Below are 288,358 nucleotides of genomic sequence, written 5' to 3' on the forward strand. Positions count from 1 at the left end.
GGGTGGATCACTGCAACGGGATCCATGCTTACACCGAGGACTGCACAGATCCTTCCTGCAGTTTATATGGCAACATGGATGAGTATTCAACCCAATGTGGAATAACATCTAGGCACTGATAATCTTGTAAGAGAGGTGGAGGTGATGTTACACCAACAGAGGTGACCATACTCTCGTTTCTGCTAAAAAGAGATCTACCACACCCACCTTGGGTTTCACCCTGGACTATAGCCAAATCATGAAGCAATGACCAGAGTTCCTTGGCCACACCGATCACATACCTCTGAGTATTTACTGAAGGAGTAGACAATACAAAAAGTCACAGAGGCATAGATAAAAGATAAAAGTCATCAGAGGAAAAAAAAAAGTATTTCCACAAATACCTAAACATAAATGCAAAAATTTGATAAAAAAAAGAATAAGGAAGACAGCATGACCAAAGGAACATAATACTTCATTATTAGAATGCAAAGATAAAGAGATTGATGAAATGCCAGATACAGAATTCAAAAGACTAATAATATGATTACTCAGAAGCAATGAGAAGAAAATACATGAATTAAAGAAATCCATACATAACATGAATAAAAATTTTTCCTATGAAACCGAGATTCTGATGATACATCAAAATGAAATATTAGAATTGAAGAAATCAACATGTTAAATAAAAAATACAGTGGAAAGCTTTAACAACAGACATGATCAAGGAGGAAAAAGGACATCTGAGCTAGAAAAAAACTGGAAATTTTTAAGTCAGAAAAAAAGAAGAAGAAATTACAAAAATTAAAAAACTGCTGGTGATTATAGAACACTATAAAATGACCCAACATATGGGTCTTAGGAGTTCCTGAATATGTGGGAAGAGAGAATGGAGTGGAGAGCCTAACCAGTGAAATGATTACAGAAAACTTCCCTAAGTTGAAGTAAGAAATGGACGTCCAAGTAAACGAGGCACACAAAACTCCTTATAGACATGATCAGAAAAGATCTTCAGCAGAACATTTTGTAGTCAAACTATCAACAGTAAAACATAAAGAAAAGATTCTAAAATATTTTTAGAGCACGAGAGCGATGTCAGATTACTTTGAGGGGATCTCCAATTAGACTCACAGCTGACTTCTCATCAGAATCCCTACAAGTTAGGAGAGAAAGGAGAAACATAGCCCAAGTCTCAAGAGAAAAAAGCTGTCAATCCAGAATACTGTACTCTGATAAACACTCATTTATGAATGAAGGTGAAATAAAAACCTTCTACCATAAACAGAAATTGAATTTGGCACCATTCATCTAGCCTTACAAAATATGCTTATGGATGTGCTACAGACAGAAGCACAGAGAGATTCATCATTATGAAAGAATGTAAAGGCAGGGAAGTAACAGTACAAGAAAATCCAAAGTAAACAATAGAAATATTTATGGAAAAATGGCAGGGCCAAGTCCTTACTTAACAATAGTATGCTTCAACTCTCCAGTTAAAAGATACAGAATGGCTGAATGGATTGTAAAACAAGACCCATTATTTGCTGCCTACAAGAAATACATCTTGTACCAACAAAGATACACATAGATTGAAAGTGAAAGGATGGAAAAAGATATTCCATGCTAACAGAAACCAAAAAAGAGCTGGTGTAGCTATCCTAATAATCAGACAAAATAGACTTTAACACAAAAACTGTTAAAAGAGACAAGGGCGTTATGTAATGATTAAGGATCAATTCAATAGGAAGATGTAACTATTATAAATTTATATGCACCTAATTACAGGACACCTGGCTATTTAAAAGAAATGCTAACACATCTAAAGAGAGGCACAGTAATGGGGGACTTCAATACCCCACTTTCAGCAATGGACAGATCAACCAGATGGAAAATAAGCAAGGAAATATCAGAATTAATTGACACTATAGACCAAATGGACCAAACAAATATCTACAGAACTTTTCATCCTACAGTTGCAGAATACACATTTTTCTCACCAGAGTATGGAATTTTCTCTAGGATAGACCACATATTACACCATAAAGCCAGTCTCAACAAATTAAAAAAAAATCAAAATCATACCATGCATCTATTCTGGCTACAATGGAATGAAGTGGGAAATAAGCAAGGCAAAAATCTCGAGAACATATGCAAACACATGGAGCCTGTACAACATGCTCCTGAATGAAGAGGGAGTCATAGAAGGAATAAAAAGAGAAATCAAAAAATTTCTGGAAATGAATGAAGACAATAATACAACATATAAAAACTGATGGGATACAGCACAAGCAGTCTTAAGAGGAAAGTTTACAGCAATCAGTGCTTACATCAAGAAATTGGAATGGTACCAAATAAATGAGCTATCAATAAATCTCAAGAACCTAGAAAAACAACAAACTAAATATAAAATTAGTAGGAGGAAAGAAATAATTAAAATTAGGGAAGAAATAAACAAAATTGATACAAAAAACAATACAAAAGATCAGTGAAATGAAGAGCTCTTTTTTGAAAAAATAAATAAAACTGATACACTATTGGTTCAAAAACGTGGAAGAAGATCCAAATCAACAGCCTTTATATACAAAGATAATGCCATGGCTGAGAAAGAACTTCTAAGATCAATCCCATTCATATTAGCTACAAAAAAATTAAATACCTTGGAATAATTTTTTTTTATTTGACAGGTAGAGTCATAGACAGTGAGATAGAGAGACAGAGAGAATGGTCTTCCTTCCGTTGGTTCACTCCCCAAATGGCCGCTATGGCCGGCACTGTGCTGATCCAAAGCCAGGAGCCAGGTGCTTCCTCCTGGTCTCCCATGAGGGTGCAAGGGCCCAAGCACTTGGGCCATCCTCCACTGCCTTCCTGGGCCACAGCAGAGAGCTGGACTGGAAGAGGAGCAACCAGGACTAGAACCCAACACCCATATGGGATGCTGGCACTGCAGGTGGAGGATTAACCAAGTGAGCCACTGCACTGGCCCTGAAATAAATTTAACTAAGGATGACAAAGAACTCTGTGATAAGAATTACAAGGCATTAAAGAAAGAAATAGAAGACACAAAAAAATGGAAAAATCTTCCATGTTTATTGATTGGAAGAATCAATATTATAGAAATGCCCATACTACCAAAAGTAATTTAAAAATTCAATGCAATACCAGTAAAAATACCAAGTAAATTATTCTCATATCTAGAAAAAACAATGCTGGAATTCATATGGAAAACCAAGAGACTCCCAATAGCTAAAGCAATCTTAAAAACAAAGCTGGAAGCATCACAATACCAGATTTCAAGATATAACTATGGGGCAATTATAATCAAAACAGCCTGGTAGTGGCACAAAAACAAATGTGCAGACGAATAGAACAGAATAGAAACTCCAGAAATCAATCCATACATCTGCAGTCAACGTATCTTTGACAAAGGAGCTAAAATCAATCCCTGGAGCAAGGACAGTCTCTTCAACGAATGGTGCTGAGAAAACTGGATCTCCATATAGAAGTATGAAGCAAGATCCTTCCCTTATAGCTTACCCAAAAATCCACTCAAAATGGATTAAGGACCTAAATCTATGACCTGATACCATCAAATTACTCGAGAATATTGGGGAAACTCTTCAGAAAATTGGCATAGGCAAAGACTTCTTGGGAAAGACCCCAGAAGCACAGGCAATCAAAGCCCAAATTGACATATGGGATTACATGAAGATGACAAGCTTCTGCACTGCAAAAGAAACACTCAGAAAAGTGAAGACATGACTGACAGAATGGGAGAAAATATTTGAAAACTATGCAATGGATAAAGGGTTTGCATCCAGAATTCATAAAGAGTTCAAGAAATTCAACAACAACAAAACAGCCAAGTTAAGAAATGGGCAAAGGATATGAGCAGGCATTTTTCAAAAAGTGAAATTCAAATGGCCAACAGACACTTGAGAAATTGCTCAGGAACACTAGCCATCATGGTAATGCAAATCAAAACCACAATGAGGTTTCACCTCACCCTAGTTAGATTAGATCTCATACAGAAATAAACAAACAGTAAATGCTGGTGAGGATGTGGGGAGAAAGGTACCCAAATCTGTTATTTATGAATAAAAATTGGTACAGCCATTGTGGAAGACAGTATGGAGTTACCTCAGAAATCTGAACCAGCAATCCTACTCCTGGGAATTTACCCAAATGTAATGAAATCTGCATCTGAAAGAGTTATCTATACCCCCACATTCACTGTAGCTCAATTTACAAAAGCTAAAACATGGAATCAACGCAGATGTCCATCAACTGATGACTGGATTAAAAAATATATGGTATACATACACTATGGAATCCTTACTCAGCAATTTTAAAAAATGAAATCTTGTCTTTGCACCAAAACAAAATGCAATCAGAAACCATTCTACTTAGTGAAATGAGACAGTCCCTAAAAGACAGATAACATATTTTCCCTGACCTGTGGTAACTAATAGAGTACCTAAAATGTAATGTATTGGAGTGAAAATAACCTTTTCAGATTCTACGAGCATTTACATTCCTTTCTCAACTGTTGAGGAATTAGTGTTTTTGTCTTCATTGTATGTGTTTAACACTTTACTTAGTTTAGGGTAATCTTGTGAGTATGAGGTAAACTGAAAATAGATCTTTATAAAAATTAAGAGTAAGAATAGGAGAGGGAAGAGGAAGAAGAAGGGGAGCATGAGTGGGAGGAAGTATAAGGTGGGAAGTATCACCATGTTATTTAAACAGTATATATGAAATACATGAAATTTGTATACCTTAAATAAAATTTTTAAAAAGCAACATGTAGTAAACTAATGTCATCACAGCAAAAATGAAGACAAAAGCAAAAAAAAAAAAAAAAAAACACTTGCCAGTTCCTCAACCTATTCTAGAAAAACAATTATTATAATTTTCTGGCATAATGATAATGCATTTCAGCCAGTACTATTAAAATAATGATATCTGACATTCATTATTAAAAATAATGTCAGCTACACCCAAAAAACACTAATGCAAAAAATAAAATCCTATAGTAAAAGTATGAAAAATAGTCCCATGAGAATGAAAATAATGAAAAAAATTCCATGTTAGAAAGAATAGAGATGGTAGGATGAACAGGTCAGAAAGTATTATAAATTGATACAATTTCCCTAGAAATTATCCAAACTATACACACAGAGCAAATTTTCTGATTGAAAATATTATTCAATGAGACTAACATTCCAGTGCAGCAGATTAAGCTACCACATAAGACACCAGCATCCCATATGGGTAGCTAACAAAAGACAAGAAGTGTTTGTAAAAATATAGAGAAATTAAAACACTTGCACACAGCTAGTGGGAATACAAAATGATAAAACTACCATGGAAGATGGTATGGAAGATTCTCAAAATATTAAATATAGAATTATCATACAGCAATTTCACTTTTGGTTATTTATCCAAAGAATAACTGAATCAGGATCTCCAGTAAATTAGAACTCCCATGTAAGATGAATAAGGTTTGCACATCTACTGTACAACATTGTACATATAAATGTATTTTCATACTCAAAAGTTTGTTGATTAGATAGGGCCTATTTTGGGACTTTACCATGGTAAAATAAAATTTTTTAAAATAATACTGATTGTTTATTAATTATATAAATTCTGCCAATTATTATAGAAATAACTAATTAGTTGAATGGCATATGATTCGACCAGTGTTTATATATTTCTACTACATTTTCAACACTTAAATCAGATTTCAGATTGTGGTCTTGTTCCCACAACTCTAGTTAATGGTTGCTTAAGCTTATTGTGTTTCATTGGTCTTGAAAATATTTTGTATTTTAGACTAATGCTATTTTCATCTTTTTTTTCTGAGGATTACTCAATTGGTAGAAGTAAATGTATATTTGTAAATGTATTTTCAAATGTATATTTGAAATCTAATTGAACAAATTAGGAAGAAAACCTGCATATACACATTTGCTATCAGATAAAGAAATAGGTCATAAAATCTATGAATTATTATACACAGTTTCAGTGTTGTGAAGTCAACCAGAATGATACTCTGTATGATAAATCCATGAACCTCTGAAAAAGAAGTAGATTCCTGATCTCTAAAAAATCTACTTTGAGATTCAAGCAGTCTAGATGAATAATCAATATAAATATAGCTCCCTTGTAATAACAGAATTATTTCAGAACTCTATCAAATAGAAATACATTTCATTTTTATTTCTTCATATAGTAATATGTCATTTTGTTCTGTAGAAAGATGATGCCAATTTATACTTCAACAAATGCTTATTGAATGCTTCTGTGCTTCAAAAATGTTTGTCTCAAAAAAAAAATAGTTGTAGTGTCTTCTATCCCTTGTCTCCTTCTGTAACATCATTATCAACATTTGCTGTTTCTCTTTTTCTCACACACCTCATATCCAATTTGTTATAAAATCTTGTACATGGCAATATTCTAAATATCTCTTGAATCCATTCCATTTTCACCATCTGTTTCTTCCACTCTCTATATTGGATTAGTTGAAGGCCTCATTATTCCTCAATGTGAACTACAGCAAACTATAACCTGACATCTCTAGCTCCATTTTGCTCTCATACAAATCTATGCTCTACACCATACAAATGCCTTGCATCTTAGAAATCTACAAAAGTATTCATGTCAATAGTCTTCTAAGAATCACATGACAATTCCAAATTACAACAGAGCAAAGTCTATACCATGGTATGTCATGTACTCTTCGAAAAAAAATTCTGATTTTAACCAGCATCATTATCCAATATAGTCTCTAATTTTCCATACCCTCTAGTCAGACAGAAGTATTAACCATTTAAGAATGTTAATCTAATTCATGCATATGTTTCTCTGCCTGAAATATATGTCATCACAATCTATTGTCACTTTTTACCTACTTTTGAAACTTATCTTTCAAAAAGTTATGCCAATAAATCTCATTAAGTGCCAAATTCACTGTATTAATATTGATAAAACTATTATTTTCAGAGACCAAAGGCAATGCCAATATTTGACCATTGAGTATCAATGATTTATTATTAAAATACTAAAATCATGGAGTGGGCATTTGATGATAGCCAAATGTCAGAGTATCTGGGTATGACTTCTGACTCTACTTCTAATTCAAGCTTCCTGTTAATGTGCCTTATAAGATGCAGATTGTCCAAGTGCATGGGTTCCTCCCACTCAACATGGGAGACACAAATTGAGTTCTGGGCTCCTGTCTTTGACCCGGCCCGGCTCTGCTACTGTAGGCATTTTGGAAATGAACTAGCAAATAAGAAATATTTTTCTGTCTGTCTCTCATGTCACTCTGCCTTTTAAATAATTTTTTAAAATATATATTAAAATATTTCCAAACTAACAGAAACATGGTCATTACTGAGCCCCAAAGGGTTTAGCTAGCAAGTATCTTTCGCTGACAACCCCATGGACCAGACTGGAAATTTCAAATGGTGAGCAATTACTGTTGACAAGAGGGAATAGAAATAAATTTGAATTATGTAAGTGGTCTCAGTAATTTAAATTAGATACTAGAAAAACAAATGAAAAAGAATATTCTCAATTGATTAAGTATGTGAGATGAACACTGAAATGAGATAATTGTATGTATAGGATGACAGATATTAAATATGTGTTGAATAATAATGGAACTTAAAACAAGTAAGATTGGTTAATAAAAGTATATTATGCCTTTTTCCATATTGTATGATATTTTATTGAGGATTTTTGCATGCATGATCATGAGAAATACTGTCTTTAATTTACCTTTTATGTAATGGTCATGAAAGATTTTTATATCAGGAGTAATTTGGCCTCATAAAACAAGTTCGTAAGAATTTCCTGATTTGTATGTTCTTTAAGAGTGGTTCAAATTGATGGTATTTCTCAGGAAGATATCTGAAAAAAAATCACAACTGAAAGCATCTGAGCTTGGAGTTTTCCTTGTTAGAGTATATTAAATTAATGACTTAATTTATAACAAACATATTTGTTTTATTGTATTTGTTTTTAAAATGGTTTAGATAAGAAATTCATCTGAATTTTAAAATCTATTTCCATAGTTACTCATATAATATTTTTACTGTCTTATTGCATGCTTTTATGCAAAATTTGCCTTGATATACAATAAAAATACCACAAAGTATACAGATAATAAGTGTATAGGTTGTTGACCTTTTTATAAATATGCTTAGATGACTACTCATATAATGATTCAAATAATACACTATCACATAACTACTCAGCTCACATTTACCAGGACTTCCCACACCCTCTTTTTCCCACTTCACTTTCTCTAAGGTGAACAATTATCTGAATTATTTTCTTAAAAAAGATTTGTTTATTTGAAAGGCAGAGTGAGAGAGACAGAGGGAGAGAGCTTCCATCTGCTGCTTTACTTCCCAAATGCCTGAAACAGCCAGGGCTGGGCCAGGCTGATGTCAGGAGACAAGTCCGAATTCCTAATAGTGTAAATTAGCTTTGTCAGTTTTAGAACTTTATATGAATGCTGTCATATATTAAGTATGTTTTTGAATTCTAATTGTTTTGCCTCAGCTCTATGTTCATGATATTCATTTCTGCTTAATATTTTTTAAGATTATTTATTTGAAAGGCAGAGCAACAGACAGGGAAAGAGAGAGAGAGAGAGAGAGAGAGCTCTTCCAATCACTGGTTGACTCCAGGATGGCCTCAACAGCTGGAGTTTGGCCAGAGTGAAGCCAAGAGACAGCAACTGCGTCCATGTCTCCCACGTGGGTGGCAGGGGCTCAGGCACTTAGGCCATCACCTGCTGCTCTCCAAGATACACCAGTAGGGAGCTGCATTGATACTGGAACAGCTGGGGCTCTTAACCAATACACCAATATGGGATGCTGGCCTCCCAAGTGGTGATTTAACCTGCTGTGCTATAGTGTCAGCCCCCTCATCCTTGTTTAATATAGTTATGTTCACTCTTATCAATGGATTACATTTCACTATATGAACATATGAAAATCTTTGTATCAGTGATATTATCGATAGATATTTTGGTGTTTCTAATTTCGAGTTGTGACAAACAGTGCTGCTGAAAACTTTCTTAGGTATGTATTTTCATGAATGTACATAACTGTTGCTATTGGTTATACTTAGGATTAGAATTTCTAAGCCATAGGGTATGGATTAATTAAGCTTATTAAATCCTGTTAAACATTATTTAAAATTATTTTTTGCCTGGGGCTGCTGTTATGGAACAGAAGGTTAAGTCACTGCTTGCGATACAAGCATCCCATATCAGAAGGCTAATTTTAGTCCTGGCTGCTCTGCTTCCAATCCGTCTCCCTGTTATTGTGTCTGGGAAAACAGCAGAAGATGGTCCATGTTTCAAGGCCCTTGCCACCCACGTGGAAGACTCTCATGGAGTTCCTGGCTCTGAGCTTCTGCCTGGTCCAAGCCCCCAGCTGTTACAACCATTTGAGGAGTGAATCAGTGGATGGGAGTTCTCTTTCTGTCTCTACCCCATGCTCCCTTCTCCCTATCTTCTCTGTCATGCTGTATTTCAAATAAATAAATCTTTTAAAAAATCATTTATTCTCCCACCATCAGTGTATTAAAGTGTTTCACAATAGTTTTAGAACATAATATTTTCTAATGAAGGTTCATTATTTCTTAAATAAAACAAAATTAGAAAATATGAATCAGGACAGGCATTTGGCAGGTTGGTTACGATACCTCTTGGGATCCCTCTATTCTATATCAGAGTGTGTGGGTTTGGGTGCTGGCTCTATTGTCAGTTCCAACTTTCCACTGGTCCACACCATGGGAAGCAGTAGGTGATAATTAAAGTACTTAGGTTTCCGTCACACACATGGAAGACCCTGACCCTGGTTTTGGCCTGGTCCAACTCTGGTTGTTCTGAGCATGTGGCTCATGAACTAGCAGATAGGAAATCTCTGCCTATCCGTCTCTCTCTTCCTCCGTCTCTCTGGTTTTCAAATAAATAATTAATATTAATAATAAAAGAAATAAAGTGTTAATATGACAAACATTAACTACAGAAGAAAAAATGAGTAAATTGGTCTTTAATTGGTAATCATTTTACTCTTTATTTTTAAAAAATTTTATTTAGTAAATATAAATTTCCAAAGTACAGTTTATGAATTACAATGGCTTCCCCACCCCCCATAACTTCTCTCCCACCCTCAACCCTCCCATCTCCCATTCCATTCACATCAAGATTCATTTTCAATTATCTTTATATACAGAAGATCGATTTAGCATATATTAAGTAAAGATTTCACCAGTTTGCACCCACACAGAACATAAAGTATAAGATACTGTTTGAGTACTAGTTATAGCATTAATTCACATTGGACAACACATTAAGGACAGAGATCCCACATGAGGGGTAAGTACAAAGTGACTCCTGTTGTTGACTTAACAATTTGACACTCTTGTTTATGGCGTCAGTAATCTCCCTAGGGTCTAGTCATGAGTTACCAAGGCTATGGAAGTCTTTTGAGTTTGCCAAATTTGATCTTATTCAGACAAGGTCATAGTCAAAGTGGAAGTTCTCTCCTCCCTTCAGAGAAAAGTACCTCCTTCTTTGATGGCCCTGTTCTTTCTACTGGGATCTCACTCACAGAGATCTTTCATTTAGGTTTGTTTTTTCTGTTTTTTTTTTTTTTTTTTTTTTTTTTTTTTTTTTTTTTTTTTTTTGCCAGAGTGTCTTGTCTTTCCATGCCTAAAATACTCTCATGGGCTCTTCAGCCAGATCCGAATGCCTTAAGGGCTGATTCTGAGGCCAGAGTGCTATTTAGGACATCTTCCATTGTATGAGTCTGCTGTGTATCCCACTTACCATGTTGGATCCTTCTCTCCCTTTTTGCTTCTATCAGTTAGTATTAGCAGACACTAGTCTTGTTTGTGTGATCCCTTTGACTCTTAGACCTATCAGAGTGATCAATTGTGAACAGAAATTGATGACTTTGACTAGTGAGATGGCATTGGTACATGCCACCTTGATGGGATTGTATTGGAATCCCCTGGCACATTTCTAATTCCACCATTTGGGGCAAGTCCGATTGAGCATGTCCCAAACAGTACATCTCCTTCTCTTATTCCCACTCTTAAATTTAACAGGGATCACTTTTTAGCTAAATTTAAACACCTAAGAATAATTGTGGGTTAATTACAGAGTTCAGCCAGTAGTATTAACTAGAACAAAAAAAAAAATACTAAAGGGGATAAAGTATTAAATTGTTCATCAATAGTCGGGACAAGGGCTGATCAAGTCACTGCTTCTCACAGTGTCCATTTCACTTCAACAGGTTTCCTTTTTGGTGCTCAGTTAGTTGTCACCGATCAGGGAGAACATATGATATTTGTCCATTTGGGACTGGCTTAATTCACTCAGCATGATGTTTTCCAGATTCCTCCATCTTGTTGTAAATGACCGGATTTCATTGTTTTTTACTGCTGTATAACATTCTATAGAGTACATGTCCCATAATTTCTTTATCCAGTCTACTGTTGATGGGCATTTAGGTTGATTCCAGGTCTTAGCTATTGTGAATTGAGCTACAATAAACATTAAGGTGCAGACCGCTTTTTTGTTTGGCAATTTAATTTCCTTTGGGTAAATTCCAAGGAGTGGGATGGCTGGGTTGTATGATAGGGTTATATCCAGGTTTCTGAGGAATCTCCAGACTGACTTCCATAGTGGCTTAACCAGTTTGCATTCCCACCAACAGTGGGTTAGTGTCCCTTTTTCCCCACATCCTCTCCAGCATCCATTGTTGGTAGATTTCTGAAAGTGAGCCATTCTGACCGGGGTGAGGTGAAACCTCATTGTGGTTTTGATTTGCATTTCCCTGATTGCTAGTGATCTTGAACATTTTTTCATGTGTCTGTTGGCCATTTGGATTTCCTCTTTCGAAAAATGTCTATTGAGGTTCATGGCCCATCTCTTGAGTGGATTGTTTGTTTTGATGTTGTGGAGTTTCTTGATCTCTTTGTAGATTATGGTTATTAACCCTTTATCTGTTGCATAGTTTGCAAATATTTTTTCCCATTCTGTCGGTTGCCTCTTCACTTTCCTGTTTCTTTTGCAGTACCGAAACTTCTCAATTTAATGTAATACCAATTGTTAATTTTGGCTTTGACTGCCTGTGCTTCCGGGGCCTTTTCCAAGAAGTCTTTGCCTGTACCTATATCTTGCAGGGTTTATACAATGTTCTCTAATAATTTGATGGTGTCGGGTCATAGATTCCACTCTTTCATACATGTTGAGTGGATTTTTGTGTAAGGTGAAATGTAGGGGTCTTGCTTCATGCTTCTGCACGTGGAAATCCAGTTTTCCCAGCACCATTTATTGAATAGACTGTCCTTACTCCAGGGATTGGTTTTGGATCCTTGATCAAATATGAGTTGGCTGTAGATGTTTGGATTGATTTCTGGTGTTTCTATTCTGTTCCATTGGTCTATCCATCTGTTTCTGTACCAGTACCATGTTGTTTTGATTATAACTGCCCTGTAGTATGTCCTGAAATCTGGTATTGTGATGCCTCCCGCTTTGTTTTTGTTGTGCTGGATTGCTTTAGCTATTCGAGGTCTCCTGTGTCTCCATATGAATTTCAGCATCATTTTTTCCAGATCTGAGAAGAATGTCTTTGGTATTTTGATTGGTTTCGCATAGTATCTGTAAATTGCTTTTGGGAGAATGGACATTTTGATGATATTGATTCTTTTTCTTTCTTTCTTTCTTTCTTTTTTTTTTTTTGGACAGGCAGAGTGGATAGTGAGAGAGAGAGAGACAGAGAGAAAGGTCTTCCGTTTTGCCGTTGGTTCACCCTCCAATGGCCGCTGTGGCCGGCGCATCCCGCAGATCCGAAGCCAGGAGCCAGGTGCTTCTCTTGGTCTCCCATGCGGGTGCAGGGCCCAAGGACTTCGGCCATCCTCCACTGCCTTCCTGGGCCATAGAAGAGAGCTGGCCTGGAAGAGTGGCAACAGGGACAGAATCCGGCGCCCTGACCGGGACTAGAACCCGGTGTGCCAGCGCCGCAAGGTGGAGATTAGCCTGTTAAGCCACAGCGCTGCCCCATGATATTGATTCTTCCAATCCATGAGCATGGAAGATTTTTCCATCTTTTGGTATCCTCTTCTATTTCTTTCTTTAAGATTTTGTAATTTTCATCGTAATCTTTTTACTCTTTAAAAGATAAAATTCTAATTAAAAACCAAGCTACAGAATAGGATTGGCAGAAATAGAAAAATAGATGACAGATACATGTGTCAAAAGACTTTTATCCAGAATATTGAAATAATGTTTATCACCCAGTAGTAAGAAGACAAGCAACTCAATTCATAATTGAACAACAGGGGTGAGTGTTATGGCATAGCAGGTCAAACTGCCTTTTGGAACTCCTGCATCGCACATGAGAGTGCCTGGATTCAGTCTCAGCTACTGTTCTTCCTAACCAGTTCCCTGCTAATGCACCTGGGAAGGCAGCAGAGCATGGCTCAAGTACTTCAGTCTCTGACACCTGGGGAAAGCTAGATGAAGTTCCGGGCTTTGGCCTTGCCCAGCCCCAGCTATTGAGGGCATTTGGGGAAAAAAACCAGCAATGGAAGTCCTCCTCACCCTATCTCTTTCTCACCCTTTCTCTTTCTTCTCTCTCCCCCACCCAGACATTCTCTGTCATTCTGACTTTCAAATAAACAAATATATGTTAAAAGTCAGACAACCAATCTAAACAAGCATTCACAGGTGAAAATATACAAATGGCCAATAAGCATATCATAGCATTAGTCACTAGAGAATGGAAATTAAACCTGCAGAGAGGAAATTAAAACCGCTGCAAATCCATCAGAATAGCTACAATTTAAAAGACTGAGCATATCAAATGCTGGTATAGATGTAGAGAAACAAAGACTTTTGGATACTGTTGGTGTTAATGTTAAATAATGTAATCACTTTGGAAAATATTACAGCAGCTTCTTAAAATGCTAAGCATATACCTATAATATCAGTGATTTCACTCCTTACTATTTATCTAAGAACCAAGAAAACACATGACCCACAAAGACCTATACTAAAATGTTCACAGAATCTTTGTTTTAGATAACTGAAAACTGGATGCAATCTAATGTCTTACCATTTAGGAGGAGGTTTAAATAAATTGCTGTATACTCATACAACTGAATACTGGTCAACAATAAAAGTAATGTGCTACAGTCATACTCAGGGGGCATGACTAAGTCTCTAAAGCACTATGTTGAACAAAAGAAGCTTGACACAAAATATTATATAAGGTATTATTCTTTTTCATGAAGTCAAGAATAGAACAAGTGGTCTAAAATAATAATCTAAAACTGGTTGTATGTTGGGACTGAGAATTGACTAGAAGAGGGAATAAAAATCTCTTAGGGTAATTGAACAGCTCTATATCTTCAGTAAAATTTCCTGTTTTAATATATATAATGGTTTAAGCACCTGGATTTTTGAACACAACTGCCAAGTCACCAGAGAATCTGTAAGATCACAAATGTTGAAGTTTGTTACAATGTGGCTTATTCGTTGGGATGTTAATTACTTTCTAAAGTCCAGATTAGATGAGCACTCTTCATTATGTTACAGGTTTCTGTTATAATATTTCCATGATTATTGCTTGATTTGTTTTCATTTTTCTTTTACCAAAACTCCGAGACTGGTAGGGAAAGTGACAGAAGTGCCATGATGGAACAAAAAGCTACAGATTTGAGAAAGTAAAAAATATAATTTACTGACTAAAATCTGCAGCAGTGCAGTACAACTTGTATATCTTAATCTGTGTTACAAGTGCAACAAACCAGAAAGCAGGCCAACTATGTAGTAACTAGTAAGAACCAAAAAAAATTGTGTGATCTTTATGGCCACGGGTGTCATAACAAAGCACGAATTAATTTCTGTCATATTTGATTTACTAATTGCTTCCTTCCTGGAAGTTAACTGGAACAGATTAAACCCAAAGTGCTGAAGTATAATTTTTTGTTCAATGAAGCTTATAAGAAATCAAAATTTAATACGAGAATTTGGATATGTTGAGTAATGTTGAGAAAAGGAGATGAACATAAGCATCTTCCAAAAAGTCATAGAGAAGGTAAATTTATATGTACAAGAAAGAACCACCATTTAAAACACTGGAAGACATCTTGGCTCCAATGCAAGAAAAAAATCTTAGAAATTTAAAGACATTTTAAAATGAAGAGATTGAATTTGGGAGTGCTAAGTACCCAATTTCATGCTTAATACAAATAGATTGAGCAACTGCTGTCCCAGAAAATTTTAGAACTCTTAAAATATGGGAATGTCGAGCAAGGGGTTATTAAATAAGAAAGTCAAATTGTTTCTGAAGATAATAATTCAATTTATAATTTTACTTCTAAAAATAAGTGGGACAGACTATTGATAGGGATATTACTGGATAAGCCAGAAGAATCATAAAAAGTTCAACTGAATATTAATTTTTAACAAAACTTTGAGATGATTTCTCTCTTAAACTATATATCTTAATAGTTTTTACTTTTATAATCCCATTAAATTGTTTTTTTTCTAATGAATTTAATCCCGGAATGTATATTTGTTGTCCCCAAAACCGAGATAGCACAGAATGTATAGAGCAAATATCTCTGGTACCTAAATGTCTACAATGAGTATTAGTTCATGTGATCATTTCTATACAGCCCATATATTTCTTCTTTTACTGTTGCTTGTGGTTACTGCTGGACTGGGAACTTACTGCCTTCTTGTATTTCGCTCCTCACCTTGCTCACCCAAGGACCAAAGAGTAAATTCAGAGCATACTATGTGGAAGCTGGTAAAGTGTGGTGACTAGAGTGTGAGTTCTCACCAGATGACTTGTTTCTGCACCTAAGCTTGTCTAATGATTGGTGATGAGATCTGTCTTTTGGTGAATAATTTAACCTCAATGACATTTTCTTGCTCTGTCTATAACAATGGAAAATAAATCACATGTCTCTCTAAAGTTTTACTAGGATTAAATCAGTTAATAAAAACAAGTCCATTTAACCAGTATCTGCCACTTTGTAAAGAGTTAACATATATGTGTATCATGTCGATGATGGTGATGATGATGATGATAATGATCACGATGGTGATCTGATAACATTTGTAGTGACTACACAGAGAGTTATGTTGAGAATGAAAGGTCATCATGATATTTTAGAAGTTATGGGCACGAGAAGAATATCACAGGAGCACACATACTAATCCCCTGAAGTTAATATTGCCAGTATCTTGCCTGAGTAATTTGCTCCCAAGGTGACATCCTATGACAGCAGACACAGTTTCAAATATAATATTTAAAAGGTGGCTTTTGGCCTACATGTTCTTTGCCAGAGTATTTATAATATGAGAAATTGTGCTATATAGACCCCTAAAAGAAAACAAATTGTCACCAGATCCACTTAATATAGAAACGTGTTCTGAATGACTTTGTTCATTCACTTCTTCCTTTAGGACTAGAATCAGATTTGGGACCTATATTTGATTTTTTTTTTGACAGGCAGAGTTAGACAGTGAAAGAGAGAGAGAGACAGAGAGAAAGGTCTTCTTTTTCCGTTGATTCACCCCACAAATGGCTGCCACGGCTGGCGTGCTGTGCTGATCCGAAGCCAGGAGGAGCCAGGTACTTCCTCCTGGTCTCCCATGTGGGTGCAGGGCCCAAGCACTTGGGCCATCCTCCACTGCACTCCCGGGCCACAGCAGAGAGCTGGACTGGAAGAGGAGCAACCGGGACAGAATCTGGCGCCCCAACCGGGACTAGAACCCGGGGTGCCGGCACTGCAGGCAGAGGATTAGCCAAGTGAGCCATGGCGCTGACCTACATTTGATCTTTAAACTCAAAATCACTTATCTCAGACTTCTAAGATCATGTCACATATTGGTATACACTAAGTTAATTGAGGCTGTTCTCTTTAGAAAAATACACTCGTTATCCAAGTTAAGCATATGAATCACTTTGATTTTGCAGCAAGTGTTGTTTACAAATATGAAACATAAATACAAACTCTTTGTGTGAAAGTATTCATTGTTTTCATGAAAACTACAGCTTCATAATATTTTAACAAATACCATAGCCTTCCTAACTACAGAGTAGCTCTTTGAAAGAATTCCTTGAGTTTGTTTTGTTTTTAAGACTGATTTATTTGAAAGGCAGAGTGACAGAAAGGGGGGGGGGGCGGTGGTGAGCAAGAGACATATTCTATCTGTTGGTTCACTCCCAAGATAGCCACAATGGCCTGAGCTGGGCCAGGCTGAAGACAGAAGCCAAGAGTTCCCTTTGAGTCTCCCATGTGGGTGACAGGGGCCCAAGTACTTGGACAATCTTCTGCTGCTTCCTAAAACATTTTAACGGGGAGCTGGATCAGAAGTAGAGAAGCTGGGACTCGAACTGGCACCCCAATATGGGATGCTGGCATCCCAAGCAGCAGGTTAACCAACTGTGCCACCATACTGGCCCCTCCTTGAATCTCTTTCTTTCTTGTTGTGCCTGACAACACAAGTACTGTAATGGAAAGTAGGTTTTTATCTTAATAACATTTAATACTATTTGTGCGGAATTATATTTTGAGTAGTTACTACTTATGCAGAATGTCTACATAAAATACAAGAGTAAACAGTAATAAGATTTTCATATGACATATGTGAAATGTTGCTAGTGGGCTGCCTTTTTTCATACCAGATTCTAGCTTAATAACAAAAGAAAATTTAAGCATGTAAATTATCTAGGAGTATAAATCTATCAGAGAGGGCCAGTATTGTGGTACAGGGGGTTAAGCTGCTTACAATGCCATCATCCCATATCCCTAATGACAAGTTTTATTAAATGATTCTATAAACTTTGGACTCTCTTAGGCTCTAAACTTTGGTGAGGCTTAATCTCTATTGACTTAGTGTCTTTTCTGATAATATTGAATAGTTTAAATCTAAGCTTTCCATTCAGTTCTAGAAGTCTAAAACTTGAACTAAGTGCAATGATTTGAACTAACTTGAACATTGAACTAAGTGCAATGATTTGAGTGTCTGTGCCTCACCTCCTGAAAAATCATAACCCTCGATACAATGATATCAGGAGGATGGGATTTGGAAAGTAATTAAAACAAAAGGATGGAACCCTTATGAATGAAACTAGTGACCTTATTAAGAAGATACGAAAAAGCCCTCTAGTCTTCTTTCCACCATGTGGATATAAAATGAGATGACAAGAATTTATGCAGAAGATGGTGCTCAATAGAACCTTACCCTACTGACATCCTGATTTCAAACTTCCAGATCCCAGCTCTTTTAGAAACAAATATCTGTTGCTTATAAGGCACCTAGTCTATGACACTTTGTTGTAGCATCTCAAAGTAAGACATTACATATATTTATATTATAAAAATTCATCCATACTATATAATGTAGATGTACATAAATGATGTATATATGTTAACATACACACATCTGTATGTTTGTATGTATACATGTATGTATATGTGTGTGAGTGTGTATTTGACCATACTTCAAAAAGTTCATGGAAAGAGGAATTAAAAGATGTTTAATTTGCTGCAAAAAAATTTGAAATCCATGTATATGAGGATTCTTTAAGAAGTTCATGAAAATCTATATCATGAAAAACATATGCATGGCTTACAAAATATTTTACTCCAAAAAATTTTATCTTTTAACTCTATTTTTCCATAAACTTTTGAAGTACCTTTGGGTGTGTTCATGTGTGTGGGTGTGTACATATCAGTCAATTAAAAAAACTAATTAGAATTTTGCTTCAAAATGTACACGTGTACAATTTAAAATATATATCTCATTTTAAAAATGAACAGGAATCAAATTATCATACAACTAATACCATACATTAAGAAAGCAAGAACACGATAGAATATTCAAAGAATACTTTGTAAAACTGACACATTTCCAAATTCTCCCATCACTCATTCTTGCCCTTCTCCATCACCTAATTTTATTAGTCATAATTTCCTAAATAATTTTACAAGTTACCCTTATAACTTTAAATATATGATCCATATTTTGTTTGCATTATTATTATAAACTAAATTCATTACCCTCTTGCTAAGAAAGATGATTTTATCATTTTTACGTTATTGTAGTTTTGTTGTTATCAAAAGCATGAACTTTTTAAAGATGTATGACTTATTTACTGTGAATAAAAATTAACATTTCTTGCTGAATCTCCATACCAAAGATATAGAGTTATAATAACTAAGCAATTTGTGTAGGACATTTCATTGTTATTTCAATATGGCAAATATGTGCCTTAATTCACTGAACATGTCTTTCTGAAATAAATAGTATTTCTCAAGAGCTGGGATGGGTTAAATAAACAGATGTGACTTTATGTATAAAATTACTATTTTTGAATAGCATGAGCTCGTGGAGCCAAGAGAGATGCACCTCATACCTTGTGAGAACACAGTTGTTTTACCTTTCATTAACAGGGTTGCCCTGTAAACACAAAAATAGTAGCTTGGCCCATGCCAACAGCACATTTCAGCCAGATTCTAGATTAACAGTTCACTTCAAATGGAAAATAAATGCATTGAGTAAACTTTAAAGGGATTGAGAGAAGAAAATTTAAGCGATATAACTCTTTGAGTTAATTAAGGCGTTAAAAATGATTTTCAATCTTATAATAAACCATCAATGTAAGTTATCAAAGCTTCTTAGGGGTGTTCTAACTGTGACTAGCCAAAGAAAATTTTAGACCATCATAGAAGCAGCATTTGCTTACCGATGAATAGCAAATTATTTCACGTATGATGAAGAGGTAACTTTTGAAAAGTATTTAATTATAAGGATTCACAAGAAACTTGTCAGAATATCAGGTCAAAATGAATAGTATTATCATTTCAATTATGGGGTAAATGAATGCCCCTAGATGTTTCTCCTAGCTAAGACAGACTCTACAGTAGAGGTGTCTGAACAGACCTCTGTTGCAGAATTGTTTCATAAGTATCAACATTGCTAATTTTAAATTCATGTACATTTCATTTTCACCCAAGTGAAAATACAGTAACATAATTAATCCTAGTTTTACAATTAAACCCAAGTTCTACTGCAGAGAAAATTCCAAACACTTGTGCTTTCTACCCTAACAGTGAATAATGGATACAAAGCTTTAACATTACAAACCACTTATACTTTTATTACTTTAATTATTAGAAATCATTAACACATTATGTCCAAACTCTTTTTAAAGTATATACATTGTAATAAAAGTCAGCTAAGGAACTGAAATTTCACCTCATATTGATTATCACCTGCTTCATTAGAAAACTCATTTAAATAGGTATTGTAACTTTAAAGTTAGTTATCCTTTTCCAAAATCCTCTAACAATCTGCAACTTATTGGTAAGTATAATGTGTATCAGAAATTCACCATGAGAATATTGAACTGGTCTAGGGCTCTAGACTAATTAAATCAAACTTAATTTAATTTAATGTTCTCAAACTTCATGATTTAGATAAATTGGAGGACTCAGATGAAGAAACACATGTAATATGCTTACCAACAACGCTTTGAAATGCATAAGCATCTTTAAATAGTTTGTACCTACTTCTTCAGTGAGAACTACCATTGACATTGGCTTTGTGCTTACTATTTGACATGAAGTTTGTATACATTATTTTTTGCAACAACCTTATTAAAGAGATAATAGGACTATCTATGTTAAATATTATATACCTGAGGATCAGAGAATTTGTCTTATCCAAGTTCGCATACCTCATACTTAACAGAGTCAGGATTTAATACAAATCAGAATAAGAATAAATCTGAAAAATAGAAAATAATACTATGTATTCATAGTACTAAAACCAGTTTCAAAACAAGTTTCCATTTAAAATATATTACATGTGTTTATCCTAATGTTTAACATTAAAATTTTGTTGTCCTAAATTGTACAAGAAAAAAATTCCTTAAATTATGTCCTAGTAGAAATATAAGACCATCTCAATTTTACTTCATTAATGCCACTGGTCAAAGAAATACAAACAATGAGCAGTAAAATTAGTTAAATATTAAAGGAACTATTTAGACTAAATAAGTAATTACAGCCAATATCATTAATAATTTTACATAATGAATAAACTGCAAAACAATACTATTTCATTGGGCATATGACATCAGTTTTAAAACATGCATTTCAGGCCGGCGCCGTGGCTTAACAGGCTAATCCTTCACCTTTCGGCGCCGGCACACCGGGTTCTAGTCCCGGTCCGGGCGCCGGATTCTCTCCCGGTTGCCCCTCTTCCAGGCCAGCTCTCTGCTATGGCCCGGGAAGGCAGTGGAGGATGGCCCAAGTCCTTGAGCCCTGCACCTGCATGGGAGACCAGGAGAAGCACCTGGCTCCTGGCTTCGGATCAGCGCGATGCACCGGCCACAGCGGCCATTGGAGGGTGAACCAACGGCAAAAAGGAAGACCTTTCTCTCTGTCTCTCTCTCTCTCACTATCCACTCTGCCTGTCCAGAAAAAACAAAACAAAACAAAACAACAACAACAAAAAAAAAACATGCATTTCAAGGGTTTAAGAGATGAAAATGTGTATAAATATAGACAATATATGTGTATAAATATAGACAATATAAAAATAATTCTATATGCATTCTCATTGTAGGCAAACAGTACTCAAAAGAACTATTATTCCTGTCTAATATATCAGAGGAGAGAGAACGAAACTGTACTTCACTCCTTGGAGAGACCAAATTTCTCCTTTCAAAAAATAAAAAGATTTATTTATTTATTTCAAAGTCAGTGTTACAGAGAGTGGGAGAGACAGAGAACAAGATCTTCAATCCACTGGTTCATCCCTCAAGTTGTCGCAACAGCCAGGGTGGAACCAGGCTGAAGCCAGGAACCAGGAGCTTCTTCTGAATCTCCCACATGGGTGGCAATGCCCAATCACTTGGGCCATCTTCTGCTGCTTTTCCCAGGCAGGGAGCTGGATGGGAAGTAGAGAAGCTGGGACTTGAACTGGCACCATATGGGATGCCAGCATTGCAGGCAGCAGCTTAGTTATGCCACAATGCCAGCCCCTGTCCTTTTTATTATTATTATTATTATTATTATTATTACTCAAAGTATTCAGATTCTTTCTTAATCATGTCCAAATATTAGTCTGCATTTCACAGTGACTGTGTGATAGCAGTCATTTAAATTGAAATGGGATTCCAGCTACTGATTATACAACCTTGAGGAAATTTTTTAACTTTGTTAAACCTCAATTTCCTCATCTATAATATAAGCTAGCAATACTACCCTCCTGTTTACTGAGAATTGATATGATATGTGTATTCAATAATGTTCTACATACAGCCTAGAGGGTAATGAGCTCTCAATAAATATTAACTTTCTCCATTGTTGATCCTTATTACAAATCAAAATATTTCCTTTTATTGTTTCTTTATTATGTGTAGAAACTACTTTGTAAAATAATTTCATTTCATTCAACCATATAATAAAAATCTTCAAGTGAAAACATCAATGCCCCAAGGCAAAGCAGGTTCAGAAATAGCAGCGATTACTAGATTAATAAATAATAATTTCTACTTATAATAGAACTTACTAAGATACGAAAGTTTGAGTCAATTATTAACTTAACTCTCATGTAAAACTTCCCTATATCTTAAATTTAAAATAACTCAAGCTTTGTTGTATTTCCCTATCTCAACGAACAGAACTTAGATCATCTACAAAAACTGTAAGTCTGGAGTTATTAATAATAAAATTCTACCTCAGCACCCCCATCAAAAGGTCAGTAAATCTTGCCTTATAAATTTTTCTTGAATCTGTTGATTTCTCTACATCCCCTATGATATTACCAAAATTCAAGTCTATCTCATTTTATTCCACGGTAGTGGCAGCCATATTGTTCTCAAGAATAGGAGAAAGATCCATATATTCATGTGTGTCCATTTCTTCAGCTAGAGTTTAGATTCCACAAGTGACAGTACACCACCGATTTTCCCACATACTGCAGTTTATTGCATTGGCTGATTAATCAGTTCTTGTGGAATCAGGCTATTTTTCTAGACTGTAAGTCTTCTTTGCCAACCATTACAATATGCTAGTCTCTCTGTGGAAGCAGAGCAAAAGTAATTGGTCTTATTTCATCTCATTTCAGTACTCTGTAATTTCCATATATTTGATCATCTGTTGACCTTAAATTGTTCTTAACAGTAATGGCTACTATGTATTGAAAACTTCCTATGAGTCACACTTGTGTTTATAATGATGTACTCATTTAATTTTTACAAATATCCTACATGTTCAGTACTCCTATTCCCCTTGTTTTACAGATGAGGAGACTGAAATACAGATGCTAGTTTTCCCAAAGTCACAAAGCCACTGCCTCAATTTTAATTAAAATAACTAAGGCTTACTGAGCATTTGACTTTGGTAGTGAGTATTGACTCAATTCATACTATTATGCTTGCAATTTTCAAAATAAACTAAAGCATGTAGAAATTAAATAAATTTCCTGGGATCCTAGTCACACTAAGATTTATAAAAATTCAATATAACTTCTGAAGATAGGCTTTTAATGGCTATGATCTGTCACTTTACTGAATAGCTTTATGTAGGTAGTAGACCTTGTGATCAGCTGGGCTGTATTATTAGACAAGTTTAAAACTAGACAGTATGATATTATTATGAATATCACTAGGCTAGAATAATAGCAGTCCTCTTATCACTGGAGGATACTGCTTGAGTTCTACCATTCTAACTTTAAAACTAATAATCGGGATTCCATGGCTGTGGTACAGCAGGTTAAGCCACCACTTAGGATGTCGTATTAGAGAACAGTTTGAATCCCAGCTGCTCTGCTTCCAAGCCAGCTTCCTGTTAATGTTTCTAAGAAAGCAAAAGAAGATGTACACAGGCCCCTACCACCCATGTGGGAAACTAGGATGGAGTTCCTGGTTCCTGGATTCAGTATGGCACAGACCTGCCTGCTGCAGCCATTTGGGGAGTGAACCAGTGGATTGAATAATGATCTCTCTCTCTCTCTCCCCCTTTCTCTTTCTCTCTTTCTCTTTCTCTCACTCTGCTTTGTCAAATAGATAAATAAATCTTTAAAAACACTTGTAATCAGAAAACATTCAAATATAAATTTAGTGTTTTCACTGAAATGAATAGATGTGAGACACTATAGCAGTATAATAAACACTTTCCATTTGGATGTCTATGACTCTTAGATTGTACATACATTACAATTCAATTAAAACAAAACTCAGATTAAAGTCCTTCCATTTATATAATTGAATATGGATTGTGTAGTATGACTCCCTGAGTGATAATACTAGCTTGATGGCTTACAGACTAGGACAAGTCTCTGAACCTCTCTGTACCTCAGTTCTTCATCTTTAAAATGCAGATGAACACACTACCTAATTTTTAAGGTTGTTACATAGCTTAAATTAGTTAACAGATTAAAGTATTTAGTACAGGGCATAGCATATAGTAAATATTAGTAAGTAAATATTATTATGAAGATTATGGTGATTATGATATAGATATTTATGAAGTTTTGTGTACTTTGAATATGACAAGGCTAAGGTATACTTGAGTTTTTCATTAAATCATGTCCCAATGATGCTCCCCATCATGCTTTTCTTGTCTGTGTAAGCTACTAGCATTATTTCTTCCTTTTCATATTATGATACAGATACAGTTTTTGATAAAAGTTTGGAAATAATACATTTTTTCACTTCAAGAGATACTGAATTGAAAAATAAGAATATCTGCATAGCATTAAAAGAAAAAAGGAACAAGATAATTAAGAAAATAATTTGTGTGATTTACTAGCTAAAAGGAAAAAAAGTGGAACTAGAGATGTTTAAAGATATGACAGGTCTCAGAAATCCCAGGTTGATAATCACAAAAGAGTTATTATCATGCCATTGCACAGAATAAAAGCTGTCAAATAAGCAATGAAGGGTGAATTTTCTGTAGCTATTAAAAGTGTATTTTCTCAAGGAACCATCATGGACAGAGTTAATCCTTTTGCAAAATTGGTTGTAAGTCCATTTTTCTGACATACTTATTATCATGGGGAATAGACACATCATTGTGTCCTGACACTAACAAAGTGATTTTTAATTAAATTTTATAGGCAACACTAATAGAAGAATAAAAGTACATAAATATATGTAACATAACTGATAGAGATAGATGATAAATAGAGATATATGTCATAGATGATAGATGATAGGTGATGGATAGATAGACAGACAGACAGATAGAAGGTATATATGTCTATATGAAAACTTTTGACCAATACCACTGAAAAAATGTAGCATATTCTTGGGTTGAACATTGAGTCTGGTGGTTAAGATGCTGGATAAGACCTCCAATTCCCACATCAGAGTATACTGGGGTTCAACACATAGCTCTAGCTTCCTGCCAATGCAGCCTCTGAGAAGCAGAAACCATGGAAGATCTGGACTGAGTTCCTGGCACCTGACTCCAGTCCAGCACTGTCCTAACCACTGCAGGTATTTATAGAGTAAACCAGCAGATTAGAGTGACATCTCTCTCTCTCTCTCTCTCTCTCTCTCTGTCTACCACTCAAATAACTTTTTTAAAACTCAGCATATTCCTCAGCTAATTGTTCATATGATTTGTTAAACTTTGAGTACTCTTTAAAAGACTCTTATATACTATCAAATGATATAGATATGGAGGACTATGAACAGATATTTGATGCCAAGTTTTCTATATAGAAATGGTTTTGTTTTCCCTGTAGAAATTGAGGTGAAGAGAGTTGAAATTAGTAATAATCAATAGTTGATGGCATGTTATAATTACTGTTAATGATAGGTTCTCTACTTCTTATTTTTTCATCCACGATTCCATTTAAATTCCTCTTCTTTTCCCATACACACTCACAGAAACAGTTTGTTTATATACTTGTTTATCATCACCCTTATCCTTAGAGTGTTGTTTAGGAGTACATAGATGTTTAGTTTATATAATAAGAATTGTGCTGTAAATCTCATTTTTCATTTTCTATTCAATAAAACACTTTTAAGACCTATATTGCTGGTTCTAAATTATTCATACCATTGTGCCATGGTTTGAATGCTTTTGTCTCCTCCAAAATTCATGTTGTAACTTAATTCCCAATGCAAAGGTGGGCCTAATGCAAAGTGTGTAAGGTGTGAGGGTACTGCTCTCAAAAGTACATTGCTGCTATGAAAAGGGCTTTTAGAAGTTGGTTCAGTCTTTTCTTCTATTTTTCCATGTAAGGAACAATTTTTCTTCCCTTTAAGAACAAAACCTTCAAAATATCCTTTGGGAAGTAGAGATCAGGACCTCACCAGACACCAAACCTATTGGTGCTTTAATCTTGGACTTCCAAGCTGCCAGAACTTGTGAAAGAAATTTCTCTTCTTTATAAATTATCAAGTCTTGGGTATTCTGTTATAGCAGCACAAATGGGCTAAGACACATTTCATATACAGATCTACCATTATTTATCCATCTCTCAGATGATGGACACCAAAGGTAACTGTTAAGATTGAGTTTATCTTAAAATACTGAACTATGCCAATCCAAAGCCAGGAGCCAGGAGCTTCTTCCAGGTCTCCCATGTGAGTGCAGGGGCCATTGTCTACTACTTTTCCGGGCCACAGAGGAGAGCTGGATTGGAAGAGCAGCCAAGACTAGAAAAGGCACCCAGACGGGATGCCGGCGCTGCAGACAGAAGATTAACCTACTGCACCACAGAGCCAGCCCCACAGTAGTATTCTTATCAAATTCCTTTTCTAGTATCCTTTATCATTCAGCATTCTGTTTTAATGTGATTACCTCCAAAAGCACAGCCTGAAATGCAGATCTCAGTGTAGGGATTATTAGATAGGAATAGGATAAAAGCAAATAAAAGTGAAAAAAAAAGTGAAAGAAAAAATAATGCACACACAGATAAAAGTTCATGGAAATGTGTAATATGAAAATACTATTTAAGCACACCAATTTGTTTCCATGGTGGCAGATGTTGTGGCATAGAGGGATAAGCAGCCTCTTGAGATGCCCCCATCCCATATCAGAGTGCCTGGTTCAAGTCCTGGCTACTCCACTTCCAATCCAGCTCCCTGCTAATGCACCTGGGCAGCAGCAGAAGATCCAAGTAACTGGGCCCCTATCACCCACATGGGAAACTTGGATGGAGTTCCTGGGTCTTAGCTTCAGCTTAGTCCAGCCTGGCAGTTGCAGCCATTTGTGGCGTAAATCAGTGGATGAAAGCGCTCTCTCTCTCTCTCTCTCTCTTATTCATCTTTCTGTTGCTTTCAAATTATTAAACAAATAAATATTAAAATTTTTGTACCAAAATGAACATAGTTTTATCTCATTTTTCCACAAACTTTTTTGAAATACCCTAATGTATGTTTATGTGTACATTATCAATTTCAATATTATATGTAATGGGGGGATGATTTGACTTAGACATCAAGAACTATAAGCTTCCTAGAATCTTCCCTTTAAGGATTGCAGGATAAATGATATTTGAGGATTGTCACAGGGAGTTAATATACTCCCATCCTTATGAGCTCACTCAGATGTAGATTAATTATGTGATAGGAATAGGGGAAAAAAATAGAGCGCATACTTAAGATAGTCACTTTTACTGCAAAGTGAACCTGTGATCACACTTAGGTAGGTGACAATGGGGTCTAGATGACCTGTTAGTGTAATTTAGTTTTGCCCCCTGGGTTTCCCCAAGCCCAGTTCTGAATATACCATCATTTGTTGCTATAGTCAAAAAATAAGTTACTAATACACTCACCAGATCTTTTGTATTAATGAATCTGACAATACTAGGCATTCTTTCTAACAGAACTGTTTTTTTTTCTAAAATAATAATGTCTGGTATAAGAGTGGTATTCAAAATGTTCATAGAAAAGCTGTATTATACATTAATTTCAAAGTATGCTTACACCAAAACAAACTTATGTCTCAATTATGTTGTTCCACAAACTTTTGGAAGTATCCAAGCAGAATATTTTTCTGTAACTTGGGACATGTGTTCTCAACCTCTCCTATTGGTGCTCACAGAAAATCCATATGGTATTGTCATTTACTATGAATGCTTCTCATATATTTGGAGCTACACAATCCTGTAGCTCATGTGGAAGACCTGCTTGTATCATAGCTTTGATCTTCTATTGACTGTTCTTTTAATTTGGGTACCATTCAAAACTGAAAGCTTACCAAGTAACCTGATGAGTGTTTTTTAGCAGTAAGTCTAATTGTGACACAAGTTGCCTCCACAATCCAAATAGATCCACCATGCCTCCTTTTCATTTTTAGTGAGTAAAGGGTGAAAAACAATGGCTTCTGCCATAGATGGGAGGTTCTGGCATGCTCCAAATTATATGAAACCTAGAAACTGCACAGATGTAACGGGTCCCTGAATGCTTATAGAACTTATCTTTTATTCTCAAGCATGCAAGTTTCTTATTGGAGTTATCTACCATATTTGTCACTTCTTGTCAGTTTTGATTATCATAATTTCGTCAATACAGTCAGCTAGTAAGATATTCTTAGGAATATCAAAATCATTAAGGTCCTTCAACTTATATGTAATAATAGTACAGTTAATATAGACCTAGAAGAAGACAATACATATGCTGTCCTTCCCTCATAAAAGTCATCAAATTTTATCCCTTTGAATGACAAAAACTGAGAAAAACCATTTGTCATCTGAATAGTTGCCGATAAGTACCAGAGACTGTGATAATCTGCTCTTGTAAGATTACACCCTGGCAAAGAGCATGCAAATAAGGCTAAAACTTCTTAAAGTTTACTGTAACTATCATCATCTGTCAATATCCATGTGGTTTCAAAAGGACCTTACAAGTGAGTGAAATGATTACATAGATGAGACAAAGGGGTCTACAACCATTGTGCAGTTTAGACTTGGAGGATGGCTCTTATCTTTTCAATTTTATGCTGTAGTGTTCATCCTGCTGTACTCTCTTGCACAGGGAGACAGTTTCAGTGGCTCAAGGAAACAATTTGAGCATTCTACCAGCTGTGAAGTATATTCACCTCAATCATGCATATGGGGACTGTATAAACGACCAATAGTGTGGCTGTGGATCTGCTGCATTCACGGTAAACAAATTTGAATGGAGACTGCATTTATCATCTAACCTTTATAAATTCTGCATTGCAAATTGGCAATTGTGATGGTGTTTTGGGTCCCCTGATCTTTGTGTCATAACTTTTATCTGACAGGCTTCAAAAGCAATGAGTAGGAGCAAGTATTTAGAGCATTAGGTCTTTGCTTTGGACCCCTCCCATTTCATATTGGGGTAGTCCGACTCCAGTCCCAGCTCCTCCATCTCCAATCCAGCTTCCTGCCAGTGCTGCCGCAGAAGGCCGCAGATGGTGGATTCCTACCACCCATGTGGGAGACCCAGACTGAGTTCTGGACCCCTGGCTTCTGCTTGAATCAGCCTCACCTATTGTGAGCATCTGGGGAATAAATCAGCAGATGGAGGATCTCTGTTTCTATTTCACTCCGTCTGTCTGTCTACTTTTCAAAAAATAAATAAATAAATAAAATCTATACAAAATGAATAAATAAATTATTTTATTTGGTAAATGATCTCAAATTTTTTTGTGTGTGTATGTATGTGGATACGTGTGTGGGTATATCTGTGTATATATATGTGTATATGTGAATATATATATGTATGTGTGTATATATATACATATACACATCATACACACACATATATAGCACACTCTCAGTGTCTTTATTCAAGAAAAGGTAGTTTTAATTTAAGTAATAGGCACAAAATCAGAGGACTGTTTCAAGTCTCTGGGCACCAGGTAAAGAATTGTGCTTTTTCATTGTGATGGTTTTTGTCAACATTTTGCTTTCCAGGCCTTGATTTTCTTTTCTCTCATTATTTATTTATTTATTTGAAAGTCAGAGTTACAGAGAGAGAGAGAGAGAGAAACAGAGAGAGAGAAATATTCTATCTCCTGGTTCATTCTCCAGATGGCCACAATGACCAGGGCTTTGCTAAGCTGAAGTCAGGATCCAGGAGCTTCAGCCAGGAATGGCAGGGGCCCAAACACTTGGCACATCTTCCACTACTTTTCCCAGGTCATTAGTAGGGAACTGAATCATAACTGGGGCAGCTGGAACACAAACTGGCATCCATATGATGTGCCAGTGTCACAAGCAGTGGCTTTATCTGCTATTTTACAATGCTAGCCCCCAGGTCTTGATTTTTCTGTGATTAATCCAATCAAGCAACATTTTAGTTGGCTGTACATTTATGTCATCTTAGGTCTATTATGCATTGCCATCAATCATGGTAATTATGTCTTCCCAGCCTCTTGATAGTTCAGCATCATGACAGGGCCTCTTACTTTTCCAGAAACCTATGATACCCGTTGACAAAAGGGAGCCAGACTCCATCTCTTATCATCCACTCTCACTTACAGCAAATATATGCTGCAGACAATCTCAGAAATGACAGTTGCCTGTCCTCTAATCTACAACACTGGTCAATCTTTTTTTTTTTTTCCATTAGTGATATTTCTTTTGGATCATTTAAGGAACTTTATAGACTATAGAGAGGTCTGATTTAATCAACCAATTTTAATATTTCAAAATCCTGAGTCTGTAGTAAATTGTGTCTGATCTTCAAGGAAATCATTCTATCAGTATGTTGGGACAGGACCCAGCTATTCTTGTTATAGAATTAAATACTGGGTCACAAGAGTGTTCTCATAACAATGAATACTTCCTCATCTAGCCACAAGTTGAGTCTTGTTAGTCCCATAGCCTTAAAATTTATGCCCATATATGTTTATTCACTTGCTGTTGGTATATATTAGACAAATTCTCTATTTGTTTTGGTGAATAAACTCTTTTTGGAGCACTATCATAGCAATGTTGACTTGATTTGCCAGGAAAAAAAAATCATGCAGAATTCCCGGGATTTTGTTCCAAAGACCAGCTGGAGAATTTGTCCTTCGGCTTCTATTGTCCACTAGCTGAGAACTTGCCTGAAGGCATGAACTTTCCTGTTTGTCATGCTGTGCATTCTCACAGGCAGTCAGTGTTCAAGGGGAGTCAGAAAAGACCCTGAGTCAGAAAACTGAAAGACAGGCACTGCATGCTTACTACAAAATACAGCTAGTATATGGTGATTCTGAACTCACATGGAACTGTACATGGTACCAAAAATAAAAGGTAGACTTAGATATATAAAAAAAGAATCTAAAGGCATCTACTACACCAAGCTTATTTTTGTCTTCTAATAGTAACACTTGTTTCTTTAGAAATTCTCCCCAAATCCTTTTTTAAAAAAACTTCCAATTTCAATCCTTTATTCTGAAAGCACTTCTGCCCAATCTAAGTAAATGAGAACCTTTCTACTAAAATTTTAGACCTAGATGCAATATGTGTGTGATTGTTGGGAGACTATCCTTCACAGCTCTCTTAAAATTCTGTTCATCTTGAAAGCAGAGGCACGAATATCTCTAATACAGACTATCATTTTAAGGATGATTGCATAGTGAAGACCCTTGGCAGGGAAAGATGGCATCTCCTTCAGGAGAAAAACTGGGATTTGTCATTCCTAAGTTCAAGGTTCCTTTCCTATTGAACAATCCATGGCATGTACAAGCAGCAGACTGAGAAACGGGGATGAGGGAATGGGATCAGAAAGATGCTCGTGGTCTGGCTATTGTTGCTACTGACATGTGTAAAGTCCTGTGTCTCTGACTAAGAAGTCTTGTGTCTTCTGGTAATGTTGGTGAAATTGTGACGGACTAACTTTTGAGTTTGTAAGTTCTACACAGTTCTTTATATTGATTGAAATGTTTGTGCAGAATATATTATTTTGGGTAGTGAATGACTGACACTAAGTAGAAAAGGCTCATACATGAAGTAACTTGCATGCTAAGTAGGGAATATAATAATCTAACCATGTATTCTGCTGATGAACAGTTTAATGGAACAGTAATGAATAGTATACATAAAATTATATACTGCAGGCAGTGTCTCAGAAAGCAGTAAAAGATATAGAGAGGGATATTTTTGCTTGAAAATGTAAACATTCACAATAGTTTTTGTAAGCTAGAAAAGTAAACTACTAAAGTCCATACTTCCACCTGAGAATAGATTAGTAGCAACATATTAATAACACTGATAATAGTAATTTAAAAATGCTAATAGTTTTTCAAGTTTTTTTTCTTTTATTTTTAGACTAAAACTAACAAAATATTTCTGAATATTCTAAGTAAAGTAGTTAAAATAAGCTTTCCTTGGGCAGTTGTTTGGTGCAGTGGTTAAGTTGCTGCTTTGGATGCCAATTCCATATCACAGTTGATGGAACAGAGACCTTAGCCTCAGCCATTCTTGCTTATTGCCTAAAAGATAAATAAACATTGGAATGTATTCCTTGCCCTTGAATTTCAATTGGGTCTCACACCCTATTGCCTACATAGCCCACCCTACAGCCTCCTGAAAGACTAGGTGCTTGCTAAAGACCAGTTCTAGGAATCCCCCTAACCACTGCTGCCCCCTACCCCCACCGCCATCCCTAGCACTACTAAAATATAAAAAGGCCCGGCCCCTGGGGATCGGGCCTTCTGCCACATGTTCCATCAATGTGTACACAGGCATTTGGGCAGTTGATCACCCACCTCTACAAATTTATTATCTCTGAATAAATTTAGTTTGGCTGTAAATTCGTACACTGTCTCCTGTCTATTCTGCACCTCTTTTCCCAACATTTTGGTGCCCTGTGTGAGGGGTACCAATGTGTAACTCTTTTCCTAACATTTTGGTGCCCTGCATGAGGACATCGTGATGATACTCCCTCCTCTTCCCCACATAGGGTCATAGAGGCTAGGTCCCTACCTCAAGGCACTGCCTCCCAACAGGATGAATTGTTAGCCTGGATTCAAACCTTCACCTTAGCCAAAGGAAAGACAGTCAATATATATAGATTCCCAATATGCCTATAATATCATCCATTCCAATGCTCAGATACGGCAAGAAAGCGGCTTTCTGACAGCCAGAGGGACCCCTATAATAAATGGCAAGCTGAATAAAGCTCTTCTTGATGCTGCCCAGCCGCCAACAAAAGCCGCTATTATTCACTGCAAAGGCCACCAGAAAGGTAAACAACACCTATCTGAAGCTAACAACCGGGCTGATCTGACAGCCAAAGCAGCTTAGCTGCTGTATATTATATTAGCTCCTGTATATTCAGACCTAGAAATCTCTCAGTTCCAACAAGGGGCATCTAGAAAGGACTAGAAAATTAGCTTTTCTAGATGAAAAACTAATACTCCCTTCTTCTCTCCAAGCTACATTTCTAAAAAAACAAAACAAAACAAAACACCCATTCTCTCTATCACTCAAACTCAAACTCTCTTCTCCACATCCTGAGATCACACATACACCTAACTCCCACCATATGAGAAACTCTGCATAACAGATCGCAGATATGTATCATCTGCCAAACTGCTAACCCAAACTCTAATATCAGGCACCCCCATTCCCCACTCACCAGGCCTGTGGATCACTCCCGGGAGAGGACTGGCAGATTGACTTCATTCATATGCCACCAGTTAGGCGAACACATTACCTTCTGGTGATGGTGACACCTTCTCGGGGTGGGTGGAAGCTTTCCCCACTACCAACAACAGAGCTTCCACCATTTCCACTCTATTATTAAATGATATTATCCCAAGATTTGGATTACCCGCTTCCATTCAGTCAGACAATGGACCGGGGTTTACCTCTCAAATTACTCAACTAGTTTCTGCCTCTCCTCGTATCTCATGGCATTTTCACATTCCCTATTGTCCCCCCTCTTCAGGAAAAGTAGGATGGATAAATGGACTTTTAAAACAGGCTCTAGGCCGGCGCCGTGGCTTAACAGGCTAATCCTCCGCCTTGCGGCGCCGGCACACCGGGTTCTAGTCCCGGTCGGGGCGCCGGATTCTATCCCGGTTGCCCTTCTTCCAGGCCAGCTCTCTGCTATGGCCCGGGAAGGCAGTGGAGGATGGCCCAAGTGCTTGGGCCCTGCACCCGCATGGGAGACCAGGAGAAGCACCTGGCTCCTGGCTTCGGATCAGCGCGATGCATCGACCGCAGCGGCCATTGGAGGGTGAACCAACGGCAAAAAGGAAGACCTTTCTCTCTGTCTCTCTCTCACTATCCACTCTGCCTGTCAAAAAACAAAAAAAAAAAATTTAAAAAAAAAAAAGAAAAAAAAAAAAAAACAGGCTCTAACTAAACTCTCTGCCCAGGTCCACTTAGACCCGGTAAAACTCCTTCCTTTAGCTCTGTTAAGAATCAGATCTCTTCCCCGGAAGCCCTTAACGCTTAAACCGTTTGAAATTTTCTACGGAAGGCCTCTTCTTTCACCTAACTTCCCTCCCTTACAGAACTCTGAAGCTATTCCTCCTCCTCTAGCTTTCCCTCTTCTTACTGAAAGGCCCTCACGGTTATGGACCTATGCAGACACACACCTACCCAAACCACACTCTGCCTCACGACTAGACTCCTACCTTTCAACCTGTGACTGGGTTTATCTAAAACAAAATGAGGCTGTTCTAAAGCCAAAGTGGAGTGGGCCCTACCAGGTGAAACTGACTACCCCTACTGCTGCCCAACTCAAAGGGCACCCTCCTTGGGTGTATTTTACTTCATTAAAACTAGGAATGTCTCCCTCATGTAAATCTACTCCCACAGGACCCTCCTCTCTCAGGTTGATGCGCTAAGGAGATGTATCTACAAGGTAACTCTGCCTCATTTTGGCCATTGTTTCCACCATGGGCAATGTCTCTAGTATCTCCTTTTGTCCTCATAATCATAGTGCTCCTATTTCTGCCATGTAAAATTAACTTATTCCATAGGTTCTTGCAGGAGCGAATAACTGCTATATCTCAAACCATCTCGCAGGAGAAACATAAGACTGCTCTTGTTCTTCAATCAATCCGATCTCAAGTATAGACCCCCTGCTCAAGTCCTGGATCCATGTCTACGCCCCGTATCAGCAGGAAGTAGTCAGAGAGAAATCGGTGCCCCTTCTACTTATCTATACTCAGGGTCAGGATTGATGGAACAAAGATATAAGCCTCAGCCACTCTTGCTCATTGCCCAAAAGATAAACATTGGAATGTATTCCTTGCCCTTGAATCTCAACTGGGTCTCACACCTTACTGCCTTCATACCCCACCCCACCCCCACAGCCACCTGAAAGACCTCTGCCTGAATTCCCCTCTGCCTGCTGCCCCTACCCCCACCCCCATCCCTAGCTCTCCTAAAATATAAAAAGGCCCAGCCCCTGGGGGTCGGGGCCTTCTGCCATGTGCTCCATCAATATGCACACAGGCAGTAGATCACTCACCTTTACGAATTTATTTTCTCTGAATAAATTCAGCCTGGTTGTAAATTCGTACACTGCCTCCTCTCTATTCTGTGCCTCTTTTTCCTAACATTTTGGTGGTGCCCCGTGTGAGAAGACACCAATCTGCAATTCTTTTCCTAACAACAGAGCCTGGATTTGAGTCCCACCTCCATGCCTAATTCCAGCTTCCTGCTAATGCTCACTGTGGAGGTAGCTAGTGATAGCTCTAATACTTGGATCCCTCTACCCATGAGGGAGACACAGATGACTTCCCAGCTGCTGACTTTGGCCTTGCCCATAACTAGTCGTGATAGGTATTTGGGGGTGGGGGGGTGGGGTAAACCAGTGGAAAGGAGATCTCTATCTATCTATCTCTGCTTTTCAAATAAAAAAAAATCAAATTTTTAAATAATGCCACTTACTATTACGTCATGTATGAGTGCTATCTCCACATTTCATTATAAAGTCTCATTGAGGCAAGGTTCAGTGAGGCAAGTATCCATCTTTATGTAATTTCTTAAGTTTCTGGTCTAATCAAATCAGTAAATATTTGTATTCCACAAGTATATATATACTCATTTCAAAAGGAGGCTAATTAAAAGAGATTATTTTTCCTCAAAAAAAGCAATTCTTTGTTGAGGAATTCAATATTTCACTATAAGTATGCTACATTTTTGAAAATCATTGTATCATGCATTTTTGAAAATCATTGTATCATGCATCAGTGTTTTAATGTGCACAGTTTAATAATCCTAAGAACAAAAACAAACACTAGCTACTAAATGTAACACTAGTGACATGTGAATACCATCAAAATCTCTCATATTTTGAATTATGTTTAATAGTGTTCGCCATAATAGATATAAAGTCATCCCAAATTATCTTAGGCTAAAAAAATTGTGGAAATACCAATTTACTTGACTCTAAACCTCAATTTTATCACTAGCTTCCACTTGCAGCAAGCTAGTAAAAAACACAAAAAAATTAAGAAAAAAAAACAAGTATTGAAAAATGCACACACACACACACATACACGAGAAAAAGAAATCCTTTTAATAATCAAAATCACTATGAGAAATACAATTTTATTGACCAAATAACATAAAAATGTATTGAACATATAATTCCCATTACTTGGTTAAAGAGACAGCCAATAAATAATGAAATTTGAAAGAAAAGTAAGTATAACATATTGTACAAATTATGTTAGCATGGTGCATATATTGATTTTTACATATAATCAATATTAACCAAAACTCTGAGATATGTTCCTGAATATCTATTTTCATTTTATATCTGGGCAGCTTTATATAAAAATTTGAAAAAAAGAATGACTTTGTATATCTTTTTAAATAAGGAAACTGTAGTATCTATTTATTATCAGATGTAAGCTGAATTGAGATATTAAAATGAAATATTCATTTGCTTTTTTAAAAAGTCTCTTCTTTTTATACTGGAGTCTCAAGGTTATTTCTTCTTTAGATTAATCTTTTACTCAGTCTAATATTTAAGGTGCCCTTTTTATCTAAGAGAGGAATTTGCCTACTGTAATTTCAGTGCCTCTTATATGCATTAAGCAAGATAGGTCATGTGTATAATTAACATTTCTTAACCAAGAATGTGTGGCAAGATAATTGATTCAGATATTAAATGGTATTGATTTCTAAGACTCTTTTCCTTTACATTTATATGATTTAAAACTTACAGAAAATAAGGGCCCACATACTCATTATACAAGTTAACACACTGTTGTTTATCTTCATGTACTCAGTATTGTTTCAGAGAGTCATCCTATTTTGGCATAAACTAGTTTGCTTTCCCTGAAATCTATATGTTGCTCCAATGTATGATTATGCCACTGTATACTTCTCCATTGAATGTTGGTAGTCACCTGGGTTTTTTCCAATGCTTGGCCATTTTGAATAAAGCTGCCCTCATGCATATTTTAGTATGCATAATCACTTGCTTATATTAGATACATACCCATTAGTGGAACTGTTAGGTCAATGATAGGGTACACCTATTATCACAAAACACTGTGAAATCCTGGCTCTGGATCGGCTCAGCGTGCCGGCCGCAGCGGCCATTTGGGAGGTGAACCAATGGAAAGGAAGACCTTTCTCTCTGTCTCTCTCTCTCACTGTGCACTCTGCCTGTCAAAAAAAAAAAAAGAAATAGAAAAAAAAAGAAAAACACACTGTGAAAGACATTGGAAAGGTCAAAAAAAAAAAAAAAAACCTCTGAAAGGATATCTTACTGATATCATACATTCGAGTTCCTTACATCTTTATTATCATTAGAATAGATTACAGCTTTATAAATTGTAAAAAAGTATAATAATGGAAATGGATCTTCTACATAGAAAAGAAAATTGTGTGATGTGGCAGGTGGAGGCTGATGAAATTCATTATTGCCCTGAGGACAGACCTGCTTTGTATCTATTTGTAAATTCTTTTTAGAATCTTATTTTCCATGTGTGTGAATTTTTTGGAATTCATCTTCGAACAAGGTGTAACATCTTAATGGTTTAGTCATCTTCTTCCTGATTATACTGAAAATTCTACACACTTTTAATTATCATATTTTCCAACAAAAATACTTTCATGATTTTTAACTGAGAATTCATTGAATCCTCACATTAATCTGGGGAAAACAGACATCTTAAAAATATTAAAGCTTCTACTTCACAAACTTAGTATGTTCCTCAAATTATTTTTTTCTAATTTATCTCAAAAAATTGTATAATTTGGGGGAAGTTATTTTGTATATCACATTATATTTCTTCCTAGATAACTGTTTCTTTTCTTTAAGATTTATTTACTTGTTTGAAAGTCAGAGTTACAGCAAGAGGGAGAGACAGAGAGAGACATCCACTGGTTAACTCATCAGATGGCCACAATGGCCAGTAATGGGCCAGACTGAAGCCAGGAGGCAGGAACTTCATCCGAGTCTCCCACAGGGGCCCAAGCACTTAGGTCATCTGCTGCTGCTTTTCCCAAACCATTAGCAGGGAGGTGGATTGGAAGTGGAGCAGATGGGACACGAACTAGTGCCCATATGGGATGCTGCATTTCAAGAGGCAGATTTACCCACTATGCCACAATGCCAGCCCTGGCATTTGTTTCTTAATCTATTGAAAGCAGTATGCTATTCTTGGTTTAATTTCATTTCTCCTATCATATAAAAACTCAATTGATATTAATATATTGACATGACCTACTGACTTTACTAATTTCACCTATTACTTTTAGCAATGAGCTTTTACGTTTCTTTAAACATTGTGTGTATATAATCTTTACAAATCTGCTAATAATGAATGTTTTTGTTTTCTTTTTTTTAAACCTTATAACTTTTTCTTTTACTTAATATATTGCACTGGCTGAGACCTCTAATACAATAAATGACAGTGGATATCCTTGATTTCTTAACAAACTAATGAAGAAATAACTGAATATTTTGAGTAACTAGAATGTTCACTGTTGGATTTTTGTAAATTGGCTTTATTAGATTAAGAAACATTGTACTTTAAAATATTTAAGCAATAATTTTAAATATTTATGGGCTATAGTGTTATATTTCTCTTTCTCACCATACACACACACACACACAAACAAACAAGGTTTGTATAACAAAACAAGCTAACACATTTCCACTTTAACATTACTTTGTGGTTTGAGGCTTGGAACTACTTTTTTATATTTGTTCATAAAACATATACTAGGATATTGTGAATTATAATCTATCCACCATGTTTTGTAAAACAGGAATTTCTCCCTTTGATCTGATTTGTACCCATTTTCCAAACTCTATCCTCCACTACAATTTTCAGCCTTTAGTAATTACCATTCTGTGTCCAGTTTTATTGTTTAAATTTCTATATATGAGGGAGAACATGTGGTATTTATCTTCTTGTGTCTGGCTTACTTTACTTAACAATGTCTTCCAGTTCCATCCATTTTGCTGCAAATGACAGCATTTCATTTTTTTATGGGCAAAAAATATTCTATTTTGTGTATATATATCTTTTTAAATGTAATTTCTAAATTTCTAAAAGTTTATTTATTTATTTATTCATTTATTTTTAAAACTTTTATTTAATGAATATAAATTTCCAAAGTACAGCTTATGGATTACAATGGCTTCCCCCCCCCCCCAAACTTCCCTCCCACCCACAACCCTCTCCTTTCCTGCTCCTTCTCCCCTTCCATTCACATCAAGATTCATTTTCAATTCTCTTTATATACAGAAGGTCAGTTTAGTATATATTAAGTAAAGATTTCAACAGTTTGCCTCCACATAGTAACACAAAGTGAAAAATACTGTTGGAGTACTAGTTATAGCATTAGATCACAATGTACAGCACATTAAGGACAGAGATCCTACATGATATTCTTTAAAAATTGATTAATTTTCTATGCAATTTCCAATTTAACACCAAGGTTTTTTTTTTCATTTTCAATTATCTTTATATACGGAAGATCGATTCAGTATATACTAAGTAAGGATTTCATCAGTTTGCACCCACACAGAAACACAAAGTGTAAAAATACTGTTTCAGTACTAGTTATAGCATTACTTCACATTGGACAACACGTTAAGGACAGATCCCACATGAGATGAAAGTACACAGTGACTCCTGTTGTTGATTTAACAATTTGACACTCTTATTTATGGCGTCAGTAATCTCCCTAGGCTCTAGTCATGAGTTGCCAAGGCTATGGAAGCCTTTAGGGTATATAAATCTTTATCGATTTATCTAATGATAGACATCTTGGGTAATTCCATATATTGTTTATTGTGAATAGTGCTGTAATAAAGATGGTGAAGTAGGCATCTCTTTGATACAGTGATTTCCTATCTTTTGAATGTACCTCCAGTAGTGAGACTGCTGGATCTTACGGTGTTTCCATTTCTAGTTTCTTAAGAAATCTCCATTAATATGCATTCCACCAACAGTGTGCAAGGGTTCCCCTTTAGGGGCTGGTGTTGTTGCACAGGTTAAGCCACCACTTGCAACACCAGCATCCCATATAGGAGCACTCCTCTTCTCATTCCTTCCCTGCTAATGCACCCAGGAAGGCAGCAGACAATGGCCCAAGTACTTAGGCTCCTGCAACCCACATGGAGGACCCAGATGGAGTTCCTGGCTCCTGGCTTTGAATTGACCTAGCCCTGATGCTCCCAGCCATTTAGGGAGTGAACAGTGGATGGAAGATCTTTTTCTCTGTGTCTCTCACTGTCACTCTGTTTTCAAATAAATCTTTCAGTAAAAAAGAGTTCTCCTTTCTTCATATCCTTGTTAATATTTATTTATTCTCATATTTATAATATCCATTTTGACAGGGGTGACATTGTGTCTCATTATGGTTTTGAATTGGATTTCCCTAATGGCTAGCAATATTGAGCATTTTGCCATACAATTGTCAGTCACTTGTTTCTTGTGTTGAGAGCTGTTTATTAAGGCTCTTGCCTTTTTTTTAAAACTAGAATGATTTTGTTGTTAAATTTTTTGAGTTGCTGCTATATTCTGGATATTAATTCTTTGTTAGGTAAGCAGCTTACTAATATTTGCTGACTCAACTCTATTGATTGTTTCCTTTGCTATGCAGAAACGTCTGAGTTTGACATAACAGCATTTGTCTAATTTTACTTTTGTTGCCTGCCTACAATTTTGGGGTTTTATGCAAAAAAGTAACTGCACCTAGTCTTTAAATGTTTCTCCTATGTTTTCTTATAGCAATTTCATAGCTTTAGGTAATATATTGGAGTTTTTGATCCACCTTGAGTTGATTCTACACATGGTGAGGGACAGGGATCTAATTTCATTTTTCTGCATATGTATATCCAATTTGCCAGCAACATGTATAAAAAAATTATCCTTTCTCCAATGTTTGTTCTTGGCACCTTTGCAAAAATTCAACGGGCTGTGTGTACATGAATTGATTTATTAGTTCTCTATTCTGTTCCATTGATCTATTTGTTTTAATGCCAGTACCATGCTGTTTTAATTACTATTCATTTGTAGCATGCTTTGCAGTTTGGTATTCTGATGCCTCCAGCTTGACCTTCTTTACTCAGGATCACTTTGGGTATCCTGGATATTTTGTAGTATTGTATGACTTGAGGATTCATTTCCAATTCTGTAAACAATGTCATTGATATTTTGATAGGGATCATACTGACTGTAGATTATTTTAGGTAGTATGGACATTTTAACAACATTGTTTATTTTGATTCACTAACAAAGAATATTTCTCCATTTGCATGTCACTGATCATCTCTTTCACCAAAGCTTTACAATTTTCATGGTGGAGATCTCTTACTTCTTTGATTAAATTTATTCCTAAATATTTAATGTTTTATACCTATTGTGAATGGGATTTCTTTTTTGATTTCCATTTCAGAAAACTCATTATTGGTGTATAAAAACACTACTGGTTTTTGTATGTTGATCCTGTATCCTGAAAATATACAGAACTGGTTTATCCGTTCTAACAGCTTTTTGGTGATGTATTTAGGTCTTCTCATGTACAAAATCATGTCATTGTTGAACACAGATATTTCAAATTCCTCCTTTACAATTCTAATGTCTTTGTATCTTTCTTTCTAATATTTCCAATACTATATTGCGTAAGTGAACATGGAAATCCTTGTCTTGTTCAAGAGCTGAAGGAAAATACTGCCAGCTTTTCTTCTTTCTGTATGATATTTACTGTGGTTTGTCTTATATAGCCTTTATAATTTAGAAGTATGTTCATTTTACAGCAAATTTGTTGAAGCTTATTCAACATTAAAGAATGTTGAGTCTTATCAAATACCTTCTCTGCATTATTGAGGTGATCTAATTTTTTTGTTCATTTTGTTGATATGATTTATTATATTAATGGTTTTGTGAATGTTGACTCACCCTTGCATTTTTGTGGTAAATCTCACTTGATTTTGATGTCTGATCTTTTTGATGTAGCATTAGATTCAGTTTTCTCATATTTTGTTGAGAATTTTTGCATCTAAGTTCATCAAGGATATTCCTCTATCATATTTTTATGTGTCCTGGATCTTTGTTTGGTTTGAGTATAAGAGTAATACTGGTCTCATAAAATGAGTTTGGCATAGTTCTGTCCTTTTCAATATTTTAGAATATTGAAGAATTTAGCAGTGACTATACTGTAGCAATTTGTCTGGGGTTTTGGGTGAGAAGCAATGTGGATTCCTTTCTTAGAGCAAATAAGTTGTTTCGGATCCCATCAGCTTTCTAGAAAGGATTTAAAGCCAGCTACGACTGTGGATGTCTCCTGTAGTTAGGGTTGCCCATCTGCAGAGATGGTGGGAGTCGTCGAGCTTACCACTCACTTTTTCCTGAAAAGATGAAGTCTCTGCATCTGGGACTCAGGGCAGGAGTTGTGGTATGTTTTGCTCCTCTCCATCTGCTGGCTTTCAGAGTCTCTGTGTAGTTTAGAGTTTCTGTCACTTCTATACTGAAGTTCTCCTTCAGTCTTCTGGAAATGTGGTCTTTGTTTTGTTGCTCCAGTTTTTGTCTGTGGCTGAGATTACAGAGCCTCACTAGTCAGTCATCTGGGATCTTTTCCACTTCATTCTATTTCTAACCTACTGATTTTATAAATCACGGAGAGGTGTTCAATTTTACCCATTGATTCTCTCTATCCTATTAATATAATTCGTTTTTTTCCTATTGTTGGAGAATTTTATTATCTTTTAAATGTTAAATACATTTTGCATTGCTAAGTAAGTCATTTTCTTATGAGAACTGATCTTTTTAATATCACTTCATTACAATTTGCTAATATTTGATTTAGAATATTTGTAACTATGTTCCTGACAATTATTAGCAGAAAATGTTGGTTTCTTATAATGCTTGATCAAATATTTGCCGATTGCTACTATGGTGTATTATATGACCAAGGGTTATTTTAAAATATGTGGTTAAGTAAACAAACTTTTGGGAATTTTCTGGTTGTACTGTTTATATGTTTCTATGTAATTCCATTGTGGTTTGAGTACCTACTCAAAATAATTTATAGTATTAGTTTATATTACTACTTTCTTGAAATTAGAAAATATCCATGCTGTATGTTTCCTTTTGCCATTTGTTTCTTCTTCTTATATTTATCAATTTTTGGTTGCAAGTTTTTATATTCTACATTCTACCACTATTCATTTAGCAATCATGATAGAAATTATAATAGCCATCATAGTAACTACCTTATAATTTTGCTTTAATGATTAATTTTGTGTAACTTCTCCCATCACAGGAGCCCTCAAGAGGATGTCAAGACTCCTTGGAAGCAGCAAAGCTGGAAAGCTATTAGGAAAAAAGCAGAGGAAGTGAATTCTCAGGGGAGAGTTGTAGAGAAGATTATAATGGAAATTCTACAGAAAGAAGAGGGACATTGTGCAGCAACATGGAAGGAACAAATGCACAGTGGTGAGCAGAGACAACATACAAAACTCCTGTAGTCAGAGGCTAGAGGAGAAGCCAGCTTCTGAGAGAGAGGAGAGAGCAGACTGAAGCAGGCCAGGCCACTGGTGATATTGCGTGAGGGAGAACCTCGCAGAATACATTGACTTTTAGTGCAGCCAGGAGCACTACAGAAGGGCAGGACACCCATTTGATCTAGTGAAGAAACAGCACATTTCTTTCTCCCTATCCCCACACAAGCGAGCCTGGCAACCAGTAGGAAGAAGGCGCCATTTTGACACCAATAGAGGCTAGTGCCTATCACATCCACGAAAAGGGGATTTTAGCAAAGGGAAAATCCCAGATTTCCCACTGACTTTGAGTTTAGTTAGGGTTGGCAGCGGGCTAGGTACCCATTTAGGATTGTGAAGTACACCATCTTCTCAACCTATTACAGGCTCTAAGGCTCAAACTTCCAAAGCAGAGCACCCACAAACACTTGGCTCTGCAAACAACTCTGCCCTCTCTGTGGACAGGGCAGGACTGTGGGTGGACAGGAAATACTCTGCATCCTGTGACTGTGGGAATCTTGTGTGCTGTGACTTAGGGAATCCTGTGACTGAACAATAGAGCATGGGGTGTAGTTGGGTTTCTGGGCAATCACCGTGTCTAGTGCCAGAAGCTCAGAGCTCCCTGATTGCCTTGTTTGGGTCATTGCAGAGGGCCCTGTGCTCACATTGAGGGCTATACATATCCTTTGTACAGTTCATGCACTTTCATGGGTGAGGATTATAATCACTGTAGAATAGCCATGTGCAGTGATCATCTTGGAAGACAGGAGGTGTGGTAGTGATTGTGCCAACAGGCATGATCATACACTCCCCCCTGCTGAAAATAAAGGAGATCTACCATGTCCAACTTCAGTATTACCATTACCATGGATTCTGGCCCTATAGTTGAGAATCAACCAGAGCTCCCTGACCCCATACCAGCACACTTCTCTGGGTTTTCAGTGAAGGAGCAGACACTCTACTAAACCACAGTGGCATAATCCAAAGTTAAACCCCATTAGTGGGGAAAACCAACAAGTGTTTCCACAAATGCTTAAAAGTAAATGCACAAATAGAATAGCAAGGACAAGGAAGACAATATGACTCAATCAAAGGAAAACAACATTTCAATATTAGAGTGTTAAGATGAATAGGTTGCTGAAATGCCTGAAAAGGAATTCAAAAGAGTGATTATAGGTTTACTCAGAACAAATGAGAAGCAAATTAATGAGTTAAAGAAATCTATACAACATAGGGATAAAAAATTTTCCCAAGAGATAGAGGTTTTGAAGAGAAATCAAGCTGAAATATTAGAAATGAAGAATTTAATATTCAAATAAAAAATACAGTGGAAAGCCTTAACAATTGACTTGGTGAGGCACAAAAAAGAATAGCTAAGCTAGAAGACAAATCTTTGGAAATATCTCAGATCAAAAAAGAAGAGTTGGGGGGAGGAGGAAGAGTATGAGGAGGGGGAGGGAGGAGAGAGGAAGAGGAGAAGAAGAAATTAGAAAAATCAAAAACAGTGTTCAAGATTTATAGGATACTATAAAATGACCAAACATACGGGTCTTAGGAGTTCCTGAAGGTGTGGAAAGAGAGAATGGAACAGAAGGTGTACTCAGTGAAATAACTGCAGAAAACTTTCCTAATTTGGAGGAAGACAGGGACCTCCAAGTATAGAAAGCACATACAACCCTTATTAGACATGGCAAGGAGAGGTCTTCACCATGACACACTGTAGTCAAGCTTTCAATAGTAAACATAAAAAAAATTGAAAATGTGCATGAGAGAAATTTCACACTACCTTCAGAGAATCTGCAATTAGATTGACAGGTGATTTCTCATCAGAAACTGTATAGGTTAGGAGAGAATGGAGAGACATAGTCAAAGTTTTAAGAGAAAAAACTGTCAACAGAGAATATTGTACCTTGTAAAACTCTCATTTATGAATGAAGGTGAAATAAAGATCTTCTATAAAAAACAGAAATTAAAAGAATTTGTCACTACTCTTCCACCCTTAGAAGTGATGCTGAACAATGTGCTACACACAGAAACACAGAAAGATAGTCATCATTATGAAAGAATGTGAAGGCAGAAAAACTCCTAGTAAAAATACAAAGGAAATCCAAAGCAAACAATAGTAATATTTATGGAAAAATGGCAGGGCCAACTCGTTACTTATCAATAGTAAGCCTGAATGCAAATAGCCTAAATTCCCCAATTAAAAGACTGGCTGAATAGATTAAAAAACAAGACCCATTTGTTTGATGCCTAAATGAAACACACCTCATCAAAAAGATACTTGCAGACTGAAAGTCAAAGGATAGAAAGCGATGTCCCACACTAATGGAAAGTAAAAATGAACAAGTGTAGCCATCCTAATATCAGACAAAATAAACTTTTAACACAAAAACTGGTAAAGGAGACAAAGGAAGGCATTAGGTAATGAATAAGGGATTAATTCGACAGGGAGATATGACAATAATAAATAGACATGCATCCAATGACAGGATGCCTGATTATTTAAAACAAATGTTAATGGATGTAAAGGGAGACATAGCTTCCAATACAACAAAAATGGGGGACTTCAACAACCCTCTTTCATCAATGAATAGATCAACTAGGCAGAAAATCAACAAACAAACACAGCTAATGTACACTATGGACCAAATGGAGTATTTCATTTCACAGTTGAAGAATACACATTCATTTCACCAGTGCATGGATAGACCAGTATGCTAGGCCATAAAGCAATTCTCAGCAAATTAAAAAAAATCAAAATTATGCCATGCATCTTTTCTGACCACAATGTAATGGAGCTGGAAATTAACAACTCAAGAATTTCAAGAACATATGCAAGCACCTGGAGACTGAACAACACACTCCTGAATGTTTGAACAGTGGGTCATAGAAGAAGTCAAAAGAGAAGTAAAAAAAATTCCTGAAAACGAATGAAGATGACACTACAATATATCATAACTTATGGGATGCAGCAAAAGCAGTGTTAAGAGAGATGTTTATATTAACTGATGCCTACATCAAGAAATTGGAAAGGCATCAAATTAATGAGCTATCAGTGGATCACAAGGATCTAGAAAAACAACAACAAACGCAATCCAAATTTAGTAGGAGGAAAAAAATAATTAAAACTAGAGAAGAAATAAACAAAATTGAAACAAAAAGATAATACAAAAGATCTGTGAAATGAAGAACTGTTTTTTTTGAGAAATATATGAAATTGAAACATCATTGGCCCAAGTAACAAAAAAAGAGGGAGAAGACCCAAATCAATAACATCAAAAAGTGAAAGGAGATCTAGAAACGAATAATATAGAAATAAAAAGAATCATCAGGAATTACTACAAACAGCTATATGCCAACAAACTGGAAAATGTAGACAAAATATATAGATTCCTGGACACATACAATCTGCCAAAATTGAGTCATGAAGAGAGAATATTTAAACAGACCAATCATCAGGAAAGATATTGAATCAGAAATAAAGACCCTCCCAACAGAGAAAAGCCCAGAACCAGATAGCTTCACATTTTTAAAGAAGAACTAATTCCAATTCTTCTCAAACTGTTCAAAACAACTGGAAGGAAGCTAACCCTCCCAAACTTCTTCTATGAGCCCAGTGTTACCTTAATTCCAAAACCAGAAAAAGATGCAACAAAGAGAAATAGAGGTCAATATCACTGCTGAACACACATGCAAAAATTCTCAACAAAATATGAACTAATCAAATCCAACAACACATTAGAAAGACCATTCACCTGTACCAAGTGGGGTTCATGCCCAGTATACAGTGATGTTTGAACATACACAAATCAATAAATGTGATACAACACATTAACAAATTGAAGAATAAAAACCATATGATTATCTCAGTAGATGCAGAAAAATCGTTTGATAAAATAAAACATAGTCTCATAAAAAAAAAAAAAACCTTAAGCAAATTGGATATAGAAGGAACATTCCACATCAGAATTAAGGCAATATGCAGCAAACTTACAGCCAGCATTATATTGAATAGGGGGAAGATGGAAGTAATTCCACAAAGACCTGGAACCAGACAAGGATGCCCACTTTCACTATTACTGTTCAACATAGTTCTGGAAGCTTTAGCCATATCAATTAGGCAAAAAAAGAAATCAAGGGATACAAATTGGAAAGCACGAATTCAAATTATCCCTGTTTGCAGATGAGATGATTCTATACCTAGGAGAAACAAAAGACTCATAATAGAATTTGGTAAAGTTGCAGGATATAAAATCAAGACACAAAAATCAATATCGTTTGCTCACACAGACAATGCCATGGCTGAGAAAGTGTTTATAAGATCAGTCCCATTCACAATACCTACAAAAAATTTAAATATCTTGGAATGAATTTAACCAAGGGATGAAAAATCTCTAAAATAAAAATTACAAAACATTAAAGAAACAAACAGAAGAAGACACAAAAAAATGGAAAATCTTCCATGTTTGTGGATTGGAATAATTAATATCATCAAAATGTCCATAATACTCAAATCAATTTAGAGATTCAATGCAATTCCAATCAAAATACCAACAACAACCTTCTCAGATCAAGGAAAAATGATGCTAAAACTCATATGGAAACATAAGAGGGCCTGAATAGTTAAAGCAATCTTAAACAACAGAAACAAGCCAGAAGCATCACAATACCAGATTTTAAGATGTGCTACAGGAGGGCCAGTGCTGTGGTGTAGCAGGTTAATGCCCTGGCCTGAAGCACCAGCATCCCATATGGGTGCTTGTTCTAGTCTTGGCTGCTCCACTTCCGATCCAGCTCTCTTTTATGGCCTGGGAAAGTAGTAGAGGATGTCCCAAGTTCTTGGGCCCCTGCACCTGTGTGGAAGACCTGGAGGAAGCTCTGGGCTCCTGGGTTCGGATCAGTGCAGCTCCAGCTGTTGCTGCCAATTGGGGAGTGAACCATCGGATGGAAGACCTCTCTCTCCCTCTCTCTCTGCCTCTCCTCTCTCTGTGTAACTCTGACTTAAAAATAAATTAAAAAAAGATATGTTACAGAGCAGTTATAATCAAAACAGTCTGGTACTGGCAGAAAAATAGACATGTAGACCAACTGAACAAAATAGAAACCTCAGAAATCCATGCATTCTTAATCAAATAATCTTTAAAAAAACAAGCTAAATTCAATCCATGGAGAAACAACAGACTCTTCAACAAATACTGCTGGGAAAATTGGATCTTGCCATGCAGATGTATTAAATAAGACCCTTATGTTACAGCTTATCCAAAAATCAACTGAAAATGGATCAAGGATCTAAATCTACAACCTGATATCATCAAATTACTAGAGAAGAACATTGTGGAAACTCTGCAAGACATTGGCATAGGCAAAGACTTCTTGAAAAAGACCCTAGAAGCAAAGGTAATCAAAGCCAAAAATAGACAGATTACTTCAAGCTAAGAAACTGCTGCACTGCAAAGGAAACACTCAACAAAATGAAGAGGCAACTTACAGAATGGAAGAAAATATTTACAAACTATGCAACTGATAAAGGATTAATATCCAGAATCTATAGAGAACTCAAGAAGCTCAAAAACAGCAACAACAACAACAACAAAAAATCCACTTAAGAAATGGGCAAAGGATATGAACAGACATTTTTCAAAAGAGGAAATTCAAACAGCCAACAGACACTTGAAAAAAATGCTCAGGATAATCAGCCATCAGGGAAATGCAAATCAAAACCACAATGAGGTCTCACCTCACCCCAGTACGAATGGCTATCATCCATCATCAAATGCTGGTGAGGATGTAGGGAAAAAGATTCCCTCATCCACTGTTGGTGGGAATGCAAACTAGTACAGTCATTGTGGAAGACACTATGAAGACACCTCAGAAAGCTGAAAATAGATATATCATATGACCAGCCATCCCACTCCTGGGAATGTACCCAAACAAAATGAAACCAGCATGTCAAAGAGTATCTGTACCCCCATGCTTATGCAGCTAAATTTACAATCGCTAAGATATGAAATCAACCCATATGCTCAACAACTGATGACAGGATAAATAAAAATGTGATATATATATATATATATATATATATATACACTATGAGTTATATTGGCTGTTCCACTTCTGATCCAACTCCCTGCTTATGCATCTGGAAAGCAGCAGAGGGTGACCCAGGTGCTTGGGTCCTTGCACCCATGTCCGGCACTCAGAAGAAGCTCCTGGCTCCTGGCTTCAGATTGGCCTAGCTCCGGTCATTGAGGCCATTTGTGTAGTAAACCATCAGATGTCAGCTCATTCTCTCCCTGTAACTTTGCCTTTCAAGTAAGTAAGAAATCTTTTAAAAATAGATTAATCAGGTGCTTATAAGTTTATCTATACTGTGTGTAATTTTCTGGTGATTATCTTACTTATCTGAGCCATTATAACTCAACATACAATCTTCATTGCTATAAATAATTAAATACGACCTGGGAACTCATCCTTTATTTCCAATGAAATAAAGGCAATATATTCTACTATGACGCTATTATTCAGTTTGCTTGTTCTAACTCCACATCAAAATTGTTGATGCTGTTTCACTTACATGTTTACTAATTACCATTATTTTTCTTTTTTAGATTGCATATTTTCTCAGTATTACTAGTGATGTCCAAATTTGGTAAATACAACAGTCATATATCAATGCTTACTTTGTTCACCCAACAGCAGCAGTTAACATTCATTGAATTATATAAATCACTTAGTACCTAGGATTCTACACTCTTAGTTCTCTTCTCACCCTCCTAGTCATTCCTAGGTCTCTTGTCATTTGTTTATTAATCCTTTTGAGAAATATTTTTAGAGAATCTAATCTGTATCACATCTGTTCTAGAGTCTTGTAATAAAACAAAAATAAATAAATATGTTACATGGTGCAGTGAGCTCAAAAGGATCTTTGGATTTCTCATGACTTCATGGACATGCCCAACATGTCCAGAAGCTGCTCCAGAGGTCCTGGAGTGCGCCTGTCATCCAACACCTCTTCACCCACTGATGGACTACTTTTCCTGTGAATAGTCACACCCAGGCGTCTTGGGGGCACTGAGGTGTGCTGGCAGAGTCAGGACCAGGAGGAGTGGACCCAGACAGCACCCCAGGCTCTGCCCTTGCACAACTCAGTTGTGTAGGGTCTCACCATGTACTTCAGTTCTCTCCTGTTCACTGAGAGCAGAGCCACCTGATCCTCTCTCATGCAAGGGGAGCCCAGATGCTACCTTCTTGTGCACAGTTCAGACCTAGATGCTGAAGAGCAGCCAAACAACATGCTCACTTTTACTTCTAAAACTTAAAAACTTGAAATAGCTAGTAAGATGGCATTTCCGTCCACCTAATCCTGGGTTTAACAAACAGAGAAAATTATGGTTAAGATGCCAAAATTAGGCCAGTGCCGCAGCTCAATAGGCTAATCCTCCACCTGCGGTGCCGACACACCAGGTTCTAGTCCTGGTCGGGGCGCCAGATTCTGTCCTGGTTGCCCCTCTTCCAGGCCAGCTCTCTGCTATGGCCCGGGAGTGCAGTGGAGGATGGCCCAAGTCCTTGGGCCCTGCACCCCATGGGAGACCAGGAGAAGCACCTGGCTCCTGCCTTCGGATCAGCGTGGTGCGCCGCCGGAGCAGCCATTGAGGGGTGAACCAACGGTAAAGGAAGACCTTTCTCTCTGTCTCTGTCTCTCTCACTGTCCACTCTACCTGTCAAAAAAGAAAAAGAAAAAAAAAGATACCAAAATTATAGTGCCAACACTCTTCAATACTCAGGATGATTCTGGCAAATCACACAAGACAGTTATACAAAGCGAATCTTTAAAAATACCTGTCCCTCCGTGTTATAGGGGTGTGCAGTTGTAGACATATAGCAAAGGGACTTTTTAAGGGACCAGGTTGTTTTTTCTAGGGTTAGCTGAGGAGGAATTGATGTATGTGTCATTCGTGAATTGTTCCTGGCACATACTCCCCTCTTTGCAAGGTGTGCAAGAACTGGAGGCTGTCCAGGTCCTTTAGTATTACCCACAATGATGATGTCAGCAGGGATGTCTTTATCACTTTTCAGGGTTGTTTTATCCACAAACACAAGGGTAGAGGCTACCTTTAGCTAAATCCTTCCCAGGAAGTGCAGCCGAATCCTATGGGGAGCTCAGAAAGGAGTGGGCTGTGTTGTGTAAGCTGCCATATATTACAGAGACATTGGCTGTCATCTTCTCCCCATGCAAGTGGCATGAAGGAGGGAACTTAGTCAAGACCTTTATCCCCTCTCCAAAAGATGCACCCTGCACAAGAACAGCCCCCTTGTGAGAAGTGTGGTATCCTCATTCCTCATCCTTGTTCTAGCCTCAGTGATAGCCAGGGACAAAAACACATTTTCGCACTTTCCCCTCATCTAAGAGACAGCCAGGGGAAACCTGCAATAGAAGCTCATTCCTCTCTCTGGAGACTTTAACATTTTTTTATTTCACATTGTTTTTTTAGGAGTAAGGGAAGGCCAAGTAAGCTGCAGCTCAGAAATGCTGTTGTAATGGTTTACAACAACTTTTACTCTTCTTATGGCACCATTTTGTAGAATAAGAACAATGTTGGTAAGTATTGTGGAGCTTTATGTACATTTTTTTAAATCTAAGACTTTTCTTTTTATGTTTGACATTTTCAATAAAATTTTACTTTGCAACTGGAGCCACAGAACAAGTATGAGGGGAAAACTGTGCCCTGTTTCAACAGTTTTTGCTGATTTTTAGGCTGGAAAGTGGCAGATGTCCAGAGTTTACCATTTTATGTTTAATTAAAGTCAGTATTTTGTAAGTAAATAAATAAAATTGCCAGTTCTTAAGGAACTATTACTCTAATGGAAATGCACAAACAATAAGCAAGTAACTAATATAGCAGATAATACTTGAATATGTACATGAATAAGTTAGGGGATGCAACTATGTGACAGAAGAATATTCTAGATCAGGGGAAGAGCTAGCTCATACAAAGACCTTAAGAATAAAAAAGTAGGCCGGCGCTGTGGCTCAACAGGCTAATCCTCCGCCTTGCGGCGCCGGCACACCGGGTTCTAGTCCTGGTCGGGGCACCAGATTCTGTCCCGGTTGCCCCTCTTCCAGGCCAGCTCTCTGCTATGGCCTGGGAGTGCAGTGGAGGATGGCCCAAGTGCTTGGGCCCTGCACCCCATGGGAGACCAGGATAAGCACCTGGCTCCTCCTTTGGATCAGCGTGGTGCGCCGGCCGCGGCGGTCATTGGAGGGTGAACCAACAGCAAAGGAAGACCTTTCTCTCTGTCTCTCTCTCACTGTCCACTCTACCTGTCAAAAAAAATAATAAAAAATGTGCTTTGTAATTTCTAAAAACAAGTTGGCAAATATTAAAAATGAGGAAGAAGAGTATATCAGAAAATAAATAGAAGGCAGGAATTTTATGCAACAATAACTGGTATCATGAAGAATTTAACTTTATCTTAAGAGTGGTCAACAGGGGGTCCAAGATGGCTGAATAGTAATAAGCCACACAGACCTGAGTCACAGAAAGATTCCAGAGAAACAAAGGAAGGGCCAAATTACCAGGGGACTGACTCAGATACATTTTCAGTGGAGAATAGACAGAACAAAAAGTCCATTAGTAAGTGAGTAGAGAGAACAGACATTTGCTAGCCTCATACTGCCAGCCACTCCAGCATCTACATAGGGAAGTACCAAGGTAAGCTGGGAGGAGGCTGTCACAGACCCTACCACTGGTGGCTTTGAAAGTGGGAGACTTCCACAGTCCTCACTGGCTCTGAGTATATCCCGGGGAGCTGGCAGGGATCTGAGCAACTACTTTGCTCTATGAAGGGAGGCTACATTGTCTCCCTCCCTTTTCCCCACCAAAGTACCAACCTCAGTTTGCTGCAGTAGAGTTGCAAAGAAAGCCTACTCTCTCTTAGGGAACAGAACACAACCCACTACTGACAGAGAATGCTGGGAAATGGGCAGCTTACAGAGCAGAGCACAATCTTCAGGAACCTCGTGTCTGTGGCTATTCTGGACATAGGCCACAGTGCTGAGAGGGCTGCAAGTTGTGTCTGTGTTGTGGCTTGCTTCCCATGCTCACATCCAGTCTGATTTTGGAGACCTGGAACTCTATGAATGTTGGGGATGGATATTGCAGTGGGAACAGGGGGCACACTATGGAGTGTGTTAGTGATCTGGAAGGTAGAAATGCCTGGATGGGTGAGGTGCACTGGCACCAGGAACTCACTCTAGAGAGTGAATCAGCTGATTAACCCTAAAACGAAGAAGGGCTGGGACTGCAGACAAGCTCCAACATCCCTTCTGCCTGTTGACTAAAACCAGAGATGATCCACTATGCCTCTCTTGAGCATCAGTCTGGACTCTTGTCCCACTCACAAATAGAGACAGAGTTCCTTGGGCCCACCCAGCACATACACCTGGAACTTAAGGGTAAACATTAACTACTTTAGCAAGCCACAGAAACACATTTCCAGGAGAAAAGTCCTTCAATAAATAAATAAATAAAAACTCCACCTTCCAGAGGAGGAGACAGAAATACGTAACCACCCAGATGTATAAAATCCATGTAGAAACACAACAAACTTGAACAAGTAAGGCAATATGATGCCCTAAAAGGAAAACAATAATACATTAATATTGGATTGTGAAAAGGGAGATTGATAAAATCCATAAAAAGGAATTCAGAAGAATGATTATAAGGTTACTAAAGAACGCAGAGAAACATTGAAAAGAAATAAGGAAGTCTATACATGACATGGATGAGAAATTCACTCTGGCCTCAGAATCAGCCCTTATGGCATTCGGATCTGGCTGAAGATCCCATGAGAGTATTTTACGCATGGAAAGCCAAGACACTCTGGAGGGAAAAAAAAAAAAAAAGAAGACCTAAATGAAAAATCTCTGTGAGTGAGATCCCAGTGGAAAGAATGGGCCATCAAAGAAGGAGGCACCTTTCTCTGAATGGAGGAGAGAACTTCCACTTTGACTATGACCTTGTCTAAATAAGATCAAAGTTGGCAAACTCAAAAGGCTTCCATAGCCTTGGCAGCTCATGACAAGAGCCTAGGGTGACTACTGATGACATAAACAAGAGTGTCAATTTTTAAGTCAACAACAGGAATCACTATGCACTTATTCCTCATGTAGGATCTCTGTCCTTAATGTGTTGTACAATGTGAATTAATGCTATAACTAGTACTCAAATAGTATTTTACACTTTGCATTTCGGTGTGGGTGCAAACTGTTGAAATCTTTACTTAATATATACTAAATTGATCTTCTGTATATAAACATAATTGAAAATGAATCTTGATGTGAATGGAATGGGAGAGGGAGCAGGAGATGGGAGGGAAGTTTTTTTGGGGGGGAAGCCACTGTAATCCATAAGCTGTACTTTGGAAATTTATATTTATTAAAAAAAAGAAATTTATATTTATTAAATAAAAGTTAAAAAAACAAATAGAGACATCAAAGAAAAATCAGAATTATTAGAAATAAAGTATTTATTCAATGAGAAATACAGTGGGAAGCCATAACAGACTTGGTGAGAGAAAAGAAAGAATATTGAATCTAGAAGACATCATGTATCTTTTCTAACCGCAATGGAAGGAAACTGGAAATTAACAAAAGAAACTCTAGAAAATGTACATACACATGGAGACTGAGCAACATGCTCCTGAATGAACAGTGAGTCCTAGGAGAAATCAAAAGAAAAACCATAAAATTCTTTGAAATGAATGAAAATGAAAATATATATCAAAACTTATTGGAAACAGAAAAAGCTGTTTGAAGAGGAAACTTTATAGCAATAAGTGCCTTCATGAAATTGTAAAGGTATCAAATAAATGATCTAACAGTGCATCTCAAAGACATAGAAAAATCATAAAAAATCAAGCCCAAAATTAGTAGGAAGAAATAAATAATAAAAATAAAAGAATAAACAAAATAGAAATTTTTAAATCTACATAAAAGATTGGTGAAATGAAGATTTCTTTTTTGAAAAAAAATAAAATTAATGAACCATTGCTCCAGCTATCCAAGGGGGGAGATAAGATCCGATTTAACAAAATCATAGTTGAAAAAGGACTAGTTACAACTGATGCCATTGAGTTACAAAGAATAATGAGGAATTACCACAAATAGCTACATGCCGACAAATTAGAAAATCTAGAAGAAATGGTTACATTTCTGGACACATATAACTTACCCAAGTTGAGGCATGAAGACATAGAAAACCTGAATAAATCAACAACCAGACTTAGAATGAATCAGTAATAAAGAGCCCTCAACAAAGAAAGCTCAAGATGATGGTTTCACTATTGAATTCCACCAAACTTTTAAGGAAGAAATAATCCCAATTCTTCTTAATTACTCAAAACAACTGAAAGGGAGGAAACCCTTCCAAACTCATTCTATGAGGGTAGCATTACATCAATTCCAAAAACAAAGATACAATTTTTAAAAAAGAGACTACAGACCAATATCCCTGATGAGCATACATGCAAAAATACTCAACATATTACTTGCAAATTGAATCCAACAAAACATCAAAAATATCATCCAACCAGAAGAAGTGTGATTTTATTTTAATTTTCCTGATGACATGAAGAGTCTTCATACACTTATCCATGATTTGTATATCTTCTCCGAAGATATCTCTATTCAAGTCCTCTATCTATTTTTAATTGGATTGCTTGGCCGGTGCCGCGGCTCAATAGGCTAATCCTCCGCACACTGGGTTCTAGTCCCAGTCAGGGCTCCGGATTCTGTCCTGGCTGCCCCTCTTCCAGGCCAGCTCTCTGCTGTGGCCCGGGAGTGCAGTGGAGGATGGCCCAGGTCCTTGGGGCCCTGCACCTGCATAGGAGACCAGGAGGAAGCACCTGGCTCCTGCCTTCGGATCAGCGCGGTGCGCTGGCCGCAGCGCGCCTGCCACAGCGGACATTGCGGGATGAACCAACGGAAAAGGAAGACAGCAGACAAAGCCGAAATTAACAACTGGTATTACATCAAATTAAGAAGTTTCTGTAATGCAAAAGAAATAGTCAGGAAAGTGAAGAGGCAACCAACAGAATGGGAAAAAATATTTGCAAATTATGCAATTGATAAAGGATTACTAGCCAGAATCTACAAAGAGTTCAAGAAACTCCAAAATAACAAAACAAATAGCCCACTTAAGAGATGGGACAACCTAAATAGACATTTTTCAAAAGAGGAAATCCAAATGGCCAACAGACACATGAAAAAATGTTCAGGATCACTACCAATCACAGAAATGCAAATCAAAACCACAATGAGGTCTCACCTCACCCTCTTAGAATGGCTTATACAGAAATCAACTAAGAACAGATGCTGGCGAGCATGTAGGGAAAAAAGGCACACTAACCCACTGTTGGTGGGAATGCAAACTGGTAAAGCCACTATGGAAGACAGTTTGGAGATTCCTCATGATGGACCCCAAGTTTGGGAATCCAATGCACTCGGGTGGTCGCCCAAAGATCCAAACTCCAGACCGGTAGATGCAAAAGCAAGAGGATTTTTATTTGGCATTTGCACAAATGGGCTTCCTGTCACCAGAGGTGAAGAGAAGCCCCGAGCAGCAGTTACAAGCATCTTTTAAAGGCAAAAACCACAGGATTAACATATTTTGCGGGGTTTGGCTCGATTGGCTAGTTTAAAGGTTACCATGGGTACTCATTGGGTCCTTTTAGATGGGGAGTGGCTGCCCCGGGCGGGGACCCCAAGTTTGGGAATCCAATGCGCTCGGGTGGTCGCCCAAAGACCGAACTCCAGACTGGTAGATGCAAAAGCCAGAGGATTTTTATTAGGTGTTTGCGCAAATGGGCTCCCTGTCACTGGAGGCGAAGAGAAGCCCCGAGCAGCAGTTACAAGCATCTTTCAAAGGCAAAAACCACAGGATTAACATATTTCGTGGGGTTTGGCTTGATTGGCTAGTTTAAAGGTTACCATGGGTACTCATTGGGTCCTTTTAGATGGGGAGTGGCTGCCCCGGGCAGGGGTAAGGGGGCTATTTTCTCGGACTACCCAAGGAATGTTCTGCCCGTTAATCTCAGTGGAACATCTGGGAAGGGTGTCTGTGAAACCTGCCTGAGATCGGGCCCTGTTTCTTGTTCTCAGGTCTAGTTCCTTGTTTTTAGTTTGGCAACATTCTTACCCCATGAGTTAGCAAGCAAAGCTGATGTGTACAGAAGCAAGATATCTGCAATTAGCTCTTAGCCACACTTGCCACAAAGCACACCAAACACCAGAGTAAGGGTCCCTCGGGTTTTTCACTCAGAAACCTGAATATAGCTCTACCACACAACCCAGCCATCCCACTCCTTGGAATTTACCCAAAGGAAATTAAATTGGCAAATAAAAGAATTGTCTGCACCTCAATGCTTATTGCAGCTCAATTCACAATAGCTAAGACATGGAATCAACCCAAATGCCCATCAACAGTAGACTGGATAAAGAAATTATGGGATATGTACTCTATAGAATACTATACAGCAGTAAAAAAAAAAAAAAGGAAATCCGGTCATTTGCAACAAAATGGAGGAATCTGGAACACATCATGCTGAGTGAATTAAGCCAGGTTCAAAGGGACAAATATCATATGTTCTCCCTGAGCGGTGACAACTAACTGAGCCCCTAAAAGGAAACCTGTTGAAGTGAAATGGACACTATGAGAAACAGTGACTTGATCAGCCCTTGTCCTGACTGTCAAGGAACAGCTCACTATTTTATTTTTTTAGTATTTTCTTGTTCTGTTTAATACCATTGTTTGAACTCTTTAATTAATACACAATTATCCTTAGGTGTTTAAATTTAACTGAAAATTGATCCCTGTTAAATATAATTTTGGAAATAAGAGAGGGAGGAGATATACAGTTCGACACACGCTCATTCGGACTTACCCCTAATGGTAGATCTAGAAACGTGCCATAGGATTCCAAATCACATTAAGGTGGCATGTACCAATGCCATCTTACTAGTTAAAGTGATCAGTTTGAGTTCATAATTGATCATAATGATAGGATTAAGTGTCAAAGGGATCACATAAACAAGACCAGTGCCTGCTAACAATAACTAATAGAATTAAAAAGGAGAGAACAATCCAACTTGGGAAGTGGGATACACAGCAGACTCATAGTATGGTAAATGCCCTAAACAGCACTCTGGCCTCAGAATCAGCCTTCAAGGCACTCGGATCCAGCTAAAAATCCCATGAGAGTTTCTCAGGCATGAAAAGCCAAGACACTGTGGCTAAAGAAAAAATGACATAAATGAAAGATCTCTGTGAGTGAGATCCCAGTGGAAAGAATCGGCCATCAAAGAAGGAGGTACCTTTCTCTGAAGGGAGGAGAGAACTTCCACTTTGATTATGGCCTTGTCTAAATAAGATTGGAGTTGGTGAACTCAAGAGGCTTCCATAGCCTTGGCAACTCATGACAAGAGCCTCGGGTGATTACTGACATTATAAATAAGAGTGTCACTTGTTAAATCAATAACAGGAGTCACTGTGCACTTACTCCCCATGTAGGATCTCTGTCCTTAATGTGTTGTACTATGTGAATTAATGGTAAAACTAGTCTTCATAGAGTACTTTATACTTTGTGTGTCTGTGAGGGTGTGAACTGCTGAAATCTTAGTATAAACTAATTCGATCTTCTGTATATAAATATAATTAAAAATGAATATTAATGAAGAATGGGATGGGAGAGGGAGTAGGAAATGGGATGTTTTGAGGGTGGGAGGGTGATTATTGGGGGAAAACCACTATAATCCAAAAGTTGTACTTTCAAAATTTACATTTATTAAATAAAATTTTAAAATAAAATAGAATAAAATAAAATACCTTAAAATATGTTTAATAAGTCCAATGTCCAGAATTGTTCATGGGTGATTTCTGTTGATATTTTTTTAAATTATATTTCCTATTTCCTTGCATACTTCATATTTTTTTGAGAATAGGAAATTTTCTATATTATATGTGGTAAACCTAGAATTTCCTTACTCCAAAGGAACTACATGTATTTCTTTCTGAGGGACTCCGTGGTTCACTTTTAACTTGCTTTTTTATTACCTTTTTGTTATTATATAGAGAGCAGATTTCATGAATTTCATAGGTATAGTTCCAAGAATACAAGAATTCTTTTCTTCTTCTCTCACTCCTCCTTCATTTCTTTCCTTTTTTTCTTTTTCTTTTTTGTAATAACATACTTTCTATTTACTTTATAATCACAGGCTCCATGCTCCTCTAAATAAAAACTCTAAAATGTAGATAGATCACTATTCCACAGGGTTATAGTCAAGGATTATAGAAAAAAAATCAAATCACAAGATCAGTTTAGCTCAATATACATTAAGGGTTTTTTAAATGTATATATTAGCTACAACTATTCAGAGAAAACATGATATTTGTTAATATATGGCTTATTTCACTAAGCATAACAGTTTCTAAGTCACATCCATTTTATTGTGAAAGACAGAATTAATTTTTTTATGGCTAAGTAGTATTCTATTGAGTGCATATAGCACATTTTCTTTATCCAGTCATCAGTTGATGGACATCTGGGTTGATTCCACACTTTAGCTAGTGTGAATTTAGCTGCTATAAACATAGGGGTATAGATACCTCTTTCAAAAGCAGATTTAATTTCCTTTAGGTGTATTCCTAGGAGTGGGATGGCAGGGTCGTATAGTAGATCTAGAGACCAAATATCTTGTCATGTTTGATCATTGAAATTCTGTTCTGTTTTCTCCACAGTCAACGACCTGAAAGACATGTCCCTGAGTACCCAAATTCAGTACGATAGAAGGAAAAGTGTTCTGTGTCTAAAAATCTACAACACATGCTGTCTTGGAATCTACATCTACTCACTTACTTTAGAAAAATGACCAGCCTCTCCATCAGTTCCTCAATTACTTTGCAGGCAGATCAAAATGCATCAGACTGATTTTTGGAATACATAGGCTTTATGGCCTATGTTAGCACTAATGTAACATACCAGGAATGCAGGTCAACATCCACTCAACTTTCTGCACTCTAGCTAGGAGTGGAAAATGGTAGCTATTATATGAAATGCTGAAATTCACCAAGATTTACATCTCCTCCTTCATCATGCACTCCTTCAGATGCTTCACATGTTCAATGGAATTCAGAGGTCAGAAATAGATGAATTTAATTGTTCTTATCAACTCAATCATTGCTGCAGCATGAGACTGATTCTTGGAGCATATATGATCTTCCCCCTTCTAAGACACTACTGTCCTATTGGCAGCTTCCATTTTGGGGTAATTATAAAGTTTCTATAAATATTTGAATGTTGGTTTTTGTTTGAACATGAGTTTATACGTAGGTAACTTGAATATATATTTAAGAATGTGATTGCCAAATCCTCTAGAAGATAATATTTTGCTTTGTAAGGAGCTGTGAAATTAAAAGTGTCTTCCAATGTGACTGTAGTATTTTAAATTCCTATTAACAATGAATGAGATCTCTTGTTATTCCATATCCTATCCAGCATTCAATGTTATTAGTCTTCTCAATTTTAGCCATTCTTATAGATGTGTAGTGGTAGCATTTTGTTATTTATTTATTTTTTTATTATTTGAAAGGTAGAGTCACATACACATACACACACACACACACAGCTTCCATCTTCTGGTTCACTGTCCAAATGGCCACAACAGGCAGGGCTGGGCCAAGCCAAACAAGAGAGCCAGAACTCCATCCGGATGTCCCACATGGATGGCCTGGGCTCAAGTACTTGGGCCATTTTCCACTGCCTTCCCAGATACATTAGCAGGAATACTGGACTCAAAGCAGAGCAGCCAGGATTTGAAAAAGCACTCTGATAAGGGATGTTGGCATCACAAGCAATGGCTTAACTCGCTGAGTCACAACCAGGTTCCTCACATTGTTTTTTTTTTTAATTTTTCATTACTTAATGACAAATTATTTTAAAAAGTGTTTCTTATGCTTTTTACAACCTATATACCTTCATTGATTATGTATCTTCTCATATTTTCCTACCCTTTTAATTGTGTCAATTTATTATTTTTTGAGTTTCATAGTTTTGTGTATATTTTAGACACAAGTCCATTATTACATACATTTATATATATGTGTGGCTTGTTTCTCATTTTCTGAGCCATGTCTTGCTTAGGTGCAGAAATTTTTTTGTTATTTTAATGAGGTAAAACTTATCAGCTTTAATAAGAGATCATGTTTTGATGTTAAATCTAAAAATTCCATCTTCAAAAAAAAGTTATATACATAAATGTTCTCTGTTTTCTCCTAGGAGTTTTATAATTTGTTTTACATGTATGTCTGTGATCCATTTCCAGTTACTTAAGCAAAAGATATTTTCTATTTACATCTATTTTCTTAAGACATATAATTAGATATGTACAAACAACCGCACTCTGTAAATGTTATAGCTAGAGAAAATTATGCCCATATGCGGTTTTCCTTTGATTGTAAGGCATTTTATCTACAAAAAGCCTGTATCTCAAGATAGCAAAAGTTGACATCATGGTACCTTCTCTTACTTTCTGCTAAGTAGGATGGCATGAGCCATCTTTATTTATTTCAAAATAAAATTAGCACAGTTAGCCTGATTATTAGTAGACAGGTTTTTATGCCTGAAGTGACATGAGTAAGACGGTTGAGCAAGAGGTACGCAAATAATACATAAACAAGCGTTTGAAAGTCATCCACAGACTAAAGTACCTTTTTGAAACTTTGGGATCCAGGTAGAAGATTGTGAGATTGGTGAAGATCAACGCCAAGGAGGACTTCTTTAAAAAGGCACACCCATGCTCCAGTGACTGACTCAACCTCGTCTCTGCTTCCGCCCCATCTGCCTGTGGTCTCAGTGGTTCAGCTCCAGCACTGCTTGGCTGAGGTCCTTCCACCAGCTCCATTTGCTCAGAGGGAACCACATGTATCTATGCCCCCTGTTCAAAGGTTTACTTACTGAAGACCTGGACTTGCTGACCTTGGACCTTACTCTGGACCTTGAAAGCCCAAAGGTCACCAAAAACAAGAAACTCAGTGAGGTGTATACTAAGATATAATCAAATTATCAAAAGACAGAATCTTGAAATCATACAGAGTAAAGTAACTTGTCACACACAAAGGAGCTCTGATAATTTATATTATACATGAATGTCTGTTTCAACAGGAACTTTGCAGACCAGGAGAAGGAAGAATGACATTGAACTTACTGAAAGAAGAAAAAAACTGGCAACTAAGAACACATTACGCAGCAAAACTGTCCATTAAAAACAAAGCAGGGGGCTGACACTGTGGCGTAGCGGGTAAAACCTGCCGCCTACAGTGCTGGCATCCAATAGGGGTATCGGTTTGAGTCCCAGCGGCTCCACTTTTGATCCAGCTCTCTGCTATGGCCTGGGAAAGCAGTAGAAGATGGCCCAAGTCCTTGGGCCACTGCACCCACGTGGGAGACCCAGAGGAAGCTCCTGGCTTCAGATCAGCGCAGCTCTGGCCTTTGGCAGCCAACTGGGTAGTGAACCAGCAGATGGAGGACCTCTCTCTCTCTCCCCCCACCCCATCTCTCTGTCTTTCCTTCTCTCTGTGTGTAACTCTGCCTTTCAAATAAATAAATAAATCTTGTAAATAAAAAAAAAGCAGACCTAGAGTCAAAGAACGCCCAGGTCAGAGCCACAGTACTTGCTGGCTCTAAGCTGAAAAGCCCTTCACTTGGCCTAGCTTCCAAAGTAACCACTGATGCTAAGGGGAGGGCCAAGTAGGGTCAGTAACATTCCAGGCAGAACTGTAGATTTCCTGTTAGAGATGCCCCCTGCCTTTACCTGACCAGCTCTCCTCCCAGGCCTGCTAGGTAATGGAAGTCAACAGGGTGCCTTCCCCAAGAGGTTCACACCTCCCTTAGGATGTACCCCAAGTGAAGAGATAGATAGGTCTGGACCTCTTAACTTACAATGCCTTAAAGCCCACCTGATTATTGTCAAGCTCCCTTTTGTCAGTTTCTATTTGCCTCTCAATCAGAGAACTTATTCATGGCTTAGCACCTTTCTTAGGTCCTCAAATAATAACTTTGTCCTTTGCCTGTCTAGCCCACTTGGGGTCTCACTCCTTTTTTTTTTTTTTTTGACAGGCAGAGTGGACAGTGAAAGAAAGAGACAGAGAGAAAGGTCTTCCTTTTCTGTTGATTCACCCCGCAATGTCCGCTGTGGCCGGCGCACTGCGCTGATCCGAAGCCAGGAGCCAGGTGATTCCTCCTGGTCTCCCATGGGGTGCAGGGCCCAAGCACCTGGGCCATCCTCCACTGCACTCCCAGGCCATAGCAGAGAGCTAGACTAGAACCCGGTGTGCTGGCGCCGCAGGCGGAGGATTAGCCTATTGAGCCGCGGTGCCGGCTTAATTCCTTTGTAATCATAGCCTCTACTCTTACATCAATGGCTCTACTCCTGACCTGTGTGTATTGACGGTCCTCTCCCCCACTCAATGCTGCATGATTGTTCAGAATTTCTCTACAAACTCCTCGACCTGTAAAAGATGAGGGACTTTTCTCCCAGTCTTGGTTGGAATCAGCTTTAAACCACATCCATCAAACAGTCTTCACCAGGTTCCAGATAACCCCTTCATTTCCTCTTCTCTATGAAATCCTCTCTTTACTTGGTTAATGCCACTCTTAAGATCATTGGTTGCTATTCTCACCCTGCCTTTATATTACTGTGTCTGTTTACATGTTTACAGGAGTTGATATTGGAACGAACCAAGGCCTTCACCAGCCAGGCAGTCAACCAAATGCTGCTACAGGGATATACTTGGCTCCCCACCCAGGAGACAGCTTGAGACATTGCCCCATGCCAGCGAAGAGTACCTCGTCGCCCCATGTCAGCAGGAAGTAGCTCTAAAGACAGATCATCGTCCCTCTACCCCTCCTGGACTTTTGGGACTAATGTAATCCCATACAAGTCCTGCTTTATAAAAAAACAAAATGGGGCAATGTTAGTAAAATGGTGCAGTCTTATCTATGGCGCGATCTACACCCTGACACCAGCCTAGGCTCTAGCCCCGTCACCATTGATGGAAGCCAGGTGGATACCTGACCTAACCACTGGTGTCAGCCCCACCCCCATCCTAATGGAATTCCCTGCTCCTACTTCCCTGCCCACCCCTTGGCAAAGTGTTTTATTTATTTATTTGACAGAGTTAGACAGTGAGAGAGAGAGACAGAGAGAAAGGTCTTTGTTCCGTTGGTTCAACCCCCAAATAGCCGCCACAGCTGGAGCTACGCAGATCCGAAGCCAGGAGCCAGGTGCTTCTCCCTGGTCTCCTATGCGAGTGCAGGCGCCCTAGCACTTGGGCCATCCTCCACTGCCTTCCCCAGGCCACGGCAGTGAGCTGGACTGGAAGAGGAGCAACCAGGAATAGAACTTGGTGCCCACAGAGGGTGCCAACACCACAGGCAGAGGATTAACCAAGTGAGCTACAGCGCCGGCCCTCTGGCAAAGTTTTAAGAGGACCTGTTCCTGAACATGTGGCTCTCTTTCTCTCCGTCTGTCTGTCTCTCTCAATCTCTCGCTGTCTCTCTCGATTTCTCTCTCTAGCTCTCTCTCTTGATCTCTCTCTTATGCTCTCCTTCTCCCTCTTTTTCCCTCTTCGCCCCTTCCCTTCAGTCTTTCTGATTTCCCCAATAAATCCTTTCACTAAAAACAAAACAAAACAAAAACAAAGAAACAAACAAAAAAAAGCAGCGATAAAGGTTTTCCTAGATAAACAAAAAGTGGGGGATTTTCTTACCACAAGACTTGCCTTAAAAGAAAGTATTGACAAAATGCAATGACAAAACTTTGTTAATGTAAACACAACATAGAAACAAGTAAAATTTGTCATCAATTACAAAAAGTGTGTGTTTGGGGAAAAGGAAATGGTGGAGTATCTATATACAATAGAAGTTAAATTGTTATGAGCATAAAGCAGACTGGTATTACTATAAAGTGTTCAAGGAGATTCCCATGGTAACTGTAGTTTGTAAAACATATGATAGATACACAAAGGACAGAGAAAAAAGAATCAAAGCATACCACCACTAGAAACTATCAAACTACAAAGACAAAAAGATAAAGAGGAAGGACAAAGAGAACTACAAAACAGGAAAATAAGAAATTAGCAATAATAAGTTATTAACTATAAATCATTATTCAATGCAAAATAGGGGGGATTTATAGAAATGTGAAATAGAATATGAAAAAGTATAAGAATTTTAAAAATCATAGCACATTTTTAAAAGAGCAGAAAATTGATAAATTTTGAGCTGGACAGATTTTGTAAAGAGACAAAAAGTTTAATCTCCAGCACAGAGTAGATGTATACTAAATAAATGAAAAAAAATGCCATATGATTTAGAATTTATCCTTAGCAATGCTATCATGTTTTATGTTCTTCCTCAACTTAAAACCAATTGTTTAGCTTCACTATATGTCATTTATCTTACCTTAAAAATAAATGATATTGGGCCGGCACTGTGGCACAGTGGGTTAACGCCGTGGCCTGAAGTGCCGGCATCTCATATGGGCACCGGTTCTAGTCCCAGCTGCTTCTCTTCCAATCCAGCTCTCTGCTATGGCCTGGGAAAGCAGTAGAAGATGGCCCAAGTCCTTGGGCCCCTGAACCCACGTGGGAGATCTGGAAGAAGCTCCTGGCTCCTGGCTTCAGATTGGCGCAGCTCTGGCCATTGCAGCCAACTGGGGAGTGAACCATCAGATGGAAGATCTCTTTCTCTCTCTCTGCCTCTGCCTCTCTTTTCTCTGTGTAATTCTGACTTTCAAATAAATAAATAAATCTTTAAAAAATAAAAAATAAATGATATTTAAGCCTTCTCATCTGTACAAGATAGCATAGATTTATATTCATCTATTGCTCCTCACTCACCACTACTATAAACCCAGGAAATAATAGAAGATTCAATCAACGACCACTATGAAATGTGGTAAGAAGAGAAATTGGTTTGAGATACCCAGTCTGGAGGAATAACAAGCTAGCAGGACATTTTGCATATGCCTACACAATAAGTCTACTAACTACTGGTGTTTTCCAAACTCACATACAGAAATATAAGGAAATGCAGTTAGGCTTCTCTTTGATTAAATCAATCAAGCCTGGCAACACTCACATGTGACAGTAATTGGTCAATTGGGAACCTACCAAAAACAAGCAGCCAAGGAAACACTTTCCTTCCAAACCACACTTGAAATTTTCCTTTTCCCCCTGGAGTCAGTTGGGCATACAGGCAGTTTGAACCAGCAAAAAGGACACAGCAATGACAAAGGACCAAGTCTGGGAAGGCTCTTTGTTCCTATAATCTGACATTCTCTTCCCCTACCCAGAGATACATAACCAAGCTGACTGACAGAATATATAAAGGCTATACAGACATAGAAAGACGCCTTGTTGGATAACTACCTTTGTCCATTTGAAACCCAAGACTCCATTTCACTTCACAGACACATACAAGTCAATAGATGAGGGCCAGGCATAAAGCACCCAATTATAACAAGTCACAGGTCTGAGAAATCTCTTTGTCACCACTAACATTCATTCTCTTTTTCCACACAGAGATATCAAGGTGAGTGTTAAGGGTACAGCAGAACTTATCTCCCCAAAACTCATGCGAATGGTTTAAATTCTGATGTCAATGGTAATGGTTGATGAATTAAGAATGGAGACTTGATCTAATGGTAGTATCTCAGAGGTGGGACAAATGGGAGGTGGTTAGGTCATTGTGAGAATACCCTCAGGGGTGGTTCTCATGAGAAGTTTGGTTATTTTGAGTGCAAATTTGACCTAGTTTTCTTTCTCTTCTTTCTGGCTTACCATGTGATCATCCTTTGCACCCTCCATGACCACAGATACCAGACTATAGGGTCACCCACTCCTGAACTGTAATCTCTGAGGTGTAACTTGAAATAAACCTTTCTTCCCCCTCCAAAAATATTTCTCTCAGGTATTTTAGTTAAATTAATGAAAAATTGACTGAAAGAGTTGGCTGATGGAACTCATAAAATGGGTGCAGCTATAATCAATGGTGTAGTCCAGGAAGCTTGTTTCTGTCTTTTGGATCTAAGACTTTCCAGGCTGGACTTGAGACAAGAAGGCATACAGAACTAGACAAAGGGCACAATCTTAAAAAGTGTCCAGCTTAGGTAACAGTTTTTCTCTTTGTAGACTGGACTCTTCTCCCGTTATCAAACACACACACACACACACACACAATGTGGAAGGAAAAGAATAGGAGTAGGCAAAAGTGACACAACTGGAAAAAGTGATTCAATCCTTGAAGCATCTATGTCCTCAGTAGCTGAGATCCTCCTTCGCTTGGCACAGAGATATGGGGCTATTTGGGAAACATGTTGGAGTTCCTACACAACCCTTTCCACCCAGGAGAGGGCTTGAGGAAACCATTTAGGGAACAGGAAGCATGAGACGGAGTCCTGAGGCAATAGATAGAAAAAGAAAATCAAATAACAACACAAAATCTCTGAAAATTATAATGTTTTTTCAATCACAATACAAAAAGATAGGCTAAGATCCCAGTTCGCAAACCTGAACATGTCTGTCAACTAAACTAGTATAACATAATGTCTCTTAACATAATAGGCAAAAAGTCCATGGTAGAATAAAAAGTCACCGTTCATGCTGAGAACCAAAAAATAAGACCTAGAATAAGAGAAGACAATCCACTTATTTTTTATTTTTTTAATCTTTTATTTAATGAATATAAATTTCCAAAGTACAGCTTATGGATTACAATGGCTTCCCCCCCATAACTTCCCTCCCACCCGCAACCCTCCCCTTCCCCACGTGCTCTCCCCTTCCATTCACATCAAGATTCATTTTCAATTCTCTTTATATACAGAAAATCAGTTTAGTATATATAAAGATTTCAACAGTTTGCCCTCACATAGCAACACAAAGTGAAAAAATACTGTTGGAGTACTAGTTATAGCATTAAATAACAGTGTACAGCACATTAATGACAGAGATGCTGCAGGATTTTTTTTAAATTGATTAATTTTCTATGTAATTTCCAATTTAACACCAAGGTTTTTTTTTTTCATTTTCAATTATCTTTATATACAGGAAATCGATTCAGTATATACTAAATAAAGATTTCATCAGTTTGCACCCACACATAAACACGAAGTGTAAAAATACTGTTTCAGTACTAGCTATATCATTACTTCACATTGGATAACCCATTAAGGACAGAGCCCACATGGGACGTAAGTACACAGTGACTCTTGATGTTGATTTAACAATTTGACACTCTTGTTTATGGTGTCAGTAATCTCCCTAGGCTCTAGTCATGAGTTGCCGAGGCTATGGAAGCATTTAGGGTTCGCCGACTTCAATCTTATTCCGACAGGGTCATAGTCAAAGTGGAAGTTCTCTCCTCCCTTCAGAGAAAGGTACCTCCTACCTTGATGGCCCCGTTCTTTCCACTGGGATCACACTCGCTGAGACCCTTCATTTAGGTCTTCTTCTTTTTTTTTTTTTTTTTTTTTTTTTGGCCAGAGTGTCTTGTCTTTCCATGCCTAAAATACTCTCATGGGCTCTTCAGCCAGATCCAAATGCCTTAAGGGCTGATTCTGAGGCCAGAGTGCTATTTAGGACATCTGCCATTCTATGAGTCTGCTGTGTCTCCCCCTTCCCATGTTGGATCCTTCTCTCCCTTTTTGGTTTTATCAGTTAGTATTAGCAGACACTAGTCTTGTTTGTGTGATCCCTTTGACTCTTAGATCTATCAGAGTGATCAATTGTGAACTGAAATTGATCACCTGGACTAGTGAGATGGCATTGGTACATGCCACCATAATGGGAGACAATCCACTTATAACAACAGAGATTTCAGAGCAAAGAAATCGTCTAGAGATGAAGAGAAACATTTTGTAAGAATGAAAGAATCAATCCAAGAAACCATACAGATCCTCAGTGTGTAAGCACCAAACAAAAGTTAAACATGTAGAAAATTGGCCGGCGCAGTGGCTCACTTGACTAATCCTTCTTTGTCTGCGATGCCGGCACCCTGGGTGCTAGTCCTGGTTGGGGCGCTGGATTCTGTCCTGGTTGCCCCTCTTCCAGTCCAGCTCTCTGCTATGGCCCGGGAAGGCAGTGGAGGATGGCCCAAGTGCTTGGGCCCCTGCACCCGCATGGGAGACCAGGAGGAAGCACCTGGCTCCTGGCTTCGATCGGCGCAGCACGCCAGCTGCAGCGCGCCAGCCGTGGCTGCCATTTTGGGGGTGAACCAACGGAAAAGGAAGACCTTTCTCTCTGTCTGTCTCTCTCTCACTCACTGTCTAACTCTGCCTGTCAAAAAAAAAATCTATAAAATCCAAACTGACAAATGCAAAATGAGAGACAGAGCCACAATATTCATCGATCCTTAAACAATTATCCTGAACAACAGAGAGAACTACTAGAAAATCAGCAAAAGTATAAAATAACATAATTTAATCGACATAAATAGAATAGTGTTTTTTAAGGGACCATGGTGTGTCCCAAAGACACACCTCATTCAGAAACACAAAATATATCACAAAAAATTAAAAGATTTAAAATCATATAGAGTGTGACTTCTAATCATAATGAAATTAAGCTAGAAATCAGTAACAGAGAGATGGGAAAGTAACTAACATAGAAATTAAATATTACACATAAGATAATTAAATAATAATCATCAAATAATTAAATAATACATACAAATAATATCCAAGAAAAAGTCCCAAAGGAAATAAATACACAAAAATAAGGACCACAATATATTAAAATATACAAAATACATGTAAAGCAGTGCTGAAATGGAATTTTATACCAAATGTTTACATTAATGATGAGGACAGGTTTCAAATTTTGACTTCACTTCCCACTTCAAGAGAGTAAAAATAATTCTAAAGCAATCAGAAAGAAGCAAATAAAAATAACAAAAATAAATGAGATTGAATAATAGAAAAATGGGAAAATAAATAATGGAAATTAAACCAATGAGTCAAAAACCTAATTCTTCTAAAGAATAATACTAATAAATTTGGAGCAAAATGGACAAAAAAAGAGCTACAAATCACTAATAGCAGGAATAAATTAGAGGCTATCACTACAAATGATACTGCAACCTAAAATGGCTATAAGAGGAGGAGGCATTTAGCCTACCAGTTAAGACACCCACGTTCCACATTAGAGTGCCTAAATTATACTCTTAGCTCCCCCTCCTGACTCCAGCTTCCTGCTTAATGTGGACACTGTAAAAAAGAAGTGATGGTTCAAGTAGTTGGGTTCTTGTCACCTACATGAGAGACCTGAACAAAAATCCCAGCTCTTAGTTTTGGCCATTTCAGGAATTTAGGGAGTAAATCAGTGGATGGGAGTGCGTGCTCTCTCTCTTTCTCCTTATCAAATGAATGAATAAACAAAATTTTGAATGGTAATAATAATACTATGAACAAATTAATGCTCATACTATATTTGGTAATTCAGAAGAAACATACTAATTTTCAAAACAAATAAATAATAAACCATACTTAAATAAAGGAATAGATAAAATAATAGAAAAATGAATTCACAAATAAATCTCTTGAGAAAGTAATTTATAGGACTATATTATTTCAATGTAGCATCCAAACAAACATTTAAATAACTGACACAAATTTTTCACAATATCTTCCAGAAATAAATGGGTGGGACACTTCCCAACTTATTTTGAGGTCAATACTAAACCTGACAAAAACATGAAAAAGAAAACTATAAACCAGTATTTGACTCTCATTGTGGGTAAAATACCTACACATGTGAGCAAATAGCATAGAAACAATTACACACACATAAATGAATACAAGATAAACTACAGAAATCTGAATCATATTGATAAATCATATCAATGTAAATATCCTGCTGGTAGTGTGCTATAATTTTGGAAAATGTTATCACTGGGAGAAGGTGTCAGAAGGTAAAAGAAATCTCTCTGTGTATTGTATCTTAGAACTGTATGTGAAAGTATACAATAACCTTATACACAGACACACTCACACAAAATCAATGGGGTATCAGTATTTGGCCTATCAATTACGACACCAACTAATACACACATACCCCATATCATAGTGCCTGGTTTCAAATGCTAGATCCATGCCCAATTCCATATTCCTTCTAATGGCACCTGGGGAGGCATCAGGTGATACTTTGGGTACCTTAGTCCCTGCTATTCACGTGGGTAACTGAATTGAGTTCCTGATTCCCTGCTTCAGCTAGGCACGGCCTTGGCTGTTGTGGGCATTTGAGAAGTGAATCACACCACATGTTGCTTCTCTTTGTGTCTCTTTACCTTTCCAATAGAGAAATACATACATAGATTTTTAAAACTTCAATGGAAACCATTTGTTATTAAAAAAAATACTGAATTAAAAATCAAAGACTTGTAGATCCATGGGAACTATAAGGTACCATAGGGATCATCTTGACTAAAACCTTATTTTCTAGATGAGGAAACAGAGACAGAGAAATTTATTCCAAGGTCACAAAGAAAGTTAGTGACAGAGTCAGAAAATCTGAGCTTGTCCCATCTCTGCCATTTATGAGCTATGGCCCTGAGTAACTCATTTAACCTCACTTAGCCTATTTCTTTATCTGTAAATGAAGGATAAGAGACTTATCCTCAACAACCTTACATGGATTCTTATAAGGATCAAGTAGATAACCTATGTGAAATTGCTTTTGAAACTATAAAGTTCTATCTACTTCTGAATGATGGAAATAATAATCATGAAAGTGCTTTAAAACAGAACAGCTCCATATAAATGTGAGTAATTGCAATGAAGAACAAGATATTCAGAATAGATTTATAAGGAAAAAGATTTTTCTTTTTTGTTTCAAAGCTGTGTAAGCATAATTTTAACTATTTTAAGGATTTTTATTATAGAAGATACAGCTTTTTATTTAACTTGACCCATATAAAGGTAGCTATTTTTTTCATTGACAATAAACATTATTTTGATTTGATTCTTGGATTTACTATCCATAGCATATTTAAAACAAAACAGTAAAAACACTTCAAAAAATGGATGGTATTAATGCATGTTCTGCCCCTGTACTCAAAAATATGTTTATGTTTTACAGCAAATTACTGCTGACGTACATTCTTAAAGTAAAAGTTTATTTATGGGACATGAACAGTCAAGTTAAAAAAATTAAGAGGTTAAAAATGTTTCAATGAAATTATTTTCAATTCACTTAGTTCATTAAATCACCAGCTTACATCTGTATCAGGTGAACTTTTAAGTATTCCATCTATCACTTTTCTATATGCCCAAGCCATATTAGAAACAATATAATCTTTCTGATTACATATTGAGATATTAGATCCTTTTCTTGCCTTTTCGTTTGTCTATTGCCTAAATTAAATGATCCATAATGATAGCATCAATTATTTTAAGAAAAGATGAATCAGCTTTGTCCCCTATTAACCTTGAAGAGTGCAGGGCAATACATATTGCTAGCTAGCCAACTTTTAGCCATTAAAAAGTACTTATTTCAAGAGGGAAAAAAGAAAGATCTTGTTTGTGTTCTACTAAATAGCTCATTATGAAAGCAAATGCAGCATTTTTAGCATCTTTATTATTCATAAGAAAAAAATCTGTCCTAGTCAAGTATTTGTAAAGTAAAAGTCTAAAAGATTCTCTTCCTCTGGTCCAGTTTCTAAAGTGTAATGCTTCATAGCATGCAGGCTGTATTTCAAGGTTTCAAATACCTTACTAGGGAAAGATCTAGCCTCTTATTTTCTGCAGCTAAGTATTTGTGCTTTATTACTTTGTGTTTTCAAATAAATTTTTAGACTTGCAGTAACCATACTTGACAAATTTTGAATGAAAGTTCAATACCGTAGGTGGAGTATTTCTTGAAAACCCAAAGAGTAATAGAATCATTACAACTTATCATATTGATAAAGTTTAGCAATCAAACTGCAGTCTATGCATTAAAGTTTTAGACTTCCATTAATACAGCTTCCATAAGCTATCTCACTTTAATAGGTTTTATACGTTTCTTTAATATAATTCAAACTTTCTATACAGGTGAATTTAGTTGTTGAGGCATTAAATGTTAATGTCTCCATGTCTCAAGAGACTCGAAGGTGCTGTGTTGAGGTTTTGCTACTATTAGATTTATAAAAATTTATAGCTGTAAATAAAGTTTAACACATTTAAACCATATGTAGATTAGATCATAAAACAATACTTCTGAATTCTATCAAAGTTGGATACTTCCTGAATTTAAACAGTTAGAAATACATGATGATGAAGGCAGCATGTGTAGATTTTTAAGCAACATCAAACTCAACTACTCATCCTCATAGGAAAAAATAGACTATCTAGGATGTGGGAATGCCAGCTTGGTCTGTGGCACAAGAGTTGTGATTATTATCTTTGAAAACACTACCACTATGTTGAACATCATCACAAAATTACAGTGACAGGAAAGTCCAATTTTGTTCCCTAATAAGCAATATTTCATGGGAATGACATGCATGAAGAAAAGGAAAGCACTTTATTCTAGAAATCTCAAGTGAATTATTATAAGATGGGATGCAACAGTATAGGAACTAAAAATTTAAATTTATTCATCTTCATTATCTGCAAACAGAATCTCCAGGAACACAAAACTGTGCAGCTTAAAAGCTAAATACATAGGCTTTGGGGACTGATCATTGACTGAGGTCCTGCATCTTCCATTTAATGATTAAGTACCACTTGCAAAATTATTTAGCCATAAGTGTCCCACCTATAAATTTGGAAAAATAATAATGATATATGTTAAGGATATCATGAAAACAATTGAGATAATAGTAACATCAAGCCTGGCACACAGCAAGCACTCAAAAAGTGTAATCTACCATATCCCAATGTGATATATCTCAAAATGCAAATCATTTGGATTATCTACATACTCTACTAGAAGCCCACTCAAGAGTTGGAAACAGTTATTATCTAAGGAACTAGAAATAACTTCAGGGGCCAACATGAAATGAAGCAAGTACATATTGCCTGTGGCTGGGATAGACATTAATTTTGCTCTGGCAAGGAGGAATGATGACTTTTCTGACACTGGAGCCATGGGGCAGGGAGGATAATATAAGCAAATGTGTGTGCTTCTGTCTGTGGTTGGTTAAGAAAAGATGACAGAGAAAAGAGAGTGGATCCATTAATGAACCAAATCACTGAAATGTTTACTAGGTCAAATGATCAAATATAGAATGTAAACAACTCAAATTGTAAGCACAGCTGTATTCTTTGTTACCTTTCTAAATTGCTTACCAATGCTTCTGCAATTATCATAGTGTAAAAGCAGATTTCCAAGAATGGCTATTAAGGCACCCTAGATGTATAATTATTATGCATTTATTAAACTGCTACAAACATGTAATAAAGATCAATGGCTTACAGAACTATTCAGTATCTAAAGTTCAGCTGTTATGATTGAATTGCATTTGTGAACATGTTTTAAACTATTGATAATTTAAGATCTGTCACGAAATGGAAATTGAAGTCACTGTAAAAACGTCCCCAAGATAGTTGACATTAACAGAGAAATAGAAAGGCCAAGGTCTCCAGACATTCCTGCTACTTGGGGCACATGTTGCAGTACAAAAATGGCTATGGGAAGTCCCTGAACTATTAAGAGAAGACAATGTCATTCAAAACAAAAATCCCAAAAGTGAACCCTGCAGTAAGAAAAATATGTTTTCTAAATAGGAATATATATATATATATATATATATATATATACACTCACACACAGTACTAAAAGCAGCAACTCATATTGCTATGAGCAGGCTAATCTAATCTAATCATTATAACACAACTAAAGTATTTGATACCTTACTAATAGATGAAACTATAGTTGATGTCCAAAAGCCAGATGCCTGAAATTGATCTAAAATGAGAAAGGATCACTCGTTTTTAAAGATTTATTTATTTATTTGAAATGCAGAGTTACAGAGAGGGAGAGGCAAAGTCAGAGAGAGAGAGAGGTCTTCCATTTGCTGGTTCACTCCCCAAATGGACACAACGGCCAGGGCTGGGTCAGGCTGAAGCCAAGAGCCAGGACCTTCTTCTGGGTCTTGCATGTGAGTGTAGGGGCACAAGCACTTGGGTCATCTTCCATTGCTTGCCCAGGTGCATTAACTGAGAGCTGGATCAGAAGTGGAGGAACCAGTACTCAAACCAGTGCTTATATGGGATGCCAGCATCACAGGCAGCAGTTTAACCCCTTGTCTCACACAATGCAGGCCCCAATAAATATGACTTGAATCAGCCATTTTAACATAGTGTCTACATTATTTTGCCAGATGACCCTGAACCAGTCATTTTACTTCATTATCTACTTTTAATTCCTGATCAAACAAACCCACATTTTAGACACGATCCTGAAACAAAAGATTCTACTTAAAGAACACAAGAAACTCAACAACAAAACATGAAATCCAGTCAAGAAATGTGCTAAGGATACGAACAGGCATTTTTCAATGGATGAAACACAAATGGCCAACAGACACATGAAAAGATTCTCAATCACTAATCATCAAGGAAATTCACATAAGTCACAATGAGGTTTCACCTCACCCGTTAGAATGGCTACCATCCACAAATCAAAAAATAACAAATGCAAGTAAGATGTGGAGAGAAAGGTACCCTAATACACTGTTGGTGATAATGCAAACTACTACAATCATTATGGAAGACAGCATGGATTCCTCAATAAACTGAAAATACTTCCACCCTATGACCTAGCCTTTCCACTCCTGGAATTTATCCAGAGAAAATGAAATCACATTATGAGTTATCTGTACCCCCATGTTCATAGCAGCTCAGCTTTCAATAGTTAAGTTATGGAATCACCCAGATGTTCATCAACTTATGACTGAATAAAGGGTATCTATATATGATAGTCTACTACTCAGTAATAAAAAAAATGAAATACTGTTGTGTGCAACAAAATGGATGCAACTGGAGACCATTATACTTGGTGAAATAAAGCAGTCCAAAAAAAGACAGATACACATGTTCCCTGATTTACAGTAACTAATATACAGAGTACAAAAAAATTGCATATGAATAAAATTTACACTTTGAAATTTGATTATTGCTTATAGCTTTTGTCTATACTATTTTTCTACTTACTACTTGTTGAATTCTGTATTTAATGGAGTGTTAAGCTTGTGATTATAAATATTGAAAGAAAAATAAGAAAAGGAGGAGGGAAGCTGGGAAGTATTATGCTCTTAAAGCTGTATATATGAAATACATGAAATTTGTTCCTTTTTATATAAATTTTTTAAAAAGTAAAAAAAAGGTTCTGTTTAATTTACTTTGGCTATTGTATATTTATGTATTAAAAGATTATGTTTAAATCATGCTCATAAAACACACTGAAATTGTCAATTAAAAGATAATGATAATGCAAACATTTGGTCTAGTGGCTACCCCGTCCCATATCAGAATGTCTGGGTTTGATATCCAGATCCCTTCCTGACTCAAGCTTGCTGATAATGCAGAACCTGGAGTGAAGTGGTGATGTCTCAAGTAATCAGGTTCTTTCCACCTATGTGGGAGACCTGAAATGAGTTCCCACTCCCAGCTTCAGCTTGACCCAGCTCCAGCCTTTGTGGGCACTTAAGGAGTAATCCAACAAGATGGGAAAAATCTCTCTCTCTCTCTCTCTCTCTCTCTCTCTTAGTCCCCTTCTCTCAAATAAATAAATAAATTTTAACAAGATGAGGATTCTAAGCTTTTTTTCTTTATTTTGGCCTAAAATATAAACATGAACCAGTGTTACTGAGCAACAGGCCTGCCCACACACATGCACACTGTTATCATTTAAACACCCATGCATCTTCTGAGAAAGAGGTTTATTATTACAGACATTTACGGAGACAGGGGAAAAATAATAACAAAAAATCCAAATCCACTTTGTCATTCAGAAAGGGGTTTGGAAATGTATGGCATTAGTACAAATGGCGCATTAAGTGGATGAAACTAAGTGACAAAACATGGTAAGTGCAGAAGAAAAGAGTGGGGTAAGTCCCTTTAGCATGCACATTAACAAATCATGTCTTTACACTCATCCAAAGATGGCTGCTGAAATGTCATCTGAAGCATGTTATTTAACTTCATAACAAATGATAAAGTAACTCTCTCATGAGTCTGAATTATCTGTGCAGGCTCCAGTTACAATTTTGGCTATAGCCGATTCTGGCAAGTTTATCAGGGACTCTATGAAGACAGCTTAGTAGATTTTTAGCAAAGGTAACTATTATAAGATATACATTTAATAGGCTGGCAAATGACTATTATGAGCTCTTAGTATATAAGGCAACTCAGAAAAGCTTGCAGTTAAGCATGGGTGGAGGAGTCATTTATTGTTCACAGTTTCAAGAGTGTTGGCAACAATGAAGACAATCATACTAAAGTGATAAGGCACATTAGATGCTAGTCTATTGTACAAGGAAAAATAAGTGAAATGAATAATATGCAGAAAACCTTCATGGAAAATTTCCATTCTCTTCTCATTCATTTTTTTTCCATGAAGATTTGGATACTCTCATATAATTTACAATGATATTTTTTTCTGAATTAGAATCATAACTTCTTTTCAGTTAGTAATTCTTTTTTTTTTTTGACAGGCAGAGTGGACAGTGAGAGAGAGATAGAGAGAAAGGTCTTCCTTTTTGCCATTGGTTCACCCTCCAATGACCACCGCAGTAGGCGCGCTGTGGCTGGCGCACCGCGCTGATCCGATGGCAGGAGCCAGGGGCTTCTCCTGGTCTCCCATGGGGTGCAGGGCCCAAGGACTTGGGCCATCCTCCACTGCACTCCCTGGCCACAGCAGAGAGCTGGCCTGGAAGAGGGGCAACCGGGACAGGATCGGTGCCCTGACCGGGACTAGAACCCGGTGTACCAGCGCCGCAAGGCGGAGGATTAGCCTATTGAGCCACGGTGCCGGCCAGTAATTCTTTTAAAGACACAAAAATCAAGAAGTTATGTTTTCTACTTTTTACTAGCTCTTAAGAAGTTCTTATTTCTTTGAAAGTGATCTCAAAACTTCTGCAAAATAAAAATCTAACTTTCATAAAATCACTCACCAACACATTGCAAACAGCTATGGAACTATAATACTATCATTAAAGTTTTGTGTTTGAAAACTGTGGAATATTAAAGCATTTTGTTATAATTACATTGATTATAGAAAAAGGTGGTATTGGACAGCAAGGACTACCTGGTACACAGTTCCTTAACTTCAATCAAAGAAAGAATTCAGGAGTGAACTGAAGAACAAGTAGCAAGTGTTTTCTTCAGAAAACAGAAATACACACTCCACAGTCAGAGTGCAGGCCCACTTGGAGGGGAGTGGCCCTGTCTATGAACTGTGTTTAACATCACATATGTATTTTAATGAAAGGAGAAGTATATTCCAATAAAGGGAAATAATGTTTGTGGTTTTTCTGGGAAGTAGGTGGAGATTTCCCAGAATCTAGCTACTACTGCTTTTTGCTCCTTATATGGTCTGGCACTGCCTGTCATGGTGGCTGGCAGGTGTTTCATTTAGCATGCCAATGTATTATAATGAACATATAATGAGCTGTAGGTCTAGCTAGGTAAGTCTTGGCTTCCTAAACTGGTATGAATCTGGCCCAGGCAGGGACTATTTATCTTCAGAGCAAGAATTAAATGGATACCCGGTAGGTTTTGAGATAACAACTACCCCAGTGGCTCAACTGCTCCATCCACTTCCCTGTCTCAAAGGAAATTAAAATGATTTTATTTGTACTAGTCATAGAATTTCTAAGCTACACGAAAGAAGTCATGAGAAAAGTTAGGGTTTGAAAAGGGAATTGTACTTAAAGCATATAAGTGATAATTTAAAGATGCCTGTATTCCTATATCATAGAATAATGTGGAATTTATACCTTATGAAGATTCCTTAAAAATGTAAGGAATTATAATTATAAATTGTAAATATAAGAATTATGACCAAAACTGGCCTTACTTACATCTCTGATTATATTTTTTAAAGCTTTTATTTAATGAATATAAATTTCCAAAGTACAGCTTATGGATTACAATGGCTTCCCCCCCCCATAACTTCCCTCCCACCCGCAACCCTCCCCTTCCCCGCTTGCTCTCCCCTTCCATTCACATCAAGATTCATTTTCAATTCTCTTTATATACAGAAAATCAGTTGAGTATATATAAAGTAAAGATTTCAACAGTTTGCCCTCACATAGCAACACAAAGTGAAAAATACTGTTGGAGTACTAGTTATAGCATTAAATCACAGTGTACAGCACATTAATGACAGAGATCCTACATGATATTTTTTTTAAAAAAATTGATTAATTTTCTATGTAATTTCCAATTTAACACAAAGTTTTTTTTTTTCATTTTAAATTATCTTTATATACAGGCGATCGATTCAGCATATACTAAGTAAAGATTTCTCTGATTATATTTGATTATATTTCATTGTCAAGATTTTTTGGCCTTGACAATCCCTTTAAGCCACTTGATTAATGTATAACATGTATTTTTATTTCTTTCTAGATACAGGTATCTGCAATATAATCACTGATGCAATATGCAAATAAAACTTTGATTTAGATTAGGTACCTTTTCTGTAGCACCAAGTGAAAAAAACGCTATATATACTTTTCTCTTTAAAAATTAGTAAATCAAAATATAATTATGATTTTCTAAACTAATGAGAAAATTATCCCTCCTGTTTCTAAACATAGTAATTCCAGGAACATAAACCAAAGGGTAAAATATGTAAATAAATACCAAAATAATAAAGAAACATTCTCAGGTACCAGGTTAAAAGGAAGTAAATGTCAGATCAATTTGTAGGTTAGTGGACAGAAAGAAACTTACATGAAAACAAGATTCAAAATGAAGGAATTTTAAATTACAGCCTTTATCATGTGAACTGACACTTCAGCATCCACGGGCAGGTTTGCAGTCTCGTTAACTAGATCCCTTTGTTTTAATGCCCTTACAGTGCAGAATATCAGTTTTGAGACTGGTATTTGATACAGATGGAGTAGTGACACCCCTTTTGAACTATAATTTGTCCACGGTAAAATAGTGTGCCAGAAGTCTCTCCACACACACACACGCACACACACACAGAAACTTGCTTACCCATGGCCTGTGTTCCTGTTGTGGTAAAATTCTCCAATGAAAAATTTCACATAAAGTTACACAAGTATAAAAGCTTTCATTTCAAATTGTAATTCCTACCTGGTTGAGGAATCCCAAGGTAATAATGCCAGGTCGATCTCAGATTGTCAAGAAGAGCTGATGAAAAATTGAGGTACTTGCCAGGAATAATAAAAATTCTCTCTTGATGTCAGAACAGGGCTCCTGCAGGTAAGTATTCATGAAGCATGTTTAAAATCCAAAATTTACAGCAAATATGAGAAAAGAATCCATTCTAAAAATCAGCCTATATAGCAATGTATTATAATAGAACAACTTTGCATGGAAAAAAAAATAATGTCTAAAACACTGAAATAATCTAGAACAAATCATTTTGAAAAGGAAAAAATGCAATCGAGTTTAGAATGTTTTTAATGAAACAATTTGATTTCCTGAAATTAAAAATAAATGACTGGAATTAAAACCTCAAATGATATATAAATATTACTTCATATACAGCAAAATAAGAGCCTGTAAATTGAAATATGAATTAAAAGAATTTACTCACAAGGCATCACAAAGAGATAGAGATGGAAAACATGAAAGATCAAGAGATAGAGTGAAAGAATGAAAAAGTCCAGCATATATAATAGTACTTCAGTGATAAGAGGAAATACTGCAAAAGATTACAGCAAAAAAAATCCCAGAACTGATGAAATACACCAATTGTAAGACTCAGAAGCACAATAAAATCTAAACAAGATAAATAACAGAAAATCTACACCTAGATATTTTATAGTGAAATTTCAGAGCATTGTTAAAATATAGTGATCTCTAAAAATAACCAGAGAGGGGCTGGCGCTGTAGCGCAGAGGGTTAACACTCTGGCCTGCAGTGTCGAATCCCATATGGGCTCCAGTTCAAATTCCGGCTGCTCCACTTCCGATCCATCTCTCTGCTATGGCCTGGGAACACAGTAGAAGATGGCCCAAGTCCTTGGGACCCTGTACCCGCATGGGAGATCTGGAAGAACCTCCTGGCTCCTGGCTTTGGACCAACCCTGCTCCAGCTGTTGCAGCCATCTGGGGAGAAAACAAGCAGATGAACAACCTCTCTCTCACTCTCTCTGTAACTCTTGTCTTTCAAATAAATAAATCTTTTTTAAAAAAAATAACCACAGAAAAAGATAGATTACCTATTAAGTATGTAATTAAATTGACAATAGACCTCATATTATGAAAAGTGGCCAGGAAGCAAGGGCATAATATTTTGCATGTATTTTTTATATATATGTATATATATATACACATATATATATATATACATATATATATATATATATAATTGAAGTTCCAAATAAAGCTATTTACCCATTTATTTGAAAATAAGTTAGTACCTACACAGTATCATTTATACACTTCTTTAAAAAGTTACTAAGTCTTGTTTTTCTCTGTGGTGAAAACGGACCCAGTGAACTGGTGGATTTCATAAGCTTCTATGAAGTATAACTGGTGACTAATGAAATCTAAGGGTTAGGTAGGTAGGTTAGATACAAATTAACCTATGTGTGTGAAAAGGGCCTAAGAAACAAAGCACCTGCAGAAAGCATTGTAGTGGCCTCAGAAGCATGCCTTGTTAAGCAGAAGTCAGCTTATGAAGAGCCCTGGCAGCTCTGCCAGCCAAGAATTGGATCCCTGGAAATGGAGCTGCCCTGGAGTCGAAGGATATCCAGGTCAGAGTGACAGACCTTGCTGGCTCTAAGCTGAAAAGCCCTTCACTCGGCCCAGCTTCCAAGGTGACCACTGCTGCAGAGGGGATGGCCAAGTAGGATTAGTGACATTGCAGGCAGAACTGTAGATTTCCTGTTAGAGATGCCCCCTGCCTTTACCTGACCAGCTCTCCTCCAAGGCCAGCTAGGTAATGGAAGTCAACAGGGTGCCTTCCCCAAAAGGTTCACACCTCCATTATCATGTACCCCACATGAAGAAATAGACGGGTCTGGGACTAATAATTTGCAAGGTCTTGGAGCCCACCTGATTATTGTCAAGCCCCTTTTTGTCAGTTTCTATCTGCCTCTCAATCCGAAAACATCCGTGGTTTAGACAGCACCTTTCTTAGGTCCTCTAATAATGACTGTCCTTTATTTTAGACCCTGTCTAGCCTACTTGGGGCCTCATTCCTTTGTAATCATAGCCTCTACTCTAACTTAAATGGCTCTACTCCTGACCTGTGTGTACTGATGGTCCTCTTGCCCACTTAATGTTGTATGATTGTTCAGAATTTCTCTACAGACAAACCCCTCTACCTGCAAAAGTTGAATGGCCTTTCTCCAGGTATTGGTTGGGATCAGCTTTAAACCACATCCATCAAACAGTCTTCACAAGCGTCCAGTGACCCTCCCCCATTTCCTCTCTTCTATGAAATCCTATCATTACCTGGTTAATGCCACTCTTAAGATCATTGGTTGCTATTCTCACCCTGTCTTTCATACTACCGTGTCTGCTAAAGTGTTTACAGGAGTTGATAATGGAACGAACCAAGGCCAAATGCTGCTACAGGGATATACTCGACTCCCCATCCAGGAGACAGCGGCTTGAGACATCGCCCCATGCCAGCGAAGAGTACCTTGTTGCCCCATGTCAGCAGGAAGTAGCTCTAAAGACAGATCATCATCCCTCCACCCCTTGTGCACTTTTAGGACTAATGTAATCCCATACAACTCCTGATTTATAAAAAACAAAATGGGGGAATGTTAGTAAAATGGCACATTCTTATCTATTGGTGCGATCTACACCCTGACACCAGCCTAGGCTCTAGCGCCTGCTGCCATTGCTGGAAGCCAGCTGGCCACATGGCCCAACCACTGGTGTCAGCCCCACCCCCCTCCTAATGGGATTCGCTGCTCCTACTTCCCTGCCCTCCCCCTGGCAAAGCTTTAAAAGGACCTGCTCCTGAACACAGCAGGCTCTCTCTCTCTGTCTCCTGATCTCTCTGTCTCTCTCTTGAGCTCTCTTAAGATCTCCTCCCTCTTTTCCTTCTTTGCCCCTTCCCTCCTGTCTGTCCGGTTTACTCAATAAACTCTTTCCTTTAAAAAAATTTTTGGGAGTAATTTCACTTATTTCTCACCCAGAAAACCTTTTGCCCAGGAGAAAAGTATATAGGGGAGGAGAAAAGGCAGGAAAAAGTGGATCCCACACCCTTATAAACCCCAGTCTGCAGGTAGACTAGTCACTCTCAGATTCACCTGGAAGGGTGCCTAACTGTTCTGAAAGATGCCCTACCTCATTAAATCTTACTGTCTTCTTAACACTACTCTGTCTTCACATCTGAAATTCTTTTTCTTATGGTACAACAAGAACTCTTAACCCAGCCATCTCTGCTAACATACACAGAGCAGTTTTATGGAACTTCTGGGAGGGACTGCTTAGATTGAACCATCACAACTGGAAGATATTACCCTCTTCTTTTTCCTTCTTTCTGCTGAAGACAATGCATGTATGTTACAGCTATACCCTAAGCAACCATCATGAAGCATCAGGTTTTCTTGGATGTAGAAAACAGTTTGTAGGACAGTGCTGAATGCAAAAACAAAAGAATCTCTTCTCTGGTGTCACTGTGCTGATTCTATATTCTGCCTGCAGAACATATCAAGAAAAAGAAATGATTTTTTTTATATAATCCATTACAGGAGTTTTTTTTTAACTAAGTATCCAAAATTAATCAGAATTTCTGAACTAATTATACTAGTATTCCACAATATTGATGGAAAAATACATTATCAGATAAATGAAGACAATATACCACTAAGATATAGTTACAAAACTGCCAAAGTACTACTTCAGGCAGAAGAATATTGAACTAAAAGCAAAGTAATGAGATGAAAGATGTAACAAATTATATACCAATATAAACAAGCCTTCATAAAATAATCCTAGTAAAAATGACTAAGTGGAAGGTTTTATAATAAGGTGATCTTTTTTTAATTTTTTTATTTTTTATTTCATAAATGTGAATTTACAAAGTGCAACTTTTGTATTGTTGTGGCTTCCCCCCCAACCTTCTTCCCTCCCGTGGCCCTCCCCTCTCCCTCTCCCTCTCCCATCCCGCCCTTTATCAAGTTTCATTTTCAATTACCTTCATATACTGAAGATCAACTTAGTATATACTAAGCAAGGATTTCAACAGGCTGCATTCACACAACCGCACAAGGTATATGGTATTGTTCGACTACTAGTGTTTTTAAGTTTCATAGTAGAACACATTAAGGACAGAGATCCTACGTGGGAGCATGTACCCAGTGACTCCCGTTGTTGATTTAACAATTGGCACTCTTATTTATGACGTCAGCAATCACCCGAGACTCTTGCTATGAGCTGTCTAGGCTATGGAAGTCCCTTGAGTTCACCGACTCTGAACTTGTTTAGTCAAGGCCGTGTCACAGTGGAGGTTCCTTCCTCCCTTCAGAGAAAGGCGCCTCTCTCTTTGATGGCCTGTTCCTTCTGCTGGGGTCTTGTTCACCAGGATCTTTCATTTACATTGTTTTTTGCCACTGTGTCATGGCTTTCCATGCCTGAGACTCTCATGGACCTTTTAGGCAGATCTGAATGTCCCAAGGGTTGATTCTGAGGCAGGAGTGCTGTTTTGGGCGTTTGCCATTCTGTGAGTCTGCTGTGTGTCCTGCTTCCCCCGCAGGATCATTCTCTCCCTTTTAATTCTATCCTTCATTATTTGCTTACACTGGCCTTAAAATAAGGCAATCTTAAAAGTACTAAACAGGGGCCGGTGCTGTGGCGCAGTGGGTTAACACCCTAGCCTGAAGCGCCAAAATCCCATATGGGCGCTGGTTCGAGTCCCAGCTGCTCCTCTTCTGATCCAGCTCTCTGCTATGGCCTGGGAAAGCAGCAGAAGATGGCCCAAATCCTTGGGCCCCTGCACCCGCATGGGAGACCCGGAAGAAGCTCCTGGCTCCTGGCCTCGGATCTGCGCAGCTCTGGCCATTGCGGCCAACTGGGGAGTGAACCATCAGATGGAAGACCTCTCTCTCTGCCTCTTCTCTCTGTGTGTAACTCTGACTTGCAAATAAATAAATAAATCTTTTTTAAAAAAAAGTACTAAACAGACATAACATGTAAAACAGAAAAGTGTGATAAAATTTAAAGACTTATAATGTTATTAGTTTTTTAGAGACTGGAAGTGATATTAAATAATACTATTTTATTATTTCGAGTATGCATGTTATAATTACAATGATTAGAGTGATAGAATGCAAAAACGTGACTATAACACAAGCAGATATGTCTAAAAGGATAAGAAAACCTGATAAAACCAAGAGAAAGCAGAATAAAAGTGGGAAAAATAAGATTAAATCTTAAAAAGCAAAGTAAATTGAAATTCAGTAATGGAAAGTGTATACCTCATGCTTATGGTTGGATCTTCTCCATGGGAGTTGAGATAAATCAGAAGTAAAAAGAGTCTCATCTGGAAAACCCAGTTAAACTCAAACACTATTGGATTAAGATTACTCTAGATGCCTACATTAAACAGGCTGTCAAATTTGAGCAGTTAGAAGGCAATCAGCTCAAACACATTCACACAGTTATTACTTTTACAGATAATGCAAGTACTATCTGCATGATAGTCATTCCATTATCCTACAGGAGGACACAGAAGCAAAGGGGCGAGATAAGAGGTAACAAAACAGTGGGATGCCTGTTGCAGAGAAAGGGTTTTACACTGCTTCTAAGCTAGAGTTGTATCCCAACATGGGGAGTTCGATGGGAAAATGCATACTTCATTGGAATCAGAGAAGCAGAAGAAAATGTGCTTCTTGGACACTTCCTTAAAATAAGGGAGAAGCAGCCTTGTGGCAGTTCCTTATAAGACTATCTTCCCATTGTTTGTGCAAATCACACAGCATTTTGCTTGGGTTCAGAACAATGTGCAGTTGAGCACTGCTCATATGGCTTACAGATATTTATCAGGATGCCAGATTTGAGGGCAAAATTGATCTTCTATCATATGGTGAAGAGTTGCCTTGCTCAAGTGAATAAAATTCTTTCTGAAGAAAATGGGCATCATCCTGGACTTACATTAATTCTTTTAAAAATATAATAGTTAACACATGATCAGATAAATTAGTACATGAATAGTTAGGATAACCTAACTGAAAATAAGCATCAAATACAAACAACAGGAACAGGTCTCTATAGTCTCCAGATAATAGAACAAACAGAAAAGAATAAAAATAATCATGATTACTAAGTTTGTAGAGGAAAAACCAGTTACATTTCAAAATTCCCACAAGGAATTAGAAACCCTAAAATCTGACGTTGCAACATTGAAAAAAGAGTCAACAAGAAATTCTTTAATTGATGAAATATAAATTAAGAAATTAATGAATGGTTTTAAGAATAGCCTAGACTTAGTTGAGAGGAACATCAACAACCTAGAACACGTGTTGGAACACATTACCATTGCTGAAGTAAGATGACTCAAAAGATGAAGAAAGGAAAAGAGTGAGAAGGAGAGAATACACCTCAAGAAGGAAAAAAAAAAGTTTTAAAGTTGAATCCCTTACAGTTTGCATTTCTGTAGTCGGTCACATGGTCAATAGCTGGTATTTATAACTATCTTTTTCTATTACCCACTCTATTTATTCTCTTTCCCTTAAGCAAGCACCTTAGCTACTTTTGGTTCTTTATGTAATGGGGTGATCAAAACTTTTATTCCTATAGAGTTTAGCTCCTTTGTATTTCTACTTAAATTGGTTTGTTGCCATTTCCTATTGGCTTAATTCACAAGGTATGATAATACTAAGGGATATATCAGTGATCTCCTGTATTTCGTTTATATTTTTTCTTAAATCCATAGAAAGTTGTTGTAGTAGTCTAATTTCTTATCAGTAGTCAAGATCAATCACCCAGTCATCACTCTAATTCCCTTATTTTAATTTCCAGTTCAATAGATTCATTGTTGTGTCTTGGGTAGAACCATCCCTCTCTTTGGAACTAAGACCTTTAAGCCAGAAAAGCATAAAGTCAGAGGAACTTGAGGGAAAATTTTGCTACTGTATCACTAGCCATAATGGTGAGTGGTGCCACTCCCATTTCTACTCCTCAATTCCTGAACCTATGAATCATGGCTATGAGAAAAATGGCACTATGTACTGGACACGGATTCATATCACACAACCTTCTAGAGAATATTATCCCAGTTCTGCAAAGTATTGCCACTTAGCTAATGCTATAATTCTGTTTTCAAAAGTCTTTTCCACAATCCTATCAAATCAACAACTATAGAATTGTGATGAACACGTTAAGGTCGGTGAATTCTATGACCAAAAACCAATTGATGAACTTATTTTGCTGTGAAATGAATTCCTTAGTAGTGGTACTGATACAGGCAGATAGTATCAGATTGATTAGATTTGTAAGCTGGAGACAATGTCCCCTGTGTGATCTCATGCCCCTACCTGATCTCACCTGGATGCCCACCTGCCAATCAGACTACGTAACCACTCCCCTTTAGGAGTAGACAAAAGGCTTAGAAGCATGGTGGGCCGTCTTTTTCTTTGGTTGTCCACCCTTGTTGTGCCCTTGTTGCACCGAGCCTCCATGCCGGAGGCCTTATGGCCTCTACCCTGCCTCTGCTTTCCTGCTTGCATGCTTGCTCCACGTGGCTCGCTCTTGGCCTGCTCTCTGCTGGTATGGATCCAACTTAGCTTCTAGGTCTCTCTTTCTTCCCTAAATGAAGCCCTCAGTTTCCTGTGCATTTTTCTCACTGAAAAAAATGCTTAAAAACTTACCATGTTGTCTGATCTATTTGAGCCAGTATTCAGAGTTCTTCCTTAAGTGTCAAGAACCCACAGGATTACTAATATTGAAAATTATTAATAAGCAGGATGACATCAGCACTAATCTCTTAAATCGCCCCAGGAATGTAGTACTGCTTTGGTTTACTATTTTTTTTTAGGTGGAGGCTGTGCCATTTGGCATTTCTTCCCATAGTAGCCTCACGCCATAGGTCAGGGAACCGATGCAGAATTTCAGACTGCTACTGAGTATATCTATTGCTAAGAATGCATTCCAGAGCTGAAGACATAAACACAGGTTGGTTCCAGGAACCCATTTTGAGAAAGACTTGAGATAAAATTCCATTGATAACCCGACCTTCATAAGCCCATACGCTGATCAGTGGCCCCAAGGGACACTTTGGGCCTCTGGGTATCAGTGCCAGTTCAGAGACAGTATATATAGTAGTAAAGACAGCAATGATAACTCATGGAAAGATTTATCCAAAAAAGATCTGCATTTAATACTCTTCTTCAGTTACTTATAAAAAGCAAGGAGATCACTGACTATATATGACACTGTCAAATATGTTTGGAAATGTAATGAAGTTGACTTGTTACTCCAATCCTCACAGGACAAACTGATGAAGGAAAAGAATGAGCTAGTTGAGGGATTCAAATTCCCCTCAAGTACCACAAAAATGACCTAAGTCTTTCTATGTGTGCAGTGAAGGAGGCCTGTGTCTCCTGTGGCCCCAAAGCTGGGACTGTGAAAATCAAATATAGAATCACATCCTATGATGGGCTCAATTACAAATGCAAGTTGAACTTACAGCCTGATAGGGTGCCCAGTGTTAAAAATGGGGGAAGTAGCTGGGGGAAAATGCAATCCTACATAATAAAAAGGGGATCTGTCAGATGACATTGGGAACACTTTGTACCTAAATTATGATTAGTCTTCATTTTCAATGGAACAGAACTCCTGACACTTAATGGAAACAATCTCTCCCACCTCCAGAAGAAGTTATTTTCCCATCCAAGTGGATTCAGCCTACCCACTCATGGTGCAAGTGGCCTCTAACCTTCAGTGGTAGCTGAAGTCCCCTTTATGAACAGTCTGATATAGTTTGATAAACTTATACCCCAACTATCACCCTTATGGGGCTATAACACTCCTAGGTTGTAACACACACACATCCCGGATGTCAAACATTTTGTCGTGGCTCTGCATCTGGGCCCACAGAATCATCCCAAAGACCTGAACCATAAAAGTCCCACAAAACCTAGCTAACTTCACCCTCATTACCATTTATAATCCATCCTTTACAGTTCTGGCTTGTTGTTACTCTCCCTGGGCATGACTCACTATGTGGCCCTGCTTAACAACTTTCATTCATTTGGACCTTTAAGTAACAAAGAATTCTACCTCTGCTCATCTAGAAGGTCACTGATATGCATCTTGCCATCATCAGAACCTAACAAAGATGAAAAACAATAAAATACTCTGAGAGAAGAGTGTAATTATATATCATTATTCATTCTGTGCGAATGTAATCCTTCCACTTTGATCCCCTTAGGGCATGGAAAATAAGTTGTTGTTGTTGTTGTTTTGCTAGATTAAAAACTGCATGTACCTGAAGTCATAATGACCTGTTCTAGCCAACATATATTTGACACAGTAACTGCAGTTGGAAAAATTCTTGGTTGAATTTGCACTAACCCACTGCGTCCACAAAATTTCAACTCATTTACCATTTTGGCTGGCTAAAAGTTGTTTTAGAGGCTTCACATAATCTCTTCTAATATAATAGCTTTACTCATATTCCAGGAACCAAATTTATGGATTTTTCTAACTACCTTGTGTATCTATTGGAATTATATATTTAGAAACTGGGGAAGCAAATACTGGATTGTTCCACAGATCCAGTAAAGATTCTGTACACTTGAACTGGCCCAGAATTCCATTGACATAGTCTCCAAATGTACCACACTAACAAGCAGACCATGATGAGGCTTCAGATGTCTGAGAATCAATGTTCACTGTGACAAACTATTTAACAATCTCTAGTTAACTCAGTAAATAATCAATAGCCCCTAAATTTTACAATTAAAGTTATCATCATTTTAAATTATCATGGTGTTTCGGGCCAGCACTGTGTTGTGGCAAGTAAAGCCACAACCTGTGATGCCAGCATCTCATATGGGTGCCAGTCTGTGTCCTGGCTGCTCCACTTCCAATGTAGCTCCATGCTAATGGGCTGAGAAAAGTAATGGAGAATGTCCCAAGTCCTTGTGCCGCTGCCACACACAGCGGCACAAGAGAGACCCAGATGAAGCTCCAGGCTCCTGGTTTCAACCTGGATTGGAAGAGGAGCAGCCTAGACTAGAACTGGCGCCCATATGGGATGCTGGTGTAGTAATTATCATTTTCAGAAAATAATTTCTTTGTCACACAAGTAGTTTTAGAAAAATGTAATTTGGGTGGCCAGTGAGGCGGTGCAGCAGCTTAAAGTCCTGGCCTGAGGGACCAGCATCCCATATGGGCGCCAGTTCTAGTCCAGGTTGCTCCTCTTCCAATCCAGCTCTCTGCTCTGGCCTGGGAAAGCAGTGGAAAATGACCCAATTACTTGGGACTCTGCACTCAGTTGGGAGACCCAGAAGAAGCTCCTGGCTCCTGACTTCTGATTGGCATAGCTCCGGCCATTGTGGCCATCTTGCGAGTGCACCAGCAGATGGAGGGCCTCTCTCTCTGCTTCACTGTATTTTAAGTAAATAAAATGAATCTTTTTTAAAAAAAAGAAAGATATAATTTGACAAAATATATAGGTTGACAAATGTACTGAAAAGTCCAATGATGATTTTGTCCAGACAACTTCAAAATCTATCCTTTAATTCTACTCTCCCAAACTATAAAATCCTATCTGTTTACTCAGTAGTGTTACATTAATTTAAACCATGACTTGCCCTCTCTTAGGAACTGTATGATTGTTATTTCCTTATGATCCCTGAGATTTTTCCCCCTGTGCTGAAGAATCCTACATTTAACGATGAAGGAAATGAAATTAGTTCTTACGTATCTTTTAATAACATTAACACATGCCAAAGGAAATTTCTTAAACACAGAATTGCTGTTCTATAATTTCAAAAACTTATAGAATGATTTCTTAATGCTAACTAGAATACATTAGTAAATATAAAACTTATCCAAATGTATAATAGGAAAATCTTCCTTGAAACTAAAGATGAAAGAGATCATAAAAATAAAAAAAAGCTGATGATTGAGGAAATTTAGATTATAACATAAACACACTCAAACACACACACAACACCAATACAAAATATTACTGTAAGCAGTACAAAAGGCAACTGCCTACATGAAAACTTTTGTAAATGCTCAGTTAACAGAAAAGATGGAAGAAAAAATTTAGTAGTTATGTTCTTTAATGTGATATCAAACAAAATAAATTTTAAATAAAGTGGATTGTCATTTTAGTAGAAAATATATATTTTAAATATGAAAGAATCCTTCTCAAATTGAAAACAGTATGATTTCAATATGCAGTCTATTTTAACTGGTATTTTGATACCATTCTACCTATCATCCAATCAATACCACATCTATATTTTTAGGTATGAATCTTTGTCACATAAACAATATACTTCCCAGCACCAGAGTTTACTTCAGCTTGCTAGGACTTCTGTAACCAGGTCCCACAGACTGAGTGGTGTATCAACAGAACTGTCAAACAGTTAAGGAGAAAAGAAATACAAAATCAACCCATCATTGAAATTGGTTGCTTCTAAGGGCTGTGAGGCAAGGAGCTGATCCAGACCTTTCTCTTTGGCTTCTCTCTGTGTCTCTTCACATTGTTTCACTTGTGTCCAGATTTCTTATTATAATGACTCCATTAATATTGAATTATGCACCCTCTCCTAATGACCTTACCTCATCGGGACTACCTCCATAAAAACTCTATCTCCAAATAAGGTCATATGCTGGGGGGGGGGGGGTGTTAATACTTCAACTACCTTAAGCAGTACAGAGTTTGGACAATAACCAGATGCATTATCACACCTCTTTTTCAACCCTTTTTGTCAAATTCTCTAATCTGTTTCTTCCAAGTCCTCTGCCATGCAGGCAAACCATTACACAAGGTCAGTGAAGTGACATAGATTTTTGAATCTATCTCTTGCTCCAAAAAGTGAATTATCAAATGTACTGCTCAAAGTTCTGTGTACTATGAAAATTTCTCATCTTTTTGGCTTTCTAAGTCATCCTGAGAAAGTTCATGATACTGCAGTAGGCAATGCTCAGGTGGTACTGATTTTTCTAGCAGCACTACTTTAAATTAGGCTCATATATTTTTATTCTTTGTTAACTGAACATAAGGGACTCCCTATGAGGCCACAGACAAATGTTGAGGAATATATGACACTGAAGCAAGAGTGAGTACACTGCGAGTTGAAGATACATGCTTTATGTATTTTTCCTGTGCATTTAAAAGCTTCATTTGATAATAATTCAGTGCTTATAAATGCACACAAATATATGCTTTGGTGTGCCAAATGTCATTCAATTGGTTACAGACAGTTCAGTTGTTAAGGTCACATTAGTTCCACGATGTAATGCATCATACATTTCATTTATGTAAGGGTCTAGCAACAATTATATACAGTACCTGATTAGGTTTATGATAATATAAGAATAATATAAATATATGAATCATACATTTTCAGATATGTGAAATAACTGAGTTAAAGTGGAAATCATTGTATCTGATGGTAATCTCTGAAATTTACTCAGCAAGGTGATACTGCTCGTTTTAAGATTTTATTTATTTATTTATTTATTTATTTGAGAGGTAGCAGACAGTGAGAGGGAGAGACAGAGAGAAAGGTCTTCCATCTGCTGGTTTATTCCCCAAATGACTCTGGATAGGACAGAGCTGTGCCAATCCAAAGCCAGGAGCCAGGATCCAGGAGTTTCTTCTGTTTCTCCCATATGGGTGCAGGGTCCCGAGTACTTGGGCCATCTTCTACTGCTTTCCCAGGCTATAGCAGAGAGCTGGATTGGAAGAGGATCAGCCGGGACTAGAATGGGCACACATATGGGATAACAGCATTGTAGGCAGAGGATTAACCTACTGCATCACAGTGCTAGCCCCGGTGGTACTATTTTGATCAACTATTTTCATAGGGAAGGTGGATGCAAGAGTTTGCATTTGGATTTTCTTTTTTTTAAACTTTAATTTAATAAATATACATTTCCAAAGTACAGCTTATGGATTACAGTGGCTTCCCCCCCCCCATAACTTCCCTCCCACCGACAACCCTCCCATCTCCCACTCCCTCTCCCATTCCATTCACATCAAGATTCATTTTCAATTATCTTTATATACAGAAGATCAATTTAGCATATATTAAGTAAAGATTTCAACAGTTTGCACCCACACAAAAACACAAAGTGTAAAGTACTGTTTGAGTACTAGTTATAGCATTAATTCACATTATACAACATATTAAGGACAGAGATCCCACATGAGGAGTAAGTGCACAGTGACTCCTGTTGTTGACTTAACAAAATGACACTCTTGTTTATGGCGTCAGTAATCACCCTAGGCTCTTGTCATGAGTTGCCAAGGCTATGGAAGCCTTTTGAGTTCGTTGACTCTATTTTATTTAGACAAGGTCATAGTCAAAGTGGAAGTTCTCTCCTCCCTTCAGAGAAAGGTACCTCCTTCTTTGATAGCCCGTTCTTTCCACTGGGATCTCACAGAGATCTTTCATTTAGGTTTTCTGTTTTGTTTTGTTTTGTTTTTTGCCAGAGTGTCTTGGCTTTCCATGCCTATAATACTCTCACGGACTCTTCAGCCAGATCCGAATGCCTTAAGGGCTGATTCTGAGGCCAGAGTTCTGTACAGGACATCTGCCATTCTACGAGTCTGCTGTGTATCCTGCTTCCCATATTGGATCATTCTCTCCTTTTTAATTCTATCAGTTAGTATTAGCAGACACTAGTCTTGTTTATGTGATCCCTTTGACTCTTAATCCTATCATTCTGACCAATTGTGAACTGAAACTGATCACTTTGACTAGTGAGATGGCATTGGTACATGCCACCTTGATGGGATTGAATTGGACCCCTGACACGTTTCTAACTCCACCATTTGGGGCAAGTCCGATTGAGCATGTCACAAATTGTACATCTCCTCCCTTTCTTATTCCCACTCTTATATTTAACAGAGATCACTTTTCAGTTAAATTTAAACACCTAAGAATAATTGTGTGTTAATTACAGAGTTCAACCAATAGTATTAAGTAGGACAAAAAATACTAAGAGGGATAAAGGATTAAGTTGTTCATAAACAGTCAGGACAAGAGCTGATCATGTCACTGTTTCTCATGGTGTCCATTTCAATTCAACAGGTTTCCTTTATGGTGCTTGGTTAGTTGTCACCGATTAGGGAGAACATATGATATTTGTTGTGTTAGATTCCTCCATTTTGTTGCAAATGAGTGGATTTCATTATTTTTTTACTGCTGTATAGTATTCTATAGAGTACATATCCCATAATTTCTTTATCCAGTCTACTGTTGATGGGCATTTGGGTAGATTCCAGGTCCTAGCTATTGTGAATTGAGCTACAATAAACATTAAGGTGCAGACCGCTTTTTTGTTTGCCAATTTAATTTCTTTTGGGTAAATTCCAAGGAGTGGGATGGCTGGGTTGAATGGTAGGGTTATATCCAGGTTTCTGAGGAATCTCCAGACTGACATCCATAGTGGCTTTAGCAGTTTGCATTCCCACCAACAGTGGGTTAGTGTCCCTTTTTCCCCACATCCTCTCCAGCATCTGTTGTTGGTAGATTTCTGAATGTGAGCCATTCTCACCGGGGTGAGGTGAAACCTCATTGTGGTTTTGATTTGCATTTCCCTGATTGCCAGTGATCTTGAACATTTTTTCATGTGTCTGCTGGCCATTTGGATTTCCTCTTTTAAAAAATGTCTATTGAGGTCCTTGGCCCATCTCTTGAGTGGGTTGTTTGTTTTGATGTTGTGGAGTTTCTTGATCTCTTTGTAGATTCTGGATGTTAATCCTTTATCTGTTGCATAGTTTGCAAATATTTTTCCCATTCTTTGGTTGCCTCTTTACTTTCCTGACTGTTTCTTTTGCAGTACAGAAACTTCTCAATTTGATGCCATCCCAATTGTTAATTTTGGCTTTGATGGCCTGCACCTCCAGGGTCTTTTCCAAGAAGTCTTTGCCGGTGCCTATATCTTGCAGGGTTTCTCCAATGCTCTCTAATAATTTGATGGTTTCAGGTCATAGATTTAGGTCTTTAATCTATGTTGAGTGGACTTTTGTGTAAGGTGTAAGGTAGGGGTCTTGCTTCATGCTTCTGCACATGGAAATCCAGTTTTCCCAGCACCATTCATTGAATAGACTGTCCGTACTCCAGAATTGGTTTTAGATCCTTGATCAAATATAAGTTGGATTTAGTTTTACTAACAATAATAATCCTCACTAGATTGATTAGGTAGCTAATGTAGATCACTTTATTTTTGATAAGTATTTATATTCAAAGTGTGCCTTCAATGACTGGAGAAATAGACACAGGATAGGTCTGTGAGTATCTGGTTCTACCATGAGACAGTCTTGGACTAACCCTTTATTTCCTGAAATACAAAAGTACTGACACTTCGCAGTAGACCAGGACCTCATTTATTGACAAGAGTTTGTAAGCAATACCAAATAAATCCACTCAAGTGGAAATTACAAATGATACTCTGCATCTGAACTAGCAAAAATATCATCTTAGCATAAATGTGATGAAGTGGTAGTAAATAAATTTGTTTTGACCAAAATTACAGAACACTGTAATTGTTAACAATATACAGGAATCATTAATCTAAACAGCAGATTATAAGATATAAATGTTGTCAGCTGTAAGTAATATAAAAAATGTGGTTCTCAGTCATTTTGATAAATGCTGGGCATAATGGTGAAAAGGAACAAAGATCAGACTTCATCTAGTCATTAATAGTGTCTCACTAAAGAATTCCAATAGGATGGACTATAGAGACATTACTAAGAATATGCATTCATTTGTGATCTTATAAAAATAGCTGGTAAGGGGCCGGCACTGTTGCGTAGCGAGTTAAGCCACCGCCTGCAGTGCTGGCATCCAATATGAGCACCAGTTCTAGTCCTGGCTGCTCCATTTCCCATACAGCACTCTGCTATGGCCTGGGAAAGCAGTAGAAGATCGCCCAAGTCCCTGGGCCTCTACACCTACGTGGGAGACCCAGAAGAAGCTCCTGGCTCCTGGCTTCAGATCGGCACAGCTCCAGCTGATGCAGCCATCTGGGGAGTGAACCAGCGGATGGAAGACCTCTCTCTCTCTTTCCCTCTCTCATTGCTTCTCCTTCTCTCTCTGTATAACTCTGACTTTCAAGTATAAATAAATCTTTAAAAATAATAGCTAGTGAGAAATGGACTTATTCTTTTAATCAAAAAAATAAATAAAATCAACAAATACATAATAAATGATTCAGATGCAATAGAAAAAATCAGTAGATACATATAATATATAAAAATAACATAATAAAAATTTTATAATAACTATAACTGAAATATATAGAGAAATAAAATGATATTGAGGCAACACACATCTGGAATGGCAGACTAAGGACTTTGAAAATCTGTTCCCCAAAAAAATTAATGAGAAGCTTGTAAACATTGTTTGAATCAACTTTTCTAGAACTCTGAAAACAAAGGTCATTTATTCAAGAAAATATTAAGTTTTAGTGGAAAATGTTATAGCATTTTAACTTTTGCTATTTTCACCTTATAATCAATAACTCTAACGTAGCTTTCAAAATCAACAGCTTCACAACTAGGGTAGATGTAAAACCCATAGTCTAATAGCCACAGAAGAGGTTTGAACTCCCCTGAAAGCCCCATTCTCAGAGAATTATCACTGCTTTGCCTATCTGGCAACTCAATGAGAAGCTGCATTCTCAAGAATTGTCTTTATTTTACCTGACTCAGAAATAACTCTGTGAGAACAACCTTATCATTAAACAATTTATTTAAAAAAATCAATAGCAACTATTCAACATCACAACTACATGAGGTGATAATACCAACTGGGGCTATCTCAAGACTGACCAGTAATATTAAACAGAGAAATCAGGATACAGAATGCACAAGGTGGGGTGGGTGCTGTCACAGCAGACTAAGTTGCCACTTGGAATGCCTGGATCCCATATCAGAGTGCCTGGGATTTTGTTCTGCCTCTGTTTCAAATCCAGCTTCTGCAAATTTGCCTGGGAGGCAGCAGATGATGACCCAAGTACTTGAGTTCTTGCCACCTACATAGCAGACCCAGATGGAGTTCCTTACTCCTAACTGCAGCCTGGCCCACACTCAGGTATTGTACTCGGAAGCAATCCAGTGGATGGACGATCTCTCCTCTCTCTCTCTCTCTCTCATTTTGCCAAATAAATAAATAAATAAATCTTTTTAAAAACGAAATTTTAAAAGCTTCAATATATTCTTGGAATTGTACAATGTCATAAACATTGAAGAGCAATGTGCATTTCTAGGAGGGAAAAATGAGAAAGCTAAAAATCTTTCACCTATGACTGTGAAAGTATTGAAGGCATGCCCCAACATACACAGGGAAACTCTCAGCAAAGGCTGACTGACTTATTGATATAAGCAATTTAGGGACACTGTTCAATCATTAGCTAACTCAAAGCCAAACAAAGAGAAATTTTGTGGCACACAAAATACAAACCTAACATATTAGCTCAGATGTACCATAGAACAAAAAATAATTATATGAACAATAAACAAGCAAATGAAACTCCAGAAGGGGGAAAATAACTTCCATAACTGTCATTATATATTATTTAAAATATCTTATTTTCAACAACAAAAGCAACAAAATTAGACACATTAAAAAAATAAGAAAACAGGGCCTATATGCAGGTAAAATAAAGCAATTAATAGGAATTGACACTGAGAAATTCCAGGTACTGGATTATTAGAAAATACTCCAATTAATCTAAGGATGAAAAAAACGACACCATGACAAAAAAAAATTGGAAGGAAGTACATGAATGTTGTTATATCAATTGAATAATATAATAATATAAAGAGATAAAAATTATATGTGAGCAGAGTAAATACACTAGAGTTGAATAATATAAAAATCAAAATTAAAAAAATTCATGAAAGAGACTCAGCAACAGATTTCCAAAAAGACAAAATTAACAAACTTGAAAATCAGTCAATACAGATTATCCAGTCTGAGCAGCAGAAAGAAAAGAAACAGAAAAGGAACAGTGTTTAGAGTTATGTAGGACACAGTGAAGCATACCAAAATATGTATACAGAAATACCAGAAGGACAGGAGAGAACAGGGTAACAAAAATGAATGAAGAAAAAAGTGACCAAATATTTTGACAAAACTTTTGATTAAACCATTAATGTTCACATCCAGAAAGCTCAAAAAACTCCAAGTAGGATAAATCAAAGGCATACAAACTTACATATATTACAGTCAAGATATCATGAACCATGGATGAATATTCTTAAAAGCACAAAGAGAAAAGTCACTTATCACAGACAAAAGGATGCTCAGTAAGAGTAGCATTTAACTTGTCATCAAAATGACAGAGACCAAAAGGCAGAATGAAGATATTCAAAGTGCTGTGAGAAAAACACCATCAGTCAGCAATTCCATATTCAGAAAGCTGCTTATCAAAAGTGAAGGAGAAATTTATTTATTCTGGATCATTCAGACAAAAAAATCAACAAAGAAGCAATTAAGTTAAATTATACTATAGAACAAATGAATCCAACAAACATTTAAAGAACATTTCATCCAACAACTGCAAAATACACATTATTCTCATCACCATATGGAACATTCTTAAAAATACACCAAATATTAGGATACAAGTTCACAAAATTCACAAAAATTGAAATCATAGCATGCATCTTCTCTGACCACAATGGAATGAAACTAGAAATCAATGAGAGAAAACTTCAGAAACAGAACAGATACATGGACATTAAACAATATATTCAACAATGACCAACAGGTCAATGATGAAATCAAAAAGGAAATTTAAAACATTTCCAACATATATGAGATATGGTAAAATGAGTACTAAAAGAGAAGTTTATAGCAATAAGCATCTACTAAAAAGATATTTCAAACCAACAACATAATAACAAAACTCAAAGAACTAAAGAACAACCAAACCCAAAATTAGTAGAAGGAAAGAAATAATAAAGATCAAAGCACAAATAAAATGAAAATAAAAGACACTAAAATATAAAAAAGATCATAAAGTGTTGTTTTTTGAAAAATTAAGCAAAATTAAGAAACCTTTAGCCAGATTGGCCAAGATAAAAGTAAATATGCACAAATAAGTAAAATAGGAAATAACTAATAGAGAGAGCGGCAAGATGGTGGAATAGGAAGGGAGCACATTTATACTTCGGCAAGACACAGGTTAATAAAAGTGGAGATACTGCAGGGTCAAGGAAGAGTAGGGGAAGAAACAGCAGAGGAAACTCTTCCGGAACTAGTGATTCACAGTGGACCTGCGTGGAGAGCGTGGGAGCCCAAGTTCGGGACACCAGCGGCAGACTCAACACACCAGTGCTGGAACGCGAGGTGAGCCGAACCTCAATAGCCCAAGACACCAGCGGGCAAGCGGAAAGAGGAGACTAGAGGGAACGAGGCTTGAAACTCCGTGGGGAAAAGTTCACCAGGCTAACTAGAAGAGAGAGAGGAAAAAAAAAAGTGACTGATATGGACACGAGTTTCTCTCTCTCCGCTCACCCCTCAAAGGCGAGCAAGACAAAGAGCAGGCGCCATTTTGGACATACGTCATAAGCAGGGCGACCTCAGGTCTGCACCAGCCCTGAGCCTAGCAGAAAAACCTGACTCTGGGGGGAGGGGTGAAATAACAGGAGATTAGGATCTAACTTGACAACCCAGTGGGAGACTGCAGGAGGATTGGAGCCCACACCGAGGGCAGCAGTGATTCCCTGTGTGGTCCTTGGGAAAGAGCTTCCAATCTCTGGCTCCTGTGGGTATATCATTCGCCTACTAACTACCTCCAATTATGTTCAGCTGTGCGGAATTACTTCCCTTTTGAATAAACGAAAGAAAGAAAGAAAGAAAGAAAGAAAGAAAGAAAGAAAGAAAGAAAGAAAGAAAGAAAGAAAGAAAGAAAGAGATTTACCACACCTAACCTGGGAGTGTCATCTTTGACACACCCTCAACCCTGAGGAACCAAACACAGCTCTCAGTCCACACTCATCTCAAGCCTCTAAGGCTCCACCGAAAGCAGACAGTCCACTTAATATAGAGACATAGTGTAACAAGAAAAAACACCACAGTGAAGAAATCAAAGAATATCTCCACAATGCCAAACAAACGTAGAAACCGAGGTAACAAGAACAAGGAACACACTATGACGCCCCAAAATGAAAAAGACACCCCAATTCAAGATTATGAAGATGATGAGATCGAAGAAATGCAAGAAGCGGATCTGAAAAAATTGATAAGAACATTAAGAAGTTCTCAAAAACAAATTCTTGAACTACAGAAATCCTTAATGGACAAGATAGAAAATCTCTCTCGTGAAAGTGAAATATTAAGGAGGAATCAAAATGAAATGAAACAACTAGTAGAACAAGAAACTGTGATAGTGACGAGAAATCATAATGAAATGAAGAATTCAATAGATCAAATGACAAACACATTAGAGAGCCTTAAAAACAGAATGGGCGAAGCAGAAGAGAGAATATCAGACTTAGAAGACAGAGAACAGGAAAGGAAACAGGAAAACCAAAGAAAAGAAGAAGAAATTAGAAATCTAAAAAATATTGTCGGGAATCTACAGGATACTATTAAAAAACCTAACATTCGGGTTCTAGGAGTTCCTGAAGGCATGGAGAGGGAGAAAGGATTAGAAGGCATTTTCAGTGAGATACTAGAAGAAAATTTCCCAGGTTTGGAGAAGGACAGAGGCATCTTAGTACAGGAAGCTTATAGAACCTCTAATAAACATGACCAAAAGAGATCCTCACCACGACATGTTGTAATCAAACTCACCACAGTGAAACATAAAGAAAAGAACCTAAAATGTGCAAGAGAGAAACGTCAGATTACTCTTAGAGGATATCCAATTAGACTCACAGCTGACTTCTCTTCAGAAACCCTACAAGCTAGAAGGGAATGGCGAGACATAGCCCAGGTACTAAGAGAGAAAAACTGCCAGCCCAGAATATTATATCCAGCAAAGCTCTCATTTGTGAATGAAGGTGAAATTAAGACTTTTCATAGCAAACAGAAACTGAAAGAATTTGTTGCTACTTGTCCTGCCCTGCAAAAGATGCTTAAAGATGTGTTACACACAGAAACACAGAAACATGGTCATCAATATGAAAGAAGGTAAAGGAAGGAAACCTCACAGCAAAAGATCACAGGAAGCTCAGTTTCTCTTTGACATAGAATTAAACTCTGATGCTCTGTTAAAGCAATGTGTTAAAGTAATCTATTATGTTCTCTTGATGTCTGTTAAATTCTAATTGTTCAAAAACAGCTGAATTTTCATTAAGAGCTACGGGTTATGTAAATATGTGCTTATTTTCAAAGATTTGAATAATCACCTTGTAACAATGATCAAATTTGGTCTATGTTATGTCATGATTTTAAGGAATCTTATTTCAACCAGATATTTTGGATTTTGAGCCTTCTTGGCATTCTTGACAGGCATTCAAAAAATCAAAGTTTCAAACAATCTGGACTCTAAAATTTCCAGTAAATCCTGGACTTTGGTTTTTCCAGTTTGGGCCCAACTGAAAAAATCGAAGGACCTATGTCTCTCATCTTATAGAGACACCAACTAATCAGGCTATTTGGATTATATTAGAAGTACTGTCAAGATGTGATGTGGTACCAAACTTTAAGTTTCTATAATGGAAAATGCTATTAATACAAATGTTTGAGAATTGAAAAGCCTAATGATCTTGTGTTACTAGACATGATAATTATTTTAAGGAGAAAGCCCCAGAGGCCTAAAGGGTTAAATAATTGTAAAATCCTACAGGTGCTTTCAAAAATACTGTGAAGTAAGCAAGTGCCTCTTGTTGGTTGATGAGTTTATAATTTTAAACATGACGACTTAAAGTCTTTTGTCATCCACAGTTATATATGATTTGCTGCTCATAAAACTAAAGCGTTGTTGGTTCTGTGTTTAGCTGTCCTCCTATAGGTTCCTATGAACTTTTTCCAGCCACTTCCATTGTAGTCAGTACTTTGGGATGGCTCTGTAAACAGATGAAGCCAATAATGTATTAACAGTACCAACTCAGAGAAAGTATGGTTAACTGAGGTTACTAAAAACAAAAAGCAATTCATATCAATTGGCAATCTACAAAAAGAGTTAAAGATTTTAAAAGCTATTATTAAAATTGCTATATTGGTCTATTATGCTATGTTATATGTGTGTACATATTGTATGTCCACATGGGGAAATTTTATTAAGAGTTTTATTTTAATTGGCTTGTAGATAAGATTGTCCATAAATTTAAGCTGCTAAAATCAATCAAAGGTACGTTTTAATTCGTGTGACCTGAACCTGTGTATCATATGTTTTAAACTTGTTGGTAGAAAGAAACTAAAAACATTTTATATGGTTGTGCTTAAGTTTACTGGTTAAACAAACTACACCATGTTAGATATTTAAGAGGTGTTTTCAAATACATGATTCTTACAATTTATAGAAGGCATCGGACCTTCTGGTAAATGTTTTCTTAAGTTGTTATCTAATGGTTGAAACGGTTTGCTAAGTACTCATGTAATATTGCTATTGTCAGCAAGCGATCTAGGACTTGTTCCCTCATTTCTCTATTCTAAGCCCAACTTGTTCTTTCATTTCTCTATTCTCTTCAAGGTAGGAAACTAATTCTATTATGAAGGAATCTGTAGGATGCACAATTTAATCTTTAGACCTTATAAAAGAGATGGCTAACATTTTTCAGGAATAGCATAGCCAAAATAAGAACTTAAATAATAATCTCATAGCTAGATTTACTTCACCATCAGCGAAGTATACAGTAAGTAGAAAAAACCTCCCTTTCAGACCAAAGGGAAAGAAAGTTTTAAAGTGAAAATATAATTTTCCTCGTGGGCATTGTCTACCTTAGAAAAACTACTACAGAACATGTCTGTGACTATAGACTTGTACTTCAGGCCACCGAAGATTAGAGATGGGACTTGGGCACTCCCTTGACTTGCATCCTCTGGTCTGCTTTAACACAAACCAGGAGGAAAAGAAAGCTAGGCATCAGAAGCAATGGGTGGCAGGCCTATTATTGGCTGATCTGTACAGTGATCTGCCCTCAAGGAGACCCAACAGGCCAGTCCACTGCAGTGGCTTTCAATGTGGTAAGCCTGGGCTTCAGCAGAAGACAGCTTGTGAAGAGCCCTGGCAGCTCTGCCAAGAGTTGGATCACTGGAAATGGACCTGCCCTGGAGTCGAAGGATGCCCAGGTCAGAGTCACAGATCTTATTGGCTCTAAGCTGAAAAGCCCTTCACTCAGCCCAACTTCCAAAGTGACCACCGCAGCTGAGGGGATGGCCAAGTAGGGTCAGCAACATTGCAGGCAGAACTGTAAATTTCTTGTTAGGGATGCCACCTGCCTTTACCTGGCCAGCTCTCCTCCCAGGCCAGCCAAGTAATGAAAGTCAACAGAGTGCCTTCCCCTAGGAGGTTCATACCTCCGTTAGGATGTACCCCATGTGAAGAGATAGATAGATCTGGGCCTCTTAACTTACAAGGCCTAAAGCCCACCAGATTATTATCAAGCCCCTTCTATCAGGTTCTATTTGCCTCTCAATCAGAAAACTTAGTTGTAGCTTAGACAGCACCTTTCTTAGCTCCTCTAATAATGACTCTGTCCTTTGTTCTAGACCCTGTCTAGCGCACTTGGGCCTCATTCCTTTGTAATCATAACCTCTACTCTACCACCAATGGCTCTCCTCCCAACCTGTGTGTACTGATGGTCCTCTTCCCCACTTAATGCTGTATAATTGTTCAGACCTGGTAAATGCCACTCTTAGGATCATTGGTTACTATCCTCACCCTGTCTTTTATGACCTTGTCTAAATATGATCAGAGTCGGCAAACTTGGAAGGCTTCCATAGCCTTGGCAACTCATGACAACAGCCTAGGGCGGTTACTGGCGCCATAAACTAGAGTGTCAATTTGTTGGGTCAACAACAGGAGCCACTGTGCACTTGCTCCCCATGTGGGATCTCTGTCCTTAATGTGCTGTACATTGTGATTTAATGCTATAACTAGTACTCAAACAGTATGTTTCACTTTGTGTTTCTATGTGGGTGCAAACTGTTGAAATCTTTATACTAAATTGATCTTCTGTATATAAAGAGAATTGAAAATGAATCTTGATGTGAATGGAAGGGGAGAGGGAGCGGGAGAGGGGAGGGTTGCGGGTGGGAGGGAAGTTATGGGAGGTGGAAGCCTTTGTAATGCATAAGCCATACACTGGAAATTTATATTCATTAAATAAAAGTTAAAAAATAGGAAATAACTAATAACTATAATTATAAATTATAAATAAATTATAATAATCAATAATATCACAGAAATACAAGGAATCATTATGAAACACTAAAAATAACTATACACCAAAAACTTGGATAACCTGGAAGATATAGATAAATTCATGGAGACATATAACCAATCAAAACTAAATAATGAAGACACATAAAAACTTAACAGAACAATACTGAATAACAAGATTAAATCAGTGATAATAATTCTCCCAATAAAGATAAATATGGGGCTTGATGGATTCACAACTTATTTTTTAAAGAAAAACTTGATATCTTTCCTTCTCAAATTATCCCAAAGAACTGACAGGTAACCATTCTAAACTCCTGTGAATCCAAAACTATGCTGACACCAACACCAGACAAGGCCACCCACAAAAGAAAGAAAATCACAAACCAATCTTTCTGGTGAACATAAATGCAACAAATTTTCAACAAAATATCAGCAAGCACAATCCAGCAACACATTAAAAGATTTTATACTATGATCAAATGAGATTTGTTGCAGGAATGTAAGGATGGTTCTGCACACACATATCAATAAATGCAAGACATCACATCCACAGAATGAAGGACAAAAAAAATCATCATTTCAGCAGATACAGAAAAAGCTTTCAATAAAATTCAACATCCCTTCATGATCAAAAATGAAATACAGAAAAACATAATGAAGTATGTATGATAAAGCACAACCATTATCATATTGAAGGGGGGAATGTTGAAATTATTTCTTCTATGATCAGAACTAAGACACTGTTTGCTTTTACCACTGTTATTCAAAATAGTATTAGAAATCCCATCCAGATTCAAAACAGAAGAGGCAAGAAACAAATACCATAAAAATTAAAACAGAGGAAGTTAAATTATCTCAACTTGCAAACATGACTATTTTAGATATACAAAAAAAGGACCAACTCTAACAAAAGCTATGAAAACTCATAAATGAATTTAGTAAGCTGGCAAGATACAGAGTCAACACACTCCAATAATAAAATTATAGAGAATGAAATCAAGAGAGCAATTCTTTTCACAATAGCCACAAAACATAAATAAAATACTGAGGAAGAATTTAAGCAAGGAAATTAATGACCTCTTCAATGACAATTGCAAAACATTAATGTAAGTAATTGAAGATCAGAGCACCCCAAAATGGAAAGATATCCTGTGTATTCAGTCTGAAGAATTAACATTTTTAAATGCCTATACCATGCAAAGTGATCTACAGATTCAGTACAATCTCCATCAAAATATTAATGTAATAATAGAAAAAAAGAAATAAAATGTGTTTGAAGCACACACACGCACACACACAAACACACAATTAGACAAAGCCATATGGAATAAAAGGAAGATAGTTGAGAGTATATTACTTTTTTTTTTTTTTTTGACAGGCAGAGTGGACAGTGAGAGAGAGAGAGACAGAGAGAAAGGTCTTTCTTTTGCCGTTGGTTCACCCTCCAATGGCCGCCGTGGTAGGCGCACTGTGGCCGGCGCACCGCGCTGATCCGATGGCAGGAGCCAGGTGCTTCTCCTGGTCTCCCATGGGGTGCAGGGCCCAAGCACTTGGGCCATCCTCCACTGCACTCCCTGGCCACAGCAGAGAGCTGGCCTGGAAGAGGGGCAACCGGGACAGGATCGGTGCCCCACCGGGACTAGAACCCGGTGTGCCGGCGCCGCAAGGCGGAGGATTAGCCTAGTGAGAGTATATTACAATACCTGACCTCAACATACATTACAAAGCTACAGTTACCAAAAAAAAGTAGCAAAAAATAAATAAATAAAATAAAACCAAACACATAGACCAAGGCAAGAGAATTGAAAACACAGACAAAAATCCACATATTGAAACAGCCAAGTAATTTTTAACAAAGGCGATAAAAACATTCATTGAAGAAAGAGAAGTCTCTTCAATAAATGATGGAGGGGAAAATGAATGAGCACTACTCATAACAGACAAGATTTGGAATCAATCTAGGAGTCTACTGACAGATGAGTAGATAAAGAAAATGTAGTATATGTGGAACATTAAGTGAAATATTATTAGTGAAATAATAAGAGAAAACTTCTCTAATTTGGAGAAACAAAGGGATATACAAGTACAGGAAGCACATAGAAATCTTAACAGACATGACCAGAAAAGATATTTACCGTGACACACTGTATTCCAACTTTCAACAGTAAAACACAAAGATTCTAAAGTGTGCATAGGAGAAATGACAGATTACCTTCAGTAGATCTCCAATTAGACTCACAGCTGATATCTCATCAGAAATCCTACAGGCTAGGAGAGAATGGAGAGACAAAGTCCAAGTCTTAAAACATCACATGAACAAACTGAAAGGAAAAAAAAAATCATACGATTAGCTCAATAAAATGCTGAGAAAGCATTTATTAAAATACAACATCTTTTCATGATGAAAACCTTAAGCAAAATGGGTATAGAAGGAGCATTTCTCAACACAATCAAAGCTGTATATGACAAACCTACAACCAGCATCATATGGAATGGGGAAAAGCTGGAAGCACTTCCACTAAGATACAGAACCAGACAAGGATGCACACTTTCACCATTGTTATTCAATATAGTTCTGGAAGTCTTAGCCAGAGCCATTAGGCAAGAAAAAAAAATCCAAGGGATACAAATTAGAAAGGAGAAAGTCAAATTATCCCTATTTTCAGATAGCATGATTATGTTTACAGGGGAACCAAAAGACTTCACGAAGAGGCTACTAAAATTCATAAGAGTTTGGTAAAATTGCAGCAAATAAAATTGGCACACAAAAAATAAATATCCTTTGAATATACAGACAATGCCATGGCTGAGAAAGAACTTTTAAGATCAGTGCCTTCACAATAGCTACAAAAAAATTTAAATACTTTGGAAAAAATATAACCAAGGAGGTAAAAAATCTCCCTGATGAAAATTACAAAACATTAAAGAAAGGAATAGAAGAACACACCAAAAATTGGAAAAACTTTCCATCCTCGTTAATTGCAGATTAATATCATCAAAATTTGCATACTAATGATAGCAATTTACAAATTAAATGCAATCCCATTCAAAATACTAATGACATAATTCCCAAACACAGAAAAAACAATGCTAAAATTCATATGGAAACAAAAGAGACCTTGAATAGCTAAAGCAATCTTAAGCAAACAAACAGCATAAAACAAATCTGGCATCACAATACCAGATTTCAAGACATACTACAGGACAGTTATAATCAAAACAGTCTGCTACTTAGCACAAAAATAGACATGTAGTCCAATGGAACATAATAGAATCTCCAAAATCAATTGACGCATCTAGAACCTACTAATCTTTAACAAAGGAGGTAAAAATCAATCCCAGGAGAAAGGACAGTCTCTTCAACAAATGGTGCTGGGAAAAGTCATAAATGTGGGAAAGAAGGTAATATCAATTTCCATGAATTTTTTGAAGATTCCACATACTGGAAATAAATCATGAAGTAGATGCTATTGTATAGTGAGAAGAAAATAGGCCTCATGATTTGGAAAACATCATCACTTACACAGCAAGCCAAAGACAGCTTAGTTTATGTAACAAAGCCAAAGTTTGAATCCGTACCTATGCCACCCTTTTAAATGTATACTTTATGGATAATAACCCACTAGTTTTCATTTATATAGTCATATTTTCATAAATAAAGATTACTTTTACATTAGTTTCAGTAATATGTCTTCTATAGTTTCAAAACCACCATAACAATGTCAATGATTTTGTTCATGTATTCACATTAGTTCCAGAAACTGGCTGTTGAAGAGTAATAATTTAGCATCTTAAATATTGCCTGAGTGAAGACATGATCATTCTGAGTTTATGCTGTTTTCATAAATCTGAGAAAAGATAAAATGTACCCCTAGTGAGATTTTCAGAAAGGTAGACTTGAGTAGATCCAAAAATGAAGAAAATAAATTCACAGCCCTTCTGTCTCAACAAGGTAAAGTTGGAAGGATCACTCCATCAGAAGTAAAATGGCCTGAGTCTGCCCCATCACACGGCCTTGTTATCTTTATGCACTTGGACATTTCACTTCTCTGTTCTTTAGCACTCTCAAGCTTCTACCAACCTTGAGTTTGCCTCTTATGCTCAGGGCATGAAGAAGAAAAAGCAGGATACATGGAGATTAACAAATGAGGAATCTTTATTTATTATTTTATATTTATCACTTTAATATTCAGACTTTTGTATATAGTTTTCTTTTTCTTTTCTTTTTTTAAAAGATTTACCTTATTTATCTGAAAGACAAAGTTACAGAGAGAGGTAAAGATGGAGAGAGCGGTCTTCCATCTGCTGGTTCACTCCCCAGATGGCTGGAGCCAGGCTGATCTGAATCCAGGAGCCAGGAGCTTCCTCTGGGTCCCCCACGTGTTTACAGGGGCCCAAGCACCTGGGCCATCTTCCACTGCCTTCCCAGGCCATAGCAGAGAGCGGGATCGGAAGAGGAACAGACAAGACTAGAACCAGCGCCCATATGGGATGCTGGCTTTCCAGGCCAGGGCTTTAACCTGCTGCACCACAGCACCGGCCCCATGTATATAGTTTTCTCTCCCTCTCCAAAACTTGCCTATCTAGTAAAATCTCCCTTCTCCCTTCTTTTCATCCTTCCTTTCTACCTTTCCTCTTTTGTTTGCTACTCAAACTTCATCTAAAATTTGACTACCTGCTATAATTTTAACTAGTTATTTTCTCCTTAAGTGTGCTGAATTAAAAATTAGAGACAGGAATTTCATAAGCCTCTACTAGCAAAAAATCACATTATAAGTAACATTTTTGCTTTATATATCTCCCTCTACTACTTTGTAAATTACTTGAATCCATGATTACTCTTATTTCTCTCTCTATTCTTAGTGTTAGCTCAGTAATATTCCAGTATTTCAGACAGTATTTAGAAATACTTGTTGAAAACTTAAGTAAATTGATTCATATAAATGTAAATCATAAATATTATGAAATTATTGAGAAAAGGGCCCAATTCTATCTTGACAACTGATAGAAGTAGTGAGCATATAAGGCTAGACAGTGTCACAAGGCAGGAAAGAAAGCTACTTGGAAAAAGGAGGTTAATAAAATCATAAACCCAAAAAAGCCAGATGAATATTATCCTCTCATAAATTTAAATTTTCATTTTCATTGATAACTTATTTTTAGGACAACAGAATTGGTGTGCAATAATAAAAATTATTTGCTGGATATAGAGTTGGATATTGTCCTCTCTGGGAAATATAATGTGCAATATAAGAAATACTAGTGGTGTTCAAATATCTCAAATACACACTCAACTCTGCTAGTAAGTCTATTTGCTTTTTCTAATACACTGGATTTCTTTTCAACTACAATAACTACTTTATTTCTATTCTCCCCCTCCTCAAACCAGCAATAATTATTTGTTCCTTCTTAGTCTCTGATGATGACTCTATTTCTTATTTCAAACAAAAAATTTAAGAAAACTGGTAGGTCTCTTATCTGCCTAGTGGCTAACTTACTTTCATCTGTTCACAAATACTCTGCTTTTAATTTTTGTTAAGATAGATGAAATCTTCCTGTTCCTACAGTAGGTTGTACTCTCTTTGTTTGGCTTTGAATAAAATTTATTCTCACATTTTAAAGAAATTAATTTCTATAATTGCTCCCTTCTCTGCATTGTCTAACCATAGTAAATAATCTCTATCATCATATAAACATGTTATAGATCACTAATTAACTTAATGATTCAACAAATATGTATTTATTACTTACTATGGGAACTATGTTTTCCCGGTACCAGTAGAGAAAAGAAAAAAGAATCCCTGCTGTTATTGAGCAGAGAAAATAAAAAAAAATGTGATGTTACTAATATAACCAAATATATGCCAATCAAAAAAGTATGTACTATGTATAAAATAAAATGTATGTGCACAAAGCATAATTTATATAGTAAGTTAGAAGTTGATAAATGCTGAGGGAAAAAATACAGGATGATAAGAACATTTGAAAATAGTAAAGAGGCTGAAATTTTGAATGGGAGGGTCAGGGTACACATCCACAAAAAGGAAATATTTGAGCATACATTTGAGAAAAAAATGGACCATGAGGCTATCCAAAATAACTAAGAGATAAAGTCATGTCATTGTCCTTCATGAAATAAATAAAACACTACACTTGACTCCACATTAATTTGCAGCTACCATCCACTACTCTATCCCCTATCTGTCATACTACTTGAAAGAGTTGCCTACAGTTCTGTCTAGCTCCAAGTTTTTCTAGTTTCCTTTAATTTTTTATTTGGCTTTGATCACTGTTGAATTTCATTAAACGTATTTTGGAAGAAAATATTTGTTGATATAATTTCATGGTTTTTAGTCAGTAACATTTTTGTAGTCAAATGCACAGAAACATTTTCTAAATTTAGGCTATCTTTATATTCTTCAAATAAATTTCACTTGGTTTTGATGTGTTTTTAAATATATTGGTTGATTTGATTCATTAATATTTCATGTTGTATTTTTGTAGTCAGATTTACAAGCTATTTAGATAATGGTTCGTTTTTCTTACTGTCATGTGGAGGTGAAATTAATATAACATAAAATTAACTATTTTAAAGTACACTAATCACAGGCATTTAGTATGGTCATAATGTTCTGCAGTCTCCAGCTTTAAAGTTCCAAAACATTTTCATCACCATAGAAGAAAACCTTATATGTATTATGTAGCCACTCCCCAATTTCCTCCTCCCCTTAATCCCTTATATCCACTAACTTGCTCTCATAAGTCTACTGTCTATTCTGAATATTTCATATAAAGGGAATCATACAATATGTGGCCTCTTTTGTGTCTAACATATTTCTCCTTGCATAAATCCTTTGCAATTTGTCTATTATATAGCACTGAGAAATCTTTCATTTCTTTTTATTTTTTATTTTTTAATATTATTTATTTATTTGACAGGTAGAGTTACAGTGAGAGAGAGAGAGAGAGAGAGAGGTCTTCCTTCCGTTGGTTCACTCCCCAAATGGCCGCAACGGCCAGAGCTACGCCGACCCAAAGCCAGGAGGCAGGTGCTTCCTCCTGGTTTCCCATGCGGGTGCAGGGGCCCAAGGACTTGGGCCATCCTCCACTGCCCTCCCAGGCCACAGCAGAGAGCTGGACTGGAAGAGGAGCAACCGGGACTAGAACCCAGTGTCCATATGGGATGCCGGCGCCGCAGGCGGAGGATTAACCAAGTGAGCCACACCACCAGCCCCTCATTTCTTTTTATGTTGATATTTCACGTATATGCATAATATATTTTGGTTATACATCTATCTGTCAACAGACTTTTGTTTCTTCTTTTTATATATTGTGAACAGTGCTGCTATCTGAACATTTATATGCGAGTGAGTACATGTTTTCAACTTCTGGCTATATTCCCAGGAAGAAAAAGTGCAATTCCTGGGTTATATGGTAATTATTTAAGGTTTTGAGAAACTAACAAGCTATTTCTTCACAGTGGTTTCAACATTTGACATTCATTCTATGAATGCAGTAGGATTCCAATTTATCCATATCCTCCTCAACATTTGCTAGTGTTAAGCCATAGATAGATAGATAGATAGATAGATAGATAATTGTTATGTAAGGTAGTATCTCCTTGTGGTATTCATCTGCATTTTTCTAATGACTAATGATGGCAAGTGTCTTTTCATGTGCTTATTGGTCATTTGTATATCTTTGATGAAGTACTTTTTCAAGTCTTTCACTATTTTTTTCAAATTAAGTTCTTTGTCCTGTTGTTCAATTAGTTGAATAAGTTCTTTATTCTGAGACTACACTCTTATCAGATATATGACTTGCAATTATTTTTCATAGTACTGAAGGATAAAAACTTCCAGTCAACAATGCTGTATCCAACAAAGCGATCCTTCACTTATGAGGGAGAAATAAGGACATTCTGAGGAAGAAAACTAGGGGGCGGCATTGTGGTACAACAGGTAAAACTGCCACCTGTGATGCCAGCATCCCATACAGGTGCGAGGTTGAGTGCCAGCTGCTCTACTTCTAATCTTGCTCTCTACTAAGGCTCCTGGGAAAGCAGCAGAAGATGGCGCAAATCCTTAGGCCCTTGCATTCATGTGGGAGACCAAATTAAGCTCATGGCTCCAAGATTTAGCCTGGAACAGTCCTTGCCATTGTGGCCATTTGGGGATTGAACTGGCAATGGAAGACTTCTTTCTCTCTGCTTCTGCCTCTCCCTCTCTGTAACTCTTTCAAATAAATAAATAAATCTTTTTAAAAAAAAAAAGGAAAGAAAGAAAGAAATGCATAGGGGGTTTTTCAATGAAAGAAAGAGGTGTTATCAAGTACAAAAGTATCAGAAGGTAAAAAAAAAAATCACTGATAAGAACCACTATACAAGGGGCTGGTGCTGTGGTAAAGCAGGTTAAAGTCCTAGTCTGCAGCGCTGGAATCCCATATGGGTGCTGGTTCTACTCTTGGCTGCTCCACTTCCAAACCAGCTCCCTGCTAATGAACCAGGGAAAGGAGTGGAGGATGGCCCAAGTCCTTAGGCCCCTGCATCCAGGTGGGGGACCTAGAAGAAGCTCCTAGCTCCTGGCTTCTGATCATCCCAGCTCCAGACATTGCAGCTATTTGGGGAGTGAACCAGTGGGTGGAAGACCTCTCTCTCTTTCTCTCTCTCTGTCTCTATCTCTCTATGTAACTCTGCCTTTCATACAATAAATATTTAGTAAAAAGAAAATGTAAAGAGAATCACTATACAAATTCAGAATATTCTAATATTGCAAAAATGGTGTGTAAACCATTTACATCATTACTGTGAAGACCAAATAAATTATAATTATTATATTAAATTGTTAAGAGTTAGACAATATTTTTTATTTATTTTTTATTTTTTTATTATTTTTATTTTTTATTGTTCTATTTTCTTACAAACCCTTGTGTCGAGGGCTGACTTTCAATAGATCGCAGCGAGGCAGCTGCTCTGCTACGTACGAAAACCCGACCCAGAAGCAGGTCGTCTATGAATGGTTTAGGCAATATTAAGAGTTGCAATGTACATGAAAAATTCAAAATGTGCAGAAAAGTGGAACACAACATACACTCTTATTATGATTTCTTATCTTCTTTTTTTGTTTCTCCCTATCTTTATAATGAACATTAAATTGTTATTATTTCAAGATAGCTCTTAAGGGGCAGCGCTGTGGCATAGTAGGATCAGCCTCTGCCTGCAGTGCCAGCATCCTATATGGGTGCCAGTTTGTGTCCCAGCTGCTCCTCTTCCAATCCAGCTATTTGCTAATGGCCTAGAAACACAGTGGAAAGTGGCCCAAATGATTGGGCCCCTGCACACACATGAGAGACCCAGAAGAAGCTCATGGATCCTTGTTCAGATCAGCTCAGCTCCAGCCATTGTGGTCATTTGGGGAGTGAACCATAGAATGGAAGATCTTTCTCTCTGTCTCTCCTCCTCTCTGTCTGTAACTCTGCCTCTCAAATAACTAAATAAATCTTTTTTAAAAAAAAGATAGCTCCTTATATCCAAAAGGAGTTTTTGGTAACCTTATGGTAACCATAAAATATAAACCTATAACATACTTAATCAAAATAATAAGCAAAGAATCAAGGTATACCATTAGAGAAAATCACTTAATTGGACTGTAAGAGAGCATGAAAGAAAGGAACTACAATACAAAATAAGTACCAAAAAGACACTAGCAAGACCTTACCCATCAATAATTACTTTAAATGTCAGTGGACAAAATTCTCCAATTAAAAGACATAGTGATTGAATGGATTAAAAAAAATCAGACCTCGGCCGGTGCTGTGGCTTAACAGGCTAATCCTCCGCCTTGCAGCGCCGGCACACCAGGTTCTAGTCCCAGTCAGGGCACCGGATTCTATCCCGGTTGCCCCTCTTCCAGGCCAGCTCTCTGCTATGGCCCGGGAAGGCAGTGGAGGATGGCCCAAGTCCTTGGGCCCTGCACCCGCATGGAAGACCAGGAGAAGAACTTGGCTCCTGGCTTTGGATCAGCACAATGTGCCGGCTGCAGCGGCCATTGGAGAGTGAATCAACGGCAAAAAGGAAGACCTTTCTCTCTGTCTCTCTCTGTCACTATCCACTCTGCCTGTCCAAAAAAAAAAAAAAAAAAAAAAAAAAAAAAAAAAAATCAGACCTCAATATATGCTGCTTATACTGGAAGCACTTCACCACTAGGGGCACATTCAGACTAACAGTGAATGGATGAAACAAGATATCACATGTAAATGGAACCCAATAGAAAGCAGGAGCAGCCATACTTCTATTAGATAAAATGAATTTAAAATTGAAATTGAAACTGAGCCTTTAAACAGAGCCTTGGATGCAGATGCTAGGTAAAAATTAGGCCCGAATTTCCTAGTCTCCTTCCCTTTGTTTAATGTGTCCTTTCCCTGACTTTTTTTTTTTTTTTGGTAAGATTTCATTTATTGGCCAGCACTGCGGCTCACTTGGCTAATCATCCACCTGTAGCGCCAGCACCCCGGGTTCTAGTCCCGGTCGGGGCGCCGAATTCTGTCCCAGTTGCTCCTCTTCCAGTCCAGCTCTCTGCTGTGGCCCGGGAAGGCAGTGGAGGATGGCCCAAGTCCTTGGGCCCTGCACCCGCATGGGAGACCAGGAGGAAGCACTTGGCTCCTGGCTTCGGATCAGTGCGATGCGCCAGCCATGGCAGCCATTTGGGGGATGAACCAACGGAAAAAGGAAAACCTTTCTCTCTCTCTCTCTCTCTCTCTCTCTCTCTCTCTCTCTCCCTCTCTCTTTCTCTCTTACTGTCTAACTCTGCCTGTCCAAAAAAAAAGATTTTATTTATTTCAAAGTCACAGTTACAGACAGAGAGGGAGAGACAGATCTTTCATCCTCCGGTTAACTCCCCAAATAGCCACAACAGCCAGGGCTGGGCCAGGCTGAACCCAGGAGCCAGAAGTTTCATCCGGGTCTCCGTCAAGGGTGCAGTGGCCCAAGAACTTGGGCCATCTTCTGCTGCTTTCCCAGGCACATTAGCAGGGAGATGGATTCAAAGTGGAGCAAACAGGACTTGAACCAGTTCCCACATGGGATGCCAGTACTGCAGGTGGCAGCTTAACCCCCCGTACCACAGCACCAGCCTCCTGCCTGCCTTTTCATAGCACTAAAATTAACTCACTGAATTGAAGAAGTGGTATAGCTAGCCCTACAAGGTATTAATCACCAGATTCACAAGATCATTTGCTTCTCCAATAGCTAACACCTTGATTGCCACTATTTTCTTGAGGGATGTCATTTGGGGAATTTCATGTCCAGAGCACAGAGTTACTACCACCTGTAGCCACCACATAGCCACCACTGTGACTGGAGTCCACTTGGAAATCATAAAAATTTTCTGAAGAGCACAGCATTGTTGACCAATCAAACAAAGACCACAAGGGGCTGACATTGTGGCACAGAGGGTTAAGTCACTGCTTGAAATGCTGGCATCCCATATTTGAGTACCTGTTTGAGTCCCAGATGCTCTGCTTCCAAACCAGCTCCCCATTAATACACCTGAGAGAAGCAGTGGCAGACATCCCAAATATTTGGGCCCCTGCCACTCATACATGAGAGCTCAGGATACAGCTCCTGGCTCTTGGCCTCAGACTGGCCCAGTCACAGCCATTTGGGAACCAGTGGATGGAAGATCTCCTTGCTCTCTTTCCATAGCTCTCTCTCTCTCTCTCTCTCTCTCTCTCTCTCTCTCTCTCTCTGTTAAATAAGTTTTAAAAATCATCTTTTTTTTTAAAGAAAGACCATTCTCTCTCTCTCTCTCTCTCTCTCTCTCTGTCTCTCTCTCTCACTGTCCAATTCTATCTGTCAAATAAAAAAAAAAAACAGAATCTCCAACCCTCAATAACCAAAGCAATCTTGACCAAAGGAATAAAGCAGGAGATATTACGATGTCAGACTTTAAAATACATTACATAGCTACAGTAATTAATGCAGCATGTTACTGACATAAAAACAGATCTATAGACCAATAGAACAGATTAGAGATCCTAGAAGTAAATCCATGTGTCTATAGCCAACTGATGTTTGACAAAGTTTCTAACAACATACACTGGGAAAAGGACATTTTTTAATAAATGGTGCTGGGAAAGATGTATACTCACATGAAGAAGAATAAATCTTAGACTACTATCTCTCACCATGTACAAAAATCAACTGAATATGAATTAAAGATCTAAATGTGAGACCTGAAACCAGGAGGAAAAAAACACTTCAGGAATGGGTAATGATTTTTCTAAAATAGACCCCAAAGCAAAGGAAATGAAAACAAAATAGGCAAATGAGATTTCATCAAACTAAAGACTTTTACAATGTAAACAATCAACAGAATGAAGAAATAATGTCCAGAATGGGAGAAAATATTTGCAAGTTATATATCTGACAAGGGGTTAATATCCAGAATATATAAGCAACTCAAACAACTTAATAGCAAAAGATCACATGAATAATCCAATTTGAAAATGGACAGATCTAAACAGACACTTCTCAAAGGATAACATATCAATGGCTAACAGGTACATGAAAAAAAATGCCCAATTATCACTACTCATTAGAGAAATGAGAATCAAAACCACAATGAAGTATCACCTCTCTCTAGTATTACTGGCTATTATCAAACCAAAAGATATCAAGCATTAGTGAAAATATGGAAAAAACAGCACTGCGGTACACTGTTGGTTAAAATGCAATTTAGTACAGTCATTGTGAAAAACACTATGATAGTTCCTCAAAATGTAAAAGCAGAACTAGTATGTGATCCAGCATCCCACTCCTGGTTATATATGCAAGAGAAATGAAATCAATCTGTCAAAGAGACATCTACACTCCCATATTTACCACACTGCTATTCACAATAGCCAAGAAATGGAAACAACCTGAGTGTCTATCCACCAATGAATGGATAAAGAGAATGTGGTACCTATACACATAAAAAGGAAGAAATCTTTTCACTTGCAACTATATGAATGAAACTGGAGGTATTATTTCAAGAGAAGTATGTCAAACACAGAAAGACAAATACCATATGATCTCACTCATATGGGAAAGTTTAAAAATTTGATGATCTCATAAAAATTGAACATCTAATGGTAGTTACTAGAGGCTGGGGAGGGAAAAGGGGAGAGAGGAATTGGTACTAGCTATATACTTAAATAAAAGTAAGAAGTTCTGGTGTTCTGTTGCAAAGCAGGGTGACTATAGATAATGCTAATGTACTGTGTATCTCTCTATGTTAAAAGTGCCTATGTGATAGGAAAGAAGTGGCCAGAATTGTGGCACAATGGGTTATGTTGCCACTAGTGAGTCTGGCATACCATAACAGGATGTGGGTTTGAGTCTCAGCTATGCCACTTCTGAGCCAGCTTCCTGCTGATGCATCTGAGAATGAAGCAGAAAATGGCCCAATTACTTGGGCTCTTGTGACACAAGTTGGAGATTAGGGTTCCTGGCTTTTACCTAGCTAAGACCTGGCCATTGTGTCACTGGGGAGTGAACCAGTGGATGGAAGATAGCGTGCTCTCTCTCTCCCTCTCTCTCTCTCTTTCTTCCTTTCAAATACATAAAATAAATAAATCTTTCTTTTTTAAGATAAGGAAAATAAGAAAAACTTCTACATTTTCACTTTTCTGTCTTTTCTCATGGGGTAGGTATATTTCCACTGGTGTAATTCACATTCAATGAAATAATTTCTGAAACTCTAGGAATGAGTTCACTGCTAAATTAAACTGTAACACAGCAAAATAATCTCTTTAATTCCTTTTCTTAATTACTATTTCATGTAAAAATTGTAGAACCATTTTGTTATGAATCATCTTTTTCAAAAGTTTCATTTAAATATTAAAAATAAATTTGAAAAAAGTTTGTCTTACTGTATAGCTAAGACAGTTACAGTGCAAGTTATTTTGCTAACTTTTTTGGATGAACAGAAACCATTAGATGAAAGAACATTTGTTGGTATGGTCCCTAAATGGAATAACATAGTTTAATGGCTGATTATTAAGCTAGAACCTCAGTGTCAATTACCAACTTCTATGGTTTGCTCTGTTGATGGAGAGACGAAAACATTACAAACTAAATTTTCATCTTGCTGGCTAACTTCCAGTTAGAGTTAAATAACAGGGAGCATAAGGTGAAGAATCTAAGGCAGAGCAGAGGTAACAGAATTACTTTGTCCTGGTGGCAAGACGTTTTGGTCTGTGGTTTCCAAGCAATGATTCTTCTGTCTGGTAGCAGCAGTCAGTTCTAGCATCAGTGTGTCCAATCAGGAAAAAGAAGCAGACAGAGCACCAGCTCAACAGAGCACTTGTCCACATCCCCCGTATACTAACATCAGCTGAATAGTGTTCACTCTTCAAGGGTTTAGGTTCCTGTTCTTCAGGGTTCCCTTCGAACAGTACAGGTTTGTGTAACTCCAATCTCATTCATTTGTTCTGTGGTCCCAGGGCGGGTGGCAACATCCTGGACTTACTATCTCTGTGTTACTTCAGTGTTCCCTTTTATCTTTTTCAAACTTTCAAATTCTATTTATCCAATTGCCTATTAAAGTCTCTCTGTTGAAAGAAATCAAGAAACACCACAACATCAAAACAAACAACCCACTTAAGAGATGGGCCAAGGACCTCAACAGACATCTTTCCAAAGAGAAAATCCAAATGGCCAACTGGCACATGAAAAAATGTTCAAGATCACTAGCAATCAGGGAAATGCAAATCAAAACCACAATGAGGTTTCAGCTCACCCCGGTGAGAATGGCTCACATTCAGAAATCTACCAACAATAGATGCTGGAGAGGATGTGGGGAAAAAGGGACACTAACCCACTGTTGGTGGGAATGCAAACTGGTTAAGCCACTATGGAAGTCAATCTGGAGATTCCTCAGAAACCTGAATATAACCCTACCACTCAACCCAGCCATCCCACTCCTTGGAATTTACCCAAAGGAAATTAAATTGGCAAACAAAAAAGCCGTCTGCACATTAATGTTTATTGCAGCTCAATTCACAATAACTAAGACCTGGAACCAACCTAAATGCCCATCAACAGTAGACTGGATAAAGAAATTATGGGACATGTACTCTATAGAATACTATACAGCAGTAAGAAACAATGAAACCCAGTCATTTGCAACAAGATGGAGGAATCTGGAAAACATCATGCTGAGTGAATTAAGCCAGTCCCAAAGAGACAAATATCATTTGTTTTCCCTGATCAGCGACAACTAACTGAGCACCAAAGGGGAAACCTGTGGAAGTGAAATGAACTCTATGAGAAACAGTAACTTGATCAGCTCTTGTGCTGACTGTTGTACAATATAATACTTCATCCATTTTAGTATTTTTTTGTTCTAGTACTGTTGGTTGAACTCTGTAATTAACACACAATTATTCTTAGGTGTTTAAATTTTAACTGAAAAGTGATCCCTGTTAAATATAAGAATGAGAAAAAGAGAGGGAGGAGATGTACAATTTGGGACATGCTCAATCGGACTTGCCTAAATGATGGAGTTAGAAACGTGCCAGGGGATTCCAATACAATCCCATCAAGGTGGCAAGTACCAATGCCATCTCACTAGTCCATTTGATCAATTTCATTTCACAATTGATCACACTGATAGGTCTAAGAGTCAAAGGGATCACACAAACAAGACTAGTATCTGCTAATATTAACTGATAAAATCAAAAAGGGAGAGAAAGATCCAACATGGGAAATGGGATACACAGCATACTCATAGAATGGCAGATGTCCTAAATAGCACTCTGGCCTCAGAATCAGCCCTTAAGGCAATCGGATCTGGCTGAAGAGCGCATGATTGTATTGTAGGCATGGAAAGCCAAGACACTCTGGAAAAAAAAAAAGAAGACCTAAATGAAAGATCTCTGTGAGTGAGATCCCAGTGGAAAGAACGGGGCCATGAAAGTAGGAGGTACCTTTCTCTGAAGGGAGGAGAGAACTTCCACTTTGACCATGACCCTGTCAGAATAAGATCGAAGTCGGCGAACCCTAAAGGCTTCCATAGCCTTGGCAACTCATGACTAGAGCCTAGGGAGATTACTGACACCATAAACAAGAGTGTCAAATTGTTAAATCAACATCAAGAATCACTGTGTACTTACGTCCCGTGTGGGATCTGTCCTTAATGGGTTGTCCAATGTGAAGTAATGCTATAACTAGTACTGAAACAGTATTTTTACACTTTGTGTTTCTGTGTGGGTGCAAACTGATGAAATCTTTACTTAGTATATACTGAATCGATCTCCTTTATATAAAGATAATTGAACATGAAAAAAAAAACTTGGTGTTAAATTGGAAATTACATAGAAAATTAATCAATTTTTTAAAAAAATACCATGCAGGATCTCTGTCATTAATGTGCTGTACACTGTGATTTAATGCTATAACTAGTACTCCAACAGTATTTTTCACTTTGTGTTGCCATGTGAGGGCAAACTGTTGAAATCTTTACTTTATACATATTAAACTGATTTTCTGTATATAAAGAGAATTGAAAATGAATCTTGATGTGAATGGAAGGGGAGAGAGAGCAGGAAAGGGGAGGGTTGCAGGTGGAAGGGAAGTTATGGGGGGGTAAGCCATTGTAATCCATAAGCTGTACTTTGGAAATTCATATTCATTAAATAAAAGCTTTAAAAAAATAAAATAAAGTCTCTTTAATAAAGTCTCTTTCTTGAAATGATTGCTGTGATTTCTATTGTTATGTATGGATGTCAACTGCCACCCTGGATAGAAGATAACAAGAATAAGAATAGAGAAGGCATGTCACACTTGAGCTACTATCAGACATAATATCTTTTTACTTACACTTATTTGCTTTTCATTTATTTGAGAAAGAGAAAGAGAGGGGGGGAATATATTCCATCTTCTGGTTCACTCCAAAAATACCTGAAACAACCAGGACTGTATCAAGCTGAAGCCAAAAGTTGGTAACTCAGTCCAAGTATCCCACATGGGTGGAAGGGATCCAATCACTTAAGCCATTACTTGCTGCCTCCTAGGGTGCACATTAGTAGGATGCTAGAATGAGATGCAGAGCCAAGGCTCAAACCCAGGCACTCTAATACAGGTGTCCCAAATTGCTGGCTCCAGACATAATATATTCTAAGAGAAATGTTATGGCAGAAAAAGCCAAGTTGAATTTTAATGAGGTTCAGGACAAGTTATCCCAATATATAGCACCTTGTATTTAGGTGAAATAGCAACAGTAGCAAGGTCTCTGAATTTCTACCACTTTTCTCTTCTGATGCAGTATGTAAAATACTTAGCTAATTTTATTCCAAGTCAAGGCATTAGATATCTGTTACAGAGATGCTCTCCCCTTTCATGGGTGAAAGGAACATCTTTGTCCTCAAAAACACAGAGAAACCAAGGAGAATTTGAACAAACAGGCCTAATTCCAAGATGCATACTAATATATTAACATTATATCATACTCGTTCAGAATTAGGTACTTCTTAATCAAACCAAACATAAAAATATACAGGTGTACTTGTTTGTACTGATGTTTATTTCTGAACGTTCCTGTGTCACATAAAACCTATGTGAAATTTGTAGGGTGAGTGTTTGACACAGAGATTAAGATGAACATTTGAGACTCCTTCATCCCATACTAGAGTCCATGATTCAAGTCCTGGCTTTGCTTTTTATCCAGATTCCTGCTAATGTGCACAATGGGAAACAGAAAGTGATAGCTCATAGAGTTGGATCCCTACTACCCACGTAAGAGACCTGGTATGAGTTCCAGACTCCGGGGTTCAGCCTGGTCCAACTCTGGCTCTTGTGGGCATCTGGGGAATAAATTAGTGAATGAGCAATCTCTCTATGTGTTTCTGTCCCTTTTAAATATATTTTAAAAATAAGAATATAAATGTCTATGTTTTTCTCCTGTTAATCCATCTTTTGTTATAGATGCCTCAGGAGGAAACTTGTTGTGAGAAAAGATATTAATTTTTCCCCAATAGAATGATACCAGTAAATTCATCATAAGTCATTTTTTGTCATGAAGTGCTGGTGCTGTCACTAAAAGAGTCACAAATCATATAATCAGAGTCACGTTCTACAGGAAAGAAATAATTTTGAGAAATACATGTAAGGCAAGAGTAAACACTTTTTTCTTCATAAAGAAACTGAGGAAGCCAGACTGGCTGCATCTAATATTAGGATGTTAACTGGTGTAACACTTTAAACCTTAAAAAGCATGAAGAGTCTCATGCAGATGTAACAATTTAATTTGAATCACTGAAACCAAGTCATATTTATATCTCTTTGTTTAGTCCATTGTGTGTAAATCCTATTTTTGATGATATTTCTGAAAAAGAAAATATAGTGAAGGACGACACATTTATCAGAGTAATATGAGGTGGTGATAAATTGTGGGTTAAAATTGGCATCCAGTGTACATGTGATATGTTCACACAGTTTTTAGAAACTACAAATCTAAAAAAAATCCATCACCATACTGATATTTAAATATGCTATAAATTTGAAGTATTTACATGATTCAATCATATTTTTTAAAACCATAACTATAGGGGGTGGGTGTTAGGCATGGCGATTAAGCTACCATGTGGGATACCCATAGCCCATATGGAGCACCTGTTTTTTAAGTCTCTCCTCCACTTCGGAACCAAGTTCCTTATAATGCTCTCCCTTGAGAGGATGCGATGGCTCAAGTACTGGGATCCCAGCCACCCACGTGGGAGACTCAGATTGAGTTCTGGTGCCCCTGACTTGGGCATGCCCTAGCCCTGGATTTTGTAGATATTTGGAGAATGCATCGGTGGATGGCAGATCACTCTGTGTCTGTCTTTCTTTCATATAAAATGAAAGTAAAAATTTTAAGAAACCATAACTATGTTGACTATAAGTAGATAATACAAGGTGCAGGCATTGTGGAACAGTGGGTTAAACTGCTACTTGGGATGCTTATTTCATATGAGAGTGTCTGGGGCCCAGTCCTGTCTCTATTTCTGATTCAGCTTCCTGCTAATGTGAACCATAGGAAAAGCAGTAGATAATGGTTCAGATACTTGAATCCCTGACACCTACATGAGAGACATGGATGGAGTTCCTGGCTCAATGCTTTGACCTGCTCCAGCCCCAGCTATTGCAGGCATTTGGGGAATGAACCAGCAGATGAAAGAGTCTCTCTCTCTCTTTCTCTCTCTCTCTCACATACACACACACACACACACACATACGCTTTGTAGCTCTTCCAACACAATGTATTAAGGAAATTCAACAAACATTGTGAATATCTGCTAATTTTGAGCATAAGGTTATATATGTATATATATAATATATATATAATATGTATGTATATCTAGATATACATACACACATGAGGGGGGTCTTCAAAAAGTTCGTGCAAAATAAGTATTATGTATGCTTTTCAATATTTTTGGCACCAACACAAATTTATCTTTTAAATCTATTTCTCCCTGAATTTTTTCAAGTAAGCTCATATAATGAACGGGGTAATTTTGTTATCATTGTTGTTTATAAGTCAAAAAACACTACAGAAAATAATGCGGTTAGTACTATTTTATACAAATAAATGCTGAAAATATTAAAAATAGCATTTTTAATGGTTGTAATGGGCCCAAAGAAGTCCAGTAATGGTAGGGATATGAATGTGGCATATTAGAGTAAAAAAGGTATATTTGGTCTTTGTTCCTACTTCTTTAAAAACATCTATTTACTTATTTGAAAGACAGAGTTCAGAGAGACAGAGAAAGTGAGATCATTCATATGCTGGTTCCCTCGCCAAACTGCCACAACAGCCAGAGCTGGCTGTGCCAATTCAAAGCCAGGAGCCAGGAGATTTTTCTGGGTATCCTGTGCGGATACAGGGGCCCAAGCACTTAGGACATCCTCCACTGCTTTCCAAGGCACAATAGCAGGGAGCTGGATCAAAAGTAGAGCAGCCAGGACACAAATTGGCAGGCAGCAGCTTCATCCACTATGCCACAGCACCAGCCCAGTCCCCAATTCTTGACACAGTACTCTCAAGACATTTGTTGAAAGCCAAGACACTGTAGCAAAAAGTATTCTACATGAAGGATCTCTGTGAGATCCCAATGGAAAGACTTGGCTGTCAAAGAAGGATATACTTTTCTCTAAAAGGAGGAGAGAACTTCCATTTTGCTTATGGCTTCATCTAAATACTAACAGAGTTTGTGGATTCAAAAGTTTCCATGGCCTAGGCAGCTCATGTCAAGAGGCTTGGGTGGTCACTGACGTCATACATAAGAGTGTTAATTGTTGGGAGCTGGAGCCGTGGCTCACTTGGTTAATCCTCCGTCTGCGGTGCTGGCATCCCATATGGGCTTTGGGTTCTAGTCCCGGTTGTTCCTCTTCCACTCCATCTCTCTGCTGTGACCCGGGAAGGCAGTGGAGGATGGCTCAAGTGCTTGGGCACCTGCACCCGTGTGGGAGACTAGGAGGAAGCACCTGTTTCCTGGCTTCAGATCAGCACAGCACGGGCTGTAGCAGCTATTTGGGGGCTGAACCAATGGAAGGAAGCCCTTTCTCTCTGTCTCTCTCTCTCTCTCTCTCTCTCTCTCACTGTCTATCTGTAAAATAAAAAAAAAATTTAAAAGAGTGTTAATTGTTAAATTAACAACAGGAGTCACTGTGCACTAACTCCCCACGCAGGACCTCTGTCTTCAATGAGTTGTATTATGAGAGTCAACTGTGATACTTGTTCTCAGTTTTGTGTGTGTAAGCGTGTGCATGTGTGTAGAAATTGTTGAAATCTTTACTTAGTATAGAGTTGGTCTTCTGTGTACAAAGTTAAATTGAAAATGAATCTTAGTGGAGAGTGGTACTGGGAAGAGGAGAGGGAGGAATAGGAGAGGTGGGACTGTGGGTGGGAGGGTGGATATGGTGGGAAGAAAAACTGTATTCCTAAAGTTGTACATACACAATTTGTATTCATTAAACAATAAAATAACTAATTTTTAAAAAGACATTTGTAATCGCTAAGTGATGGGAATGACAAAAGTATCTTTTCTTCTACTACTGAATTTCGGTCCCTGGTTTCTGACAGAGTTTATTTAAAATCTTAGAATCTCCTAGCTGATAGGAACACCTTTTGGTCTACTGAGGGGACAACTGACAAGATGCTATACAACTAAGTCCCTAACCTGACTTTTTTTTTTTTTACCAAAAACAACAAGCTATGATCGGAGTCTGGGACTTTGAGTCACATCTTATAATCTGGGGAGGTGGGACAGAGGGGACTAGAGACTGAGTTAATAATCACACCTATGTGAGGAAACTGTCAGGAAAAGTTAGACATGAGCAACTGAGGAAAGGCCACAAGACTCTCTTCCAGTGGTGAAGAAAAGGACCCTGCTGAATAAGAGAGGGAGGAGATGTGCAGTTCGGCACATGCTCAATTTGACTTACCCCTAATGGTAGAGCTAGAAACGTGCCAGGGTATTCCAATTCAATCCCATCAAGGTGGCATGTACCAATGCCATCTCACTAGTCCAAGTCATCAGTTTCAGTTCATAATTGATGATAATGAAAATGATAGGATTAAGTGTCAAAGGGATCACAAGACTATTGCCTGCAAATAATAATTGATAGAATTAAAAAGGAGAGAACAATCCAACATGGGAAGAAGGATACACAGCAGACTCATAGAATGGCAGATGTCCTAAACAGTGCTCTGGCCTCAGAATCAGCCCTTAAGGCATTTGGATCCAACTATGAGATCTGACTATGCACTTGAGAGTTTCTCAGGCATGGAAAGCCAAGACACTCTGGCAAAAAAAAAATGACCTAAATGAAAGATCTCTGTGAGTGAGAACCCAGTGGAAAGAATGGGCCATCAAAGAAGGAGGTACCTTTCTCTGAAGGGAGGAGAGAACTTCCACTTTGACTATGGCCTTGTCTAAATAAGATTGAAGTTGGTGAACTCAAAAGGCTTCCATAGCCTTGGCAACTCATGACAAGAGCCTGGGGTGATTACTGACACCGTAAACAAGAGTGTCATTTTGTTAAGTCAACAACAGGAGTCATAGTGCACTTATTCCCCATGTAAGATCTCTGTCCTTAATGTGTTCTACAATGTGAACTAATGCTGTAACTAGTACTGAAACAGTACTTTATACCTAGTGTTTCTGTGTGGGTGCAAACTGTTGAAATCTTTACTTAGTAATTACTAAGTAGATCTTCTGTATATAAAGATAGTTGAAAATGAATCTTGATGAAGAATGGGATGGGAGAGGGAATGAGACATGGGATGGTTGCAGGTGAGAGGGAGGTTCTTAGGGGGAAAGCCACTATAATCCAAAAGTTGTACTTTGGAAAATTATATTTATTAAATAAAAGTTGAAAAAAAGAAAAGGACCCTGCCGTCTGCCTGGGGCCCTCCCCATATCTCTCACTCTGTGGTTTAACTTGGAGTTAAAGTGTTCAGATGATAAAATTGGAACTAAGTCAAACAAGAAAAGTCCAATTTATGGCAAATGCACAATGGGATTGAGTTTGACATTGGAGAGACCCTTCTTCATCATATGATCATGACAATACGGTAAGCATCACAGTCTCCCCGTCTTCCAACCCCAGTGGACATTCCTGATACATACTGGAATCCACATGTGCAGAGAGTGCAACTTATGCAACTCCCAGATGTTAATCAAAAATGACAGTGATGAACATCACTACCACATCACCAGTCAACATCAGTCACACTTCATTGATACAGGCCCAAACCAAAGGAAAAGAGTACCAAGTGCTGTCTCGATTGGCTCATTCTTCTTTTTTTTTTTTTTTTTTTTTTTTGACAGGCAGAGTGGACAGTGAGAGAGAGAGAGACAGAGAGAAAGGTCTTCCTTTTGCCGTTGGTTCACCCTCCAATGGCCGCCGCGGTAGCGCGCTGCGGCCGGCGCACCGCGCTGTTCCGATGGCAGGAGCCAGGTGTTTATCCTGGTCTCCCATGGGGTGCAGAGCCCAAACACTTGGTCTATCCTCCACTGCACTCCCTGGCCACAGCAGAGAGCTGGCCTGGAAGAGGGGCAACCGGGACAGGATCGGTGCCCCGACCGGGACTAGAACCCGGTGTGCCGGCGCCGCAAGGCGGAGGATTAGCCTGTTGAGCCACGGCGCCGGCTTTTTTTGTTTTTTTTTTTTTTTTTGGCTCATTCTTCTTTTGGAGTATACATTAATAAATTTTGCTTTACAATCCCAACTTTCTTTTTTTAAGGATTTTATTTATTTGAGAGGTAGAGTTAAAGACAGTGAGAGGGAGAGTTAGAGAGAAAGGTCTTCCGTCCACTGGTTCACTCCCCAAATGGTCACCAAAGGCCAGAGCTGCGCCGATCCAAAGCCAGGAGCCAGGAGCTTCCTCCAGGTCTCCCACACGGGTGCAGAGGCTCAAGGACTTGAGCCATCTTATACTGCTTTCCCAAGCCATAGCAGAGAGCTGGAGGGGAAGAGGAGCAACCAGGACTAGAAACAGCGCCCATATGGGATACAGGCGCCACAGGCGGAGGATCAACCTACTGTGCCACAGCGCCGGCTCCATACAATCCCAACTTTCATCTCACTAAACTATAATTCATTACACCACAGGCAAGAAAAATTCAAGGCAAACTAGCCACTGCTGGTGACAAAACCTCCACAGTAATTCCTAAATTATGTAATTGGAAGTGCTTCCTGTTTGGATTCTACACTGATTAGCTGCAGAGTTGCTACCTGGTGAGAGTACACAATATTGTACTCTGTTATGATACTTCCCCTCCATACCTTGCCCTATGCATCTCTTTCATTTCACTGTTTCTGAGTTGTATTCTACTTAAGATACCAAGTAATAGAAGCAAAATGTTTCCAGAACTCTGTGAGCCATTGCAGCAAATCATTGCACCTGAGAAAGAGGCCATGGAAACCACTGACTTCCTGCCAGTGTGTTAGAAATGCTGGTGGCAGGGAGACACCAAGATGGTGGAGCAGAAACCCTACAAGGCAAGGAGAGAATGGTAAGATGATATTTCAAGTCTTAAGAGAAAAACACTGTCAACCCAAAATACTGTATCCTGCAAAACTCTCATTTATGAATGAAGTTGAAATAAAGACCTTCCATAACAATAAGAAATTGAAAGAATTTGTCACCACTCGTTCAGCCTTACAAAAGATGCTTAAGGCTGTGCTACACACAGAAACATGGTCATCACCATGAAAGAAGATGAAAACAGAAAATATCTTAGTAAAAGTACAAAGAAAATCTAAATAAACAATAGGAATTTCTATGGAAAAATGGCAGGGAAATTGAACTTATTCTGTTGTTTTTTTCTATAGTTCCTTAGATATCAGAATATCCTGTTTCTGGGAATCTAGCCACATATCAAGGCAACTGTTTTTGAATCCTTTTAAAATGAAGAGATTGGTTATAGTGAACCATCCTTTTTTTCCTTTTATTATATACCATTTGTGTGATTAAAGTGTGAAGTCCTAGTTCTTACGTCTTTGGGCAGAAAAGTGTATCAGTTATTCTTAATTAATTTTTCTCTGCCTTTGAAGCTCAGTCCATAAGTGTTTTGTTGCCACAAAAGAAAATACTTGGGTTTGCATTACTTGAATACTTGAAAACTGAAATTGATAAGACACATGATGTAATGAGTTAGGTTTATATTTCTGGATAAAACTAGAAATAAAGAGTTGAACTACTTAAAGGATGAAAATAATGATAGTGCGTATAAGCATTTTGAACTCTTTTGCATTTAAGGCATCCAAAATTCAAGTGTTTATTAGATTTTTCTCCTGAAATTCTGCTGTTCTTTTCTGTGCCTCATGCACTCTAATTATTGATGTTCTAAAACAGCATGGTTAAAGTGTCATTATATCTGTGTTCATTAGTAATCCCATAGCTTTTCTGGTTAGGAAAAAATGACACTCACTCTTAGTGGTTTTTTTTTTGGTTAATATTTTATCCACTAATGGTATTTCAGATGCCTTTAATCATTTTTAATAAGGTATCTATAAAAATCTAAAACATTACATATTATATTTGAATTAGTTAGTGAAGAATAAGAAAAAATAGCTTATTGAGCCTGTAGATGTTCCATTAGTTAAATTTTAAAATTTTTAATAAAGGAACTTTCAGAGATAGGTTGAGACCAGACAGTATCCATTAAACTAGCTCCTGTGATGTGGAAAGGAACCCAAGAAGCACTGGAAGGCATGTGAGGGCATTTACTTGCCATGTTTGTGGTTGCTGGCATGCTCATACTTAAATACAGGTAGTGACACACTGACATTTTTGTTGCCCAATAATCTGGAGTAGTGTCCAGCATTATCTGTACTAGAATAACTATAAATTAATGGGATCTACAAAGAAGAAACTTTATGACTGTACTGTATTTGGGAGCCTTTGCACAGCTAGGTAAAGTTTCCATGATACAAAGTATTTGGATTTTAAAATTTACTATTATAAGGAAAAAGCCATGGCATTATTCCATGTGCCTAAATGATAACTTGCTTATTGAATTTCAGAAGAAAAAAATATGAAATAAGTTACTGCATTAGCTATGTTAAATTGGCAAGTTGTAGCATAAAGCTTAAATCTGTGTTTCTCAAATGTGAACCACAGTAGTCTAATGCTGCTCTGTATAGACTGTAAGTGCTACAAATAGTCTCAGCACTGAACATCTATTGATACCTCTCAAATGAATGCAAACTTTGATGTAGGTGTTTTGAAATGCCTCAGAAAGTATCTCAGTGTCTGTGAATTTGTTAATCTGTTTGGTAATGAAGATACTTCCTGTTCTTCTGTTGTTGTTGTTTCATATTTTCATGTTTGAATTTTTACATTTTTAGTACCGTTGATTTAAGTACAATTTGTTCAATGGTTAAAACAGGGTTGTCAGTGAAGAAACTTAAAAACAGTGTCATTCGTGTAACTGCTTAAGTAAAAAAACTACATTTTGTGTTCTATCTTCATACCCTTGTAATAATCTGTATTTCTGTTTAAATATAAGTGATGATGTTTAAAAAAATAAAAGCAACCTGCATTAAAAAAATGCAGGTGGCAAACTGGGACTGTGACTGGCATTTAAAGTGGGGATCATCTTGTGTTATTAAACCCTATAACTTGTGAGATATGACACTAACTCCAGGTAGATAATGTCAAAAAATGTTTAAAAGATTTGTTTTATTTATTTGAAAGGCAAAGTCACAGAAAGGCAGAGGCAGAGAAGAGAGAGAAATCTTCTATCTGCTGGTTCACTTCCCAAATGGCCATAACGGCCAGAGCTTGGCTTATCTGAAGCCAGGAACCAGGAGCCTCTTCCAGGTCTCCCACACAGGTGCAGGGTCCCAAGGACTTGGGCCATCTTCTGCTTTCCCAGGCCATAGCAGAGAGCTGGATCGAAGTGGAGCAGCCAGGACTTGAACCGGCACCCATATGCGATGCCGGCACTGCATATGAATTTTTGGACACCAAATTGGTATCCAGGGAGTTGAGGAATTAGTTGGTGGGGGGGATAAATATTCCAACATTTGGAGTCAGAAGTAGTGTTACCAGAACAAAATTGGGCCCAGGCCGCTTGACGCTGAACGGTCACTACACCAGAACCGAGAGTTGATACAGGGACATAGTTCGTTTATTAGAGTGGCCACGCAGAAGAAGGAGGACTCTGTGGTCCCAAATATGCTTCCCTGCCTCCCTTTGCAAGTTAACTACAAGACCTTTTAAAGGGGAAATGGGGAACTAGAGAAGATGGCTTCGTGGGTCACAAATTCCTCTCCCATCTGGGATGTCACGCTTGGTCATCTCCCTGTAGCTTAGTTTTTGTTAATTAGAAGATAGAAAGGAAAAGAAGGTTATTTTTCACAATCGCAAATGTATGGTTAATCTCTAGTTTAGAAAGGAGGAAATGGAAGTATTATGTGCTTACACTATTGTGAGTAAAAACAGTTCCAAAGTGCAATATTAGATTTTTAGAATTCAATTCTTTCAAAATTGCTTCTGGACATCTACTTAGGAATAAATGCATATAAACAGTATATAAAACATCTTTATAAGAATGTTCACTTGATGCCAGCACTGTGGCATCCCATATGGGCTCTGGTTCAAATACCAGCTGCTCCTCTTCCCATCCAGCTCTTTGCTATGGCTTGGGAAAGCAGTGGAGGATGACCCTTGTGTGTGGGCCCCTGCACCATGTGGGAGACCAGGAAGAAACTCCTGGTTCCTGGCTTCGGATCAACCCAGCTCCAGCCATTCTGGCCATTTCTGGTGTGAACTAGCAGATGGAAGACCTTTCTGTCTCTCCCTCTCTCTGACTGTAATGCTACCTCTCAAATAAATAGGCAAAATCTTAAAATAAAAATGTTTCATTTTAGTTTCTTTCATCCTTAGCATGGAAAAAATGTGGGGAAAGGGTTATATAAATAAGAAGAAAGTGGTAGGACTAATTTGAAGTATGTTCACACTATGTAATGTAATTGATGAAAATTTACAGGGCAAGTATACATAGGAACTTCTAGGGTATGAAAATATTCTTTATCTTGATATGTACAAGCCTTATATGGGTATACGCATACAGTCAACATCCAATGAGCACTTAGATTTGTGAATTTCATTGTATATCCATTTTACCTCATAAAAATGAGGAAAAATTTTAAAAAGATGACTCAATTTATTAGATTTACTTTAAACAATGCTATAGTTTAGCAATTATAGACCTACTCTATCTGAATTGTAAGTTTGAGCAAGTGAGTAATAATGAGGATAACATAATATAGGTTTTGCATGGTTATGGAAAAGAGTTATATTGAAAATGAATGGTAGGATGTAGCCCTTAGAGTTGAATTGGAATTGGGGCTATCAGAATGAACACGCTTCAGGTATGTAGTGGTATCTATCCCATGATGACTTTTTAATTTCCCAAATGACTAATGATATCAAACTTCTTTATTTACTTGTTCACCATTGCATGTGCCTTTACATATGTATTTTGTTTAAAGATTGAATTTATTTGTTTGAAAGGCAGAATAACAGAGAGAGGGAAAGAGACAGAAGTATCTTCCACCCACTGATTCACTCCCTAAATGGCTGTAACAGCTGGAGCTGAACCAGACTGAAGCCAGGAACTAGGAACCCCATCCAGGTCTCCCACATGGGTAGCAGAGGCCCACATACCTTGGCCATCTTCTCATTGCTTTCCCAGGCATTTTAGCAAGAGAGCTGGATTAAAGAGAGAGCAGCCAGGACTCCAACTGGCACTCCAATATGGGATGCCACATTGCAAATGGCAGCTTAACTCACTGGGCAACATACCCTTTCCACATATATCTTTTTTTTAAGTGTCTGTTCATGTGTGTAATTTATGGGGGGACATTTGTTTCATATTTTGAATTGAAGGAGTCACTTATGTTTTCTATATTCAAGCTCTTAATCACATACATTGTACTGTAACTATAGCAAATGACAGTGGTGCACTTTGGGGCAGACTCCAAGCAAACTCAAGAGAAATACAGCACAAATTCACTGTAGATATCCCAAAGAACATTGTTCAGGAGGTCAATTGGTCTTGTGTTTCACGTGTTTAAGAATGGATGAGCTAAATGTTGCAGAAACTACAGAGCAGGTGTTTCTTTTGGGGAACAAAGTGAATGAGGCTGCTCTCATTTTAGTTCAATCAACTGACTTTAAAAACCTGAGTTAATTTGACATAGTTGATTAAAGGCTTTAATCAAAAGTTTTTTAATCAGTTTTTAACATCCTACGCTACTAAAAACCAATTCAACCACACTATTGAGTTATCTACCTTAAAAGTCCTTTCCAACATAAAATTCATTCAAGAGAAGAAAATAATAGAATGATATCTTGATGAAATCAGCCAGGATATGGACAAGTACTCTTTAGGAACTGAAGATATACTGAAGTCTTTGGAAATGAGACAGTAGAGATTCTAATAGTATATGAAAATTTAGATATAATGAAATACTTTTTTTTCATTGCCAAGGCACAAAAAAGGAGAAAAGTTTCTAACTACAGAACAACAGTAGAGTAAATCTCATTTCACAAAGAAGACAGGAACATGAGCTAGTTGAGAGCATGCCTCTGGAGGAATGGTTTGTTGACAACTATATAAAAATTTGGAGCTATATTGGAAATTTTCATAGATAAATCACAAAAAGATCCCAGCTTTGTGAAAGGATTGGGTGGAATTGGAGGTATTTCACAGTACTGATTAGAGTTCCGGGGAATGGAATATCAAGGAGACAATGAATTCTTTGATTTTAATGACTATCAGGTATTTAACATTAGTCCAGAAAAATGTGCCTCAACTCCCAGCACTCAACCCCAAGAGCATATCCATGGTAGAATCCAAAGGAAGACCTGTCTTACAATTAGAACATTTCAAAAACTTAATCCATGAACATTGGATATTGTAAAGAAAACAAAACTAATCCCAATCCTATACTTTGATGTGTCATGGTATTAGCATAACAGATGTTAAGGATTGGACAGGACTTGGCTCCCAAAACTCATGCGGATGTTTAAACTCTGAAATCTTATGTTAAAAGTTGATTAATTGAAAGTGGAGCCATGATGCAACTATGGTATCTGAGAGATGGGCTTGGTGGGAGGCCTTTACATCATTGGGGCTTGCCTAAGAGAGTACTTCTCATGAGAGGGTTGATTATTTATACCCCATTGGCCTAGTTTCTCTCTGTATTCTGGCTCACCATGTGATCATTCCTCCGCACTTGTTCCACCATTGCCAGTCTCCACCAGATGCCAGACTAACAGGGCCACAAATTCTCAGCTGTGAACCTCTAATTTGTAAGCCACAGAAAACCTTTCCTTCCCAAGAAGCTCTCCTTAGGTATTTTAAAGTAATGGAAAGCTCATTAATACATATGTTTGCCACCAAGTTCCTAAGTGATACTTTACACTAATTTAAGAAAGAATTCCAGCTTTTAGTTTTACTAAATGAAATTGGCTGTTCTTTTATTTTATGAAAGAATTGATTTTTTTAACCTACATACATAGAAGCAAAAATACCTAAACTGCTGTAAATCTGCAAAAGTTAATAGAAGTGAGATCACACTGATTTCTTACTTTGGTTGTTGTAAAATTAAATTGCTGCATTTCACAGTGACCCATTTACATGGCATTCTCAGCTTTGACTACATAAGAACTATATGTGATGAAATGTTAGAGCCATTTCTCTTCTTAGCCTCTGTTTAATGTTGAAAGGGTGAACTAACAAAAGGCAATTTCAACTTCACCCCCCTCACACTTCCCCTTCCCCTCCAGGCTGTCAGTTTCAAGGATGCAAATTGCACTGCAAAGCCAGACTGATACATGAAGCATTTGGGTTAGTGCACCATCTACTTCCACCTATGACAGGCTTTTTGGAGCCCTTTGTATCACCTGCTTTAACAAGGGTCCTGTAATCTTATCCTACCAGAAACCAGTTTGTGATGTTTATGATGGGGCTTCAGTGCTATTGCTGGAACTGGCAGAAATAAAATATGCAATTTTAAAAATTTTGATTGGGTTCATGCTTGAAAAAAGGGAAGTTATGTTTTTCCTTGTGTTAGATGGTCTGATATGTAAATATTATAACTTTTTTATTTTTATTAACATAAAGATAACAGATTTCATGTATTTCAGATATAATTCTAAGATAATCACAATTCTATCCCTCCCTCCCTCTCTTAATCCCTCCTCCTTGCTTTCTTTTTTTTTCTTTAATTTTTGTAATAACATATTTTCAATTTACTTTATAATCACAGGCTTAATGCACCACTAACTATAATGTTCCAAGACATATATATATATATATATATGTAATATACACTATATATATACTTATATATATTATAATTTCATGACTTCTTGGTGAGGTTCAGGCATCTGTTTTAAATGTAGGACTTAAAAGCACCTCTCATAGTAAAAATTGTGGGAGGAAAGACAGTGGAAGGGTTATAGGACGTAGCTTCTGGCATCATGGACTTAACCACATTGGATCCAAAAGTTAACCTGACAACCTGAAGCTCATGCTTCATAGCTAGGCTGGCTGTCAGAATTGAAGTAAACTGGCCGGCGCAGAGGCTAAATAGGCTAATCCTCCACCTGCGGCGCCGGCACCCCAGATTCTAGTCCCGGTCAGGGCACCAGATTCTGTCCCGGTCGCTCCTTTTCCTGTCCAGCTCTCTGCTGTGGCCCGGGAAGGCACTGGAGGATGGCCCAAGTGCTTGAGCCCTGCACCCGCATGGGAGACCAGGAGGAAGCACCTGGCTCCTGGCTTCGGATCAGCGCAGTGCGCCGACTGCAGCGGCCATTGCGGGGGTGAACCAACGGAAAAAGGAAGACCTTTCTCTCTGACTCTCTCTCTCACTGTCCACTCTGCCTGTCAAAAAAGAAAGAGGGGAAAAAAATTAAAAAAAAAAAAGAATTGAAGTAAGCTGACCGGCAAAGTCATAGCATGCTACAGGTGGTGACAGTAAGCAAAACCTCTAGGGTATACCCAGTGGTATCAATGAGAAAAAATTATAGCAGATGAATCAAAGAACCAAAGGTTTTAAAAATTTATTGGTATGGGCTGGTGCTGTGGCACAGGGCTACACCTCCACCTGTAGGGCCGGCATCCCATATAGGCACCAGTTCAAGTCCCAGCTGCTCTACTTGCAATCCAGCTTCCTGCTAATGTGCCTGGGAAAGAAGCAGCAGATGACGTAAGTCCTTGGACCCCTGCACCTATGTGAGAGACTCAGAAGAAGCTCCTCGCTCCTGGCTTCAGCCTGGCCCAGCCCTTGCCATTGCAGCCATCTGAGGAGTGAACAAGTGGATGGAAGATAGATCTCTCTTTCTGTATCTCTTTCAAATAAATAATCTTAAAAATTAATTAGTATCACTCTCACACTAAGGTAAATGGGGTGCAATTTGCTGGGTGCTTTTACCGTGTTAGTGCCTGACTGCCAATCTTCACTTACTTAATCCACTCACTGTTGACTTTATTGGCCTGAACTAGGCCCTTGTTCCCAGGTTACAAACCTGCTTATCATTCTAATAATCTCATTTCACTTGAATGAAGGTAGTATGACTTCAGTGTAAAGCTTCTGGTTCTCAACTGTACTCAGAGGTCCAAATGTCTGTGGGTTGATGTGTAACTGGTTGTGTCAGCCTCCAGTGAGAAGAGTCAACCCTTCAGTATTCACTGAGTTGGGAGACAACACTGGAACAGTCCTTTCTTCTGATCTCTGTTGCTTATTTGTAGAAAATTCAGCAGTGAGAAAACATGCTTTCTTTACAGCACTGCTTTAAAGTTTTGCAACTGTAAATGGATCTAATGTGATATGACAAGACCTGAGACATTGGCTGTTAATTTACATTTTTTAATACATGTGTTTTTCACATGATACATTTAGGGTATGCCATTCTTTGTAATTTTTGTTTTTATTATTTAAGTTTGGAAATGATGCAAAAGTTTTAGATTGCTTTAATTAATGTGTTCTCAGTGATACATTTTGCATGTGTTAACAAACATATTGTAACGTGTTTATCAAAATACATTGATATGTATTACACTTACAGAAATAAACATAAATAGGAAGGTCTGAAATTCTAGCTCTGAACTCTCTGTAAATTATGCAGAGATATCTTAACCAGAGAAATCTTAGTGTTGTGACAGAAATTGAGAAGTGTATTAAACCATATTTAAGAAAAATCAGAACTTTTTTCTAAAAATTGGTGACATGCAACTTATCAATCTGATTTGTAATGGTTATCACTTTTTGCATACTGTTTAAAAAATGCTTTGCCTATTCTAATGTGAAGAGTCTCTCCCATTTTTTTCTTCAAAAAGCTTCACTGTTTTAGTTTTTAAAATCAGTTTTATGACTTGAGATTTGAGGTATGAACAGAGGTCATCACTTTGCATGAACAGGCATTCAATTGTTCTACAACATTTGTTAACAATCATTCCCCATTCATTTACCTTGGCACCTCTGTCAGAAACATAATTGACCATAAACATGTGAAACTATTTCTGAATATTCTATTCTTGATTGATAGAACACTGATTTATCAATTCTTTCATTAATTTCATTCTATCTTGATTAATGTAGTTTTACGGTAAGTCTTGGAATGAGTTAGTATAATCAAATGGCATCATTATTACTTGAATAATTTGAAATTATAAGTCTCTGGAGTGATGTAATATGAAGCAGTCAGCATTACATGACACATATTAATCCCAGAAATGTTTAGCCTTTCTTAAACAGTGAAAAGAAGTGATAGAACAAAGTTAATACCATCAAACAGAAACAACTAAACAAATATATGATATGGGGTTTTCTATGATATAATTGACCTACTCTTATTTCAAAGAAAAAAATTTAAAAGTGTTCTATATTAGAGGAGAATCAAGAGAAATACCAAACAATGTGTATCTTTAAATGAACTCCAGTTCAAAATAACATAAATCTATTTGTGAGGCAATTAGACAGCTATGAATATGAACGGCTACTGGATAATACAAGAGGATTATTGGGGCCGGCGCTGTGGTACAGCGGGTTAACACCTTGGCCTGAAGCGCTGGCAGCCCATATGGGTGTTGGTTCAAGACCTGGCTACTCCACTTTCTTTTTCTTTTTCTTTTCTTCTTTTTTTTTTTTTTTTTGACAAGCAGAGCGGATAGTGAGAGAGAGAGACAGAGAGAAAGGTCTTCCTTTTTCTGTTGGTTCAACCCCCAATGGCCGCTGCAGCCGGTGCGCTGCGCCAATCCGAAGCCAGGAGCCAGGTGCTTCTCCTGGTCTTCCATGTGGGTGCAGGGCCCAAGCACTTGGGCCATCCTCCACTGCACTCCTGGCCACAGCAGAGAGCTGGACTGGAAGAGGGGCAACTGGGACAGAATCTGGCGCCCCGACAGTGGCTAGAACCCGGGGTGCCAGCGCCGCAGGTGGAGGATTAGCCTAGTGAGCCGCGGCGCCAGCCAACTCCACTTTTGATCCATCTCTCTGCTATGGCTTGGGAAAGCAGTAGAAGATGGCCCAATTGGGCCCCTGCACCCGCGTGGGAGACCCAGAAGCTCCTGGCTCCTGGCTTTGGACTGGCACAACTCTGGCTGTTACGGCCAACTGGGGAGTGAACCATTGGATGGAAGACTTCTCTCTCTCTCTCTCTCTCTCTCTCTCTCTGCCTCTCCTCGGTGTAACTCTTTCAAATAAATAATAATATATATATCTTTAAAAAAAGAGGATCATTGATAATTGGGTTACATATTATGTTGTAGTTGTACAAGAAAATAACCCTCTTTAAGATGCATGCAAAAGTATTTAAAAGAGCCATTATAACTTCTTTTTCTTTTAAAATTTCAGCAATATCTCTGAATATGAATAATTTTTAATATGTTATGGGTATGTTAGTGTTAATTTTACTATTTTCAATTTGGTATGTTTGAAAATTTTCATAATAAAATATTAAGAATAAAAGAAGATATTGACCAGTCTTCTCTCCCTCTCTATCCTACTGTCTAAAATGCAAACATAATGACTGGAGCACTAGCAGCCATAAAAAAGCATAAGAAACAGGGCAAAATGATCATACAGTAAACTGGAAATTACTGGGTCCCTGACGATTTCATAAAGCAAAGATACCATAGCTGCCGTTATTTCTCTGACCATAAGATTCTTTTACTTAATGGATATATAAAAATTATTTTCTTTAGTTGATGCCACAATCAATTGTGCTTTTCTGTTACCTATAATTAAACCTAATCCTGTTTGATAAAATGAACATGCCTGAAAATATTGAAGGATCTACCATAAATTATTAACATAGGTTATCTATACGAAAACTGGATGTGAGACTAACATGAGGGAGAAGAATAGAAGAATCACATTTATATAAAATGATATAGGCATGTGTATATAAAAATAAAATATTTATAAAAGTGAAGGAATTCATATCCAAGAAATGTAAGGAATGGAAAGTAGGTGAAGTATTTTTGTTGTTCTTATTGTTCCTACAACTCTATTGTTTACCACTTAACTACTTCTAATTTTTAGAAAACAAAGGGGGCCAGCTCCACGGCTCACTAGGCTAATCCTCTGCCTGCGGTGCCGGCACCCCGGGTTCTAGTCCCAGTTGGGGCACCAGATTCTGTCCCAGTTGCTCCTCTTCCAGGCCAGCTCTCTGCTGTGGCCCAGGAAGTCAGTGGAGGATGGCCCAAGTGCTTGGGCCCTGCACCCGCATGGGAGACCAGGAGGAGGCACCTGGCTCCTGGCTTCGGATCGGCACAGTGCACAGGCTGCAACATGCCAGCCGTGGCAGCCACTGGGGGGGTGAACCAACGGAAGGAAGACCTTTCTCTCTTTCTCTCTCTCACTGTCTAACTCTGCCTGTCAAAAAAAAAAAAAGAAAGAAAGAAAGAAAGAAAGAAAGAAAGAAAGAAAGAAAGAAAGAAAGAAAACAAAAAGATGATTAAGGACTAAGTCTCAGTAATATTTTAAGACAGTGAAGGAGCAATGAAAAAAAATACCATTTAAATCTGGATTTAAAAATAACATGAACAGTGGTGCAAGGATACCTCCATTATGTTCTCAGACTGGAAAAAAAGTGCATAAATGTTAGACACTCCTTTGTTTCTTCTTGTGTGAAAGCAGGCCACCGACAAGCTCAGTACAGTCTGGAAACAGTGTTTCATCTACTGCATTATAAGTAATAGTACAGGGCTGGTGCTGTGGCACAGCGGGTTAAAGCCCTGGCCTGAAGCAACAGCATCCCTTATGGGTGCCAGTTCTAGTCCCGGTTGCTCCTCTTCTGATCCAGCTCTCTGCTGTGGCCTGGGAAAGCAGTGGAAGATGGCCCAAGTGCTTGGGCCCCTGCACCCACGTGAGAGACCTGAAAGAAGCTCCTGACTCTTGGCTTCGGATCGGCATAGTTCTGACCATTGCAGCCATCTGGGGAGTGATCCAGCAGATGGAAGACCTCTTTGTCTCTACCTCTCTCTGTAACTCTTTCAAATAAATAAAATAAATTAAAAAAAATAGCACACATCTTTGAACTGTAAACTATTTTGTAGTAAAATAAATGGCAACATCCTTAGATGTGAAGAAACAACAATCTTCAAGCTATTTTTTTTTTCTAAAACAAAGTTACCAAAAGATCTCAAAATAAGTAGCATGGTAAGAAACATAAATCTTAAACCAACCAGTTGCATTTATTGTGTTTTCATCATTCTTACAAAATAGTGAGCCACCACTGCCCACTGTGTGTTACTTAAAGGGTTGTCCCTCTCTGTACATTATTTGTGGACAGACCACAAAATGAAATTACAAAAATTGGAGGTAAGTGTTAGATATTTTGATGGTAACTGACATTGTCACAACATTCAAGCATGCATTTTGTGTACTTTCTCCTCGTACATGGTATAGATTATTTGGTGTGTTTTGTTGTATTCATGTGGTAATGTCTCCATAGTATTAGATACTGACTAGGTAGACATAGCAAGACTACAAAGAGTGTTAATATTTTACATTAGTTTGTCAAATGAATACAAATGTACACAAAAATGTAGGATTTATTCATCTGTATGAATTGTAAGTTACCATTTTTAATAAAACCTTTAAAATGTTTGCAGTTTAACATTACTGGCTATATGAAGAAAGTAAAATGTGTATTATTTACATTTGACTTTAATGTATTGAAGGAATAAAAAACTTCACTAAACTTTTTGTTAAGAAAAAGCATAGGTGTTGGCATTGTGGTGTAGCAAGTAAAGCCGCTGCCTATGACATCGACCTCCCATAGGGGTGCTGGTTCGAGTCCCAGCTACTTCACTTCTGATTCATCATCTGCGATGTGGCTGGGGAAGCAGCAGATGGTCCAAGTGCTTGAGCCCCTGCACCTACATGGTAGACACAGAAGCTCCTGGCTCCTGGCTTTGGACTGGCCCAGCTGCTGTTGAGGCCATGTGGGGAGTGAACCGGCAGATGCAAGATATCTCTCCCACTCCCCCCTCACCTTGTAAACTCTGCCTTTCAAATAAATAAATATATCTTTTTTAAAAAAGTATTTTTTCTGGATATGATTGCTGTCATAAACTAAATGCTAATGATGGAAGTGATTCTAGGGGGAAAAATGAAGGTGGCTATAGTCTACACTAGATTTACTTCAAATTACAGTACTTCATAAACTAAGATCACTATGTTAGACATAATTGATGGTAAAATTCTAAACTACAACCTATAGTTGTAGAGATAATATTAACCTCTAATGCAACAAAGCCAGCAAAATTTAGGTGTCATTTGCATTATATGTAAATTATATGCAAATATAGATAGGGGTGGGCATTTGGCACAGCAGTTAAGTCACTGCTTGAGATACCCACACCACATATTGGAGAGTCTGCTTCGGGTCCTGGCTCCTCCAACTATGATCCAGCTTCCTGTTAATACACAGCCCAGGAAGCAGCAGATTATGGCTCAAGTACATGAGTCACTACCTCTCACATGGGAGACCTAGATGGAGTCCTAAGCTCCTGGCTTGGGCCCAGCTCAGCCATGGCTGCTGCAGGCATTTTTTTCTGTTTCTTTGGTTTTCAATAAAATGAAAAATAAATAAATATCGATGAATAAAAAATGAAATTATCTCAAAACTAAAATAATTCTCCTAAAGGAAGTGTATTTGTTTAAAACTTGACAGAAGCAGATATTTTACACAGAAATTTTAGTATTTCTTATAACATACAACATAAGATTACTAGGACTATACATATTTGTGTATATATACATATATATACACATATATGTGCTAAGATATTATTAAAGACTATATCAGAAGCAGGCATTTGGCTCAGAGGTTAATACATCAGTTAAGAAACCTGCATCCCATATTGGATGGCCTGAGTTTGAGTCTAAATGCACTCCTGATCTCAGCTTCCTGCTAATATGCAGCCAGGGAGGGAGCAGATGATGGCTCAGGTACCTGCCATCCACGTGGGAGACCCAGGTTGAGTTCTAGGCTCCTGACTTAAGCCTGGCCCTGTCCCAGATGTTTCCGGCATTTGAGGAGTAAACCAGTGGATTGGGAGATCTCCGGTTGTTTTTCTATATCTACCTCTCAAATAAATAAATACATTTTTTAAGTAGGTTCATACATAGTATCTAGAAAGCAGGAATGTATACAGAACAAAGTACTATCCCCTGTATGGAAACTAACTTCTGTCAGTTGAGATGCTTGCCAAAAAAGTCAGCTGAACCAAATAATTTACTTAGTGTTGTATAAAAATGTAAATTTAATAAGATTGATGTGATAAATTTAAGATTATTCTCTTTATTTTGTGGTAACTCGAAAGCTAATCATTTACAACCTCATTTCATGCTGAGGTACAGTCTTTACTGAACACAATGTTAGTGCTTCTGCAAGATAAGAAACCAGTGTGGTTTAAAATATTTAAAGAAGCTAATTGGACAGTCAGGCTTGCTTATTTATCTGACATAACTGATATATTTAATCATTATACTGGAAAGAAATTACAATGGAAAGAAAAGTTAATCATTATAGTGAAAAGAAAAAGGGAACATGTCTTTTGATGGCAGTTACAGTCAAAGGGCAAAAGAGAAAATTAGAAACCTGAAATGATACCGTATCCAATAATAAAAAAATTACAACTTGAGATAAGGTGAAGCTTTATTTTAAAAGGCTATTACAATAAAGAAAACACTCTTAATCTCAGAAATCCACAAATATCTAAAAATCAAACAGAACACCTATTTTTGCTTGATAGAAAATGTTAAGCAGTGAGAAGACTTTGGACAAATGGCATGGGGAGAGTGAAGAGACCGCAGGACGTCTGAGGTGTGACAGGAAGCATGGCTCACTGTGGTCAGTGCATTCTACACAAGTTGCCAAGGTAGTATGTTGTGCATTTTAGTGTCTGCTCAAGATTAGGGACAGACCAGAGTTCAAAGACCTGTGGACAATGCAGAAACCAGGCTGACAGCTAGCCAAGAAAACCACTGAAAAGAAACAGCCAATTATGAAAGCGTGGTCAACAGTTTCTACAAATTATGCTATGTTCCACAAGTAAAAGACAACGATCACTAAGTAGGTGATGATATAGAGATAATCTATTTGTGAAAAGTTTACTGAAGTATTAAAAATTAGGTAGAATGTCCTAAAATGTATTTTCATTCAGAAGAAAAGCCACACACATGACATTCATGAATCTGGACTCCATGTATTTCGTTAAAAGACAATTTGAGTTTATCAAAACTTTTACAAAATAAATCACTGTTGGCTATTGATGATGATTTAAAAATGATCTTTATAATATGGTTTATTTTTGTTACTTATAAAGTATCCTCGGCCGGCGCCCCGGCTCACTAGGCTAATCCTCCACCTGCGGCGCCGGCACACCGGGTTCTAGTCCCGGTTGGGGCACCGGATTCTGTCCCGGTTGCCCCTCTTCCAGGCCAGCTCTCTGCTGTGGCCCGGGAGTGCAGTGGAGGATGGCCCAAGTCCTTGGGTCCTGCACCCACATAGGAGACCAGGAGAAGCCCCTGGCTCCTGCCATCAGATCAGCGCAGTGCGCCGGCCGCAGGAGGGTGAACCAACGGCAAAAAGGAAGAGCTTTCTCTCTGTCTCTCTCTCACTGTCCACTCTGCCTGTCAAACAAAAAAAATTAAAAAAAAAATAAAGTATCCTGAGTTCACTGAGATTGCTTTAAAATGTCTTCTTCTGCTCCCATGTAACTCTACATAACTTGCTTCTCTACTGTGAGTGGTTTTAAAATAAAACCTGTAGTTTAGATATATAATCACATACTGCTGAATGTAACACAGTCCGAGAAGTTCATTGTTAGGCAATTTTGTCACTGTGCAAACATCACAGAGTATATTTACAGAAACTAAGATGGCTATAAAGTCATGGGATGAGATAATCGTAGGCCATCTCATATGCAGTCCATTATTGACTAAAACGTTTTGAAGTGCAAGACTGTACATAACCCCTATGAGTAGGAAGGTCAAAAGAGACTAAACAATAAGGAAATTAATATTTCACATTATAGTCCTTAAAATTGATGTTATTCATTCAAACTGTGTGTACAGGCATTTAATGAGAGCTGGTATTTTAATATTTTTCTTTAGGAATTCTTTTGAAATAACAAAAACTATTAGGTATTATTGAGACTTTTATTATATTCACCTTTTCAATGAATGATACATATTTTATATATATTCTAATTACTTATTGAAATATAATTGTATTTATTATAATAAAAGTCATTATCATATTTTGTAAGGCTTGTAAGTTGTATTTTTATTTCATTTTATGAAGATTCAAAATAAAAACTTTTTAATGGCACAAAAATACTGGATATCAATGAGTTGGATTAAAAAAAAACACTAAATCCTTCAGATTCAAAGTTTTAGGATCAGTGATGTACAGCAAGGATCTTTCCGTGAGTCAGAAAAAAAAAATCATTCCTCTGGCCAGATGTACTCCTTCACCAGAGAAAAAGCTCTGGCAAGTGGAATGAAGACCGGATTCACCCCTCTTTTGAAAAAAACAAGTGCCCTTTTAAAAGGAAGAGCGTGCACACTTGTACTCAGTCCTGCACAACGTATGTACTGTGATAATTGCAATCATATTCCAAGAAATATTTTCCACTATTGAGGCTGTTATCTCACTCATATTTCCTTTGGGAGGAGAACCTAACCTCACCAGCAGTGTGGCTGAAACACTAGAAAAGCACCTTGCAGAATTGTCCTGATGAGCCTGCCTCGGCACCAATGCCTCATTGAAAGATAATAATAAAAGTTGATGTTGCACTCTTCCATTGAATCGTACCAGAAGCAATGGAATCAGAAATGAACTGAGATCAAATTTAAAGGGCAAATTCTGGAAAGGAATTATTAGATACATAGTCTAAAGCACTTAAAAGTTTTATGTAGAAACCATGTTTAGTATTTGTGCTTCTGAGGCACTGAAGCATGTCTGCTTGAAAATTAACTGCTTAAAAATTAATGAAGAAGGATTATTTTATAACCTTCCCAATTAGCAACATGGTGAGTAACTTAGGGAAAGCAATATATATATATATATATATATATATATATATATATATATATATTCCATTTGTAACACACACACACACACACACAGTCGGCACAAAAAAAAAAAAAAAGCACAGGATGACAATTTGAGGCTTCAGCTTTAAATTACCCAAGAAGATAAAGAGAATGTCTCCAATTCAGGCTGAGTCAATCTAGTCAAGATATGGATTCAACAAAATCCTTAGAACTTTGAGAGAAAGTGAGAAAGAGAAAGATACTTTGTGAGCACACACACACACACACACAAACAGTTATAAAGATTTTTTATTTATTCTTTGAAAATGTATCCATTTATGTTTTGTGAGCAATTGACTATCTTCTAGTCTGCAAAATTTAGGAGTGGCATTTAAAGATTTTCATCTGAAGCAATTCTCAGAGGCACTCAGAGCTCTACTCCAACAGCATATAATCAAATAAAAACTTACACATATGTCAACCCAAGATTTATCTCAACCTCTCAAGAAAAAAGATGGGCATTTAGTGCATACAACTGTGACTGCTTTCTAGATTAGTATTTCTAAATAAATAAATAAATAAATAAATAAATAAATAAATAAAGGAAATCCACTACTGAAGGGGTGGGTGGGGTGAAAGCAGGAAGCCTGGGGGCTACTGGTGAGTGACAGAAACCCTTAAGTGGTAAAGACAGAATTTCAAGAGAGTGTGTATAGTTTTAAAAGTCATCCTTATATAATTAGGTTGTACAACTGTATTAGACTAATATTTGTTGATTCCTTACACTTCTAGTAATTCTCATATATTTATCATTTAGTTAAAATTAGTGATTCTTGGGGCAAGAATTCAATACTTGTTCTCTCTTCATTCATTTGAGAGGCTGGAGATCAGGTAGACAGAGAGGGAAGCATCTCCTTTCCACTGCCTCACTCCCCCAAATGCTTGCTACAGCCCCAAGCTGGGGTTGAAGCCAGGAGCTAGGAGCCAGGAGCCAGGAGCCAGAAACTTAAACCATGTCAACCGTGTAAGTGGCGGGGACCTAATTACCGCTGCCTCTGAGGATCTGCCTCAGCCAGAGGATGGAATCACGAGCTGGTACAAGAGATCAAACCCTACGTAGCACACAGGACTACCACCTGGCTTCAAAACAGCTAAGCGGGCGGGCGCCGCGGCTCACTAGGCTAATCCTACGTCTGCAGCGCCGGCACTCTGGGTTCTAGTCCCAATTGGGGCACCAGGTTCTGTCCCGCTTGCTCCTCTTCCAGTCCAGCTCTCTGCTGTGGCCCGGGAAGGCAGTGGAGGATAGCCCAAGTGCTTGGGCCCTGCACCCGCATGGGAGACTGGGAGGAAGCACCTGGCTCCTGGCTTTGGATCAGCGCAGCGCACCGGCCACAAAGCGCCGGCCATAGCGGCCATTTGAGGGGGGTGAACCAACGGAAAAGGAAGAGCTTTCTCTCTCTCTCTCTCACTGTCTAACTCTGCCTGTCAAAAAAACAAAACAAAACAAAACAGCTAAGCAAAATGCCTGTCTCTTAAGACTTCTGAATATACAGGCTTGAAATTTGGAGAATGATAAAATATTAAATGATAAGGAGATGGAGGAGTTTGCACAGTTTAAAAAGATTTGGTGTTTAATAATAGGCTATATGTCCAACATTTATACTTCACAAGTAGATTACAAGAAAAAGTGGATCTAAGATAGGAATCCTGCAGTGGGGATTTAGCCTAGCAGTTAAGACACTGGTTAAGACACCCATGTCCCACCAGAAGTACCTGGGTTCCATTCCTGGTTCCAGTTCCTGACTCTAAGTTTTTGCTGATGCAGACCCTGGGAGGCAGCAACTGATGATTCAAGTTATTGGGTGCCTGCCACCTTTGTGGAAGACCCGGATTGAGTTCCCAGCTCCTCACTTTGGCCCAGCCCAGTTTTGGCCGTCGAGGGCAATTGGGGAATTAACCAGCTCTGTCTGTTTCTGTCTCTGTGTCTGTCTCTTTGCTTCTCAAGTAAGTTTTAAAAAATTAGAGATGGGAATCCTATCTTCAAGAATAAACTGTCATCCAGGGGGAGGCAAAATTAACATATGGAGCTGCTGAAAAGTCAGAGAACAATTAAGTGTTATACTGGGTCAGAGAACTTGATAATGGTGAAGGGAACCGATCATCTGTTTTGTGAGATGCTTTTTACTGATCATTTAATTTTTTCCTCACATAAAAGCTCTAAAAAGGATATGCCATTTTTTATTAATTTCATGCTCAAACACTGCAGGTGTCTATGTGTTTATGCAGTTAATATTGAGCTGACAGCCCCAGTCAATAATAGCCTCTGTCTCTGTCCAACCCCCAAGTGCCATCTAGCACCTTGGGTTCCAGCACTCCTCCTTGAAAATTTCTCAGACCACATCACAATCCAATGACCACACGATCAAGATGGCAGGAAAACCCAGGACTACACTGAAGTGTTAGAACCTGCATTTCTTCTTGGACATTTCCATGTGTGACAGCCAGTTCCCCAGATGTCTCCAACGACCCCAACATTCTGATATCCGTGGCTATGTTTAGTTTTCACCCACATTAAAGCTTTGCTGGTCTGTGTGACCAGTAATATGTTCATAGATGAGTTTGTGAATTCTAAGTCTAGTCCATAAAGGACATTTCCATTATTAGAGGTCTTCCTCTGGGGAAAGATAGCTAACAAGTCATTAGGAAAACTTAAACAGCTTTGTGAGAAGCCTAAATGGAAAAGTACTGATGGGGTTCAGGACATGCTATCCTCAAATATGGGCCCTTGGTATTTGAAAAAGCAGTTGAACAAGAAGGTCATGCTCTCCTTCTATTCTCCCATCTCCCCTCCCTTCTCGCATGCAGCAGGTCATAAGACTCATTTGAGATGTCCTCTCCTTATACTGGAGGCAAGGAACATGTCTTATCTGTAAAGACACTGAACACCAAGAAAAATCTAAACAAACAGGCCTTGATAACCCCCCTCCCATTTATTTCCATTAGATTAAATCCTTTGGTCTTTTGATGATATTTTCCCACAACCATCCACTTTTCATTAAACCTAGGTATAAAAATACATGTTTACCTGCTTCTTTGAGTCATTATTTCTGAAGGCTTCTATGAAAGACATAAATTTGCTTTACCTACAGTACTAAGGCTTCCAATCAATTGACTTGCCAGCCCTGAAAGCAGATCTGCCATGCCAGTTGTATCTTCGGACGCCTAACTGCAATCTCATTAGAGACCTCACACCAAAGCTGTCCTGCCAAATCACCCCCCCAATTCTTGACCTGCATAAATTGTGAGATGTCATACGTATTTATTTGTGTCTTAAGCCACTAAGTATTGTATAATTTATACACAGTTGTTTTTATCTATGGTTTTACTTTTTTGCATATTGATTTACCAGTGGTCAACCATGGTTCAAAAATATTATATGAAAAACTGCAGAAATAAACCATAAGTTTCACATTTTGTGCTATTACAGGGAAGATGTGATGTAATCTCATGCATTCTCACTTGTCATGCTTGGGATGTGAGTCGTCACTTTGTCCAGTAAATCCATCCTGTAGTCACTATGCGCCCATTAGTCACTTACTAGATGTCTCAGTTATCAGAGCCGCAGGCATTGTATCACAATGTTTGTGTTCAAGTAACCCTTATTTTACCTAATAATGGCCTCCATGCACAAACCGCAACTTAGTTATGCAAAAAAAAAAAAAAGCCATAAAATGATTCCTTTAAATGAAAAAGTGAAAGTATTTAGATGGAAAGACCATATCATATACTGGTTATAATTCATTGTTATGATTGTTCTTCTTACTATTACTTATCTCTTATTATGCCTAATTTACATATTAAACTTTATCATAGGTATGGATACATACGAAAAGACATCATAGTACATAGGACTCAGTACTACATTTTTAAGTATCCACTGACAGTCTTGGAATGAATCCCATGTGGATAAGTGGGGACTACTATACATAAATACATACAAATTATACATTTTTATACACAGAAGTAGAGTATTGCCTTAATAAATACTTAAAAATCTTGAAGTGGCTTCCAGAGTTGACTATAGGCTTAAGACAGAAGAATCTTTACAAAAATGCCAGTGAAAGAAAGCCTTGTGTCGGGGTGGGTTGCGGCAGGGTGGGTACTTTTCCTTTGCCCTCTTATTGTTATTGCATGGGAGCCTAGGAATGAAATTGATAACAGATTGACAGGAGAAAATGTATACAACTTTATTAATTTCTAATTTAAGTTGCAGAGGCACCACAGAAAGAAGTGAATACCCAAAGAAGTGGGAAAGGTTGAGAACTTATCTTAATAGTGGAAATGCCAAGGGAGAAGGGCCACTTGCAGGAGAGCAAATAAATTTTAGGAAAGGCAAAGCAGCTCTTAGAATAGACAGGCAATATCAGAGTCTGTGACAAAGTCTGCCTGAGTATGTTATCAACATCTCATTCCTTTTACTGTGGTAAGAGCCCGTCTTCCTTACTGATGCAATTCCCCATGGAGGGGATTTATGACAACTGAGATCCTGTTCTTGAGGCAGACCAGGTGAATTTTAGAGAAACGCTCTTCCTACATTTGATTCTCAAATGTCTTCAACTCAAAAGATTCTTTATGCCACTGTGGCACATACGGGACTGGTTCAACCTAAAAAGCCCTGAAGAAAATGTTAGCAGAAGCCTAGTGCCCCTCAAGGACACTGTTTTGGTGAAGATTTAAAATTGAGGCAAGCCAGAGCCTCGGCTCACTAGGCTAATCCTCTGCCTGCGGCACTGACACACCGGGTTCTAGTCCCGGTCGGGGCGCTGGATTCTGTCTCAGTTGCTCCTCTTCCAGTCCAGCTCTCTGCTGTGGCCCGGGAAGGCAGTGGAGGATGGCCCAAGTGCTTGGGCCCTGCACCCGCATGGGAGACCAGGAGGAAGCACCTGGCTCCTGGCTTTGGATCAGTGCAGCGCGCCGGCCACAACACACCAGCCGTAGCGGCCACTTGGGGGGTGAACCAACAGAAAAAGGAAGCCCTTTCTCTCTGTCTCTCTCTCTCTCTCTCTCTCTCTCTCTCACTGTCTAACTCTGCCTGTCAAAAAATAAAAAAATAAAAATAAAAAAAAGTGAGGCAAATGTTATGGGAAAATAAAGGAAAAGAGATCCTTGTTTTATAATTGGAAGAATTAAAACCATGCTGGAGACTGTTACCCAGAAAGGTAGGATTTAGACCTAATGAATTGGATAATCTACTCAAAAAGACTTCCAGAAACAGAGCTGAAGATGTCACCTGGCTTCTCCTGAGCTACATTGTTTGGTTTTCAATATTCATCTTAATTAATTTTATCTCAAGTATGTGCATAAAGTATTCTGAATCATGTAGAGATTAGTTATAATATCTATATAATAGTCACTGTGCTGATCCCCCATGGTGCTGTCTTTACCATTGAGGACATAAAATAAAGGCTAATTGGAGAAGTCTATAGGGGCTGACACTGTGACATAGTGGGCTAAGCCTCTGTCTGCAGCGCCAGCATCCCATACGGGAGCCAGTTCGTTTCCCAGCTGCTCCTCTTCTGATCCAGCTATGGCCTGGGAGAGCAGTAAAAAATGGTCCAAGTGCTTAGGCCCCTGTGTCTGTGTGGGAGACCCAGGGGAAGCTCCTGACTCCTGGCTCCTGGCTTCGGATCAGCCCAACTCCATCCTTTGCTGCCATTTGTGGAGTGAACCAGTGAATGAAAGACCTTTCTCTCTATCTCTCTTTGTAACGCTACTTTTCAGATAAATCAATTTTAAAAAATAAAAAAAAGAAATGCAAATACTCTGGAAACCATCCAGATGCCTTATTGACAGGTAAATGAATGAGTTAAAAAAAAGAAAAAAAAGGAAAAGTCTATATACAAGTAGGCAAACTCTCCATAGGCAAAAATGGTGAAAAGTGCATTGTCTTTGCTGATACACTAGAGAAAGAAGGATCTACATCTACCTCCTCTCTCCTACCAAAAGAAAGAAAAAAATCTTTGCTGCTGGAAACAGGATGGAAAGAATAGTAGGGTCTATTGAATATAAATACATCTCTCCCAGGGCCTTGGTGTCAATGGCTTCTGTGACCTAGAGATATGCCAAAAATCCATACATACCTGAAGAGTTAGTCAAATCTCCATGGAATTCTCTCATTACCAATACCATTGTAAATTAACTTCCTAAGGTTGGCCCTTAGTACAGAACCCCATGTGTTTAGCAAAATTAATTTCAGAAAGCCCAAAGTTAGCACACAGACAAAAATACTTTCTCTATACCTCACAAAATTGTGTGTCTTCATTGCTGGCCTCTGACAAATTTATGTGTACTATGCTATTCCATCAGTCTTTTTTTCTTTTAAATGTGACTCATACAGGCTAGGACTAAAGCTGATCAATTTATCTGAAATAACACTTATCCAGCTAGTACCAGTAGGACTCTAAGGGTAACATGAGGTAAAATCTGAGGTATAGATCTTCAATATACCTTCCAAGGATCTTAGCTTTAGTCAGTTGACCAAATTTTTTTTTTGACAGGCAGAGTGGATAATGAGAGAGAGACAGAGAGAAAGGTCTTTTTTTGCCGTTGGTTCACCCTCCAATGGCCACTGTGGCCGGCATCTCGCTGATCCGAAGCCAGGAGCCAGGTGCTTCTCCTGGTCTCCCATGCGGGTGCAGGGCCCAAGCACTTGGGCCATCCTCCACTGCACTCCCTGGCCATAGCAGAGAGCTGGCCTGGAAGAGGGGCAACCGGGATAGATTCCAGCGCCCCAACCAGGACTAGACCCAGTGTGTCAGCGCCGCAAGGTGGAGGATTAGCCTGTTAAGCCACTGCGCCAGCCAAGTTGACCAAATTTCATTCACCATAAAGGTTTATCTTACAAAGATCAGTAGCTTTCTCCTTAGGTGTCTGTGTCTATATTAACTTTGCCTAACTAACCAGAAGCATGCATCAAGGTACAACAGTATATATTAACTGTTTTCACAGACTGTACTCTGGCCTGCAAGGAAGAAATCCATAATAAATTCTGTTATCTCAACAACTCTGGTCAGTGAGGTGAAACCTGACTATTGAATGCCTTCCAGACTGAGGGATATCTTGAATCACTTTTGATAAAAGTCCAGGACAAATTTCATACCACCTTTCTAATGAAATAAGTCTTATTAGAGAGAAATATTCTACAGAGTACATCTCTGAACACTTGAAGCTTCCACAATCTGTCCCCAGGTTTAAAGCAGAAAGAGGAGGGATAATGTTGTAGCACAGCAGGATGTTAAGCTGCTGGTTCAAGTCCTGCTCTGCTTTTGATCCAGTTCCCTGCTAATACAACTCAGAAAGCAGGTGAAGATGGCCCAAGTACTTGAATCCCTACCACCAAGGTGGGAGGCCAGGATGGAGTTCCTGGCTGCTAGCTTTAGCTTTGCCCAGACCTGGCTGTTACATCAATTTTGGGAGTGAATCAGCAGATGGGAGATCTCTCCCCAAATCCTTTCTCATTTGCTCTCAACTCTGCCTTTCAAATTAATAAAAGAAATCTTTTTAAAAATCAGAGAGAGAGAGAAAGAGAAGTTGGCTTTCACACACACGACACCAGCACAATCCCAGAGTACACATTTGCACCCTTGGAAATAAAGAATTTACAACTGTTAGGGCCTCCCAAGCAGAATAGATAATAATCAAGCAGCATAAGTAGACAGAGCCTCTAATCTGGTCTCATAGTCAACTCCTACTAGTAGGTAAACTTCTAAAGTCCTCAGTTCAGTTCAACTGTGTCAATTCAAGTCAGTCCTTGATTCAGAGGTACCACCTGAAGCCAGTCATTCCCAGGCAAATCTGCTTGGTTATTACCTCTACAGGTATCTTGTATGGAAAAATGGGAGCTGGTGCCATTCCCAGCTTTCTGCTAGAGAGGGTTGGCTTAGCAGTCAGTTCGAATTCACATCACTAACAATGGCACAGAAAGCAGCAAGTAGGAACAGCATGGACTAGTACTACAGGAGCAGTTTCTGAAGGAGAGCTCCTTAATATGCCCACCTTCCTCTACACTTCCCAGAGGTTTAAGTTTTCCCTTTCCCAATAGTATTTTTTCCCTCTACTACAACTAAATTTGTGTGTCTTTTTTCATCAACTCTGACTTTACAATCATTTTTGCAGTCATTTCTATTTTCAGATATTTTGTCCAAAATGTTCTAGGAGAGTAGATACAAAAGCCTTTTTACAGAAGGACTTTCCATACAGCTTAAAGTCTAAATCTGTCAGGACCCCTTCCAGTCAACTTGACCTGGGGTTACTTTATAAGATACAAAGACACATCAAGCCCAGAGGAATGATTGAGTCAAAATTCTGAATTCTCATTGTTTTTCAGAATAGATCTCTATGATCTAAAAACTGTTGGGAGAAGATCAGCACTCTCTGAGGACACTTGCATTTAGTAATCAAACTGTCTTACTAAGAAGTATATACCAGGAAAATACAATGGCATATAGTCAAACTGACAGCTGTTTGTTGAGTGATTTCTGCAATAAAAAGCACAAACCTCAGAATGCAAAGAGTTTAAATGCAAAAATGCCAAGAATAATAAGATACTCCCGTGTATTGAGCAATGACTTCACCCCACCTGTTAAGCCCACACAATCAAACAAAACCAAACAGTGGGAGGTGCATTTTTTTTCAAGAAAGACAAACTTTATTTACAAGGATGCCTTGTAAGGAGATCATAAAGGAAGAGTCCAAATCCATCTCTCCATTCAAAAAGGTTTTTTTTCCCAAAGATTTTATTTATGTATTTGAGAGGCAGAGTTACAGACAGAGAAAGGGAGACAAAGAGAAAGGTCTTGCATCTGCTGGCTCACTCCCCAGATGGCTGCAACAGCCAGAGCTGTGCCAATCTGAAGCCAGGAGCCAGGAGCTTCTTCCGGGTCTCCCACCTGGGTGCAGGGGCCCAAGTACTTTGGCCAACCTCTACTGCTCTCCCAGCCCATAGCAGGGAGCTGGATCCCAAGAGGGGCAGCCAAGACACAACCAGTGCCCATATATGATGCTGTTGCCACAGGTGGAGGCTTAGCCTACTGCACCACAGTGCCGGCCCCTCTTAAAGGGTTGTTAAGAATTCAGAGTTAGGGTGAATTGGACATAACTGGGTAAAGCTGGGTGATGGGACAAGCCAAGTGAAGAGGAAAAGGATGGGGAAATTCCCTTGGGCATTCAAATTAAGCAGATCATGCTTGCACAATACAATCTTTGCTCAAGGATGGTCACTGAAATGTTGACAGGATGTGCTCTTTCATATAATAATCGATTGTAAGTAACCTGAGTCAGTCTAGGCAGGCTCTAACTGCTAATTCGGCTGTAGCTGGTTCTGTCTAGTTTTATCAGGGACCTTCCTGATAACTATGTGAAAAGTTAGCTAAGATAACTATTATGGTATAGCAGATTACAATGCAATGGACTGGGAACTGACTACTATGGGGTGTCAGAATGACAGGTATCTAAGAAAACTTTCTGTTAAGTAAGGGGAGAGGAATCCTTTTTTACAATTATTTATTTATTGAAAGGCAGACAGAAAGACAAAGAGAAATATCCAATTTTCTGGTCCAGTCCTCAAATGCCACCAACAACTGGTGCTGGGCCAAGCCAAAATCAGGAGCCTGGAACTCAATCCAGATCTTCCATATGGGTAGCAGGGACCCAATTATTTGAAGGAGCACCAGCTACCTCACAGGATCTGTGTTAGTAGGTAGCTGGAATCGAGAGTAGGTCAAGACTCGAATCCAGGCACTCAAATATGAATGCAGGACTTCCACGTTATTTCTTAACCACTGCATCAAATGCTCAACCAGAATCCTTTATTGCCCAATGTTCCACTGAAGGAGGATTAAAAAGTCCGATTTGTTCCTTCTCAAAAGGACATGGGGATAGTGAAAGGTAGCTCCACCCTTGCAATCTGGCCCTCCCTGACCTTGCAAGTCTTGTTCGGAATCACAAGTGAGGAAAGAAACATGCTAGATAGGCAGTAGTTTCACCAGAGAACAGTCCTTTCTGTGGGCCTGTGCGTCTGAACCAGTTTATCTAATACATGCTACTCGATCCCACACTTCTGGGCCCCAAACAGAAGTCTTTCAACAGTCTCACATTCCTGATTCTGCCCACTGAGAGTATCACTATGCCTGTTCTCAACCATGATCATTGAAAGCCACAGCAGACAGTATTGTTTGAGCCAGGCCCACGCAATTAGGGGAAACCTCTTCTGAGTCTGGGATACCAAAAACCAATCAAACAAAAAATCTCCAAACCTGGCATTTCTGTGCTTCAGGAGGAGGCAGTTCCTACATTCTCATGCAAAGCCAAGACACTGCTAAGCTAGAGCAGGCTTCTCCGTGAGGCTTTTCTCTCTTTTCTCGAGCCCCCTTTTCATCAGTCATTGAGACTGAGCTGACCCACATCTACAAGAGGTGCTTCTCTTTTCCACAAGAACTCATTAGTAAGCTTCAAAGTCACTTTTCAAAAAGACACATATCTAGCAGCCTGTCTAAAACTCTGTACTTTTATGTGGAAATGGCCTCCTACTTTCCAGCTGGCTCTCTTTACATATTGCCTTCTTGTACAATGAAATAGAGCTAAAATCCATCAAGTAGAATTCTGCATCCCGTACCTGAAAAAGCTGACAAAACTTTAGGGGTCCTTTCCAATAGTAAGAAGCCAGCCCCCCCACCCCCTCTCTCTACCTCTTCTTCTTCCTCTGTGTAGCTCTTTCAAATAAATAAAATAAAATAAATAAAAAAACAACAACAACAACAACAAAAAACAGAGGCCAGTGCTGTAGCATAGCAGGTAAAGACGCCGCCCGCAGTGCCGGCATCCCATATGGGTGCCGGTTTGAGTCCTGGCTGCTCCAATTCTGATCCAGCTCTCTGCTATGGCCTGTGAAATCAGTGGAGGATGGCCCAAGTCCTTGGACCCCTGCACCCACATGGGAGACCTGGAGGAAGCTCCTGGTTCCGGCTCAGCACAGCTCCAGCCATTGGCGGCCAACTGGGGAGTGAACCAGCAGATGGAAGATCGATCTCTCTCTCTCTCTCTCTCTCTCTTTCTCTCTGCCTCTCCTGATCTCTCTGTGTAACTCTGACTTTCAAATAAATAAATAAATCTTGAAAAAAAAAGCCAGCAGTTTTTTCCCTGGACTTGCAAACATCAGACATTAAGAGGCAACCATCCAAGATAGATGATGTGGCACAGTGAGTTAAGCCATCACTTAGGATGCCCACATCCCATATCGGGGGCCAGGAGTGGCCTGAGATCTAGACCCACCACTGCTTTCTATCCAGCTTCCTGCTAATGCATCTGAGAGATAGCAGGTGATAGCCAATGTGCTTGGGTTACTGTCACCCATTTGTGTGACCCAGATGGACTTCCTGGCTGTTGTAGGTATTTGGAGAATGAACCAGCAGATGGAAGATCTCTCTCTTCTCTCTATTTCTTGGTCTGTCTCTCGTTCTCTCCATCCCTCTGCCTTTCAAACAAATTAATAAATCTTAAAAAAGATAAAACAAAGCATCCCTCCTACCACAGGATGAAAAAAGCAGTTTGCCCCAATAACACTTCTATTTGCAGCTTACCCCAATCTGGGATGATCCATGTCTAACTTGTGACAACCACATAATATCCAACAATAGCCACCACACTCCCAGATGCAACAGCACAGAAAACAACAGCAAGCCATTAAAGATAAAGAAAAGCTTTTTTTTTCCTTCCTGCCAGCTTTGCTCACCCATTGACATTCAAGATTTACAGATTGAAAATTGCACTTGCCAAAAGAAGCTGTTATCTTTAGTTCTGGCTCTGGGAATTGCACAAGTAAGGTTTCGCAGCTGCAGAGCAGTCTTTTCAACTGCCCTTGTTTTTCCCCTTTTGCCACTCAGTACGAGTCAGAAGGCTTCGGTCTTGTCTTTCAGCCCCCTCACATGCTCTCTCATATGCTTCTGCAATTTCACCCTTCATGCCTCAGCATCTCATCTACCCCTATTGTCCAAGTCCTTCCCCATGTGACCATGTGTGTGCCAGAGATCCACAAAACTATCCACATTTGAACGCCTTAGCTATTCCATTTCCTCCCCACTTAAAATAGGCAAGCTTCACCCATTATAGAGAATGGAGTCTAGTCCAACATCTCATCATGTATGCATCACAGCTAAACTGTCCTGAGTATTACAGCTGGAAACTGCAAGGAATGGTGTCTGGCTCACCATTTCAGATCACATTTCTCCGCTCCCCTCTGATTTCTCAGCCGCTGTATACCTTGGTCTCAGCCTCATTATTGGCTTAAAGATGATGATAATTGTTGTCTAAGACTGGGTCCTAAACAACAATGAGTCTTCTGCTTTGCTTTCTTAGCTCACTCTGGAGGAAGCTAGCCTATATGACTAAGGACATTCAACTAACATTATGATAATGCTCACATGTAGAAGAACCAAGGCTGTCTGCCAAATCAGTGCCAAATCCCTAGTCATGAGATTGAGCAACCCTGGAATCAAATCCTTTGGCCTCAGTTAAAGCCTTTGGATAATTACAGCTCTGGCAAACATGGACCTGAAAACTTATAAAAAAAAAAAAAAACTCAAGTTAGAACTGCCCTGCCAAGCCTCTTCTGAATTCTTGGCATGATGACAAAAATAAGGACCATTTGCAGTTTTAAGTCACTAAGTCATAGACTAATTTATTATGTAGCAATAAATAACAGAGACATTCAGTGATGTTCTTTTCTTAGTTTTTGACTGCTATCCCTGGGCACCAAAATGTTAAGAAGTGGGTGTAGGGTATGAGTGAGAAATTGGGGAAAGATGAGGAGTAATGTGCTCTACTAGAAACAAGACACTGTGTGTTACTAGAGAGAAGACTGACTTTAGAGTCAAAGAAACCTTGATCACAGCCTCAGTTCTGCTGAGGACTAGTTGTGTCCTTTTGATTAAGCAATTTATTCTACATAGGCTTCAGTTGCTTCATCTTGATAACTGAAGATGAACTTCTACTCAATCTGTTTAATTGTTGGAGAGTGTTCTAGTTATTATGGTTGCATAGCAAACCATGCCAAAACTTAGTGGCTTAAATATTAACTTAGTATTTATTATCCCTCAGGGTTTCTGTGGGTCAGATATTAGGGAGCAGCCTCTCATAAGTTTGCAGTCAGGTAGGAGATGGGACTAGGGTTATCTCAAAGGTTAATTCACTTCCATGTCAGACACCTGAGCTGAAAATATTTAAGCAGTTTAGGGATGGAATGGCTGAGCCATCTTTTTTTCCCTTAATCTTTGTGGACTTTCCACAGGGACTCTTTAGCATGGTAGAATCAAGGTAGCTGGAAATCTTACAAGGCAGCTGTAAGCTCGAAAGATCAGTCCAGAGAGAAAGCTTAGGTACAGGTGTTTGGCACAGCTGCTCAGATACCTGCATCCCACATTGGACAGCCAGGTTTGATTCCTGGCTCCTGACTTCAGCTTCCTACTAATGTGGACTCTGGTAAAAAGTGATGATGGCTCATGTAACTGAGTTCCTGCCACCCATGTGGGGCACCTGGATTGAGTTCCTGGCTCCCACGTTTTGCCAGGCTATTGCAGGCATCTATGGAGTGAACCATTCATGCTCAAACTCTCTAATAAAAAAAAGCTAATAGAAGTTGTATTGCCTTTTATGATGCATTATATAAGTCACAAAGCTTCGTTTCTTTTGTAAATAGCAGCCCATCTGGTTCAAGGACAGGGAATATTGATCCCACTCTCCAAAGAGGACATCACATTGTAAGAAGATCATGTGGAATGGGAAATTATACAGACTCCTATGAATGCACTTCACAATGTTCAGAGAAAAATGGAATGTAAAATTAAGTTTATTTTGGTGGCAAAATAATTTTGAAATTCAAGCATAATGTAGTTCCATAATATGCATTTTCCATAAGCTTCTTCAAGACCATGTATATATGTTGGATTTACCATGTTTGCAAACTACAACTGGCAACATAGGAATATGTGAAAAAATATACAAAATACATCTAAATGTTAGTACCTAAATAACTGCTTACTATATAGTAGCTCTTACTCAAACATGAGGAATGATAATGAAAGGCATTGAAAACCAAGTACAAAATATGAAAAGAGAGCAGACATAATATGTCCAGATGTGTTGATTGCTGGAATCAAATGGAACAAATTTTTCAGCCTGACAATTGCTTCTGCATACAAGGTACCTTATCAAAAGAGCATCTCATTTTGCTCCTTTCATAACCCAATGTAAGTTTCAGGTGGTCTGGTTTTTTTTTGCAAACAACACACTAATGTTTGATAATACTATTATAGTTCATTCCAAATAACTGGTAGAATAGTTAGGATGACTCCACTTGATTCTCACTCCAATTACTTTTTTTTAACTTTTATTTAATGAATATAAATTTCCAATGTACAGCTTATGCATTACAGTGGCTCCCCCACCCCATAACTTCCCTCCCACCCACAACCCTCCCCTCTCCCACTCCCTCTCCCATTCCATTCACATCAAGATTCATTTTCAATTCTCTTTATATACAGAAGATCAATTTAGTATATATTAAGTAAAGATTTCAACAGTTGCACCCACATAGAAACACAAAGTGAAACATACTGTTTGAGTACTAGCTGTAGCATTAAATCACAATGTATAGCACATTAAGGACAGAGATCCCACATGAGGAGCAAGTGCACAGTGACTCCTGTTGTTGACCCAACAAATTGACACTCTAGTTTATGGCGCCAGTAACCACCCTAGGCTCTCGTCATGAGTTGCCAAGGCTATGGTAGCCTTCCAAGTTTGCTGACTCTGATCATATTTAGACAAGGTCATAAAAGACAGGGTGAGGATAGTAACCAATGATCCTAAGAGAGGCATTAAGCAGGTCTGAACAATTATACAGCATTAAGTGGGAAGAGGACCATCAGTACACACAGGTTGAGAGTAGAGCCATTGGTGGCAGAGTACAGGTTATGATTACAAAGGAATGAGGCTCAAGTGCGCTAGACAGGGTCTAGAACAAAGGACAGAGTCATTATTAGAGGAGCTAAGAAAGGCGCTGTCTAAGCTACAGATAAGTATTCTGATTGAGAGGCAAATAGAACCTGACAGAAGGGGCTTGATAATAATCTGTTGGGCTTTAGACCTTGTAAGTTAAGAGGCCCAGACCTATCTATCTCTTCACATGGGGTACATCCTAAGGGAGGTGTGAACCTCCTGGGGGAAGGCACCCTGTTGACTTTCATTACTTAGCTGGCCTGGGAGGAGCGCTGGCCAGGTAAAGGCAGGTGGCATCTCTAACAAGAAATTTATAGTTCTGCCTGCAATGTTGCTGACCCTACGTGGCCGTCTCCTCAGCTGCGGTGGTCACTTTGGAAGTTGGGCTGAGTGAAGGGCTTTTCAGCTTAGAGCCAATAAGATCTGTGGCTCTGACCTGGGCATCCTTCGACTCCAGGGCAGGTCCATTTCCAGTGATCCAATTCTTGGCAGCGCTGCCAGGGCTCTTCACAAGCTGACTTCTGCTGAAGCCCAGGCTTACCACTTTGAAAGCCACTGCAGTGGACTGGCCTGTTGGGTCTCCTTGAGGGCAGATCACTGTACAGATCAGCCATTAATAGGCCTGCCACCCATTGCTTCTGATGCCTAGCTTTCTTTTCCTCCTGGTTTGTGTTAAAGCAGACCAGAGGATGCAAGTCAAGGGAGTGCCCAAGTCCCATCTCTAATCTTCGGTGGCCTGAACTACAAATCTATAGTCACAGGCATGTTCTGTAGTAGTTTTTCTAAGGTAGAAAATGCCCATGAGGAAAATTATATTCTCACTTTAAAACTTTCTTTCCCTTTGGTCTGAAAGGGAGGTTTTTTTCTACTTACTGTTTACTTCGCTGATGGTGAAGTGAATCTAGCTATGAAATTATAATTTAAGTTCTTATTTTGGCTATGCTATTACAGAAAAATGTTAGCCATCTCTTTCATAAGGTCTAAAGATTAAATTGTGCGTCCTACAGATTCCTTCATAATAGAATTAGTTTCCTACCTTGAAGAGAATAGAGAAATGAAAGAACAAGTTGGGCTTAGAATAGAGAAATGAGGGAGCAAGTCCTAGATCGCTTGCTGACAACAGCAATATCACATGAATACTTAGCAAACCGTTTCATCCATTAGATAACAACTTAAGAAAACATTTACCAGAAGGTCCATTGCCTTCTATAAATTTTAAGAATCATGTATTTGGAAACACCTCTTAAATATCTAACATGTAATATCTAACCAGTAAACTTAACCACAACCATATAAAATGTTTTTAGTTTCTTTCTACCAACAAGTATAAAATATATGATACAGAGATTCAGGTCAAACGAATTAAAATGTATCTTTGATTAATTTTAGCAGCTTAAATTTATGGACAATCTTATCCATAAGCCAATTAAAATAAAACTCTTAATAAAATTTTCCCATGTGGACATACAATATGTACACATATATAACATAACATAATAGACCAATATGGCAATTTTAATAATAGCTTTTGAAATCTTTAACTCCTTTTGTAAATTGCCAATTGATTTGAATTGCTTTTTGTTTTTAGTAACCTCAGTTAATCATACTTTCTCTCAGTTGGTACTGTTAATACATTATTGGCTTCATCTGTTTACAGAGCCATCCCAAAGTACTGAATACAATAGAAGTGGGTGAAAAAAGTCCATATTACTTTTTACCAATTCAAACCCACATTAATAATTATTAATAAACATAATTAAGACTGTTGGTTAAAATAACTTTTTTCCATATCTTATGTAGACATGGAGTTTATCTAACCTGAATAATGTACACAAATTTTTTCCAATTTTATTTTTCATGGCTCTTGAGTTGAAATATCATTTTTATCCTTTTCATTTGACCATCTGATTTTGGAACAAAGAAATTTTCAGATGGTTGAGTCCTTGAGCCTGATGCTTCTTCTATCCTTGCTACTGCTTAGTTTGCCTGCCCAGTCCCTACCATCATCTTCTCAACAGGGTAGGCAGAATGATTGAATGGAAGGAACATTTAATCAAATAATTTGGCTACACGTTAGTATCTGCCTTAAAATACAGGAAATATAGAGATTATGTTCTCTGTTTTGCTTAACATACAGAACCAAGATATTCAGGGAGAAATCATCGTGAAGATCTGATTATCTGCAAAATGGCAAAATGACAGCTCCTAATGGCATCAAAATATAACTCAAAGAATTCTAAATCCCTTTAGCTTTTTCTCTGATATAAATGCTTGTCACATAATTGGTCCTTAATCATTTCCAAATTAGCCACAAAATATGTCTACTGTAAATTTATTGTTGAAGTGTCCTCATCTGACAGCATAACTACTACATGCTATGGGGTAAAATACAGTCGTGATTAGATATACTAGGGAGCACTGGTATGAGCAAATACATTCTATTGCATCCTTATTCTAAGTCTTGTGAACTTATCTGCTTTGTAAGACTTGCTGCATGATATATTCTCATATGAAATGCAATGAGAGGGGCTGGTACCATGGTGCAGTAGGTTAAATCCTCTGTCTGAGGTGCTGGCATCCCACGTGGACACTGGTTCTAGTTCTGGCTGCTCCTCTTCCAATCCAGCTCTCTGCTGTGGCCTGGGAAGGCAGTGGAAGATGGTCCAAGTGCTTGGTCCCCTGCACCTGCATGGGAGACCAGGCAGAAGCGCTGGCTCCTGGCTTCACATCAGCACTGTTCCGGTCGTTGTGGGCATTTGGAGAGTGAACCAACAAAGGGATAATAAATAAAATCTTTTAAAAAATAAAGAAATGCAATGAGAAATTTTTTCTTCCTTCAGATTTAAGGAATAATATATGCTGTCTTCCTCGAATTCTCTGAAAAGTCCAAAGACAGTTAATTTCCAAAATAAATCATTAACGAATATTCAACTTAAGATTGAATGCAATTAAAAAATCGGTTAATCGTTATTGCTTTATGATTAACAAAACAGAGTTTTAATGTTTGCACTGAACTAATTTTATTGACAAAGGCTTGGCTTCGTGAAATGCCAAAACTTCAGGTTTAGTGAAAAGCTTACAGTGTTTTGATGAATTTTGAAATGTGTCCAAACACTTAATTTCGTAAAGCATCTGTTACAGTCCAACTCCTGGAATGCTAAACATTTCTGTATGTGTTCCACTTGGTTTGGTAAAAAGTTCACTGTACTATATTCAACATTTTTCTCAACATGACACCCTGGCAATCTAAATTCCCAAGATAATACCGTGGCAAATGAAAGCATTTCACATGGTGCTATTTTAAATTTTCTCCAAACATTAAGGTGGATTAATGTTAATTTAATCAAATATAACTGAGAAGATGCCATTTAACAAACCTGCCTTAACTTAGTAAAATAATTTCTACTAGTAAATTTAAAATGCTTATTGTAACCTTTTCATAATAAAAAGGGATATAATTTATTATTTTGAGTAAAGCAAATATACATTCAATCTTACATACACTTATTTAATGCAGCTTATATCATTTATTTTTAAAGATAAACTAAATAAAATGTACATTTTTTTTTCTTTCAAACACCTCAGATAAATACATGGGACAATTACCACAATGTGAATTTACTCCTTTAGGAAGTCACAATAAAATTTTCTCTTCAAAAGTTTTTCTTCTCAGGAGGTAAACATTACTCAGATTTTGAAATATCCTCTTAATTTCCAACAATATCTAGAACAATGATATATGCCAAACTGATAAAGAGCTTAGGTTACCGTTTGATCTAACATAGTTGAGAGCTAGTGACTTATACATGGAAAAAGTATCCAAACTAGTAAACTCCATGTGTGCTTCATTCATCAATTATAAAGAAATATGCACTGAATGTCAATTTAGAATATCCTCTACTTGTTACATTTCTTTTTTTTTTCTTTTATTTATTTGAAAGTCAGAGTTACAGAGAGAGGTAGAGACAGAGAGAGAGGTCTTCCATCCACTGGTTCACTCCCCAGATGGCCGCAATGGCCAGAGCTGCGCTGATCTGAAGCCAGGAGCCAGGAGCTTCTTCTGGGTCTCCCACATGGGTTTAGGGGCCCAAGGAATGGGCCATCTTCTACTGTTATTCCAGGCCATAGCAGGGAGCTGGATTGGAAGAGGAGTAGCCAGGACTAGAACCGGCACCCATATGGGATACTGGCACTTCAGGCCAGGGCTTTAACCCACTACGCCACAGCACTGGCCCCTACATTTCTTTTTTTGTTTTTTAATCTCTCAAGTATATAAAGATAATTGAAAGTGAATCTTGATGCGAATGGAATGGGAGAGGGAGCGGGAGATGGGAGGGTTGTGGGTGGGAGGGAAGTTATTGGGGGGAAAACCCATTGCAATCCATTAACTGTACTTTGGAAATTTATATTTATTAAATAAAAGTTAAAAAAAAACAAAAAAACTCTGAAGACACTAACAATTGTCATAATCATTCTCATCAAAATAAATTGTGAGTTTTGAAAGCAATTACATATAAACATCATCAATATCCACTGGCACAAGAAGAGTCTTATTCATAATTTTGGATGAGGGAACTTCAAAATGTTCATGAAAAAATGGAAGTAAATGTTAAGTTATTTTTTGGCATAAAAATTTTCTGAAACCCAAGCTTTTTTTTCCATAATATATATTTTTCATGAATTTTTAAGACCCTTTATGTGTAAATAAATGTTATCTTCCTAATGCTGCACTATCCTGTTAAGTAGACACTGAGTTTCCAAACAGACCTACATATAAACTTACCACAAACATGTAGAAATACCCAAATGCATTAGAGTTTTTAATTATTCTAATTTGTGACCATTTTTTTAAAAAGTAATTCATTCATTCATTTACTTGAAAGGCAGAGAGAGGGGGAGGGAGGGAGGGAGAGAGAGAGAGAAAGAAGAGAGATTCCAACTACTGGTTCACTTCCCAAATGGCTGAGGCTGGGGGCCAGGCTAAAGCCACGAACCAGGAACTCTATCTGGGTCTCCCAAGTGTGTGACAGGAACTCAAGTAGTTAAGCCATCATTCGATGCTTCCCTGGCACATTAGCAGGGAGCTGGATCAGAAGTTCAGAGTAGCCTGCACTTGAATCAGCGTTCCAATATGGAACGTGGGTGTCAGAAGCAATGGCTTAACCTGCTGTGCCACAATGCCTGCCCTATGATTATTTTTTTTAAGACAGTAAAATCTGACTTACATTTTGATTAGGAACTTTGCATTTCATAGTTGTCAGACATTCTGAAGAAGAAAAATAGACATCAGATATATAAAAAATGGGGATTTTTTAGTGTTACCATTATTTTGAGTCATTCATAAGGAGATTTACATATGGGTTAGTTTGGATGAAGTTATGAAATAAATTCAGTACTGGAACGTTTCCAGGTCCCTCATATATGGCTGTAAGGCCTGCATACTGCACAGCTCTGTGGAATGGCTTTTTACATTGCAATCTATGCAAATAAAACAAATTGTATGTTGCTGTTAATGGAAGACCTACAAAACATAGATAAATTAACAACAACAAAAACCAAAAGCTGACAGAGTTTGTGTGCGTGCGTGCGTGTGTGTTTACAAGTTGGTGAGGATTTTGTTTCTCAGGTTTCATTTTTGCAGGCATTAGCATGGTCTCTAGGCAACACCTAGGTTCCTTCTTAGCTGTAAAGCACAGGAAACAAAGTTACCTGGAAGTTTTCCCATTGGTAATCCTAGCTTCTCTACACTCAGCTTTCTAGGTCCAGTTGACTCCCAGCCAATTTCCACTCCAGCTGACTACCAGCCAATTTCTCAGAGCTCCTGAATGGTGTCTAATTTCTCTAAAAGATTATTTATTGTTGTGAGATAAACAAAATTGTTTTTCCTAATTCTCTGGACTTTCCCTTTGAATTTTAAAGGCCTACTTTGTAAATAATAAGTAAATAAATTTTACTTCTTTCAATAAAAATCCTGCTTCAATTTCAATTTACCTGAACTGCTTTAATTAATTTAGAGGGGAAAAAATTACCAGCAACCAATATGGAAGTGAGGAAAAGTGAGAAAAAAGAACAGATACATTTTATTTATAAGAAATTTTTTACCCCTGAAATATAAGCCAAAACTGTTTCTTTCTGTTGACAGAAACCAGAGTCAGTGATGGAATAAACCTTCATATCATAGCCCTTTAGTTATATAAGTCTGTTAAAAAAAGACTTTCCTTTCATTTACAATTATCTTTATATACAGAATATCAATTCAGTATATAATTAGTAAAGACCTCATCAGTTTGTACCCACAAGAAACACAAAGTATAAAAATACTGTTTCAGTACTAGTTATAGCATTACTTCACATTGGACAACACATTAAGGACAGATCCCACATGGGGTGTAAGTACACAGTGACTCCTGTTGCTGACTTAACAATTTGACACTCCTGTTCATGGCGTCAGTAATCTCCCTAGGCTCTAGTCATGAGTTGCCAGGGCTATGGAAGCCTTTAGAGTTTGCTGACTTTGATCTTATTCCGATAGGGTCATAGTCAAAGTGGAAGTTCTCTCCTCCCTTCAGAGAAAGGTACCTCCTTCTTTGATGGCCCCATTCTTTCCACTGGGATCTCACTCACAGAGATCTTTCATTTATGTCTTTTTTTTTTCCATGATATTTTGGCTTTCCATGCCTACAATACTCTCATGGGCTCTTCAGCCAGATCTGAATGCCTTGAGGGCTGATTCTGAGGCCAGAGTGTTGTTTAGGACATCTGCCATTCTATGAGTCTGCTATGTATCCCGCTTCCCATGTTGGATCCTTCTCTCCCTTTTTGATTCTATCAGTTAGTATTAGCAGACACTTGTCTTGTTTGTGTGATCCCTTTGACTCTTAGACCTATCAGAGCCATCAATTGTGAGCTGAAATTGATCACATGGACTAGTGAGATGGCATTGGTACATGACACCTTGATGGGATTGTGTTGGAATCCCCTGGCACATTTCTAACTCCACCATTTGCAGCAAGTCCGATTGAGCATGTCCCAAATTGTACTTCTCCTCCCTCTCTTTTTCCACTCTGAAATTTAACAGGGATCACTTTTCAGTTAAAATTTAAACACCTAAGAATAATTGTGTGTTAATTACAGAGTTCAACCACTAGTACTAGAACAACAACAACAACAACAAATACTAAAAAGGATAAAGTATTACATTGTACATCTAGAGTCAGGACAAGAGTTGATCAGGTCATTATTTAAAAAACAACCTGGTGCTAAATTGGAAATGGCATAGAAAATTAATTAATTTTAAAAAAAATATTATGTAGGATCTCTGTCTTTAATGTGCTGTACAATGTTATTTAATGCTATAACTAGTACTCCAACGGTAGTTTTTTCACTTTGTGTTGCTATATGGGGCAAACTGTTGAAATCTTTACCTAATATATACTAAACGGATCTTCTGCATATAAAGAGAATTGAAAATGAATCTTTATGTGATTGGAAGGGGAGAGGGAGCGGGAAAGGGGAGGGTTGCGGGTGGGAGGGAAGTTATGGGAGGGGGGAAGCCATTGTAACCCATAAGCTGTGCTTTGGAAATTTATATTCATTAAATAAAAGTTTAATAAATAAAAAAAAGACTTTCCTCTCTAAGAAAAAGATAAAATACAACCTTTGTTTGACTTGACAAAGATGGCTTCACTTCTTGCTCTTTAAAGATCTAGAGGAAAGATTAAGCAATTTTACATATGGATACCTAAACATTCTAAGGCAGATATTCCAAATTTTTCCCATCAATATCTGGAAGGACGTGCTGGTGTTGTGGCATAGAAATCTCCCTGGCTTTGTAACTGACTTTCAAATAAATGAGACAGAGGGACAGACAGAGACAGATCTTTCATCTTCCGGTTAACTCCCCATGCCTGGGAAAGCATCAGAAGATGGCCCAAGTACTTGGGCCCCTACTACCCATGTGGGAAACCTGGTTGGAATTCTCTTTCCTGGCTTCCATCTGGCCCTACACAGCCATTAAGGGGGAATGAAACAGTAGATGGAAGATCTCTTTCTCTCTGACTCTGCCTTTCAAATGAATATACAAATCTTTTCTTTAAGATATATTTATTTATTTATTCAAGAGGCAGAGTTACAGACAGAGAAAGAGAGAGACAGAGAGAGAGGTCTTATATCTGATGGTTCACTCTCCAAAAATGGCCACAAGGACCAGAGCTAACCAAAGCCAGAAGCCAGAAGCTTCTTTCAGGTCTCCCACATGGGTGCAGGGGCCCAAGCACTTGGACCATCTTCCACTGCTTTCCCAGGACATTAGCAGGGAGCTGGATGGGAAGTGGAGCATCCAGGACTGGAACTGGTGCCCATATGGGATGGCGATGCTGTGGGGGCTTTACCACAGCACCAGTGCCAATAAACAAATCTTTAAATAAGATAAAATATTTCTGGGTTTCCAAGATGGAGGAATAGGGAGGGCACTTACTGCTCTGTTTAGGGGAAGATAGTTTTTAAAAAAGTGGAAAGAGTGCAATCTCAGGGAAGAATTAGGAGGAAAATTTCAGAGGAAACTCCATGGAAACAAAAGGGGTACTGTGGACCTACGTGGAGGGTGTGGATACGCACAACTCGACCCCGGCAGCCAAGAGCCTCAGCACCAGCTTTGGAGTGAGGTGAGACCAGACTGCAGTAGCCCAAGCCACTGGCGATGAAGCTGCAGGAAGAGCCTGAATAGAATCCAGTTTGGAGCCCTGTGAGGGACAGTGTACCTGCCAACCTAGAGGGAAAAAAAGAGGGGCACGTTCCTCTCTCCCAGACCACCTGGCACCAGCATCCTATACTAGCCAAGAGAGGGCAGGCGTCATTTTGGACATATGTAACAGCTGCACAAGCTCACCTCCACACACCCAGCAACCAGCCGAGAGGAGAAGCAAGAGTATAGCTGGAAGAATTGACAGGGGCCTGGGTGCTTGTGACGTGACAGCCTGTGTGCTGGGACTGTGAAAGACAGGGCCTGCGTGTGAGGGTGCAAGGTCTTTGGGTAGTCACTGTGGGTGGCTCCACATGCTCAGGGCTCCCTGATTCCCTGGTGACAGTCATTGTTGCAGGATCCATATTCAGACCAAGGACTGCATAGGTTCTTTATATGTTTCCTATGGCAGTGTGAACGAGTATTATACCCACTGGGGCTAGCCACCAGGCACTGGTCTTCTTGGAGGAGAGGATGTGAGCGTGAGTCTATGTCAACAGAGCAGATTAATCCTCCCCTCTAATAAAAAATAAAGAAGGATATTTACCACTGAGCAGAGCTCCCTGGCCATACCCAGCGCACACCTCAGGATATTCACTGAAAGAGCAGACACTCCACTGAGCCACAACGGCATAGTCCAAAGATAAAAGCAATCACTGGGGGGGAAAAAGTATCTTCACATATGCTTAATAATTAACACAGCAATTCAAGAAACAAGAATAAATGGGAAAACATGATGTCCAAAAAGAACACAACACTTGATTATTAGAATGTAAATATGAAGAGACTGAAGAAATGCCAGACACAAAATTCAAAAAGTTGATTGTAGGATTACTTAGAAGTAATCAGAAGCAAATCTACAAATTAAAAAAATACATGACATGAATGAAAAGTTTCCCATTAAATTGAGATTTTTAAAGAGAAATCAAAATGAAATATTGAAATAGAAGAATTCAACAGAACAAATAAAAAATATGGTGGAAGGCCTTAACAATAGGCTCATTGAGGCAAAAGAAAGAGCAAAAGAAAGGCAAAAGAAAAATATATCTGAGTTAAAAGATAAATCTCTGAAAATTTTACAGTCAGACCAAAAAAAAAAAAAAAAGAAGAAGCAGCAGCAGCTAGAAAACTAAAACAGTATTGGAGATACATGAGATGCTATCAAATGACCCAACATACAGGTCTTAGGATTTCCTGAAGGCATGGAAAGAAAAAATGGATTAGAAGGCCTTTTTAGTGAAATAATTACATAAAACTTCCTTGATTTGGAGAAAGAAAGGGACACTTAAGGACAGGAAGCACATAGAACTCTTATCAGAAATGAACACAAATGATCTTCATCACAACAGATTGGAGTCAAACTCCAATTTTCCTGATGAACATAGACACAAAAATCCTCAAGAAAATACTAGCCAATCAAATCCACAATGCATCAGAAAGATCACTCACCCACATTACATGGGATTTATCCCTGGTATGCAGAGATGGTTCAACATTTGCAAATCAATCAATGTTAAATATAACCTTAACAAAATGAAGAACAAAAACCATATGATTATCTCAATAGACACAGAAAAAGCATTTGACAAAATACAACACCCTTTCACAATGAAAACTTTGAACAAAATGGTTATAGAAGGAACATTTCTCAACAAAGGGAAGACAATTTATGACAAACCCATGGCTAATGTCATATTGAATGGGGAAAAGTTGCAAGCATTCCCAGGAAGTTTTAGCCTGAGCTTTTGGAAATCAAACTATCCCTATTTGCAGATGACATAATTCTATATATAGGGGATCCAAAAGACTCTACTAAGAGACCATTGAAACTCATAAAAGAGTTTGATAGAGAGGCAGGATATAACAACACAAAAAAATCAATAGCCTTTGTATACACAGCCAATGTCTTGGCTGAGAAAGAACTTCTAAGATCAATCCCATTCACAATAGCTGCAAAAAAACCTCAAATAATTTGGAATAAATTTAACCAAGGATGTCAAAGATCTCTACAAAGAGAATTATAAAACATTAAAGAAAGAAATAGAAGAAGACACAAAATAATGGAAAAATCTTCCATGTTCATGGATTGGAAGAATCAACATTATCAAAATGCCCATATTATGAAAGCAATTTATAGATTCAATGTGATACTAATCAAAATACTAAGGACATTCTTCTCAGATACAGAAAAAATGATTCTGAAATTCATATGGAATCACAGGAGACCCCAAATAACTAAGCAATCTTATACAAAAAAAACAAAGCTGGAGACATTACTATACCAGATTTCAAGACATATCACAGGGCAGTTATAATCAAAACACTCTGATACTGGTACAAACACTGATGGCTAGATCAACATAACAGAATAGAAATGCCCGACAGCAGAGTCTGCGCACCAGCGCTGGAACGGGAGGTGAGACAAAAACCTCGGTAACCTGAGACATTGGCAAGGAAAGGCAGAAAGAGCCTAGAGGGAACGAGGCCTGAAGCCCCACTGGGGAAAGTTCACCAGGCTGACTGGAGGAGAGAAAAAAAAACGAATAAATAAGGGGAACTGGCATAGACACTAGCCTCTCTCTCCACTCACCTTACAAAGCCGAGCCAGACAAAGAGCAGGTGCCATTTTATGTATGGAAAGTGGTGCCCGCCATTAGGCAAGCAGAAAAACCTGACTTTTGAGGGGAGAAATAACAGGAGGTTAGGATCTAGTGAAAGTGTGTGGAGCTAACAAACTAAGACTGTGAAAAGCTGAGGCGGGGAGAGAGAACTCACTGAGTACACAAACTCGGTAAACTTGGCAACCTGGTGAGAGACTGCAGAGAAATTTGAGACCACACTGAGGACTGCATAAACTCTTTGTGTGGTCCCAGGGGTAGAGCAGGCAAACACCCACAGGGGCCAGACTTCATACATCAATTATGCTCAATTATACTCAGCTGTGGGGAATTACTTCCCAACTGAGTCAAATAAGAGAGAGAGAGAGAGAGAGAGCAAGCGAGCAAGAGAACAATCTGGGTGAGTAACTTTTGGCACACCCTTAACCCTGAAGAAGCAAACAGAGTTCTCTGGCCACACCCATCACAGCTTCTAAGGATCCATCAAAAGCAGACAGTCCACTTAATCTAGAGTCATAGTATTACGAGAAAAAGCACCACAGTGAAGAAACCAAAGAATAGCTCCACAATGTCAAACAAACGTAGAAACTGAGGTAACAAGAACAAGGAAGACACTATGATGCCCCCAAATGAAAAAGACACCCCAATTCAAGATTATAAAGATGATGAGATAGAAGAAATGCAAGAAGCGGATCTCAAAAAGTTGATAAGAACATTAAGAAGTTCTCAAAAACAAAATATGAACTACAGAAATACTTAATGAACAAGATAGAAAAATCTCTTGCAAAAATGAAATATTAAGGAGGAATCAAAATGAAATGAAACAACTAGTAGAACATGAAACTGTGATAGTGACGAGAAATCATAATGAAATGAAGAATTTAATAAATCAAATGACAAACACATTAGACAGCCTTAAAAACAGAATGGGCGAAGAAGAAGAGAGAATATCGGACTTAGAAGACAGAGAACAGGAAAGTATACAGTCAAACCAAAGAAAAGAAGAGGAAATTAGAAAACTAAAAAATACTGTCAGGAATCTACAGGATACTATTAAAAACCCCAACATTTGGGTTCTAGGAGTTCCTGAAGGCATGGAGAGGGAGAAAGGATTAGAAGGCCTTTTTAGTGAGATACTAGCAGAAAATTTCCCAGGTTTGGAGAAGCACAGAACATCCTAATACAGAAAGCTTGTAGAACCCCTAAAAAACTTGACCAAAAGAGATCCTCACCATGACACGTTGTAATTAAACTCACCACAGTGAAACATAAAGAAAAGATTCTAAAATGTGCAAGAGAGAAACGCCAGATTACTCTCAGAGGATCTCCAATTAGACTCACAGCTGACTTCTCATCAGAAACCCTACAAGCTAGGAGGGAATGGCGAGCTATAGCCCAGGTGCTAAGAGAGAAAAACTGCCAGCCCAGAATACTATATCCTGCAAAGCTCTCATTTGTGAATGAAGGTGAAATAAAGACTTTTCACAGCAAACAGAAATTGAAAGAATTTGTCGCCATTAGTCCAGCCCTGCAAAAGATGCTTAAAGATGTGTTACACACAGAAACATGGTAACCAATATGAAAGAAGGTAAAGGAAGGAAACCTCACAGCAAAAGATCACAGGAATCTCAAACCATATATTAGAAAATATCCTTGGCAAATGGCAGGGCAAAGTTACTACTTATCAAGTCACATTGAACGTTAATGGCCTGAACTGTCCAGTTAAAAGACACCAATTGGCTGATTGGGTTAAGGAACAAAACCCATCTTTTGGCTGCTTACAAGAAATACATCTTTCCAACAAAGATACATACAGACTGAAAGTGAAAGGCTGGAAAAAGATATACCATGCCAACAGAAATGAAAAAAGAGTGGGCGTAGCCATCTTAACATCGCACAACATAAACTTTACCACAAAAACTGTTAGGAGAGACAAAGAGGGGCACTATATAATGATTAAGGGATCCATTCAACAGGAAGATATAACGATTATCAATATATATGCACCTAATTACAGGGCATCAGTTTATTTAAAAGATTTGTTAAGGGACTTAAAGGGAGACTTAGAGCCCAATACAATAGTACTCCACTCTCAGAGATAGACAGATCAACAGGACAGAAAATCAACTAGGAGACAGTAGATTTAAATGGCACTATCGCCCAAATGGATCTAACAGATATCTACAGAACTTTTCCTCCCACACATAAAGCATTTACATTCTTCTCAGCAGTACATGGAACCTTCTCTAGGATTGACCACATACTAGGCCATAAAGCAAGTCTCAGCAAATTCAAGAGAATTAGAATCATACCATGCAGCTTCTCAGACCAGAAAGGAATGAAATTGGAAATTAGCAACTCGGGAATCCCCAGAGCACGTGCAAACACATGGAGATTGAACAACATGCTCCTGAATGAACAATGGGTCATAGAAGAAATTAAAAGAGAAATCAAAAATTTTCTGGAAGTAAATGAGGATAACAGCACAACATACCAAAACCTATGGGATACAGAAAAAGCAGTGTTAAGAGGAAAGTTTATAGCAATAGGTGCCTACATCAAGAAATTGGAAAGGCACCAAATAGATGAGCTTTCCATTCATCTCAAGGATATAGAAAAACTGCAGCAAACCAGATCCAAATCTAGTAGGAGAAGAGAAATAATTAAAATCAAAGAAGAAATTTACAGGATTGAATCCAAAAAAATTACAAAAAAATCAGCCAAATGAGGAGCTGGTTTTTTGAAAAAATAAACAAAATTGACACCCCATTGGCCCAACTAACTAAAAAAAGAAAAGACCCAAATCAATACAATCAGAGATGAAAAAGGAAACGTAACAATAGACACCACAGAAATAAAAAGAATCATCAGAAATTACTACAAGGACTTGTATGCCAGTAAACAGGGAAATCTATCAGAAATGGATAGATTCCTGGACACATGCAATCTACCTAAATTGAGCCAGGAAGACATAGAAAACCTAAACAGACCCATAACTGACACAGAAATTGAAACAGTAATAAAGGCCCTCCCAACAAAGAAAAGCCCAGGACCAGATGGATTCACTGCTGAGTTCTACCAGACATTTAGAGAAGAACTAACTCCAATTCTTCTCAAACTATTCAGAGCAATCGAAAAAGAGGGAATCCTCCCAAATTCTTTCTATGAAGCCAGCATCACCTTAATTCCTAAGCCAGAAAAAGATGCAGCATTGAAAGAGAATTACAGACCAATATCCCTGATGAACATAGATGCAAAAATACTCAATAAAATTCTGGCCAATAGAATACAGCAACACATCAGAAAGATCATCCACCCAGACCAAGTGGGATTTATCCCTGGTATGCAGGGATGGTTCAATGTTCGCAAAACAATCAATGTGGTACACCACATTAACAGACTGCAGAAGAAAAACCAAATGATTTTCTCAATAAATGCAGAGAAAGCATTCAATAAAATACAACACCCTTTCATGATGAAAACTCTAAGCAAACTGGGTATGGAAGGAACATTCCTCAATACAATCAAAGCAATTTATGAAAAACCCATGGCCAACATCCTATTGAATGGGGAAAAGTTGGAAGCATTTCCACTGAGATCTGCTACCAGACAGGGATGCCCACTCTCACCACTGCTATTCAATATACTTCTGAAGTTTTAGCCAGAGCTATTAGGCAAGAAAAAGAAATTAAAGGGATACAAATTGGGAAGGAAGAACTCAAACTATCCCTCTTTGCAGATGATATGATTCTTTATTTAGGGTATCCAAAGAGCTCTATTAAGAGACTATTGGAACTCATCGAAGAGTTTGGCAAAGTAGCAGGATATAAAATCAATGCACAAAAATCAAAAGCCTTTGTATACACAGGCAATGCCATGGCTGAGAAAGAACTGCTAAGATCAATCTCATTCACAATAGCTACAAAAACAATAAAATACCTTGGAATAAACTTAACCAAGGACGTTAAAGATCTCTACGATGAAAATTACAAAACCTTAAAGAAAGAAATAGAAGAGGATACCAAAAAATGGAAAAATCTTCCATGCTCATGGATTGGAAGAAATACTAGAAATCAACCCACACATCCAGAACAAACTTATGTTTGAAAAAGGAGCTAAAATGAATCCCTGGAGCAAAGACAGTTTCTTCAACAAATGGTGGTGAAAATTTGATATCCAAATACATGAGTATGAAGCAAGAGCCCTATATTACACATTACACAAAAAAAAATTCACTCAAAATGGATTAATGACCTAAATCTATGCTCCAACATCATCAAATGATTAGAGAACACTGGAGAAACCCTGCAAGACACTGGCATAGGTCCAGACTTCTTGGAAAAGACCCCAGAGGCACAGGCAATCAAAGCCAAAATTGACAAATAAGATTACATCAAACCAAGATGCTTCTGCACTGCAACAACAACAAAAAACCACTAAGCAAAGTGAAGAGGCAACCAACAAAATGCGAAAAATTATTTGCAAATTATGCAACCGATAAAAGATTAATAACCAGAATATATAAAGAGATCAAGAAACTCAACAAAACCAAAACAAATAACCCAGTTAAGAAATGGGTATGGACAAAGGATTTAAACAGGCATTTTTCAAAAGAGGAAATCCAAATGGCCAATAGATTTATGAAAAAATGCTCAGGATCCCTAGTCATCAAGGAAATGCAAATCAAAACCACAATGAGGTTTCACCGCACATCTTTTAGAATGGCTTTCATATAGAATTAAAGAAACAATAAATGCCAGCGAGGATATGGGGAAAAAGGTACCTTAATCCACTGTTGGTGGGGATGTAAACTGGTATGGTCACTATGGAAGACAGTATGGATACTCCTCAGAAATCTGAATATACACCTACCACATGACCCAGTCATTCCACTCCTGGGAACTTACCCAAGGGAAATGAAATCAGCATATAAATGATTTATCTGTACTCCCATGTTTATTGAAGCTCAATCACAATAGCTAAGATATGTATTCAACCCAAATGTCCATCAACTGAAGACTGGATAAAGAAATTATGGGCTTTGTACACCATGGAATACTACACAACAGCTAAAAAAATTGAAATCCCATCATTTGCAACAAAATGGATGAAACTGGAAAACATCATACTTAGTGAAATAAGACAGTCCCAAAAGTAGAAATACCATATGTTCTCCTTGATCTTTGATAATAGAGCACCTAAAATGGAATCTATAGAAGTGAAATTGACACTTTGAGATTCAATGTCTTTGAACAACCCTTGTCTCAACAGTTGAGAAACAGATTTTTTTCATACTATTTGTTGAACTCTTTACTTAGTATAGAGTTAATCATATATGTATAAAATTAATTGAAAATATATCTTAGTAAAAATAAGAATGCGAATAAGAGAGGGAGGAGGAAAAAGGTTGGGAGTGAGGTGGGAGGGCACTTATGTGGGAAGAATCATTGTGTTCCTAAAGTTGTACTTATGAATTGGATGAAGTTTGTATTCCTCAAATAAAAGGTTCCGGGGGGGGGGGGTGTGTAAAGAACATATTTCTTCTGTTGAGTCAGGTGAAAGAAAAAGTAGAAAGTCATTCTGGGTTTATAAAGCCATAGAAATTAAAATCTGTTCTTACACTGTTCTCCTGAAGTAGATTTGTACTTAGGAGAAAGGTTGTGCTACTATGTGGGACAAACATGTCACATGCTCTCCTAAATTTCTCAGCCACCTTACAGTTACATAGGACCATGTGAGTAATTATTGCCATGTGAGTAATTATTGGCAAGTCAAAGGCATGAATGTGTCTTCCAGGTTTATTTTACCAATGTATAAATGTGAGATCATAAAGGAAATTAGAAAATATTTTGAGAAGAATGAAAGTGAAAATACAACATAGCGAAACTCATGCAATCCAGCTAAAGAAGTGCTTATGTGGAAAGTTATACCTGTAACCATCTATGTTAAAAACAAGAATGATCTCTGATCAATAATATAAACTTCTCAGAAACCAGAAAAAAGAAAAAAAAATAAACCCAAACCAAGCAAAGATCAACAAAGCCAAAAGTTCAGATGGTTCTAAGAAAAGTTTAACAATATTGACAACTTTAGCAAACTGGCTAAGAAAAAATGAAATTAGAATTAAATCAGTAAAATTAGCAATGAAAGAGGGGATATTAGTGCTGGCCTCACATAAATGAAACAGATTATAAGATCATACTTTGAACAACTACATACCAACAAACTGATAACCAAATGAAATGGATAAATTCCTAGAAACACACACACTACCAAAACTTGCTCAAGGAAAAAGCGAAAATCTGAGTAATCCTATAACAGAGATTGAGTTAGTAATCAAGCTTGCTACAAAGAAACGTGCAGGACCACCTGGTTTTACTGGTGAGTGTTACCAAATGTAATTAAAAAGAATTACTATCATGAATTTGCAAAATCCTCCAAATAATAAAATAGGAAACATGTCCAAACAATTCTATGAAGCCCAAATTACATGGATAACTTAACTAGACAAAGACATTACAATAAAACTACAGATCAATATAATTTACCAGATAATATTACCAATGTAGATGCAAAAATTGTCAAAATGATACTGGTGAATGGGATACAGTAGTTTATGAAAATAAGTGTATTTCATGACTAAGTGGAAGGTGTTCCAAGAATGCAAAAAATACTGAATCAAGGTAATGCATTATATCAATAACATAAAGGAAAAGAAGAGTATTATATCAATAAATGCAAAAAAACATTAAAATGAAATCTAACATATTTTCATGATTAAAAAAATCAAGCTAGAAATACAAGGGAAATACCTCGAATTCATAAAGAATATCTCTGAAAAAGGCACAATGATACTATATTAAATTATAAAATACTGATACAGCTATTGTCTTAATGTCAGCAACATGATAAAAAGCCCTCTTAATGTTGTCCTGGAAGTCCAAGCTAGGGAATTAGTCATAATGAAGAAGTAACAGTTATCTAGATTGGAAAAGAATAGGGGGCTGGCGCCATGGCTCACTTGGCTAATCCTCCGCCTTAGGCACCGGCACCCCAGGTTCTAGTCCCGGTCAGGGCGCCGGATTCTGTCCCGGTTGCTCCTCTTCCACTCCAGCTCTCTGCTGTGGCCTGGGAGTGCAGTGGAGGATGGCCCAAGTGCTTGGGCCCTGCACCTGCATGGGAGACTAGGAAGAAGCACCTGGCTCCTGACTTCAGATCAGCTCAGCACTGGCCGTAGCTGCCATTTGGGGAGTGAACCAACGGAAGGAAGACCTCTCTCTCTCTCTCTCTCACTAACTCTGCCTGTCAAAAAAAAAAAAGACAGAAAAGAATAGGGAATTGTTTCTCTATTTGCTGATGACATGATTTTGTGTATAGAAGATTCTAAATAGGCAAAAGTCCAATAAATGAATTCATTTATCAAAGTTACAGAATACAAATTTGATATACAAAAATTAAATCAGGGGAGGCGGCAAGATGGCGGAATAGGCAGGGAGCACACTATTAGTCCGGAGAGAGAGACAGGTTAATATAAGTGGAGATACTGCAGGGTCAAGGAAGAGTAGGGGATGAAACAGCATAGGAAACTCTTCCGGAACTAGAGATTCACAGTGTACCTGCGTGGAGAGCGTGGGAGCCCAAGTTCGGGACACCAGCAGCAGACTCAACGCACCAGCGCTGGAACGTGAGGTGAGCCGAACCACAATAGCCCGAGACACCAGCGGGCAAGCGGAAAGAGGAGGCTAGAGGGAACGAGGCTTGAAACTTCGTGGGGAAAAGTTCACCAGGCTAACTAGAAGAGAGAGAGGAAAAAAATTTAAAAAAAGCGACCGATACAGACACAAGTTTCTCTCTCTCCGCTCATCTCTCAAAGGTGAGCAAGACAGAGCAGGCGCCATTTTGGACATACGTCATAAGCAGGGCGACCTCAGGTCTGCACCAGCCCTGAGCCTAGCAGAAACACCTGACTCTGGGGGGAGGGGTGAAATAACAGGAGATTAGCATATAACTTGGCAACCCAGTGGGAGATTGCAGGAGAATTGGAGCCCACACTGAGGGCAGCAGAGATTCCCTGTGTGGTCCGTGGGAAAGAGCTTCCAATCTCTGGCTCCTGTGGGTATATCATTTGCCTGCTAACTACCTCCAATTACATTCAGCTGTGCGGAATTACTTCCCTTTTGAATCAAAAAAGAGAGAGATTTACCACACCTAACCTGGGAGTGTCATCTTTGACACACCCTCAACCCTGAGGAACCAAACACAGCTCTCAGTCCACACTCATCTCAAGCCTCTAAGGCTCCACCGAAAGCAGACAGTCCACTTAATATAGAGCCATAGTGTAACAAGAAAAAACACCACAGTGAAGAAACCAAATATCTCCAACATGCCAAACAACAAACGCAAAAAACAAGCTAACAAGAACAAGGAAGACACTATGACACCCCCAAATGAAAAAGACACCCCAATTCAAGATTATGAAGATGAGGAGATTGAAGAAATGCAAGAAGCAGATCTCAAAAAATTGATAAGAACATTAAGAAGTTCTCAAAAACAAATTCTTGAACTACAGATATCCTTCATGGACAAGATAGAAAATCTCTTTGTGAAAATGAAATATTAAGGAGGAATCAAAATGAATTGAAACAACTAGTGGAACAAGAAATGGTGATAGTGATGAGAAATCATAATGAAATGAAGAATTCAATAGATCAAATGACAAACACATTAGAGAGCCTTAAAAACAGAATGGACGAAGCAGAAGAGAGAATATCAGACTTAGAAGACAGAGAACAGGAAAGGAAACAATCAAATCAAAGAAGAGAAGAAGAAATCAGAAATCTAAAAAATACTGTCAGGAATCTACAGGATACTCTTAAAAAACCAAACATTCGGGTTCTAGGAGTACCTGAAGGCATGGAGAGGGAGAAAGGATTAGAAGGCCTTTTTAGTGAGATACTAGCAGAAAATTTCCCAGGTTTGGAGAAAGACAGAGACATCCTAATACAGGAAGCTCATAGAACCCATAATAAACATGACCAAAAGAGATCCTCACCACGACACGTCGTAATGAAACTCACCACAGTGAAACACAAAGAAAAGATCCTAAAATGTGCAAGACAGAAACGTCAGATTACTCTCAGAGGATCTCCAATTAGACTCACAGCTGACTTCTCTTCAGAAACCCTGCAAGCTAGGAGAGAATGGCGAGACATAGCCCAGGTGCTAAGAGAGAAAAACTGCCAGCCCAGAATATTATATCCTGCAAAGCTCTCATTTATGAATGAAGGTGAAATAAAGACCTTTCACAGCAAAAAGACATTGAAAGAATTTGTCGCCACTCGTCCAGCCCTGCAAAAGATGCTTAAAGATGTGTTACATACAGAAACTCAGAAACACGGTCACCAATATGAAAGAAGGTAAAGGTAGGAAACCTCACACCAAAAGATCACAGGAATCTCAAACCATATATTAGAAAAAATCTTTGGCTAATGGCAAGGCAAAGTCACTCCTTCTCAATAGTCACATTGAATGTTAATGGCTTGAACTGTCCAGTTAAAAGACACCGATTGGCTGATTGGGTTAAGGAACAAAACCCATCCTTTTGCTGCTTACAAGAAGCCCATCTATCCAACAATGATCCATACAAGCTGAGAGTGAAAGGCTGGAAAAAGATATACCACGCCAACAGAAATGAAAAAAGAGCGGGCGTAGCCATCTTAATATTGGACAACATAAACTTTACCACAAAAACTGTTAGGAGAGACAAAGAGGGGCACTATATAATGATTAAGGGATCCATTCAACAGGAAGATATAACGATTATCAACGTATATGCACCTAATTACAAGGCACCAGCTTATTTAAAAGACCTGTTAAGGGACTTAAAGGGAGACTTAGACCCCAATACAATAGTACTGGGGGACTTCAATACTCCACTCTCAGAGATAGACAGATCAACAGGACAGAAGATCAACAAGGAGACAGTAGATTTAAATGTCACTATAGCCCAAATGGATCTAACAGATATCTACAGAACATTTCATCCGACATCTAAGGACTTTACATTCTTCTCAGCAGTACATGGAACCCTCTCTAGGATTGACCACATACTAGGCCATAAAGCAAGTCTCAGCAAATTCAAAAGAATTAGAATCATACCATGCAGCTTCTCAGACCACAAAGGAATGAAATTGGAAATTGGCAACTCAGGAATCCCTAGAGCACGTGCAAACACATGGAGATTGAACAACATGCTCCTGAATGAACAATGGGTCATAGAAGAAATTAAAAGAGAAATCAAAAATTTTCTGGAAGTAAATGAGGATAACAGCACAACATACCAAAACCTATGGGATACAACAAAAGCAGTGTTAAGAGGAAAGTTTATATCAATAGGTGCCTACATCAAGAAATTGGAAAGGCACCAAATAGATGAGCTTTGAAGTCATCTCAAGGATCTAGAAAATCTGCAGCAAACCAAACCCAAACCCAGTAGGAGAAGAGAAATAATTAAAATCAGAGAAGAAATCAACAGGATTGAATCCAAAAAAAATTACAAAAAATCAGCCAAACGAGGAGCTGATTTTTTGAAAAAATAAACAAAATTGACACCCCATTGGCCCAACTAACTAAAAAAAGAACAGAAAAGACCCAAATCAATAGGATCAGAGATGAAATGGGAAACGTAACAACAGACGCCACAGAAATAAAAGGAATCATCAGAAATTACTACAAGTACTTGTATGCCAGCAAACAGGGAAATCTATCAGAAATGGACAGATTCTTGGACACATACAACCTACCTAAATTGAGCCAGGAAGACATAGAAAACCTAAACAGACCCATAACTGACACAGAAATTGAAACAGTAATAAAGGCCCTCCCAACAAAGAAAAGCCAGGGCCAGATGGATTCACTGCTGAGTTCTACCAGACATTTAGAGAAGAACAAACACCAATTCTTCTCAAACTATTCAGAGCAATCGAAAACCAGGGAATCCTCCCACATTCTTTCTATGAAGCCACCATCACCTTAATTCCTAAGCCAGAAAGAGACGCAACATTGAAAGAGAATTACAGACCAATATCCCTGATGAACATAGATGCAAAAATACTCAATAAAATTCTGGCCAATAGAATGCAACAACACATCAGAAAGATCATCCACCCAGACCAAGTGGGATTCATCCCCGGTATGCAGGGATGGTTCAACATTCGCAAAACAATCAACGTAATACACTACATTAACAGACTGCAGAAGAAAAACCATATGATTCTCTCAATAGACGCAGAGAAAGCATTTGATAAAATACAACACCCTTTCATGATGAAAACTCTAAGCAAACTGGGTATGGAAGGAACATTCCTTAATACAATGAAAGCAATATATGAAAAACCCATGGCAAACATCCTATTGAATGGGGAAATGTTGGAAGCATTTCTGCTGAAATCTGGTACCAGACAGGGATGCCCTCTCTCACCACTGCTATTCAATATAGTTCTGGAAGTTTTGGCCAGAGCTATTAGGCAAGAAAAAGAAATTAAAGGGATACAAATCGGGAAGGACGAACTCAAACCATCCCTCTTTGCAGATGATATGATTCTTTATTTAGGGGACCCAAAGAACTCTACTAAAAGACTGCTGGAACTCATCGAAGAGTTTGGCAAAGTAGCAGGATATAAAATCAATGCACAAAAATCAACAGCCTTTGTATACACAGGCAATGCCACGGCTGAGGAAGAACTTCTAAAATCAATCCCATTCACAATAGCTACAAAAACAATCAAATACCTTGGAATAAACTTAACCAGACGTTAAAGATCTCTACAATGAAAACTACAAAACCTTACAGAAAGAAATAGAAGAGGATACCAAAAAATGGAGAAATCTTCCATGCTCATGGATTGGAAGAATCAATATCATCAAAATGTCTATTCTCCCAAAAGCCATTTATACATTCAATGCAATACCCATCAAGATCCCGAAGACCTTCTTCTCAGATCTGGAAAAAATGATGCTGAAATTCATATGGAGACACAGAAGACCTCGAATAGCCAAAGCAATCCTGTACAACAAAAACAAAGCCGGAGGCATCACAATACCTGATTTTAGGACATACTACAGGGCAGTTGTTATCAAAACAGCATGGTACTGGTACAGAAACAGATGGATAGACCAATGGAACAGAATAGAAACACCAGAAATCAATCCAAACATCTACAGCCAACTTATATTTGACCAAAGATCCAAATCTAATCCCTGGAAAAGGACAGTCTATTCAATAAATGGTGCTGGGAAAATTGGATTTCCACATGCAGAAGCTTGAAGCAAGACCCATACCTATCACCTTACACAAAAATTCACTCAACATGGATTAAAGACTTAAATCTACGACCCAAAACCATCAAATTATTAGAGAGCATTGGAGAAACCCTGCAAGATATAGGCACAGGCAAAGACTTCCTGGAAAATACTCCAGCAGCACAGGCAGTCAAAACCAAAATTAACATTTGGGATTGCATCAAATTGAGAAGTTTCTGTACTTCAAAAGAAACAGTCAGGAAAGTGAAGAGGCAACCAACAGAATGGGAAAAAATATTCGCAAACTATACTACAGATAAAGGATTGATAACCAGAATCTACAAAGAAATCAAGAAAATCCACAACAACAAAACAAACAACCCACTTAAGAGATGGGCCAAGGACCTCAATAGACAATTTTTGAAAGAGGAAATCCAAATGGCCAACAGACACATGAAAAAATGTTCAAGATCACTAGCAATCAGAGAAATGCAAATCAAAACCACAATGAGGTTCCATCTCACCCCGGTGAGAATGGCTCACATTCAGAAATCTACCAACAACAGATGCTGGAGAGGATGTGGGGAAAAAGGGACACTAACCCACTGTTGGTGGGAATGCAAACAGGTTAAGCCACTATGGAAGTCTGTCTGGAGATTCCTCAGAAACCTGAACATAACCCTACCATACAACCCAGCCATCCCACTCCTTGGAATTTACCCAAAGGAAATTAATTTGGCAAATAAAAAAGCCATCTGCACATTAATGTTTATTGCAGCTCAATTCACAATAGCTAAGACCTGGAACCAACCCAAATGCCCATCAACAGTAGACTGGATAAAGAAATTATGGGACATGTACTCCATAGAATACTATACAGCAGTAAGAAACAACGAAACCCAGTCATTTGCAACAAGATGGAGCAATCTGGAAAACATCATGCTGAGTGAATTAAGCCAGTCCCAAAGAGACAAATATCATTTGTTTTCCCTGATCGGTGACAACTGAGCACCACATGGGAAACCTGTTAAGTGAAATGGACACTATAAGCAACAATGAACTGATCAGCTCCTGTCCTGACTTTAGATGTACAATGTAATACTTTATCCTTTTTAGTATTTGTTGTTGTTGTTGTTGTTCTAGTACTATTGGTTGAACTCAGTAATTAACACACAATTATTCTTAGGTGTTTAAATTTTAACTGAAAAGTGATCCCTGTTAAATCTAAGAGTGGAAAAAGAGAGGGAGGAGATGAACAATTTGGAACATGCTCAATCGGACTGGCCGCAAATGGTGGAGTTAGAAATATGCCAGGGGATTCCAACACAATCCCATCAAGATGGCATGTACCAATGCCATCGCACTAGTCCAAGTGATCAATTTCAGCTCACAATTGATAGCTCTGATAGGTCTAAGAGTCAAAGAGATCACACAAACAAGACAAGTATCTGCTAATACTAACTGATAGAATCAAAAAGGGAGAGAAAGATCCAACATGGGAAGTGGGATACACAGGAGACTCATAGGATGGCAGATGTCCTAAACAACACTCTGGCCTCAGAATCAGCCCTTAAGGCATTCAGATCTGGCTGAAGAGCCCATGAGAGTATAGCAGGCATGGAAAGCCAATATATCATGGAAAAAAAAAAAGACCTAAATGAATGATCTCTGTGAGTGAGATCCCAGTGGAAAGAACGGGGCCATCAAAGAAGGAGGTACCTTTCTCCGAAGGGAGGAGAGAACTTCCACTTTGACTATGACCCTATCAGAATAAGATCAAAATCAGCGAACTCTAAAGGCTTCCATAGCCCTGGCAACTCATGACTAGAGCCTAGGGAGATTACTGACGCCATGAACAGGAGTGTCAAATTGTTAAGTCAGCAACAGGAGTCACTGTGTACTTACACCCCATGTGGGATCTGTCCCTAATGTGTCGTCTAAAGCCAAGTGATGCTATGACTGGTACTGAAACAGTATTGTTATACTTTGCGTTTCTGTGTGGGCGCAGACTGATGAGGTCTTTGCTAATCATATACTGAAGTGATCTTCTGTATATAAAGAGAATTGGAAATGAAAAAAAAAAAAACAACCTGGTGTTAAAATGGAAATGGCATAGAAAATTAATTAATTTTAAAAAAAAATTATGTAGGATCTCTGTCTTTAATGTGCTGTACATTGCTATTTAATGCTATAATTAGTAATTCAATGGTAGTTTTTTTCACTTTATGTTCCTATATGGGCAAAATGTTGAAATCTTTACCTAATATATACTAAACTGGTCTTCTGTGTACAAAGAGAATTTAAAATGAATCTTTACATGAATGGAAGGGGAAAGGGAGCGGGAAAGGGGAGGGTTGCGGGCGGGAGGGAAGTTATGGGAGGGGGGAAGCCACTGTAACCAATAAGCTATACTTTGGAAATTTATATTCATTAAATAAAAGTTTAATAAAAAAATTAAATCAAAGTGTATCAAAGATGTAAATATAAACAATATCAACAGTTCAAGGAAAATATAATTAAAAGATTTTATTTTGGGTACCTCCGAATTTTGAAAACTACTCATGTTATTTTTTTGTTTTATTTTTTTGTAATGCATGAACTTTTTGAAGCTCCCTAGTTTAGAAACCATATGTTTACACAAAGTTCATTCTTAAAAATTGAAAACTTATGAAAGCAACAAATACCTACCATGTATATCAAATTAATGACAAATCTCACAGTAAAAAGAATTACTTTAAGAAATCTTAGGCCGGTGCCGTGGCTTAACAGGCTAATCCTCCGCCTTGCGGCGCCGGCACACCGGGTTCTAGTCCCGGTTGGGGCGCAGGATTCTATCCCGGTTGCCCCTCTTCCAGGCAGCTCTCTGCTATGGCCCAGGAAGGCAGTGGAGGATGGCCCAAGTGCTTGGGCCCTGCACCCGCATGGGAGACCAGAAGAAGCACCTGGCTCCTGGCTTCGGATCAGCGAGATGTGCCGGCCGCAGCGGCTATTGGAGGGTGAACCAAAGCCAAAAAGGAAGACCTTTCTCTCTGTCTCTCTGTCTCTCTCTCACTATCCACTCTGCCTGTCAAAAAAAAAAAAAAGTAAAAAAAAAAAAGAAATCTTAGAACATGATATTGTCATTATACATACATAATATAATATATTCCATGGATAAACAAAGACTCAAAGTAATATTGAGAGGCTGGCGCTGTGGCGTAGCAGGTAAAGCAGCTGCCTGCAGTGTTGGCATCCCATATGGGCACGGATTCTAGTCCCGGCTGCTCCACTTCGATCCAGCTCTCTGCTATGGCCTGGGAAAGCAGTAGAAGATGGCCCAAGTGCTTGGGCCACTGCACCCTTGTGGGAGGCCCAGAGGAAGCTCCCGGCTCCTGGCATCAGATCAGTGCAGCTCTGGCTGTTGCGGCCAATTGGGGAGTGAACCAGTGGATGGAAGACCTCTTTCTCTCTCTGCCTCTCCTTCTCTCTCTGTAACTTTGACTTTCAAATAAATGAATACATCTTTTAAAAAAGTAATATTCAGCTTCACTAACTAATCTTATTACTATTCAAAATATTACTATTTTCAAGCTATATATATTTTCAAGTAAACTTGTTCATTTCAGAGCAGTTTTAAATTCACAGGAAACTTAAGATGATAATGCTCTCTATTCCTATACACACCAAACCCATTTTCCTCTTTTCTTTTTTAATTTTTTTTCTTTTTGCAGTAACATATTTTTAATTTATATTACAGTCAAAGACTTAATGCTTCACAAAATAAAGAATTCAACAAGTAAAAAGACCATAGTTCAACAGGAATACAGGTAAGGGCCTATAAACAGTAATCAAATGAAAAGATGTCAATTTCACTCATACACAGTAAATTTTAAAATAATCACAGATCATTAAAACTATAGTAGTATATCATTCTTAACAACTGCTTGACAAAGATATAAAACAAACATCTGTTGCAATTAAATGAACTAATATTGATATATTATTCATTGAGCTCATACTTCACTCAAAATTACTCTTTTTTTAATTTCTTAGTATCTTTTCTTTTGTCCTAGAATCCTATCCAGGGTGCCAGACTACATTTACGACTTTTGTTTCCTTAAGTTCCTCCCTGCTGCACCAGTTTCTAACTCCCCTGTGTTTGATGACTTTGGCAGTTGCAAGGAGTACTGGTCAGCCATTTGTCCACTACTCATCAGTCAATGTCCCTCAATGGAGCCTATCTGATTTCCTTTCCTCCTGATTAGACTGGGTTGTGAGTTCTTGCTAGAAAGATCACAGAGGAAAAGTGCTATTTTCATCCTATCAAATGTGCATAGTATAAACATGACTTACCACTGTCAACGTGGTGAAGTCAGTGTTGACTTAAGTTGCCAGACTAGAGGCAGTGTTTAACAGGTTTCTCCATTATAAAGATATTCTTTATCTCTTTTTCCATACTATTCTCTTCAGAAGGAGGTCATCATATGCAGGGCACACTTAACAGTTTGAGTTATGTTCCCTCTCCTAAGGCCAGAGTATCTAAATAAACTATTTGGAATTGTTCTCTATTGAACATTTGTCTATCTCCTGCATATATACAGATGCATATAAAGGTACCAATACATGCACACACACACACACACAATTTCACACAATTTGAAATTATGTATATATCAAATCTATTCTAATGTAAATAATTATGTTAACCCTTTTAATGATTATTTTTAAGGGAAGAAGAGCTACAAGCAAATCACCAAAGAACTAAACAGTTTCGTAATGTCATATTTGAATTGAAAATATTTTTATGAAGTTAAGTTGAAAGATCTCTGCGAGTGAGATCCCAGTGGAAAGAACAGGTCATCAAAGAAGGAGGTACCTTTCTCTGAAGGGAGGAGAGAACTTCTACTTTGACTATGACCTTGTCTAAATATGATCAGAGTCAGCAAACTCAAAAGGCCTCCATAGCCTTGGCAACTCATGACAAGAGCCTAGGGTGATCACTGACGCCATAAACAAGAGTGTCAATTTGTTAAGTCAACAACAGGAGTCCCTGTGCACTTAATCCCCATGTAGGATCTCTGTCCTAAATGTGCTGTACATTGTGATTTAATGCTATAACTAGTACTCAAACAGTATTTTTCACTTTGTGTTTCTGTGTGGGTGCAAACTGTTAAAAGCTTTACTTAATATAAACTAAATTGATCTTCTGTATATAAAGATAATTGAAAATGAATCTTGATGTGAATGGAATGGGAGAGAGAGTGGGAGATGGGAGCGTTGTAGGTGGGAGGGAAGTTATGGGGGGAAAAAGCCATTGTAATCCATAAGCTGTACTTTGGAAATTTATATTCATTAAATAAAAGTTTTAAAAAAAACTTTCTGTACTATTTGACAGGATCTAAATGAAATGACAATCCTACAGCAATTAGCATGCCAAATACCTTGATTTTAAACTATTAGAAGGAATGAGAGCTCTTTGAAAAATCTTACTTACTTAAGTCTGGCATAAGAAATTTATTAGAACAATTTGACCATTAAAAAGATTAATAAATGTGATTAAAACATTTAATATACAAATTCCCATGTAATCTCTTCATAGTAGTCACTAAATTCTTATTAAATGATCAAAGGTAATAACTACACAGCATTTAAGGATTCCATTCTTCCCTAATTTTATACTTTGAGTAATTATAATAAACTAGCTCCAACCACTCAGTCTTCCTATTAAAAAGAGGCTTTTCACATCCTTTTTTTGTAGGCTTCTGTTTTAAGCTTTAAGCTGGAGACTGAGTTTTCTAGAAGGATCAAATGAATAGAGCATCAAAAAACTCAATGTAAAAAACTATATGGGGAACACTTAATGATTGCTACTACTAAAAAACAGCCATGACTCTTGTTCAAGAAGGTAAAGCAGACTATACTCAAAGAGGATCATGCTGATGTGTATAAGAATCATTGCAGTGAGTCTTGGAGTGGTGGAGTGAGATTGGGCTGAACTTTGACTTTACTAAGGGCAAATTGTAGTTTATGACCAAGCAGCAAAATGGGGGTTAATGCATGGAAACTTACTGGGAGGAAACATAAAGGACAACGTTTATCAGGTTAAACTGACTTGATGGGATTATTGCTAAAGGCAGGCCAACATGATAACAGTATTGAGCGAAAGTAGTCAGAATACTAAGAATTGGGATTTTCACTAAACTGACATATAAGGTATTTTGCTCAAGCTGTATCCTACCAGGACAGAGTGGGAAACCCAAAGTGGGACTTTGTCAAGCAGAGAACTCAGAGGAGACTGGTCCAAGTTTTGGACAAAGAGAGTCTTTGTCTTTACTAAAGGAAATATTTATGGTTCCATACCTCCTTTGATAGATACTGCCTCTGTGAGCAGGCATCTGTTCTTGAGGAATTAAAACTTGTGATTTTCAGGTCTAGTTTAGATTGGAAACAGATGGCTTCATAAAAGTATACAGCTGAACCAAGAATGGTAGACAAATCTAATTATTTAGGACTAGGTGAAAATGATTGTGATTATTTCTTTGGGATTCCATTGTCTAATAAGCTTATAATAAAACTCCTTTTTTTCCCTTCCTTTCTCACTGTCAGTTTAGTGAGCTGTAACTGCCACTTGGGGGAAAAATTCTTTTAAAATCATAGCCAAAGAGCACACTTACCTTAACACAACTTGAAAAAATCATTTTTTGATTTTTATATTTTATTGATGACAACTCAAAAATTACAAAAATGAAAATACTGTGTAGGTCAGATGAACCAAATTCAGGGAGGGAGGGACTAAATTCTTCAAAATACTTTTGTACCTGGGCACACTCCATTAGAATTCAGAAACTTAATATTTCCATCATTTCAGAAGGAAAGCAATATCTGGGAACTATTAACACAGAGAATTAACTACAAGCTAATGATCCTGGGGTGAATTTATTTATTTTAAAGATCTTTTTAAAATTTTTATTTAATAAATATAAATTTCCAAACTACAACTTTTGAATATTTTAAAGATCTTAATTGGTTTTATTTTTGTTTCTAGGATTAAGCAATACCTCATTCCATAAAGCAGGATAAGTTGTCCCTTCAAAGGAATTTAAATACATGAGTAATGGTGCTAATAACTGGAGTTCAGAGTAGGTTTTGTTTTTTTGTGTAGTTTTTAAATGATTTAGGCTTAGTAAAATTACAATTTTCATTTTATAAGAACTACTTGGTTATATTTATTTATCTTCTACATACAGATATAACAAAGCAAACTAAAGGAGACTAGAGTGTACCACCTCAAAGTATGTCACTTTGAAATTGGACATGACCCCCTAAAATTTACACAAAAATGTGGCCCCTTAAAGTTCCCCAGAATTTCTATCTGGGATACCACATGTGCTATCAGAATTTGGGGTGCCATATGATTTCACCATATGCTTACTAATAAATCCCCAATATTAGTAAGCCCAAGAGGGTTCTTGCCTAATATTTAAAGAATTCTAAATACCGGCATAGATAAATGAGGCAGCATGGCACATTTTAGGTTTTTATTTAGTGCAAGAGGTATCTAGGAAAGTGAGGGGGTAGTCCAGGTTGGAGAGAGGGGAAAGTCTGGAAACTAGGGTAGTGTCCATACCAAGCAGGGAGCAGGCCAAAAGCCATGTGCAGCAAGTACCTTCAGCTGCTATCCATTCTAAGCTTTTATTTAGTGCATAGGAGAGTGAGAGCTTTATTAAGACAGAGAAGTAAATCTAGATTCATACCAAGCACCAGGAACCAGCCACATGGATGAGCATCTAGGCCAGGAAGCCTAGAGGCACATGGCCCAAAGGCCATGCGCCCTGGAGGCGCAGGGCTACAGCAAGTCCCCTCCTGGAAAGATGCAAGGGAAGAAGAGAAGGACCCGGACACATCATGTCCTAGACTTTTAACCCACTTCCAAACGGGGAGTGGTTAATTAATCTGATTGGCTGGTTGGCAACCAGGTGTGGCCAGGTAGGGGGTTGAGGTCACACAGGGGTGTGGCAAAGGTATCAGTTAGGGGCATGAGGTCACACAGGGGCGTGGTGAAGGTATCAGGTATGGGCATGAGGTCACACAGGGGCATGGCAAAGGTGTGGTCTTCCAGCTCACAAATCTAATCCATTTTAGCCTGTAAGCCTGCCTACTTCAACTTAAGTATAGGATTGTTTTGAAATGAAGGCAATTATACAGATGGTCCCTGATTTACAACAGTTCAATTCATGATTTTTTTGTCTTTATGATGCTGAAAAAACAATACATGTTCAGTAAGAATCACTATGAATTTCAAATTTTGATCTTTTCTTGAGGTAGGCATAAGCAAAATGACATTTTCTTGCTATACTAGGCAATGGTAGCTCCCAGTCAGACATGCTACCATGCTACATGCTACATACCAACAACTGGTATTGTACAATGTACTGTGTTGCTAAGCTATGGTGTTTGGTAGATGGGGTGTACTCAATGCAATTCAATCTAGTTTTCAATGTACCATGGGTTTATTGTAAATTGAGGAGCATCTGTGCATGTAACACAGAAGAAGTTGTTTGTCCTCCCCCTATTTATCTAAAATTAGAACCATTTGTAGAGTGTTTCTCTACCAGGAAGAGAACTGCTCCAGGAGAAAGCTGTCATCACCTGAAAGACTCTTATGTATATAAGACCTGATTAACTATAAATTAACTATATTATATTACATATAACTATATTAACTATAAATTACCTCCCCTCGTGTTCCCAAAGCTTACATTCCCCACACAGAACTAAAACTACCTTTCCTTTGACCAGCCTGAGACAGTACATAAGCCTCAAATTCTGGCTCTCTCCTTCACTTGCATTCCTTATGAATTTCCATGAATATACTTTTTATTTTATTCATCTGTATTTTGTTGATTTATATCATAGGATCACCAGTCACTGAAATTCAGAGAGTAGATTAAAAAAGTTTATTACACCACTACAAAACAATATTTGTAGATAGTAAAATGCAATATTTCATGCTGGTATGCAGGGATGGTTCAACGTTCGCAAATCAATCAGTGTGATACACCACATTAATAGACTGCAGAAGAAAAACCATATGATTTTCTCAATAGATGCAGACAAAGCATTCGATAAAATACAAAACCCTTTCATGATGAAAACTCTAAGCAAACTGGGTATAAAAGGAACATACCTCAATACAATCAGGCAATTTATGAAAAACCCATAGCCAACATCCTATTGAATGGAAAAAAGTTGGAAGCATTTCCACTGAGATCTGCTACCAGACATGGATGCCCACTCTCACCACTGCTATTCAATATACTTCTGAAGTTTTAGCCAGAGCCCTTAGGCAAGAAAAAGAAATTAAAGGGATACAAATTGGGAAGGAAGAACTCAAACTATCCCTCTTTGCAGATGATATGATTCTGTATTTAGGGGATCCAAAGAACTCTACTAAGAGACTGCTGGAACTCATCGAAGAGTTTGGCAAAGTAGCAGGATATAAAATCAATGCACAAAAATCAACAGCCTTTGTATACACAGGCAATGCCACAGCTAAGAAAGAACTAAGATCAATCCCATTCACAATAGCTGCAAAATAACTCAAATAATTTGGAATCAACTTAACCAAGGATGTTAAAGAACTCTATGATGACAATTACAAAACCTTAAAGAAAAATAGAAGAGGATACAAAAAAATGGAAATATCTTCCATGCTCATGGATTGAAAGGATCAATATCATCAAAATGTCCATTCTCCCAAAATCAATTTATAGATTCAATGCAATACAAATCAAAATACCAAAGACATTCTTCTCAGATCTGGAAAAAATGATGCTGAAATTCATAAGGAGATGTAGGAGACCTCGAATAGCCAAAGCAATCTTGTACAACAAAAACAAAGCCGGAGGCATCACCATACCAGATTTGAGGACATACTATAGGGCAGTTATAATCAAACAGAATGGTACTTGCACACAAACATATGGATAGACCAATGGAACAGAATAGAAACACCAGAAATCAATTCAAACATCTACAGCCAACTTATATTTGATCAAGGATCTAAAACCAATTCCTGGAGCAAGGACAGCCTATTCAATAAATGGTGCTGGGAAAATTTGATTTCCATGTGAAGAAACATGAAACAAGACCCCTACCTTTCACCTTAAAACAAAAATTCACTCAACATGGATTAAAGACTTAAATCTACAAACCGACACCATTAAATTACTAGAGAACATTGGAGAAACCCTGCAAGATATAGGCACCGGCAAACACTTCTTGGAAAAGACCCCACAAGCACAGGCAGTCAAAGCCAAAATTAACAATTGGGATTGCATCAAATTGAGAAGTTTCTGTACTGCAAAAGAAACAGTCAGATGAGTGAAGAGGCAACCAACAGAATGGGAAAAAATATTGGCAAACTATGCAACAGATAAAGGATTAACATCCAGAATCTACAAAGAGATCATGAAACTCCTCAACAACAGAACAAACAACCCACTGAAGAGATGGGCCAAGGACCTCAATAGACATTTTTCAAAAGAGGAAATCCAAATGGCCAACAGGCACATGAAAAAATGTTCATGATCACTAGCCATCAGGGAAATGCAAATCAAAACCACAATGAGGTTTCAGCTCACCCCGGTCAGAATGGCTCACATAGAGAAATCTACCAACAACAGATGCTGGCGAGGATGTGGGGAAAAAGGAACACTAACCTACTGTTGTTCGGAATGCAAACTGGTAAATCCACTATGGAAGACAGTCTGGAGATTCCTCAGAAACCTGAATATAGCTCTACCACACGACCCAGCCATTCCACTCCTTGGAATTTACCCAAAGGAAATTAAATTGGCAAACAAAAGAGCTGTCTGTTCACTGCAGCTCAATTCACAATAGCTAACACCTGGAATCAACCTAAATGCCCATCAACAGTAGACTGGATAAAGAAATTATGGGATATGTATTCTACAGAATACTATACAGCAGTAAAAAACAATGAAATCTGGTCATTTGCACAAAATGGAGGAAGCTGGAAAACATCATGCTGAGTGAAATAAGCCAGTCCCAAAGGGACAAATGTCATATGTTCTCCCTGATCGGTGGCAACTAACCAAGCACCAAAAAGGAAACTTGTTGAAGTGAAACCAACACTATGAGAAACAGTGATTTGATCAGCCCTTGTCCTGAATGTCGATTAACAAATTAATACTTTATACCTTTCAGTATTTTTTTGTTCTAGTTAATACTATTGGTTGAACTCTTTAATTAACACACAATTATTCTTAGGTGTTTAAATTTAACTGAAAAGTGATCCCTGTTAAATATAAAAGTGGGAATAAGAGAGGGAGGAGATATACAGTTTGGCACATGCTCAATTGGACTTGCCCCAAACGGTAGAGTTAGAAATGTGCCAGGGGATTCCAATTCAATCCCATCAGGGTGGCATGTACCAATGCCAGCTCACTAGTCCAAGTGATCAATTTCAGTTCACAATTGATCACACTGATAGGTCTAAGAGTCAAAGGGATCACATAAACAAGACTAGTGTCTGCTAATACTAACTGATAGAATTAAAAAGGGAGAGAACGATCCAACATGGATACACAGCAGACTCATAGAATGGCAGATGTCCTAAACAGCGCTCTAGCCTCAGAATCAGCCCTTAAAGCATTCGGATCTGGCTGAAAAGCCCATGAGAGTTTTGCAGGCATGGAAAGCCAAGACACTGTGGCAAAAAAAAAAAATGACCTAAATGAAAGATCTCTGTGAGTGAGATCCCAGAGGAAAGACCGGGCCATCAAAGAAGGAGGTACCTTTCTCTGAAGGGAGAACTTCCACTTTGACTATGACCTTGTCTAAATAAGATCAAAGTTGGCAAACTCAAAAGGCTTCCATAGCCTTGGCAGCTCATGACAAGAGCCTAGGGTGACTATTGACAACATAAACAAGAGTGTCAATTGCTAAATCAACAACAGGAGTCACTGTGCACTTACTCTCCATATAGGATTTCTGTCTTTAATGTGCTGTACATTGTGAATTAATGCTATAGCTAGTACTCAACCAGTACTTTACACTTGGTGTTTCTGTGTGGGTGCAAACTGTTGAAATCTTTACTTAATATATACTAAATTGATCTTCTGTATATAAAGATAATTGAAAATGAATCTTGATGTGAATGGAATTGGAGAGGGAGTGGGAGATGGGAGGGTTGTGGGTGGGAGGGAAGTTATGGGGGGGGGAGCCATTGTAATCCAAAAACTATACTTTGGAAATTTTTATATATTAAATAAACATTAAAAAAATAAAATTACACAGACTAAGTTTGAAGCTTAATCTATCAATAAATGAGGCAATAGAAGATTCATGTCTCTAGAACTACCATCCTGTTGAATGAGAGTGCTTTGGGGGTTTTAAAGAAGGCTATAAGAAAAAGGGGAGTCATAAATAAGGGGCACAAAGGGTTGGGACAGCTGCATTTGGTCTCTGGCCTGCCATAAAGGGTTGGTTTGACTCACTGTGGTTTTTACAAATTCAGCTTGTATCCAAGTTCCTGGTTGTCATCAATGCCTTACCCTTCAAGAATTTTTTTTTTTGACAGGCAGAGTGGACAGTGAGAGAGAGACAGAGAGAAAGGTCTTCCTTTGCCGTTGGTTCACCCTCCAATGGCCACTGCGGCCAGCGCTGCAGCCAGCACACCGCGCTGATCCGAAGCCAGGAGCCAGGTGCTTATCCTGGTCTCCCATGCAGGTGCAGGGACCAAGCACTTGGGCCATCCTCCACTGCACTCCCTGGCCACAGCAGAGAGCTGGCCTGGAAGAGGGGCAACCGGGACAGAATCCAGTACCCCAACCAGGACTAGAACCTGGAGTGCCCGCACCTCAGGCGGAGGATTAGCCTAGTGAGCCGCGGTGCCGGCCCAGAATTTTTTTTTTAAGATTTGTTTATTTTGGAAAGTCTGAGTTACACAGAGAGAGGAGGAGAGGCAGTGAGAGAGAGAGAGGGGGAGAGAGGTCTTCCATCCACTGGTTCACTCCCCCATTGGCTGCAATGGCCAGAGCTGCTGCGATCCGAAGCCAGGAGCCAAGGGCTTCTTCTGGGTCTCCCACATGGGTCCAGTGGCCCAAGGGCTTGAGCCATCTTTTACTGCTTTCCCAGGCCATAGCAGTGAGCTGGATTGGAAGTGGAGCAGCTGGGACTCGAACCAGTGCCCATATGGGATTCCGGCACTGCAGACAGCGGCTTTACCTGCTATGCCACAGCACAGGCCCTTCAAGGAATTTTTATGATGATTGTAAAGTGGGCTTCAGTACTTTGTGCTCTGGACCTGGAATTCCCCTGCCTAGAACTGGAAGTTCCCTAAACAAAAATCCTTGAGGCAGGCTAGGAGCCTGGAGCCTGATGGTATGTAACATCTGCATTCAAGGCATTATTTGAAGACTTGATTTCAGATGTAAAGACACAGCACTGTAGCTATCATTGGGTCACCATAGAAATTTGCCTGGAGGGCAGACATTGTGGTACAGTGGGTTGAGCTCCTGCTTGGATGCCCACATTCCATATCAAAGTACCTGGGATTGAGTCCTGCTTCTGCTTCTGATCTAGCTTCCTGCTGATACACCTGGGAGGCAGATGATTGGGCAAGTACTCAAATTACTGTCACTCACTTGAGAGACTCAAATGGAATTCCTGGATCCTGGTGTAGACCTTGCAAGCCCCATCTGTTGTGGGTACTTGAGAAGTGAACTAGCAGATAGACGATCACTTGCTCTCTCTCTCTCTCTCTCTCTGCCTTTCAAATAATAAATGAAACTTTAAAAAAAATTTTTGCTTGGAAAGTCATCCCTATGAAATTCAATTAAACAAATAAAATTATCGTGCACACAAATGATATCAGCAATCATGACTGCATATTCATTATATAATTTAAACCAATGCTCAAATTTCCACAATATGCAAAGAATGTAAAACCTTTTGACTGACTAACCTATTAATTGAAGTAATGATCTCAGCATAAAAGCACAATGAAGTAGATCATTTCTTTTTTAAGGCAAATCTTTAATTATTATCTTGGTCAGAAGAGAGGTACATAAAGACAATTCCCTCAACCTTGATCTGGGACAGAATGTTGTGGTCTCCTGTGATTAGCTGCTTCTAGGAAGAAATTAACATTCTAGATAAAAGGATTGTAGACTTTAATGAGCTTAAGACCCCCTTCTGGGAATCCCACAGAGTTGACTATCAGCCTCTGGGGGAACCCAATGGCCTTTAATCAATTTTAAAAGGAACCTAATACTCTGTAACTGACTTTATTTTTAAAAGCTAGTTTAACCATTTTGCTCTTATATATAATTTTCTTACTAGAATAAATTTTTGAATGTGCCTATTTTGATCTCAAGAAAAACAAAAAAGTACATGTAAGGAGCTTTGTAGTCTCTGCACTACTGGGGACTAACAGTTGTAGTGTAAATTTTAAAATGGATTTTAAAAATGTGTGCATTACTTCTCTGGATTTAATCTTCACCATCCTCATTCCCACTTCCCACCTGCCAAGATGATAAAATGCATCCAAATACCTCCTTTACTTTTCCCCAAAATAACAATCCTTAAAATGCATTAAAATTTCATATAGACTTGACAAAGATTCTTTGCTTGATCAAATTTTAGTCAAGCTCTTGAACCTCCTCCTAGGATCACCTGTGTACTTTGAAAAATCCAATTCCATAAAAAACTTGTTAAGTAAGTTTATCAAGAAACCCCTATTATAGATACTTGGTCACCCTTGAAACTTGATCAGGTTCTATAAGACCCCTGCTAAAAGTAAATATTAAAATAATTTTAGCAAGGGTTAAAAAGTTTGGCTGCTGACAGTAGCCATTCCTTAAGATAACTGTGTCTCCACCTGCCTGCAGAATAACCTTGGGAAACTGCCTTGTGAAACTGCTCTGTGTAACGGTCTCACGCGATAACAATTGCAGGAGTCCGGAAAAGAGTTACAATAAGGTTCTGTGACTGAAAGGGCTAACCAAGAGACAAAATGGGGGAACTATGTTTTACTGTCATCCTCGTCCTTGCTTGCTTCAGCTGATAAGAAGAAACTGCCCGTGACCCCCCATCCCAAGCCCCTTACCTAGCAACCATTAACTTACCCAATAAAATGCTAGTAACCTGTAGCTTGCCCAATAGAATTGTAACACAATTAAGTATGCTAATACTGTGGTTTTTAGTTTTAAATACTCTGTAAAGCTATCGTTCGGGGCCGCTCTCTCTCTCTGCACCTTACCAGAGGGTGCTGCTGAGACGGCCCATTTGCAAATGAAATAAACTTTCCTCTTGCCTTTGCATCGATTGGAGTGGAGTCTGTGTTTCTGGGGTCCGGTTTGTGGGACGCCTGTTTAAGGGGTCTTACAGTTCCTCATCCCATAGCATTCCCCTGGGATGCTGACCAGTCATTTGCAAGAATCCTGTTTGATGAATTTAGCCAGAATTCTCCTTACCCCTGATGTTTCCTCTTATTAATTTTCTATACACGGATCCCCAGGCTGTTCTTTGCCTATAAATTCCCACTTGTTCATGCTGTATTTGTTTTTGAACTTGAACACCTGTTCCCACTGCAAGACTTCATTGCAGTGGTCCTTCTATCTTTCATGATGATTCCAAATAAAGTCTTCCTTACTGTGTTTTAACATTTATCATAGAATAGCTTATCTTTAACAGATTTAATATTAAAAGAATAAGATCACACAAAAGGCAACAGAAAAATTAATTGACCCAGTCCTCATGATGCTAGCCTTAAAGATAGAATTGGTTGGTCAGAAAAGAAACAGGAATGGGAAACATAATAGTAGGGCATGAAAACCAAGCCAATCATAGTTCCATTGTCCAACCACTGATTTTCACGTACACTATGTTTGAGAGAAGCATCATTATTCAATATAACTTTCACTATTCGTGTTACCTTTGATTTAGATAACTATGGTGCATCTCTCTTAAGCAAAGAAGCAAATAACTGTAGTGTGAATGCAAGCCACTGAATTTCTTCCAGGGGTACAGTAAGGGATTCTGGGCTTAATAAGTTCCAGAAAAGGATATAACTTACAGTAATGGGAACACTGATGCAATGCATTAATAGAAGCAGAAGTAGCCGTATTTCTCCTATGCCAAGGTTCATTAGAGTGACTTCAGATAAAATAACAACTCTATTTTACTATGCATGATTACATTTCAGATTAAAGATGAAAGTCTGGGGGCAGTACTGATTTAAAGAAAAGGAATTTCAAGAAAATCTCTGGAGTATTTTAGTCATTCAGTTTTTTTTTATTCAAATTGTATTTAAGCAGATAGGTGTGTTTCTAACTTGGCATTAAGTCAAATTTTGAAGAAAATCTTGCTGTATTTAGAATATCATTGGAATTAGAAAGGGGAAATAAGTAAACCATCCTAACAAAACCAAAGAATAACAAAATCAAACAATGTAATAAAGGAAAAATAATTGGGAAAAACACGTAGAGTTTTTGCAAATTCAAATCTGAAAGAACAATTAAATTTAATCTTGGAAACATTGACCATGAGCTTGACATCTTTGTATAGTATAGAATTTCCATTAAAAAATTCACAATTATATATATATATGTTTAAAAATAGTTGTGTTTGTTATCTTATTTGAAAGTTTTACCTTGTAATTCAAATTAAAACTAGGTGGTACAATACTACATTTTGATTTGTGTTTTACGAGTTCAAAAGCATACAATAATATAGATAAACTTGCAAATCAGCAACTTTATACCCAACATATTTCTAAGTTTATCACAGTCATTCAATTTAATTAAGTACATAAGAGTGTTTTTATATTAGATAACTGAAGCACATAAAAGGCATATGATCCTATTGAGAGTAGTTATTTCTTGACAAAACACACAGGACAAAGTCTCATAACTTAAAATTCATTTTAGAAAAACATGAAAAGAAAAAATATATCTGTATATACACCTTGCAGACAGCCAAACTAATACCCATTTATTTTAAAACTCACATCTTACCAAATAAACACATTACTTGAATACTGAATATCAGTATCAAAACACAATCAAGGAAGACATTCTTTTCACTAATGACTTTGTACTACAGAAATTTATTTGCTCTCATTAAAGCTCTTCTGTAGCTGTTATAAATTACATATCTAAGACTATAATCACACATGAAACAAACATTTAAATTTATATAATATATAATTTATATAATATATATAATCACACACAAAACAAATATATTTAAATTTATATAATATATAATTTACATAATATATATTATATTATATTATTATATTTTTAATTTAAAATCAATACCATAGAACAAAAAAGCAAAAAAAAAAAAAACTTTTTAGAAGAGAATACTGGATTACTAGAGTCCGGAAGGGTGGGAAGAGCAGAGGAAGTTTGGATTTTTGAAAAAACGGTGGTTCATTAATTGTGACGAATATACTAATATGAGATGTTAATAATACGGAAGCTGGGTGTGGGATATATGGGACTCTGTACTACTTCATTATTTTTTTGTCTTATAAATTTGAAACTATTCCGAAATTAAAAGTTTATTTTAAAAATTAAAAAAGAGAATACTATATATATTTGACATAAGATTACAAACTTTTATTACCTAGGAAAACACTACTCTGGTAGGATTATTTCATGCAGTGTATACTGACCCTCTAAATGCAAAAATAGCACAGCCATATAGTTTTCCCATCTTTTGACAGTCAGTTGTACTCAAAGCCCAAAAATACAAATTAGCCTTTGAAAATACAAAGGAAAGCTTCATAAAATGATGTTAGGATATTAATGAAGCTGCCAGATACTTACTTTGTGACCTTGGCCAAGTCACTTTGAAAAACTGAATGGCTGAAATGATTGAACACTTACAGATAATTTAGTTTATTTTGAATGAGTAATTTAAAACTCATAAAGTAACTTGACTAACCTTGTGGTTAATCATTTTCATAGGAGGAATTAGAATCAAAATGTCTTATAGTTAAATGTTTATATCCCAAAACTGCAGACAATCTCTGAGAATTCAGTTATTACAGATTTTTTCAGTTATTACAGTTTTAGAAATGGGAATAGTTAAATCTTTTTTTTCTTTGACAGGCAGAGTTAAACAGTGAGAGAGAGAGAGACAGAGAGAAAGGTCTCCCTTCCGTTGGTTCACCCCCCAAATGGCCGCTACTGCCTGCATGCTGCGCCGATCCGAAGTCAGGAGCCAGGTGCCTCTCCTGGTCTCCCATGCGGGTGCAGGGCCCAAGCACTTGGGCCATCCTCCACTGCCCTCCCGGGCCACAGCAGAGAGCTGGACAAGAAGAGGAGCAACCGGGACAGAACCGGCGCTCCAACCAGGACTAGAATCTTTATTAAGATTTAACTATTGGGCCGGCACCGCGGCTCACTTGGCTAATCCTCCACCTGCGGCGCCGGCACACAGGGTTCTAGTCCCAGTTGGGGCTCCGGATTCTGTCCTGGTTGCTCCTCTTCCAGTTCAGCTCTCTGCTGTGGCCCAGGAGGGCAGTGGAGGATGGCCCAAGTGCTTGGGTCCCTGCACCCGCATAGGAAACCAGGAGGAAGTACCTGGCTCCTGGCTTCGGATCGGCACAGCACCAGCCGTAGTGGCCGTTAGGGGAGTGAACCAACAGAAGGAAGACCTTTCTCTCTCTCTCTCTCTCTCTCTCTCTCACTGTCTATAACTCTCTCTGTGTATCTCTCTCTCACACTGTCTAACTCTGCCTGGCCAAAAAAAAAAAAAAAATCTTAATAAGGCTATTGTAAAAACCAAAGAAATAAATGTATGAAAGAATTTTGTCAGCTAAATAGAGATTGAACCTCTAAAATGTAAAAGCAGGATCCAGCGTCTCCTCTGTCTCACTTAGCCCAAGGTGTCCTCCCTGTCTGTTAGCAAAAGAAATTCAAGGAATTAAGAGAATTGTACAGCTCACCAGACATGGTTCTAACCACTGAACTCAACAAGTCATTTGCTTCTCCGATTGATAAAAATCCTGATGGCTAGTATTGCCCAGAGGGCTTTAGTTTAATGGAATTCAAGGTACAGACAGGGAAATCCCAAGTCTAGAACAGGAGGTAACTACCATTTGCATGAAACCCCAAGACTATTTAAAGTCAAACCTGGCTACCATAAATTCTCTAAAGAGCATGGCCTGTCAAAGGCAAGTCATCAGCATCACTGACCAACCAGGAACTTGGACATGAGCTGATCACACGCTTCTCAGCAACCTTCATCTCTTAACCCCTTGGGGAGTCCAGGAATTAAGCTACAGCTGCCCTGTTCCTTGCTCTGTGTTTTGCAATTAACATACACTTTCTTTCAGCACCCAGATGTCTGTGATTGGCTTTCTGTGCATCTGGCAGGTGGATTTAGGTTTAGGAGTTCAACAGCAACACTTCCAACTAGTTTGGAATGCTACATGGTAATAATAGTGCTATATGAATATGAATTATTAAACAAAATTGGGCAGAAACATGCACAGTTACAACTATCAGTAATGTCCCAATGAAATAAACAGAAAACAGTATAACTTTTATTATAATAATGGATCTTTGGAAGGCAGTCATATACTAGCTGTAACTCATGGTGGCCTCCATGACTTTAGCATTCTAGGCAACTATACTTTACCCATAGCTTTGAGCAGAAATAGTCACAGACTTGAATCTGTCATTCCCAATTTAAGATTATTTATTTTACCAAAGGACAGAGCCGTGATCCATTGGCTAGTTTGTCCAACATCCAAACTCAATTGAACAAAATTGGTTAATTGATCCAGATTTCTTCATTTGGAAATTGAAACAAGAAATACAAAGAGCATAAAGCAGCCAACCCCAGTAGCTAAAACTCAGAGAGCATGATACATACAAGGGCTAGACAAAAGAAAAAAGAAAAATTTTAACCTGTTGCACAAGAAAGTTTGATTCCTGATAGCTGTATTACCAGATCCATTTCCACTTCCAATCAATCTACACCTTTATATCTAATCATTGTCTTTTTTAGTCATACATTCAAAAATTTCTAGCTGGGATAGAAGTCTTATTCAAATTTGTTTCACTCACATGCAGACAAGCAGCTCAACTTCTATCACCTTTCATAGCTATACAAGATTTTATATTGCTAGATCAGATGCTATGGATATTCCTAAGTATGTCTAAACCCTTTCCACAAATCGTAGAAAAAACATGATTTGGCTGAAAATTGAGCTATTTGAGGGGATCATGAAATAGAAAGATCTGACAGTCATGTGGGGCAGAGGACACCAAATGTGATGTTACTTACCTGGCAGAAAACACAAGACCCTATGTGCAGGACACAGGCAACAAGACGCAGGAGACCAAACAAACGTGAACGTACGGCACACAGGAGATGAGACTTGATGTCCCTGGCAGAAGAGAGACACAGCGGACGAGACCCGACCCGACCCCACCCGATGCGACCCGACGCCACGCCACGCCACGCCACGCCGCCATGGCGACGCCACGCCACGAGACGTCATGTCACGCACGGCACGCAACGAGATGCCACGCGGCATAACGCGACGTGAGAGGCAGAGGAGACGAGACGTGTCGGCGAGAGGTGCCGAGGAAGCAGGAAGTTACGGGATGGAGGGGCAGAGACAAGACGTGATGTGACATGACTGACGGGCGGGGCAGAGAAGAAAAGTGACTTGCGAGGCTGAGAAGATGAGAAGTGTGGGGCAGAGGAGGTGAGACCTGCGGGGTGGAGTCAATCAGCGGTACCGTAAGTTGCAAGAATTTTTTGAAATCCACAAATATGGGTGGAGTCTGTCTTTACAAAGTTCGTGAAAATGTGTATTATGAAAAATCTGTGCATGGATGTCAAAATATTTTTGCCCCCAAACACTTAATTTTTGGTTGTATTTTTTGTGAACTATTCACATATGAATAGAATGGCTAGGTCTTAGCAATGCATATGTTCAATTTCATTAAATATTGCGTAACAGATTTTTGACATTTTTTTTCTAAATTACATCGCCACAGCTTATGAAAGAGTCTCTTTTTGTACAGCTTTTAACACTACTTGTAGGATGAAATTAGGTAAAAGGAGGGTAGACTTTGTTAAGTGGAATTTGGAGCTAATCAGAGTATTCCTGGCTCAGGAAAGCACATGCAAAATGTTCCAGAGAAGAGAAAACACGATATATTTGAGCAACTGAAGATATGATAGTGTATATTTGTAGATGACCATTGTCACAAAATGAGACTAGTAAAAGCATGAGATCATGAGAAGCCTTTCAGATCATATAAAGAGATTTAAAATTTATCTTATTTTTTAAAGATTTATTTTATTCATTTCAAAGACAGAGTTACAGAGAGGTAGAGACAGAGAAAGGTCTTCCATCAACTGGTTTACTCTCCAGTTGGCGTCACAATGGCCAGAGCTGGGCCCATCCAAAGCCAGGAGCCAAGAGCTTCTTCTGGGTTTCTCTCGTGGGTGCAGGGGCCCAAGGACTTGGGCCATCTTCTACTGCTATCCCAGGCCAAGCAGAGAGATGGATCGGAAGAAGAACAGCCAGGACTAGAACCGGTGCCTATATGGCATGCCGGTGCTTCAGGACAGGGCTTTAACCCACTGCACCACAGCGCTGGCCCCTAAAATTTATCTTTAGAATAATAAGGGGACTAGCATGGTGCACCGGATTGAACCTGTGACAGCTGCATCTCACATGAGCGGAGGGTTTGAGTCTCAGCTACTCCACTTCTGATCCAGCTCCCTGAAAATGTGCCTGGGAAAACAGAACATGGCCCAAGTGCTTGGGCCCCTGATGCCCATGTAGGAGACATAGATAGAGTTCTAGGCTCCTGGCTTCGGCCTGGCCCAGAAGATTGTGGTCGTTGGGGGGGGAGGGGGGGTGAACCAAATGATGAAAGATCCTTTTCTTTCTGTCTTACCTCTGTCTCTTTGTCCTTCAAGTATGTAAAAAATCTTAAAAAAAAAAAACAAAAAAAAAAACAAAAAAAACAGACTTTCAAAAAAACAAGAAGTCAATAAAAGTTTTTCTTACTGGGAATTCAGTAAAGAGATGGAGATGGGAATTGAGAAGATAAAAGCCACAAGGACCAATTAGAGACAAATATAAGTAAAAGAGATATTCTGGATAAAGGCGCTGATAACTGGGGCTCGGATAGCTCGGAAACAGGCAAAATAAATAGAATTTATTGGATTTGACAGTTGAGAGAGGAATTATAGTATTGCCCATGCTGAGTTTGAGGTTCTTCTGAGCTACTTCAACATAAGTGTCCCTCTACAGGTTAAAATAGGAATGTTTGAGGCACGGAAAAGAGCGTTGCAGTAGAGATTTTGACTTGTAAGCCATCTGAATTCAGATGGTAGTGGAAGCTATGAGAGTTAATGTGAATACTGATAGAATATATATATGAGAAGAAAAGGGAGCCTAGGGCAATATGGGAAATATTATCAATATAGGATAAATAGAGAACAAATTTAGGGAACACATAGATGATGAAGATGTGTATGCAATGGTATGGCAGACTCTAAAGAGTAGGCTTGGATTCCAAGAAAGAAAAATAATAAAGAGGTCATTAATACCAAGCTTAAATCAACAAGTAAGATAAAGACTAAAATAGGGCCATAGAGTTTAGTGAATTGGAAACCAGGATGAAAACTTTTTCAGAGGAGAGAACATAACAAGATCCCAAGACCCAAAGAGTCAGATTAGGAATAAAGGGAGCATGAATAAGAAGAGACAATGAGATTTAGCCAAGATTTCTCAAACATCCATCTGTGTATATTTTAGTTCACCTCAAATAAATTGAGAAAGACAAAAAAAATTTAAAGTAGACAGATGCTAACAAAGTAACCCATTGGATTTTCTCCATAAAAATTTCTTAGTCAAAGAAAAAGACCCAATTTCTGTAAGCAAAGAAACCGACTCAATAACCAATGGCAAAGCCAGCACTGTGGCCTAGTAGGTTAAGCCTCCACCTGCAGCACCGGAATCCCATATAGGCGCTGGTTCAAGTCCCACTGCTCCACCTCCGATCCAACTCCCTGCTGATGGTCTGGGAAAGCAACAGAAGATGGCCCGAGTGCTTGAGCCCCTGCACTCCATGGGAAACCTGGAAGAAGCTCCTGGTTTCAGATTGGCTCAGCTCCAGCCATTGCGGCCATTGTGGTTGGAAGACCTCTTTGTATGTCCCTCTCTCTGTCTGTGACCACCTCTCAAGTAAATAAATAAATCTTTAAAAAAAAACAATGGCAGTAATGACAAGACTAAGTGATACTTTCTATTTTTTAAAACTTTTAAAAAACCATTTATTTATTTATTTGAAAGGGTGACAAAGAGAAAGAGAGAGAGAGAAAAATCTTTCATCCAATGGTTCACTCCCCAAATGGTTGCAGTGGCCAGGGCTGAATCAGGCCAACGAAGCTAGGAGCTAGGAACTCCATCAAGGTCTCCCACATGGGTGGCATTTACTCGAGTACTTGGGCCATCTTCTGCTGCCTTCCCAGGTGCATTAGTAGGGAAATGGATTGGAAGCAGAACTCCCAGGACTTGAATTGGCATTCTTATGATGGGATTGCTGGCATCTCAAGCAGAGGCTTAACCAGCTGCACCACAACATCGACCCTGACATTTCCTATTAAAATTTAATACATTGGCATTCTGGTCTTATAAATCACTCTCCTGACCTTGGGTGAAGTTAATCTGTTACTGAGAGAGGTATCGGGTTTTGCTGTTGTGACACAATTATTCTAAATCTCCAAATCTGAGAGACAGATAATGGGTCATGGAAATGGAATTGAACTAGCATTTCCCTGAAATGCTTCTTGAGATGAATCAAGTGTTTTCCTCAGCACATAGGATGCCTTCTCATGTTTTCCGAAGCAACTACTACACCTACCTCTTACAACATTACATGTAATTTTTTTTCTTTTTAATGGAGAAAATAAAGTCCTATCACTAACCAGCACAGTGATCTTGGCCAAATTATATGGCTTTCTATACCTTGTATTTTTCATATATACAAATGAAGAGGCAAAAGTTAATGACATGTGGGATGCCTTCCAGGTTTCATACCATGTTTTATGCAATTTTATGATTATAATAATTCCCATCCTTCCAATAATATTTTCTTAAATATTACGTTATTTTGTTCAAGTTTAAATTCTGAGAGGCTTAAAAGTTGGATTGTGATAAATTCACTCTTATAAAGCCTCATGAGTGATAGCTCTCTTCTCCTACAACAAACCACTTTTAAACACTATTACTGATTGAATATATCCTCTGTAGTCCATACTTCTCCTGGACAGTGACAGTCTTTTTTCCAATTCAGTCACTACCTCCATTGATTTCTTTAGCTTTTTATTTCCCCTAAGCTTCTAACTCATTTTCTATTTATTATCATTCTGTACCTTTTATTTGTTGATTCTTAATATTGATTAATATTTTCATACTTTATCCTTTAGTAAATAGATGGTTTATGACAGTCTATGACAATCATTCTATTCCATTTAGATTTATTTTATTTGTATCTTGAAAGTCAGAAACTTCCAGTGTTTAACAAACAAAAGTTTGTCTTGATTCCCATCACTTTTTTTTCTTTTATTTAAATGGCGGAGAGACTGAAATAAAGGTAGAGAGAGAGATATTCCATTTACTGGTTCACTCCCCAAATGTCTGAGTATCCAGGGTTGGGCCCTGCCAAAACCAGGAGCCCAGAAATCAATGCACCTTTCTCCTATGGGTAGTAGGGACACAAGTACTAGGGCCATCATCTGCTGCCTCCCAGGGTGCGCATTGCAGGAATCTGGGTCAGAAGCATAGTAGTTAGGACTCAAACCAGGCACTCTGATATGAGATGCAGACATCCTAAATGATGGCTTAACTGCAATGCCACACACCACACCCAGAACTTTTTTTACAAAATATGATCTCTAGTTAATGACTAAGCCATTGGAAATGTTTCTGTTGACAACTCTATTACCTAGGAGAAGTGATTTTAATTAACTGGAAATATCCATTACTTGGTTTTTAAACCATATAGCCAGAAAGTTAATCATTGCATAAATACCACTGGAACTATGTGATAATATTTTTAAATTATAATTCATCCAATAGATAATAAACTTTAAGTTTCTATCGAAAACTCAAAACATGCTTTCTCAACTGTTACTTATGTTAAGATCTACTTCATTGAAGCCTTTACAGTAAATCAGTATGTTTTTATTGAGGCATATTATATTCCAATACTCAGTATTATGTGGAAAATTAAGAAAAAACAAACTCATGGCCTTGTTTTTCATCCAGCATATATCCAAAAAGCGTAAAATATATAAGCTTTGAGCTAATTTGAAAGTTCAATAAGTGATTATTATATGCCTTTGTAGTTGGAGAAGATATCAAAGTTTATGGGAATGTCTTCTACTGTATCCACCTCAGTTTCATTCATCTCCTACTGTCATCAAGAACTGATAGAAGTAGTTATCCTTCAAAGGCCACCTTCATTTCTGCCCTTAATATGAAGTTGTTTCTGATTACTCAGTATTGCCCTACCTTGCCACTTACCTCAGCAACAGGTATTTCTGAAGCTAAAAGCTGATGACATTACTGAAAGCTCAGTCTTTTTCAGCAGTGCTCAATTAAACTAACACTGAAAAAGTTTGAGGATAGAGGAAAGAGGATGTGATAAATGAGGGAACAGCGGACTCAGATCTGAAGACTGCCATCCTGCTGAATGAGGGGGCTTTGGAATTTGTTTTTTTTTTTTTTTTTTTTTTTTAATTTTTTTATTTATTTATTTTTTTTTATTTTTGACAGGCAGAGTGGACAGTGAGAGAGAGACAGAGAGAAAGGTCTTCCTTTTGCCGTTGGTTCACCCTCCAATGGCCGCCGCGGTAGCGCGCTGCGGCCGGCGCACCGCGCTGTTCCGATGGCAGGAGCCAGGTGCTTCTCCTGGTCTCCCATGGGGTGCAGAGCCCAAACACTTGGGCCATCCTCCACTGCACTCCCTGGCCACAGCAGAGAGCTGGCCTGGAAGAGGGGCAACCGGGACAGGATCGGTGCCCCGACCGGGACTAGAACCCGGTGTGCCGGCGCCGCAAGGCGGAGGATTAGCCTAGTGAGCCGCGGCGCCGGCCGGGGCTTTGGAATTTGTAAAGAGGCTACAAGGAAAGGGAAGTCAGGAATAAGGAGAACAGAGGATAGGGACAGCTCCATGTTGACTTCTGGCCAGGCAGTAGGGGCTGGTTAGAGTCACAGTGGTTATTTGGAATGGTTACATGTTCAGCTTGTGTCCAAGTTCCTGGTTGATCAACAGTGCTGTACTCTTCAGGAAATTTTTATGATGGCCAAGTAAGCTTTAGTCAGTCTGGGGACTGTAGTTACTTTCTGCCTCAGGCCTGGAATTCCCCTGCCTAGACATGAAAGTGCCCTAAACAAAATTTCTGGAGATATTATTGGCCATCAAGGTGTTATCTATTGGAGAAACAAATAACCTCCTGAGTACTGGGATTGGAACCTTGAGTTAATTTTGGTACAACAAAAGACAGGAAAGGACACTTGAAGCTAATGGAGGGAGGCTAGGAGACTGGGGCTTGATGGTACTAGTATCTTGCATTCAAAGCATGGTTTACAAACTTGGTTTCAAAAAGTTATACAAAGATAAAGTTCATAATTTATTCAATCTCCCTAAATACGTGGTCAGTTCAGTAATTCATTCAACAGATATCTTTTAGTGTCTGCCATATGCAGGGTACTTTATAGAACAAAGAAGGCACGGATCTTGGAACATGTCCTTTGTTCTGTTTGTTGAGAGAATACCAAAACCCATATTCTAAAACTATAATTTTTTCTCACAAGGAAAGCATTCAGCTATGAACATTGAAAAGAGTTCAATAGGATACATGTGGTTTCTTGCTCAGGTCTGAGAAAATGAGGCAGCATGTACTGCTAGACATTCAGAAAGATGCCACGTCTTTAAATACCCATGTACCTAATGAACAACAGGTCTCTTCCAACCACTGAATTACTGAGAAATTCCCTGGAGAACATCAAAGAACTCCACTTAGGATTCAAATGAAAAAGACTAGAAAGTTCCTAGAGAGGAACTTGAAAAGAAAGTGAAGAGAAAACCAAAGGGAGTCATGGAAATGGTAAACATTTGAAGAGCTTTTATGTAGTAAAGAAATGACAAAAGCAGTTACCATCTACTTTCTGTTTGCTAAATGCCAGGCACTATTTTACATTCTTTATGTACACTATGTTGTTATGGGGCTGGCCTTGTGGTGCAGTGTATTAGGCCATCAGCAGCATCCCATATGGCACTGATTGGAGTCCTGATTGCTCCATTTCGTATCCAGCCCCCTGCTAATGCACCCGGGAAATCAATAGAAGATGACCCAATTCCATTTGCTCCTGCCACCCACAGGAGTGACCTGGAAAAAGCTCCTGGCTCCTGGCTCCTGGCTCCGGCTTGGTCCAGTCCCAGCCATTGGAGCCATTTAGGGAGTGAACCGGAAGATGGAAGATCTCTTTCTGTCTCTCCTCTCTCTGTAAACTTTGTCTTTTAAATAAATAAATCTTTTTTTAAAAAAATTCTCACATAACCTTGTGAGATAGATAACTTTATACCTATCTTAAATATAACAAGCAGAGTCTCAAAGGGGTCAAGTAAATTTAGGTGATTTAAAAAGGTGATTATTAAAAAGGTGAAATTAAGGTGATTTGAAAAAAATGAGAAAATAAACCAACTCTGTGTGACTGTAAAGCATATACATTTAACCATTGAACTTGACTTCTTACACATTGCTCCAAAAGCTAGACAGTACATTTATATGTATATACACATAGAGATGTATACATATAGTTTTATATAATTGCTTATACTAAAAGAATAGATTAAACTAAAGGTGAACTTTAAAAAAAAAACAAGAAGCAGTTATCTATAAGGGAAGGAAAGAGGAAGGGGATATCAAACAAAGCAGTAATCAAATGAGCCTGGGTATCAAGCAGGAGGCATAACTGTTAAGGGGAAACTGGCTGCACATAAGAAGCAGAGAACTTTCTCCTGGAACATTCCCTGCAGGAAGACAGATGCTGTACTTTTCTCCTTCACTACTATAATTCCTATACAAAGTACCAAGAACATAATGAACAATCACATATGTGTTGATTACATATGAGAAATAGATTTCGTTAGTACTTCAGTAAGAAAGAAGCCACTAGAAGAGCTTTTCCAGTGTGTACAATATGTTTTCATTTTCCAAAGAGGAAAGAGAGATATATATGAGTGTACTTCAAAATATTCACGGAAAATGTCCATTATCTTTTAACTCCATTTTCCATAAGCATTTTTGAAGAACCTTTATATGTGTGTGTGTTTGTGTGTGTACACATATAATGTGTACATATTTGCTTATACTATACAAAATAAGGGCCAGAATTGTGGCACAGAGAGTTAAGCAACCACTTGCGACACCAGCATCCCATATCAGAGAGCTGGTTTGAGTCTCAGCTGCTCAGCTTTCAATCCAAATATCTGCTAATGCACCTGGGAAAGCAGCAGAAGACGACCTATATACTTGGGCCCCTGCTACTCATGTGGGACACGTGGATGTAACTCCTGGTTTCTGGCTTTAGCCTGGCCCAACCCCAGCCATTGCAGCCATTTAGGGAGGAAACCAGCAGATGGAAGATCTCTCTCTCTCTCTCTCTCTCTCTCTCTCTCTCTCTGTTTCTGTCTCTCCCTATTTTTGTCTCTCCACCTTTCAAATAAAATAGATCTTTTAAACAAATAAAAATTGTTAAATGTAAGGTTAGAGTGAAGGTCAATAAGATAAAAAAAAGCAACCAATAAGGGAAGAAAAGATTAAATAAAAAATGGAATTAATCAAATGAGTCTGAGTATCAAGTTGAAGGCACAAATGCAGAGGGAAACTATTTTATGTGATTTTAAAACACAATAATTGGAGATACATCACTAATGGAATACATTCTAAGGACAAAACATGTTAAAAGTATAAACTGTTTCCTTTCATCATATTATTCATGGGAATGATGTAGGCAATGAATATATTAATTTCCAATACAGGTTCTTGCCTCCCACAAAGATAGAAATACTAAACAGAAACTTGTATTGTGTACAAATAGGAAGAGAATTTATTTAGCAGTGAGGAAATAAACACATTCATGTACAAATGTGGGCTGCCCCATACTAAGAAGTATCCAACATGAGTGAACAAAAGAGTTGCCCGTAAATGATAGAGAAAGAAAAACTGAAAATGGTACCTTTAAGTGAGTATAGGAGAGGTCTGTCCAAGACTGATCCATGGCGAAAAGGGAGAAAACAAAGCAGTATATCTGAGTGCATTCCACAATGGAAAAAGAGCTCTTTCCTACCTTCTACTTATTTTTATAAGGAAAGGGCCAATACCCCAATCAGACATAGAACCAGAGTGGGGTCTGAGCATGTGCCCTGGTCCCAGATGCAACAGGTGTAACCTGGGAACATGGACATACCAAACCAACAGTTAGAGATTGCATCACTTTGCAGTGATACAAGAGTTCCCAGCTCTCCCTAAACTCTTAAATAGTTGCACCGTATCAGGAGTAAATTCAGAATATCAATACTTAGTATTGTTATTCTGAAAATGGTGTATGTGTGTGTGTCATGAGATGCAGCAAAAGAGTAGCTACATTGAATAAATTGCAAAAAAATGAAAATGAAAAGGGAGTATCTATAGATTATTGTTCCCAAAACTGATGAATAGTGGAATCACTAACAAGGATTTTTAAAAAATTGTTACTTGTGTTCCATCACTACAGAGTCTGATTTAATTTTTTCAGGTATGTAGCTTTAGACATCAGGAGTTTTAAATGTCCTTCGGTGATTCTCATGTGTAAGATTACACATCAATACTATAGATCAACATAGATTTAAGAAACATTTCAACACATTGTACTATTTTATGGATGTTGTCTTGATTTGTAAAAAATATTTAAAAACAATTAGGGTAGTTTGATAATTTTAAGGGCTTTTAATTAATATTTGGAATTACTATAATAGTATTATGGTGATACATTTTAAAAGAGTCCTTCAGAGTGAGCATGTAGTGTAGAAGTTGAATCATGGCATTGGATGCCCTCGCCCTATATCAGACTGATTTGAGACCCAACTACTCCACTTCTGATTCTACTTCTTTTTCATTTTAAGATACATTTTGTTTATTTGAACAACAGAGTGACAGAGTGGAAGAGACAGAAAGAGAAAAGAATCTTCCATCTGCTAGTTCATTATCCAAATAGCTGCAATGGCCAGGACTGAGCCAAGCCAAAGCAAGGAGCCTGGAATTCTGTTTGGGTCTCCCTTGTGGGTGGCAGGGGTCCAAGTATTTGGGCCTTCTTTCACTGCTTTCTTAACTGCATTAGTAGGGAGCTGGATTGGAAACAGCAGTGAGAACTCGAAATGGCACTCTGATATGGGATACCAGCATTGCAAGTGGCTGCTTAATCCAGTACACCACAATGCTAGCCCCCTGAGCCAGCTTCTTGCTAACACACATTTGCATAGGAGACCCAGATGGACTTCCTAGCTCCTGGTTTTGGCCTGGCCCAGCCTCCGTCATTGGGACGTCTTAAAGATTTGAGGAGTGAAGTGAATGACAGATATCTGCCCCCCTTTCTCTTTCTTTCTCCTTCCCTCCCTAAATCCCTCCCTTCCCCTGGAACTCTGCCTTTCAAATAAATATTTTTAAAAAGAAATATTACATTTTATACTTTATCCAAAGATCATCTTAACAATTTTCCAAAGGTGAGAAATTTACAGACCACTTTTTTTTTTTTACCAAAATGAGATTATATCAAAAGTAAACTTAAAAGAGATCATCAAGGGGCCAGCGCTGTGGCGTAGCAGGTAAAGCCACCGCCTGCAGTGCTGGCATCCCATATGGGCACTGGTTCGAATCCTGGCTGCTCCACTTCCTATCCGGATCTCTGCTATGGCCTGGGAAAGCAGTAGAGTATGGCCTAAGCCCTTGGGCCCCTGCACCCGCGTGGGAGACCCAGAGGAAGCTCCTGGCTCCTGGCTCCTGGCTTCGGATCTGCGCAGCTCCGGCCGTTGCGGCCAATTGGGGAGTGAACCAGCGGATGGAAAACCTCTCTCTCTGCCTCTCCTTCTCTCTCTGTAACTCTGACTTTCAAGTAAAATAAATAAATCTTTAAAAAAAAAGAGAGAGAGAGACCATCAATAGGCCAACAGAACCTTAACCACTAGATGTGTAATCTAAAAATAAGAACTAAAAGTATAAATAGTTTACAAATTATAAAAGGAATACAAACACAGAATATGAACTACTATGAGGAAATTTCATAGTGTTTAATATTTTATTATTGAGGAAATAAGACAAAATTAATGGAGGATTTATAATAATAATTTATAAACAAATATAGTAGGGATAGAAAAAATAAATACCAAAATCACTAAGTTAGAAAATAAGGAAGAAAAAATTTGATAAGTAAATATCCAGGTCCTTAAAACATGAATGAAAAATATATCAATATATCTAATGTTTAAAGGGAAGAATTGAATGTAATTCAACTATTAGGGCTGAACTAGGTTACGAAAGCCTTTTGCAGTTCTAATGAAATAAGATCCAATACATGCTGCATAGCTCCATGAGAAACAAGAAAGCTACAACCCTCAGAGCCTATTATTTTTAAGGTCTATTTCATAAGCAATGATAATCAGGACCAGTGCATTTTATGATCGAATGCCCTGGCTAGTAACTGTTAAATAAGCCCCTGTAAAGTCCCTGAGTTCCTTTGGATGATATTTCTCTTAAATTTTCAATGAGTGCTCTGTAAAAAGCAAGCAGGACTCTGGAGAATATAAACTAAGCTATACACTGCACTTTTTTCCCCTCCCTCTCCATTGCACTCCTCTTGGTAGTTCTGCAGAATGCTGTGCACCTTATAACTCGATATTGAAATTGACATATCTTGAAAACCATGACCAAGTTTTAAGGGATAGTTTTTGTTATGAAGGAACTATTTTGGGGAATATAACTTGCTTTTCAGCTGTTCTGGAGAGATGCTTGTATGAGTTGTTTCTTAGGGCATAAAATTTTACTGACTTTAGAACAATTACTCTGTCTTTATGTATGCAATATTTTCTGAACTTTCAACTGCTTTCCAGGGGAAAAAATTTTCAGAACATTAGCACCATTCAAGAACTTTACTTTGTGCCTTCATATTTCATACTTACTGTAATTTTTATTTGTGCACAGAGGCTTCAAAAAGTTCATGGAAAATGGAATTGAAACTTTATCTTGCTGCAAAAACGTTTTTTCATAGCACACATTTTCCATCAATTTCAAAAATCTCTTCTATATGACCACCATCCTAATTATATTGGGATCTTTATTTTAAAATGTTACATTATTTCATCTTATATAAGAGTCAACTGAAGTTCCTTGTCTTATGATTATCATGAATAAAAAGGAAATTCTGAAGGTTACATTTTATAATTTCCAATTAAATTGAATGTTTGAAATAACATACAGAAAAATAATTCTTTAAATAATGGACAATTTTTGATGCTGTCTCTCTTCCATAAAGTAGACTTATTTCTCTTAAAGAATAATTTCCTTCTAATTAAAAAAATAGAAGTAGTAGCTTAATTTTCCACCTGCAATACCAGCATCCCATATGGGCGGCAGTTCAAGTCCTGGCTGCTCCTCTTCCCATCTTGCTCCCTGCTAATTACGTGGGAAAGCAGTGGAAGATGGCCCAAGTGCTTGGGCTCCTGCACCCACGTGGTGGACCTGGAGGAGGCTCCTGGTTCCTGGCATCAGATCAGCCCAGCTTCAATCATTGCAGCCATTTGGGAAGTGAACCAGCAGATAGAAGGCCTCTCTCTCTCTCTCCTCCTTTCTGTCTGTAACTCTGCCTCTCAAACGATTAAATCTTTTTAAAAAAATAGAAAATGAATTCATTGACTTTCCCTAGATTAAATCTAAGTCAGATTTAGATGTAAATTCTTTCTAATGTGAATAATAAGATTTTATCTACATCTTAAAGTCATTTTAGGTATGCAGTTTTGACTTGAATAGTCTACATGAGAAAAACTTTATTTTGTGAAAACTTCATTAACTAGGTCCAAATTTATAGAAAGCACATAACAAAATATCTGAGAATGTAGAAACAAAGAAATGGGGAAAAAGGACAATATCTGAATTTAAAGCTAAGAAGCCATATGGTTGAAAAGAATTTATTAGCAAATTATGGAAAACAGCACCACTTGTAGTAAAAGATCATTTGTTAATGTTAGGATATTATTTTCTCCCAGGCTTCACCTCCTTTTTTTTAGATTTATTTATTTATTAAAGTCAGAGTTACACAGAGAGAAGGGGAAGGAGAGAGAGAGAGGTCTTTCATCCACCGATTCACTCCCCAATTAGCCACAACAGCCGGAGCTGTGCCAATCTGAAGCCAGGAGCCAGGAGCTTCTTCTGGGTCTCCTACACAGGTGCAGGGACCCAAGGATTTGGGCCACCTTCCTCTGTTTTCCCAGGCCATAGCAGAGAGCTGGATCAGCAGTGGAGCAGCCGGGACTCAAACCGGTGCCCATATGGGATGCTGGCACTGCAGGCAGCAGCTTCACCTGCTATGGCACAGTGCCGGCCCCTCACCTCCATTTTTTTCTAAAAAAAGATTTATTTATTTGAAAGTCAGAATACTTTAAAAAGTGTTTATTTAACATCCACTGGTTCACTCCCCAAATGCCCATAACAGCTGGGGGTGGGCCTGGCTGAAGCCAAGAGCCCCAAATCAAACCAAGGTTTCCCATGTGGGTGGCAGAGACCCAACTACTTGAGTCATCACTTACTGCCTCCCAGGGTACACAATTAGCAGAAAGACAGAACTGGGATTGGAGCTTGGACTCAAATCCAGGCACTTAGATATGGGATATGGGCATCTGAACCAAGAGGCCAAATGCCTGCCTTCCTCATACTTTTTAATCTCCTTTTTAATTTTTTTCTTCAAGATTTATTTATTTATTTATTTGAAAGGTAGAGAAAGAGAGGTCTTCCATCCTCTGGTTCACTCCCCAGATGGCAGCAATGGCCAGAGTTGCACCAATCTGAAGCCAGGAACCAGGAGCTTCTTCCAGGTCTCCATCAGAGGTACAGGAACCCAAGAACCCAGGCCATTCTCCACAGCTTTCTCAGGCCACAGCAAAAAGCAGGATCGGAAGTGGAGCAGCCAGGACTTGAACCGGCTCCCATATGGGATGCCAGTACTGCAGGTGGTGGCTTCACCTGATTTGCCACAGCACCGGCCCCTTCTTTTTTTTTTTTTTTAATAAAATCTTCTGTATACCAATCTCCTTCTCCCTAACAAATAATTTATTTGTAGAATATTGTTGATCTCTAATTTAAATAGAACTATTTATATTGATGAAAACAACTAAATGGAAGAGGTTTCTAACCAAATGACCAGTGTCAGGTACCCTGACAAATAAATGTCCATTATACATTAATAATTTTTTCAAAGATTTATTTATTTATTTGAAAGGCAGAAACACAGAGAGAAAAGGAGGGAGGGAGGGAGGGAGGGGGAGAGAGAGAAAGAGAGATCCTCTATCCACTAGTTCAATCCCCAAATGGCCACAATGGCCAGGAGCCAGGAGCTTCAGCTGAGTCCCCCACATGCAAGCAGGGGCCCAAGCACCTGAGCTATGCCCCCATCAGCAGGGAGCAGGATAGGAGGTGGAGCCACCGAGACTTGAAACAGCACCCACTTGGGATGCCAGCACCACAAGAGGAAGCCCAACCTTCCACACCGCAGCATCAGCCCCTGTATTAAAACTTTCATTTCTATTGTTATCATTGTCTTTTGAGATTATTGCATTTGAAGCATTTTTCCTGTTCTATGATTTTCTACTTTGTTTTTAAAATATTTATTTTATTTACTTGAAAAGCAAAAGAGCAACAGAGAGAGAAAGAGAGAGGGAGAGACAGAGACCTTCCATCCACAGGTTCACTTTCCAAATGGCCACAATGTCTGCAGCTGAGACAGGCCGAAGCCAGGAGCCTAGAACTCCATTTGGGCCACCTATGTGGGTACCACAGTCTCAAGTAATTGGGCCATCATCTGCTGCTTTCCCAGGTGCATTAGCAGGGAGCTGGATGCAGTGGAGCAGGGGCCGATGCTGTGGTGCAGCTGATAAAGCTGCCACCTGTAGTGCCGGCATCCCGTTTGAGTGCTGGTTTGAGTCCCAGCTGCTCCACTTATGATCCATCCCTCTGCTATGGCCTGGGAAAGCAGTAGAAGATGGCCCAAGGACTTGGGCCCCTGCACCCATGTGGGCGACCCAGAAGAAGCTCCTGGCTCCTGGCTTTGGGGAGTGAGCCAGCAGATGGAAGACTCTTTCTCTCGCCTAACTGCCTCTCTGTAAATCTGCCTTTCAAATAAAATAAATAAATATTTTTTTTAAAAAGTGAAGCAACTCAGACTCAGACTGGCACACTAATGTGGGATGCAGGCATTACAAGCAATGGCTTAATCTGTTGTGCCACAGTGATCATTTATTTTAACTCAAATATTTAAAACCTGCAAATCTGAGAATAAAACCTGACTCCATGGTTAAATACTGATACAACCCTTTAAGACTTTGAAGTACACTTATCTCCCCTTTTATATATTTTTAGGTGTAGCTAAACCAGTGGAAACACTGGCATGTCAAATTGCTGTTTGAGGTGTGGCCTATAAAACTTTCCCAAAAATGTAAACCCCTAGCAACTTGTTAGAACCATTTGAGGGGCCAGCGCTGTGGCACAGCTGGTTAACACCCTGGCCTGAAGCTCTGGCATCCCATATGGGCGCCAGTTCATATCCTTGCTGCTCCACTTCCAATCCAGCTCTCTGCTGTGGCCTGGGAAAGCAGTGGAAGATGGCCCAAGTCCTTGGGCCCCTGTACCCATGTGGGAGACCCGGAAGAAGCTCCTGGCTCCTGGCTTTGGATCGGCGCAACTCCGGCCATTGCAGCCAATTGGGGAGTGAACCAGTGGATGGAAACCTCTCTCTCTCCCTCTCTCTCTCTCTCTCTCTCTCTCTCTCTCTCTGCCTTTCCTCTCTGTGTAACTCTTTCAAATAAATAAATAAATCTTAAAAAAAGAACCATTTGAAACATTTTTGTCATTATATTAAAGCAATGTGGTATTTGTTGTAGTTTTCTGCTAAAATGCAAATATTCAGGAATTGCTCTTCAGAGTTGCTAAAAATTAGACCACCCCTTAGAATGATCTTGAAAAGTAACACAAAAGTATTCCTATGTTCAACTGAGGCTATGAAATCAGAATTTCTAAGGCAGGGGCCATGGCATAAATAATTTCAAAAACTTCCCGAGGTGGTTCATATGTATCCTCTTTCAGTCCATTTAGGCTGCTGTAACAAAATATAAACTGAGTGGCTTAGAAATAGCATGCGTTTATTTCTTGCGGTTCTGGAAACCCAAGATCAAGGCACCAACTAATTCAATGTCTGGTCAGGACTAAAATAGCATCTTCTCATTTTGTCTTACAAGGTTGAAGGGCTAAACAAGCTCCCTTGGGCCTATTTTATAAGGGTACTAATTCTATTGATTAGGGCTCTATCTTTATGAACTTATCAGCTCCAAGGCTCCAATTCCTAATACTATTACCTTGGGCCTACTTAAAAATTGTAGCAATAGATAGAAACAAAAATAATCCCAGAAATGGTTTTTGTGGGACTTTAGATAACTGAACACTGTTGATTGGAAATGAGGGAGATTCCTTCTATCAGTCATTTTTTAAAAGGTTTATTTATTGGGGGGTCCGGCGCCGTCGCGTACTTGGTTAATCCTCCGCCTGCAGCGCAGGCATCCCATATGGGCGCCGGGTTCTAGTCCCGGTTGCTCCTCTTCCAGTCCAGTTCTCTGCTGTGGCCCGGGAAGGAGTGGAGGATGGCCCAGGTGCTTGGGCCCTGCACCCGCATGGGAGACCGGGAGGAGGCAACTGGCTCCTGGCTTCAGATCGGCACAGCTCCTGCCATTGCGGCCATTTGGAGAGTGAACCAACAGAAGGAAGACCTTTCTCTCTCTCTCTCTCTCTCTCTCTCTCTCTCTCTCTCTCTCTCTCTCTCTGACTATAACTCTACCTGTCAAATAAATAAATAAAAATCTTTAAAAAAATATTTATTTATTGGGGTCGGCACTGTCCCATAGGGGGTAAAGCTGCTGCTTGCAGCACTGGCATCCCATATGGGTGCCGGTTTGAGTCCTGGCTGTTCTACTTCCATTCCAGCTCTCTGCTGTGGCCTGAGAAAGCAGTGGAAGATGGCCCAAGTCCTTGGGCCCCTGCACCCATGTGGGAAACCCAGAAGGCTCTCCTGGATTCAGATTGGCGCAGCTCTGGCCGGCCATTGTGACCATTTGGGGAATGAATTAGTAGATGGAAGACCTCTCTCTCTTTCTCTGCCTCTGCCTCTCTGTGACTCTGCTTTTCAAACAAATAAAATAAATAAATCTTTAAAACAAAAAAGATTTATTTGTTTATTTGAAGGAGTTATACAGAGAAAGAGAGGCAGAGAGAGAATTCTTCTATCCACTAGTTCACTCCCCAAATTTTGGGCTGCAACAGCCAGGCCTGGGCCAGGCCAAAGCTAGGAGCCAAGAAACCCATCTAAATTCCCATATAGGTGGCAGAAACTCATGCATGTGTGACATCATTTGTTGTTTCCCAGGCACATTAGCAAGGAGCTGGATTGGAAGTGGAGTAGCCAGGAATGGAACCAGCACTCCAATATGGGATGCTGGTGTCACAAACAGGGACTTAACTCATTGTGCTACAACATGTGCCCCAGCCATAGTTATTGTAATTTGAATCATTATGCTTCCTTCAGTGTTATACTTAACCAAAATCATAAAATGATATGAAAAGAATCTTAAAATATAGGTCATTTCTTCACATTTAGGCAAGAGAAAGATTTTATTGCTATTTTATGATGATATAACTGAAAAGCAGAGAGGTTAAGTGTCTTGCCCAACTTATTACAGCTGAAGATTTTAATTGTTGAAGACCTTACAGGGCCACATGACTTCAATTCTTCACTTCATTTTCAATAATGTATGTAATTATACTCTGTTGAAAATGAACAGAATGTGTTCTGAATATATTATACACCAGAGAAGTTGGTTTTGATATGTCTTTATGTTTGATAAAGGAACAACAATATCAATTTCAAGCATCATAGTGAGTTTTTCTGCACTGAAATTCTGTATACAATGAGGTAAAAAATTACAAATTGAAATCTGCTTAGAGTTGGGTAATTTATTTATACATGTATAAAAATCTATCTATAACTGCCTCATCTATATTCATAGAAAGTGATCACCAAATATTTTAAAATTATGATTATATGATCTACTTCCAAGTCAATAATAAACCAAGTATAATTAATACCACATTAGTCATTTCAATTTTTCTATTTTTTCATTTGCCTCAGATGACTCACAGCAAATTGCTATATTCATCCCAAGGGTTTTAAATCCAGTATCAAAGCAAATTATATTTGAAAATGCTTTTTAAACTGTCTTCCCCATTGTCAAAATAGATTATGGCAGTGTTTGAAATTGTTAAACACATGGAGAACAGAAAACCTCCTCAATAACTTCAAAATCTTTCCCTTAATTGATTAATATTTTCATTTAAATAATTTAACAACTGCAAGAATATTTCTCTTATAATTGTGACACTGTCAAGATGACACTCCCAAATGGAGAATTACTATTCAGTTGGGTATATTTAGATTGCTATACTTTCTCATTAATATTATCTCACTTAAATTTACTACAGGGGGCCAGTGTTGTAGCATAGCATGTAAAGCCAGCATCCCGTATGGGCAATGTTTCATGTGCTAGCTGCTGCACTTCTGATCCAGTTCCCTGCTAATGTGCCTGGGAAAGCAGCAGAGGATGACCCAAGTACTTGGCCCCTGCACCCATTTGGGAGACCTGGAAGAAGCTCCAGGCTCCTGGCTTCAGACCAGCCCAGCTCCAGATGTTGGAGCCATCTGGGAGTAAACCAGTGGAATGGATGGACTCTCTCCCCCTCTTTCTCTCCCTCTTTCTTTGTAACTCTGCCTTTCAAATAAATAAATAAATCTTTAGAAAAATTACTACAGGAGTATAATGGAAAGAAAAGTAGGCATGGCTTTTCGAATTACAACCAGAAAGGGTACTGATAGAGGAACTTTGACTAAGTCACTAAGCTGAATTTTTAAAAGTATATTTATAATTCTTTCTCAGTCTTTGATTATGCTTATTTGATGGGAAAAAATTCAAACCCCACCTAATATTGGAAGATGGTTAAACAAGAGAATTAGATGTTGATAAAGAGAAATAAAATACTTTTTTATAATGAATATCCAGCAATAAAAGGAAAATGGGATATCCACCCAGATTTTTAATTTTTAAATAATTTATTTATTTGAAAGGCAGGGAGAATGAGAGAGGAAGAGAGGTATCTCCCATATTTCTGGTTTACTCCCTAAATGCCCTCAACAGCCCCTGGCTGAGGCCAAAACTGGAGTCCTGAAACCCAATCCAGATATCCCATATGGGTGGCAAGGACCTAGCCAATTGATCCATCACATGTTGCCTTCCAAAATACACACTAGCAGGAAGCTGGAATCCAGAGACAATCTGAAACTCAAACCCAGGCACTCTGATATAGAATGTATATATCCCAAGGGCGTCTTAACTGGTGTGCTAAATGTCTATGCCCCTTTAAAATATTGATGCCATGAATATTTTCTGAATACTTGATAATTACTTTGGAATGAATTCTAAACAGTCATAATAGTTGTGTGATTAATCAGAACCGAGACTTGAAATTAAAAAATTGTATTTGTACTTTTTAGCTAAGTGTATTTTAGATGGTTCTGGAAATTGGAATTAAATTACAGGACACCTCAAATGTTCATTGAACACTTGATCTATGTTGGTAATAATGTCACTGGTTCATTTTTGCTGTAATAAAAAACCAATATTGGACTTACTTATTTGATAAATATAAAATGTATGACCATATTAAACATTCAGCAAAGTGTCACATTATTCTGAAGAACATGATATTTTTTAAAGGTTTATTTATTTATTTGAAAGAGTTACACAGAGAGAGAAGGAGAGATGGGGGTAGGGGGAGGTCTTCCATCTACTGGTTCACTCCCCAACTGGCCGCAACAGCCGGAGCTGCGCCAATCCTAAGGCAGGAGCCAGGAGCTTCCTTTGGGTCTTCCCTTGTGGTTGCGAGGGCCCTAGGACTTGGGCCATCTTCCACTGCTTTCCCAGGCCATAGCAGAGAGCTGGAGCAGAAGTGGAGCAGCCGGGTCTCAAACCGGCGCCCATATGGGATGCTGGCACTGCAGGCGGTAGTTTTACCAGCTACAACACAGTGCTGGTCCCAGAACATGATATTAATAATAATCTTTATCACTCTGAAATAACAAAATGAAGAACTTTATTCTATCTATAGATTCAGAGATAACAGCTTCTAATGCAAAGCAAAAGCATGTTCCCATGGAATAAAGAAGGAGGCTAACTCTTAAAGAGAAAGATTCCACCCTGGTCCCCATTTAGGTACACCTATGTAAGTGAAGTTTCCAAATTGACATATGCAAACAATGTATTGTGAATTGTCACTTAGACAGCCACAAGTTGTAGTCCATTGGTCAGATTCAGATGATGAAATGTGGAGAACTCTGTGGAGGCTGTTTGCCTTGACATGTGAGTAAGGAACATCCCTGAGAAAGGAACAAAAAGTGTTTTTCCAGAAATGTGTGTAAGCTGTAGTTAGCAAATGGCGCTGTTTTGAATTTTAGGCCTAATTAGCCACTGAAGATTCATTTAAAAGGTTCACCTTTCCCCAGAGTTCAAAACTCATTGTTGAAATGAGAACTTAAAATTTAAAATTTCTAATTAACTCAGACTTCCAAGATGGCTGAATACAGATGCCCAACATTCACCTTCTCCTCCTAGAGAAGAACCACAATAACAAATAAATAGCTTTATCTCAAAGTGAGTGCCTAAGGTAGAACACTGGAACTCTGTAGGGGAATAACAGGAATATCAGCAGTAGGACAGAGATTTGGGATGGCAATACAGAGAGCAACAAAGCCAATGAACAACCATTGTAGGGGAAAGGGTAAATGGGAGAGCACCCGCTGACTCCATCTGCAGGATATCTTGGCAGATAATCCTAGCTAGAGGAGGAGTCTACAGCCACTATAGACAAAGGCTGTGGCAGTGTGGCACTGCCTTAAGATAGGTGTCACTGTTGGAATCCACACTACTCTAAGGAACAGAAGAAATCAAAGGAGAAATTAAAGTTCTTGAAACTAATGAAAACAAAAAGACAACTTACAAAAGTTTATGGAACAGAGCAAAACAGTATAAAAGGGAAGTTTATAGCAACAAATGCCTACATCACAAAACAGAAATTGGGAGCAGGTGGGCACAGTGGTTAAAATACTACTACATAGGGGCCAACGCCATTGCGCAGTAGGTTAATCCTCTGCCTGCATTGCCAGCATCCCATATGGACACCGGTTTGAGACCCGGCTGCTTTTCTTCCAATCCAGCTCTCTGCTGTGGCCTGGGAAAACAGTAGATGATGGCCCAAAAGACCCAGCCAACGGAAGGAAGACCTTTGTCTCTGTCTCTCTCTCACTGTCTGTAACTATAACTGTTTGTAACTCAAATAAAATCTTTTAAAAAATAAAATACTATATATATATAATGTATATATATATATATATATATATATATATATATATATGAAAATGGTGCTGAGATTTAAATATAAAGCAGATTAGACTGGGGCCAGCATCATAGTATAGCAGGTTAAGCCACCACCTGAGACTGTCATCCCATATGGGCGCCGGTTCCATTGCCAACTGCTCCACTTCAAATCTAGCTCCCCATTAGTGCTCACAAGAAAGCGGTGGAAGGTGGCCCAAGTGCTTGGAACCCTGCTATCCATATGGCAGACCTGGATAAAGCTCCTGGCTCCTGGTTTCGGCCTGACCATGCCCTGGCAGTTGCAATCATTTGGAGAGTGAACTAGTGGACAGATCTGCCTCTCCCTCTCTCAGTAACTCTGCCTTTTAAATAAATAATCTTTTAAAAATAAATAAAACATAGACTGAGAAACATTTAGCTCAATTCCCTGAGACTGAATTAAAATTACATTAAATTTAGTTTTTAAATGGACAAATCCAAAAAAAAATAGACTAAAGGAAATAGCAGAAACAAAATTTCAGACTAGTTTTATCTGAATTAGCAACCTCCAGAAAAACCACATTTCATTGAATATGGGAAATTGTTTTGATAGATTCAGAAGCAGAACCTAGAAGTTCTGAGGCAGTGATGTATAGGAAATAGTAACCTTATCTAAAGAGTGTTGGCAAAGAAGAACTAGTGTTCTGAAAGGGAATGGTAAAAACCTAAAAACCAGATCACCAACTGCAGGTTGCCCTTGAATAAAATAAGGATACTTCACAAAGTCTGTGGAAAATGGAATTTAAAACCCATACCTCATGTTTGAAATTAATCAACATCTTGCTGATGGGAAGATCTTTGCCACATTTAATCTTTCCTATGTGCATTAGGTACTCTTGGAAAATAACACCAAGATGTGTGGAGGAGTATCCTGATTTAAGTGCCTTCCTTTTGAAGTTTCTCTGGCTCTAGATATTTTGGCATGTTTCATAAGGATCATGTAACTAACATTCCAAGTCAGGCTGCATATTTTGCTGATTAATTGATTACAAGTTTGACAAAGACAAATTGAAAGCTTTCATTATTTCATTGTAATTTAACAGATATGTGAATAAAAGAAAGCAGTGTCAGCTGCTTAAATTAATTCAGTGTTACAGGTAATGAACAAAATGTTCTTTTTTTTTTTTTTTGGACAGGCAGAGTTGGACAGTGAGAGAGAGACAGAGAGAAAGGTCTTCCTTCTGTTGGTTCACCCTCCAATGGCCGCTGCGGCCAGCGCGCTGCAGCCAGCGCACTGCGCTGATCCGAAGCCAGGAGCCAGGTGCTTCCTCCTGGTCTCCCATGCGGGTGCAGGGCCCAAGCACTTGGGCCATCCTCCACTGCACTCCTGGGCCACAGCAGAGAGCTTGATTGGAAGAGGAGCAACTGGGACAGAATCCGGCGCCCCAACTGGGACTAGAACCGGGGTGCCGGCGCCACAGGCGAAGGGTTCTTAATAAAAACTTACAAACCTTTAGAGAATTGTTAAACTTCTGCTAAGATTTTCTTCCAAGAAGGACAGCCACTTTGGCACTAATTCATTTCTTCCTGGACAAAGGTTTTGAACTCAAAATTTTATGGCCTTAGTGCTAAAAATTAATTATGTATGCATTTGAATCTATGCTCATATCGTATATTGGCAAATTAAACATTGTTTCCTTAAAAAAAAAAAAAGGAGAGAACTGCATCCTAAACTGTCATAAGAAAACTTGAGAATTATCTCAATTTATATAAAAAACCCTAAAATGATTCTTAAAAAATGTGGAGTAAGAAAATGGCTTTTAAAAAGGAGGATTGTTTCAAAGTCTTTTTAGAAGCAATATGAAATTGTTATTTCTGGAGTTGGTTGGCTAAGATTTCTGGATCTGTTCTACTTAAAACAACTAAAAATACTAAAAAAGTTTATTGTTGAAGGTTTGTAAAACCTGAATAGATTGTAAAAAAAAAAAAAAAATTCACCGTAAAACAATACTAGTAGATCAGAAAATTAAGCAAAGTACTTGAGCCAAATTTGTTGATGGTAAAAATTTGTTGATGGCATTTGTTGATGGTAGAAATATTGAAATTTGATTTATACTGTCTCGCATGTTGAAGGAATAAGGGTCATTCCACAGTGCTGAATATAACAGAAAAATCCATCTACTGTTGAGTACAATTTCAGAATAGTATGAAATCAAATGAAATAAGAGCTTTCATCATTTAAAAACCCAAATTTGCATAATTTGAGCATTACAAAAGAACTCCAGTCAGGAATTTAGTTCAAAGTGGTTCTTAAGTGGATCTTTCCCTGGGTGCACAGCTAAAGGCAAGCACATACTCTCCTTGGAGGAATGGTTTTTCTTCCCAGGCTTTTAATTAAACCTAAAAAATAATTCCCAATGACAATTAGCAGGATTTAATGAAGTTAACCAAGCCCACAAGGAAACAAGACTTCATAAGGTAGAATTAGTAGAAAAAACAGATATCAGAGTACCTACAAATACTTCAAAAATTGCAATTATCAGACAGAGACTATAAAATAAATTAACTTAAGGCATTTACTAAGTGGCAAGCATGTAAACTGCAGGGAGTAGAAAACTGAAAGGTTGGGGCTGGCATTGTGTTGTAGCAGGTAAATACACCACCTGCAATGCCAGCATCCCATCTGTATACTGGTTCATGTCCTGGCTGCTCCACTTCAGATCCAGGTCCCTGCTGATGACCTAGGAAAAACAGCAAAAAATGGCCCAAGTGTTTGGGACCCTGCCACCCATGTGAGAGGCCCAGAAGAGGCTCCTGGCTTCAGCCTGGCCTAGCACTGGCCGTTGTGGCCATCTGGGCAGTGATCAAGTGGATGGAGGAGTCCTCTTTCTCTCTACCTGTCCCTCTCTCTCTTTAACTCTGCCTTTCAGATAAATAAATAAATTTTTTAAAAAAGAAAAAAAAACCTGAAAGGTGGCATAATATATATGTAAAAGAATGTAATAAAGCTTTTAGAAATAAAACGTAATATGAACAGTTTTAAAAACAATGTTGATGTACAATGTAATACTTTATCCATTTTAGTATTTTTTTGTTTTGTTTTGTTCTACTACTATTGGTTGAACTCTGTAATTAACACACAATTATTCTTAGGTGTTTAAATTTTAAATGAAAAGTGATCCCTGTTAAAAATAAAAGTGGGAATAAGAGAGGGAGGAGATGTACAATTTGGGACATGCTCAATCAGACTTGCCCCAAATGGTGGAGTTAGAAACATGCCAGGGGATTCCAATACAATCCCATCAAGGTGGCATGTACCAATGCCAGCTCACTAGTCCAAGTGATCAATTTCAGTTCACAATTGATCACACTGATAGGTCTAAGAGTCAAAGGGATCACATAAACAAGACTAGTGTCTACTCATACTAACTGATAGAATCAAAAAGGGAGAGAAAGATCCAACATGGGAAGTGGGATACACAGCAGACTCATAGAATGGCAGATGTCCTAAATAGCACTCTGGCCTCAGAATCAGCCCTTAAGGCATTCGGATCTGGCTGAAGAGCCCATGAGAGTACTGTAGGCATGGAAAGCCAAGATATCATGGAAAAAAAAAGACATAAATGAAAGATCTCTGTGAGTGAGATCCAGTGGAAAGAACAGGGCCATCAAAGAAGGAGGTACCTTTCTCTGAAGGGAGGAGAGAACTTCCACTTTGACTATGACCCTGTCGGAATAAGATCAAAGTGAGCGAACTCAAAAGGCTTCCATAGCCTTGGCAACTCATGACTAGAGCCTAGGGAGATTACTGACGCCATAAACAAGAGTGTCAAATTGTTAAGTCAGCAACAGGAGTCACTGTGTACTTACTTCTCATGTGGGATCTGTCCTTAATGTGTTGTCCAATGTGAAGTAATGCTATAACTAGTACTGAAGCAGTATTTTACACTTTGTATTTCTGTGTGGGTCCAAACTGATGAAATCTTTACTTAATATATACTGAATCGATCTTCTGTATATAAAGAGAATTGAAAATGAATCTTGATGTGAATGGAATGGGAGAGGGAGCGGGAGATGGGAGGGTTGCAAGTGGTAGGGAAATTATGGGGGGGGGGAAGCCATTGTAATCCATAAACTGTACTTTGGAAATTTATATTTCCTAAAATAAAAAAATAAAAAATAAAAAAACAATGTCATTAGACAATTTTAATAGCAGGTTAAATAAAACTGAATTGAGAATCAGTGAAATGAAAGATAAACTAGAAGAAATTATGCAAAACAAAGATCAATGAAAGAAAAAGAAAATAATTGTTAGGATGAATGAATAGTGTAGAATGTTTAATATATTTCTAAAGAGTATTTCAGAAACACAAAAGAACAAAAGTAGGGCAAACAATATTTGAAGGAATAAAGTCTTAGAAACGTTCAGAAATAATGAAACTTATAATTCTATAAAGTCAAGACACCCTACCCCCAAAAATTCAGGTAAGTTAAATTGAAAGAAATATACATTAGGCATATAATATTGAAAATGTAAAATGTGAAAGAGAAAGGAAAATAATTGGAGAATAAAGATTGTCTTCAAAATACTGAGAGTTAATCTGACAGCTCAGTTCTCAACAATAATACAGTAGAAGGTATCTTGAATATTTTTAAATAAAAAGCTGAAAATCTAGAAATTTTCTTTCAATGAAAATATATTTCAAGAGTAGTAGAGTAGAGAAATTTCCAGGAAATAGGAAAGAGACTGTCATTGACAGACCTAAAATAAATGAAATTCCTCAGAATGTATTTTAATTGGCAGAAGTATGATCCAGGATGAAAACTGTGGAATGAAGGAAAGAATGACAAGTAATAATTTGAAAAATATCTAGTTAAATCTAAACAAACATTGACTACATAATCATCACTTAGGGAGTTAAAGTTATAATTAATATACATTAAATAATAGAAAACTTTATTTAGCATGGAAAATGAAGATTTTTAGGCCCTTCTTACATCCAGAAGGAAAGTAACATATTGATTAACTTTAGATTTTGATAAGCATATATGTTGTTATAGCTAAGGTAACACATACAATAAGGAACACAATGTATCATCTTTTAGAGAGTAGGTGGTAGAAAAGTAAATAAACCAGATAAATATAATAAAGTCAGAAAGAGAAAAAATTTAAATTATCAAAGGAAACAACATACAAACAAGAGTACTCTCAGAAATAATATGGAAAATGAAAAGGATGTCATCAAAGAAGTAATTCAAGAAAATATCTCAGAACCAATGGTCCTGAGTTTTGTCCTTAAAAGGACTCACTGAATACCTATTAGCATGGATAATAATAGATCTACATTAGACAGGTCAGGTAAATTTTTCATGCCCAAGCTTTCTAGGGCAGGGAGGTATATGAAAACAGGTTAAACAAAATAAAACAAAGATAACACAACAATAAATAACAGGATTAGAGTTTCTAAACAGAATATATGAAAAATAGGGGACAGCAGACAAATGCCTTCAAAAGTCTGAATGAAGTGATTGACAATGTAGAATTTACACTAAGCTAAACAATTCAGTATGATAAAAGTAAAAACTCTTTCCAAAGTTAGATACCCCAAACACTGTTCTATCAATATATTCTTAAACAGGAAGTGATTCGAGGTATTGCTGCCCTCAATACAGTAAACTGAAAGGTAGCAGAATATGCCAGCCCAAAATATATCCTTTAGCATATTGATTATTTTTAACTGAAGGCAATTGAGAAGAAGATCTGAGAATCTCTGCCCTTCCCCATTTGCCCAAAAAGCAGGACATACATTTATAAAGGTGTCCCCCATTCCCTGTCTACTAGGAAGGACAGAAGTTAATCATCAGCGACAACTCTAGACCTTCTCACCCCAAATATTGTACCAGAGGAATCTGTTTAACAAACTTTGTGGAAATAACCCGTGTTTTTCATTAGTTTCTCCTCCCCATGGCTCTTACTTTCCCATAATATACTGACACTATAAACTCGAAATGATTTTCGTTGGTCTTATGAATTCTGTACAGAATTTCTCACTCTTTTGTTAAGGTGCTTTATAAACCAACGTCATAACCAGCACTTTGTGTTCCTCATCTTTGCATCCCCATGAATGTGCAATATGCATGCCTTAAACTTCTGTTTTTCTCTTGTTAATCTGTCCTTGACCAGTATAATGTGCAAGGCCTCGGCCAGTGAGCTAAAGATGGGTGAGGGGAAAATATTCACTTTCTCTACAAAGCCAAAGAGTCAGAAACATGAGGAAGAAGAGAGATTGCTCAGATAACAAAGGAAGGATATTTCAGGGTGATATTGGTGTACCACAACCAGTGACAAAGATTTCTCCTTAACCGTACTGTAGTCAAACTCTCTGAGCTCTCTGACCAAGCTTCAGCATTGGCTTCCAACTTGTCTTTAGCTTGCCCAGTCCAGTTTTAGAAAGAATCCTCCCAAGTCACTTGAGAGTGAATCTGCAGCTCTTGCTAATTGATTAAGTTCTTCATCTCCCAACTTTGATGTCTAAGTCCTTGCTGTGTCCTCAGCAAGAATTCTGTTAGGTGATTTTAGCAGCAATAGTCTTACCCTTGGTGTCTTCTCTTAGGTATGTTTTGAAGATTTATGTATTCATTCACTTATTGCTTTATTTGAAAAAGTGACATTTGGAGAGAGGTACAGAGAGAGTTCTTCCACCTGCTGGTTCGCTCCACAAACCATAGTAACAAGCCAAAGCCAAGAACCAAGAACTCCACCTGGTGTCTCTCAAATGGGTGGTAAGGACTCAAGTACTGACCCATCACCAAATGTATTCACAGGGAGCTGCATAGAAAGCAAAACAGTTGGAATTATCATCATCATTGGTGAATTAATCTGTTGCACAACAACACTGGTCATTCCTTAGTTATTTTCTACCCTCAACTTCCTCATCCTGCTTTTTGGCTATAAATCACTCATTTATATATTGTATTCAGAGTTGATCTTAATCTCTCTCCTGTATTGTAATACCTCTTGAATTAAATCTTTCTTATGACTTTAACAAGTGTCAGAATATTTTTTTTCTTTAATGCTAGAGATTATCCAGTAGGAACTGGAGAGATCAGAAGGCTTTAGTAAAGATTTCATTAAAAATTTAAAATTGATAGCACATCTCTTATGTTTGAGCAATATTGAGAAGATAGTTATGCAGCTGAAGGAGAAATTGGAAGTGAATTATGAATAAGTATTACAAACCAAGCAAATGAAAATGAAGGACAGTTATTAACTTCAAGGGAAAAGGGTCTTTTTAATAAATGAGAGGTTATGAGTAGCATTTCATGAGTATCATGATATGCACAGGCATTGTGGCAAAGCGGGTTAAGTAGGTACTTCCAGTGGCCCATCCCATATTGGAGAGAGCTGGTTTAAATGATGGCTGCTTGGCTTCCAATCCAGCTTCCTGCTGATGCATTGTGAGAGAGAGCAAATAATTGCTCAAGTGCTTGGAGCTCTGCCACTTACTTACAAGACCCAGATAGTGTTCTGGCCTTCTGGCTTCTGCCTGGTCCAGCCCTGGCTGTTGTGGCCATTTGGGAAGTGAACCAGTAAATGTAATATGTCTCTCTCCCCCTTTCTCCCTCCTCTCTCTGTCACTTTGCCTTTCAAGTAGATTAAGAATAAATATTTTAAACAGAATAATATCTGAACAATAAAATAGATTTGAACAAAATGTAATAAAATTAAAAGTATGAGAAAATCAAAAGTTTGTAAACAGGAAAAGTTTAAGAGGTTAATGATGATTTAAAAAAACAGTAAATTCTTGCTTTCATAGAAGAGAGCCAATAGAAGATCTGGAGAACTGAGAATCCCAAGAATGGCCAAAAATAACACATTATTAAATATGTGAGTGAACTGTCTTAAAAAATCAGTTTAAAAATTGAAGTGAGTTGAGTCTGAAGGATAGAAAATGAGAATTGAGGCAAACTCACGTCTTTAATTTTTACAGAATCTTATATAATTGTTTTTGTCCATTTTGCACTGCTATCACAATACGCTTGAGACTGAGTAACTCATAAAGAATAGAAATGTATCTCCTCATCATCCCAGAACCTGGGAATTCCAAGAATAAGGGGCTGGCATGTGGCAAGGGGCTTCTCACTATAGCACAACATAGTGGAAGGCATTGCATGATAGAAGGGCCAAGAGAGAGACAATGTATACAAGAGGGTTGAACCAATGCCTGGGAAAACCACATCAGTCTGTAAAAGCAGGGAAAGCCCTCAGGATCTAAACAACTCTTGGAGTTCCCACTTCTTCATACTGTTGCAGTTCAACTATGTTTCAACATGAGTGACTTTAAAAAGGAACAAGCATACAAACCCTAGCAATAGCTATAGCTGTGTTTTTTTTTTAATCTTTTAAATGAACTATAAGAGATGCATAGAAGTACATTAATGAAACAATATGTAACTGAGTTACAAAGTGAGAACATACATGATACTACTATTTAGATAGTAAAAAAAAAGGCATTACAAGTACCCCAAAAGCATCCTGCATACCTCCTCCCAATCATTAGCTCTTTCTCCCCAAGGATATCCTTCACTTTCCTAATTCTAAAGCCATCATTTAGTTTTGCCTGTTTGGGGACTTTATAATAATGGAATTTATACAATGTGCATCTATGGGTATAGTTTATTTCACTATGTGTATGAGATTTACTGCTGCTACTAAGCAAAATGGTTAATTCATTTCAACTCTATAGTATTCCATGGGGCTATGAACAAATAAACCACTATGGATATTATCACTCATGTCTTTTGGTTTACATGTGCATACAATTCTATTAAGTATAGACTCGGTGATATTTGGAGGCCATACATGAGGTAACCATAGAATTTATTAGTCAGACTCTGGTATAAATATATTATTACTGCTCTTAAAATAGACGATCTGAGGTGTTTTGACATGAGTGATAACTGTGAGAATGAAGTGAGTTGCTATTTAGAAGTATGCTGGGAAAACAAATACAAACAAATTATTCTGAGATAGATTGAAAATATGGTCATATTTATCCTAGAATATATTATCCTTAATTTGCTAGAGATTGAGAAACTGGTTTTTTAAAAGTAATTTTTTCAATTTATAGACTTACTAGAAGTCTATAAGTTTTCATTGTTCCATCTTTTTGCCAACAGTTGGCATTGCCGATTTTATTTGGTTAGTTTTTACAAGTTTGGTGGTTTAGTAGGTGTCTTTATACTGTGCTTTAAATTTGTGTTTACCTTATGATTAAGGAGTTCAACGATCTTTTCATATGTTTATTTGTCTTGAAATGCCTATACTAGTCTCTTGCTTATTTTTCTTTTGGTTTGCTTGTTTTATTATTGATTTGTAGGAGTTCTTTATATAGTGCCTATTCAAGATCTTCTTTGGTGATGTGTTGCAAATCTCCCACATAATGTTTCACAGTTTTACTCTGATAATCATGTCTTTTGAATAAAATTTCTTAATTTTAGTTCATTCATCAGTATAATCCTTTCTGGAGAGTAAGTTTAACATCTAGTTTAAATAAAACTTCTCCTATCACATGATCATGAAAACATTGTTCACTCTATTCTACAAGATTTTTTTCTTTTACATTCACATATACAGTTTTTAATATAGTGTGAGGTAGTGGTTAAGTTTTATCTACTTTCTTCAGCATCATCTCTATGATGAATCAAATGTCTGTTTTTATAGAAATCTGTTTCTGGCCTCTCTGCTATGGTCTATTGCACTATTATGTCTTCTTCTGCCTCTCTCACACTGTCTTGGTCTCTCTCCTTATAAGTTAATAACTGCTAGTACAGGCCGGTGCTGCGGCGGAGCAAGTAAAGCCTGTGGTGCCTGCATCCTATATGGGTGCCAATTTGAGACCCTGCTACTCCACTTCTGATCCAGCTCTCTGTTATGGCCTGGGGAAGCATAGAAGATGGCCTAAGTCCTTAGGCCCCTGTGCCCACGTGGGAGACCTGAAAGAAGCACCAGTCTCCTGGCTTTGGATCCGCTCAGCTCCAGTTGTTGTGGCTATTTGGTGAATGAACCAGTGGCTGGAAGACCTCTCTCTCCCTCTCTGCTTCTGCCTCTCTATAATTCTGCCCTTCAAATAAATAAATAAATTTAGGAAAGAAAATGCTAGTGCAACTTTTCTAAGAATTTCCATCATCGGTTATTCATTCAGTTCTTTTTGGCTTTTTCAATACCCATATATATTTTAGAATTTTAGTTTGTTGATGCCCACAATTAAGAAGCTGGTTTGAATTTTGATCAGACTTCTGTAGGTCAATTTGGGAAAATTAACATTTATAATATTATGATTTTTAATTCACGAACTTGATATATACTTCCATTTGTTTAGGTTTTCCTTAATTACAGAACTATATATGCTTTTATGTTTATAGATATTCCTCCCTATTAATTTTTTCTATTTCCTAGACACTTTTGTTTATTCTACCACAAGTGACATTATTTATTTTTTTTTTAATTTTTAACCTTAAACATTTACAGAAAGGGCTTTTAAAAAAAAAAAAAGAGTTATAGACAGGGAGAGGGAGAGAAAGATCTTTCATCCACTAGTTCACTCCCCAAATGGCCCCAGTGGCCAAAGCTGGGCCATCCGAAGCCAAGAGCCAGGAGCTTCCTCTTGGTTTCCCACCTAGGGGCAGGGGCCCAAGGAATTGGGCCATCTTCTACTGCTTTCCCAGGCCATAGCAGAGAGCTGGATTGTAAGAGGAGCTGCCGTGACAAGAACCAGCGCCCAAATGGGATGCCAGCACCACCGGCAGAAGCCTAGCCTACTATGCCATAGCACCAACCCCAGAAAGGCCTTTTGAAAAAATATTGATGTCTTACATATCATCCAAGGGATGTTGTTATCTTTTACCATATCAAAATCCCCTAAGCAGAGTCACATTTTCTGATCTTTCCATACCAAATATCAAACTATCTTATAAACCAATATCATTTATCTGTCTGTTTAGATTACCTTTTATGTCATCTAATAAATTTTACATTTTTCTATAAAATACATGGAAATGTCTTATTGGGCTTCTTTCTTGGTAATATAGATTCTTTACATTTATAAATGTTGCTTTAAAAAATTAATTTTCTGGAGCCAGCACTTGGCTCAGTGGGTTAAAGCCGTAGTCTGCAGTGGCCAGACATCCCATATGGGTTCTGGTTCAAGTCCCAGCTGTTCCACTTCCAGTCCAGCTCACTATTAAAGTGCCTGGGAAATCGACAGAGGATGGCCCAAGTGCTTGGGCTCCTGCAACCACATAGGAGACCCGGAAGAAGCCCCTGGCTCCTGGCTTCGGATTAGCCCAGCTTTGGCCGTTGGGGCCATTTGGGGAGTGAACCATTGGATGGAAGACCTCTCTCTCTCTCTCTCTCTCTCTCTCTGCCCTGCCTCTCTGTAACTCTGCTTTTCAAATAAATAAATCTTAAAGAAAATAATTGTAGATTTTTGTTACATAAACTTAGAGTATAAAAGTTCATTATAGTTATGTTTCTAAAAGTACTTCTCACATTTAAATTTTTATGAACAATTTTTCTCTAAAAATGTTTGATTAATCAAATGATTGTCTACCTCTCTACTGATAAAATTAATTAGAATTAATAAGACACAAGAAAATATAAAAGAAGTAAAATGCTACACAAATTGATTTTTTAAATATCTGAGAAATGTACATATCTCTTTTCATATTCTTATTTTTGAATATCACACTTAGTCAAATAAGATAAACCTCGTTTTAGACTAATCCAAATAAGAAAATACAAACCTTTAAAATAAACACAGCGGTTTGTCTAAGTTATTTCATTTCTGGAAGTTCGGCCTACTGATTATTTCTTCTAATAAGTAGGCCATTTCTGTGGAATTAAAAATTATTTTTTGATGTACAGGTCTTCAAAATAATAACATTGTGTCTGCAATAAAACTTATTTGTAACAAATCATTTTTAGATTTATCCAGAGAAAGCAAGCTGCCGATCAAATCAGGATGTTAAATCTAAGAAACATGCCCCAAAACAGGAACTAGAGAACAAACACAATTAAATCAGTTCAAGCCATTTTATTAAATGGATAAACTGAAACATGGTCAACTGGAAACATTTCTGTTAGGGGATGAATGAACCCATGTGTTCTGCTTGATTATTAAGACATCTCACAGTAAGTGATCCTTCCTTTCCTGTTCTATAACAACTCGTTAGAAAATATATGGCTAGAGTTTTTATCTCTTAAAACATACAGTTTTCTAAATCTCATTCAGATTATATGGTTTGAATTTATATATTGCATCTTCATTAAAACAACCAGAGGCACCAACAACAGCAGATAAACACCCATACAAATTTATTCCTTTTTCAAATAATAGTCCAATTTTATTTAAATTCAGGTATTTGCTTTACCAACTTCTCTCCATTGGATTAGCAGTAATGGGTGCTCATTTTACTGATGGACCTTTGAATTATGCCAATCTTACTCTATTGTTCTTTATAATTAGTAACTTTATTTTTATTATTTGAAAGGTAGAAAGAGAGATTCTGATAAACCGAGATCTCTCATCTTCTCGTTCACTCCCCAAATGCCCACAACAGCTGAAGCTGAGCCACATTGAAGGCAAGAACTGGGAACTCAATTTAAGTCTTCCACATGGGTAGCAGGAACCCAAGTACTTGAGCCATCACCTGCTGCCTTCATTGTGTGTATTAGAAGGAAATGAATTGAAAGCAGAATGAGGATTTTAACCCAGGCACTCCAATATGGGATGCAGATGTCCCAAGTGATGTTTTAACCAGTAAGCCAAATGCTCACCCCTGAATAGCTTTATAATACCCATTTTGGCATAACAGAGAGAATGCTTATATCTCAACAACCAAAAGAAAAGTAATAGGATGGACACATCCTACTCATTGCAACGAGCATGGGAATTCCTTTAATGTATAAATGCTTTAAGACATAGGCATAAGCACACAGACACATAGGTATAGGTGAGAAGTGAAGAGGGGGAAAAGAGATTTTCATTTCTTATTTGCCCGATTATCTCATGTTAGGAGTTTTTTTCCCAATGTTTATTTTTAATTGCACGCATGAACAAGACTATCTGAACAATAGATACTCATAAATATACATCTTGGCATGGAGGTCAGTGTTAAGCCTTTGTTTACTCAATCAGATTGCCAGACACCTGTTTCATTTACTCTGATTGTGTTAATTTTAACTGTGCTGCTGTCTTCTACTTTCCAACACAGTGTTCTCATTCTCTTTTGAAAAGTTGATTTTCAGAAAATAATAGCATTTCACCAATGTGGCTATGTCTCAGAGGCACCCAATGCCAACCTCTTTTTAAAGACTAACATTCAGTTGAAGTCATGTGGTAGAAAAATAACTCTGAACAACAAAAGCTACTTGGTATCATTTTTTGGAAATATGCTTGTTATGGAATAAGGTATTTGAGTACCTAACATCAAGTGTGAATAAAAAATACTCAGCATAATTTTTATGTATCCTCAAAATAAACAGGGTCAATTATCATATTGAAGTGTTGAAAAGATTTTGTGTGCTTGTGTGTGTATTTTCACTTGGATATAAGTGGTGGTTGTATTTGGTGGTAATGATTGGGCAGGCTCTGTTTCATTCGCGTACTTCATGCAGTCTGACACTGACAGAGAAGGGGTATTTTGTCGTAACGTTACATCGGAGCCATTCTGTGAGGAGAGATCAAGGTCAATAAGATTTTGTTTTGTAGAAACTCACTTGGACAGAACAAGTGGTGGGATGAGAGAATAATAATTGTGAGTGGGAGAACAGAAGGGAGTATAACAGGGTTTCTGCCAATCCAATATAAACTTACTTGTAGGCTGTAAGAGAAAATGAATACTTTGCACCTCTCCTTGAACTCCAAGGGTACATTTATGGTTGCTTAATAAGTACTTAATGCAAGTTCATTCAGATAAAGATTCACATATTACCTGGGTATCAAATACATGTGAATTAGTGTATCAAACATTTCTGTCTTCTGAACTATTACTGTAGTCACATATTTATCCACAAGCCTGGATCTCTAGTTTTAGAACCATGGAAATGTCCTTTCTACTGGCACAGTCTGTTCCAGTGGATCTGGATGTCTCTACTCCATGACAAAGCTAATACACTCCCTGCTTCTACACACACAAGCGTTTCTATTTGAGATTATAGAAGGATGTTAATAAAGAGATAGGCTACCTAATAATTAAATAGGCAGATTACTGCTGAAGGACAAATATTACGCATTTCCATTTTTACTGAGTGAAAATATTTGTTTAAAAAATTCAATTTTGTTAGAGAAAGTCAAAAGAATTAGAAGGGTTAGTAATGAGGGACTTGATATCACTGGCTTGAACTCTAAAGCAGCTCACCTGCTGTCTGCATCTATGGCTATAGTCAGAAGAAGCCCCAGACAATTACAGCTATACTCCCCAAACAATGGAACTTGCATAAAGAAAATCACTGCTCTTATTCCATGGTTTTACTCTCATTCACTCCCTGTGGATGGGGCTATCTATTATTCTCTTTCATTCTCTACTATCCTCCTAGAAATCTCTAAAAATAGCTTTCTCTCTCTGAACCGTAAGTTCATTTAAATAGGACTTTAAAAAATTTTTTTTTGAGGCAAGCATTTGGCATAGAAGTTAAAACATTGCTTGGGACACCCACATCCCATATCCGGTGCCTGAGTTCAAGTCCCAGTTCTGCTCTGGATTTCAGCTTCCTGCTAATACACACACTGGGAGTCAACAGATGATGGTTTAATATTAGAGTTCCTGCCACCTACATAGCCTAGATTGAGTTGCCAGCTCCTGGCTTTGGCCTGGCCCAGCCCTAGCCATTGCAGCATTTGGGGAGTGAACCAGCAGATGAGAGATATCTCTCAGTTTCTCTCTCTCTCTCTCTCTCTCTCTCTCTCTCTGTGTGTGTGTGTGCGCGCGCGCCTCTGCCTTCCAAATAACTAAACAAAATACACTTCTCCAATTCTTCTATTACCAATATTGAAACAAAGAAACCTTGAAAACTTGTTCCATTTAGAAAAGAAAATTATTTCTAAATATTTTATTTTTTTAAGATTTATTTATTTGAAAGGCAGAGTTAAAGGGATAGACAAAGAGAAAGATCCCCAATCAGCTGGTTCACTCCCCCAATGGCCACATGGCTGGAGCTGGGCCAATCTGAATACAGGAGCCAGGAGCTGCTTCTGTGTCTCCCATATGGGTACAGGGGCCCAAGGACCTGGGCAATCTTCTATTCTTTCCCAGGCCTATTAGCAGAGCTGGATCAGAAGTGGAGCAGCTAGGACATGAACCAGCACTCACATGGGATGTCAGCATTGCAAATTGCAGCTTAACCCAATACACCACAGCACCGGACCTGAAAATTGATTTCAATTCCAGTTCAATTTCTTGGTTTTCTTTTTTCACTAAAGTGACATCGGAAATGAAGCTATATTATAAGAACATTAGATAATTCAATTTTCAGATTATTATTTATAATAATAAATCATAAGTGCACCAACATAATGTATTTTTAAAATTTTTCAGTTAACTTGTTTTCTTTTTGATAATAATCCCCTGGGGCTTGGTGCATTTGCAAAAATGTATGGGTCTGTTTTCTAGAAATAATTCTTTAGTAACTGAGAGCTGATACATTGAGTAGGCATTGATATTTAGCCATTCCAAATTATGCATTTCTTATGAGTTAAATTAATTATTTTTGTAAACATGTTGTTTCTAGTGTATGTTCTTCTGCATATCTATAGTAACATATGTATTAAGAAAAGCAATCTCTCAGGACCAGCATTGTGGTGTATTATGTAAAATTGCCGCCTGCAATATCAGCATCCTATATGGGTACCGGTTAGAGTCCCAGCTGCTCCACTTCTGATTTGCTTCTCATCTAATGACCTGAGAAAAGCAATAGAAGATGGTCCCAAGAAACCTGGATGAGGTTCCGGGCTCCTGGCTTCAGCCGGGCCCCGTTCTGGCCCTTGCAGCCATTTGAGGAGGAAACCAGAGGATGGAAGATACTCTCTCTCTCTCTCTCTCTCTCTCTCTCTCCCTCCTCCCTTCTCTCTCTCTCTCTCTCTCTCTTCCCCTCCCTCTCTCTTTCTCTCTCCCTCCCTCCCTTCCTCCCCCCCCCCCATTCCTGATGGTCATGATTAAGAAAGTGCTAGCATGGGGCAAATGAGTGAAACATTTTTTGAACAATTTTCAAATCAGTTTCCAAAATAAATAAATAAATCTTGAAAAAAAAGAAAAACAATTTCTCATGTAAGTCACAGAAAGATGCTTTTTTTTCTTTTATTGGGACCCTGTGATTACATTGGCCCCACCTAAGTAATCCAGAAAAATCTCTGCATATCAAGACACATAATCACACCTGCAAAGCCCCTTTTTGTAACTTATGAAGTGCATATATTTGTGTGTGTATATGTGGCAGTTTGGCTGACCACAAATCTTTATATCATTTCATTTTAAGAAGGTTCCAATGTATATGGTACACAGTTGAAGCATACTCAGACTAAATTTGATGCACTGTAGCCCAACATCTTAGGTGAATAGGTCAAATGGATTATAAATAAAATATTTCTGAAGTACAGTTCCCCCAGAGAAGCAATTCATTTAATGATACTGGCAACAGTTGATTAATCTCCAGATTTCAATGGCACTTTAATGACTTCATGACATTTTTCAATAACAGAAAAATTGACAAATTATAAAACTGAAAAAAAACCTTCTTTTCTATATTCTATATTTTATTTATTTTTTAATTTTATTATTTTCATTATATTTGATAGGCAGAGAGAGACAGATCAACAGAGATGTGCTATCTATTGGTTCACTCCCCAAATGTCTGCATCAGCCAAGGTGAGGCCAGGCCTAAGCCAGGAGTCCAGGACTCAATAACAGTCTCCCATGATGGGTGACAAGGAACCAGGTACTTGAGCCATTACCTGCTGCCAGGGTGCACATTAGCAGGAAGTTAGAATCAGGCATAGAGCAAGGATTTGGACCTAGGTACTTTGATATGGGACTTAGGCATACAAAGTGGCATCCTAACCAGTGCACCAAACAACTGCATTGATTTTCTTTTTGCTATATTTTAGTAACTTTTTGATAGAAGTTATGGGTAATTTGAAATATTCATGAAAGTCACATGTAAGTCCATATTTACCTTAAACAAAATTGTAATTATACAGTTTAGGCACTGCTTTCTAATAAAATAAAATGAGAAAATGTTATTTTGTTATGCTTTTAAAACTTTATTTTCTTTGAACTATTAGTAATAAGATAATTTTTAAAAACTTTCAAAGCTCACATTCTACTGTGAATCAGGCATTCTGCTAAATTGTTTACAAGTTGTGCTACATGATGTTGCTTGCTATAGTCACATACCCCTTCCCTTTTCCACACTTCTTTTCTCTCTGGCAATACCTAAAGTTCACTTCTGTGTCCATTCTCTGCACACTTAATTTGTCCAGGCAAAGTATTTCCCTCCTTAGTTCAATAAATGAATTAAATAAATTAAATGCAATCATGGGAATCTATTTCTCTTCCCAGTGATTTATTTAATTGCAAGCACATAAAACATTTCTGTCCAGCGGGACCTAAGGAGAAGTATCCAATAGAGCCTTTATTGAAGGTTTTCCTAACTAATATTGCCCCATAATTCTCTCTGCTACAGCTGTATTGGCATCCTTGATGTCTCTAGAATATGCCATATTTTCATTCTTGTGAAAACAGTGGTCAGGAAAGTCTCCAAATCCATATTAAATAGACCAATTCCTGACTACTTTGCTGTGAATGGCACAACTCACAATAATGTAGCTTCAAATAAAGCTTGGGAAGTACATTGGCCTTAAAGACACCTACTTTGGAAATGCCCCTAATGGCTGTGGCCTCCATTCTGTTTTCAGTGATGACCTTCTTGTCTTTGGGCACACATGGAGCACACGCAGCTCATGCAGCAAATAGGATACATGTGGCCACAGCTGTTTTCAGCACAGCCTTTGTTCCTTTTTTTCTTTGTTGTCTTGGAAGCAAGGAGCCAAAAGAAGCAGTATACTTATTTTAATCCAAACTTAAAAAAAAAATCCTAGATAATAATGATTGGGGATTACCAAATTTTTCAGATTGCTCCTCCTTCTCTTCCAGATAGTGACCAGTATTGGAGGCTTACATGACCTTGTGGCTTTCTGGTGCAGGCAAACTTTGGCATTATGCTAGGCATTTGGTGTGTACTAATGATTATCTATTGAGGTATGGTTTGTCTGGTCTTGTTGCTGGGCATTCTGATTAGACCCAAAGTTGGAGTTTATTGTTTGATTTTGACTTAGGCAGAAGCCTACAGTTCTTCCTCCTGGCATGGCCAGACTTTGATGGCTCTGTGAATCTCTCATTTGGTTTGCAGCTCAGGAGTTTTCAGTTTCCTTCATTATGGCTTTCCACTGCCTGGCTCACTCACCAGACTCTCAGTCTTTGAGAATGCAAGGATTTCTGTGCCTCTTTCCTATAACCCAGCACTAAGGGCAGTTTGAGGACCTAATTCCAGGCTCTCTGCCATCACTTTTTATGTTGATATGGTTACCCCTCCGAAAGGCAACATGTAAGATGGTTTCTTCCCAGAGTCCTGAAAATGGAACAAGGGAAAGGCTTCTCTGATTTCATCAATCTCCTTAATGTTTCTAATGATCTCTTTCTGGTATATCTCTTAAAAAAAGATTCATTTATTTATTTGAAAGGCAGAGTTACACAGAGAGAGAAGGAGAGCCAGAGAGAGAGAGAGAGGTCTTCCATCCGCTGGTTTACTCCCCAGTTGGCCACAATAGCCAGAGCTGTGCCAATCCGAAGCCAGGAGCCAGGAGCTTCTTCTGGGTCTCCCACGTGGGTGCAGGGGCCCAAGGACTTGGGCCACCTTCTACTGTTTTCCCAGGCCATCGCAGACAGCTGGATCGGAAGAGGAGCAGCCAGGACTCGAACCGGCACCCATATGGGATGCGGGCACCATAGGCAGTAGCTTTACCTGCTATGCCACAGCACCAGCCCCTCTGGTATATCTCTTCCACACAGTTCACTCTAGCACAAAGTAAAGGCTTACATCTCACACATCTGACTGACATTCTTAAAGATACCCTTCCTCCTTTCCAATCCCAGCCTTAGCCTTTTAAAAAAGAAAGAGAAGTAGGGAGAGAGAGAGAGAGATCTTCTATTGGCAGGTTCACTCCCCAAATTCCCCCAAAAGCCAGGGGTAGGCCAGATTGAAACCAAAGGCCTGAACTCCATCCAGATCTCCTACATGGGTGGCAGGGACCCATGAACTTGAGACATCATTTGTTGTCTTCCTAGGTGTGTTAGCAGGAAACTGGTTCGGAAGTACAGAGTAGTCAGTATCAAACCAGGACTCCAGTATGAGATGTGGGTATCTCAAGCAGCAGCTTAACCCAGTGCACCATAATGCCTGCCTTCAACCTTAGCCTTAATGGTTGATAAGGTGAACGTAGAGAAGTTTCAGTAGATAGAAAACAAAAAGTAGGAATTACTTCAGAATATTATAACTTTCAGAATATTCATAAACAATGATAGTAATTTTGTTTCCAGTCATTTCTACTAAGGAAAAATTAGATATAGCTAATTATGAATTATAGTCATCATTTGACTTGTAAAACAATGTGAATATTAGGGATTTTCAAGAATTCTTGGAAAATGCGTATTATAAAAATACTATGAAATGACTTTAAAAATTGAATGAAAATAAACATATCTTTTAATTCTGTTTTTCCAGAAAATTTGGAGTACTCTTATGTCATATAGCAGTGCATTGGTTGACTAAATTATAATATATACAGTATTGTATTCATCATTATAAAAAAGAAGACATGCTGCTATAATGTCTGAGAACATAAAGTTTAGAGCTAAGAAGTTCTGGATTTGAATCCTGGTTATAACAATTATTAGTGGTGTAATTTGAGGCAAGTTAGTTCTCAGAGTTTCTAGGCGGTTATTGTAATAATACGTATGTGTATAATTAAATGTTATCACCCCAAAGTAAAAGGAATGCCCATCAAAATATAATATTAAGGGATTTATTAGCTCACCTAAATGCAAAATTAGAACAGCACTAAATTTGATTAAATTAGAAGCTGAAGAAAATTGTCGAGAACCAGGTATTCTCCACTAACCACATGCTAAAATGGTAATGTCTAGTGAAGGAAAAATGCATTCCTCTCATTGTACTTTTGTATTTTGAGAAATGCTGAACATACTTTGTTAAATAATTCATAATTAACCATGATTCTACCTATAATTATTAAACATATAGGCTTCAATTTAATATTGTCGTGTGTGTGTGTGTGTGTGTAAAAGCAAAATAAACATCTTTTAATTCTATTTTCCATGAACTTTCTGAAATGTGTTCATATGTTTAGATAAATATATAGGTAGATATATAGATAGATAGATCTAATCAATAGTTATATTGATAGCTAGATCTTCTAATTTTTGCCAAGCACTCTTATAGGCACCTGTGAATACAAGAGGAACAAAAATCTCTGACACCGTGGGACTTATTAGAGTAAGGCATAAAATTTAAAGGTAAAGAAAGAGAGAGAGAGAGAGAGAGACTATAAAAATCAAAAGCAGGAAGGAGGTTTATTAAATGTTTAGATCATGTAGATATTTTTAAGTTGGGTAGGGATGATCAAAATGGTGACATTTGAATATCTGCCATAAATAAGAGAATGAGTCATGTGTATATCAGGCAGCATTCTGGGCAGAAGGAACAGCAATTATCAAGATCCCAAAATAGATGCATATCAAGTATGTTCTAGAAATAGTAAAGATACCAGTGTAGCTGTGGCAGAGAACCAGTGAGGAGATAATACATTAAATTGAAGTGGAGAGTTGAAAGTAGATCACACAATGTTTTATAAGAAATTATAAAAACTTTAATTTTTACTGAATGATGTCAGTGAGGATTTTGAGCAGTGGAATGACATGATCTGATTTATACTGAAAGATCAATCAATCTCTAAATTACATGCATTTATCATGAGAGTGTGCATGTTTAATTTTACTTAAAAAACCCTGTGCATTAGCTTATTGTTTATGTTAAAATATTTATCAGATATATTATAGTGATGGGTTCCCTCACATTAAATCATGCTTAAATTCTTAAATGAAGCCATTCTTGGTCATATTTTTATTTCTTCAATGCCTTTCTAAACTTCGTTTTGTAATATTTTAATATAAATTTGATATATTTTCACATGCATCCGTTTTCTGTTAACTTTGTACCATTCCAAATACTTTTATAAAGTTATTCTAATTGTAAAAAATGAACTGGAAAGTTCATATATTTTTCCATGCTCTAAGAGAGTTTATATATAAAGAAAATCTGTTCCTCGAAAGAACTTAAATATAAAATTTCCTAAGCTTGGCACTTTCAATACAGAAATTCTTCCATAACTATGGACATTTGTTCTATAGGTATTGATTTGTTAATGTTTTCTGTTTTTCCTTAAGTTTGGTAATTTATATTATTTTCTGCAGCAATTTTTTTTTACTTCCTCAAAATTTTTTTTAATCTATTAGCCTAAATTATATTATCAGGGGCCGGCATGGCAGTGCAGCAGGTTAAGCCACTGCAGGCATCGCATCATATGAGTGCTGATTCGGGTCCCCACTGCTCTACTTCCTATCCAGCTCCCTGTTAATGTACCTGAGAAGGCAGCAGAGGATAGTCTAAGTACTTGGGCCCCTGCCACCCATGTGGGAGACTGAGATGGAGTTCCAGGCTCCTGGCTTACACCTGGCCCAGCCCTTACCATTGCAGCTATTTGGGGAGTGAACCAGTGGAAGTTCTCTTTCTTCTCATTCACTCTGTCTCTCTGTAACTCCACTTTTCAAATAAATATATCTTCTTAACAAGCTAATGGGGGCCGGCGCCGTGGCTCAATAGGCTAATCCTCCGCCTGTGGCACTGGCACACAGGGTTCTAGTCCCGGTCGGGGTGCCAGATTCTGTCCCGGTTGCACCTCTTCCAGGCAGCTGTCTGCTATGGCCCGGGAGTGCAGTGGAGGATGGCCCAAGTCCTTGGGCCCTGCACCCGCATGGGAGACCAGGAGAAGCACCTGGCTCCTGGCTTTGGATCAGCGCGATGTGCAGGCCGCAGTGCGCCGGCCACGGCGGCCATTGCAGGGTGACCCAATGGCAAAAGGAAGACCTTTCTCTCTGTCTCTGTCTCTCTCTCACTGTCCACTCTGCCTGTCAAAAATAAAAAATAAAAAAAAAAAAAAACTAAAAGGGATTTTCCATGAACTTTTTGATCCACCTTAAGATGTTAAAATTTTAGCATCTTAGTTTTTAAAGACCTGAGTAATGTGTGTTGATAAACTAGAGTAATGTGTGTTATATAAACTAGATCATAGGAATTAAATTTTACATACTAGAGAAGTTGTCTGATCACTGTATAACCTACTTAAAGAAATTGTATTAAATATCCTTACAATGATTAAAATCATTGTCAAAGTTTGTTAAACTACAGAACAATTATGGTTACATTTCTTTTTAAAAAATATTTATTTCTTTATTTGAAAAGCAGAGTTACAAAGGCAGAGGCAAAAGCAGATAGACAGAGAGGTCTTCCACCCGCTGGTTTACTCCCCAAATGGCTGCAATGTCCAGAGCTGGGCCAGTCCAAAGCCAGGAGCCTGGAGCTTCTTCTAGTTCTTCCATGTGGGTTCAGGGGCCCAAGGACTTGGGCCATTCTTTGCTGCTTTCCCATCTATAGTAGAACCTGGATTGGAAATAGAGCAGCTGGGACTCAAACTGGTGCCCATATGGGATGCCAGCACTGCAGGTGATGGCTTTACACACTGTGCCACAACGCCAACCCCTCCTAGATCCTTAATATGATATTATACTATCTAATTTGAAAATATCTTTAGTAACAATAGAGGGGAATGTTAAATGTAGTTCCTAAAAATAAGTTTTTTCTCTGTCATGTATTTTAAAATACTATAAGGATTACATTTTAGTTTATGTAAATAATATATTTTGATGTTAAATTAATAATGTTTTATTGACAAATAACTGGTATAGTTTTATGAAAACCATCTTCTAGGAAATCTAAGGATATGCAACTTAGTCTTTACACATGTAAACAAAACTGAAAATCCAACAAGAACAGAGGTGAATCCATATATTTCAGTAGTCAGTGACCCTCATGAATTTCACACTGCCATAAGTTAAGATTTTCTATATGATGATAAATTAATATCATATGTACTAAAAAGAATATTCATGTACTTTTGAGATCAAGCTTATAAAATATTTGCATATCTATTGAATAATGGAAGAATTATGAGTTTCCAGTGAGTTTGAATTCATCTGCTATTGTTTTTAGACAAATGAAAACTCTTGCTGAAATGCATCAATCTGGTTGCAGTATCTTCCAGTAACTAAAAATATATGTTTCCTTGTGCTGAGAAAACAGTACATAATAAAAGGTCATAGCCACACAAGAAAGCAAATTTGATCCCTATTCATCCTGAGATTAATGCCAGGAAATGGTTGCCATATATATAATAAGAGTCTTCAAAAATTTCATGGAAAATGAGCATTATCCCTTAGTTCCATTTTTCCATGACTGTGTATTTCTTTAAAGATTTATTTACTTGAGAGGTAGAGTTACAGAGAGAGAGACAGAGAGGGAAAGGTCTTCCATCCGCTGGTTTACTCCCCAGATGGCCACAACTGCCAGAGCTGGGCCAATCCGAAGCCAGGATCCAGGAGCTTCCTCCAGGTTTCCCACGCGGGTGCAGGGGCTCAAGGACTTGGACCATCTCCCACTGCTTTCCCAGGCCATAAGCAGAGAGCTGGATTGGAAGTGGAGCAGCTGGGACATGAACTGGCGCCCACATGGGATGCTAGCGCCATAGGCGGAGGCTTAACCTACTATGCCACAGCACTGGCCCTTTCTGTGACTGTTTTGAAGCATCATTGTATGTGGATGTGGGTATGCGTATTTCTGTGCATTATTTTTCTTTTTTCAAATACAAAGTGGTTTTTTAAAAAATTCTGTATATTTTCTGTAGAAAGAATTTGTCCTGCTATATTGTCACAAAAATTAACATTGTACTTGAGAATGTGTTTGTTTTGCCTTCCTTAAAAACGATAGTAAAAAAACATTTATTATTTTGTCCTGATGGCCATTTCAATTAATAGTTAGTATATGAAGATTAGTGGATACTTAATCTCAGTTATCAGTTATCCTGTGTAGTCTAGTTGAATTGAAAACATTTTTCTTTATTTTGTTCCTGTGTTATCTAGACATACCTCAGTGTGTAAACCTAACTTCCAAAATAGGACAAGTATACCCTAAAGCAGAAGATCCCCAGCTCAGCACAGCTGATGAGCTGTGGATCAATAAAGGAGTTAACAATTTGCAAGGGAGAGAGACATTCTCTATAAATTAATTTGGGCACCCTTTGTTTTAATGCAAATCATATAAATGCAGTGGTTAACAATATGATTTTAAGTGCTATTAAATTAATTGTAACTTTTTCAAAATATGTTATCAATTCTTTTGAAAACAAAAATATCCTGCTGTCAACCTTCTTCATCCACCTGAGCACATCTGAAGATCCAGAATCATTCAGGTTGCTAGATTCAGGTGTAAGAAGAAAGGACACTAAACAAGGCAGCAATACACCAAAGGTCAAAAACCCCAGCAGCACGAGAAATTTAGCATTGTACGGTTTCAAAATGATCAGGCAAAATGATAAATTTCTATTGCTATGGAAAATGAAGGGAGGATGGGCTGTTTGTTTCTTGTTGACACTCTTCTATATGGATCAACATCCACTTACAGATGCCTTATGTAGCTCTGGCATCCTCCAACTGTAGGTACACTACAAGGGCCATCAATTACAGCCTTTTTTTTTTTTGGCTGTCAAATAAATTAATTCACTTTAATATGATATCAAACAATGGCAACATACTAACATACATTTGATTCCCTAAACTGAAAAATTATCCAAAGTGGAAGTTTTATGTGCTGTGGTAGGCTATTTTGGGAAATACAGACCTGGAGCTCTTAGTGGCTCTCAGTAGCATCATAACATCAACCCTCCCACAGTGCTAGGATCTGTCCTACAACTAGTATTTTCTTTTCAATTTTTAATATATATTGCTTTAAATTTACAATAACATTCTATAACTGTAGTTGACATAGCTCATGCATAAGTCAGAATATCTTAAAATTAGCCTTAGTTGAATGTAAAGTTTGGTTTAGAGTATAGCTTTACCTGAAGAATCATTCCATATGATAAGTATACCCATATTTTAATTCTAATTCTGAGGAAATGATAAAGTGTCCTAAAAAAACCTCAATGTCATTATAATAAAATAAAGTAAAATAACTCTATTAGAATATGTTGTTTATAAATTGAAACATTGTAATTTGACAAATACTGCCCAAGTCACTTTGCTGCTCTAACAGAATACTAGAGTACTGCAGAAAATAATTTATAAAGAAAGGAAATGTATTTTTCACAATTCTTAAGGCTGGCAAGTCCAGTATCAAGATATTGGCATTTTAGGGTCTTCTTGGTATATCATAGCATGGCAGAGAACATCACATGACAAGAGAACATACATACAGAGAGAGCAAGAGACCATGCACATAAGAGAAATCAGAACCTTTCACAACAAAGTCACTACCACAATAACATATCCCAAAGATAATGCATTAAGTCATTTATGAGGGTGAAGCCCTCATAACATAATCATCCCATAAATATCCCACCCCCAATACTTTCACAGTGGGAGGTTCAATTTTAGAATGGTTTGGGAGGGAACATTCAGTTCATAGAATTTCCCATCCCCCTGTGCTGAATTCCTCAAGCCTTATATCCTTCTCACTTACAAAATGCATTCATTTCTTCTGATAGCCTCAGAAGTCTTAACTTACTCCAGCATCACCTGAATCAGACATGGTGATACTCAACATGCAATTCATCCTGAAGCAAATTCCCTTTAGTCATAACCCGGTGAAATCAAAGCACGTCATCTATACAGTTCCTCAAAAAACTAAAAATAGAATGACCATATGATCCAGTGATCCCACTAGTAGGTATACTTCTAAGGGAAACACAGCCTATCTGTCAAAGGATGTCTGCACTCCCATGTTTATTACAGCTCTATTCACAGTAGCCAACTATCCATCTATTGATGAATGGATAAAGAAAATGTGGGATACTACTTATCCATAAAAAAGGATGAAATTTTGTCATTTGCAACAACATGTGTGGAACTTGAGGTCATTATATTTAGTGAAATAAGCAAAGCACAGAAAAACAAGTATCATGAGATCTCATTCCCATGTGGAATCTTAAAAAAAAAAAAAGTGGTCTCATAGAAGTTAAGAGTATAATGTTGGTTATCAAAGGCTGGGGAGGGGAGATGGGTATAAGAGGTTAGGAAAGGTTGATTACTGGGTATTTGGGTATTGGTTATAGCTAGATAGAAATAAGAAGTTCTGGAATTTTATTTCACAATAAAGTGACTATAGATGTTAACGTACTACATATTTCACTATAAGAAAAAACTCAGAAATAGGATTTTTGGATGATTTCATTATAAATGTCAAATTTTTGAGTAGATAATATATTTACCCTCATTGGACATATATTTACCCTGATTACACAATGCATACATGTACCAAAGCATCACATATTTTCCTTTAAATATGTACAATTCTTATATTCTGTTAAAGTGTATACAAAACAAGTTATCTATTCTCAAAATACAGTGATGGGATAGGCATAGGATAGACATCCACATTCCAAAAGGGAGAAATAAGCAAGAAGAAATTGTTAACTTTTCCCAAGTAAGTCTGTAAAACCCAACAGGGCAAACGTTAAATCTGAAAGCTGCCTGCAGGGTACACTGGAGGGTTTGAGCCCTCAAAACTTTGCACAGTCCTGCCTCTTTGGCATTGCTGGACTCAGCCCATGTAGCAAATCTCCCAGGCTGGTATTACATGCAGTGAGCATTTCCCTACTGGGTACTCACCGTGGCAGCCCTGCATCCTACTTCACATTTCTACTCAGCAGACCTTAACAGAGGCTCCCTGAACCAATCTTTCCCTGTGCCCTCAGATAGTCTACAACATGCCTTAAAATCTTGGTGGAGCTAGTGGCGCCCCCACGGTTCTTGAATTCTATGCGCCTGAAGATTTAGCAACACATGGACACCACCAAGACTTACTGCTTATGTCTTGCAGAGTGGCAAGTCAAGCCACAGTGAGGCCTGCTTGCAAGGCAGCTGGAGTGACCTAGGGGTGTCACAGGCCTGCTTGCTGTTAAGGAGACAGTTCCAATGAATGCTACAGACTCCCTCCCGCTTGTAATCAAAGGGCCAGCTGGGTCTAAGCAAACCAGTACTGACTTAGAAACTGGTTCCCCAACTGCCTGTCAGTTGCATACCTAAGATAAGATAGTTGCATGCCTCCTGAAAATGCCTTTAAGTTATAATTTATTGGGTCCTGTATCATAAAACTATCCTACTTTGCAATTGTGATTTGTTATCCCTGAGGGTCTAAGATAACAGTGTGCTCCCCGAAATTGCCCTGAAACTGCCCCAAACTGTCTCAAAACTGCACTTCCTTGTTACTGCCTTGCTGAATTTAGGTATAAAAGTAGGGAATGGCAGAGGATCAGGGCTTGACTCTTGAGACAGGAGTCTAGTCAAGCCCGCATGCATAAATAAACTGTGTGCCTTTTCTCCGGAAGCCTTGAGTGCTATTTGGTTTCTTTGGTCATTGTCCATAACAGGAGCACTATGCTAGAATCTGGGGATTAGAGACCCAAAGTGGCTCTGGGCAGCAAGCTCATGGATGGCACCCATAGCCCATCCCACCAAACCATTCTGCCCACCTGGATCTGTGAGCCTGTGATAGGAGAGGTAGTCATGAAGACAACTGAAACACCTTTGGGGACTTTCTCCCATTTTCTTGAAGAATAGTGCCTGGCTCCCTTCTAGCCACATACATCACTTTAGCTCACTTTAGCAAAGGGTCACTTGGCCTTTGTATTCACTAGTAAGCAAACTTTTTTATTATTTATGGTTAGGCTGAGAACTTTTGAAATCTTTCCAATCTGCTTCACTTTTAATTCAAAATTTCATCTTTAAGTTATCTCTTTGCTTGCACATCTCACTGTATGAGGTTAAAAGTAGCACATAGCATCCTGAATGCTTTGCTGCTTAGGTATTTCTTCTGCCAGATACTCTAGTTCATTGCTATTAAATAGTGCCAAATTCCTTAAAGCCCTAAGGCGTGGACACAGTACAGCCAAGTTCTTTTGCAGTTGTAAAACAACAATGGCATTTGTTCTAGTCCCCAATATCTTGTGCCTAATTTCTGTTTCAGACCTCATGAGAATGTTCTTCACTGTTCATATTTCTGTTAATATTTTGATCATAATCATATAAGTAATCTCTAAGAAATCCCATGCTTTCCCTAGGGTTCTCTTTTTCTGAGCCCTCACCAGAATCACTCTTAATGCTCTCTTCATGGAAAAATCACTCTTTTTATAGTCTACTTCTCCAAGTAGTTACCAGAGAAATAATCAGGCCTGTGCTGCTCACTGCTTGGATGACCAATTCACCAGAGACGAGTGTGGGTAAGAGGAAAAAAATTATTTCAAGAAGCCCAAATCTTGGGGAAAGAGATCTCTTGATCCAAAATGTGCTCTTTTCTGCCTAACATGCCAGCAAGAGGGATTTTTTAAGGGACAGGAACAGTTGCAGGGTGAGGTTAGAAATAACACAATGAGTCTGTTCACCTTTGTTCTGATGAAGGTCCATCCAGCCTGTAATGGGGGGTTCAGGGCGTCAGCCAGGTGGAGGCCTCTTGACAATGGGGCTCAGCATCAGCTGGACGGATACTTTAGCTGGGTCAAAGTAACCATTCCAAACCATCTCCCCTCAGGAGGCTCCTGAAATTCTTACACAAATACTACTATTCACCAGACTAGGCTAGGTAATTCACAGTATCAGTAGCTGCTTTTTTATATAAAATATGAAAAGAAGAGAAAGGAAGAAAGATACCTTTATTACAGTTACAAAATTTTTCCAATCTCTACCTCTTGCCCGTTTCCATAGCCGTTTCCACATTTTCAGGTAAATACCATTTTAAACAAATTTTTTAAAACATTTTAAATGTTTAAAAAAAAACACTTGTTAGTACCAGTTTTCTCTGAGTCACATTCAGTTGTATTTTCGGCAGTAATTTCAAACCTCCATTTTTGAATGCAGGCAAGCTTTTTAAACACAACTCATTTTATTTTCAGTATTTTAGAAGTGTTGAGAAATTTTTCCAACATAAAAAAAATTATGAAATTAGATACTGGTGCCTGTAAACTTTAAACAGTGAAATTCCAAATAAAAAAGCAATATAATTATATAACTTGTCCCAGATGTACAAGTAAAATATAATTATGGATTTTTATGTCATAGCATAATATAATGTTCTTCTCCTTCCTTTCCAAAAATAGATTTTCTAATGGCTAAGCTTTATCCAGCAACCTGCTGTTATATTTCTAAAGCCATTTTCTTTAATATGCTATAATCCAGTTTGTGCATAACATTTCAAATACAAAATGGGAACCCTGAACACCAAAGTTTACAATGACAAAAGTAGTAGATCAAAGCCAGCATCTCTATAACTTTCAAATCAACACAGGCACACTAAAATTGACATGTAGTTAGAGATTGAACAATTACGCTGTGAACAATGTTGACATTAAAGATCTGAATTCCTAAATAGAGTTTCAAAATTAATCAGCAGTATATTCTTAAAACGAAGTAAGCTTTTCATGTTTTCCAAAAGGGACTTTTTAGAACACTGTTTTTTTTTTGTTGTTGTTGTTGTTGTTGATGCTGTTCTTGCTTTTGTTTGTTTGTTTTTTGATCTTGTAATTTGAACAAATACACAATGCAAGGTTCATCTCTACATATACTTCAATTATGTTACAATGACATTATTAGATGTTCTAGTTAAACCAGAACAAGAATAGCCTATGAGAAAGCCTAGAGCTACAATGTGGTTGAGAACAGTTTGAAGATAAGGGATCTATGTTATAATCATCTCTCCTTGTGAGAGAAAATTGCAGTTTTCTTTCTTACTGTGTATATGATCCTACTTAGGACAACATATGTATGTAATTTTCTAATCATTGATTCCTTCCTAACCTTGGATATTAGAAACTGCCCCTGGTCATACTAGGAATATCTGATAATCAATAACTGTTTTTCAAATTAGAATTATTGCTATGCAGCATAATAATTTTAGTTTTAATTAGAACTCTTTAGTAACATTGCATTTATACTTTTAATTTATTAAAAGTACTACTCTTTAAAAGAAAGAGCAGGGATATCAAAAGAATCATGTTTCTTGTATTCTGTCTTAATCAGAATTTTTCTGAAATCATTCCTAAAGGTAGATTCCATCCACTTTGATCATGTAAGTGATCTATTTCAAATAATGTATGATCTCACACACTAAACTCAAGATGATGGTTTCTCTCAATTAGTAGATCTGTTTAATCTCTTACATTTTAAGCAAAGTTTATCCAAATGAGAATGAAACACACAGAGATGCATCACACACACACACACACACACACACACAACCCTGGTTTGCATTTTGCACACACAAGGACTTTGTAGGGTAGAAAAAATAATTACCCCATCTAAATTTTCAGAAGGGGTGCCTGTAACAAAAGACTGATTAATAAAAGTAAAACAAAAAGAGTTTATTAACATGTATGCCTTGTATGTACATGAGGGAAATACTCAAGGAAAGAGTAATTCTCAAAGAGGTGGCTTATATTTCATATTTAAATACCATCTTCAGCTAAAAACAAAGAAAGATGTGTTGGAGGCCAGTCATGGGAATGTGACCAGGAAAAGCACAGTAAACAAGGATAAGGCTTGTTATGCAGATTTATGTTTGTGTCTTTTTAATTGATAAAATTCCATTGTGTTTTAGGAGTTATCCTTCTCTTCTGCTTCAGAAAGGGAGACACCAGTACAAATGGAATTTGCTTTTGGAAATGTAAATTTCCCTTACACAAAGGTGATTTCTACTCTCTTTTCAGAGTGTCTCTTGTCTCTGCTGCTTCTCAAAATAATCAGCTCAAAATAATCCTTATTTTAAAGAGGCATATTTTGGGGTAATACATTCTGGTCTCTAAAGTCATATTTTGAGATGATATATTCTGATTTTATACAACATACAGATTTGAAATGTTGGAATTCATTAGAAATAAATAGTGTCTGTTTCTTCCAAATTGAAGAACTCAGAATGCATATAATTTAAATCATCTAAAAGTTTAGAATTTGGTGGTAGGGTGACAGAAGAGCACTGAACTGGGAACCAGAAACTGTGTGAACTTGTACCAGTCAATCTCCCTGTGCCTTGGTTTCTCATATTAAAATAAAGGGTTTTTAACTACATTACCATTGTCTGAAATATTTCTTTTTAAAAAAGATTGATTGATCCATTGATTTGAAAGTCAGAATTACAGAGAAAGATCTTGCATCCACTGGTTCACTCCCCAGAGGGCTACAATACCAAGAGCTGGGACAGGTCGAAACCAGGAGCCAGGAACTTCATCTGGGTCTCCCAAGGGTACTTGGGCCCAAGCCCTTGTGTCATCTGCTGCTTTCTCAGATGCCTTAGCAGAGAGCTGAATTGGAAGTGGAGCAGCCAGGAACAGGTGCCCGTATGGGATGCTATCACTGCATATGGTAGCTTAACCACTGCAGATGGTAGCTTAACCATTGCTGCAGATGGTACCATCACTGCAACAACACAAGCCCCTGAAATATTTCTTTAAAGATACATGATCTACTTTTTGGTGATATTTTTCCAGTAATCACTATTACATTAAAAGTGTTCTAGTCCGGTTGCTCCTCTTCCAGTCCAGCTCTCTGCTGTGGCCCGGGAAGGCAGTGGAGGATGGCCCAAGTCCTTGGGTCCCTGCACCCGTGTGGAAGACCAGGAGAAGCACCTGGCTCCTGGCTTCGGATCAGTGCAGCGTGGGCCGTAGCGGCCATTTTGGGGGTGAACCAATGGAAGGAAGGCCTTTCTCTCTGTCTGTCTCTCTCTCTCTCTCCCTCCCTCTCTCTCTCTCTCTCTCTCTCAGTAACTCTACCTGTCAAATTAAAAACAAAAAAAGTCCACATGCTTCTTATTGAATTGTAAATAATGTATCAGTATTTTTTAAATGAGTGTATCACAAGACAAGTTTGCACCAGAAGCCCAAATTAAATGTATTGCAAAGTGACTTATGTGCTAGGGTACTACTGTGATGAGTTAGATGGGCTAATAGGCTGTCAGGTCAGGTCCCTATTGGAATGAGAAAAGGGGAGTCCCTTTAAGAGTGGACAAGATGCTTCCTTCTACCCAGAAGCTGCCTTTAGCAAGACAGAATACCAGTCGCACTCCTCTAAGTTTCTAGTTTTATCATGAGAATAGCAAAGAAGTAGTAATCCCACGCTTCTGAGTTTCTAGTTTTATCAGAATAGAAACACAAAGTTACTTCTCCTACCCTTCTGATGGCTTTTTTTGTTTGTTTTGTTTTTGTTTTATCATGAGCAAGCTAGACAGGATTACAATTCTGGTCCTCTGATGAGTTTTGTCTGTACCCTGTGATGATCATTAGCTATTATTCTACTTCCCCAAATTGTGCTTTAAAAGACCCCACTTTGACAAGTTTCTCAGATCTTTCTCTCTTGGATCCCCCGCCCTGTTGCTGCAGCAGGAGATTTTTGACTTCAGTAAATTGTCCTGTCTCCGTGGAAATTCTTCATGTGAACAAGGTGAATCAAGGTCACCTTGTTCATCGTCAATTCCCCGCAACACTGTCACCCTCTTTTAATCTGTAATAACTAATTTGTAGAGGATTTCGGGACCAACCTTATAGATGAACAACTGAATGCCTTGATGGATGGAAAATGAAGGGCTAGTGTGGGCTAGGAGATCTCCTGGTACTTGAGTTATAACTAAAGTAAGTACTGTTTATCAAAAACTGCTGACTTTGCAACTAATCAGACTTGTGTGGTTTTTTAAAAGGAAGTATTTATTTATTTATTTGAAAGGCAGAGTGACAGAGAGAAGTAGAGACAAAAAGATTTTCACCTGTGATTAACTCCCCAAATATCCACAACAGCTAGGTATGGGCCAGGGCTGAAACTGTTGTGGGCGGTGTGAGGCCTAAAATCCCTATTTCAGGGTCTTGCCTCTTTCCTAGAAAAGTATTCTAAGTACAGGCACAAAGTGATAGTTGATTTGAAAGGTGAGGAAGTCACACACACACACACACACACACACGAATTGTTCAGAGCAGTCCAGGAAGGGAAAAGATGGGAGAGAGATGTCACACACACACACACACACACACACACGAATTGTTCAGAGCAGTCCAGGAAGGGAAAAGATGGGAGAGAGATGAAGAGGTGTTTCAGTACTCTGCCTCCTCTGAGTCCACGAGAAGAAAATGAGCCCTTCCCCACTGCCAGCCTCTTTGGTTGGAAAGGAGAGTGGTTACACAGGACTGCCCCCACGTCCCAGGTGAGGGGAGGTACATCTTGGTGAAAGTTTCATTTGACTGACAGATGGACTGATAAGATTACATAGGGTGGGGGAGGTGTGACTTCTAGCTCATGGTCCTAATCTTGCTACCTACCCCATCCCATATCAAAGCCAGGTGCCATGAACTCCATTCTGATCTCCCACATGGGTGGCAGGGACCCAAGCAGTTGAGCCATTTTCCTCTGCCTTCCCAGACACATTATCAGGAAACTGGATTAGAAGTGGAAAAGACTCAAACTGGCACTCTGATGTGGGTTGTGGTTGTTGCAAATGGTGGCTTAATGCACTATGCCACAACACTGGCTCCTATATCAGTATTTTTGAAAATGTGTGACCATTATAGAAGTTGTGTATCTGGAAAGATTAGTGATGTTAAAGAATGAAAACAAGATAGATTGTTTATCCTACACCTTAAATGTTGCTAGCCTTCACCCTTGTCTCCTGGGTTGCACAGCCAAAGAGTGTTGGATACTGTCGTTGCAGAACAACCCCCAAAACTAGTTGGAGCAGTTGCCATAGAATTCCCAACTCTGGCTCCACTTGCCCCAGGCACAGAAAGAAAGCAGGTATTTATTGCAAAATGAAGAGTAAGGAGTGAGGCAGCTATTGATTAATATCCAGGCTCCCCACTGGGTAAGAGAGTAAGGGTTATAATAGGTTGAAAATGTAGCTGAGAGGTGCATGTTCAGCCCTTGTTCAAGTTCCTGGTTGGTCAGTGGTGCTTGTGGCCTTCCCTTGATTGGTCAGCCATGCCAAGCTCTTCAGGGATTTTTTATGTTGGCCAAGTGGCCTTCAGTTAGTCTGGGGACTACATGCAGGGGATAGTTACTTTCTACCCTGGACCTGGAATTCCCCTGCCCAGACCTGGAAGTCCCCTAAACAAAACCTCTAATACTGGTCATCAATGTGTTATCTATTGGAAAAGCAAATGACTCATGAGTCCAGTGATTTGGACCTTGTACCACTCCCTCAATTGAGTGAGTTCATTTTAGGGCTATCAAAAGGCAGAACAAGGGTACTTTAAGCTAAAGGAGAGAAGCTAGAAGACTGGCCTGTTGGTATTCAGTATCTGCATTCAAGCCACTGTCTGGGGGCTTGGTTTCACTATTAAGATGGGTTAGTGCTCACTTTGAAAGCCTAAAGGATTTCTTTCATAGAAGTAATTCTTACTTCCTTGAACCCTATATTCCAGCCTCAATGTTTAGCTTCCTGTTCCTGATTGATTTGATATCTCATCTTGCTTTTACTTACATTATTACTTCAAATAAAATCTCTCTCACAAGGTTCTCTCCTTAACCAAACTCTCATCAGGATTCTCCTCTGAACCCTCTTGTCAATTAGGTCCTGCCTTCAGAGCTCCCCTGTTCATCTCGCATTATCTCTAATGTTAGCATGAATCCTGTTAAGTTTATAGTAAATTTTCCATCCTTGATATCTGATCATCCTTGATACCTGATCGGGTTCCTCATCCTCCACCATCTCCCAGGTAATGTCTAAGTCACCCCAGCTTGCCTTCAGCAAGAATTCTAGGTTGGCTTAGCCAGGTTCTCCTCTTAACTCTGATGGTTCCTCTTAGTATTTTTCTAGTTATAAAGCTTATTTATTCATTTTTATTTATTTGAAAGGCATAACAACAGAGAAAGAGAGAGCTCCCATCTGACTGACTCCCTAAATGCCTGCAAACACAGCTGTAAGCCAAGCCAAAGTCAGAGCTAGGAACTACATTTGGGTCTCCCACATGGGTGACAGTGACTCAGTATCTGAGCCATCACCTGCTGTCTCCCAGATGCAGTAGCAGGAAGCTAGATCAGATGCAGAGGCAGTCCAGTATGGGATGTGGGCATCCCAAGTAGTGGCTTAACCCATTGTACCACAATGCCCAGCCTGCTTTTAATAATTTTCTGTCTACAGATTCCCAGTGTGTTCCTTGTATATAAATTATCCCTTTTTTTGTAATCAGAGTTGAGCCCAATCTCTTTCTCTTACTATCTACTGATAGTCACTGTATCTATTACCCTGAGTAAAATTGCTTTATCATTATTTAACAAATCTCATGAGTAATTTTTCTTTAACATCACCTAGAAGCATAACGTAGAAGCAAGAATACAGTAGAATAATGATCATTAAATTTAGGCTGATAATAGGAAGGAAATGGAAATACTTCCTCCTTTCCTCCATAGGAGCCATTTAAGATAGCTCAAAAAAAACCAGTACACCTCTTTGGTAGTCTTTTAGTTTGAAAACACTAGTTAAGGGTTACCTAAAGATGATAGCATACAAACAAAGTGTTGTATAGGTTTGGGACAAGCCTTTTTATGTAAATAAGACTTTCTAGCAGCATGCGGGTTTTAGAACCCTCTTAAATTTCAGAAACTTTCTGGGATTACAGTGACTCCTGCCTTAAAACATATGTGTTAACCATCTTGATACATAATATGATAGTAGAAAGGAAGCAAAACAAAACAAAACAAAATCCCACCATCCCCAGACTGGCTATTAAAGGTCTCACATAAAGGTCTCGCATAATGTCTACTTTTCTTTGGGTATGGGGAAGGGGAACCAATAATAAGGTACCTAATTTCTATTCATCCTTTGCAAAAGGGTAAAATATCAAGTTTACATACATCTGCATCAGTGGTAAGTCAAGAATTACCCTCAAAGTGGTGTATGGCTTAGTTTCCTTGAACTTCTAAAGTATTTGGTACCCTGTTGAATTCTGACATATATCTAGTAGTAAATTAGGTTTGACAACTTGTGATATGCCTCACTTTAGACAGAATGAGGCCTTCTTCTGCATCTAATTCACTCAGTGTTTATACTTTCAGAGATGACATCCACACAGGATAGCATTAAAGTGTCACAATCAACACAATAAAATATTAACATGAAAGTAGGTATTTTAAATGAAAAAAGAAAACAACTGAATGGAATAAACTTGTTGCAAATTCTAACTCTGAGTGACACACTTGGAAGGGTCATCATTTGAGTATAGAAACAACTTATTCCTTTATAGTCTAACATTTATGTATTATTTTTTTCTTTTATACGTCAAATTATCATGAATGTACTTTGGTGACTAAAAAAGACCATGAGACGGCTTTGAATTTTTCTTTTGCACTTGTTACACAGAAAAGTTTTGCTAAACAAATCTGTTTTGCTAAGCAAATTTGAGAAAATACCAAAGGACAAATATTTAACTTAGTAAAGGGAATTATCTGTTCTTTAAGAATTTAGAATCTCAATTTTGTATAGCAAAAGGTCTACTTATAATTACAAGTGACTTTTACCTCTTCATTCAAGGAAACCTAGCAGGACCCCTATTTTATAATACTTTAATTATTTATCATTATTCTCTGTACTTCAATTTGATAGAATACATCTATTTTAAATTACACTAAAACCAATCTCTCACTAATTCAAAATAGCTTTGTCTTTGTTTAGACAGAGTTTTTTTTTTCTAATTACACTGCAATAACCTAATGTTATTTGCTTTGTAGAAAAATGGGAACTCAAATCTCCCTAGAACTTTATCAAATATAATTTAATAAGGTACTGAAAATACTATAAAATATACTTATACAAATTATAAATCATATAATAAATGCTTAATGCTACTATATGCTAGATGGCACAAAGCATCAGAATAAGTTTTAGGTTTCTGTTTCTAAACTTTGGGAATAGATCAATGTATAGCTGCTCTTTGACTCATAATCGTTATACCAAATTATTATAATTATTCAATAATTCTGTATATTGAGTATTAAAAACAATGCTACTTAAAATTGAGAATTACTAAGTTTTAGGGACTTCTTTATGTGCTGTTTTAGGTATTTTTGTCATTTAACCCTTAAAATGAACTGTTGAGATAGATACTACTTTGGTGTAAAATGAAATAAAATAAAAAGGAAATTCACACTCAGTTTTTTTCATAATACACACTTTCCATGGACTTTTTGAGATCCCTCACATTATTTGCTTCATTTGTATGTGACAAAACAATGGTAGAGAGAAGTTTAATAACTGGCTTGATGTGATAATTAATTTTATGTGTCAATAATTGGGCCACAAGGTGCCCAAATAGATAGTTAAACATGACTCTGGGTGTTTCTCTGAGGGTATTTTGGATGAGATTACTAGCTATGTGGGTAGATTGAATAAAATATATTTCTTATCAATATGGGTGTGAGCCTGAATAGAGTAAAAGCCTGGCCCTCCCCTCCATAAGAAAAAAATTTCCAGACAGCATTTAAGCTGGGATATTGAAGTGACACCATGACAATAGGGACTCCATTTTAGAGACAGGAACTCCATCTTGAAAAAGCACCACCCACCGTGAGACCATGATCAGTCTAAAACTAAGAAAATAAGAGTGCACTACATCCTGCTTGGCAGAACATAGAAATCCCCTAGTATGATCCTTCAAACTTGAAGCCTATAAGCTGCACCTGGACTAATGTCATGATTGTAACTGATATTGTCAAATTGTAATTGGTTTTGTCAAGATTATAGTTGATATTAGTTTCACATATGCTGCACGGGAGGCCCGGAAGAAGCTCCTGGCTTCAGATCGGTGCAGCTCCAGCCGTTGCAGCCATCTGGGGAGTGAACCAGGGGATGGAAGACATCTCTCTCTGTCTCTACCTCTCTCCATAACTCTTTCAAATAAATAAAATAAATCTTTTAAAAATAAATAAATAAAGGACTCTAAAGATTATCAGAGTGTGTGGCACTCCTATGCACTCACTCAGGCACAACAACAATATGAGCTCTTCCTGATTCTACTAAATACCTGGCCTTCACACTCAAACTGGGAAATGGGCTCTGCAGATTTTGGATGTGTCAGCATTCATAATCATATGAGCCAATTCTTTTTTTTTTTAAGATTTATTTATTTATTGGAAAGGCAGAGTTACAGAGGAGCAGAGGCAGATCCAAAACCAGGAGCCAGGAGCTTCTTCTGGGTCTCCGATGCAGGTTCAGGGGCCCAAGGACTTGGGCCATCTTCTACTGCTTTCCCAGGCCATAGCAGAGAGCTGGAACAGAAGTAGAGCAGCCAGGACTCGAACCAGCACCCATATGAGATGCCAGCACTGCAGGTGGCAGCTTTAAGCGCTACACCACAGCGCTGGCCCGGAGCCAGTTCTTTATAATGTATGTCTGTGTCTTCTATTGTTTCTGTTTCTCTGGAGAAATCTAATATACCTCAGGTCACACAGTGAGAAAAGAAGGGGCTGAGCTTTGAACGCAAGATACCTGTACTCATTTGCTTTATTAGACCTTCCACTTTATTTTTCCCTTTGAAACAGTGCCAAGTAATTATTGATTTCATCTTCATTTCACAAGTTGTCAAAACATTATAAATAGTAAATTGTATTCTAAACCCATTCCCACCTTAAGAACACTCTTCTCTAAGATAAAAATCCCCAGTTGTCTTAGATTCTACTTTGAGTTGTTTTGAAAATCCACATTTTGCTCATTATGCTGCTCTTAATAAGTTCCTCTTCACCCCCCACAATGCCCTTAGTAACAACTAGTGCTCAGAACTAAGTACACCTGATGTGTTCAAAGGAAGTGAGAATATATTAAAGCTATCACCTCCTTTTACTCAGTTCCTAGTGGTTAAATGAAGTCTAGTGGTTTATTTATGTGTTTATTTAGCAACCAAATCAGATTTCCACTTTTTAACATTTTTGCCAACTAAAAATCATAATAATCATTTCACATCTACAAAAATAAAATCCTGGGGCCAGCATTGTGGCGTAGTAGGTTAAGCCACTGCCTGTGATGCCAGCATCCCATATGGGTGCCAGTCCCTGCTGCTTCACTTTCCAATTCAGCTCCCTGCTAATGCTTCTGGGAAAGCAGCATCCATGTAGGAGACCCCTAAGAAGCTCCTGGCTCCTGACTTCGGCCTGGCCCAGCCCTGGCCACTGTGGCCATTTGGGGAGCGAACCAGCAGATGGAAGATCTCTGTCTCTCCCTTCTCTCTGTCTCTGTAACTCTTCCTTTCAAATAAATAAAATAAATCTTTAGGAAAATAAATTTAAAAATTACTTTCTAGGTGAGTCTTTGACATCTTATACTTACATAATAATTTAAACTTATCTTTTAAATTTGTATTTGTTTATTTGAGAGGCAAACAGAGAGACAGACAGACAGACAGACAAACACACAGGAAAGAGTACACACTTACTGGTTCACTCCACAAATGCCTGCAAAGGCTGGACCAGGGCCAGTATAAAACTGGGAGCCAGGAACCCAATTCCAATCTCCTATGGCAGTTGCATGGACCCAACTACTTGAACCATCAACTGCTACCTCTCAGGGTGCACATTAGCAGGAAGCTGGAATCAGGAGTGGAGCCAAGACTTGAATCCAGGCACTGTGACGTGGGATGCAGGTGTTCCAAATGGAATTTTAAATCCTAGACCAAATGCCTGTCCAGATTTATATATTTTTAAAGGATGAAATATTTGGGCTTCTAAGGAAATTGAGTGCTACCCATATACCTATTTAAGGCAGAGCCAAGAGCAGAATTCAGATATTTTGACTATTTCAGTATTCAATAGTTTATCTACCAATGTTAGATCATTTCATGACACATCAGTATATATAAGTCTTATTTTGATGCTTTGAAGATAATTTGCCTTTTGGGGGGTATTTCTAAAATATTTTTCTTTTTTAAAAAAAGATTTATTTATTTGAAAGACAGAGTTATGGAGAGAGGTAGAGACAGAGAGAGAGAGGTCTTCCATCTGCTGGTTCACTTCCCAGATGGCCGAAAAAGCTGGAGCTGCGCCGATCCGAAGCCAGAAGCCAGGAGCTTCTTCCAGGTCTCTCACGTGGATGCAGGGGCCCAAGGACTTGGACTATCTTCTACTGCTTTCCCAAGCCACAGCAGAGAGCTGGATCGGAAGTGGAGCAGCTGGGTCTCGAACCAGTGCCCATATGGGATGCCGGCACTTCAGACCAGGGCTTTAACCTGCTGCGCCACAATTCCGGCCCCAGATATTTTTCTTTTTCTTTAATTTTGATCATCTTTACCATATTCTTATCATTGTGCCTTGAAATCTTTGGCCAGTTGTGGAAAATTGGTAGCTATTACCTTTTTTAAATATTGCTTCTGTGCCTTCCTGTCTCTTCTTTCTTTGTGGAAAAAAATTAAATTAATGGTTAGTCTTCTCATTATATCTTTTTTTTGCTTTTTTCATTTAAATCTGTTTCATTATCTGTTGTGTCTCTCATTTTTTAATAAAAGAATTTTGATTTCCTCTTATGTGTCTAATTATTAAATTGAAGGTTAAAAAATTATAAAGATACCTTGAATTTTTATTATTTTACCTTTAATCTTTATTCCAGCAGGATTTATGTTTTGTTTTCTTCTGACAAATGCCTTAAGATATTAAGAATAGGGGCCGGCACTGTGGTGTAGCAGGTAAAGCTGCTGCCAGCAGTGCCAGCATCCCATATGGACGCAGGTTCGAGCCCTGGCTGCTCCACTTCCTATCCAGCTTTCTGCTATGGCCTGGGAAAGCAGTAGAAGATGGCCCAAGTCCTTGGGCCCCTGCACCCGTGTGGGAGACCCAGAAGAAACTCCTGGCTCTTGGCTTTGTATCAGTGCAGTTCTGGCCGTTGTGGCCGATTGGGGAGTGAATCAGCAGATGAGAGACCTCTCTCTCTGAATCTACTTCTCTCTATAACTCTGTCTTTCAAATAAATAAAATAAATCTTTAAAAAAAGATACTAAGAATAAAAGTCATCTTAATTTCAGGAAATAAGTATTTTGAAGCCAAACCTTGGACCTTGTTACAACACTGTATTTCTCATTCACATTTACATGTGATAAACAACCCTTTAGTAGTCCAATTCAAATCTTTGGCTTTCCCAAGAAGTTATTTCTTGACAGGTACTGGACTCCAGTTGCAGTCTTCATTTCTCTACATTGGGAAGATTGTCAAAGTCAGTTCAGCTTCTCAATCACCTGGTAGCATCTTTGGGAAATTTAACCACAAATACTAATCTCTCTTCCCTGAATTTTCTTCATCATTGAGCTTATGGTTGATAACTTTTTACTACCTTGGTAACACTCAAATGACTTCAAAGGACTGTTTGTTTTCCCCTGATCTTCAAGTTGACCTCAAAGGAAAGCCAACTACTCTTAAGAGTACAGCTTAATTAACTTTTATATCTGGGTATAATCATATTATCCCTCCCTGGGTTAAAATAAAAACATTGCCGCAGTAGGACAGAAACAGTAATATTTTTTCTCATCCACTGCAAGGCTTATGGCTGAGACCCCTATACCAGAAGACAGATTAATAAGAGAAAAGCATACATATTTGCTTAGTATAACTGTTATATGACATGGGCACCTTTGGAAATGAAGACCCAGAGAAACAGGGATAAGTGTGTATTTTTATGAAACATTTGCATAAAGTGTGATTGGACAAAAGTATATGATTCAATGGTAATAAACTAGGGGAACCTAGCAAGGTTTTTCTTTGTCAATTCTTCTTGCCCTTCCTATAAGATATTTCCTCTGAGTGTAGGGAGGATCTCTTGGAAATGAGGGTCTTAGGACCTACTTTATTTTTTTTAAATATTTATTTATTTATTTGAAAATCAGAGTTACACAGAGAGAGGAGAGGCAGAGAGAAAGAGAGAGAGAGAGAGATAGAGGTCTTCCATCCACTGTTTCACTCCAGAGCTGAGCTGCTCTGAAGCCAGGAGCCAGGTGACTCCTCTGGGTTTTCCTGCATGGATGCCGGGACTCAAGGACTTGGGCCATCTTCTACTGATTTCCCAGCCCATAGCAGAGAGCTGGATTGGAAGTGGAGCAGCCGGGACATGAACCGGCACCCATATGGGATGCCAGCACTGCAGGCGGTGGCTTTTACCCGCTATGCCACAGCACCAGCCCCAAGACCTACTTTAAAAGAAGGTCAGAGAACTCTTTTATGCCTTGCTTCATGGGAGAAAGCTGAAGGAAAGATTGAGAGTGATCTTCTTATACTATTTCCTCAAGTGCCAAGGTACCCTATTTTGGGATATTGTGTCCTGAACCCCACCACCACTGTAACAGAAGGATTTCTCATATTTCCTCCAAGTTAATCCTTTCAAAATTGACCTCTTATCCCAGTGCACTGTTTGTTCCTGTAACAGAATATTTGAAACTGAAAAACATATAAACAATAGATGTTTATTTTGCTCATGGTTCTAGAGGCTGAGAAATTCAAAAACATGGCTCTAGCATCTGGCATGAGCCTTTATGCTCTCATCCCATGGTAGAATGCAGAAAAGCAAGAGATCACAAGAGCTGAGGTGTGAGCGGGGCCGAGTAGGGCAAGGGTGCATGTGAATTTGCTGTTACAACAAGCCCACACTCCTGATAACCAATACACTCCCATGAAAATGACATTTATCCACTCATGAGGAAATAACTCCTATGAACTCATCACTTTTCTTATTAGGCCCACTCCATTGCCTTGGGGATTAAGTTTCCAACACATGAACATTGAGAGACAATTTCTTAAAGATTTATTTATTTATTTGAAAGCAGATTTACAGAGAGGGGGAGAGAGACATAGAGAAATCTTCTATCCCCAAATGACTGCAATGCCCAGGGTTGGGCCAGGCTGAAGCTAGGAGCCTGGAACTCTATCCCTCTATCAATGTCTCCCACATTCACAGTAGGGGCCCAAGTACTAGGGCCATCTTCTGCTGCTTTCCCAGACTCATTGGCAGGAAGCCAAATTAGAAGCGGAGCATCCTGGGCACAAACCAGCACTCATAAGGGATGCCAGAGTTGCATGCAGCAGCTTTATCTACTGTGCCACAACGTTGGCCCTGAAGGACACTTTTAAACCATAGCACCGCTATTTTGATCTGTAGTACCATAGAGTTGTTTTACCTTCAAAGTCGATTTCCCTTCAAAGAAAGATAATCTGAATATTAACCCTTTTGGCCTTGCTTTTTCACTGAAACATTTGTCATTGAGATGCACCTGCATTAAATCATAGCAGCATTTTTCATCCCTGTCTTATAGTCTATTGTATAAACATATAAAAATATTTATTCATTATATGATTGATGAAGCTTGGAATTGTTTCCAAACCTTTAAGTGGTTTATATATAAAATCTCTGTTATTGTTCATTTTATTTTGTTCTTAAATATTTTATAAGAGTCAGAGACACAGAGAACTGCCATCTGGTAGTTCATACCCCAAATGCCCCCAAGAATCAGAACTGGGATTTGCCAAAGCCAGGAGCCAGGGACTCAACCCATGTTTCCCACATGGGTGTCATGAATACAACCACTTAACCCATTACCACTGTCTCTCAAGGTCCACAGTGGCAGGAAGCTGGAGTCAAGACAGACCTAGGCATCAAATTCAGAATGTGAGATATAGGATGGGGGTGTCCCAACTGTTATTTTAACCATGAATCCAGATACCTTACCTGCCCCTATTCAGACTTTTATAATATATATATATATATGTAATGCATATATATACTATAGCAGAATATATATATATATATATATATATATATATATAAGCTCGAAATAGATAACATTGAATTCTGATAGGTAACATGGAACTTTTATAAGATAACCTATATTTATGTTAAAATTAGGTACACGATACTAAAAAGTTATCCAAAGTGATTGTACCACTTTATACTCCCATGATCAATGCAGGAAAGCTTGAGAATCTCCACATTTTTTCAGAATCACTCAAGTAATTTTTAAAATATTAGCTTTTAGAGGCTGGCATTGTGGCACAGTGGGTTAAACTGCTGCATGTGACACTGGCATCCCATATTGAAGTGCTGGTTTGAGTCTTGGTTACTCTGCTTCTGATCTAGCTCCCCCACTAAGGGACTGCAAAGACAGTGGAAGATGGCTCAAGCATTTGGGTCCCTGCCACACATGTGGAAGATCAGCATAGAGTTTCTGCCTCCTGCCTTTGAAAAATAATATTTTTGTGTGTATGTTATTGTACTGGAAATGATTTTCAGTACACTGCTGAAAAGAATATGGAGTTGTGAATAGCTGTGTCCTCTAATTAAATTCCGCAAAAGACCGTTCAATAACAAGACCATGTTAGGTTAATGTCCTTGTCAGATTGTGCTATCAAAGGTATCGTGACCTCATAAAATGAAATGGGATATATTCAATATTTTCACACATTGGGAGTATTGTATATATTTAATGCTTTCGTTTATTAAATGTTTGTATCTTAGTCAAATAACACCTTATCAAAAGTTTTTAAAATGATGCTTCCTTGTGATATTTATAAGTAACAAAAGGTTCTATGGGGCTGGTCCAACAATGTGGAGACAGAAAGACTGATAAACGTTAAGACTCCCCAGGAGCAACGTGACCTATTACCAACTGGAAAAGTATTTACTTTGCATCTGTCCGTAAAAGTGAATCTGCAAATGGTGATACACAACTCTATATTAAATATTGTTAATTAAGGCCTTAATTTAAAACAAGAAAGGACATATTAATCTAATTAAGGTTAATTGTACCTTCTAATGATCCGTAATATCAATGAAATGTTTACTCTTTTTCACAATTTTTTCTTCCTTTTCTTCCTATTATGTTTTTATTTTCATTTTATTAATTTTCCACAGTCACTTTATCTATATGTTTTCTGGTCACATACTACAGTATGTTCCTAGATGTTGAAGACTCCGACTCATCTTTAGATTTTCTTCATGCACATGATGTATACTCACACACACGCACACACACACACAGTTAAATTCCCAAATTAATGATATTGAAGAAGCATAGTTTCGTCTTGGTGATCTACTATAGAAAAGTTTTTCGTTTTGAATATCTATGAAAGTTTAAGAGGAATAAAGAAACAATCAAACATTAGTGGTGATGGCAGTGAGGATATCATTTGACAGCCCAGGGAATCAGGGAGAAATACCAATTATACCAATTATAATAACTGCTCTCATTTAGTTTTGTGAAATTATTTTACTTTTTTTGCAGGAAGCCACTGATGGAAAACAAAAATAAAACAAATGAGTAACCTTTACTCAACTATTAATTACCTATAAAATATTAGGAAAGTACTTAAGCCATTCTTGACTTCAAATTCATCTTTCAAATGAGAAAATTTGATGAAATACTTTCTAGGATTCCTGATAGTACTAAAATGATTAATATTTGGTATTCAAGGCCCAAGAATTTTAAAAATTTATCATGATCACAACCAAAATTAAAACATGATTGCAGTTTTTATAAAAATACAGATTGAATACTTTCTCCTGTGAAGTACATATGTGAAGAGAAAATATTCTCTATATATTACTGATTTGGAACTCAATATATGGCTCAGTGTAAGATTTGTTTAAGATTATAATACAGTTGACAGCTTTCATTTAAAGCATTGGCTCTTTAAGAATTGGATATTACATGGGGCTGACACCATGGTGCAGTAGGTTAATCCTCCGCCTGCAGCACCAACATCCCATATGGGTGTCGGTTCTAGTCCCAGCTGCCCCTCTTCCAGTCCAGCTCTCTGCTGTGGCCCGGGAGTGCAGTGGAGGATGGCCCAAGTGCTTGGGCCCCTGCACCCACATGGGACACCAGGAAAAAGCACCTGGCTCCTGGCTTCAGATAGGCGCAGCTCCGGCCATTGCAGCCATTTGGGGAGTAAACCAATGGAAGGAAGACCTTTTCTCTCTCTCTCTGCCTCTCATTGTCTGTATGTAACTCTACCTCTCAAATAAATAAATAAAACCTTAAAAAATACAAAAAAAGAATTGGATATTATAATCACTTTTAGCCTTTTACTTCACTTAGCCTTTTGGCTAAGGTGAAGTAAAGAACTGGATATTACAGAACTATTTCTTATTACTATTTAGAATGTTTGGATACAACATAGTAAGTATACTTATAGCTAAATGTAAAACTTTACATAATAAATTATGAAGCCTTGATCAAATGTTTCTAGAGCTTCAGTAGTACAAAATAAATTACTACAATATCGATTGGTGATCATGATGTTTTTCCCTTCAAAATCAAAGACCACAAAATTAAAACTGTTTTCACATGCAAGCTTAGTTCATTTTCTGCAACACTAGTAAATTCACAGTTCTAAAAAAAGGACTCAAAACAAAATATGAGCAATAAAAACAATAAATCTCAAAAAATATCATTAAAATTCAATTAAACACATTCCTCTCCAGTATTTAATTCATTTTTGCTACCCTGTAGTATTCTTTCATCCTGCCTTTTCTGATATCTGTCTAGAGAATGATAGACCACAGATAGATTTTCCTAATCCTATCAACAAGATTACTTGGAATCATTTGCAAAAGTTAGTTTCGCAGCCAATTCCTCCTCCTCTCTCCCCACAGAGTGGGCAGCTGGAAGCAGTCTGCTATGAAGTCATGAAGGGATGCTCTTAGCTGTTACAAATCTCAGGCAGAGACTTTATGTTAGGTCACTGCCCATACATAATCCTAAACACACTGGTCCCTAAAGAAAATATGTCAGGAGACGAAGTTGCCATCCACTCTGCTACATGCAGAGCAGTTCTTAGTCCACTGGCCAAGAAGAATTTAGTTCCGCTAGCTTTGAGTTGGTGTGGATGAGCTCCAGCTGGCACTTACAGTAAAAGAGCAATAAGCGTTCATTTTCTTTTGGCTTGGGAACAGAACATGGGAGAAAATGGAAAGTAATTTTAAAACTTCTATTTGTGTGCGTGAATATGGCATTCTTTATTTTTAGGCCCCGTATCTGAAAAGATAATGCCATTGACGATTTATCCGTAAGTGTCCACCTTAAATCTTAAGGGGAATTCCAAAATCTCTAGAACTAATTTTTAGTTGATTTCAAATAAAATATTGATCACTCATTAGGTTAAACAATATTGGGAGGCAAGGGGACAGCAGGTTAAGCCACCACCTGCAATGCTGGCATCCCATAGGAGTGCTGGTTCAAGTCCCAGCTGCTCCACTATCAATCCAGGTCTCTGCTAATGCGCATGGGAATGCAGCAGAAGAAGGCCATGCTTGAGCCCCTGCACCCACGTGGGAGACCTGCATGGATTTCCTGGCTCCTGGTGTAGGACTGTCCCAGCCCTGGACATTGTAGCCATTTGGGAAGTGAACCAGGGAATGGAAGATCTGTGTGTGTGTGTGTGTATGTGTGTCCCTCTCTCTCTATAACTCTGCCTTTGAAGTAAATCTTTGAAAAAAAAATACTGGGTACAACTAACGTTAAAAACACTTAAGATATTTGGATTAGTGGTTAAGATGGTTTGCTCTTTTTTTTTTCTTTAATTTTTTTTTTGACAGGTAGAGTTATATACAGTGAGAGAGAGAGACAGAGAGAAAGGTCTTCCTTCCATTGGTTCAATCCCCAAATGGCCCCAACTGCCGAAGCTGCGCCTATCCGAAGCCAGAAGCCAGGTGTTTCTTCCTGGTCTCCCATGCAGATGCAGGAGCCCAAGCACTTGGGCCATTCTCCACTGCCTTCCCGGGCCACAGCAGAGAGCTGGACTGGAAGAGGAGCAGCCGGGACTAGAACCCAGTGCCCATATGGGATGCCGGCGCCGCAGGGGGAGGATTAGCCAAGTGAGCCACGGCACCAGCCCCAAGATGGTTTGCTCTTGATTCCAGCTTCCTGCTAACACACACACTGGGAAGCAGCAGTGATGACTCAATTAGTTGAACTGCAGCCACTCACATGGGAAACTTGAATTGAGTTCCCAGATTCTGGCTTTTGGCTTGGCCCAGCACTGACTGTTGTAGGGATTTGGAAAATAAACCAGCAGATGGGAGATATTCTCTCTCTTTCTCTCTATCTCTCTCCCTCCCTCCCTCCCTCCCTCCCTCCCTCTCCATCTCTCTCTCCCCCTTTCAAACAAATAAAATAGATATGTAAATAAAATTTTTAATATACAAAAGGAAATACTCTGGCTAATTATATTTAGAAATAAAAGATTCTTAAATTTGTCATTGTCCCTTCCCTTTTGTTCTCATATTTAAAACTCATTTTTTCATGTATTCTGCATTTTTCCCACACTTTACAAAAAGACTTCTGATAACCAGTCCCTTAAAAAATTTGTTAATATGTTTGGCTTAATATTAATTAAGATAAAGAAATAACAGGGATTTCATTTTCCTTTAAACAAATCCATGGTTTTTGCATGTGTTTTTCATCTAATTTATGAGACTCTTGAGGGTAAGCTTGAGTATAATCTGTGAAATCCCAGTATCAAACACAACTTTTAGTATAGAACAGGTATTTCATAAATGAAGAAATGATGATTGAATGAATCGATACACTTACATGCATAGGAAGTTATTAAGAGATGCATCGGTCAGTATCATTTTTAGCTATTCATTTAAGAAACCATTGCTTTCCTTATTAGTTAAAAATAGAAGTATTTTCATTGAATGGATGTGTTTCTAATTAGTAATTTTCTTTTTCTTTTTTTTTTTTAAGATTTATTTATCTCTTTGAAAGTCAGAGTTACACAGAGAGAGAAGAGGCAGAAGGAGAGAGAGAGAGGTCTTCCATCCAATGGTTCACTCCCCAAATGGCCACAATGGCTGGAGCTGTGCCCATCCGAAGCCAGGAGCCAGGAGCTTCTTCTGGGCCATCTTCTACTGCTTTCCCAGGCCATAGCAGAGAGCTGGAACAGAAGTAGAGCAGCTGGATCTTGAACCAGCGCCCATATGGGATGCCGGTGCTTCAGGCCAGGGCATTAACCCGCTGCACCACAGCGCCAGCCCTAATTAGTAATTTTCTTTAACATTGAGTCAGAAATTATACTCTGAAAAGTCATTTTTTGGTAAGTCCTCATTATACGCAATTCCATTAGGCATGGTTTAGGGCATAAGAATGGTTGACCTTGAAAAAGTAATCTAAAACTCGTTTTAGTCCACTCAATTGACATTTTCTTCAAAAAGATCTTTTAACAGATTACTAACAAAGATAGATAGCTGACTGATTTTAATTTCAATTCCTTTCCTTGTTGCCATCTACCATCCAGTGGGGGGAGAAAATGAGTAAAGCAGCCTTAGTTAACTCTTATAATCTGAAAAAGCTATAGTATTCACTCATTTATTATAGTTCAAATTATTTCCCTTTTCCTAAGGAGAACATGAGGTTTTCTGCAGAGTAGGTTGCAAATTATAACTGAAGAGAGATCATAAGAGGAAAGTCAAATTCTGATGATTAGAATATGGACATATTCTCCTTTTCATCATTGCAAATTTCAAGCATTTAAATATGGGAAAAGAAGCACTCATATTACTATTTAAAGTGTAAGCATCAATAAATTAGTAAATCACCAGGCTGCCTTATCTTAATGTAACTTTAGAGAAAAATACAGAAAATGTATATTATGTAAAATAAATTTCAATTGAACTTTCAAGAAACCTAAATAATTTTTGTTCAAAACCAAAAGACATCCTTAATGTCTTATGTAAGAAAAACACATTCAAAAAATTGTGTTAACAAACAGAAATTGTAATTATTCCTTTCAAATTGAATAGTCATGACTTCCTCTGCTTGAGTAGAATTTGATATGTGCAAAAATTTAATATTTCAAGCTACCCATTACTCATTAATCTATGAATGTTATTATGAGTGGCCTATATAGTATAGTGTTTGTTCATATACAATTAGAGGAAGATCTTAGAGTACATTTGATAGATCAAAATTTATAAAGATTTTACTTTGATGGAAATTTCAATGTCTTTTAAAATACATTTTATCTCTGTGAAATCTAGTTTTAATGAATAATTTATGTTATTTGTGGTAGCAAATGCAATTCAGAAGGCATTTCAGTCACTCTGACAGTGACAAAAAAAAGTCTGCATAAACTCCAATTTGGCTTGTGTTGATTTGTTTTATATCCATACATCAATCCAATTACCTACATGTTAATTAAATCATTCAGACAGCATCCTTTTTCTGGACATCTACAATGTGCCAGGCACTGTGCACCTTTAGTTCTAAAGGTGCAACCATGGATAATAATTATTTTCCTTTCAGAATCTTATTGCTTAGCAAGAGCAGTGTGAGAATAAATAGAACACACATAGTAAAATGCCGTAGAGATGCTGGGAAATCACTGAAGACGCAAAGTTCAAGAAAGAGCTCAGAAACAGCACTTGCTCACAGATAGCACTTGGGCTGATTCTCAGAAGATAAGTAGGTAATTTCTAGGTTAAAGAAAGGGGGGAGGTAAGATTCTAGGAAAAAGAAAGGGTGTGTGGAAGGCCCTAGATATTTAGGGCAAGAAGTTCAAAGGGCAATTAAAATTCATTATGGTTGCAAAAGAAACTGACCAATTTTACTAACTAATTAAATGTGAGGCTTCAGGGACAACAAGAATTCAAATTTGGTTTTCTAGTTTCTAATTTAGAAGCCTAAGGAGATGATCATAAAGTTAATTGTACTAAAATGCATATAAAGTATTGGGGGAAAATAGGTTTTTTTCCACAGGATTAGTTCAGAAAATTTGGAAAGAGCCAAATAGAGACATCCAGAAAGTCATTGAAAAGTGGGGCTATAAGTATTTTTTGCCTATCAAAGAAAACAAGTTGTTTGTTATGTATATTTCTGACCATGGATGGAAAAGAATGGTATTAGCAAGGAGAACAGGGTTTCTCAACCTCAGCACAATTGAAATTTGGGCCAGGTGATTCTTTATTGTGTGGACTGTCCTATACACAGAAGAATATTTGTAAGCACCCTTGGCCTTAACCTATTAGATGCTACTAGCATTGCATCCATGTTGTAACAATCAAGAACATCTCCAGACATTGCCAAATGTCTCCTGGGTTTCAGGGTGGGAGAAGCAAACTAATTTTCAGTTGAGCTAGAAAGAAGAACATTCTTAAAGGTAAGGAAGATACAATAAACACATGTCAAGATAGATTATAATTCATCTTTGACTATTCAGAGATAAGAATCTGTGGGACTAGGTTGGTCATGGACAGTTCCCCAAAACAAGCAAGATGTGAACTTGATCAAAACAAAACAATATAAAGCCAGGTGGATAAATGAGTAGGCAGTGTGGCTGGACCAGAAGTTGAGCTACAGTTGTCCCCATGTCTGCTCCAGGTCCCTCTGGCCTCCTCAATCACATGGTGATACAGAATTGGCCCATGGAGTTCCAAACAATGATGCTGAACCCCAGTTCCCCACACCAGAGCACTGTTTTCAGAACTTAAAACAAGAATGTATTTGTTCCCAGAGGTGGAGACATTTGGAAGTTGTTCTTATTCTGAATGCAGTTTGTACTTCTGAAAGTCACCCTCATTCCTCAGCACTCACAACACCTGGTTCTCCGGGTTCTTTCTGGATGAAGAAGGACTAACCCACTTTTAACTTCCAGCAAGTTGGAATCATATGTGAGTCTTTAAAAGACTATTGAGAGGGGGCTGGCACTGCGGTGCAGTGGGTTAAGCCACCGCCTGCAGTGCCAGTATCCCATATGGGTCCATTTTAAGTCCTGGCTGCATAACTTCTGATAAAGCTCACTGCTATGGCCTGGAAAAGCAGTAGAAGATGGCACAAGTCCTTGGGGCCCTGCAACCACATGGGAGACCTGGAAGAAGCTCCTGGCTCCTGGCTTCAGCTCATCACAGCTCTGGCCGTTGCAGCCATCTGGGCAGTGAACCAGCAGATGGAAGACCTCTCTCTGTCTCTGTCTCTGTCTATCTGTCTGTCTCTCTCTGTCTCTCTCTCTCTCTCTCTCTCTCTGCTTCTGCCTTTCTGTAACTCTGCCTTTCAAATAAATAAATAAATTCTTTTAAAAAAAAGACTATGGAGATAAAATTCAGGAGGAATATCAGCAAATAACTCACTACCAAACTACCAGAAACAATATGAATCTTCTGTGAAATTCACACATTATCTGATTATGCTGCCATACAGGACAAGGCCAACAAGCTGTGAGTCCTGATGCTTTTATTCGTATTTGGGTACTATTTTTGACTTCAAAAGATGGCTGTTGTATATTTTTTGCAACAGGTTTGTTACCACATTCCAGCTCCAACTTCCCATCCTGAGAACATATAAATGCTTCTGCAGGCCCATTTTATACAAATGTAAAGACTTAAAACTGGTTGTCACAAGTTATCTTTCTTTTCTGATAACCCAATAAACAGCTGTGCCCTTCTGTGATAGGTTTTCCAAACAAAAATGGAGCAGCAGATTAGCAAAATATACCTCCAGTGGCACTCATCATAGGAGTTTTTGCCAGCACATTTCTGTAAGAAGTGTGTGTATAGAAAAAAAAGTGTATATTTTAAGTTATTATTTGTATTGTGAAAACTTTTTTAATCTTGGGGAGTCTGGCTGTGAATTTCATGCAGAACAACTATGGTTAAAAAACATTTGCCTGCTCTACAGAAGATCATTAATGTTTTGTAACCATATAAGTCATAACCCTGGATTGTTTTATGTGTAGGCATTATTTTAAACACAGAGACCATTTCCAGGTGCAGATTATGAATCATAGTTAAAAATAGACATTAGCTGTGATTAGGTTGATAGATCAGAGATCTCAGGTTCTAGATCTGTAAATGTGTGGTGAGAAATTAGAACAAACTAGCGATGGACCATTGACACATGAGGTCTGCCTAGCTGAGTTAGAAAAACACTTAGATTCCAAGTCTTAAAATACTCTAATGCAGTGGGCACTCACCTCATTCACATAATCAGAGAGCTCTGTGGACACCCTCCCTCTAAAGGGGAAAGATCTCCCTGGAATGGGAGCATAACAGGTGAGCACAGGCCCTGGCAGCACTGCTGCTTAGGAGGAGCCACTTCACCTTTGTATCAGTTCTTAAAAATAGAATTTAGAAGACCTACATTGTCACGCAGTGGGTAAAGCCACTGCTTGGCATATACCATATGGGCATCGGTTCGTGTCCCTGCTGCTCCACAACTGATCCAGCTCTCTGCTATGGCCTGAGAAAATCAGCAGAAGATGGCCCAAGTTCTTGGGCCCCTGCCACCGATGTGGGAGGCCCGGATGAAGCTCCTGGGTCCTGATTTCAGCCTGTTCCAACCCTAGCCGTTGCAGCCATTTGAGGAGTGAACCAGCAAATGGAAAATCTCTCTCTCTCTCTCTCTCTCTCTAACTTTGCCTTTCAAATAAATATTTTTTAAAAATACAACTTGGATCCTTGGATCAGGTTTCCCCCAGATTGTTAATAGAGTCCATGTTCAACAGCCATACCAAGGTTGCTTATAGACTCTTCTTCACCTTGTTTCCAAGGCGAACAGTGTAGCCTCTGTTCTGAGGAGGCGGGAGTTCAGCATGCATTTATCTTTCACTGTGACTTGTTCAGGACCACATTTTGCAAAATGCCTTCTTCCTATTATTATTGTTTCTGGAAAGAAAAGTCCTATTAAAATTGTTTTAGTTTGAGAAGAAATGAGTAGGCAGTGAAAAATGAAGTATGGTAGCAATTGTAATATACAATCAGATACTAAGGAAAAGTTACCAGAACTGTATTTTTATGGGATGTCAGTGAATACCTACTATAAATCTGGAATAAGGAGGCACTCATATCAGATACACTCCTGATGAAAACTGAAAGAAAAATATTCTAAATAAGTCTTACTGCAGTCTTACTGCTTAGAACTTTAAGATATTGGGGAAAGCTTGGTGGCATAGTGGGTTAAGTTGCTGACTGTGATACTGGCATCCCATATGGGCACTAGTTCATGTCCTGACTGCTCCACTTCTGATTCAGCTCCCTGCTAATTGCTTAGGAAAAGCAGCGGAAGATGACCCAAGTGCTTGTGCTCCTGTCACCCACATGGGAAATGCTAATGAAGCCCCTGGTTCTTGACTTCAGCCTGGCCCAGCCCTGGCTGTTGCTGCCATTTGGGGAGTGAATCAGCAGATGGAAGATCTCTCTGTGTCTCCTTCTTTAACTCTGTCTTCCAAGTAAATAAATCTTGAAAAAAAAAGAAAAGAATTTGAAGATATTACTTGGCCAAGTTAGCTATGGCCTTTAGCCCATTCAAAAATTCTACATTTTTAATTAAGGTTTTTATTTTGAGAAAAGTGTTGATTCACAGACAGTTGTAAGAAATAGTGTCAAGATCTCATATTCTCTCTACCCAGTTTCTGCAATAACATCCTTCAAAATTACAGTGCATTTACAACTCAGAAACTAGCATCAAGATACAGAACATTTCCATTGCCAAAACATCCTTTTGTTGTCCTTTTATCATCACACTCAATCCCCTTCTCATCTGTCTGTAACTCCTGTCAATTGCTCATTTGTTCTCCATTTCTGAAATTGTGTTTTACTATGAATGAATGTATCATTTTAGAATTTTTTTTCCACTTAGCTTAATTCCCTGAAAAGTCATTCAGGTTATTGCATGGGTCAATTGACATTTTTGAATGCTGAGTATTATTTTATGGTACAGATGTACCAGAGTTCATTTAACCTTTTTTTTTCTTTTTTAAAAAAAGATTTTATTTATTTATTTGAAGTCAGAGCAATAGAGGGAGAGCAAGATACAGAGAGTGAGAGAAAGAGAGATCTTTCATCCACTGTTCACCACCCAAATGGTCACAACAACCAGGGCTGGGCCAGTTTGAAGCCAGGAGCCAGAAATGTCATCTGGGTCTCCCACGTGGGTAGCAGAGGCCCCAGTGATTGGTCCATCTTCTGCTGCCTTCCCAGATGCATTAACAGGAAGCTGAATCATAAGCAGAATAGCCAGGACTTGAACAAGTACTCCAGTGTGGGATGCCAGCATTGTGGGCAGTGGCCTACACTGCACCACAATGCCAACCCCAACATCTTTTCTTTTTAAGTCATATTTTAACCACTTTTTGATTCTTATGAGTAATGCTACTACAAATATTCACATACAAGTTTTTGTGTGACCTAAATTTTCATTTATCTGAGATAAATGCCATTGAGTCCAATTGCTGGGTCTTCTGGCAGTTATATGTTTAGTTTTATAAGAAAGTGCCAAACTGTTTTAATAGAGAGGCTGTAACTTTTGTGTACTCACTAGCAAGTGTAAGATTGGTACAGTTTCTCTACATTCTCACCCTCATTTGATGTTGTCACTAGTTTTTATTTCAAACATTCTGATGTTTGTAATAAGTCATTGTGGGTTTAGTTTGCATTTTCCTGACAGCTAACCATACTGAACATTGTTTCGTGTGCTTCTTTTCCTGCTGTATATCTTCTTTGATGAAATGTCTGTCCCCATATTTTGTCCATTTTCTCATTGGATTGTTTGGTCTACTTTTGTTGGCTGTGGTTCTATGGCAATTTGATTTTTAGAGTTTTCTGGTGTTGCTTTGTTCTGCTTGGATTCTCTGGTGTTGCTGAGGCTCCCACTGGTCCCTGTTAATGCTGCCTGACAGGCCAAAGGAGCTCTGCCTGCCAGAGCAGTCTGGTACCTCTGTCATGGGTGGGTGGCCTCCACGAGGCTTCATCCAGATTTTTGTCTCTGCATGAGAAAGAATTCAAGGAAGAGACGTAGATAAAGTGAACAGACAAGTACGATTTATTTAAAAACAAAAGGAAAATTACACACTTAGGAGGAAGTGTAGACCACGTGGAGAGAGAGGGCCAGGGGTGGGGGGAGCAACTGCTGCCCTTTACAAGTTTCGGAGTTGTCCTTACATACTATTGAGAGGAATAGGGTTGGTTTCTGGGGCAGGGCTTAATTGAATATTCAAAAGAGGCAGAGTTTGGGGGCAGGGCTTGAGTATTACCCATTTCCATTCCTCTTTCTTGAAATCTTGGAAGTGACATAGCATCAGGTACATGATGGGAGTGGGTGAGCCAATGTGGTAATTTTATTATAATGACATTATAATGACCTAAAGGTCATTGTGGGCACCCAGCCTACAACCATATTGGATATTTCTAGCTGGCACTGTTTTTGTTGTTGTTTTGTTTTGTTTTTTGCACTGGTTCTCAGGCAGTGAAATCCTGGAAGCTGTTTTCGTTCGCATAGAAGGAGTAAGATTTGGGTGACACACAGGGTGAGGAAAGGGTTGGGGGATGGAGCTGTGACACACATACTGGCAATCCTCAGTTCCTCTTCCCCAGCTGCTGCCCTATGTACACCACATGTAGGTGGGAGAAGGAAGCATACCGCTCATACGGTGGAAGAGTAGAGTTCATCCCAGGTTGAGCACTTGTTTTATGGTTTCCTCCATGTGGGGCGAAACTACTTCTGAGCAGAGAATGCTTGTCAAGATGGGATCCCCTTTGCCACTACTGCAGGCTGGCATCTCCCTCCATTTTTCAGCATGGATCAAGTGTCTCAGGCATGATCATAAGAAAGGAGAACATTTCTCTGGCTGCTTATAGGGTCCTTTTTTTTTCTTTTTTTTTTTAACTTTTATTTAATGAATATAAATTTCCAGTATACAGCTTATGGATTACAATGGCTTCCCCTTCCCATAATTTCCCTCCCACCCGCAACCCTCCCCTCTCCCGCTCCCTCTCCCTTTCCATTCACATCAAGATTCATTTTCAATTCTATTTATATACAGAAGATCAATTTAGTATAAATACTTCAACAGTTTGCACCCACATAGAAACACAAAGTGAAACATACTGTTTGAGTACTAGTTATAGCATTAAATCAAAATGTACAGTACATTAAGGACAGAGATCCCACATCAGGAGCAAGCGCACAGTGGCTCCTGTTGTTGACCCAACAAATTGACACTCTAGTTGATGGCGCCAGTAACCACCCTAGGCTGTCGTCATGAGTTGCCAAGGCTATGGAAGCCTTCCAAGTTCCCCGACTCTGATCATATTTAGACAAGGTCATAAAAGACAGGTTGAGGATAGTAACCAATGATCCTAAGAGTGGCCTTAACCAGGTCTGAACAATTATACAGCGTTAAGTGGGGAAGAGGACCATCAGTACACACAGGTTGGGAGTAGAGCCATTGGTGGTAGAGTAGAGGTTATGATTACAAAGGAATGAGGCCCAAGTGGACTAGACAGGGTCTAGAATAAAGGACAGAGTCATTATTAGAGGAGCTAAGAAAGGTGCTGTCTAAGCTACAACTAAGTTTTCTGATTGAGAGGCAAATAGAACCTGATAGAAGGGGCTTGATAATAATCTGGTGGGCTTTAGGCCTTGTAAATTAAGAGGCCCAGACCTATCTATCTCTTCACATGGGGTATATCCTAAGGGAGGTGTGAACCTCCTAGGGGAAGGCACTCTGTTGACTTTCATTACTTGGCTGGCCTGGGAGGAGAGCTGGCCAGGTAAAGGCAGGTGGCATCTCTAACAAGAAATTTACAGTTCTGCCTGCAATGTTGCTGACCCTACTTGGCTGTCCCCTCAACTGCAGTGGTCACTTTGGAAGTTGGGCTGAGTGAAGGGCTTTTCAGCTTGGAGCCAATAAGATCTGTGGCTCTGACCTGGGCATCCTTTGATTCCAGGGCAGGTCCATTTCCAGTGATCCAACTCTTGGCAGAGCTGCCAGGGCTCTTCACAAGCTGACTTCTGCTGAAGCCCAGGCTTACCACATTGAAAGCCACTGCAGTGGACTGGCCTGTTGGGTCTCCCCGAGGGCAGATCACTGTACAGATCAGCCATTAATAGGCCTGCCACCCATTGCTTCTGATGCCGAGCTTTCTTTTCCTCCTGGTTGGTTTGTGTTAAAGCAGACCAGAGGATGCAAGTCAAGGGAGTGCCCGTGTCCCATCTCTAATCTTTGGTGGCCTGAACTACAAGTCTATAGTCACAGGCATGTTCTGTAGTAGTTTTTCTACGGTAGACAATGCCCATGAGGAAAATTATATTCTCACTTTAAAACTTTTTTCTTTTTAATTTGATTTAAGTTATACAAGTTTCATGTATTTCATATATACAGATTTAGGAACATAGTAATACTTCCCATCCTACCCACCCACACCCCACCCTTTGTTCTTTTCCTTCTCCCATTCCCACTCTTAATTTTTACACATATCTACTTTCAGTTTACTTAATGATTGCAAGGTTTACCCTACACTAAGTAAAAGGGTTCAACAATTAGTATGAAGTAAAAAAACATTGTTCTTCAACAGAAGAGACGAGGGCTATAAACAGTCATCGAATCTCAACATGTCCATTTCAGCAGGATCCTTAATGATCCTCCTTGCAGATGCTTCAGGCTAGCTTGGTTTTATTGGCTGAACTCCCATTTATTCCAAGTGAATAATGAGTCTACTGGTCTGTCCTCTCTTGTTCCATGTGGTGGCAAGAAATTGTGATCTGAATGGCATCATGCTATTGGTTTTCTATAAGGGAGGCATAAGAAGTCCTGGCCCTGTGTTCTTCTGGTCCTTAGATCCCAAGCCAATTCATCTTTCTCTTAACACCTTTCCGGATTCTCCTTTGATTGTCTCTTCTATTATTTCCTGGGTTTATAGTTGTACTCAGCAGGGAAGGACAAGGGGAGAAAAGCTTATACTATCTTGTCTGGACTACAAGAAGTACATCATATTTGGAGTATCAAACAGTTCAAAAAACAAAACAAATATAACTTTGTTGGCAATACAGGTCAATTGACATCATCAAATGGACTATTGGTATATCAAGTATAGTGAAAAAATAGTGTTTTTATCTTAATTCTGCCAAGGAATGGTGTCAGTGTAGAAGAAGATATGGATAAAGAACCAGGAGACCCTAGTTTTTTAATCCTAATTTTACCATGTATTAATTGTATACTTTGCGTATTTAAAACTTATTGTTGAACTAAATGAGGATAAGTCACTTTATTATTATTTTTAACCTCAATTTCTTTAACTGTAAAGTAACTATAATTTAACAGTTGTAAAACTATTTCAAGGTGCATTAGTTGAAACTTAACAGCTTTTTATTTTTTTTCTTTTTGCAAAGTTCTTAGTAATAGGGAGGCAAAACTGCCGTTTTTGAAAATGCCTGGAAAATTTGTTCTGGATGGAAAAGCTTAGACTACTCTTGAGGGAAGATTGCTGCCCCTTGTAATGGAGAAATTGCTTAATGGGCCTTTTGTTTATGCCATACTAAATCTAAGTTTCCAATATGAAATTAGAAAATAAGACTAAATTGCTTTGCATAATGACATTGCCATTTTGCAAATTAACTTATCTTTCCTTGGAATTTAGAATTGTAGGGAATGGAACCTTGGGTAGGTAAGATAGGCTGCAGGGTTTTCCCTAGGGACAGAAGTGAGCTAATTAAGTTTGCTAGATCTGTAGACACCAAGAAAAGCTCTTTCCCGTTTAAAGTCTTTGTATCTTATGGTTCCTTTCTCTTATAACCATGTTGGTCTTTGCTGTAGAGTATTGATGAGAAAGTACCAGTCCATGTTTGGGGTAAAGATATATAAGGAAGAGCCACAGCAACTGTGAAGTCAGCTTTCGGTGTATAAGTATGATCTTTATAAGTGTAAAGGCTTGCTAAGTTGGCAAAGAATACCTCAACTGGATTTTCAGAACAACTCAATATTCTTTGTTTTTAAAGATTTATGTATTTATTTGAAAGAGTTACACACACACACAGAGAGAGAGAGAGAGAGAGGTCTTCCATCTGCTGGTTCACTACCCAATTGGCAGCAGTGGCCGGAGCTACGCTGATCTGAAGCCAGGAGCCAGGAGCTTCCTCCAGGTCTCCCACGCAGGTGCAGGGCCCAAGGACTTGGGCCATCTTCTTACTGCTTTCCCAGGCCATAGCAGAGAGCTGAATCGGAAGTGGAGCAGCCGGGTCTCGAACCAGCGCCCATATGGGATGCCATATGGGATGCCAGGGTGTTAGCCCACTGGGCCACAGTGCAGGCCCCACAACTCAATATTGTATAGCAAATTCCATAAATATTTGTGGAAAGGAATGTAGTTAAAAACAAGCAAAAATAACTCAAATAAAACAGGCTAGGAGCATAGCCTACTGTACTTTGACATAAAAGGGAGGAGAAATCTAAGTATTGGGTATTTGTGTTCACTTGGATATAAGAAGAATCCTACAATTCCTAATTCATATTGTTTATATGAAGGCCAAAAGAGATCCTGTATAAAAGCACTTTGCATAAGATAGGCCGCTATGCAAATATAAGATCAATTAACATTCTATAACTGAAACCACACCTTTATACAGTGCCTTGAATGCATTTGCTAGATACCACCAGGTCCCGGCCTCCCTCTGTTAGCTTAAAGTTTTCTTGCAATGTTTAATGAAAAAAATACACACACAGCCATCACAGCAAACAACTTAGAGCCCAGTTTATGTTTAGACTGTAGTTTTTATGGGTATGGGTCCACCATCCTCCCCTCTCTACCACCAGTACTTCTTCTAGGATATTACTAGGCTGAGGACTTTCCT

At 38.2% G+C, this 288,358-nt stretch overlaps 1 pseudogene; it reads left to right on the plus strand.

Annotated features, from left to right (window-relative positions):
- The first annotated feature begins 62,913 nt into the window (after positions 1–62,913).
- On the plus strand, positions 62,914–206,144 carry LOC133752686 (eukaryotic peptide chain release factor subunit 1-like; annotated as a pseudogene).
- The last annotated feature ends 82,214 nt before the right edge of the window (positions 206,145–288,358 follow it).

Source organism: Lepus europaeus, chromosome X (genome assembly GCF_033115175.1).
Source record: "Lepus europaeus isolate LE1 chromosome X, mLepTim1.pri, whole genome shotgun sequence".
In the NCBI taxonomy this organism is placed as follows: Eukaryota; Metazoa; Chordata; class Mammalia; order Lagomorpha; family Leporidae; genus Lepus; species Lepus europaeus.